This window comes from Notamacropus eugenii, chromosome 3 (assembly GCF_028372415.1).
Source record: "Notamacropus eugenii isolate mMacEug1 chromosome 3, mMacEug1.pri_v2, whole genome shotgun sequence".
Lineage (NCBI taxonomy): Eukaryota > Metazoa > Chordata > Mammalia > Diprotodontia > Macropodidae > Notamacropus > Notamacropus eugenii.
The window spans coordinates 121,210,426-121,495,826 of record NC_092874.1 but is presented as its reverse complement, the minus strand read 5'-3'; the positions used below and the strand labels follow the sequence as shown (position 1 = coordinate 121,495,826).

Sequence of the window (285,401 nt, the reverse complement as noted above, 5' to 3'; positions counted from 1 at the left end):
CCCTGCTCCTAGCCTGCAGGGACATACCAGATGGATGTACAAAATAGCTACTATGTGGCTTCAACTTTTTTTTTTCAATTAATGCAATAAAGATGATCTACCTTTCCAGTGGCTTCAGTGCTGGTTTATTTAAGTTTTATTGATGACTTTTGTTTTTTATAACCCAGTCATTTCTGCATCCCTGAGTCACCTCTGCCTCTCTCCCCACCTCTCCCCACCTCTCCCCACCACACACACACACATACACACACACACACACACACACACACACACACACACACACACACACACACACACACACACTCACACCCCAGCAAAGAAATTAACCTTTGCTTGTAATGAAGAAAAAGCAGAATTGACACTGAGGAGCTCTTTCAGTATCTAGCAACAAGCATTTATTAAATCTTGTGTTGGCAACGGTGATATGATAATAGAGGAAAAAACCCCTGCTTTGTCAACCAAAGGGCATGTATTTTCAGGTGGGAAAGGGAGAATGTAAATCTTTTTTAGAGAAATAAATACAGGAGATATACAAAATACATCATGATTTGTATAGGGAAATTGGAAGGTAGTAAAGGATCAGATAATAATAGTTGGCATTTATATATCTCTAAGGTTTGTGAAGGCCTTTACATATGTTATCTTACTTGGTCCTCACAACAACCCTTTGAGGTAGGTAAGGCCTTTACATATGTTATCTTACTTGGTCCTCACAACAACCCTTTGAGGTAGGTACTCGTTCTCATTTTACAGATCAAACAGTGTTGGTGATGAGGTCATGCGATGCACAAGTCTTCAGCAGTAAATGACCATTGCCATTGCTGTTGCCAAGTCTGGTAGTCTGAGCCTACTCTAGCATTAAAGTCACCCAGAATTATAAGCTTGTCCTCTTTTGGCACATCAATGATAAGGGTCTCTAGGTCTTCATAACGTTTTTCTTTGATTTCATCAGGGCTCGTCATGGTGGGAGCACAGGCACTGATGATGGTGGCATGGTGTTTTCCTGCAAGTGATAATCGCATTGTCATGAGCCTGTCATTCATTCCTTTTGGCAGGCATAGCAGCTTGCTGACTAGATTAGTTTTGATTGTAAAACTCATGCCAGCTTCATGGCACTCCGCTTCACTGCACCCACTCCAGAAAAAGGTGTATCCAGCTCCAACTTCAGTAAGCTGGCCTTCACTTGACAACCTTGTTTCACTCAGAGCTGCTATTTGGATGTGATGCCTGTTGAGTTCTCTTGCACCAAGAGCAGTTTGTCTTTCAGGTCTACTGGCTTTTGTGTTGTTTATAAGTGTGTGCACGTTCCATGTGCTGATGACGAATGGAATTATTTTTGCAGATTTTTTGTATATTTGGTACATTTTTTTGTGTGTTTTGACCACACAGCGGGATTCCCTGCCTGCTGCAGTAATCAGGCCAGGGTTGAGTAAACAGACAATGTTTAAGGCACCTTTTCTAGTCCCCTTCCTCACACCAGGAGGTGAGTAGTGCGATGCTTAAAAGGCTGCTCAGACACCCAGGGGGCTGCCGAGTCCCACCGCTGCTTCCACACTATAACACCTCTATCATTCTAGTCCTCTTGAAGAATGAAGGACAACAACCAGATATTCCCCAGTCAATAGGCACTCAGTTATCAATTTTTTGCCACCTCCAAAAGTGCTGCTGTGAATATTTTGGGACACACAGAAGCTCCTAGAAGTTAGTATATGACCAGCAGTGGAATACTACCTGAGTCAGAAGGTGTGAACAGTTTGGTAACTTTTCTTAAATAAAGAGTTTGTCTCTTTGGTGCTGTATCTATCTGTCTACCCCTGTTAATCTCAGATTTTCTCTCTACTTCTTAATCCTGATTATTCCTTGGATGACATTCTGTACTTTGACTCCTTTCAGGTTGTCCTTTCATTCTGTCTTCCTTCAAAAAAACAAAACAAAAGAAAACTACCACTACTTACTCTTATCTGCTCTCAGACACTTACTAGCTGTGTGACCCTGAGCAAGTCACTTAACCCTGTTGGCCTCAGTTTCCTCATATGTAAAATGAGCTTGATAAAGTAATGGCAAACCACTCTAGTATCTTTGCCAAGAAAGCCCCAAATGATGTCACAAAGAGTCATTATCTGACTGCAAAACAATTCAACAGTCTTCCATCTCCTTCCCCCTCTTCTTTCTTATTCACTCCTCATCCTTTTCCTTCCCCTTTCCCTCTTCCCCTCCTTCCCATTCTCCCCCACTCTGGCTTCCCCTCTCTCTGTCCCACCTCTGGTTCCACCTCTTTCTTTACACCTGTCTGTCCCTGTAAGGAGGGAGCAGCATATTTTACTTTAGGAGGCAGTCTGATAACAATGGAAAATGCTTGATTTGGACATGACTCTCAAATTCAGATTCGTTAATTACTTTGTGATTGTCCCTTAACCTTTCTAAGCCTTGGGTCTTGATCTGTAAAATGAGAAGGCTGAAGGACAGAGGCTCTCTGAGTTGCTCAAGAGTTTTAAATCTATCATCCTACACAAGACACATACACTGTACAATGGATAGATCACTGGACCTGGATACAAATGTGACCTCAAATGACAACTAGTACTCTGGAAAGTCACTTAAATGATGTTTGCCTTAGTTCCCTTATCTTTAAAATGGAATAAAAGCACTTACCTCCCTGGGTAGTTCCGAGGGGGAAATGAGTTATATGTAAAGTTCCTCATCTATAAAATGAGTAGAAGAAGGAAATAGCAAACTGCTTCAATATCTCTGCCAAGAAAACCTCAAGTAGGGTCATGAAGAGCCAGAGACGACTAAAAAACAACTTAACAACAACGTAAAAATGCTAGTGATTATTTTTAAAAAAAGAACAAGAAAACTAAAAAAAACAAAACAAAACAGCAATGAGTTTAAAGCCTGAGCTCCATTGCCATCTACTGGCCAAAAAAGTGGAGAAAATAATGTCGCTTTCTTGCAAATCTTTCTTCCTCTCCATCTTCCTCCTTTGTCTCTCCCTCTTTTCCTCTAGCTCCTCCCTCTCTTTTTGTCTCTCTCCCTCTTTCTCTCCCTTTCTCTCTCTTCCTCCTCTCCCCCTCTATTTCCCCCTCTCCCTTTCTGTATCTCCCTCCACACAGATACATGTATAATCTATACACATGCATTCACAGGTATAGCTATAATATGATACATATATGCAAGCGTGTAAAGATCTATCTATAGTATGGTTAGATCACTGGTTACTTATATTCTTTTAAGGCCAACAGAAACTTCCTATTCTCCTTTCATATACATATGTGTATATATGTATAGATGCACATGTGTATGTATGTATGTATGTATATGTGTGTATATATATATATATGTAAAATCTATCCTATTTACCAGGATACCTTCCTCCAATACTGAGCTTGCCACTCAGTTAGTAAATATTTATGTTCAGACGTTTTTCAGTTGTATATGACTCTTTATGACCCCATCTGGGGTTTTGGTAGATGCTGGAATGGTTTGTCATTTCCTTCTCCAACTCATTTTACAAATGAGGAAACTGAGGCCACCAGGATTAAGTGACTTGCCCAGGGTCACACAGCTAGTAAGTGTGCAGCGCATGATGTCAGGTAAAGCAAATGTATAAGGACAATCTCCTCTTCTCATGGAGTCTCACGTCTACTAGAGGAGATTGAACAGGGGGCGGGTGGTTATTCCATTTTAAAGATGAATGGTTTGCAATAGTGATAATAATGAGCTGAATGAATGCCTATGGACTTCATGTGATTCATTATGGAAGAAGATGACTGGGAATCAGTGGGGCTCTGCTATTTACAAGTGTCTGGTCTTAAGCAACCTCTCTAACCCTCTGTTTCTTCATCTGTAAAAGGGGGTTGGATTCAACTATTCCAATGATCTCTTGCAACTCTATCCTATAATCCTAAGTATAGAAAACATATTCCCTGCCCTAAAGTTTACAGTATAGATGGAGAGATAGTGTATGCACATGAAAAGACAATTTACAAGGCAGAGTTGACCAATGCCAGATGATTCAGATAAGTGCTTTGGAAGCTTAAGGAGAGAGAAGTTTCTGGGCTTTAAGCCTGGCCTTATAAGATGTCTTATTCTGGCATCAATTCACACTCAGATGGATTCTTGAACTTAATTGGAATCTCATCATCCTGCAAGATCATATCAGCCTTGATACTCCCTCAATACTCCCATTTCTGGTTGGAGAACTCCTCCTAGACCCTCTATTTAAGGGGGGCACTCAGGGCAGACATTTCTTTATTTCCCACCCAGGTGTACCTCTGATCTTAATCATGTCTCCCTCTTCCCTTCTCTCTCTTTTTAGCTTTTTATGCTTTATTCACACAATTTGATTGTTAACTGTTTAAAGGAGCTGTCTTTTCCTTTTTTTTTTTTTTTTGTATCCTCAGTGCTCAATACAGTGCCTGGTACAAAGTAGGTCCTTAATAAATGAGGCAGCTAGGTGGCTCAGTAGATAGAATATTGGACTTGGAGTCAGGAAGACTCATCTTTCTGAGTTCAAATCAGACACTTACTAGTTGTGTGACCCTGGGCAAGTCACTTAACCCTGTTGGCCTCAGTCTCCTCATCTGTAAAAAGAGCTGGAGAAGGAAATGGCAAACCACTCCAGTATCTCTACGAAGAAAACCTCAAATGGGGTCATAAAGAGTCAGACACAACTGAAAAACAATTGAATAATAAATATGTACTGACTGATAAGTCCAGTGTTTTAGGAAGGTAAGCTGTTAGTAGTGGATAGGATAGATTTTGCATATATACATGTATATATATGTGTATGTATGCATGCATGTATATATACATACACACGTATGTGTGTATGCATGTATGTGTGCATATGCACACATACACATATGGTATTGGCAATGAGGAGTCCAAATTGGAATGGCAGTGCTGATGACCCCACACTGAGAACTGCAGGGAGGTGGTGACCAGATGTGAACACAAGGAAGAATGCGTGGAACTAGTATACTGTGGGGTTAAGTTAACTAGTAAGTGTCTGATGTCAAATTTGAAGTCGGGAAGATGAGTCTTCCTGACTCTATCCACTGAGCCACCTAGCTGCCACATTTATTAAGAGCTTATTTTGTGCCAGGCACTGTGTATATGTGTGTGTGTGTATCTATCTATCCATATATACATATACTTACACATTTATACGTATGTGTGTGTGTGTGTGTATATATATATATACACATACAGGAGAGAAAGATAGGAGAATATTATTGACAGTATCCACAGATGAAGTGACAAAGGCCTAAGGTAGATCAGCAAAAGACTTGATAACATGCATGTAAGTTTTTTTAAAAAATACTTTAAATTTTTTGACATTCATTTTTTAAAAGTTTGAGTTTCAAATTCTCTCCCTTCCTCTCTTATCTCCCCTACCACTGAGAAAATAAACAATGTGGTACCCATTATGCATATAAACTCACACAAAGCATTTCTATATTAGTTATGTTGCAAAAAAAAAAAAAGCAAGAAAAATAAAGTGAAAAAATGTTTTAGTTTACATTCAGAGTCCATTAGATCTGAAGGTGGATAGCATTTTTCATCATGAGTCCTTTGGAATTGTTTTGCATCATTGCATTGATGAGAGGAGCTAAGTCTTTTGTAACTGGTCATTATAACATATTGCTGTTATTATATACAATGTTTCTTTTCTTCTGTTCACTTTACTTTGCGATAGTTATAAGCTTTAAAAGGACATTTCAGGCTTTATACAATTAGACTCCAGAGCTGGACAGAAGAAGCTCTGGAATCTAACATGTTACTGAGTAATCATTCTCTCTACCACATCCCTGGCTTCTGCCTGGAAACTTTGAGTGATGGGGAATGCACTACCTCTATGGCCAACCCATTTTTACTGTTTGATAGTTTTTTCTTGTGTTGATTTGAAATCTACCTCCCTGAAGCTTCAATCTGATTCAATTAAGAAAAAAAAATAAGCCTCTACCAGGGTACAAAGCACCATACTAGACACTGGAGCAACAAGGAAATCCGAGGCAGGAGAGTACTAGCGATGGAAGAGCTGCCTCTAAACGGAGCCTTGAAGGCAGAAAAGGATTTTGAGGGGTGGAAATAAGGTGTGATGCTGCATTCCAGACAAAGGGACCAGTTTGTGTGCATGTTCAGAGAGAGGAGATATGGTCTGGAATTCTGGTCATAGTTAGTAGTCCTATTTGGCCAGGGGTGTGATGGAGCTAGCTGGAACCAGCTCACAGAAGCCAACTGTCAAATTTTCAGTGTGACTATTTACCTAGCAGGAATCCACAAAAACTACAAGTCGGGATGGATTTTTTGTTTGTTTTTTTTGTTGATTGTCCAGACTTTATCATTGTTTAGGTTATTTTGGTAGCTGTACAGGGATAGATAGGAGAGAGGAGAGGATGGAAATAGGTGGAAGTAGTAAATTCTTAATAGTCCAGGAGATGAAATTCTGAATCAGAGTGGTGAGGGTATGATTTGGAGGGTAGAGGCCAGATGTAAGAAATGAATTGACAAAATTTGGCAATGGATTGGGTATGGGGATGAAGGAGAATGAAGAGCTGAGGATGTCTCCAAGATCATGAACCTGGTTGCAAACCAGTCCCTGACATAGCCTGGCCTATGAGTTATTGTTTTTGTCCAATCATGTCCAGCTCTTTGTGACCCCATTTGGGGTTTTCTTGGCAAAGACACTGGAGAGATTTGCCACTTCCTTCTCTAGCTCATTTTACAGATGAGGAAATTGAGGCAAATAGGGTTAAGTGACTCACCCAGGTCACACCAGCTAGTAAGTGGGTAAGGCTGCTGCATTTGAACTCAGATCTTCCTGACTCCAGGACCAGTTCTCTATCCACTGCATCACCCAGCTACCCCCTATGATTTATACTCTTGCTTTTATCCTGATTTGTATTTCATTGCTCTTTCCCCAGGAGTTTTTGTTTTAATTATGAACTTAAATAAATATGAGCATTTTATTCTACAAAGAACAGAAAAGGAAAATTGTGTGTAAAACAGTGAACTATTACATAGTCTAATAAATAGTTTATAAACATATAATATAGTAGGGCCTCAACTTCATAGAGAAATGTTCTGAGAAAACAGCAAGGAAGTAAAAAACTTGAATGTTCATACATTCATTGAAACTATGGGAAATAGGGAGTTAGGTTTCTACAACCATTAAAAACTAATCTTTTGCTAAAGATTACTGAAAATTTACATTTCTATGTATAATTCTTTATAACAAAACATTAATTATGACAATATGCACTTTTTCTAACACAGTCACCATGAAATAACCCATAAAATAAAGTACACAAAATAAAATTGGTAACATGTAAAACATCTTTTCTCCCTAGTAATTCCCTAGAATCCAGTGACATTTGGTGTTAACAGCTCAATTTAAAAAAAAGTTATTTTAGACAACATTCGCTTTTTATAACATGTGAAATCTACAGGACCATAAATACTTTTCTCCTTTTTGAGGATATAACAAATCATCAATTCGTTAACATCAAACTTGGCCAATAGCCACGGCTGACATTCTGGCAAGTGGTTTATCTAACGCCCTTTTTTCTCACTAAGCTGTATCACTGACTTTGCACAGTTGGGCTTAAAGTCCAAAGGATTTGTGCTTTGCTTTGGGGATATAATTGCACGACAAAACTTGAGTTCTAAAGGCAAACAGTAAAAATATGCGACAAATGCACCGGGAGTAGTTTACTCTGCAACAGCTGGGTGACCACGACCAGTGAAGTGCCATCAGGAATTCCACAAACTTGTGTACATTGTTCCTTTCATTTTTTCTCTGTTGTACATAGCTTCAAAGGCTGCCAATGCAAAAACGAAAATGAAGTTACTAAGTGAATGCCTGAAGTCAGGATGAATGACTATGTGTAAATATTATTAAATATATCACATGATGATATATAAATATATGATACGTACCTATATATTATATACATATTTAACATGATAGTACTGTATAGGGGCAGTTAGGTGGCACCGTAGTGCCTAGAGTGCTGGGCCTGGAGTCAAGAAGACTCATCTTCCTCAGTTAAAATCTGGCCTCAGACACTTACTTACTAGCTGTATGACCCTAGACAAGTCACTTAACCCTTTTTGTCTCAGTTTCCTCATCTGTATAATGACTGGAGAAGGAAATAAACTGTTTCTCTGATGAAAATGGTGGGAAATATTTGAGGGTCCAGAGGTGGGAATAATAAATGAGCACAGACAAGGTGGCAGCCAAATCCATCTTGTCTAATTCATTGCAATTGGAGGTGATTGATCACTCCCTCAAAAAAATGATTCACCAAGGCAAGTGTATTTCATGCCAAGTTCTGATTTAGGGTCTGAAAGATGCTTGTCTATTCTAACATGGCCAGCTAGGTGGTGCAGTGCGATAAAGATCAGAGCCTGAAGTCAGGAAGACATGAGTTCAAATGCGATTTCAGACACTTGTTGGCTGTGTGACCTGGGCAGGTCACTTAGCCTCTGTCTGCCTCAGTTTCCACATCTCTAAAATGGGAATGATAATAGCACCTACCTCCCAGAGCTGTTGTGAAGATCAAGTGAGATAATAAATTACAAAGTGCTTTATCACAGTACCTGGCACGTAGTAAGCACCATATAAATGTTAGCTATTATTAATATGTGGTCTGACCATGATCACACTAAAATTCCATAGGTCTTTTGCAGACAAACCACTGTCTAACCATGTCAAAATCACTTATGCTTAGGAAGTTGATTTTGTGAACCCAAGTGAACTTTCATTTATCTCTATTGAATTTCATCTTATTAGATTCAGCCCAATGCTCTAGCCTGTCAAGATCTTTTTGGATAACAGTCATCCAGTGTGTTAATTCTCTGTCCTAATTTTGTGTCGCCTGCAAATCTGACAAGTGTGACAGACACCTATGCCTTTATCCAAATTGTCGAATAAAATATTAAAAGGCCCCAGGGCCAATCACAGATTCTTTGGACCTACTGCTGGAGCCTTCTTGCTGTGTCAACATTGAGCCCTTTAAACTAATTTGAGTCTAGACATTCAACCAGCTCTCAATTCATTTAACAGGATAGCTGGTTCACACTTCTCCAATCTTTTTTTTAAAAAATATAGTATAAAATCCTTTAATAAAAGTTTTACTAAAAGTGAGATAAATGATAATTACATCTACCTGATCCATCAGTATAATAACAGTCAAATAAAGGAAATAAGGAATATGGCTTTAAAGCTGGAAGATACCTTAGAGGCTATGTAACCCAACCCCCTCATTTTAAGCATGAAGAGCTCAGTCTCAGTACAGTTAAGTGACTTGCCCAGAGTCACACAGCTAGCAAGTGTCTGAGGCCAGACTTGAACCCAGGAAGATCATGCCGCCACTCTATGCATGATCCCACCACCTAGCTGATCCAAGAGGTAACACTCGAAGCAAGGCCTGCTCTCTCTCTACTATGCCATAGTGCTTCCCATTTTAATCCTAAAAGTTTTTTCTGTTTAGACCACAAGATAATAAACCAATATTTTCCATAAGTATAATTTTTTTTTCTAAACTCAATTTAACTTCTTAATTCAATTCAACATTGATTAAGTCCCTATGTATCAGACAATGTGCCAGGCACTGGGGATGCCAAGATAAAACATGAACAATGCCTCAGTAGTTGTTTTTCTTTTTGCAAGACAGTTGTGACTTGCCCAGAGTCACACAGCTAATAAGAGTCAAGTGTCTGAGGTCACATTTGAATTCAGGTCTTCCTGACTATAAGGCTGATGCTCTATCCATTGAGCCACCAAGCTGTCATTAATGGTTGTTCTTTTGAGAAGGATATACAGACAAGTACAAATCAGAGAGTGATTGGGATCATACAAAGTGCTTGACAGAAAGAGGGATCTCTCAGCTAGGGACACCCTGGGGTGCAGAACAAAGCATTTTGGCTTAGCCTTGAAGAAAAATAGGGAATAGGAGATGAGTAAGAAGTACATTTCAAGGACAGGAGGTGACAGCTAGCAAAAATGCATAGAACTGGGGAATTACATACGTGAAATATATATGTGTGTATATACACACACACACATACACTATATATACATATATCAAACACATGCATATATATGTATACTACATACATATACAGACTACATGTAGTGGTCTGGTATGATTGGAACATGTGACTGTATGTAAAGGAGAATAATAGTAAGATGTTTAGGAATTGAAGTTAAGATTTTTCTCTTTAATTTCACCAAAAAATTATTAATGTGATACTTTGATAGCCAATCAATAGTTTCCTCAAATTCAAATACATCCACTTATTTCCATATACAAGAATTGCATATGTATCCAAGTGAACACAAAAATAGATGTATTTAGCAAACCATAAGCACAACAATGACCTGTGATTTCCTGGGTGCAGAAGCTCCCTCCATCAAATCTTAATAGTGCATATAATTTAGAGTTGGAGGTTCAGAGAGGTTAGCGCTACAAGGACCAGGCAGATCAAGTGATGTAAATTTCTCCTATTTCTGCAAATTCACATTAAATAGAAATAATTAAAAGCAATTATTATAATTCTACTTTGAAATAATTTTTTAATTCCATTATCTCTGTTTTCTTTTCCTTAAGGATAAAAAAAAAAATGCACTGTGTCAGTTGAGGCAGCTTGACCCTTCAAGGCATTCTTAAATTCTGATCCTTCTATTAATGACTTACCTACAGTCATACATATAAGTAAAGGTCCAGGAGGATTTGAATTTGGGTCTTCTGGACTCCAAGGTTAGTGTCCTATCCATTATGTTCTATTGCGCTACTTTAAGCCTATTACATATTTGGACAAGTATTTTGTGCAAAATTTTAAAAAACTAGAGCTGGAAGTGCCATCCACTGCCACATATTTGCATGGCATTTTTCCTTTCAAAAGCTCAACCTAAATGGAACCAATTGGACATAAAAAATTTTTAATTCATTTTGAACTTAAATACAAAAAGACAAAAATAATTTCCATGTACACAGCAAAACATAAAAGAGGATTCAATATAAAACCATGAATTCCCACTTCACAGTGTTTACTTTTCTGAACTATGTAATAAATACTACACATTGTTTTCAAAGTTACTCTGCTTTTCTGTGTTTTTTTCTAAGTTTTTCTCTGCTGTACAATTTTTTTCTCCCTCCCTCCTCAACCTACCCTAGAGAAGGCTGCCATTAGACACAAATATGTAGATACATGTAAAACCATGCTACAAGTACTTCTATTTGTTAATTCTTACTCTGGGAGTGGATGGCATCTTCCTTCATAGGTCCTTTGTAGTTGATTTGCATATTTACAATACTCAGAATTACTTAGTCATTCAAAATTGTTGTGTGTACGATGTTCTCTTGGTTCTGCTCATTCCACTCTTTGTTATTTTATGCAAGTCTATTCATGTTTTTCTGAAATCAACCATTTCATCATTTCTTATAGTACAGTAGTATTACACAAATTGAAATTTTTTTTAAAGATCTGAGCACATTTCTATTTCCTTCCATGTTTTATAGAGTTAGAAGAACATGTGGTTGATTGGAATTGGGTGGATCGGGATTGGGATCGGACCTGTGATTTCTAAAACTATGAGCTGCTAAATAGTAGTTTTCATTGATCAAGGAAATTTCTCACCAGGAGTTCCCTAAACCAACGAAATCACAGGAATGTAATAATACACGAGTGCAAACATTTATATAAACCTATTCAAATACACATTTATAAAGATAACTGGAAAGGTACGTAAAATAGCATTGTGGATATAAAATTTCCATATTAAAATATTGCTCACAATAAATAAGAGGTGAATTTCATGAAATTTTTCCCTCTTAAAATTCAATTTAGTAGCTTAGTTTGACCTAAGGCTTTAACTGACATTTTTCTACTGATAAGACAGATAGTCACACAAACAGTAATGTTTATAATATACTCCCATTGTAATAGTACACACGGTAAGTAATGCATCAAAGAGTTTGGGGAGAGGAAGAGGGTAGAATATTTGCAATCACAGGAAAATTGTTTTTTTAAAAAGAGGTTTAAAAATGAACCAAAATCATCTGCTGCTGACTTCAAAAGATCTAGATCTGACTTATTTAAAATACAACGAATGCCATTGAAAGAATTCCAAATGTTTCAAAAAGCATGCCACAACTTTCCAACACACCTGTTAGGGGTTTGTATGCATGGATAACCAATGAATTGATGGAATTAATTAAGTATAAGACTTGCTCAGTTACTTATGGGAAGATTGCACTTCATTCCTTGTCTCCCCACTTGAAGACATGGAGACTTGGAATAATTCTTAAGCAGTTGTTCAATGGCAATATGTCGGACATGGGTTCCTGAAGTCAAATAAATATCCACCACCCAAGAGAAGTTCTTTTTACAACAAAGATAAAGAACAGAAACAAACAAACAAAAACAGTTCAAAAGAGATCTGTACATTAATTGCATTTGACAACCTACACAGCATTTCAAATCTAAAGTCACCTACCTCTACTAATGAAAAAAGGTAGGTACATGTTTTTGTCTTTTCCTCTGGCCATCATTTGATCTTTATAATTAGACAACATTTAGTTTTATTTTTCCTTGCTAACATCCAGTTATATCTAAAGTTGGAGTTCTTAACCTGGGTGGAATCTAAGACCTTTTTATAAAAAACTTTTTTTGATACCTATTTCAATATAATTGGTTTCCTTTGTAATCCTATATATTTTATTTGGTAAATTTAACCATTATCCTGAAAAGGGGTCCATAGAATTCACCAAACTTTCAAAGGGGTTCATGACACATAAAAATGTTAAGAACTCCCATTCAATGAGATTCTTTTTGGGGCAGCTAGGTGGTATTGTGGATAAACCAAGGTATTAAGTATCAGAATGAACTGAGTTCAATCCTGGGCAATCCACTTCTCTGGGATTAAATTACTCTGCCTATAAATTGAACATATTGGACACAAGGACCTTTGAATCTATTATCTTAAGTCTCTTACCTGTTAATTTATCTCGGGCATCAACTTCTCATCTATTTTTTGTTTTTTAGTTTTTAGTCAAAGGACATTCTCCTTGACAGAGAAAACAGAAGTAAACCAATGATGGAACTAACTCTGCCTTCTCTGGGTAGTTAGTTAGCATTGTCTCATTCACCCCAAGCAGGATTCCTATATCTTCTTTGATCCTCATGTTTTTCCTAAGATAGCTAAAACAAACCACATCACCTTTGGTTGTCTTTGAGTTTCTTCACCATCCTTAGCTCATTCATCACAAGCTTTCACATTCCTGACCACTTCTGCAGGACTATGCCATGCTTTTGTCTTTGCTTTGTGGTTACCTCTTGCTTCTATCTTCTGTCCATAGCTGTTTAAAACCTAAGTTTGTTGGTGAAATCCATGTACATCCATAGAAGTCTCTTCAGACAATTTGCTCCTCATTAGGATTGTTTCCTTTTGTGCCTTCAGGGTTACATTCTTTAGACTTTATCATTCCTCCTGAGCTGACTTCTCTTGAAGAATTTTGAACCATGGGATAAAACCTAGCCTTCTTGTGAAGCCTTTGAAATCTGGTTTTTTTCTCTCTCTAAATTCTGGAGTACTTTTTCTTTTCCTCAAGATTCATATAATCTCTACCACAATAACCAATTCCTTCCTGGAAATGAGAATGAGATCCAGAATACTATTTCCCCTTGTTGGGGGAGGGGAGAGGAAGAGGAAGATTCTGTAGATGTCTGGATAATTGAAATCTTCTATCATATTATTTATACCTTTCTTCTATGCTGGTCTTATGATGTTTCCCAAACTCCTCATTTATTTCTATTTTTCCTTCCAAAGAGCTTCACTCAAATGCTCTGCACTATGCTCCCTCCATCCAGGTCCTGGATTTCCTCACATAAGAATACCTTCTTAATATACAATGCCATCTTACCTCAGCCTACATTTTTTTTACCTATCCTGTTTCTTTCAAATGAGTAACCATCCAGAGCCTTATTGAAGCTGTGGGTTTCATCTCACCAAGTGTCAGTAATGGCCAAATTTGCTACCTTGCATTGGGATTTCCAGTTCAAAAATCTCCCTGATTGCTTAGACTTTGGGCTCTTGAATAGAAGGTATTTCATGTCATAAGTTTTTCCTATAGGTTCCTTTCTTAAATTTTGTCTCCTCCTCTGAAATTTTGGTTATCTCACTATTCATTTAACTACTTTGCATGGGATCTAACTTGGAGGATAACATCAGCTGTCTTCTCTCCCATTCTTTTTTATTTGAAATCCCCTTTAATTAGTTTAGATTTCATTTGATTAGCTCAGCAATACCAATCTTTGTTGAATATGCTCCATTTCCTAGCCAGGAGTTTTATCTTTTCTATGTTTTTAGCTGTGACCCAGAAATCTAAATTCCAAATGACTGAATCATTTAGCGTATTGTTTCCTAAATTATTCTTTGGGGACACTTTGCTTTGTTATCTGTCCTATACATCTTTAAATAGAAGAGATTTTAATTCATGTGATATCCATATTTCAATGCATTATGGCATCTGGAGGCAGAGTTGGGCAGTATTTTTCCTGTTGCATGAAAGCTAACTAATGTTCCGGCTTTGAAAAAAAAGTTTCAGTACTTTGCCTCTAGGGTGCAAATTCTCTTGCTTGTTATTCTCAGCCTTATGCAATAGTCTATCTCCATTTTATCTTTCCTGACTAATTTCACACAAGTCTACCTCACATACCCTATGTTGTAATCAAATTGACCTGCTTACTATTCTAAGCACACAATATCCTATCCATTTCTTATTTCACTGACTTTGCCCATGTTCAGAATTCTCTCCATCCTTCCTTCTGCCTCTTAGAATCCATAACTCCCCTTTGAGGTTTGGCTCAAGTCCCCTGTCCTACATGGGGCCATTCCCATTCTCATCCTTCATTCCTGGAATCACTGTAACATCTCCCCCCTGCCAAGAGTACTTTGTGGATCTTGTGTATCTACTTATCTGTGTACTCTTTGTTTCCATGAGTAGAAAGTAAGCTCCTCTGGAAGAGGAACTGTTCTATTTTTTCATGCTTTTTAAATTACTACTTATTTAATTTTATTTATTTCTGTTACATTTTAAATTCCAAACTACCTCCCTCCCTTCCCACCCTACCTTAGAAAAGGCCACCATTTGATACAGATTTATTAATACATATAAATATATTTACAAGTATGCGTAATATATGCATGCCTCTTTTTATCAGTTCTTTCTCTGGAGGTGAATAGTATCTTCCTTCACAGATCCTTTGTAGCTGATTTAAGTATTTATAGTACTCAGAATAACTTGGTTGTTCACAATTATTCTTCGAACAATATTGCTGTTACTGTATACAACGTTCTCTTGCTCACTTCACTCATTATTTCATGCAAGATTGTCCATGTTTTTCTAAAATCAACTTGCTCATCATTTCTTCCAGTATAGCAGTATTCCATCACAATCACATACCACAACTTGTTTAGCCATTCCCCAGCTGACAGGCATCCCCTTAATTTCCAGTTCTTTGCCACCACAAAGAGAACTGCTATAAATATTTTAGAACTTAGAGGTTATTTTCATTTTTTTCTTAATCCCCTTGGGAAACAGACCTAATAATGGTATTGCTGGGTGAAAGGGTATACATAATTTCATAATTCTTTGGGCATAATTCCAGATTTTTCTCCAAAGTGGTTGGATGAGTTCACAATTCCACTGACAGTGTATTAATGTCCCAATTTTTCCACGTGCCCTCCAACGTTTGTAATTTTCCCCTTCTACCATTTTAGTCAATCTGATAGGTGTGAGATAATATCTCAAAGTTGTTTCAATTTGCATTCCTGTAATCAATAATGTAGAGCATTTTATATGATTTATATAATTTTAATTTCTTCATTGAAAAATTGTCTGTTCATATCCTTTGACCACTTACCAATTGGGAAAATGACCCACATTCTTACAAATTTGACAAAGTTCTCTATATCTTTGAGATATGAGACCTTTATTCAAGAAACTGTCCACAAATGTTTTCCCAAATTTTCTGCTTCCTTTTATCTTGGCTAGATTGGTTTTTAATTTAATGTAATCAAAATTATCCATTTCACATCTCACAATGCTTTCTATCTCTTGTTTATTCATAAATTCTTCTCCTGTCCATAAACTTGATAGGTAATGGGTTCCATGTTCTTCTAGTTTTCTTATAATATCTCCCTTTATATCTAGGTCATGTATCCATTTTGGCCTCATCATGGTAAATGGTATAAGATCCATACCCATTTTCTACCAGACTGCTTTCCAGTTTTCCCAACAATTTTTACCAAATAGTTAATTTTTATTCCCTAAGCTTAAATCATTCCCTTTGTCAAACACAAGGTTACCACAACCATTTACTACTGTGCATTGTGTGTCTACTCTGTTTTACTAATTTAATTTCCTATTTATTAGTCAGTACCAGATAATTTTGATAATTACTGCCTTATAACAGTTTAAGATCTGGTGCTGCTAAACCTCCTTCCTTTATAGTTTTTTTTTCATTAAATTCTATTATAATCTTGACCTTTGGTTCTTCTAAATGAATTTTATCATTTTTTCCTAGTCCAATAAAATAATTTTTGGTAGTCTAATTGGGATGGCATTGAATAAATAGATTAGTTTAGGTGGAATTGTTATTTTTATTATATTAGCTCTACCCATTCATGAACAATATTTTTTCCAATTATTTAAATTTGACTTTATTTGTATAAAAAGTATTTTATAATTATGTTATTGTAGTTCCTGGGTTGTCTTGTCAGGCATATTCCAGATATTTTATACAGTCTATTTTAAACAGGTTATCTCTTACTATCTCTTCTTGCAGGGTTTTGTTGGTGATATATAGAAATGCCGACAATTTATGTGGTTTTTTAAATATCCTGCTACTTTGCTAAAATTATTATCTCAATTAACTTTTTAGGTGAAACTCTAGGATTTTCCAAGTATCTCATCATATCACAAAGAGAGATAGTTGTATTACCTCATTGCCCATTCTTATTCCTTCAATTTCTTTTCCTTCTCTTATTCCTGTTGTTAGCTTTTCAGATACAATATTGAATAATATTAGTGATAATGTGCATCCTTGTTTCACCCCTGGTCTTATGGAGAAAGTTTCTAGCCTCTCCCTTTACAAATAATGCTTGCTGATGGTTTTAGGTAGATACTTCTTATCATTTTAAGGAAAAATCCATTTTTAACCATGCTTTTGAGTCTTTTTTAAAATGAGAATAAACATTGTATTTTATCAAAAGCTTTTTCTGCATCTACTGATATAATCACATGATTTTTGTTACTTTTATTATTGATACAATCAATTATGTTAGTAGTTTTCCTTATGTTAAACCATCCCTACATGAACTCTTCTATTTTTGTCTTTGTTTCTTCTCACTTAGTACGGTCCCTCAAATATTTTAAGAATTTAATAAATGCTTGTTGAAGTGCATTGGGCTCAAATCCCTTTTCCCAAGAGGGGACCCAACTTTTTTCCCCTGGGAGTGTCCTAATCATGGGTGCATATTGGCATTTCCTCCCCCATCCTATTTTCCCCTTCCTATTGCTGTCAAGTCCCTTGATGTCACCCATATACCATTGTGAGCTGACAGCCCTGCCCAGACCCTGATGGACACAGACTATAAGAAGGGGGTGATGGTGGCACGGGAGCTCAGTGACCATACCAGAACCATACAGTTGGGCTAGGCCAGTGTGAAGCACCTATAATGTTATCAAGTCTGCCCTTCCCAGAATTCAATGACAGACATTAGGGGCCTCCCACCCATCATGGTTGGTGAACCATACCCTGGAGTGGCCCTTGGGGTGGAAGAAGGTCTACTCTGCCAGCTTCTTCATTCTCCAGAGTTCAACCTATTCCCCAGTTCAGCTGTATTTGAAAGCAACTTCATCCAGGTACTTTCGTTGAGTTCTTCAGGTCAACTATCCTTTGAGAGAGGAGAGCTCTATCAAACCCAGGAGATGACGGAGAGACTCATATTAGCTTTGGAATTCCTGGTGGGTGGGGTAAGGGAAGGACGGGATTGCGTCCTGAATTCTCCTCAAGGTATTTGAACCACTTACAGTTTTGGCTGGATAAGGGCATCAGATCTGAACCACAGAAAAAAAGTTCTTTAGTTTTGAATCTCTATACTCATACCTACCTTCTGTCTTTGCCCTGCCTATCCCTTCACCCTACACTTCTGAGCCATGAGCCCAAATGAGATAGCTACAATGGTAATGAGATTAAAACTCAGTTAAAAGTCAATACTAGAGCTATGCCTTTGAATTCTACCTTGCACTGCTAGGAATGTTTTGGAAAGTCTTCCTGAAAGGCCAGGGATGAACTATATTGATACACATTAATTCTGCTGGTCAATAGAACTTTTTTTCCCTTCATAATAGTGGGACAGGAATGATCATCATAGTATAACCTACAAAATTGAGCCTTAGTAACTTAAAGAAATAATACACCACTATGGGTTTGGGATACTGGTTTAGAACTGTCTTAAAAGTCTCATATGCTGCTTACCTGAGTCCTGGGCCCATGAGTCTATAGAAGACAATTTTTTTTAATTTATGGAATAAAACAAGCACTTCCATAACATAACACAATAAAAAAGATGATAGCACATGAAACTTCAAATCTACTATGCATAACTTGATATTGCTATCAAATCTATAACAAAATAATCACATAAATTTTTTTTCTTACTTATTTTCTCCCCACACCAGAGATAGCTATCATTGGACACAAATAGGTGCATGTGTGTGTGTGTGTACAATATTATTCTATACGTACTTTTGTTTATAAGTTCTTTCTCCAGATGCAAATAGCATCTTTCTTCATATGTATTTTATAGTTAATTTGGTTATAATAGTCAAAATAACTTAATAACTCAAAGGCATTCTTAAAATAATACTATTGTTACTATAAAATACATATTAAATTACATATTAAATATATAAGATTTATATATATAAATATATTATAATATATAAAATATATACATAAATTTATATATAAATATGTATATAAACATATAAAACTATACTATTGTTACTATATACAATATCACATATTGTATATAAATATATAAATTATATATATAAACATATGTAAAACCATACTATTGTTACTATATGCAATGTTCTCTTGTTCTGCTCATTTCACTCTTCATTATTTCACGCAAGTCTTTCCATATTTTCTACGATTGTTGAGCTCATCATTTCTTATAGCACAGTAGCATTCTATCACAATCTCACATGTCACAACTTGTTCAGTCATTTCTCAGTTGATAGGCATCCCTGCAATGTCTAGTTCTTTGCTACTACAAAGAGAGTTGCTATAAACATTTTAGAACATATAGGTTCTTTTCCTTTTTCCCTAATCATCTTTGGAAATAGACCTAGTAGAAGGAGGTGCCTGAGTCAAAGGGCATAGATAATTTAATATCTCTTTGGGTTTAATTCCAGATTGCTCTCTAAAATGGTTGGATCAGTTCACAGTTCCACCAACAATGAATTAGTGTCCTAATTTATCCACATTCCCTCCAACATTTGTCACTTTTCTCTTCAATTATTTTAACCAGTCTGGAAAGCAGAAAGTGATATCTCATTATTTTAATTTACATTATTTTTAATTTATATTCAATATGATTTAAAGCATTTTTACATATGACTATAATTTTTTTTTATTTCTTCACTAGAAAACTGCCTGTTTGTATCCTTTGACCATTTATCAATTGGGGAATGACTCATATTCTTACGATTTTGACAAAGTCCTCTATATATTTGAGATATGAGACCTTTATCTGAAAAACTGTCTATAAAATTTTCCTCCAATTTTCTGTTTTCCTTCTGATCTTGGCTACTACTACATTTGTTTTATTTGTACAAAACCTTTTTAATTTAATGTAATTGAAATTATCCATTTTATACCTAACTTTGCTTTCTATCCTTGTTCATTTACAATTTGTTCACCTATCCACAAGTCTGACAAGTAGCAATATGTTCCATGTTCTTTTAATTTTCTTGTAATATATCTCTTTATATCTAGGTCATGTATCCATTTTGACCTTATCTTGGCAAATGGTGTAAGATATTGTTCTATACCCAGTTTCTGCCATACTGCTGTCCAGTTTTCTCAATAATTTTTTAACCAAATAATGAATTCTTATCCCCAAATCTTAAGTCTTTACACTTGTCAAATATAAGGTTATTATATCTATTTGCTGCTGTAAATTCTATGTCTCCTCTATTCCGTTGATCTACCTTTCTGTTTCTGTCTCAGTACCAGATAGTTTTGATAAATACTGTCTTATAAAATGTAGTTTAAGATCTGGTACTGCTAAATCTCCTTTCTTTGCATTTTTTTCATTATTTCCTTTGATATTCTTGACTTTTTGTTCTTCCAAATGAATTTTGTCATTATTTTAAATTATTTTTTCATAATTTAATTGGAAGGATGTTGAATATATAAATTAGTTCAGGTAAAATTGTCATATTTATTTTATTGGTCCTGCCTACCCATGAACAATCAATATTTCTCCAGTTATTTAAATCTGATTTTACTTGTAAAATAATATTTGTATTGTATTGTAATGATAATATTTATTTGTAAAATAAAATCTGGTTTGTGTTTTATAATTATGTTCACATAGTTCCTGTCTTTGTTTTGGCAGGTGCACTCCTAGGTATTTTATACTGTCTAGAGTTACTTTAAATGTATAGTATAGTTTTAGTCAATCAATCAACAACCATATATTGGGTACTGCATTAGCAACTGGGGATATAAAAAGAGCTCTCTCAATGTTTATAGCTTAGTTTGAGCAGGAAAACACATAGATGACAATTTATTAAAATAGAAATATAAGATATTACATATGAAAAGGTTGGATAAGTGGGATTGCTAAGGTTCCATCCGGTAACAGGACTCTATGATTCTAAGAGAAATACTAAATAAGTTGAGCTGGCAATAAGTGTTATGAGCTCAGAAGAGGGGAGACATCCTTGAGGAGTGGGAAGGTAAAACAAAGAAAGATTTTATATGGAAAGGGGACTTGAATTCTTCTTTTCCAGAAGAGGAAAATTAAGGAAACTGGAGAGCAAGGAAATAAGCATTTATTATTATATTAATAATAATATTATTAGTGCCCTGCAGGCACTATACTGTTTTACAAATGTTATGTCATTTGATAATTGATGTTATTATTCTTACCATTACAGTTGAGACAACTGAGGCAGACAGCAGTGAAGTGACTTGTCCAGAGTCACAGGGCGGGGGGGGGGGAGTGTTGTATGGGGTATTCAAGGAGACTAGCACCTCTTGTGCAAGGGCTCAAAGAGCCCTTTTCAGGTCTGCTCATCCTTCTTGGATGTCCATCTATCATCCAACTCTCCCCTGTGGCTCCAAGAAGCTGCAGTATTTGCAGTGGCCACACCCTAGTAAAAACCATCTCAGCAGATAGGCTAAACCAATTTGAGGGTATCTAACGGGCCTCAAAACTGTTGGTGAGTTAGGAGCATGTTCCCCCCAAACATGTGAAGACTTCCTTCCACAGAATAGGTAGATGAGAATCATTTGTTCCAATGGCCATGGAGACAGCAGGCACCATGGAGCACTTAGACATCCAAGGTGCCAAGGTCATGAACTGCATCTTGGGCCATCACCAGTAGTCTTGATTTTTGTTCTGCCACTGGACTTCAATGGCTCAGGAAGAGAGAGAGAGGTTGCTGACTTGGTGCAGCTTTGCACATTTATTTATTTAAATATAATTTAAATCTATTTATATATTTAAATATAATTCATAAACATGTCAAGCCACCACCTAGAGATGTCATTTGTCCTTTTCAAAAACGAAGTCTGATGAATAAGAAGTATCTGAGGCAGAATTTGAGCTCAGATCTTCCTGATTCTATGACTGGTGTTCTAGTTCTTGTGCCACTTAGCCACCCAGGGTGGTAATGGACTGTGTAATTCCAGCCTATTGATACTTCAGCTCTCTATTCAAAAGCATGATGATGAAAACAATAACTCACATTTAGGTAATGCTTTAAGCTTTATGAAATGCTTTTGTATAATGACCCTCTGGAGTAAGCAATGCAAGCATCTTCATTCCCAACTGAGGTTAAGCTCCACCTGAATCCTGGATTGAGGAGATAGGATTTTGTTAATATTCCATTCAACAAGTGTCTATAGTAAGTGTTTGCCCTCAAGAAACATATTTTACCAGTCTCTTCCAGCCCTGGAATTATAATCCTACTCAAAGATGTGCTCACACAGATTGGGGGAGGATTGTGTCCATAATGTTTGATAGCAATGTGCTAAATTGGTAGTAGAATGACTATTTAGAATCGGAATATCAGAACTCAAAGAAACCTTAGACCTCATCCTGAAAAAGCAGTGTGGGGTAGAAGCTAGAGTTCAGGGTTCTTCATCAGGAAGATGAAGTATGTTCAGATCTCACCTCTAATATTTACGAGAACTACACAAATACCAGTTATTATCTAGTTCACAACTCTTTGATTTTACAGATGAAGAAACTCATCCCAGAGAGTTGAAGTGATGTGCCCCCATGTCATACAAAATAGCCAGTGGATCTGCCAACAAATAAGGCAGTTAGCTTGTATACCTAATCCATGCTAATTAATTAAAGGAGGGTAGCAGCAGCAGCAGCACCACCACCACCACCACTGCAAACAAACAAATGAACAAACAAATAAATAAATGAACTTCCTCGAAGAATATTTATTTGACTTTGAAACAAAGAACTTTTTTTTGGCTGCTGATTTATCTACCTAATCATGTTTTGTTCAAGCTAATGTTAAAATTAGTTATGCTCCCAAAGCTCACACCCAGGGACAATTGTTGAATTTGGGAGGAGGGTTTGGGACTGGAGATAATTCTAATGAATTTCACACCCTTTTACACCCAGAAAAGTTTAGTGAGAAGAGAGAGAGAAAGTGAGATAGATTTTAAAGGTTCTTGTAAAGAGGCTAATATTGCAAACTTTATTTTAAAATACTTATCAAAATGAGTGCTTTAACCTCCAGGGTTTGGGTTGAGGCAGGATTCACCCTTACTTAGAAGACTCCCTGAATGCTAGTGTATTGCTTGTGGTTTAAAGTATTGAGCCAAGCAGTATCAATTGATTAGGAGCAATGTGTTCTCATTTATATTTGATGGGGCAGATCCCTTATGATTTATTCTTGGACAGTTTTGCAAGGAGAGCTTAGGATTTCTTACTGATTAGATAATACATACCTGGAAATTTCATCACATTTGTCACTGAATTTCAACAAGCAAACAGATAGATTATAGTAGTCATAATTTACTTAGTGGACAGCCATCATGGGGCAGACATCTCAGTTATCACAAACAACAGTGAGATTGGCTTCAGAAACGTGTTATTGGCAAGAGAAGCCAGTGTGGGATTAAAGATTTGCAGTAGATAATTAACCTGTAGATATTCCCTAATAATTGCCTAGTTCTAATTCTCTAGTATCTGAGAGTATTCATTACTTCAATTGAATTTCTTGTTCAACCGACATGACACCCCTCATTCCTTCATACAGCAACAGCACCATCATTAAACACTCACCAAACAATTTCTGCCATGGAACTTCACATTCTAGTTGGGGTGGTAAAAACATACATAAAATGATAAATAACAATGCAGCTTAACAAACATTATGCATCTACTATGTATAGAGCACACTGGGGGAGACAAAAAGTTCAGCTTGTGTCCCTGTCCTCATGGGATTTACAGGGGTGTATGACAAGTGTACAGACAGTTGTATTTCACATAAGTTTGTGAGAAGCATGAAGTTCTGTGAGTCGAGGGGAATGATCACTAACAACTTGAAGGTATCAAGGAAGGTCCCCTGGAAGAGAGGTGATACTTAAGCTAGGCTTCAGATGGATAAATAGTATCTCAATAACAGAGTGTTGTGGACAGGAAAAGATAAGATGGGGATTGTAAGCAGAGAGAACAATGTGAGGAAAAGTATAAAACATATGCAGAAGACAGAGAGTCATCTAGTTTGGCAGGAGTGTAGACTATATGGAGGGGACTCATACAGATATGAAAGGAAAAGGATCAAAATATTCATCTGGACCAGCCTGGATGGGATCTGTCCATCCAAGTCAGTGTCTATTGAGACCTAAACATTGCCACACTGGGAGTCACATGCCAAGTTCCAAGACTTATTTATTGTTGCCAATTAATTTTCTCCTTATCTCCCTTCATCCTTTCCTAACTCCTTCCTCCTTCAGCCACAAGCTTCAGTTCTCTGATCTTTGTCACTGGAATTGATTTTCAGGTCACAAAGACTGAGGACTGGGTAGATGTTGAGGACAGGTCCACAACTGTGGTCCTTGGAGTGACCTCCTCAGTGCCAAGCCTGCCACTACCAAACATCTTCCTGATGGCTAAGGTCACCTGGCCCCAGGGACATTCATCAACATGGACCAAGCCCATCAATGCACCAACTATCACTCTTAGTAGGTAAACAAAATAAGTAAAATTAATAAACATTTCAAGGAGAGGGCATTGGAAGTGGACTTTTATGACTGAATGGCTGGTGTAGGGGCTACTCAGCTAGGAACAGAAAAAAGAAGAAACATAAAGGGTCACTAAGGGTTTAAATTGAGTAATTCTGTTATTTTATTTCTTCTTCTTCCTTTTCTTTCTTTCTTTCTTTCTTCTTCTTCTTCTTCTTCTTCTTCTTCTTCTTCTTCTTCTTCTTCTTCTTCCACATTCTCTTCCTCCCTCCCTCCCTCCCCACCATTGAGAAGGCAAGCAATTCAATATAGGTTATACATGTGTGGTCAACGCAAAACATATCCATAATAGTCATGCTGTGAAACAAAACATAGACAAAAAAAATAAAGTTTTTTTTTTTAAAAAAAGTACGCTTCAATCTGTATTCAGATACCATTCGTTCTTTCTCTAGGGATGGATAGCATTTTTCATCATAAGTCCTTCAGAGTTGTCTTAGATCATTGTATTGTGAGAATAACTAAGTCTTTCACAGCTGATCATCTTGCAATACTACTATTACTTTGTACACAGTGCATTTCACTTTACATCAGCCCATGCAAGTCTTTCCAGGTTTTTCTGAGAGCATACTGCTCAGCATTTCTTATAGTACAATAATATTCCATAATCACATACCACAACTTATCCAGCCATTCCCCAGTTGATGGGCATCCCCTCAATTTCTAAATCTTTATCTCCCAAAAAGAGCTACTATAAATATTTTTGTACATATATGTGTTTTTACTTTTTGTCTCTCTTGGGTTACAGACCTAGTAATGGTATTGCTAGGTAAAAGGATATGTATGGACCCTTTTCTAAAGAGAGTTCCCCTAAGCAGAGAGAACTATCCTTAGATCCCTCAGCAGTTAGCACAGTATCTGCCACATAGTAGGCACTTGTAGAACTGAACTACTTGTGGAACCTGACTGGATTGGATAAAGGCAATGCAGGTCTTAGGCAGTGTTTAATGAATGGCAAACAGAAAATGAGACTTCCTGGTTAAGGACAGACTCATTTTACCAGAAGTGATTAGTTGTCTCTGGTGGTATCTTTGTTTGCACCCTTAGGATTGTCCCACTGAAGTTTGTGGAGATCATGGTCTATGACAAGTTCCAACGCATCCTGAGAGTCAGAACTGTGACTGAAAAGGTCTATTACATGAAGCTCCATCCCAAACACCCCGATGCTGTCTTTCATTTCTGGATCCGACTAGTGAACATTCTACAGAAGGGCCTGTCCATCACCACCAAAGATCCTAGAATCCATGTGAATCACTGCTTGGTGCCCCAAAGCACAACCTTTCTGGAAGAAGTAAGGCTGCTTTTTCTTAATCTTTAAGTGGGGATCAGATCAGTTATTAAGGGATGGTTTAGAGTATTCAGTCTTCAAGTATGTAACTAACTAGGGGCAGCTAGGTGTTGCAGTAGATAGAGCACCAGTGCAGGAGTCAGGAGGACCTGAGTTCAAATCTCACCTCAGACACTTGACACTCACTAATTGTGTGACCTTGGGCATGTCACTTAACCCCAATTGCCTCATCCTGGGATATCTCCAGTCATCCTGATGAATATCTGGTCAGATATCTGATTCAGAAGGCTGTGGAGGAGAAGTGAGACTGGTGACCTGCACAGCCCTCCTTCACTCAAAATAAAGTCATGTAACTAACTATCCACCAGCAGTCTTTCCCTGAGTGCTTTGATAATGATAGATGTAACAAGTCTTGAGTGGACAATTTTATCAATTTTTTATCAATCTTATTTTATCACCAGAATGTGAACTTCATAAGGACAGGGACTTGTGTCTTAGTTAAATTTTTTTCTCTCTCCCAGAACCCAGCACAGTACCCTGTACATAGTAGTGAATTAATAAATAATAGCTTGTTGAATGTCTTAACTTTGTTAAGAGTAATTGATTCACAGGAGGTGAAAATAAGGTATGTCCGTGCACAAATAAAATTTATTTTCTTTAGAAGGCATGTGTTTAACTTAATTGATTTTAAAAGTAAGAACAAGAAATATAAAAATTTAATGGCATGTTAGCTTTAAAAAAAAACTGCCACTTCCAAATTATGGCCAGTTAAGAGAAAGAAAAAAGACAAGAGGTAGGATGAAAAGAAAAAAGAGGGAAGAGAAAAGGAGGGAGGGAGGAAGGAATGAAGGAAGAAGAAAAAGCAGGATCATAGTATTATAAATGCAAATATAATGCAACAAACATTTACTATGTATTAGATGCTGAACTACGTGTTGAAGATACAAAGCTAAAAATGAAAAGTCCCTATTCTCAAGGAGTTTACATTCTTTGTGGGAAAACAACATGTACTTGGATAAATCAGTACAAGATGTACAATTATCCCTTTCACATCACGACTTTCCCCGTTGCAGGCTGACTTAAGAAATCAAATGGGAATTTGGGGGGAGTTTTGTGGGAGCCGCAGATGACAAAAAAAAATAGTTTAAAAGCTCAATGCATAAAATATATGTATAGTGTTTGTATAATATCAACATATTTTACCTTTTAATACCATCAATATACACAATTTCTTTTTTAAAGTTAAAATAACTTAAAAAGTTAAAGTTTGCAAAAAGAATGCAAAAGCCAGTTGATGACTCACAAAGGTTAGTATTTTTACTTAATTTAACCCAATTTTTACAATAAGGTACTGCAAGCACCCCATAAAAGAAATAGAAAAAAATTCAGACTTCTTCTCTGGTACAAAGGGAGGGCCAAAAACTTTTATGTAGAATTTCTAGATCATGGGGGCACAACACCTCTAACCTCCATGATGTGGAAGGCATAACTGTATATGAATAAGACAGAATGAAATCTAAAGTTACAGAGAAGGAAAAAGAAAATAAAGAATTGGGGGACTCAGGAAGAGAGGTTATCATTAAATTCAAGGGGAGAAGCCAGATAAATATGTTTTTCAATAGGACTGTGAGGCTTCTGTTTGAATTATCTCCATGTTGATAACCACCTTTCAAAATTCATATTATTTTACCACCAAAAGGAAGACCTGCACTGACCTGATTCCTTACTCCTGATCTGAGGGAGGGAATTCTAACTCCTTAAATCATTGCCCTCAAACCAAAAGTAAAGCTAAAGGTCAGATTATGAAAAAAAGTAGCTATGACCTCTGAACTCCTTCATAACTCTGCACCTCAGAAGTGAGAAAAAGGTCCCCTTTGCTGTCACATACCTTCAGTCCTAGAAACCTGGTTCACCATGTAATTCTTTTTCCATGTAGTCAACAAAATGTGACCCATCAATCTCTCAGTCAAGTGAGAGCCTGATGCTGCTGAGGGCCACAGGGGTACATGAAACCTTCTCTGATCTCTCTATAGATCTTACCACCAAGAAAGACCGATTAAAGTAAGTGATTTGTACCCACGGTTAGTCCTCGACATTCTCCTGCAACCAATGTCAACCTCTAGCAAAACTGGTGGGTGGGGAGCTTGGACAATGAGCCTAGGGATGAGGAGTGAGGAGCAAGATGATAGAGATATCGTCAAGCAGTCAGTGAATTGACACTATTTCCCTGTTAGAAATGTTTCTTTAGCTCACCCAGAATTTTGTTTCCATCTCTTAGGCATTATATTCTGTTTTACATTCTATTCATTTGTATTTGGAACACTCTATAAAAAAATTTTTTTAAGTAAAAGCAAAATAATTTAATCAGAAAAAAAGTATAATAATATTGGCAACAGCAGTCCCAGGAACAAAACAGAACAGTGAATTTCAATTCCCACTCCATAGAGATCTTGGACAGCATGAAAGGAAATCAGGAAATTCACTGGTTAAATAGAAAATTGCTACATTTAAGCAAGTGTATAAACTACACTTTGCTAGCATGTAAAAGAGAGAGGAGAGAAAAAGTCTTGATATCCACAATCTGATGCTGATGGCGTTGTGGCCTGTAGGACATTTCCTATCTAACAACTTCACCCCTTATATTTAGATTATTCTATCTATTACATTGCAAACTCCATGAGGACAGGAAGCAAGTCCTATTTAATCTCTGTATTCTGATGACTAGCACATGGCAGATGTCTAAAAAATGTTTATGGGACTGGATTGGACTGAACCAACCCTCAAGAAATCATTTCTCTGTTCTCCATGTTTTATTCTGACCCAGCCTCACTACTCTTCCCCCCATCTCCCATTTTCTTTATAATAGAAAGAATAACAATATATAATTAAACTGGGGAGGGAGATTTTTTAAAGAGAAATAGGCTTAACTTAAATAGTGAAGTAGCCAAATATGTCTTTGGAACACCAATCATTTGGCACACCCTTCTGCCCTTGTCCCCTTCCTCCCTCTGCACACTGTAGGGTCTTATTTGCAAGCATTTGATTCATATTCCATAGCACTGCAATTCTTCCTGTCCTTTTCTTCATCTATGTTTTTCTCACTTTCTGTCTCTCCAGCTTGTGCCTTCCTTTAAATTCTTCCGTGTCCCACTTTTTTCCTTAATATCTTTCTCTTTCTGATTCCTCTCTTTCTCCACTTTTCCCTTGACCTCTCCCTCATTTTATCTTCCTTTCCTTTGAGATTGCTATATATTATTCCTTACTCTTCTTCATATTTTTCCTCCTTCCTTCCTACCCTCCTTCCCTCCCTCCCTCCTTTCTTTCCTTCTTTTCTTTCTTCCTTCCTTCTTCCTTCTTTGCTTTCTTCCTTCTTCTTCCCTTTCTTCCTTCTTCCTTCCGTCCTTCCTTTACTTTGTATGACCCATTGCTATTAACATCTGCTATCTTCAAAGGTTTGAGATGGTTATTTTTAACTATACTAATGTCTGCTAAATAAATATTCATTTTACAAAATTTTAATTAAAAAGGCATATCCTTTAACACATTGCATGATTGTGGAGTTTCCCCTCTAACATTGTTTTAGAGACTTGAATTAAGCCCTTCTCTGTATTTGGTTGAGCCCACCTGGTAGTTGACAGAGTGGACCACCAGATAGCAAAAACACCAGATTTTGCATTTGGACCAAGACATATGCAACTGACAACACATACAATAAGTAAGTGCCCTAGGCAGAGGCCAGAACAGATGGAGTGGTACCCACTCATTCCCCAGCAAAGGCAAAGGTTGGCTCTCTGCCTTCCCTCATTCCGCCTTGGCATTCCCATCTTTTCTTTAGGCAATTTTTAGAAGAATCATATCCACCAAATATAATCATGACTTACCATTTCCATATTTACCTATGCCTAAAGCATTTCTACTTTGGTAAAACACAAAGACTAGTTTTGAAATTTTTTTTCTTTTTCTTTTTGATGACTGAGTATCCCTATCTTGCCCAGAGATCTCTAACAGGCTGATCCCACTGTTGGCAACCAAAGAAGATTTGACCTGTCCATTCTGGGGAGGCATTGCCCTCTCCGTAAGTAGTCTGGTTACCCCTAGCGCCAGAGGGCTTGCCATATTGGTACTGAACTTAGAGATGAGATTCCCATGATGGGTGTTAGCCCTACTGCATCTAAAAACTCCAGAATTCAAGTGATCTACAAAACTCAGCCTCCCCTAAAAGCAGGGATTACAGTCATATGCTACCCTCCCCTCCCCAAAACAGTTAAATGATTTTCATTTTTCCTTTGACTTTTGGGATTCCAGGAGAAGTGCTAACAGTGGTAAAACCAATGAAACTGAGGTCAAAGGAGATACCAAATCCAGCTCAGGTAAAGTAGAAACATAGTGCCACATCCTTCCCTGAAGGGTCTTTTCCCATTGGTGTCAACATTATTGGTGTAAATTCCTTCATCATCGGTTGTTGTTGTCCAATCATATTCAACTCTTTGTGGCCCCATTTGGAGTTTCCTTGGCAAAAAATATTCAGGTGATTTGCCATTTCCTTCTCCAGCTCATTTTACAGATAAAGAAACTGAGGCCATCAGGGTTTGCCTAGGGCCACATAGCTAGTAAGTGTCTGAGACTGTCTTTGAACTCAGGTCTTCTTGAACCCAGGTCTGGTACTCTATTTACTGCACCACCTAGCTGCCTTATTTGAATATGGGAAGTTAATAAAGCAGGTAACAGAGCTGTTTTTGAAAAGGGAAAACCTCAATTTTAAGAACTTTTGAAAAGTAGCTTGGCACAGTGGCTAAAATGCTGAAGTTAGAGTCAAAAAGACCTGGGTTCAAATTCTGCCTCTGACACTTGCTTTATGTAATCACAGGTCAAGTCCCTTAACTTCTTTTATCCCCAGGTTCCCTAGCTGCAAATGGAGATGACAAAACCTGTAATTACCTAGTCACAGAACTGTTGTGGGGCTCAAATAGATCATGATGCAAAGTGCTTTTGAAACTTGGAAGCACCATACACCTGTTAAAATTTCTTGTCATGTGAAACATTTTTTTCAAATGAGCAGGAGAAAATTTAGAAGGGGGACGCAGACAACCAGGGCAGTGCAGGTACCACTGTGTTTAATTTAATATAAAATTTAATATTTTAAAAAACAACAATACATAATAGAGAGTCGCAATTTCCTATCTAGTCCTTTTTTTCTTCTTTGTATATGAGAATGTTCATGTTGGTTGTTTGCCAAAAAACAAAAATTTAAAAAATTTTTAATTTAAATTTTAAAAAATTTAAAAAAATTTGAAATAAAAAATATTTATTAAAATTTTTTAAATCCTCTGGCACATGAGAATGATCCACAGGTGCTGCTCATCTGTATGACTGAGCAACCCAGCAATCTGTATTTCTTACTTGGTCTTATGGTCTACAGGACATGCCAGAGAGAAACAAGATGAGTGGAATATTCAACAACGTTCTGGGTACAATTCCAATGACACGGTCAAACTAAAGTGGACAGAGTCTTTGACCCATGGTCTCTGGGAACAAGAGAACCCTTCTGGGGTGCAACCACTTTCTCGGCTCAGCACCCTAGCAGCCTCCACCTATCAAGTTTGGCCACAGTCTTAGGAAGAGGGTCTTTCAACCCCCAGAAGTTAGTGACCATCCCTCTTCACTACACTAGAACCTCACTATAGCACTGTCATCTAGGCTACACCATGGAATCATTCTAGAGGCAAAACAGGGTTAGAACAGGGCTTTTCCTATACTTCAACTAAATAAATCCTGCTTAACTGGGAAACAAGGTTGGCCCATGTTGTAAAAAAAAAAAAAGAAAAAGAAAAAGTCCATATTCTCTTATATTACTGTGTGACTTCAGTGTATTTGAACATCTGGGTAAGTCCTTATGAGCAGCAAATATTTAAAGGGCTGTAAAGTAGGTGAGATTCTTCTCAGCCCCAGAGGGGAGAATTAGGAGTGTGAGGCAGGGAAGTTACAAAAAGGCAGATTTCAGCTTGATGCAAGGAAAAACTTTCTAATAATTAGAACTTTCTAAAAGTGAAAAGGGTTGCTTTGGGAAGTAGTCCATGAGTTTCTATTACTGAAGATCTTCAAGCAAAGTTAAGAGAAACACTTGTTGGGTATGTCTCAGAGGAAATTTTTGTTTCTGTGTGATTTGGACTAGAAGAACTCTGAATTATCCTTTCCTAGTAGTGACTCTTGGGAAAAATAAGTTTAAAAAATATTGTTGAGTGTCCATTTGAAGGTAAACTGTGATCAGATACATGCTAGAGGACTCCAAGAGAATTCCAGCCTTGGGTGATTAACAAAAGGTTCAGAGTCTAGGAAACCGTGAGTAGGTAGTAGTAGGTTGGCAAAGAAAGAGATTTTATGAATGATGGCGATTGTAACTAGTATGTATGCACAAGTTAGAGGCATGTTTACTTAGAAGAAGTAAGGATTCTAGATCTCTCTCCTTCCATGCTTAGGAGAATTGAATCCAGGAGGACAGCATGCATCTTTGAGGAGATGCTTAGAATATCCCATCATCTGAGACAAGAAGTGTGTTGATTCCTATTTCTTCTCTGAGAGACTCAGATGATTTGACTATTCCCAGCTGTCATTGTGGCAGGAAAAATGTAAGGAATTACCAGTAGATAAAGATGGAAGAGACTTAGATAGTGCCTTGAGCTTGGCATCAGGGAAGCCCCATTTGCCAGAGCCATGAGAAACAATAGCACCTAATGGTGGTTGACTTAACAGCCTTAGATTATTGTTAGAGTATTTAAGGGAGTCAGACAATGGGAAGATTATTGGTGTATCTTTTGGTTGGACCAAGTTATGTTTTTTTGAAAAAAAATAAAATTTTATTCACATCTCGTTTGTACTACATTTCTATAAAGAATTTTTAAAAGAGGAAGGAAAGTAGGAAAAATAACTAAAACATCAGGTCTGATGGCACAGTATTCCATATCAATGGTCCTTCAGGTCTGCAAAGAAGCAGGGGAAAGTGTCTTGTCATAGTCTTCCTTTTTGCACCAAACTTGTTCCTCACGGTTTGTCAGCATTGCAGTCTTAATGGCTTTGCCGTTCTTCTCATTTGCGTTGTTGTAGACACTGTGTATGTAATTTACCTGGTTCTGCATACTTCCCTTTATCAGTCCATATAAACGTTCCCATGTTTTTTCTGTTTTCATCATGTTCATTGGCTCTCACAGCATAATAACATCCTATTCCATTCACACACCGCAGTTGGTTTAGCCATTCTCCAATCAATGAGCATATACTTTGCTTCTGGCTTTTTGCCAGTGGAAAAAAAAGAGCTGCTATAAATGTTTTGGTGAATCTCAGGGGTGTTTCTTTTGTCATTGATCTCCTTTGGGTACATGCCAACAGTGAGATCGCTGAGTTAAAGGATATGAATATTTTAGTCATTTTGTTTGCAGAATTCCAAATTGCTTTCCAATAATACTTCATAGCTTAGTCAAGTTAGTCAGTTGACAAGTATCTATTAAGGGTTTACTATATGACAGAGACTGTGCCAAGTATACAAACACAAGCACAAAGAAAGATAGTCCCCACCCTCAAGTAGCTTACATTTTAATCCAGGGAAAGACTACATATAAAAGGGCTGGGTAAGGTGGTAAGGGTGGGTAGTATAGTGATGAAGTCTTGTAGAGTCGGAAGCAGAGCCAGGGAGGAATGAAAGATGGATGGCTAGGGATACTTCCTCAAAATGGAGGTTCTTAGAGGAACCCAACATTGCATTAGTATACCAATCTTTTTTTTTTTTTAAATCCTTATTATAAATGGATATTTTACTGAGAAGACAAAGAAAGAAGTTTGGATCATTCTTCCCAATATGCTCAGGGACTAACTTTCTCCTATATATTCCCTATAGCAGTAAGGAGCTTGCAGGCTCAAGGCCACATGTGGCCTTCTAGATCCTCAAGTGTGGCCCTTTGACTGAATCCATTTGGCTACACTTGAGTACCTAGAGGTACTTGAGGCCACATGTGGCCTCAAGGCCGCAGGTTCCCCACCCCTGTGGCCTATACCACTTTAGTCTCTGGTGAAAGTATATTCAACCTTAAATCAGTTACTACAAAACATTTGCCCCACAAAGTTCAGTTCCAAATGCAGTATAAGGGATCTCATTGTAATAATTCTTTCTTAACTGCTTGCAGTTCATTTCTATGCTGGGTCAAGCAGGTTGCTTGAGACTTCATACTTCACCTGGCTGGATTGTTCATAAAATCTGCCATGGGCTCCAACCTCTGAGTCCACTCTGATGGCTTGCTTCTCTTGAGCTTTAAAGCTGACAAGGTCACAGGTTAATCTAATATTCCTTCCCCTGTGAACAAGAAAGAATGCAAAAAGGCAAAGAATCTAGACCCATATTTAGAGGCCATGTGTTGGTCCTGGTTGGGAAATTAATTCCCAAGGACTCTTCTCACTCAGAGGATGACAGAACATGTCTTCCCTCTATTTTAGCCAGGGAGGAAGGACCATGTGTGCCATGTTTCCAAAATCTCCCCAACACTGATTACTCACATTTTTAAAGATCATCTTTGCCAGGTTATTGGCAATGAGTGATACCTCAGGGGTTTTTGAATTTGCATTTCTCTTATTCTTAATGATCTAGAGTATTTTTTCCTATTATTATATATACTTGGCAATTCTTCTTTTGAGAATGATTTATTCATATCTTTTGACCATTTATCTACTGGGGGAATTGAACAATGAGCATTTAATAATAGGCAGTGGATGTGGTGATAAGAAGGAATGTGGTGGGCAGAGTGGATGGTGTGTGTGTTGGGGATAGATCTACTGAGGCTTAGAAGAATGGTGCAGCTACAGTACCTGTGTGTTTAGTCCCAGGTCTCTTAGGTTGTTGGATTTGGAGTTATAAGACTTGGGTTTGAATCCCGGGTCCTTGCACATACAGCTACATGACTTTAGGCAGATAACTTAACCTCTCTGGGCCTAAGTTTCTTCATCATTAAAACCAGGGTCTTGAACTCAATGTTTTAGTTTCCTTCTAAATTTAGACCTATCCCCCTATGATATCTTCTTGTGTCATGATCACAGTGATTCATGGGAGGATCTATTCATAGATGGTCTGGTTGGCCTATGATTGTGGCTCATACTATTCAAGACCTACTTCCTGCCCTCAGTTGCACCTCACCACCCAATACATGACAGAGTAGGAAAGTGAACCTAGCTGAAGCAATATGGCTCCCTGAGGGAGGGACAGGAGGCAACATGTGCCAGACAAATCAAACCACCACCATTACTTTGACCAACATCTGCCCTCACACCCCAATAGATGCAACCCAGGATTCTGAGCTTAAAAATCTTGGAAATAGCAGTACTCCCTAAACCATTAGATCTACTTCTAGTCCAGCCTTCACAACCAACATTGAGAAGAAAAGAATCCATCTTCCTTATCACTATCAGCAGCAAGTGCTGACCAACTACAACCAATAGACAGATAGGCATGTGAGCTCTGGGATCAGTAGCACCATCACCACCACCATCACCACCACCATCACCATCCTTGCTCCCAGCCCAGTCTTCAACAGGCATCATCTGGGGAGGTGTTTCCTGTCTTAGAGGAGCCAGTTGTCCCTGCCAACTGTCATACAAAGGACAGGCAAGCCAGTACATTTGAAGCAGCAATTCAACCTGAAGGAGAGAGAAGGAAACAGGATGTGTCAGGCAAGTTAAGCCATCACCACCTTGACCATTATTTCTTCTCAGACCCTGATGGACACAGTCTAGGATCCTGAACACAAAAGACTTGGGAATATCAATGCTTCCAGCCCAGTACCCTCAGCCATCATCTTGGGAAGCAATATTTATGGAGATGCATTCTGAAAATTGCTTCTGCAGGTACTCCAGTCGCTGCTACTGAAGACCAAGAAAAGAATATTCTTGACACCCAAGTCCTTGGCACCATTAAATGGGTCAGCCTCATTGTAATTGTAATTCCCTCTATGGAAATGACAGTAAAGAAGAGACATTAACATCTACTTGGTTGCTACACTCTAAGAACCTTCTGCTGTGTTATCTTTTCCATTAGAAAGTGAGCTCCTTGAGAACAGGGACTGTCTTACTTTTCTTTTGTAACCCCACCTCTTAGCTTTGTTCAAGATAAGTTCTCAGTAAATGTTCTCATTCATCCATCCAGAACTGGAAAAACAAGAAATGTTGAGTACTTGGGTTCAGATCTTGCCTCATATTGCCTATCTGAGTTACGCCAGCTAAGATGACTCTCCATTTCCCATCCTAGTGGGCACTGGGCATATGTGACACCAATTCAGTGCTCAATATCAGCCAAATGATGCAAAACTCAAGTACTTCTAATCCCTAGGCCACTAGGAAGCAGTTTCTAGGGAAGGAAACATTAACTCTATTTGGAGGAAGTAGGAAGGATTTACCTTCAGGATTGTGTGAATTTTCAGTGAATATAATTCTAGATCTGGAATTGGGAAGAATATAAGATGTATTCAGAGTCCATTTAGTACCAAATCTCTCAATTTACAGAAAAAGAAACTGATGCTCAGAGAGATTAAATTATTTGCCCAAGATCACAGAGAAAGTAAGAATCAAATCAGAGACATGATTTGAACCCAGATCTTCCTGAGCTGGGGCAATTACGTGGCACAATGAATATAGCACCAGATCAGGAAGACCTAAGTTCAAATCCAACCTCGGACACTAAATATGTGACCTTTAACCCTGTTGGCCTCAGTTTCCTCATCTGTAAAATGAGCTGGGGAAGGAAATGGCAAAACAGTCCAATATCTTTGCCAAGAAAACTGCAAATGGGGCCACAAAGAGCCAGACACAAACGAAACTACTGAACAACAACTTCTTAACTCAACATCTAGTATTCTTTCTGCTAAGTCATCTTCCCTCTCAAAATCCTGTGACACTTAAGAGATTTTCACCTCTCTTCTCCTCTCCCTTCAAGTGAGGATTGAACTAAGTTGAGGACATTATCTATTATGGCATCATAGATTGAGAGCTGGAAAATAAACCAATGAAAGAGACAGAGAAGAAGAAATCAGAGAAGCAGGAAAAGAACTAGCAGAATACGTGGCAGGACCACAAGATTTAAGTGATTCAGAGAGATTAAGGAGGAGGGTGCTGGTGTTCAAAGCATTTCATAACCTCATCCCCTTCTACCTTTCCAGTCTTCTTATACCTCATTCCCAATGCCAAGCATTCAAACTATGCTTCAGAGAACACAACTCCAATGGGCTGGCCACATTGTTCGAATGCAAAACGTACTCTTGCCAAAAAGACTATTTTATGGAGAACTCACACAGAGCAGGCGAACACATGGTGACCAGAAGAAACAATACAAGGACATTCTCAAGGTCTCTCTCAATTACTTTGGATTTGACTGTGCGACATGGAAGACACTGGCACAGGACCACTCAGCATGGTATAACCACATCAGAAAGGGTGCTGTCTTCTTTGAGCAAATCAGAATTAAGACAGCACAAACTAAACGTAGGATGCGCAAATTTGGTGTATTCACCCCAAATATTCACATGAACTATCTGTGCCCAAACTGTGGTAGAGCATTCTGAGCTCGTATTGGTCTGATCAGCCACAGTTGGATGCACCAAAATTTCAGTTTATCATGGTGATGTCATTTTGGTCTTCTTCGAGAATGAACGACAACAACCAGCCTCACTCCCCAACACACAGTCTTTGATCCAGTGACACTGGCCTTCCAGCTATTCCATAAGCAAGTCACTCCATCTCTAAGCTCTGAGCATTTTCTCTGGTTGATCCCATGCTTTTAATGCTCAGCCTCCTGTGTTCCAACTACTGATCTTTCTTCAATTTCTTTTAAATTCCAGCTAAAATCCCACCTTCTATAGGAAGCTTTCCCTAGCACCTCTTATTCCAGTTCCTTCCCTCTGTTCATTATTTCCAGTTCATCCTGAATGTAGCTTGCTTTGCATGTATTTGTTTGCATGTTGTCTCCCCCCACTCCTTGAAGACAGGGACTATTTTTTGCCTCTTTTTTGTATCCCCAGTGCTTAGCAACAGTAACCAGCATATAGTAGGTGCCTAAAACTGTTCATCAATCAATTGATTGAAGAGCAATAAGTTTAAGAAAAACTCATAGGACTTAGGGTAATTTCTACATCACTGTAGAAATGGAAGCCAAATTCTAAGGAACTGAGTGAGTTAGGTGGTAAAGAAATCAAGTGATGCAGACAACTTTTTCAAGGATTTTTTTAATGCGAGGGAAGAAAGAGATGCAGTAAAAAATGGAAGACTTTTTTTAAAGGGTTGGTGAGAGCTGAGCATGTAAAATGAAGGAAGAGTGAATTAGATGACATTGAAGAAAGATCCTTGGATTTGGTAGTTCTATGTTTCTGAGTTTGTAGCAGTTGGGAAGGACTCTGGGAGAAAAGAAATCAAAGATTCATGAGAAAAGAGAGCGTAAGCGACGAAGCAAAGTCCTGGAGAGAAAACAAGGGGCAATTTTGAGAGCATGAGAAGAGCTGGAGAAAAGTTAGCCTTGGCTGAATCAAAGCTGGCTGATTTATGGGAGATTTTTCATTTTTCTCTCATAAGCCCCATAGACCTACTCCAGAATCTTTGACTGCCTCTAGGAGCTGGCACCATGATCCTCTAATCTTTGCTGAGATATAAACAAACCGACCTCTGACCAGGGCAGCGGAGACAATTTGTTTGTTTTCTCAAAAGAAGTTTTCCTAAATAAGAGAAAAACAAAAACAAAACACAAAAGCAGAGAATTGACAAGTTAATAATGTACAGGGATCTTTTTTTGAAATGTCTTCTGTAAGCCTAATATAAGGGTGTGCTGGAATCAGACAGTTAATTGTTATATTTCACTGAGCATTAACACCTCAGAAAGTGGCAAACACTGTAGATCAAGATTTGATTCATTATTTTGTTGAATGACTGGACTTAAGAAAGTGATGGAGGAAATATTAATAATATAGATTATATTGAAGAGCATAATGTCTATACATTATTTTTCCACTAGAACTGCGGTAACCCTAATTCCACTAGAACATGAACTTCTTGTGGGCAAGAAACCATGGTTTTTACCTTTCTTTGTATCTCTGGTGCTTATCACAGTAAGCGTCTAATAAATGCTTGTTGATGGACATACAGGAGAATATACATGTTAACTTGGATAGCATAGCTTAAAACAGTGCCTTTCCCCCTCCTTTCCTATTCCTTACCTTAACTGTGTGTAAAGAACCCTACCTGTAAGAAGGATTGCTTGCCCTTATGTGATCCTATAGATCTGCTCACTGAACTTTCAGGTCTTCTTCTACTTACCTTGCAGATCCCCCAAAATATCCTTCTGGAGTGCTGCCTGTTGAAGGCCTGTCTTTGCTTGGGTCTCATTCTATCTCTGGCTTGGTCTGCTTCAAACATTCTGTTGCTGAAACTAGTTCTACCTATGTCTCATTTTGTTTGTTTGTTTGCCTCTTGTCTCATTGAGTATCTAGGCATGTTCTTCCTATGTGACCATTTTTAACCACTACCATTCATGACCCTTTATAGTCTGGTTGAAGCAAGACTCTTGCCTCCTGACACCCCAGATTAATGTGACCTTTTTGTTTCCAAATCTGTCCTCTGTTGAACCTTCTACTATATTTTTGGTTCCTGACCTGGAGAAAAGGTGGGAATGAGGGAAAGAGCTTCATTTCTAGATCTCAGCCCATTGACAGAGTTGGCATGAACCCAATGAGCATTCAAGGATAGGATAGTGATTCCACCTATTTCCCCAGTTTATCTTAAAAAAATAATTTAAATATTTTATATGTTTATTTGTATATTTTTAAAGTTTTGCTGACATAATTTCCTAATATACTCCAACCCTATAGAATCCTCCCTTTTGACAAAGAAAATGCCAGTAAAGGAAAGCTAGCCAGCAATGACTACGTCTGACAGTATATGCAATATTCCACAATGGTCGTCCCCCAACTTTCTATTGCTGAGCTCATATAGATATAGATATAGATATAGCATATCTATAGATATAACATATCTATAGATATAGCATAATTCATCTTCATATGGTGATGAAGGTGGGGGCCTACAATTGTCAATGTGGACACCTCCTGGTGTGGAAACTCCCTCCAAGCAATGCAGATCCACTTATCTGTAGCTTATGGTCTTTTTGTTTTCTTTTTAATCTGCTTTCTTTCACCATGAACTTTGGAGACATCCATAGACATGAATGTTCCCATAGAGAACATATTCTCAGAGTGTTACTTGGAAACACTAAGGTGTTAATTGGCATCCTCAGTCACACAGAAAGCACATGCCAGAGGCACGGCCTGAACAGTCTTCCTGACTGCAAAGGCCAGCCCTCTATCTATGTCATCTCTCTCCCAAATAAAAAACAAAAGACTTTTAATCAGTAGGAAAGACTACTTCCTTGGAGCAGTACTGTATGTGGCATTAGCCAGACAGACTTGTTAGTTGAAGTGATTCTTTATTAAGTTTGCCTGCAAACCATAACTGATCATTTTGGCATCCAGGGTAAGGAGCAGGAAAGGCGTCCTCAGTTCAACTCTCTTCTTTCCTTTTAAAAAATTTCTTTTTGATGTCTTCTGTTCTTAATACAAAACACCATTTTCAATTCCCCTAGTAACAAAAGAAGCTGAGAAAACCCAAGAGATAGTAATAAAGTCTGACAACATTTGACTCCTGAGTGTCCTTATCTCTATAAGAAGTGGGGAGTCACATAATGATAATATAAATTAACTTTTAAAGACAAATGCAGTTGGGAGATGGGAAGGGGAAAATGATACTGATCTGTGTGTAGAGAGACAGAAACTTGGGCACATCCAGCCCGCTATGGGCAGAAACTCTGCTGTGCTGCAAGGTCACTGGTAGGAAGACCATGGGCATAGGGTGGACAGGTTCCAGCCAACCAGAAGAGCAAGGAGCTAACTTTGGGTGACGTTCTTTATGGAGGGAGAAAGTCATCTGATAGTTTCCCCATTTTAACTGATTATTCTTCCTAACTAGGTACTAAGTTCATTAACCAGTGTCCTGCGGAAGCAATGCCTGTCCTGCCAAAGTCTGCTAAGTTTCAGTATCCTAAGCCAAGGCCCCGGTCAATCTATCCCTGTGATACCCGTGCTCTCCTGAAGAAGATTCTGCTGCACACAGGATTGCTGAAAGAATTAATTGTCCACAAAGGCCATACTGAGGCAGAGAAGAAGCAAAACCCAAACATCTGGAATCAAAAATACATCCACAGCTATGTGAAATGAATTTTAAAGCATTTCAAAAGGAGTACTGAGAAAAGAAAAGTAAGAATGAATACTGTGTTGATACCCTTGGTACACCTATAAAAACTGAGCTGGAAATGGAATTAAAATCAAGTCACACAGTTGTTGTTCTGGGTCTTTCTTTTGTCTGTCTTTTAAAAAATTGTTAATTTAATAAACATCAACAATCATGTATATTTCAACATACAGAGAATAAAAAATGTTATATGCAAAACTGTGAATTGTATAAAAATATAAAAATACAAAAAGCAAATAGGGGAGAGAGAGAGTCTAGAAAAATGAATAGATTAAAGATTAATTGTACTGGTGAGTTTACTGGGAATACTCAGAGGTTACAGCTAATGAACTCCTAGAACAAATAACTGTGTTAGGGAAGCTAGGAGGGACAAGGCCTGGGAAGGGCAAATACCTCAGAGTCAAGTTCTTCAAGGAAAAGTTCAACAATTGAGAACACAGGAGTGGCTTACAACTATCTAGGGACTTTCTCCCAAAGACATTTCTCCCAAAAAGCTTCAGGGGCAAAGGGTAGTTGAGTCCCCTATGCAAATTTTAAGTCAAAAGTTAGGTTATTAAAATCATCTGGGGGTGTTGTAACAGGATGGAATCACTATCAGAATCACTGCTCTTGCCATGAATAAAACCTAGGGAAAAAAAAGGCAGACTGGGGAATCTTTATTTTCTCCTTGGTCCTCATGACTATAGGGGATTGAGGTATCTTCCAGTAGCCTATGGTCAAACAAACTTTTCAGTGAGGGCCCAGAGCACATGCTTCTATCCTCAAGGAGACAAAGAATGTATGCCCAGCTCTGTGGTAAAATCCAACCTCCCTTTCCAGATCAAAGAGAATGATTCCTTTGTCCTTCCATTCCAACAGGCAATGAAACTCCTTACCTAGAGGCTAGCATGATAATGATGAACCTCTCCATTCTTAGATTTTCCAGCTTCAAAGGCCATGCCGGAACTCAGACTCTAAAGGCATAACCTTCAAGAACCCCAGGTCACTGTCGCACCACAATGAGGGACAGGAACTTGTTTGGAGCATGTGCTTCAATGATCCCTGTTATTGTCTCTCTCTCTCCAGTGACGTGTCTGTTCTCCCCAGCTAATCAGCAAAGGGACATTTGGCACAACTGTCAAGTGTAACAGGAATTTACCAGAACCATTTTCATTTTTGTCCGTGTATCCTCAGAACTCAAAGCATTGCACATAGTAGGGTCTTTTTAAAAATGAGTTCTTATTCAAATAATAAGTCATATACAAATGCTCTAAATCACTATTGATCATAGAAGTGGAAATTAAAACAACTTTAAGGTACCACCTCACACCTATTGGATTGGCTAATATGACAGAAAAGGAAAATGATAAATACTGAGGAGGATATGGGAAAACTGGAAGACTAATGCAGTATTGATGGATTTGTGAACTGATCCAAGTATTTTGGAGAACAGTTTGGAACTATGCCTACAGAGCTGGATATAAAAGTGTTCATACCCTTTGATCCAGCAATACCACTAATAGGTCTCTATCCCAAAGAGATCATAAAAAAGGGAAAAGGACCCACATGTTCAAAAATATTTATAGCAGATCTTTTTGTAGTAACTAAGAATTGGAAATTGAGGGGATGTCCATTCATTGGGGAATGGTTGAACAAGTTGTGGTATATGATTGTAATGGAATATTATTGTGCTTTAAGAAATGATGAGCAGGAGGATTTCAGAAAAACCTGGAAAAACTTACATGAACTGATGAAGAATGAAGTGAGTAGAACCAGGAGAACATCATGCGTAGTAACAGCAATATTGTACAATGAAGAATTGTGAATGACTTAGCTATTCTCAGCAATACAACAATCCAAGACTATCCCAAAGGACTAATGATAAAAAAAATACTATCCACTTCCAGAGAAATGGAGTCTGAATACAGATCAAAGCATATTATTTTTCTGTTTCTTTCACTCATTCTTTTTTCTTTCTAGTTTTCTTCCACAAAATAATAAAATATTTTACATGATTGCAAATATATAACCTATATCAAATTGCTTCCCATCTCAGGGAGTGGGGAAGGTAGGGAAGAAGGGATAGAATTTGGAACTCAAAACTTTTTTTAAAATGTTAAATATTGTTTTATGTATATTTGAGGGGAACATTAAAAAATGAAAAAGAAGAAAAATAAATATAATGAAACTTTCATACAACAATAAAACTAAAGATAAGTTTTATTTCACTTCCAGCATCCTCCTCCCTCTCAGAGAGACATCCCATATAACAAATAGTATTTTCTAAGACCAAAGAAGAAAATAATCAATATAATTGATCAACACGTTGAAAAAGTCTGAAAATATGTGCACATGTGTACACTTGTGGATGTCTCACCTCTTGCAAAGGTGTGGGATGGCAATATTTTCTCCTGTCTCTTCTCTTAAGTTATGCTTGTTCATTATAATTTTGCAACATTCACTTTTGATTTGGGTTTTTTTTTTGTAGTTGGCCTCTTTTTTTCATAGTTGTAGTCATTGTATGTTTTCTTTTCTTGGCTCTGTTTACTTCATTCTGCATTAGCTAATGCAGATCTTTCCATGCTTTGTATTCAACACATTCATCCTTCCTTACAGCACATTAATATTCCATTACATTGTGTACCACAATTTGTTTACCCAACCCCCAATCAATGGGCATCTATTTTGTTTCTGATTCTTTATCACAAAAAACACTGCAATAAAAATTTTGGTATACGACAACTTTCTTTTTATCAATGGCCTTCTTGGGGTATAAGTCTAGTAATAAAATCTTTGGGTCAAAGGATATGAACACTTTAGTCACTTATCTGTAGTTCCAAATTGTTTCCAAAATGGATGTACTATTTACATCTCCACCAATAATGTACTAGTGTGCATATCTTCCAACAAACACTTCGCAATATAAAATATTCCCATTTTTTGTCAACTTTGCTAATTTGCATGGCATGAGGTGAAACTTCAGGTTTGTTTTTTGATTTGAATTTCTCTTATTATTAGTGATTCAGAGCATTCTTTCACACAATTGTCTATAATTTTATGGAAAAATAATATTCCATTGCATTCACATACCATAATTTGTATGGCCATCACCAATGATATGTGTTGTTTGTCAGTTTTACAAATGACTTGGATAAAGGCACAGATACATGGTTATCACATTTACCAAATTTATCAAATACATTGGATGATAGAGTCCAGATCCATAAAACACTGAGCCAAATCTCAAAAGGCCAAATTATATAGGTACAAATGCACAATCTTGCACTTAGCTTTTTTCTTTTAAGAATCAATTTCACAAGTACAAGGTGGGGGAGGATGGCTAGACAACAGTTGGTCTAAAAAAAAAGATCTGAAAATTGTCATGGGTATGAGTCAATATAAGGAAAACAAATAACCTGCTAGTCAAAAAAAGCTTATGTAATCTTAGGTTGCATTAAGAACTGCAGAGTATCCAGGACAAGGCAAATGAGAATTCATTGCATTCTGTCCTGGTAAGAACACATCTGGAGTATTGTGTTCTACACCACATTTTAGGAAAGGGGGAAAGGAAGAAAATAAGCTTTCATTGAGCACCTACTATGTGTCAGGGATGGCTAGGTGGCAAAGTGAATAGAGCACTGGGCTTGAAATCAGGAAGACTCACCTTGTTGAGTTCAAATCTGGCCTCAGAAACTTACTGGCAAATCATTTAACCCTGTTAGCCTCAGTTCCTTATCTGTAAAATAAGCCAGAGAAGGAAAAGACAAGCCCCTCCAGTATCTCTGCCGATAATATCCTAAATGGAGTCATGAAGAGTTGGACATGACTGAAAAACAACTGAATGAACTATGTGTCAAACACTGTACTAAGCATTTTTACAAACATTATATCACTTGATCCTCTCAACAACTTTGGGAGGTAGATACTATTATCTCCAGTTTACAACTGAGGAAACTGAAGCAAACAGAGGTTAAGTGACTTGCCCCAGGTTCATACAATTAGTATGTATGTTGTTTCTTAATTTTACAAATGACTTGCATAAATGCACAGATGGTATGCTTATCAAGTTTACCAAATTTATTGAATATGGGATGATGAAATTCAGAACCAAAAAGATCTTTGCAAATTAAAACATGGAGCCAAATCTAATAAAATAAAATTCTATAAGGACAATTGCATATTCTTACATGTGGATCTTTCGCTTTTCAAAGTTAATTTCACAAGTACAAGATTAGAGAAGAATCTGTCTAAAGCCAGATGTGAACTCAGGTCTTCCTGATTCCGGACCCAGCACTCTATTAATTTTTACACCAGCTAACGAAAGACATTAATAGGTTGGGGAGCACACAAAAGAGAGTTACCAGGGTGGTGAAAGGACTTGAGATCCCTCTGTCAGAATCAATTAAAAGGATTGGAGGCATATAGAGCCTGAAGAAGAAAAGATTTAGGGATGATCAAAGGGTTGTCATGAGGAAGAGGTCTTAGATTTGTTCTGTCTGACAGCAAGGGGAAACTCTAGAAGTAACTTGTTATAAGGAAAAACTTCTTAATAGTTCGAGTTATCTCACAGTGGAATGGTCAGCCTCAGTAGGGGAATTCCTCTCACTGGAGGTCTTTGATCAAAGGCTGTATATGACCATTTGTGGAATGAATTGCTAAGAGAATGATTGTTCAGGCAAGAGTGAGACTATGGCCTCTAAGATCCCTTCCAATTTAGAAATTCTCTGAGTCTAGGAATAAACTTACAAAGCATAGAACAGACTAATTAATTTTATTAAATATGTTGAGATCATAGTCATTTGGTTGCTGAGAGAAAGTAAGACAAATGTTGCCAAATCCATTTGGCCCTTTTCAATCTTTCTTCTAAACAAAGTGGACCAGAGGTAAAATCAGAGTCGAAAGGAAATTCCTGTCCTTAACTCAGTTTGGACTGAAAATGACAATCAGGAGGAAAATAGTTTAAAAGACAGATTTTGAAACTCTAAAGCTGACCAGGGAACCAAGATGGTAGAAAAACTGGAAGAATTACAGTATATTCCCACCCCCTCCCAAATTCTTCCAAACAAATCTAAGGAAGAAACTAGCCTTAATCTTGATTGGGAAACCCAAGGAAAAAATCGCAGTGACTCATTTTTTTTTCCAGCCCAGGTGAGCAGAGGGAGACAGAAAGGTTCAAGGACTCTAGGGATGGGGTAGGGCCAGGAGTGTGCCTGCTGAGCATTCTATAGGAGGAAAAGGCTAAGAATCAAGGCAGAGTAGGACCCAAAGGCAGCAAGGAGGGAGTTAAACTTGTTAAAGTTGCAGAAACAGGTGCCAGCAGGGACTTCTGTCCCTCAGTTCTGAGTCACAGATCCAGGGCAGACTGAGGAGGGGACCTGGACCCAGGGATGAGGAGCTCACAAGCCCCAAGAGATTTTTTTCTTCTACAGTCAACCAGAGGACACCTTGGTTCAAAGTGTTAAAGATATTTAATTCTTCAACAGCATGGCAAAATCAGTGACGAGATTTTACCCTGTACCCACTGACCACCAATGGGAAAGGAGGCATATATATGCCTAGAACACATGTGGTCAGGCAATACTTGGGGTGGAGGGATCATATATATGCAATAAAAGGATTGGGGAATACACATGGACAAGATAATTCTTGTGATTAAGGTAATGTTCTCTGCTGGAACATTTCTTTTCCTTCAACACTGCTACTTGTTTCCACGAAAAACTGCTATTGTCCTCTGGCATGTCGTCTGGTTAGGAGTTACTATCTTTGCAGAAGTGGTAGGGAAGTGTGTTCTTTGCTGAGTGGCTGCTCTCTAATGCTATCTGGTAGTCTTTTAGTTGCTAAACTCTTATGGGGTAGGGAACTTGGAGCTCATAATCCCTAGGCTCTTTTGTGATTTAGATCCCTGACTGACACACCCAGTCAGCTGGCTTGGAGGAGCTGTTGAGCTTTTTTTTTTTTTAATTAAATTTTATTTTTTAATTTAATTAATTTTATTTTATTTTTTTAATCAGTCAAAACTGTCTTCTCTTCCTCCTACCCTATTCACTCATCACTGCCAAATTAAAACAACAAACAAACCCTATTACAAACATGGATAGTAAAATGAGAGTTTTCATGTCAAATAAAAAATACTAGAAACAGCAAGAAAGAAAGAATTGAAGTACTGCAGAGCCACAGTAAGGAACACACATGATTTAGCATCCACTTGAGCATTTCTACTTTTTAAGCAATGCATAGCAGTTGCCTAAAAAATCGGGAACAGGCACCTTCCTCAGTTTAGGGCTGGACCCTGAATACAGGGGAAGATAGATTTTTATACATTAAAAACAATTCATCAAAAAAGGCCAATTAATTAAAAGGAAACAATACAACATTAGGTAATCGGACTTCTAATTGGAGAAAAGACTAGGGACTTTACAAGTTGGAAGGGGGAAAATGAACAGGTGCAATTCCCTGAAATCAGAAAAAGAGGTATCCACCTCCCCCAAGTTTCTGCATTCAATCAAAGGAACTTGGAAACAATAACTGATTGGTCAGCATGGGGCCAGTTTCCAGAGAAGATATGGTTTGCTTGAGATGTGCAATTGTGAGAAAACTCCTTGCATTAATCTTTGGATCTGACTGGGTTTCTAGTCAGCATAACCTAGGTCCTTAGTTAAGAGTCTGTAAGCAGCAGATAGAGATGGTCCAGCTTCTCAGCCACATAGGGCTAGGTTCAAACAGTGCTATAAAGTTTTCTCACAGTTCCCACCATTGAATAAAGTATTCTTAGGAACCAGAAGTTGAAATATACTTATAACTGAATAGAAAGGGAACTGAGACAATTTCAGAATCCAGTCATAAGATGGAGTCAGTGTGGCTCACTCAATTTATTGAATTAACCACCTGCTATCCCAATCCTTTCAGTTCTTTCACACCATTATAAAAGAGCGGAGAACTTGAAACACGGTATTCCAAGAGAGATAGGTTTACAATCATGAATAACTTACCCAGCAAAACTGAGTAAAACCTACAGGGTAATAATGAAATAGAGTGCTTCCAAGCATTCCTGATGAAAAGACAAGAATTGCATAGAAACTTTGAAGTTCAAACACAGAAGTCAAGAGAAACATAAAAAGGAAAACCCAATCATAAGGGATTAGACAAGGATAAACTGCTTATACTCTAATATGGAGAAATGACATGTATCCTCTCTAAACCCCATCATTATCAGAATTCATAGAGGGAGTCTAATTAGACAAAAGGCCTGGGAGTAGTTCTGTTATGTCTTTATGACCTTACAAGAAGAATGGAAAGCAAGGAGAAGAATATATTAAGAGAGAGGAAGGTTAGGGAAAATTGTCATATATAATTGGGCTGTGAAAGTAGAAGTCTATACAAACACGGAGGAAAAGATGGGAGAAGTAGCTGACACTTGGACTTCATTCTCATCTGAATTGGTCAAAGAAAGGCAGAATGCACACACACACAACTGGGCACAGAAATACAGGGAAATAGGAAGAAAAAGAGAGAAGGGAGAATTAGAGGGAAGATAGATTAAGGGAAGGATCAGTCCTAGGGAGGGAGGGAATCCAAAAAAGCTCTAAGTAAAAATGTACAAAAATATTCATAATTCTTTTTGCATTGACAATGAATTGAAACCGAGAAGGGTGCCTGTAAATTGGGTATTGGTTGAACAAGCTACAATTACATAATATGATTGAATACTATTATGCTGTAAGAAATAGTGAAGAGTGGTTTCAGAGAAACCTCTGAAGACTTGTATGATGCAATGGGAAATAAGCAATTTATACAACAGTATTGTAAAGGCAACTTCAAAAGTCTAATCAGCATAATGACCAATCATGATTGCAGATGACTAAAGATGAAACATCCTACCTACTTCATTACAGAAAAAATGACTCAGAGTGCTGAATGAAATATATTTTTTTGGACGTGACTAACACAGAAAATTGTTTCTCTTGACTCAACATGTTTGTAACAGGGTTTGTTTAATTGGGCAGTGATGGAAGGATGAAATAGGAGAGAGAAGACAATTTTTGTTGATTAAAAAAATTAGATGTAATTTAGCTGGCTGGGTGTGTCAGACAGGGACTTAAATCATAAAAAAAGTCACGGGACTATGAGCTCAAAGTTGAATAGATCCCTACTCTATAGAGCTTAGCAATGAGAAGATCACCAGATGGCAGCAGAGAGGAGTCACTCAGCAAAAAACACCCCTCCCCACCCAGCTCTGCAAAGGCAGCCACTCTCAAGCAGGTGATAAGCCAGAGGATAGTAACTGCTCTACCCAGAAACAAGAAGCAGCTTGGAAGACTCTGAAGAAAAGTGTGGAAGAGAAGAGGTATTAGACTGACTACCAAACTAAAGGTCTACAGAGCCATTGTGCTAATCTCATTGTTGTATGCCTGTGAAACCTGGACAGTCTACTAGGACCATGCCAGGAAACTGAATGACTTCCATTTGAATTGTTTTAGGAAGATTTATGAAGATCAGCTGGCAAGACAAGGTAGCAGGCATTGAGGTTCTTTCTCAAGCTAAATGGCCAAGCATCCACTCTACTGCAGAGAGCACAACTCTGGTCAGCTGGCCATAGTGCTAAAATGTCAAATATGCATTTGCCTAAAAGACTACTTTACAGAGAACTCACACAAGGATACACTCACATGGAGGTCAGAAGAAGTGATACATGGACACTCTAAAGTTATCTCTGAAGAACTTTTGAATTGATTGTGAGACATGTGAGACAGCAGCATAGGACCACGCAGCATAGTGTACCTACACCAAAGAAGGTACTAAACTCTAAGAGCAAAGCAGAATTGCAGAAGTTCAAAGAAACATGAGATGTGCAAATTTAGAGACCTCTCCACTACAAATGTTCATATGAACTATTTGTGCCTGACCTGTGGTAGAGCCTTCTGAGCTCATATTGGTCTGATCAGTCACAGTTGGACACACTGTACATTGACCCGACGTAGTGACATCATTTTGGTCCTCTTTGAGAATGAAGGACAACAGCCACCACCACCAGCAGTATTAGAAGAAGAGAAGTGTTATAGGAAAGAATATCACCTTAATCACAAGAGTTATCTTGTCCATATATATTTCCCAGCCCTGTATGTTGCGTATGTGTGTCTGCCCTCTTACCTAAGAGGATTCCCTGGCCACATGCCTTCTCTCGACTGGTGGTTTATGGGTACAGGATGATCTCTCTTCTCACTGATTTTGCTATGCTTCTGAATTAAATATCTTTTACTTTGAATAGCTCTTGTTGGCTATTAAAGCAAAAGTCTTTTGGGACTTGAGAGCTATGGTTTGAAATGGATGCTGAATGGCAATGTGCTTCTATGAGTTTGGAGGCTTTCAAAGGACCATGATGTGAAAAGGGTCCTGGATGCTACAGGAAGTCCACCAGCCCTATGTGACCTTTTTCAAGTCTTAGTCTGGAGGAGATTTACATGAAAGGACTTATTCTGAAGCTCATAGTCAATAAAACTTCCCCTTCTTGTGGGCTTTACCTTGTGTTGGCACTTTTATGGTCATTCTGACCTACAGTGCCATCAGAGGCTTGAGGCTCTCCCATGTCCATTACCAAAGTTCTGGACTCATGAGGATTCAAATTTGTATCTTGGAAGCTTTTCAGTAATTTATACTTTTTAGCTCATGCCCTCAATTCAGAGTTTTCTCTGGGAACATCAGAACTTTGATCATTCCTAGTTCTCATCAAGTTCATTACTTTCTTTTGTGCATGGGACTTTGTAACAGCAAGGACCCAGGCATACACAGGAGAGCCTGCTATCATAGGTTCTTAAATCTGCTTTTCTAAAAGGAAAGCAACTTTTGAGGGGTCAACAATCACTTTAATCAAACACATATACCAACAGAGAAAATACAAGCAGAGAAATAAAGACCAACAGACAGGGTTTCCAACTGTCTGACCATAAGCAATACATACATAGCTATCAGAGAGAAAAGTACCAAAATCTGGGTTTTTTAAGCCAGAGGGCTCCTTAATGACTACCCAGAGTCTCCTCTGGCCAAAGGAACACTTCCAATGAGTAAACCCCAAAGTAAAACTTCACCTCAGAGTATTTTTATACTTTTCAGAGTCAGAGGGCATGAGCCTCTGACGCAGTGCTTCATTAGAAATTACAAAAGATATTGAGGCCTATTAATGGATGGGGAAGATCTTTAACTCTTCTCCCCACCCACCATTAACCTTACAGGTTCATCCCATGGCAATATGGGAAACAAATTCCTTTGTCGTCATGGCATGCATTTTTGAGCTAAGCTGATTTATTCTATGTTGCCAGCAAAAACCCCGTGGTTTTTCAGCTCTGCTCTTACTCATGCTTTTTTCTTTGTCTGGAATGCCTTTTCTCATCTCCCTCCCTTCTCCTCTGCCTAGAACTCTCATTTCTTCTTCCTCATTCTTTAAAATGTAACTCAAAAACCACTTCCTCCATGAAGCCCTCTCTGATTCACCCTAATCATAAATGACCTTTTGTCCTTCATAACTTATATCATTGATAAATTCACAACTTATTATGCACTTAACAATTTGTATTAATCACAAGTATCTCTCTTATCTTCCAACTATACTATCATTTTCCACAAGGACCTTTTTGTATTCAAACTTTATATTCTACTATGCCTAGTATAATATTCTTCCATGATGTGACCTTTAGTAAATATTTATTGTAAATAATTTATGGTAAGTAATTAATTCAAGGGTTGAATTTTAGAGCTAGAAAAGAAAGGTAAAGTGAAAGAGCCCTCCTATTGGAATTTGAAGATCTCAACTCAAATCCCACCCCTGACACTCATTGCCTGTGATAACTTGAGCAAATCATCTCATCTTAGATATCTGACCTTGGTTTCTACCTCTGTAAAATGAGGAGGTTTTTAGGAACCAGCCTGTGAGGCCTCTACTACAATGACATTTGTAAGCATGGAGTCTTCTTTCTTTTATCTTACAGATGAGGAAACCAAGGGCCAGAGAGAAGTCAGAGAGGCTGCAATCTGAGTTGAACAAAGCATGCTGGAAAGAGCAGTAGCTTGGGAGTTAGGAGACCTCAATTCTTCCCCACCACTAAGTCAGGAGGACTTGGGGAAATCACTTCATGTTGCTAGGTTTGAGATTCGCTAGCTAGAAAATGAATGTTCATCTAGGCCAGGGGTTCTTAACCCTTTCTGTATCACGGACTCCTTTGGCACTCTGGTGAAACTTATGGACCCTTTTTCAGATGACCTGGCTTGGAATCCTAGTGGTATTATTTATATGACTGTAGGAAACTCATTTAACCTCTTTGGGTCCCAATTTCCCATCTCCTTGAGAAGACTGATAAACTGATACATTCACTATGCCTGGAGAACCTTGGACAGTGATGGTGAAGTAGCTTGTCTCTAAAAGGCTATGGTTTCTCAGATAGCATAAGGATCATAGCCAAAAGAGGGTCTGGCAGGGAAATTGCCTTTAGGGATGTCATCCTGAAAACATCTCTTTTTTTTGTTGTTGTTAAGCACCTAGTTTCATTTTATTGTGTTAATTTTTTATTTTTATTCTGATCTTAGCCAGTAGGATAAGCACTGGCATATACAGAGTAGAACAGAAAAAAGGGGATTGTCTGTGATATTTCATGCCTCTTGTTATGTACAGTTTGCTTTTCTTTTTGAATATATAACAGCATGAGTTCTTAACCAAGGTCACATCATGGAAGAATATTATACTAGGCATAGTAGAATATAAAGTTTGAATACAAAAAGGTCCTTGTGGAAAATGATAGTATAGTTGGAAGATAAGAGAGATACTTGTGATTAATACAAATTGTTAAGTGCATAATAAGTTGTGAATTTATCAATGATATAAGTTATGAAGGACAAAAGGTCATTTATGATTAGGGTGAATCAGAGAGGGCTTCATGGAGGAAGTGGTTTTTGAGTTACATTTTAAAGAATGAGGAAGAAGAAATGAGAGTTCTAGGCAGAGGAGAAGGGAGGGAGATGAGAAAAGGCATTCCAGACAAAGAAAAAAGCATGAGTAAGAGCAGAGCTGAAAAACCACGGGGTTTTTGCTGGCAACATAGAATAAATCAGCTTAGCTCAAAAATGCATGCCATGACGACAAAGGAATTTGTTTCCCATATTGCCATGGGATGAACCTGTAAGGTTAATGGTGGGTGGGGAGAAGAGTTAAAGATCTTCCCCATCCATTAATAGGCCTCAATATCTTTTGTAATTTCTAATGAAGCACTGCGTCAGAGGCTCATGCCCTCTGACTCTGAAAAGTATAAAAATACTCTGAGGTGAAGTTTTACTTTGGGGTTTACTCATTGGAAGTGTTCCTTTGGCCAGAGGAGACTCTGGGTAGTCATTAAGGAGCCCTCTGGCTTAAAAAACCCAGATTTTGGTACTTTTCTCTCTGATAGCTATGTATGTATTGCTTATGGTCAGACAGTTGGAAACCCTGTCTGTTGGTCTTTATTTCTCTGCTTGTATTTTCTCTGTTGGTATATGTGTTTGATTAAAGTGATTGTTGACCCCTCAAAAGTTGCTTTCCTTTTAGAAAAGCAGATTTAAGAACCTATGATAGCAGGCTCTCCTGTGTATGCCTGGGTCCTTGCTGTTACAAAGTCCCATGCACAAAAGAAAGTAATGAACTTGACCAGAACTAGGAATGATCAAATTTTTTTCCTTGGTAGTATTTTTTTCCCATTACATGTAAATAAAATTTCCAATATTCATTTTTTGAAAGATTTTTGAGGGAGCCAAGATGGCGGAGTAACAGCATGGATTTTCTAGAGTGCTCCCCCCAAACACAGTCAAATACCTATAAAAAATGGCTCTAAACAAATTCTAGAGCTGCAGAACGCACAGAATGATGGAGTGAAGCAAATCTCCATCGAAGGTCGCTGGGAAGTGTCTATCGTGCCACACTGGGAGCAGAGCACTGGCACAGACAGGACCTGAGTAGGCCTTGGAGGGATTGAATCTCTTGCACCTATGATGATTCCCAGAATTCATGACCCCTAAACGCTGAGGATAAATTGAAAGGTCAGTGGAAAAAACCTGTGGGACCAGTGCAGGAGAGTGGAGTAGTTCAGACCCCAGTCCCAGGACAGCAGAGAGGGTAGGGGGCGGAAGAACCCAAGGCAGCCACAGCAGCATCAGGGGCAGCTGCAGCCATTGTTTCTGGAGCTCTAGGCCCACAGACTATGGGGAGATCGAGTATCTGAAAAAGTACACCCCCACCCCTACTGGAAGCAGAGAACTACCTTGACAAAGAGCTCAAAAGTCAAGTAAATGGCTGGGGAAATGAGTAAAAGTCAGAAAAAGAATCAAACTATATAGAATCTTACTTTGGTGACAAGGAAGATCAAGGCTTGCAAACAGAAGAAAACAAAGCCAAAGCTCCTCCATCCAAAGACTCCAAGAAAAATACGAAGTGATCTCAGACCATGGAAGTGCTCAAAAAGGATTTTGAAAATCAAGTAAGAGAAGTAGAGTAAAAATTGGGAAGAGAAATGAGAGTGAGGCAAGAAAATCATGAAAAACAGGTCAACTTTTTGCTAAAGGAGACCCCAAAAATGTTGAAGAAAATAATACTTTAAAAAATAGGCTAACTCAAATGGCAAAAGAAATCCAAAAAGCCAACGAGGAGAAGAATGCCCTGAAAAACAGAATACATCAGATGGAAAAGGAGATCCAAAAGCTCACTGGAGATAATAATTCCTTAAAGATTAGAATGGAGCAGATGAAAGCTAATGAATTTATGAAAAATCAACAAATTATAAAACAAAACCAAATGAATGAAAAAATAGCAGACAATGTAAAATATCTCATTGAAAGATTTTTGATTTCCAAATTTTTCTCCTTCACTCCCTCTGTTGAGAAAGTAAGCATTGATATACGTTATATACATGCAATCATGTAAAATATATTTCCATATTGGTCATATTGTGAAAGAAGCAACAGAATAAAAGGAAAAAAAGACACAAAAAAGTAAAAATAAAATGCTTCAATCTATATTCAGACTCCATCAATTCTTTCCATGAACTTTTTTTAAAGAAATATTTTGATAACTGAATTTCAATATAATTGATTTTCTTTGTAATCCTATGAATTTTATTTTATGCATTTAAAAATGTGATTCTGAGAAAAGATCCATAAGTTTCATTAGAATGCCAAAGAGTTCCACAACACAAAAGAAGCTTATGAGCCCTTGACCTATCCTCGGTAGCTAGCACGATGTCTTTCAGATAATATGAAGTAGTTAGATGGTACAATGGATAGAGTACTTGGAGTCAAGAAAACCTGAGCTTGAATCCTGACATGTATGAGTTATATGACCCTGGGCAAGTCACTTAACCTTTGTATACCTGTTTCCTCATCTATAAAATGAGAGTAATAATATAGTGCCTACCTCCCTTAGCTGTTTTAAAGATCAAATGAGATCACATTTATAAAGCACTTTGCAAACCTTCAAGTGTTATGTAAGTGCTGGCTATTCATTATTATTAATAAAAAATATTTATAAATGTTTAAATACTTATAAATAATAAATTGTTAATAGAGTCAGTGGGGGCTTGCCAGAAAGCCAACTCCTAAAGCTGCCTAGTCAATGTGGAGCTGGTTGAGGTCCTTGCTGAGGAATACAGACTTTGAAGCAAAGTCATGGGAGAACAATCTTTGTGAGAGATGTGGCCAAGAAATGGGATTCTTTGGAGCTTCATCTCAGGTTGCAATTTTTTATTGAAATCTACTTGAGTTTTCCTAGAAACAACTCATTAGAATAGAGCACAGGACAAGCAGAAGTGTGTGAGAAGTTTTAGAGGTCTTCTTTAGCTTCTTGTCTATTTTTAAGAGTTCCTAGGGGACAATGGGGAAGGCAAACCTTAGGCCTGAAAGCTATTGTGACTCTGTTGGGGAATGAGATGGATGCACCATTGACTGAAGCTTTTTAAATATTTTTCTAAGGGAAGCTAGGTGGAGCAGTCGATCAAGCACTGGCCCTGGAGTAAGGAGGACCTGAGTTCAAATTCGATCTAAGATATTCAAAAATAACACCAAAACAATAAATGTGCTTTTCTCCTCCTTTCTCGCTGGGATAAACTAGTTATTTACCTTGTTGTCCTGAGAAACAAGTACCTGGATATTCACTCGGGAAGAAAGGATGATGCCAGGATTGGTACAGATAAATTGGAAACCAGAAATTCTTTGTCTATGGATGACTGAAGGTAATTGGAGCTGCTCACCGTCTCAAAGGGATTAGGTGCCATAGGGAAGCTTGTCCTCCTGGGGTCTCTGTCAGTGAAGAGGATGAATTTAACATCTCTCTGCTGCTCAGACTGGAGTCCCTTACAGTTTGAGGCCACACTGCTAGTCTTCCACATTCTCAAACGATAAAAATACTCAAACCCAATTTCTTCTTCATAGAACTGAAGAACCAGAAGGGACCTTAGTGGGCATCTTGTCCAAACCATACATGAAAGAAATCTCCAGTACACCACACCCAAGAAGCAATTGTTCAGCCTCTCCTTAAAGATATTCAAGGAAAGTAGAATCCTCTACCCCTGAGACAGCATATTCCACTTTTGGATATCTCTAATTGTTAGGAAATTTTTTCTGACATCAACTCTAAATTTGCTTCTTTGCAGTTTCTACTCATAGCTGCTGGTTTTGCCTTCCACGACCAAAGAGAACAAATCTGATCCATTTTCAATATGATAGCCCTTCAGAAACTCGAAGACAATTATTGTGTACTCCCTGAGTCTTCTCTGAGATAAAAATTCCCCAGTTTTTCCAATGGATAATTTCTTATGGACTCAAGAACTGTCACCATCCTCACTATCCTTCTCTGGGCAATCTCCAGTTTATCAGCATCCTTCTTAAACTCTGGTGCCCAGGACCGAACACAATATTCCAGATGAGGTTTGGTGAGGGCAAAATCCAGTAAGATTACCACCTCTCTCATCTGGAAGATATGGTCACTCATAAGGTAACCCAAGAATTACATTAGCCTTCTTGGCTGCCATGTCACATTGCTGATTCATATGCTAACTCACACTAAAATTCTCCAGCTTATTTTCAGAGCAACTGCTATTCTCTTCATACCTTCCTCTTCTTATCCATTCCACATCATGACTTTCCCCATCACAGTTTCATTATATCACAGGTTGCCATAGAAAATTAAATGGGAATTTGGAGGGAGTTATGGTGAAGGCCAGCAGACAACACAGACAAACTTTAGAAACTCAGAAATGCATAAAATATATGTATAGTATTGTATAATATCAACATATTTTAAGTTTTAATACCACAATAATTCAGACTTCTTCTCTGGTACAAAGGGAGAGCCAAAAATTTTTACATGGATTTTCCACCCATGGGGGGTCCTTCATCCTTAAACTCCGTGATGTGGAAGGGATAACTATTACCAAAGTGGATTTTTCTGTATTTATGCACAAGATTTTGCATTTATCCCTGCTTCATTTTCTCTTATTAGATTCAGCCCAGCACTCTAGCCTTTCAAGATCTTATTAGATCTAGACTCTGACACACAGTGTGTAGGTATTTCTCCCAGATTTGCATCATTTGCAAATGTGATGAGCATCCATACCATTTATGTCTTTACCCAGCTATTGATAACACTATTCAACAGTACAAGACCAAATATGGTGCACTCAAGGTATCTCCTGCCGTGCTGACATTGAACTATTAGTCATCAATCTTTGAGTCCAGACATCAATCACTTCTGAATCCATTGGATGATATTGTTGTCTAATCCATACCTCTCCATCTTCTCCACAAAAGTAGTATGAAATGTTTTTCTGAAATCTAGATAAACTATAGTGACAGTATTCCCCTCATCTACTAGTTTAATAATCTTGTCAAAAAAAATGGAAATGAGTTTAGGCTACTACAACCAGTTCACCACACTAGCTCTTTATAATCCCTGCTTCCCTTTCTAGATATTTATCAATCAATTCAATTCAATCCAAGAAACATTTCTTAAGAGCCTACTATGTGCCACTCACTGTGTTAAACCCTAGGGATACAAATAAGAAAAAGAAAGCTAGCCTTTGTTGCCTTCAAAGAGCTCATAATCTAATGGAGGAGGATAACACACAACAGGAAATTGGAAAAAGGGAGAAGGGTGGACCACCATAGGGTACCTGGCATGGGGACATCATGTTCCTTGGAGTTCAAGCAAATTTGTAGATGGAAAATGAAGAATTAGCTGGAGAGTCCAGGTCAATCCCTCCAAAAAGGAAAGCTTTTCACGGAATTTATGCTCCATCCTCCAACCCTCCAGAGAGGAGAGGAGGCTGAAGGAGTTGGGAAGGTGATGAGTATTCAAAGCTGCATTAAACATCTTACTGATGAGATTTCAGGTGATCAGCCTATCCTGGGACAGATTATCTCTTAGAATTCAAACTAGGCAGAGCAGCAGATGATCTCTTCTTGAATTTTCCTAAGAATTTAAGTTAAATTCACTGCCCTAGAGTTCCTAGATTCTGTTCTCTTCCCTCCTGGGAAAATCAACCCTTCTCTAATCTTGTGATCTGTCCTTCCTCTGGGCCACATGACTTAAATTCATCAAAGGCAGTTAGGTGCATTTTTACTATCTACTTAATGTACTTTGTTCAGTCATTTTTCCTACAATTTCCAGAGTGAAGGTTGTTCTTCTTTGCAGAGAAAACAAAACCAAAATGAGAATGGAACAACTCTGCTTTCTATTTATTGTCTGTTCTCACCATCCCATTCACTGTAAGTAAAAGTTCTATCTCTTCCTTTGTGATCCTTTTCTTCTAATATAACTTAAGAGAAATGCCCAAACCTTTCTGTTGTTCTCTGCTTCGTCAGAATCCTGACCTGGATTATCATTATAAGGATTCTTCTCCAGAGCAGATCAATAGGACCTTTGTAGGACATTGCATACACACCTTCCTGCTTGCCAAAGGAGCCCAACTGGCAACACATGGTGGCAATGCATGGTTTCTATATGGTCCTGCAAACCCCAACTTTTCTCTGATCTAGTCTATCATCAATTTGGTATAGCATGACCTCCCTGCTTGTTTGCTACCCTGTGTTTTCTAGTGACATTAAGTTTTCATAATTGGACTTTTTTCCCTGACTGGAGCTCCTGATAGTGAGCCCAAACATCATACTGCTACCAGCCCCATTCTGTGTTCTTCTGGGCTGAGACTGTGACTCAGTGGCAGTCCTCTCTCTTTGTTGGGTTCCCAATTTAGGTGATATGCTGGTCACAGATCTCAAAATCTTACCTCCCTTTTGATACAGCAGCGTATGGGTCAATGGTCAGCTGAGGTTTTTCCCCAAACATCAACATGTATGAGGTTTTCAGGCATGGAAGAATTTGGATGAAATTATACCAGTATGCATGTATCATAGGGAAGGGGTAGGCTGGAGGTAAATTATAATCTTTGTTTCTGTTTTTGTTTTGGAGGATCTTAACTAAGATGGTGTTGCTTTTGTGGGCTAGTTGACATATTGAGGGCCACTTTTTCCAGATGTAGTCAGGGTGAGGATGACCAATAAATTCTGCACTCACTACCCAAGTCTAGTGATCTCTCCCTGCCTCAGTAACATGGTGGGTTTTATCTTGCAATGCTTCACAGTGACTCACTGCACTGTCCACAGAACTCTCTGGAGGGAGGACAATTCTGTTAGCACGCATAGAAGGTCTAGGATATTTAGAATTCAGATAGATAAGAAAATATTATATTGGGAAAAAAGAAAGAAACTCCTTCTTTATCTCTCCTATTAAAGTGTCAAGGTTTTTAATTATCATAATAGCTCATGATTATATGGAATTTTAAGGTTTGCAAACTATTTTATTCATTACTCTTTGAGGTTGTTAATGTAAATATTTTAAGTCCCATTTTACAGGTGAGGAAACTGAGTCTCAGAGAGCTTAAGTGAATTGCCCATGGTCACACAACCTGGACAGACTCACAAACCTGAACTTGAACCCAGATCTTTTGACTCCAAGTCTATCAATACTCTTTCCCCTACACTACACTCATTATCCCAGTGATGTCATCCATTGTGAGCTGACAGACTTTCCTGGGCCTTGATGAGCAAATCCTAGGGAAGTAGAAGAGGGAGGTCAGATCAGGAACTTACAATTGGCCCCTTGACTATATATAGAGAGACATGTTACCATCAACTCCTCTAAGTGGAAGACCCAAGTGGAAGTCAAAGAAGACATTGGATGTCCCAAAATGTTATCAAGCCTACCATTCCCCTGATGCAACAATGGTCATTAGGGGCCTCCCACCTACAGTTGAAGAACCAGACCCTGGAGTAGGACTTGGGGTAGAAGAGGGGCTACTTTGCCAATTGCTTCATTCTCCAGAGTTTAACTTGTTTCCCAACTCAGCTGTCTTTGAAAGCAACTTCATCCAGGTACCCTTATACAGCAATTTAAGAAAGTTCCCCTCCCCTCTCCCAAATGTTATACCCAGGACTTATATAAAATGCTTATGTGAGCCTTGGAATCCCTGGGGATAAAAGGAGACTGAGAACCCAGAAAAAACTCAAGTGGTTAGGTCCCAAGGCCCCCTTGTTTGTGAATGTAATGTTCTCACCTGCAAGACTTCTGCTATATAAAGCAACAAAGATGAGCTTTCAGGTAGAGGTCAGTGGTCATAGTACACTAGGGATTGATCAAACTAGATCTCAACCTCCAATCATAGGCCATGAGCTTAAAAGTATGACTAGTATGGTGAGAAGACCAAACTAAAGTCATTACCAAAATCACAGCTTTTAGTTACAATACTCCAAGTTGAATATGAAATTTCATAAAAATGAGTCCTTCAGATAAAAGGACCAAGTACCTAGGTTCGAAAATGCTAAACCAGGGGCCTAAGAGTCTTAACCTAGCATCTATAGCACCCTATGTGGTCAGTAAATAGTTTTTGTGGATTGGATGGGGGGGGGGGGAGGAATGACATCTTTATTTTCACTGGTGTTTGGTTTTCTTTGTAGAAATCATTTATATAATCCATTTTAGGCATTTAAAAATATGATTCAGAGAAAGGATCCTTAGGCTTCACCAGATTGTTAAATGATTCATGGCACAAAAAAGGTTTAACCTTTGTCTAAATGGACAGATTAAACAATTATTATAAGAGACTGAGAAATATGTTAGATGGTTGAGGAAACACTTTAGAGCTGAAATTTTCTTAGAAAGTTAACAGCAATACAGACTGTCTACAAGAAGGATAACTGAAAACTGACTTTCAATTAAGTGATTCAACCAATATAGTTGAAAGTACCTTCTACCCCTTCTTGTTACAAGCTTAGATCCATGCCCTTGGGACTGCTTTTCAGGTCACAAAGAATTGGAGAAACATCTATGATGCATCTACAACTGTGGCTCTTGGTGTGACCTCATCAGTGGCATGCCTTCCTCTTCCCAACATCCTCCTGATGGCCAAAGTCAAGTGGCCCAAAGGGCAATCTCCAAAGTGGATCAGTCCAGTAGAAGCACCAACTATTGTCCTTAAGAGGTAAAGAAATTAATGAGGGTGAAGGAATAAAGGGGAATCCCACTGAGTGCCTGAGAGGAAGCAAACTCTAAAACTGAATTACAGGCATAGAATGTTAGTTCTGGGAAGGGTATTAAAGATCAAGCCTTTCAGTTTACACTTGGAGAAATTGAGACTCTGAGAGTTTATGATTTCCCCCAAGGTTACATGACCAGGAAATGGCAAAGCTAGAATTTGAACCTAGGACCTTCAGTTCTAGACCCAATGTTTTTCTACTATGCCAGAATCTGTGGTCCCTAGAACCTATATTGGTTTCTGGTCCAGTAATTTATACTTACAACGTCAGAACTTTAAGACAATTTAGAAATCATATATTCTAATTCCCTTGTTTTACAAATAAGGACAAAAAAAGACCTGGTGAATGAGGAAAAGAGCTAGAGGTATGAAGATAGACTACCTGAAGAGAGAAAGAGAACTACAGACAGACTCCAATTACAGGAAAGTTTTCCTTCTTTGTCATGAGATGGAATGGAAAGTTATGTGACCTTGAGTAAGGGCTTCTGGGTTTGCATACTCATTGATAAGATGAGAGGGCTACACTAGACAAATTCTAGTATCTCTTTCCTGTCCTAAAATTTGGCTGTCTTAAAAAAATAACAAAATTGTGCACTGTATTAAGTGCTGGGACTATAATGAAAGGCCAAAGAGTACCTCCTCTCAAGGAAATCACAGTCTAATGGGCAAGACAAGATGCAAACAGCTATGAACAAACAGGTTATATACTGGTTTAACGGGAGTGATTTCAGAAGGAAGGTATAATCATTAAGTGAGACTAGGAAAGACTTTTGGCAGAAAGTAGGACTTTAGCAGACTTGAAGGAAGCCAGGGAAAACAGGAGGAAATTGGAAATTCGGATGTTTGAGGGAGTATAAATATGTATGTGGAAGCCCCCTAATATGAGAGCAGAAGTTGGGAAAGCTATGAGCCAGGTACTGATCTTATTGAGGGAGGAAGGGTGATTTGGGATTTGGTGAATAACCACTACCCTAAAGCTCAGTGGGTGATAAGTATTGATTGAATCAATCTCATTAGTAGGCTTTTCACCCATAAAGGCAGTCCTACTCATGAGCCCATGCCTCTGCATCTCTAACAGGTTTCCCCTCACTGGTGGGGAGGGACATTTGGGGGTTGAGAAGAGGGAGGAGTAACCTATGTTGGAGCCCAACCACTTTCTTTGGCAAGAGGGTTGTGGAATGTATAGCCTGTATCGGATTGCATGCTGTCTTGACAAGGAGGGAGAAAAAGAATTTAGAACTCAAAATCTTATAAAAGTGAATGTTGAAAGCTATCTTTACATATAATTGGAAAAAAATAAAATACTATTAAGTACGGGGGAAAGAGGGATGTGGAAGAGATAGCACTGAGTGAAAAAAATGTAATGTTACTCTGTCTTCCATTTTTCTCCTCTGGGTCCCTTCTTGTAAGGTAATCTTAGTGTCACTGTCCTTGCTTTTCAGGAATCCTAGATTCTCCCAGGAGGTCTCTAACATTCTGGCCATAATTAAATTTGTGGACTTGGTGCTCCCAGCAGACTACATGAAATAGGGTGGAGCCTCTGACCTAGGATCAAAGTTCAGCAACCCTGTGGGCCAGTGTTATTCTTGGTGACCCTTAGTTCCTAGATTCTGAACCCTGTGGGTCTGCCTAAATCTACATAATTGCTTATTGCTTCTTCCCCTCTTCTAGTGTGACCTAACTAGACTTGGTCCCTTTGCCTGCCTAGAACAGTGTTATCTGCAGCCTTTTCTGTGTAGCTAAATTCATGTCCTGAGCCTTCCTAGCCCATCTTGACTTGCTACTGCCCATGCCCCAGAATCCTCTTGTTTCTCTTTCTATCTGTCTGTCTGTCCATCTCCCCTCCTTTTCACTTCCCTCATTTTCTTTCTCTCTTTTCCTTCTCTCTTCTTTTTCTCTTTCTGCCCTTTCTTTTCCCTTCTCTTATCTATCTGTTCCTCTTTTGCCACCTAAAACTTTCTTTTGGGGGGTTGTTTTGGGGGATCACTTTATGGGATTTCATGGAGGAATTCCTCATTGTGCCACTTATCTTGCTGACTAGGGGATATGACCCTATCAAAAAGAATGAATTCTTCCGTGGAGGGGTTTCCATTTTTCCTCTTCTCTTTTGTCCCCAGAATTCTCCCACTAAAGTTTGTGGAACTCCAAGTTTGTGACTGGTCCCAGCGTATCCTGAGGGTCCGGACAGTTGCTGAGAAAATTTACTATCTACAACTCCACTTGGACCATCCTGAGGTTGTGTTCCAGTTCTGGGTCCGGCTGCTGTATATTCTGGAGAGGGGACTGTCCATTACCACTAAAGACCCCAGAATTCATGTGACTCACTGCCTAGTCCCCAAGGACTGCAAACCTGCTGGGAATGCCACAGAAATGGTAAGTGGACTCCCTAGTGCCTTAATCTTCAGTTAGCCAGAATGAGATCATAGGATCATGGAAATAGATCCTGAAGGGACCTCAGAGGTCATCCAGTCTAACATTCTAGAAGCCAGGTCATTGTAGCAGAGAACATTTTAGATCACTCAGCTCTACAGTATGTGGACTGAAGAAAGCCTTCCCCAGTTTTGTTTTGTTTTTGATGGTTACAAATATGAGGATCTAATACAGGAGATCTATCAACAGTTACTAACCAACTGAAGAAACCTACTTGTACAACTGAGAAGCAACTAAATATGGGGTTGGTTTTTTCCCTCAGAGAAACAGAAATTATTCCACTCATTAAAAAAAAACATAAAGTTTTATTACTCAGAAATACCATGAAATTGTTCTAGTATGATAAAAAGTATTGAGTGGGAGCAATACATTTAATAGGTAGGAATCCAGATCTGGGATATGAGAAATAGATAGGATCTCCAGATTCCATGTGAACCACTAACTAGCACGTTCATTCCATGGAGCACATTTTGGGCTTTTAATCAGCTAAGGAAATGGTGTTTTCTCATGGCTGGGGATCCCATAACATGTCAAAGAGGCAATCCCTTGCAGACCCAAGAGAGTAAGGGCCTAGAAACCTCACTTTACCCTATGATCTTTCTCTTCAGCTGGAAATTAGCGAACCACCACCCGCTGGACCAAGTGAGAGCCTGGCTCTTCTCATAGCCAAGGCCCTGTCTGATGCCTCTTCAAAGCATTCAGCAGGCTGGAGCCACCACAAGAAAACAGCTAGGTAAGCCCATCACACCTCCTACCAATCTTTTCTGCCATTTATGCAAACAGTAGGGAGATAAGGGACTACCCCTCCATAAGACTAAGTCAACTACTCTAACTACTCTCCATCCTCAAGCACTGATACTAGGTAATTCACAAGCCCTTACTCTCTATTATGACCTTCTTGTATTACAAGGGGCAACTCAGCTTAAAACTCCAGAGTCCTGAGTCAGTAGAGTGGAATAGAGACTTTGCCTCAAAGGAGGGAAGGTCTTGAGAAACAAAATTTGAAAGTCAGGAGATCTAATTATTGATTTAGTATGGACAAGAGAGACTAGGAGGGAAGAGAATGAGACATTAGCAACTCCCTGCCAGGAATGGTATGTAAATCTTCTCATCTGCTCTCCTTATCCCTATAATCTTTGTTGCTGTCAATACTGCTTCAGTCCTTGACCCAATGAACATGGGGATAATTTTGGAAGGTCATGCAAAAAATCACCAGCTTGTGGTCCTGCCCTAGATGCCCTGTAAATGTCAGATTCTGGTTTATTGTGCTTGCCTCAAAAGGGCCCTTATCTCCCTTCCAGCACTCAAGCTAACCGGAGAGACATCAGATATTAGAAAGGTTTTATTTATACCACAAAAATACAGAAAAAACTTGTACCTGAGTCCATAGTCAAGGAAATCTTCCCACTTTCCTCATGAGAAAAGAATTTTAGGGGCTCTAAAGTGTTCACTTCCCCTCCCCAACACCTGAACTTATCATAGACTACAGCACTCATAGTACAGGCAAAAAGAATAGGTTGCTGGGAAATGTATTGCTGTACACTTCAAATCATCTTTCATGTTCTGCTGTGCACGTGGCAATGCTTTTTGTTCTTTTCTTATTTCATATTATTTTACTTTTATTATTTGTTTCATTATTCTTTTCTTATTTTGTATTTAAGTTTAACATAAAAAATTTGTAAATTAAAAAAAGAAAAAAATTAAGAGGGAAAGAAAAGGATAGGTTGCCTATGTTTTAGGCACACAGATTCACTCCTCCCTTGATAACTCCGTGCATCCTTGCATCTTTGGCACATGTACCTCCCTGTAGCACCTATTTTGATGCACAGGCCTCTCTTCAGGTCAACATCTTTATCTCTGTCTACCCTTTGAGTTCTATATGTTCCTTCATACCCAGAAGCAAAGATAGGAGGAACAGCTTTTTTGTGTTATGGTTACATTTTTACATATGTAAAGGAAGCCGCTGCTCCCCCTAGATATACTACAGGCAAGATGGTAGCTTCTAAGTAGATGCTGTCAAAGGACTGCACTTGAGGACCTAGAGGGCCACAGGTGGCCTTGAGACTGCAGGTTCCCCACCCCTGACTACCTGATCTATTTAAATTCTGAAACTGCTTTTGCTGATTGACCTAGGGTCAGTGTTAAGACTAGATAGATATGGAGAAAGTATGGATTAAAAGTATTTGCCTAAAAGTAATAAGGTCTGCCAAAATGAAAAGGGAGTAGAAACCCAGGTGTCCTGGAGAACAATATAGAGAATAGAAAGAAAAGAAAACAGAACAGGAATGAGATTATTAGGAGAAGTAACTAGATAACAGAAATGCAAAATCTGGAGTAGAGACTTCTATTGGAAAGTGAGGATCAACAGCTCAGACACTCAGAAAATCAGATAGGAGAGTGTATTCTTTGATAAACAGGAGGTCTCAGAGCAGGGGTTCTTAAGCTCAGCACGTTCACCTTAACTATAACCTTTTTTTTTTCTTCAATATTTTGCTAACTTATTTCAATATAATTGTCTCCTTTGTAATTCTATAGATTTTATTTTATGCATTTAAAAACGTGATTCTAAGAAGAGGTCCATAAGGTTTCATCAGACTGCAAAAGGGTTCCATGACACAAAAATGGTTTAAAACCCCTTTCTTAGAGAGAGAGAGCCCAAACTTGGGTTGCGAATAGAAAGAGGAGGGAAATAAGAAGACCATAGACTACTCAGACAGAAGACCTGGCAGTCCAGGACTGAAATGATCAGTTCAGGTGACTGATTAAAGTTGCCTAGAATCAAGAGGTTTTTACATACCATTTTGACTGGCAAGCTAGATTTTAGGTGAATTCTATGTCAGTATTTTAACTAGCACACACAGTATCTGGCACATAGAATAAGCATTTAATGAACATCTATTGACTATTTTTTACTATGCCCGTATAGAATTTATACTGGGATAAATCCTTTGGTCCTGCCTGCTTATCACAGTGCTGAGGAGAGGGTATGGGAGAGATAAAAGGCAAGTAGGCAAGGGCCCTAAACCACAGCCCCCAGAATGTAACAAGTATTTATTCATATTAAGGGTTATACATAGATAGAAATTAAAAACAGTTTTTGCCTTCAAGTAGGACAAAAATCCCTATCCCTTGGGTCAAGATAACAGGAATATTACAGATGGCAAAAGAAGGTAGCCTGATATCATTTTGCCACTATGTCTAGTTGGGAAAACCAACACAAGGGCAAATTAGATCTGCCCATTGGAAGATTGACAGGTGTGGCTTTTCCAAGAAAATGGTACGAAATATACAAAAAACATGTAGCTAATTTTAAAAGCAAATTATTTTTGTTAATTTAAAAAGCAAAATTCCTAGAAATTTTTATTCTCACTGTTTAACTTCATATAAGTCTTTTAAAATTTGCTTTTCAAATCACTGTTTCCTCAATAAAGTTTTTTTTAAAAATTATTTTTCCCTAATTACATGTAAAAACAATTTTAACATTCATTTTTTAAAATTTTGAGTTTCAAATTCTCTCTCTCCTCCCTCCTTCCCACCCATAGGAAAGGTAAACAATGATATAAGTTATACACATGCAATCTTGTAAAACATATTTCCATTTTAGTCATGTTGTTAAAGAAGACACAGAGCAAAAAAAAAAAACCCACAAAAAAATAAAGTCAAAAACAGTATGCTTTGATACGCATTCAGACTGCATCAGTTCTTTCTCTAGCTGTGGATAGATAGTACTTTTCATCATGGAATGTCTTGGATCACTGTATCGTTGAGAATAACTAAATCATTCACAGTTGATCATCATACAATATCACTATTACTGTGTATAATGTTCTCCTGGTTCTGCTGATTTCACTACGCATCAATTCATGTAAGTCTTTCCAGGTTTTTCTGAAATCATTCCATTTGTTTTCTTATAGCACAATAAATTCCATCACGGTCATATATCACAATTTGTTCAACTGTTCAGAGCATTCCCCTCAATTTCCAATTCTTTTGACATCACAAAAAGAGCTGGAAAAAATATTTTTGTACAAATAGAACTTTTTTCATTAGTTTTTTAATGATGTCTTTTGTAGTTGTCATGATTTGAGAATCCTAACTCTGTCTCTTCTACTTTCCAATCTAGTCATTCCTTGTAAAAGAAATTTAAAAAGAAAGGGGGGGGGGGGAAGCATTCTAACAAAAACAACCAGTAGATCCAACCATGTCTGAAAGCATATGTAATATTCCATGTCCATGGTCTCTTGTCTTTGCAATTTTAATTAGTTTTTTTTTAAAGAGCAACTCACTGTTTTCTGTATCTATTAAGTAGTCTTTAAAATTGATATAATGAACAATTTCGGTCCCAGAAAAAAAAAAAGAGGAAATGGATTTCCTTCTTTTTCCTGCAGAGGTGAGAAGTTGGGGTATATATGCTTGCATACAATGGTAGTTGCTGTATTGATTAGTTCTGCTTCACTATTTCTCTTTGTCCTAAGAACAGACTTATGAAATGAGTAAGAGAGGAGGAGAGTGTATCTAGAAATGATTGTGATGTAAGAAGCATCAAAAAAAATGAATAAAAATTTGTATTTGAAAAATTAATTTCACTGAAGCCCTGTGTTATTATTTTCTTTCCATGGAGAGGCAAGTAGCTTGATGGCAATTACCTTTGGGATATATCCAATTTACAACAGATAAAATGAATAATTTTTCCTCTCCCGTGGTATGTGAGCAGATGGAGAGGTACCCACTCATTCTCAGCAAAGACAAAACTTAGCTTTTCCCTGTCCCTCTCCCTTGGCTTTCTCACTTCTCTAGTCACTTTTTAAGTAGGTCATGCTCACCAATTTAGCCATTTCCATTTATATCTGTGCCTAACGCTTTTGTTGGAAGAACACCACTGGAAGCCAGGTTTGAAATGATATTTCAATGTTCTTTCCTTTTCCTTTTGTCTTTTTTTGATCCTGCCAATATTTTCTGGATCATCAGGACTGACATCATGAAGAACACCAAAGATGTTCAAACAAGCAACTCAGGTAAAGCAGAATGCAAGGCACACCCACCCACCCCCTCTCTCCCTCTCTCTGTCTCTCTCTTTCTCTGTTTCTCTGTCTCTCTCTCTTTCTCTTTCTCTCATTCTTACTTAAGGAAGCCCCAAATATGGTATTTCAGGTGTTGAGGCCCACCTAATAATTGTCATCAACTTAGTCCTAGCCCTTCTGTTGTATCTGGAAGGCCTCCACACTCTCAAGTTCAATTGGACCACCTCTTGTGCCCACCTAGATCTAATCACTAGAGACAAGCTAAGAATGAACAGAATATTTTATAATCATGTGATAGTACAGCTCACAATCCACCCACCCATCTCTCCCCAGGAGCTAAAAGCCTAAAAGCTAAAAGGCAAGGGCACAAAAATAGAGCTGGAAGGAACTTTAGAGGTCATCTATACCAGCCTTTCCTTGTCTTATAGATGAGAAAATTGAGGCCTAGAAACATTACATGAATTGTCTGAGATCATACATCAAATAAGTCACAAAGCCTGGATTTGAACTCTGGTCTTTTGACTCTATATCCAAGACTTTCTGCTCTATCATGTCACACAGACTTTAGCACAAAGATGATCTTATTTGCTATGTGCAGCTGAAACGCTTGTAGGTAGATGACATTCATGGACATAGTCAACAAATATTAACTACTTATAATGTGTCACATACTGTGCTAAACATTGGGAATTCAAAGAGGGAAAGAATGGAAGAAAAAAAATCACAGTTTCTGCTTTCAAGTGATTCATACACTAATGGGGAGATAGCATAGAGATATCTATGTACATACCAGATATGTACAAAGTAGATGAAAAGAGGCGGCACCAACAGGTAGGAATATAAGAAAGGACCTCCTGCAGAAGGTAGGATCTAAGCTGAGTCTTGAAGGAAGCCCGGGAAATTAAGAATTAGGGATGAAGAAGGAGAATACTGCAGGCCAAGAGGACAGCCAGCCAGTACAAAAGCCCAGAGATGGGAAATATAGCATCCTGACTTAGGAACAGCAAAGGGAGGTCAGCATAGCTGATTGTTAAATAGATAAAAAGGAGTTAAAGGTTACAAGACTGAAAAGGGAGAAAGGGACCTAGTCCTGAAGAGCTTTAAACGGCAGTCATTTAGATTTGAACAAGGAGCCACTGGAATTTATTGAGTTGGAAAAATCACTTCAGCAGCTGAATAGATGATGGATTATGGTAGGAAGAGACTTGAGGCAGGGAGAACAAATGAAAAGCTATTATAATAGTCTACACTGGAGTCTACACTGCAGTGGTAGCTTGTGAGTGCAAAGAAAGGGGACATGTCAGAGATGTAGCAAAGGTAGAGAAGACAGATTTGGCAACAGACTGCATATGTGGGTTAATTGGAAGTAAGGAATTGAGGATAATAGATGCTGTGTGAGCCTGCACGATCAAGAAGATGCTGGTGCTTTCAACAAGAAAAAATAAGTTGAAGGAGGTAGGGCACGGAGAGTGGGAGGAGAAGCAATAAGTTCTGTTTTGACATATTGAGTTTGAGATCCGGATGGGACATCCAACTCAAGATGTCCAAAAGGGAATTGTTAATTCAGGATTGTAGTTTAGGATACAGACTGTCTAGATTTATAGACCTGGGAATCAGTTCTGTATAGAGATGATATTTTAACCTACAGGAGAGAATGAGATCACCTAGTGAGATAACATAGATTAAAAAAAGGAGAGGGACCATGACAGAACCTTGGAGGAGAAACAAAGGAACATCAGACAGGGAGCTGCATTTCTCCAGTGGGGTGTGGCACTAGAGGAGCAACTACTCCCAGGTGCCACAGGGTGTATTTGCTGGAATGATGAACTACACCAGCTCCCTGAAAACTTAAAGTACTCAGATGCACCTCCTTCATGCCTCTTCAATATCTTTACTAATTACCATTTAAAATCTAGGGGAATGAATTAGCTCCTTTATAAGTGATCTCTTTAAAAAATTACTTTTAAAAATAACCCCTCCCCTACCCATTGAGAAGGCAAGTTCATTACAAATATGTGTAGTTATGCAAAACAATTTCCGGCATTAGCCATGCCCATTAAAAAAATAAAGAAAAGACTTTATGATTCATTCTGTCTTACTCTAAGTTCATCACTTTTCTATCTGGAGGTAGGTAGCATGTTTCATTATGAGTACTTTAGAATTATGATCAGTCATTGTGTTGAGAGTTCCAAAGTTTTTCAGATATGATTATTTTTACAATATTATTGTTATTGTATAAATTGTTCTCTTGGTTCTGTTGACTTCACTTTATATCAGTTCATACATGTCTTCCCAAGATTTTCTGAAACCATCCCCTTCATCATTTCTTAAGGCACAAGAGTATTCTATCATATTCATGTACCATAACTTGTTCAATACTCATTAATTAATGAGCATTTCCTTAGTTTACAATTCTTTGCTATTACAAAAAGAGCTGCTATAAGTACTTTTTAAAATATATTAACCCTTTTCTTCTTTTTTTAAAAAAAATCTCTTTGGGTTATAGTAAAAATTTTATTTTTATTCTGAACTTAAACACTAAATAAAATGAAGATTTCAATATACATATAGAACATAAAAAGAATATTACACAAGAACCTGAAGATCCCTATTATGTACAGCTTACTTTTCTTTTTCAATCAGTAGCTTCCAAAGATGTCCAGCTTATCTGTTCCTCTTTTTTGCTTTTTTCCATTCTCTTCATGTAAAAAAAAAAAAAAAGATGCTTCAATGACTTTCTCCTCCTCCTCCTCTTCTTCTTTTTCCTTCTCCTCCTTCTTCTTCCCTAGCCCTGTCCTCTCATGTGGGGGGGAGGGGAAGGAAAAGAAAAACAAAGCTTACCATACCAAATATGTATAGTAAGCAAAACAAATTCCCTATATCCAAAACTGTGTGTCTTTCCCCTCCCCTCCTTGAAGTGTGTGCTTTATTTTGCATCTTGAAATCTAGCACATCTCTAGGTAGCATCCATCATCATCAGGACTCTAGAATAATGTGGTTGGACATGGCATTGACCAGAGTCCTCAAATCTTCCAAAGTTATTTTTCTTCATAATGTTATTACATCAATTATTACCCTGGTTAGCCTTGCTTTACTCTGCATCAGGTTATACAGATCTCCTCAGGTTTCTCTGAGCTGGCCCATGTCATCATTTCTCACAGTATAATTATATTACATTACATTCATATGCCATTACTTGTTTAGCTATTTCTCAATAGATGGTTTCCACTTGGTTTCCAGTTCTTTGCTGCTTCAAAAAGAGCTACTATAATATATATATATTTTTATAGAGAGAGATCCTTTTCCTTCTAAAATGGCAACTTATTGCAGACTCTAGTACCTACCCAGTTGGAGACCACAATTATGACTCCTTTCTACCCCAAAGAATTTGCTCATCTAGATTAAGAAATTTATTCAAGTGAAATCCAAAGTAAACTATAACCCCATTAACATCTAAAGTTGCCCAGTAAAAGCCATAACCATTTCTGGTCAGAAGTCAGAAGTCAGAGTCTTCTGTTTCCTTCTCTGTCTGACCCCTATATGGAGACAAATACACCTAAAGGCCTTTTGCAGCTGAGTGCAACCAAATGTACCTGGTCTCCAAAACAGGGTGGCAAGTTGGGGATGTAGGGAGAGAAGAAGGAAAATCACAGCTTACCACAATCAACTTACAGTCTCAAAACTGACCCAAAGCTGCAATTCAAATGCTTGGCTGCCTATAATAGGAAAATCTGATGACTCACCTAAGTACTTCGGTGGGGCCTGGCCTCCTTGTGGTCCTGGTGGTGTTAGAAGCCTAACAAGGAGGGAGGAAGTGGAAGCCTGGGGAGGAGGAAGGAGATACTCATTTGTATAATGCTAGACCATCCTACACTAGTTATAGTTCTACTGTAAGATCACAATCCCACTATGAATTGGTATATTGTCTTGGTGTGGCTCCTCTCCACTTTCCATCCCCTCACTCCCCACTCCCTCCCCACCCTAAATCCATCTCTCCAAGGGCAACCTAGTGTGGAGTGTCTCCAAACTTAGCTCTCCCTAATGTCACAAGAGAACAGAAGGATGTTAGGAAGGAAGTGAGGACAAGCACAGCACAGTTTTGAAAGTAAACTGCATAATACTTTTTAAAAAGTGGTATGAAATGTCATGGTTTCATAGACTTTTTGTGTTCTACTGTGCATATGGAAATGCTTTTCTTCCTTCCTTTTTTGCTATTTAAGTCTAGAATTAAAAACAAAACAAAACACCTTAGCTAGATAGGTTCTCAGAAGACAGACATACATGATCTGTTTTCTGGCCCCTATTCAAAGTTTTTCAACTTGGTAAGACCTGCCAGGGCTTGTGTTCTATTGGCATAACCTTCCTCCACTCCAAAAGTATACAGACCTCTATGTATATATTTAACTGCTTCTATTTAGTCCTCAGTCTGGCCTCCATCCTCCATTCCTCTCACATGACTCTTTCTAAGGTTAAGATTGGTTTCTTTAAATCTCATAGCCTTTGCATGGTTTCCATTCTTCTTCCCTGACTTCACAGTATGTGACACCATTTGACCAGTTCCTTCCTAGAATTTTGTGACACCAACTTTCAGGCTCCCTTCCTACCTTTCTGACTTCTTCTTTGGCTTCCCTTCCTCTCACCTCTTAAATATAGGCACCCCCAAGCCTCTGAATCAAACACTTGACTTGTTCACATACATTCTCTACCTCAATGAACTCATCTGTCCTCATGCCTTCACCTCAGCTCTATGACCCCCAATTCTCTATATTCAGTGTGGACATCATCTCTAACTCCAGTCCTGAACTCTTAAAGTCTACTGGAATATATTCCTAAATTGCCCACCAATGTCTCAAGTCCATGTCTAAAACAGATGCCACCATCTTTGTCCTGAAATTTCTCTCCCTAACTTCACTAGCTTCTATTTCACTGGCTGGAAACCATGGAGTCAACATTGTCTCTTCCTTCTTTCTTATCCTTCATCCCAGTCGGTTGTCAAGCCCTGTCCACTCTACCTTTGCAGGTTCACAGAATCACAGATGTAGAGGTAGAAGAGACCTCAGAAGCCATCTAGTCCAATCCTTTCATTTTACAGATGAATAAACTAAGATTCCAGTTTCCATACCTACTACCAGTGCTACTATTACAAGAGTTCAAGTCCTTATTGTCCGCTACTAAGAATACTGCATTAAGTTTCTTACTCAGAGTTACCCTATGCATCACTGCCAGGGAAATATACTTAATGTATACCTCCGATTATGGTTGCCCTGCACACAATTCTCAGAGAACATTTAAGGCACTCCACAGTCTGGTTCCGTCCTACTTTTCCAGCCTTATCTTACCATACCTCCCTCTAGACTCTGCTATTTCTGCTCATTCCTACTTCTATTCCTATACCTGGAATGCCATCACAGGATCTCCTCCTTCTGAAATCATCCTTGTCCTTAAAGATCACATGGAGGGGTCACCTTTCCCATAATGTTTTCCTAAAAGATTGCATCAGCCAGAAGTAATCTCTCATCCTTTGCTTCTCCAGTAGCACTTTGTATTATGGCTATTTGCATAGCTCTGTTATCTCTCCTATTGCTAGATTATAAATTCCCTCAGCCTTATTCATCTTTGCATTCCTCTAGCTCCTAGAATAGTTGCTAATATATGTTGGTTCAACTATATACAAACATCCTCTCTATATCAACAAGCCCTTTTCTAAATTTTGCTCTGGATACATTGAGAATGTCATATTATAGCAAATTTAAATATTTAGAGGTAAGTACAGGGTAAGAGGTCTGGAAGTGTTTCTCTAACATCCATTAACAAGCTTTGTAGAATTGAGTCCGTCCAATGTTTCTTCTGTTTCCACAGAGGCCTTCTCCGTATAGAGGCAGTATATCATGGGCAGTGATAACCCATCAGGAAGATCCAGGTTCAGGTCCTGCCTCTGATATACTAGCTGTATGACCATGAGCAAGTCATTTAAACTCTTAGTGCCTCAGGCAACTCTCTAAGTCACATGAATTGCCCATCTGCACTGGTGGAGGGAGTTTCTAAACTGGGATTTCTCCATAGGAATGGAATCAATCACAGGTTTGGATAAAAAAAAAGTCATGGTGATTGATACATTTAACATCAGAGTTTAATATAACAAGCATAAGTGTTAAACTTGATCATGGTATTTTGAGAAGTTTATGTGACTTTTTAGTGTCATCAGATAAGCAGGGATCACAACAATCAGTTATGATTGACTGATGTCAATCAAACCACCTTGAGATGTCATTGGCCCTTCTTCCCAATTGTCCTCTTTATTTTTCATTCCTATTCAGTATCCCACACATACAGTTTCATCTGTGATAAGAACAAGGGGGTTGGACTAGATTCTTCAGATCTCTTTCAGCTGTAAATCCTATGATCCTTATATGATCCCTTGAGTCATATAAATTCTCCTTACCCTTGGAAGACCAAACTACCAAAAGAGTCACAAACCTGAGTACTCAACTAGTTCTTTGTAACTAGGGGGCAAGAATATACACAGAAAATAGCAAGCAGTTTCAAAGTAAACTTAATTTATTATGTTAATAGTTAATTTTTATAGACTAAATAATTTTTTAAAAAGGAAAAAAAGAGGAGTTTTGCAAGCCATTGAGAGATAGGCACATGGTTTATCTGTATGGTTGAATGACCTAACCTGGAAATAAAATTCCTTGACTTTTGTTTTTTAATCTAGAAAAAGAACCTTCCTCCCAAGAAAGAATTCAGAGAAATGAAGGAGATCTATGCTTGAGAGACTCTTTCTCTCATAGTATGTGGGAAAGAGAAAATCCCTCTGGGCTACAGCCACTGTCTCTCCTTAGCACCCTGGCAGCCTCCACTTGCTGCTTTGGCCCACAGACTTAGGTAAGATATCTAGACTAGAATTGTTTTGCTATAGTGAGGTTGGGTTCCTTTTTTTTTTTTTTAGCTTTAAATATATTATTCTTTTTCCAACTACATGTAAAAACAATTACTTTTTTAAAATTTTGAGTTTCATCTTCCATTTCTCCCTCATTGAGGAGCAATATATGTTAAATATGTGCAGTCATGTAAAATATATTTCCATATTTGTCATGTTGTGAGATACCACAAAAAAAAAAGCACATGCAAGAAAGTAAAAAAAGAATATACTTCAATATGCATTCAGACTCTATCAGTTATTTGCCTGGAGATGGATAGCATACTTCATCATAAGTCCTTGGGAATTGTTTTGGATCCTTGTATTGCTGAAAATAGCTAAGTCATTCCCAGATGATAATCATAAAATATTGTTATCATGTATAATCTTCTCTGGTTCTGCTCATTTCACTTTGTATCAGTTCATGTAAGTCTTCCAAGGTGTTCCTGAAAACATCCTGTTCATCATTTCTTATAGCACAATAATATTTCATCACAACTTGTTAGGCATTCCCCAATTGATGGACATCCCCTAAGTTTCTGTTGTTTGCCACCACAAAAAGAGCTGCTATATTTTTTGTACATATATGCTCTTTTTCCTTTTTTTTAATCTCTTTGGGATACAAATCTAGTAGTGGTATTTCTGGGTCAAAAGGTTTTATATCCCTTTGGGCATTATAGTAAAGTTTTTAAGGTCTATATGGTGTCTTGAATTTTCCCCAGAATATCTGGTCACTGGAAACACCACCTGAGTGTCAGAACCCATAACAAATACTCGTAACATTCCTCCTTGCTAAATACTTCCACCTGGCCTCTTTTCTGAGCCCTGGAGCCCTCTGGGAATCCTAGAGAGACAGCTCAGGGTTTCACAGGATACTCCTGTGAGCCATTGCTGCTTTATATCCACATAAATATGGAAGAAGGTTAGGAGGTATGGAGTCAGAATCTATTGTCTCATCTCCTTCAATGGCTATGAGAATCATGTTCAGGCTTGACAGTCACAGATGAGTTGCTGATTAGCACAGAGGGAAGGAGTTTCCCCACATCAAATCACAGAGTTGGATTAAAAAAATGATGGTAATGCAGAGAGAGTCATGTTGAGGCTTGGGTTGGGAGGATGGACAGCAGAGGGGGAGAAAAGAGCATATCTGAGAGGGTTATGGGGAAGGAGAGAGAGGATGCCTGTACACTTGTGGCTTTAGCCTTCTCCCATTTTCTTCTCACTGAGTAGATCTTATTCACTATTTCATTTATTTGACAAGGCTCTATTGAGTGGTTATTTAATAAATATTTGTTGAATTATCTGTTGCTTTCCAAGTCAGAGAGGTACAAAGGACTCCTAGGGAAAACATAAAGTCTTCTTCCAGACTAGGTCTAAATGGTCCTTTTTGAAATCTGGTCATTTCAATTTAGGATCACGGTTCTCAATGCTTCAAAATGACTAATAGCAGAACAGGAAGACTCTATGGTTCAGTAGAAAGAATGCTAACTCTAGCGTAAGGGCATCTGAGTTCAAGTCCTGCTGACTGTGGGCAAATCACTTTACCTTTCTGGGTGTCTTGCTTTCTCCATCTATAAAATGGGAGATTGGATCCAACATAGCCTCTGAGGCCACTTCCAGATCTATATCTATGATCCTTTGACTTGATTTTGAATTCTGACGCTGTATCCTGAGTTACGTTGGGCAAGTCACTTAATCCCTATGAGCTTTATTTTCGTCATTTGTCAAATATGAGAGGGTTGAACTAGATGATCTCTAAGTAGCCCCTTCTGGCTCTATATCTATGATCCTATGAGAATGTGGCACCAGGGGTAGAGCCAGATACCCAGCACAGATGGATGATTTGTAAAAAAATATTCTCATATCCTTTTTATTTTTAATTTTTAAATTTTTGAAAAGCATTTAACCTTCCCTTTTACAAGATTTTGAGTTCTAATTTTCCCCCTCCCCAAGACAGCATGCAATCTGATATAGTCTATACATGTACAATCATATTAAACATAGTTTCACATTAGTCATGTTGTAAAAGAAGAATCAGAACAAAAGGAAAAACCATAAGAAAGAGAAAAGAAAGAGAGAAAGAGGGAGAGAATAGTATACTTCAATCTGCATTCAGACTCCATAGCTCTTTCTCTGGATGTGGATAGCATTTTCATCATGAGTTTTTTGGAATTGTCTTGGATCATTGCATTGCTGAGAAGAGCTAAGTCTGTCAAAGCTGATCATCCAATAATATTGCTGTTACTGTGTAAAATGTTCTCCTGGTTCTGCTTACTTTACTCAGCCTCAGTTCATCTAAGTCCAGGTTTTTCTGAAGTCTGCCTGTTCATAGTTTCTTATGGAACAATAGTATTCTGTTACATTCATGTACCACATAGCTTGTTCAGCCATTCCCCAACTGATGGGCATCCTCTCATTTTCAAATTTTTTGCCACCACAAAAAGAGCTGTTATAAATATTTTTGCACATGTGGGTCCTTTTCCATTTTTTACTATCTCTTTGGGATACAAATCCAGTATTACTGGATCAAGGAGTAGACACCATTTTATAGCCCTTTAGGCATAGTTCTGAATTGTTCTCCAGAATGGTTGGATGAGATCACAACTCCACCAACAATGCATTAGTATTCCAATTTTTCCACATCTTCTCCAACATTTATCATTTTCCTGTTCTGGCATGTTAGCCAATCTGACAGGTGTGATGTGGTGCTACAGAGTTGTTTTAACTTGTATTTCCTCTAAACAATAGTGATTTAGAGCATTTTTTTCATATGACTACAGATAGCTTTAATTTCTTTATTTGAAAACCAAATGGCTTCTTTTTAAAGCAACTCAATATTATTTAAAAGAGACAGAGAATATATACTCACTTCTCAAACTTCTGAATCATATTTCTTGCTGATGTATCAATATTGTATCTTGGGTTGCTCTAAACTTTGGTCAATAGTGCAGTCTTGGGATAGTGTTTATTTTCCTATTACAACTCATATTCATCTAGAACATTAAGGTTTATAAGCACTTTCCTCATAACAACTCTATAAAGTGTAGGTAATGCAAGTATTTTTTTTTTTTAAACACACAAGGAAGTTGAGGATGAAGGAGAAGTTAAAGTGCTTTGCCCAAATCACACAGCTAGTAAGGTCAGATCTAAGACTCCAAGTTGGGCATTCTTTTCATTATATCACTCTATTATAATAAAGTATCCATGGTAAGAAAGACTAGACATAGGTTTTTTAGTTGTGACAAGAATAGATCATGATAAGTGGCCTTGTTTTACATCCATGCAAAGGATTATCTCCTTTTTATATTTACATACTCCAGTTTCCAGAACAAGAACCCAGTTGCTCAAGTTGCTATATTTACTTGCGTAATATGCACACTTTTTATCTTTTTTGGTCCCAAATTAGGGGGTACAGCTGTGCAACAGTGGATTTTGCAGCACAAGGTGTTCAACAGCAGCAGGAAAAGGGTGATTGGCAGAACAATAAGGTGGTCGACAACAGGGAAGACAGTCTGGAACTGTCTTTTAGATTGACAGTCCGAAAAGGTGGCTGATAGCCTTGGAGAAATTCGGGGTTACCCAGCAGAGACGTCCAGGAACAGCAGCAGCTAGTAGCAACAGAAACCTGCAGTTGTCCGTCAGCAACAGCAAGTGGTAACCAGAAGGGCAGAGAACACAGGTGACAGCAGAGGCAATGACCAAACATGGATCTCTAGAATCAACTAAGGCTCAAAAGGAAATGACAACAGTGGAAATGAACTCAACAGCAATGGAAAGAATGAATTTCAAAGTCCCAAGGGAGTACAAAACTAGGAATATCAAGGTAGACCCTTTAAAAATTATGGAAATCGGACAAGTGATACTAAAATGGCCAAACTACACAACTACTCTGACAATCTGTCTTTAATGAGAAAACTAAGGAAAAGCAATCTGGGCAATTAAGAAGTCGTAAAGGCCTTCTTAATACAGGTGTTGTGATAAGAAAGCAAACAAAGCAGATAGAGCTTGCCATATCTGGAATGCACTCCCTTTCACCTCCACCTTCTAGAATCCTTTATTTCCTTCAAAGTACAACTCAGGCGCTACATAAAAGCCTGTCCCCAATTCTCTCCATTAGTGCTCTCTCTCTCTCTCTCTCTCTCCCCTTCTGCTCCGCCCCCCTCAATTACTATGCATATATTATCTGTGTACATGTTGCATATCCTTTGGTATATAAGAATGTAAGCTCGTTGGGGGCAGGGGCTTTTTTGTTTTTGTCTTTGCTGTATCCCCAGTGCCTAACATAGTGCCTTGCACATAGTAGGCATTTAATAAATGTTTGTTGAATTGAATTGAGCCCAGAAAAATTAAACATGTGGAAAGAAATTAGTGGTTCATAAAATCCTAGAGCTGGAAGAGTTCTTAAAGGTCATCTGCTCTTACCTCCCACCCAATACGAGAACTCTCCTGATAGTATCACATTCCTATCAACACAGATTATTCCTCTAACTTCTGCCTGGTATCTAGGGAAAGTCAAGGGAATTTAAAAAGGCAGATGTGTAAATATTTGCTTTACCTACATTATGTTATGTGAGCATTGCAATAGCCCCATGAACAGGTCCTGCTAGTATTTTTATCCCCTTTTTTTAAACATGAGAAAATGGATTGAAAAAGCTCCAGTGATCTAAGTTAGGGTCCTTGACTCCAAGACCAATAATCTCTCTATTACATCTCCTTGCCTTTTGAATTAGCTAATAAACTTACAGGACTAACAGCAATTGTTTCAGGAAAAGCACAGGAAATGGGGGAGGAGATAGGGAATTGTTCCAAAGCCAAAAGGGAATCAAGCTTTCCAACTCAGAGTTGCAACAGCTCAAAAGTTTAAATGAATGGTTAAAGTTATATTAAAGTCATTTAAGGTATCTATATGGAAACACCATCAGACATAAAAAAAAGTTTGACATAAGACAGTAAGATGGGAAAATCAGGAAACTTGGGATTTGATTTGTTTCTCTCTGACTGACCTTGGACCACTCACTTGTAAGAAGGAACTATCTGAACTCCCTTCCAGACACAAATGGGGAGAAATCATTCAACCTCTTCCCCTCACTCTACCACTTCAAATATACAATTTTTCGTATTTTGTTCTCTGATGGGATTATATATGGGTAGTGAAGAAAAAGTGGCAAATAAAGAAAAGTTAGGATTGCTTCATGGTGAGCGTAACCCTTCCTTTTGGAAAAGCTACTTAGCAGCATCCCTCCTGAATGGAGAAATTGTTCCAGCTATGCTGTAGTTCCCTGCCCTTACCTCAACTTGCCTGGTCCCATGTTCTGAGTACCCAGTACTCTCCCCTGACTTATATTAAGCCATGTAGGAAACCCGGATAATTTTTACACTCATTTTTGCCCTACAGATTGAAACAGGTACACCTTTAGGGGAAAGTGCACCCACAGAAATCCAGGACACCTGGGCTTTCTACCAGTACAGTCAATTTCCAGAGTCCTGGCTGTAAGGCTGAGAGATGGAGGTTAGAATTAGATAATTATCCTGTAAATGAAGTCTGTCTTGGGGCCCCCAGTAATTCTCACTTGTTTGAATTGTTTCCCTTGTTAAAGTTGACAGGATAGAAGAAAAGTTAGGAGAATGGGGAAGGAAGAAGCCAACTAAACTTATTTTGCAACTAATACATTTAAATTGTTCAATTTCAAGTGCCATAACAATTACTGAATAATTCTCTCTAAATTCCTATCAGGATTCTTTATCCAGGTTTTGGGGTTTTTTTGTAAATTTCGTTCTTATTCTGAAATTAGCAAACATAAAATAAGCATTTCTGTATACATAATAGCACAGAAAAAAAGGACTATAAACAAAACTGCAGATCTCTATCATGTACAACTTGCTTTTCTTTTACAGTATATGATACATTTAAACTGTAGCTTTCAAAGCTGTCCAGCCTCTCTGCGGTTCCTTCTAACCTTCTGATCTCTTCTATAGATTTCTTTTTTAAAAAGATGCCTTGATGACCCTCTTTTTTTTTTCTTTTTATTGTTGTATACTTTACTCCATCTACCCAGGTACTTCCTCCCCCATTGGAAAAAAGAAAGAAAACTCCTAGAAAAGCCCTGGAAATGAATGTTCTTCGTTTTGTTTAAAACAAACGGTGAGGGAGGAGAACAGAGACACATAGGAGAGATTTAGAGAAAAACCTGGAGAATAGGTAAAGAAGGAAGGGAAGTAAAGAAATAAAAGGGAATGAGAAATTGCCAAACTTCTCTTTATGTGAAAGGAACCATCATGTTTTTAAGTCTCCCAGGTTTGTAACCTTGGGATTATCCTGACCTTCTTGCTCCACAGAGCCAATCACAGCACCCAAACCTTGTCTTTAATCCAATACCTTCTTCTCCACCTCAGCTCAGGTTTTCATTGCTTTGGTCTCTCTGCCTCGTCTTCCCCCACCCCCATCCCGCCATGGCTTCAATCCACCCTCTACAACACTGCCAAAGTGAGTTTTCTTAAGCACAGATATGATCATGCCCCCTGCCCCACTCAGTCATCTCTAGTGGCTTCCTATCACTGCTACAATCAAATATAAACTCTGTTTTGCTTTGAAAGTGCTTCACAATTTGGCCCCAACCCTTATTGTATATGGTTTCCCCTCCCTCACTCTGTAATGTGGCCAAACTGGTCTCCTCTCAATTCTCCACATAGGATGGTCCTACTTCAGCTTTCGTACTGGCTGTTCCTCAAACTTGGAATGCACACCTCCTCAACTCCACCTTAAAGAATCCCTCTCTTTCATTAAAAAGTAGCACAAGCACCACCTTCTTAGTTTGTTCCCCTTTACTGCTAGAGCCCTCTTCCTCCACCTAACAGCTTGTAGTTATTTATACTTCTATATTTCCTTGTTTTCCCCATCAGAATACAGACTCCTCATGAGCTGGAATTGTTTTATTTGTATGTCTATCACAATGTCCAACACACGTAGGTTCTTAATAAATTCTTGTTGATTGAAGTCACTCTGCTATAGTCCTAGGATCACACAGCTGAAAGGGACCTCAGAGAACCTCTCCATTTTAAAGATGAAGCAATGGAAAGATAAGTGTCAGCTGGAATTTGAACCAGACTTTTAACCCAACACTCATTCTAGGGTACCACATTCCATCAATGCACAGAACTCTTCCTCAGCCCTCAGCCCAGTTGTCCTGGATCAGTGGTGATGAGCACAACTGTGAGATGACTGTCTTTAAGATGTGCTCCAGGACAAGAAAATGAGGCCTCATGTTTGGGAGCGCAAGCTCAGCTCCCAAGAGAGTACTCAGTTTGTGAGAAAATGATAGAAGTTGGAGCATTATAACCAGCTACCACTAAACCTACATGAGGTCTGAGAAAGTAGTTGGTGCTGTAGAAGCCCCACAGGCCTTCTAACTAATCCACAGTTACGAAAACACACCCGAATGACTTGGACACTTGGGCCAAGAGGGAAATCTGGAGTTGGTACAGATTCTACTGGTTCAAGGTGGATTTAAGACTCAAGTACTGCATACGGAGTAAAATTCTGATTTCTTGGCCTGTTGTAGGTCCTCTGTATTCTGGTACCATCCTCCCTTTCCAGCTTTTATTTCATGCTATTTCCCTCCACATATTCTATGCTCCAGGATACCTGGACTATTGACCCATCTCTTATAAACACCTTATGCTTTCTTTCTAAAAAATAGATTTTTTTGTGGATATCTTTTGTTTTTACATCCCTAAAATTTCTCCCAGTATTTCTCTCCCTTCCCTTTTCTAGAGAGCCAGTCCACATAAGTTAATACTTTATATTATATAATATTTTTTCTAGAAATGCCACGTTCTTTATCATACTATTCCCTCCCTTCTTATGAAGTCTTGTTTGATGACTCAAGGTTACTAGAGGTTTTTTTTTCTGAATTCCTGGATTTGCTGCCTGCATCACTCTTCTTTGCATTTAATCATGGGAGGTGGGGGCCTGGAGAGGAATAGACTGTCTTGTCAGGGTTGAACATCTGGAAGCACTTTTAATATGGTGTGAACTCCTGACTTAAAAAAAAAATACATATTCAAGCTCTGGGGTGTGGTCTTGTTTTCTCTTAGTTTTCACTTATTCCTCCTTTGTCCATCTGGAGTTCTTCTCAACCAGGTCTCATTTGGAAGGGCAACCATGCTTCTAACTCTCTCCTCTTGTCTCTGACAATAATCGACCAGTCCTTTCTTAGGTTTTCTCTGGGTATTTATTGCTACTACAGGGAAAGAGACACGGGGTAGGAGATAAACAAGAGGGAAAGTTACAATGCCAAGTTTCCAACTTGGCTCCCACCTTGGAGTCTGGGGGGAAACGTGTAAATATGTACATTGTGCCTCTGTCCGGGGTAGCTGTTTGTTTGTTTTTCACTGCTACTAACTCCAGCCGTTTAAACTAACAAACAACAAAGTTACAAAGGTTTAAAAATCAGAGCACATGCTCCCTGTATTCAGTAAAGAGGCAACAGGAGCTAAACTTAGACCCAGCTGTTTCTTTTGCTTCTGTCCCACTTCTATCCCAGTCAGTATGAAATTCTCATAAGCTTTTCCCTTGACTGACATGAGTTCACAGGGCTAAAAAAAATCCTAATCTGAGGGATAACCTTGTATCGATGAGCTCTTAACTTAGTAGCCAGCCTGCTCTACTGTTCCCAGGCCTGAGCACAACTTCCAAAACTTGCACTCTGCTGACGTAGCCTTAGAGAAGAGTCAGCTTCATCCCCACGGTCTCAAATGATGCGTCAGCAGAGGATTTAATGCACTGCCGACTACTCACGTTTAAACCTTTTCACATACCTTGTCCCAATTTAATTGTGAACTCCTGTGGGGTTTGAACCTGAATACACACCAGTCTGTCAACAAGCACTTATTTTCTAGAATCTTAAAATCTCAAAATTGTAAGGGTCTCGGAGGTCATCCATCCTAACCTGTACCTGTACAGGAATGTCTTTCCTCTTTCACCACACACCTGGGTTGGGGGCATCGTCCAGCCTGCATCCAAAAGCCTGCAGCTCTGCAAAGAGGTGAATGTATTTTACTAATTACTAACTCCCCACCCCACCCCTTCTGCTGGGCTAGGTATTTACTAGACACTTTCTGAAGTTAATGGAACCAAATTAAATGAATAGGCCTCACGGACCTCTTAGGTAACAGATAAGCAGCATGATAATTTGGGGCTGGTCCAACTAGTCAGTAAGCACTTGCTGAATTTTAGTATCTGAATACTTTTAAAAAAGAGTATTTAATAAACCCTTCTTTAACTTAATGGAACCAAATTAAATGAATATGCTTCATGCATCATGGGTTTGCAGTGAGGTGAGAGCTCCCAGCGGGGCAAGGACGTCAGATCTGGGGCAGGAGGACCTGGGCTCCAGTTCATCACTGCCCCTTACTCGCTGTGTGGCCTGGGCTGGGTCACTATCCCACTCTAAGCCTCAGTTTAATCACCTGTAAAGTGAGAGGGCATGAGGCAGCTAAGTGGCACAGTGCAAGAGCTGGCCCTGGAGTCCGGGGTGACCCTGGGCAAGTCACTTAACCCCATGTGCCTCAGTTTCCCCGTCTGTAAAATGAGCTGGGCAAGGAAAGGGCGAACCCCTCCAGCGTCTTTGCCAGGAAAACCCCGAGACGGGATCACGACGAGCTGCCACGTTGGACTGAAGGACAGTACAACGGGAGCGCGGGGCGGGGAGGGCACCAGGGGGGCCGCAGGCCAAGGGCCGCGGACAGCACCAGCTACTTGTTGCCGAGGAGGTTCGTCATCCGCTACAGCGCATCCCCCGGCGGGGTAGGGGAGGATGAGGACGTCCACGCAAAGACCCCGCTCCCCCGGCTCGCGAGGGCGGCGAACCGAGGGGCAACGGACGGCCCGCGGGGAGGACCGGGGTCCAAGGAAAACGGTTGGGCGGGAATCGGGTCCACGCCACTCCGCGGGCTCGTGGGGACGTGGCGCTTTCCAGCCAATCGGGGCTACGTGCCCACAGGGCCAATGGCCGCCCGAGGAGGCCGGGCGTCGGAGGCGGGACCTGCGGGGATTGGTGCGGAGGGAGCCGGCCCCGCGGACGAGGGCGGTGCGTGCGCCCACTTCCGGTTGGGTGGTGCGTGCGCGCGTGAGGCGAACCGGTCCGAGTGAGGCGGCGGCTGCAGCGGCGGCACCGGTAGCGGACGGCGTCTCCGAGCCTCCTCTCGTCCCACGGCCTCGCTCGCCTCTGCCGACGAGGTAAGCGTGCCCCGATCCCCCTGCTGATCCTGCGGCGCTGGCCGAGGCTCGGGGCCTGGGCCCGGAGGCTCCGAGGCCGCCTCGGCTTCTCGGGACCCCCCTCCTCCCGGAGGGCCGCCTCCCCCTGAGACCGGGTCTGCGAGGGCAGAGGGCGGCCAGGCGGAAAGCACCGGCCCGGCTTCTTTCTGGGGGGGGTGGGGACGGAAGAGACCAAGGCACGCTCCTGGTTAAAGCCGCCCGCTCCCCGGCTTAGCCGGCGACAGAGCCCCGCTGCTCCCCGCGGGAGTTGGTGGCCGTGAGACCGCTTCTAACAGCCCCGGCCTGGGAACGGGCTGGGTCCGGCCGGGCTGGGCAGGGCGCGGCTGTGCCCCTCGCCCCGGGCCCGGCCAGCCTCCGGCGGCCGCGGAGCACCGGCCCCGTGCTGCTTGTTTGAATGGCATCCCAGCCAGTCCTGAGGCCGGCCGCCGGGCCACAGGTAGGGGAGAAGAGTTTGGTAGGACAGCGGGAAAACCCGTTCGGAACGTGATGATTTAGAGTCGAAGGCCTGCCTGGCACAGTGGAAAACCCACTGGACGTGGGAGTCGGGAAAGACCTGACCTTGAAACTGGCTTCTGACGTTTGTTGACCTGAGCGACTGAGTCCAGGTCCTGAGACCGAGCGGCTTTAGGGCTGGGAGGAGCCGGAGGGGCCATCTCGTCCGCACTGCCTCGTTTTACCGGAAAGGAAACCGAGGTGCCTCGTCCGAGGTCACTAATCCGAGCTGCACCTTCCTCCTGTGTAACTGGGATAATATATGTGTGTCATCTAAGCGTGTGCATGTGTGTATGTAAGTATGTATCCCAGCAAGTGGGTTATGTGAATATACATCCCGATAAACTGACGTGAATATATTGTGCAAAACAGATCAAACAGATTGGGGGATATATCAGTGTGTAAAGTAGGGATATGTAATTAGTAACATCTGCAGAACCTACTCTACAGCGTTGACTCAAGATATATGTAAAAGGTTTCCCCACCTCCATTTCACTGACTTGGGGAACCTCCCCTCTTACCAGGAATCTCTCACTCCCTATGTATTGCAACTGCTTTTCAGTTTGTGTCCCTAGAGAGTTGTCTGGAATTAAGTGACGGGCTCTGAGTCAGAAAATCAGTGTCTAAAGCTGGACTTGAATCCATTATTTTTTAAGTTTCATAATTTTTTTTTTTACATCTTACTAATTTTACCCCTTACCCTGTCCCACCCCACCCCCCAAAAAAGTTAAGCAATGAAATCAACATTCTGCCCAAAATCTCTTTGTGGAGAACAGAAAAAAGTTTTAATTATCTGTTCTTCTGGACCAAGATTTATCATTGCTGTGAGATTATCTCACCCATATAAAACGGCCTGGTAACAGGGCACAACTCTTGTTGCTCACTTTCATCACTTGTCCCACCACACATACTTTAAAGAAGCCTGGAACAAAATATTCTGCAGCACAGGCATTGAGGTGCTAAATGACTTACCCTCCAGGTGCAGTCAGTAACTGTCAGTAGTGATGCTAAAGAGACATTTCTGGCTAATAAGGCCCAGGTCTTTTTGACTTAAGGGCCAGCCCTCTATATCAGAACATCCCCAGGTTTCATGTTTAGAAATATATTTGTACATAAATGCAAATGAGTTTGAACTTCAAGTGACACTATTAGAACCAATAAGAGGTTTTTGCTGAATATCAGTGGTCTTCATTAAGATTTTTCTAAGGCTCTTATCTAGTAGTAATGATAATAATTAGGAAAACTAAAAGCATTTTTGCATAGTTTCTTAAATCAGTGTTTTTGCTTGTTATTTGAGTATGCTTACATAGGCAGCTAAAATGAATTTCTTAGGCAGTTTCTGAAGTTAACTTTTTATTACTACTAAATAACCCTGGTGGTTCTTTATTTACCCATTAGTAATCAAATATTTATTATGAGCTTATTATACAGAATGGTATATATAAATAACCCAGAGATGAACAGTTTACAGTGGCTTTCCCTTACAATAATAGCCCAGTGAAGTAGGTAGTACAAATATTATTCCTGTTTGGTGGGGAACTCCTTTTTTGGAAACTCTACAGATGTATATACCTTTAGTTTTTTAGCCTGAGAAAGTTGCCTGGGATCACTAAAACAATGTACCCCCAAATTTAGTGTTTTTTCCACTGTACCACCTTCCTTTATCATAATGGTAAATATACGGGAAGAGTTGGTAGAGAGCCGGGGAAAAGGGAGGGGAGTAGTAGTCAATGAAGGTGTTTTCCTGGCTCATGAGTTCCTAGATTATAGCTTAGTGCTATATGTTAATGTGAACACTTAAAAATAAACAGTAATGATGGTACCAAAGCATGTGTCCTTCACTTAGAACACCTGAAACAACATATTGATCTGTTTGTTGTTGGATCCTAGTCAAAGGAGGGTGCTGTAGACATATTCAGGGGTTTATGAGACCTAGTTCTTGCTCTTCATATGCAAATATTCTAGGAGAAAAGACGTACATATATACATAACTACACCACAAGGTAGTATGTGATTTAAAAAAGTGGTATTGGGTTCTGTAAGAGTTTAGAGGCCAGAGAGATTATTTTGAATTGGAATGATCACAGCAAGCTTCATGGATAGCTTAATATTTAAAAGACACTTCAGTCAGGTTCTTAAAGTTCTTTGGAGATAAATGTATTTGTCATTTGGAATTATAATATGAAGAACTAAAATATTGATTTCCAAGATCACAAGAACTTTTTGAACTTATTCTTCCTGCCTTCTGCTTTAGTTAGTATTTTTGTGTGACTGTTTCTATAATATAAAGTTACACATATTTAGCTGATGGAGAAAAATAGTGTGTTTTCTAGAATTTATTTTGTATTTGACTGATTTTGTGAGTTTTTATGTTGTCTCTTATTTCAGATCATAGTACTAATGATTTCGGAGCATGGATTCCTTCGCTCTCCGGCCTATTTACCTTTTCAATATTCTATTAATATGTTTTATACTCTTAGGTCCTATTAGCTATTTAGGTCCTTGATCATAAAAGGTATATGGAGTGAAAGCATGTGGATCATGGGTTCTTAACTTTTTTTTAGCGTTATCTGGAGCCTTTTGACATCCTGATAAAGCATATGGGTCACTTCTTAGAATGTTTTTAAATGCATAAAATACATAGGAATATAAAGGAAATTAATTATATGGAAATAATTAACCAAATATTTTAAAACAAGCATATGGACCCCAGATTATCACCCCTGAAGTAGATAGACTAGACTGCTACAGAAACAACTTAAAACACGTGGATCAGAGGCATCTTTTTATGTCAGTGAAAAGGCATTTATTAAGCACTTACTACGCGCAGAACACAGTGTTAAACACTGGGGGTGCAAATAGAAAAACAATCCCTACTCTCAAAGGATTAATTTTAATTGGGAGCGATAACACATAAAGGAAGTTTCAGCTGTAGGGTAAGTGAAAAGGCATAGCGTTCCTTAGAGTACAGTGGCAAGGCATTTTCTTTGGTGTCATTTCCATTAATGTTATCAAATCTGTTTCTACTGTACCCTTGGGTTGACAGTTGGGATGAGTGGTGGCAGGGATGGTAGGGGGCTTCTTCCCAAGATTTGTGTCACCTGGGTGATGGCTTCTAGGTTGGACTGGGAGCAGGGCCAGTATTGGCTGTGACACCAACACTGAGGCAATGTTAGAATGAAATGAAGCACTTGAAAGTCATCATTAAATATTGAACACAAGCTTGCTTTGCCCCCACAGCAAGGATATGGTGGCACTTAACTTCTCTTGGACTCCCCTACTCCATGTTGACTGGAGGGAGGTTAGGAGGAAGAATGAAATTAAGCATTTATTAAGTGCCTTCCTTGTTCCAGGCTCTCTGTTTAGCACTTTACAAATATTACCTCATTTAATCCTCAACATCCTTGCAAAGTAGGTGCTGTTTGTCTCCATTTTACAGTTGAGGAAACTGAGGTTGAGACTTGCCCAGTCACACAGCTAGTAAGTGTCTAAGATTGGATTTGAACTTGTAGCTCTTCTTGATTCCAATTCCAGTGCTCTATCCATTGTGTCACCTAGCTGCCTCTGAAAGGAAGAGAAAAGAAAGCTGTGGTCACAGAAGGGATGAATCACAAACGCCAGTTGGGTTCTGGAGTCAGTTTTATCTTTTAGGTAGAGGCTCCCTGTGTTGTAGATGATAGGAAAGAATCTGTGTCGGAAAAATACTGGACCTTACTTGATGTCACCACACTGCCTGTGATTGAAGTGGTTAGCAGTGGCTTGACTTGCTTGGCACCTTGTTGCTTTGGCAGGCTGGTTTACCTGCTCTGACAGGAGAAGGCAGTTGATAGTTGGTGTTGATAATGGCAGAAATTGTAGGCCTCTTCTCCACAGGTGTTGCTCCCCTGAATGATGACTGTAAGAGTGCCTTTTAAGAGTGTGATAGAAACCATTGTGCTAGAAGAAATGATGACGGGGCTGGTTTCTGAGAAATAAGGGAAGGCTTTTATTGTTGCAAAGTGAAGTGAGCAGAACATTTAATAAAATATCGGTGATACTGTAAAAGACAATCAACTTTGGAAGACTTAGGAACTCCAGTCAACAAAATGACCAGTCACAATTCCAGAGGACTCATGATGAAATATAACCCACTTCCAGATAGAGAGATAATGGTCTCAGAGTACAGAATGAGGCTTTTTTTCAGGGGAGGTACACATGGCCAATGCGGGGAGATTAGTTTTGCTTGATATTTGTAACAAGTTGTGTTTCTCCTCTCTCCTCCATTGGGGAAGAGGTAGAGAAATTTAATGCAGAAAAGAAAATTGAATTTAAAAAATAAAAATTTATTATTTATTTAAAAATAAAGTTTTAGTAGTTGTTAGATATTATTGAAGGGTTTTTTTAGTTGATAGTCATTTGTGTCTGACTCTTCATTACCTCATAAACCATGGCACACCAGGCCTTTCTGTCCTCCACTATCTCTTGGAGTCTTTCCAAGTTCACGTTTGTTGTTGTCCATGACACTATATGTTTACAGCACTAGACTTTCCTTTCGTCACCAGATGCATCCGCTGAAGCAGAACTTCCTTTAGCCTTTGGCCCAAAAGCTTCATTAGTACTGGAGTTACTTGCAGTTGTCCTCTACTCTTCCCCAATAGCATATTGGACACCTGACCTGAGGGGTTCATCATTTTAGTACTGTTCATGGGATTTTATTGGCAGAGATACTGGAGTAGTTTGCCATTTCCCTCTCCAGTTATTGAGTTTAGTCAAGTTATATTCTGACTGACTACACTTCTTCACAGTTGGTCTCATTCTGTTAACAAATAATCTTTTACCCAAAATGACTTAAGTGGGAGTGAAGAGGAGCATAAGGTAATTTAGATTTTTTAAGGAAAGTGAATTCCTAGGATTTTGTTATAAATAAAATTTCATGCCACAAGTCATTAATCTTCTCCACTTATCAGCTACTGAAACAATTCATGAAAATCAACTGTAAAAATTGGGTTATTACTAATATATCAGAGAGGACAGCTAGGTGGTACACTGGACAGAGTGCTTGGTCTGGAGTCAGGAAGACTGATCTTCCTGAGTTCAAATCTGGCCTCACTTAGTAGCTGTGTGACCCAGAACAAGTCATTTAAGCCTCTGGGCCTCAGTTTCCTCATCTGTAAAATGAGCTGGAGAAGGAAATGGCAAACCACTCCAGTGTCTCTGCCAAGAAAACCCCAGCTAGGTTCATGAAGACTTGGATGGGACTGAAAAATAACTGAATGATGACTGGATATAATAAAGAGATGACTTTTAAAGAGTGTGGTGTAACGTAAATGACTACATTTGGAAGCAGAAGTCCTATGTTCAAATTCTAGCTTCAGAGCTTATTAGCTGGACAAGCAGGTCACTTGATCTTTTTGATCATGTGTATAAAATGAAGATAATGCACTATTTACCTTGTATGTATTGTTAGGGCAGTACTAGGTAAATATTATAGCTTTCTGTGTAAATGAACTATTACTACTTGAATTTTTCCACATTTCCTATGTCCTCTCCTATGTTTTATATTTTTATAAGAGTAGGCATACTTTAGACATAGTCTAAGAACTACTGATTCTTGAAGTTTTTCCAGTTGCTGGTATTAGTTTTTCAAATGTGACAATTTGCCTTGCTTTTCAGTGTGAGGTAAATTAAATCTAATGCACCTTAGAATATATTTTTTAAAAAGTATTACTGTTCCCCTTAGTTCCACTGACTGATTTAAAAGTGGAGAGGATATGGTAGGTTAGGGTTTCTCTTTTTGCCCTAGTGAAGTGGTCCGTGAATGGGGAAGATTTTGAGAAAATCACTGATTTAGATGGGAGTAAAAAAAAACTCACATCAGTAAATTTGTGGGAGAATGTCATAATATGCAATAGATACAGAAAGGAGATAGAGAGGGTCTTTTAACAGTCATAGCCAGTCATCATACAGAGCTGAACTGGATATTAGACCACAGGTTATCTAGACCACAACCACCACCCTTATGAGGAAACCAAGACCTAAGCTCACATGGGAAATTAGTGTCAAAACTGGAATTTGAACCCACATTCTCTGACCCCCAAATCCAGTGCTTTTACTACTGTACTATGTTTTAAGGCGGGATTCAACAAGTTCTAAGTGTCAAACCTCCATGCTTTAGTCCAGAGGTGTCAGGCACTCAGACTGACCTGAACCAGATTAAAATGTAGTTGAAAAATATTTGACAAAATAATTATAAATACAGCAAAACAGAAATAACATTAATATGTGGTTTCTAAGTCATTATGTGGCCCACCAAGATCCCTTTGCACAGTTAGGGGAGAAGGACTTTCTATTTAAGTTTGACACCATGGTTCTAGTTCTTTGCAGGAGTTTTGAGTAGGTTCATATCACACATTTAGAGCAGTTATTAGAGGTTATTTTAGGGTAGGCCTAACTCAGGCCAGTCCAGTGACTCAAACTCAGGATCAGAATACAATGAGGTACTAGTGAGCCATAAATTGCAAGGAAATGACTTTACTTAAAAGGATTAAAAGGCTGCAGTTTCTAAGGTCAGAAGTGTATTGTTCCCATGGGGCAATGGATATTCTGCTAAAACCTTACTCATCAACTCGTAGGCTAGACCTTTTATGTCGCTTGTCATCAAGGAAATCAAACCAGTGGTAATACTAAGAATGGCTTTCCCCCACTCCCTTAAAGGGAAACCAATTCAGCCTGCATAAAAACTGAGACCAGTTTTACAACATATCATCTAGCCTAGCCCTTTAGTTCTTAACATAGGGTCCAAGGAACAACTTCCCAAAGATTCTGGATAGATTGGGGTTGGGGGTCTAAACTTGGATGGTGAAAAAAATCTTTTTTTTTCACTGACATCTAATTGAAATTTGGGATTTCATTTACTTAAAAACATTATTCCAGTCCATAAGCTTCAGACTGCCAAAAAGGGGATCCATGATACAAATGAACCCCTGATCTAAGTCTAACCCTTTCATTTTACAGATGAGTAAATCTAGGCCAGAGAAGTTAAGTATTTTACTCAAGGTCACACAAATAATAAACAGTTGGGATTATTTTCAAATTATGGAGAAACCCAAGGCTGGGAGTAAAGAAAGGTTTTAAAGCCTGGCAGCAACTGATGCTTTACTTTCAAAATGAATGCAACCCTCTCCATAAACCTCCAGGACCAGCCATAGCAATTGATCAGTCAAGAAGCATTTATTAAGTACCTGCATCCTCTAGTACTTCTAAAACCCAAGAAGGGATACAAAATAATGCTCTTCCAGTTAAGCCTGCTCTCGTGAAGGAAGCTCTAGGAAGCCCTAGGCAGTCAAGCGGAACAATATTGCCACCTGAGAGGAACACGAATTTTGTGGGGCAAGGTCTCACTCAGGCACATCTGATTTTTTTAAAATTATGATGTCATAAACAGGAAGCTTAGGTATTGGTCAGGGAGGCAACACTTCCCTTCTCCTGGGCCTAGAGCATGGAGGTTATTATGGAAATTATAGGAGAGAGAAGGACTGGAGGAGGAGGTGTTAGAACCCGGGCATCTTGTCACAGGTAAACATGAAATGTTTTTTTGGGCTGCCACACCACAGCACCTAATAATTTAAAATTGGTGCCTGGTCTTTGGATAGTAATCTTAACTAACACTGTAAAAGAGCATTTCCTTCTTCCTATTCATGTCTTTGCCTTTCACTGTTAGAACAACTTAGATAGAAATCTTTAACACCAGATTTCCTTAGTGTATATGTCTACTTTAGCATGCTTTCTGCATCTCTTGGTGTTGGTAGTAGTAAAGTTGTTGTTGTGTTTGACCTTCGTTCTTGAAGAGGACCATGACCTCATAATGATGACATGAGTTGCAGTTGACCTTGATTTGAGTGAGGGAGGGCTGTGCAAGGTCACCAGCCTCACTTTCTCCTCCTGAGCCATCTGGGTCCAGTGGCCTGATAGTCATTGAAAAGCCTGAAGATGGCCCAGGATGCAAAGTGAGACCCCAAGACCCTGGCCCTTTCAGGCTTAGGTCTTATCACATTCTCACTTTGAGTGAGATACACCCATTCAGTGAATAGACTTCTTTAAGTAGTTACTCAAGGGATGGCCCCTTTAATTAAAAAAAAAAATCAAATTGGGAGGGGAAGACCCCTTAGGGTTCCTGGGTAAAAGAGAAACAGTTACTATTTAGTATTTAGTGGTGGTAAAGGAGGGGTCTGACTGCTAAAGCAGGCTTCTTTCTCCCTACCAAATTTTGGCGAAGAGCTACCCTGGCCTAATATGTTTAGCTCCTTCTCTGAGCCTTAAAGAGTAAGAGTTCTTTAGATCTTCACTGAAGGTTACCCCCTTTACCACTTCTTAATTAACATTTCAACACAGCGTGCACACATGCACACTTATACATACTCCCTTCAAAAACAAAAAATTTGGTTCCTAAATTTTTGAATTAGTTTCTACATAAAAAATAAATTGATTTAATCACTCAACTTTTTAATAAGTAGAAGCAGCTAGCTAGTTGGTGCGGTGCGGTTGATGGAGAACTGGACCTGGGATCAGAAAAGCCTGAGATCAAATGAAGTCTCCGATACTAATAATAAAAGCTTGTGACACTGGGCAAGTCATTTAACCCCTATTTGTGCACAGTGCCTGGCACTATATATACATATTCTTGTTATCCTCCCATCCCCAGGTAAGTGTAATAACCTGCAAATTAAGCTCTTGGCTGGCCAATTGATGCTTTTCCTACTTTAATTTCTTTATTCCTGTGAAAATTGGGCTTTGGGTCATGGTTTCCTTTAAAGTTGTTTGATAGGTCGATTTGCTTTGGAAATGATTTTGCTGCTGGGTTACAATAGAAATGTGAGTATTCCCGAGTGACAGAAGATTCTCTCTTGTTCTTTTTGTCATACAGACACTTGATGAAGTCAGATAAGTTAATCTGTCTTACTGAGTTTCTGAGGTTGACTAAGATTTTTGCCCATAAAGAATGAAACAGTTTTCCTATAAGAAGTTGTGTGTTCAGATCCTGGTGTTGACTCTATTAAAAACAAGGAGCATAACCATATCAGGGCCATGATTGTAACTGATGTTTTGTGTAACACCTTGCAGTTTACAAAAATGTTCTGTGCATTATCTCATTTGATTTTATTTTACAAGTGAACCTGGTGCCCAGAGAGAGAGATAAGCAGCTAGTCTGAAATCACAGTCAGTGACAAAGTCAGTATCTTGAACACTCTTCTGACTCTATACCCATACCATATTCTTTCCACTTTACCAGCATTCCCAGGCTCTAGGCTGTGGAACCCTGGGGTGGGGTGAGGGAGAGGATTCCATGTTATCCCAGAGGATCCTTGAATCCATGTCTTGCATGAATGTGCATTAATGTTTTTCAAATATACAGATTGTTGCGATTTATGAAAATACAGATTTTAAAGTTGCTGAATTCATAATAGTTTTCTGTCATTATGCATTTCTTAATATATGCTAATAGTATAGGAATCTGTGAAGGGTTTTTTTTCACATTAAAAGTGATTATAGTCATACTCAGAGGTTGGGAACTGTTAATACAAACCACAGCTGCCCAAGATAAGTCATGTTTGACATATGTTTTATATTTCATTTTAAAATTTTGCAAAGTGTTTTTTCCTTATAATCCTGGAGAGTTGAAGTAGTTATTATTATTTTCCATTTTACATATTAGAAAATGGGCTTAGAGAGATTAAATGACTTGCCAAAAGTCACATAGTAAGTATCAAGACTGGAATTTGAACTCACATCTTCTGACTTAAAGCCTATGCCCTTTTATTATACCACATCTCTTAGGCCAGTTCTATTTGATGACATCAACAAATTGCAGTTTACTAGATAGGATATTGATGTACTAGCAACATATTTATTCTTAGAGAAAACTAGCCTTACCCCTATTTCTGTCTCACCTGACTTAAACATTTTGGCAGAGAAACTGATATTTCCCTAAACAAAACTAATCTCCTACAGTAGTCTTTTTAACCATGTGTTATTATTATGTGGACCCAAAGCAGTTAGGAGCCAATTTTGTAAATATGTATTGTGTGCCTTGAAACAATCAAGTATAAAATAGCCTTCACATTTGGGGAGCTTTAGATTAGTTTCACTCCATAGCTCCTAAAATGTATTATTTTTAGAATTCATACCATTAAAATTTTATTTCACATCTTTATTTATTTATATATTTTTTTTACATCATATTCATTTTATTGGCAGTTTGGTAACATAATGGATAGAGTGCCGAACTTGAAGACAGGAAGACCTGAGTTGAACCTTGTCCAAGACATTTATTAGTGACTTGAGACAAGTCACTTAACCTCTCTCAGTGGAAGTTTCTTCATCTGTAAAATGGGGATGATAATAATGACAGGGCTGTTCACAGAGTTGTTAGGATCAAATGAGATATAAAGTAAGGTTGCAAACTTTAAAGCTCCTCCTTTCTCTTTCCTTTTCCCCCCTCTTTCCACATATATGTATGTATGAAGCTGCTCTTATTTCCAAATATATCCCAATCCCTACCCATCAAATCTTTAAAAACAAACAAAGGTACAAGGGAAGTTCAGCAGAACCAACTAGAACATCAGTGACATTTGACAGCATATGCAACATTCCATTCTCATAGTCTTCCCCTTTCTAAGTAAGGCCAGTTTTGGTCATAACAGTTATTATGTAGCTTTCAGCTTTTATTATTTGTTTTAACATTGTAGTCATTTTGAATAATGTTTCATGATTCTAATAACTTTATTTTACATCCGTTTATATCTTTCATGTTTTAATCCCTCATACACTTTCTTATGGAACAATAATATTCCATAATTTTCACGTACCACAATTTAGCCATTTCTCAGTCTGTAGACACCTACTTTTTTTCCAGTTGTTTTCTGTCACAAAAAGCACCGCTGAATTAAAGCACTTTGGAGCTAGAAGAGGTATTGTGATAGAGGAATTTTTTTTCATGTCGTATAGAGGAATTTTAATGAATGGGAGAAACCATGAGAAAAACAAGACGTAACAAAAGAGAAAATAGTCTGCTTCATTCTGCGGTTTGACTCCACAGTTCTTTCAGGATGTGGATGGCATTTTGCATCATGAGTCCTTTAGAAATGTTTTAGGTCCTTGCATTGCTGAGAAGACTTAAGTCTATCAAAGCTGGTCATCAAAAAATATTTCTCTTACTGTGTACAATGTTCTCCTGGTTCTGCTCACTTCACTCAGCTTCAGTTCATATAAGTCTTCCCAGTTTTTCTGAAGTCCAGCTGTTCATTATTTCTTACAGCACAATAGCATTCTATTGCATTCCTATACCACAACTTGCTCAGCCATTCCCCAATTGATGGGTGTCCCCCCGATTTCCAGTTCTTGGCCACCACAAAAAGAGCTGCTATAAATATTTTGGTACATGTGGGTCCTTTTCCCATTTTTATGATCTCTTTGGGATATAGCCCTTGAAATGGTATTACAGGGTCAAAGGGTATGCACTCTTTTATAGCCCTTTCGGCATAGTTCCAAATTGCTCTCCAGAATCAGCTCCACAGTTCCACTAACTGAATTAGTGTTCCAACTCTTCCCATATCTTTTCTAACATTTATTATTTTCCTGTTTTGTCATGATAACCAATGTGATAGGTGTGGAGTACCTCAGTCATTTTGATTTGCATCTCTAATCAATAATGATTCAGAGTATTTTTTCATTTGACTGTAGATAGTTTTAATTTCTTTCTCTGAAAACCTGTTCATATCCTTTGACCATTTAACAATTGGGGAATGACTAGTATTCTTGTAAGTTTGACTCATTTCTCTATATATTTTAGAAATGAAGCCTTTATCAGAGACTAGTTGTAAAAATTCTTTCCCAGTTTTCTGTTTCCCTTCTAATCTTGATTGCATTGGCTTTGTTTGTCCAAAAAATGTTCAGTTTAATATAACCAAAATTATCACTTTGCATTTCATAATGTTCTCTATCTTTTGTTTGGTCATAAAATCCTCCATTCTCCATAAATCTGACAAACTCTTCCTTGCTCCCCTAATTTGTTTATAGTGTCAGCCTTTATACCTAGATTGTGTACCCATTTCGCTCTAGTATATAGTGTTAGGCATTGGTTTGTGCCCAGTTTCCGCCACACTATTTTTCAGTTTTCCCAGCAGTTTTTGTCAAACAGTAAGTTCTTATCCCAGAAGCTAGGGTCCTTGGGTTTATCAAACAGTAGACTGCTATAATGATTGACTACTGTGTCTTGTGTACCTAACCTATTCCACTGATCTACCCTTCTATTTATTTATTTATTTTTAGTTTTCAGCATTCATTTCCACAAGATTTTGAGTTTGAAATTTTCTCCCCATCTCTCTACTCCCCCCCCAAACTTCTGTGCATTCTGATTACCCCTTCTCCCAATCTACCCTCCCTTCTATCACACCCATCCCTTCCCTTATTCCCATCTTCTCCCTTTTCTTGTAGGGCAAGATAGATTTCTATACCCCACTGCCTGTATTTTATTTCCCCATCTGCATGCAAAAGCAGTTCTCAACATTTGTTTCTAATGCTTCGAATTCCAACTTCTCTCCCTTCTTCCCTCCCTACCCATCCCCACTGAGAAGGCAAACAATTCAATATGGGTTATATATGTGTAGCTTTGCAAAAGGTTTCCATAATAGTCATGTTGTGTAAGACTAACTATTTCTCTCCATCCTATCCTGCCACCCATTTATTCTATTCTCTCTTTTGACCTTGTCCCTTCTCAAAAGTGTTTACTTCTAATTACTTCCTCCTCCCATTTGCCCTCCCTTCTGTCATCCTCTTCACCCCTCTTGTCCCCTTCTCCCCTACTTTTCTATAGTGTAAGATAGATTTTCATACCAAATTGAGTTGTGCATGTTATTCCCTCCTTGAGCCATATGTGAAGAGAGTAAGCTTCACTTTTTCTCTCTCACCTCTTCATTCTAATTTTTAGAGAACTATTTTCTTCAGTGAGCTTTTGAACCTCCTTTTCCATTTGGTTAATTCTGCTCTTTAAAGCATTCTTTTCCTCGTTGACTTTTTGGGCCTCTTTTGCCATTTGAGTTAATCTGTTTTTAAAGGTGTTAATTTCTTCAGCATTTTTTTGGGTCTCCTTTAGCAAGCTGTTGACCCCCTTTTCAGGATTTTCTTGCATTGCTCTCATTTCTCCTCTCAAACTTTCCTCCACCTCTCTTACTTGATTTTCAAAATTCTTTTTGGCTCTCCCATGGCCTGAAACCACTGCACATCTACTTTGGAGGTTTTGGATGCAGAAGACCTGACCCCTAGGTCTTCCTCTGATGGCATGCATCTCTCCTCATCTGAAAGGATGGAAGAAAATACCTTTTCACCAAGAAAATAACCTTCTGTTGTCTTATTCTTTTTCCCTTTTTTGGGCATCTTCCCAGCCAGTCACTTGACTTTTGAGTTGTCAAGGGGAGGTTATACTCCAGGGACCTGTAAGTTCTCAGTTCCTCCAAGGTGGCATAATCAAGGGAGAGGAGTTTATTCCTCTCCTGGCCTACACGCTCCTCTGTAAGCAGGATTCCCTCTTCACAGCCTCCACCAACTCCACCATTTCATCAATTCTCCTCACCCCAGGGCCACCACTTAAGGCTGAGATCCACATCAGCTACTCAATTCCCCCAGGGGCTTTGGTGGGCAGTGGGGGGCTCCAACAATGGAAGCTTGCCTGGGGCCAGGGCTAGACTGAAGCATTCTCTTCTCACCCAAGTAAAAGAGCTTTCTCACTGACCTCTGAAGATGTCTTTGGGATTTATGAGATGAGGAATCTGGGACCCACAACTGCTGCCAGTTGCGCCTTGATGCGTTCCAGTTCTGTCCTTGCTGCAGTGCAGCCCACACTGTGGTGCACTCTGCTCCACGCCTGGCGCAATAGACCTTTCCTGTCAGCCTTCCAGGCAGCCTTGGGCTAGAAATCTATTTCACTCTGTTGTTTTGTGGCTTCTTGTGCTGTAGAATTTGTTTAGAGTCATTTTTACAGGTATTTTATGGGCTGTGGGAGGAGAGCTTCTAGAGGTGCTGTCCTTATACTCCACTATCTTCCACCTTTCTATTTCTTAGCCAGTACCAAGTGGTTTTGATGATTACTGCTTTGTTATATAATTTAAGATCTGGTATGGCTAGGCCACCTTCCCTAGTATTTCTTTTCATCAATTTCCTTGATATTCCTTGATATTCTGGACCTTTTGTTACTCCAGATGAATTTTAATATTAATTTTTTGGTAGTTTGGTATGGCACTGAATAAGTAAATTAATTTAGATAAAGTTGTTTTATTATATTAGTTTGGCCTACCCACGAGCACCTGATATTTTTCCTGTTATTTAGATCTGACTTTATTTGTGTGAAAAGTGTTTTGTAATTGTGCTCATATAGTCCCTGGGTTTGTTTTGGCAGGTAGACCCCCAAATATTTTATAGTGTGTACAGTAACTTGAAATGGGATTTCTTTTTCTATCTCTTGCTGTTGGGCTTTGTTAGTGATATATAGAAATGCAATTGATTTATGTGAGTGTACTTTATATCCTGCAACTTTGCTGAAGTTTATTATTTCAAGTAGTTTTTTACTTTATTCATGGAGGAATCTTATCAATAAAGAGATGGACCCAGGGAGGTTTCAACTTGTTCAGGATCACAATTAGTGGCAGAGTTGAAAGGAAACTAGGCTTCTGCTTTCCTGTACATATTATGGCTTCTCCTCTTTGCATTTAGTTTCCAAAGAACTGAACACATTTTATAATAATAATAATATGAACTTAATGACCCTAAAATAACTTTTTGTATATTTATTAATAAGTCATATTTCATAGCAATTTTAAGGTTGACAAAGCCTTTTACTTGTAACTATACTCTTTTAATTATATAGTGCAAGCTATTAGTGGTCTCATTTTATAGATGAAACAGGTACAGAAAGGGTAAATTATTCTCAGTCTGGTTATACTGTTAATTGTCAGAACTAGAACTTGAACTCGTCTTTTGACTCCTAGGCCAGTGCTCTACCACACCAGTCTGCTGTCCTAGAAGATTAAGATTAAGAAGATTTCTCTTTTATAAATGGGAAAACTGAGGCAAAAATTTGTGATTATCCATCATACAAAATCATAGTCAGTGGCAGAGTTAGAGCACTGAAGTTATCTGACTCTTAAATCCATTTCTTATTCTGATGCATTGTGCTACCTCTGAGTCAAAATCACAAACCTCTCAGGTGTTGGCTATTCATTTTGTTTTTTCCTCTAAAGATAATGTTACAACACATGAAGTGTTAACTTTCACTAAATGTTAAGTCTTTCAAGCTTCCTGCTAGGCCATGTCCAATCGTTCAGTAGACTTTAAACATTTTTTCCTGCAGTAATGCTTGTTGTTTGTAAGAGTTACTAGTGGACAATGTTCAATTTCTCATGGATATGGTTTAGCATTAAAAAGTTTCTTTGAAATCGAAATTCTTTGCTTATGTGATGAATAGAATGAGCCCTGTGTCACGATCTTTAGTAAGCCTGCACTTCTGTTGACTTCTGACTTTGTATCTCTTGAGTATCATCCACATTGGAATAGAGTTTGCTCTTTGGCTCTCAGTGGATTTTTGTTTAACAGAATTGTATAGTCTCTAGTACAAGATGATTGTGACACTTGCCCTGGAAATTTTCTTTAATATTTAATGTAACAGACAACCCATAGAACATCTACAAAAAGTAACTCACGGTGAATTCTGCACCCAGAGGCCACAGAACATTGGAGCGAGGGAGATTTCTGTTCCAGAGAGACCTGCAAACCTCTCGCAAAAGGTCCTTCGCGCCGCGGACTGGGGGCCAGGACTGGGAGCTGAGTACAGCCCTGCCGCGGCCGCGGCACCAAGAGGAAAAGATCCAAGCGGGCTTCAGGGACGGAATCTCCAGCGGCCACGCGGGTCCCTCCACCCACAGGTGACGGGGGTCGGTGAGAGGGTCTCTTTGGCGGGTCGAGAGGGGAGTGGGGTGCCCCCATAACTCAGGCCCCCTCAGGAGGCAGCAGCGGAGGCAGGAGCAGACCAGGGCTCCCCAAGCAGGCAGGAGCCTGGATCCGTTGCTGAAGGTCTCTGCATAAACCCCCTGAGGGAACTGAGCCCATGAGGCGGCCCTGCCCTGACCTGAGCACCTGAACTTAATCTCACACTGAATAGCAGCCCTGCCCCCGCCAAAAGCCCTGAGGCTGGCAAGCAGCATTTGAATCTCAAACCCCAAGAGCTGGCTGGGAGGATCCGGAGGCGAAGTGGGTGTGAAGAGAATATTCAGAAGTCAAATCACTGGCTGGGAAAATGCCCAGAAAAGGGAAAAGAAATAAGACTATAGAAGGTTACTTTCTTGGAGAACAGGCATTTCCTCCCTTCCTTTCTGATGAGGAAGAACAATGCTTACCATCAGGCAAAGACACAGAAGTCAAGGTCTCTATATCCCAGCCCACTCAATGGGCTCAGGCCATAGAAGAGCTCATAGAAAATCAAGTTAGAGAGATGGAAGAAAAGCTGGGAAGAGAAATGAGAGACATGCAGTCAAAGCATGAACAGCAGATCAGCTCCCTGCTAAAGGAGACCCAAAGAAATGCTGAAGAAAATAACACCTTGAAAAATAGGCTAACTCAATTGGCAAAAGAGGTTCAAGAAGCCAATGAGGAGAAGAATGCTTTCAAAAACAGAATTAGCCAAATGGAAAAGGAGATTCAAAAGCTCACTGAAGAAAATAATTCTTTCAAAATTAGAATGGCACAGATGGAGGCTAATGACTTTATGAGAAACCAAGAAATCACAAAACAAAACCAAAAGAATGAAAAAATGGAAGATAATGTGAAATATCTCATTGGAAAAACAACTGACCTGGAAAACAGATCCAGTAGAGACAATTTAAAAATTATGGGACTACCTGAAAGCCATGATCAAAAAAAGAGCCTAGACATCATCTTTCATGAAATTATCAAGGAAAACTGCCCTGAGATTCTAGAACCAGAGGGCAAAATAAGTATTCAAGGAATCCACAGATCACCGCCTGAAAGAGATCCAAAAAGAGAAACTCCTAGGAACATTGTGGCCAAATTCCAGAGTTCCCAGATCAAGGAGAAAATATTGCAAGCAGCTAGAAAGAAACAATTCAAGTATTGTGGAAATACAATCAGGGTAACACAAGATCTAGCAGCTTCCACATTAAGGGATCGAAGGGCGTGGAATAGGATATTCCAGAAGTCAAAGGAACTAGGACTAAAACCAAGAATCACCTACCCAGCAAAACTGAATATAATACTTCAGGGGAAAAATTGGTCTTTCAATGAAATAGAGGACTTTCAAGTATTCTTGATGAAAAGACCAGAGCTGAAAAGAAAATTTGACTTTCAAACACAAGAATGAAGAGAAGCATGAAAAAGTAAATAGCAAAGAGAAGTCATAAGGGACTTTGCAAAAGTTGAACTGTTTACATTCCTACATGGAAAGACAATATTTGTAACTCTTGAAACTATTCAGCATCTGGGTACAGGGTGGGATAACACACACACATGCACATGCACATGCACACGCACACACACATAGAGACAGAGTGCACAGAGTGAACTGAAGAGGAGGGGATCATATCTTAAAAAAAAAATGAAATCAAGCAGTGAGAGAGGAATATATTGGGAGAAGAAAGGGAGAAATGGAATGGGGCAAATTATCTCTCATAAAAGAGGCAAGCAAAAGACTTTTTAGTGAAGGGAAAAAGAGGGGAGGTGAGAGAAAAACATGAAGTTTACTCTCATCACATTCCACTAAAGGAAGGAATAAAATGCACACTCATTTTGGTATGAAAACCTATCTTACAATACAGGAAAGTGGGGGATAAAGGGATAAGCAGGGTGGGGGAGATGATGGAAGGGAGGGCACGGGGAGGAGGGAGCAATTTGAGGTCAACACTCATGGGGAGGGTCAGGATCAAAAGAGAGAACAGAAGTAATGGGGGACAGGATAGGATGGAGGGAAATATAATTAGTTCGTACACAACACTACTATTATGGAAGTCATTTGCAAAACTACACAGATCTGGCCTATATTGAATTGCTTGCCTTCCAAAGGGAAGGGGTGGGGAGGGAGGGAGGGCAGAATGGCAGACAGGGGCAATTAGAACGCGCGGTGTTTTGGGGTGGGGGGAGGGGACAAAAGGGGAGAAAATGTGGAACCCAAAATTTTGTGAAAATGAATGTTAAAAGTTAAATAAATTAATAAAAAAAATAAAAATAAAAAAATTAAATTTAATAAAATTTAAAAAAAATATTTAATGTAACATCATTCTTCATGTCTCAGTGCCTATTCTAAACATTTACTCTGGCCAAATGGTTAAAAAAAAAACAAACCACCATAGATCTATTGGCTCCCAAGGGACTTTCATTTTTCTCTTTATTATTTGTATCATCATTTGATTCCTTGAGTAATTTGTTCTGTGTCATTTAAAAAGTGCCATTTAACAGAAATAGTCTGTGTTCGTCCTTCATTTTCCAAGTAGACCATGACATCAGAGAAATAGTGACATGACTTGCACTTGACTTTGTTTTTGAGTGAGGGAGGGCTGTGCAAGGTCACTAGACTCACTTTCCCCTCCTGAGCATCTGGATCCAGGGACCAGATATTCATCAGGACGACTGGAGAAGGCCCAGGATGCAATCGGAGACCTTGGCCTATTCAGATACTCAGAGTGAGGTATAAGGCCCATTTAGTGAATAGGTCTCTTTAAGAAGGTATCAGGGAATGACCCTTTTATTGAGCAAAAGAAAAAAGCTAGAAGGGAAAGAGCAACAGTTACTATTGATATGCACTCTGAAGCCAGAGGGGTCCTGAAAAGAGCCAGTAAGTGGAGTTTGGACAAGGACTTATTGTTGTGCAATGTAGGGTCTTCTGGGGACACTGGGTTTAAGGTTTTGGGAAAGAGAAGGAAGGGAAGAGAAGAGAAATCTGGCCTGTTAACCCCAAGTTACCTGGGAATCTTCTGGCCATCCAGATTTACCTTCCTTTGCTGAGGAGAAGGAAGTGGGGCAACAGAAGGGAGCAGATAAGCTGAGTTACCCAGCTATTCCTTCAGGCAGTTCAGTCTACTCACAGGTCTGTATTCATCCTTCATTTTCGAAGACTATGACATCAGAGACATGATGATATGAGTGTGTTATACTTTAAAGAAATAGTTTTCATAACATTAATACAGAATATAAACTACTGTCTCAGTCTGGAAAAGACAGTAGGAAGAGTTGCTTTGCCACCTGGGTAGAGAATTTTTATCTGCCTTGTTAATGGTCCTGTGTTTGTTCTAGAAACCCTCTTCTGCATGAAAAGCTTTATTGGCCTAAGGATGCCTTTTCAGCTAATTGAGGATAAATCTCTTCATTCTTTCTCCTGTACATCCTTCCCCCAAGACTTTTTCACGTTGTATTCTGTTCTTTAATAACCTAGAAATCTAGAGTAGAGTCAGGGTTATACCTTTGTGCCATCAACTTCCTAAGTTGTCTTAAAATATAAATTATCTTTTATTCTCCTTTCCAGTGACTTTAAATAACATACATATCATTTCTCCTTTGAGCTACTTTAGGGGAAAAGCTATTTTTTTCTGGCTTAAAAAAATACATTGATACAAAGTAATGCAGTTTAGAGATCTGGGAATATTCTAGATGTATTTGCCACACCTCCACCACCACACTCTCTATGTGATCCAAATTACACTCTGTTTCTCATACATGATAATCCCATTTCCTATCTCTGTATCTTTGCACTGGCTGGACCTCCTGCATAAAATGAATTCTCTCCTCATTTCTGCTTCATACAGTTCCTGTCTTCCTTTAAGACATAACTCAAGCACTCCCTTTTCTGATCCCCTCAATTGCTAGAACCCTCCTCAAACTATCCTGTGGTTGACTTTGTATTTGGTATGGGGGTGTTTGGTAAGGCCCTTGAGTGTAGGGATTGTTTCATTCTTTGTTTTTACATCCACATTGCCTGGTGCATAGTAGCCCTTAATAAAATAAATGCTGGTTGGTTGCTTGGTTGGTTGGAACTACATTTCTTCGACTGCCATTGATTTTTTTCTAGGATACTACCCCTTTTCAGTCCTCCAAATCCTCAATCTCCCCCATACCTTTTTTTCTCCTCCTAGTTCCCAAATTTTGGCTAAACTAGAATTTAATGGGGTGGTTTTGGATAGGTAATGCTCCTTTGTATTTCAGAATAGGTTCTTTAAATGTCCCTTAATACAAGGTTGAAACCCACAGTTTAAGAAACCCCAAAGGGGTCACAGGTGGAAAAAGTTTAAGTAGTCCTGCCTTAAATTATGCTTAAGAGTCAGAGATTTTTACTACTATTTGGTTAGTACCTGGTTTGTATCATACTGACAGGTAGGGGACCTACATCAGATCCACTGCCAATGACTTCCTATATGATGAATTAAAAGTCCTTTGGTAAGAGCACTGTACTCATTACTGTATGCCACATACCAGTCAGTTGTCTTTTAAATAGATTCATTTAGTCACTATTGGAATGGAGTAAGAGGTAATGAATGAATGAGTGAGTAAATGAATGAATGAGCACAAACCTGTTCTTAGTACTAATGAAATCATTCAGATTGTTCACCAGTCTGCTTGTGAGTTAGTAGAAAAGTGCAATGGAAAAAATAGGGAGTCAGATCCTGGTTCTGCCACTTGACTGATTGACCCATAGAGAAATCACAACTTCTCTAAGCCTCATTACTTGTTGGATTAGATGACTTTGAAAGTCCCTTTCAGCTCTAAATCTGTGATCCTCTGAGACATAAAAACTAGAGGAAAAACTGAAATCTTGGTGAAATTTTTTCTTTTTCAAGCTTCAGAAAAATGTAAAAGGTTGAATGGGAGGAAAATGACCTTTCCATAATTTTAGCCAACTTTTTTCCTCTCCTGAGCCTTCTTACCTGTAGTCACTATGGCATATCATATCATGAGCTCTTCTCTGCTAATGATCTCTCTACTATCAATTCTCACATTTCCATAAAAGGAATCAAGGAATAGATATTTTCTATATTTTGCTGGGATAGTAATGGGAAGTATTTAAGGGTTAGAAATTAATTACTGGAGTATAAACTTGTTGAGTTTAGGAACTGTCCTATTTATTTTTTTAAAACTCATACCTAGCAAATATTGTATGGATATAGTAGGTACTTAATTTTATTTAAATTGATAGTAGGATCTAGGAGTTTCAGTGAAAGTTGATCTGTCCCTGCAATTGAAGCTGTATTTCTGTCCATATACTTTGGTGGTTTTTGTTTTTATCCGTTCCAAATTCTCTCTCACTACCCTTCTTTCCCTAAGGCCATATAGTTTGAAGAGAAGATGAAAGAAACGAAACATAAACTTACTTTCAACATGAAGACAAGTAAAGGAAGCTGTGACAACACATCCCTAGTACTGTAGTGCCTATTAGTGTCTGTTAAGTGCTTCCATCCTAATTTTTTAATTAAGATGTAAACAGGAAGACTTAAGTGATTTGCCCAGGTTCATACAATAAATATTAGGATTAAAAATAGGAAACCATACTGCCATATGAATTCTCTGCTTTTTCCTTTCTTTTAAGATCTGATCAAGTCATGGACCTGCGACATTTTCTTATGTGCCTATCCCTATGTACAGTCTGTGCCTTGAGCAAGCCCACAGAGAAGAAGGAAAGAGTACACCATGAACCTCAACTCAGTGACAAGCCTCATGATGATGCCCAGAATTTTGACTATGACCATGATGCATTCCTGGGTGCAGAAGAGGCAAAGACCTTTGATCAGCTGACACCAGAGGAGAGCAAGGAGCGACTTGGGTAAGGGGTTAGCCATGAGAGGGGTATCTAAATCATCCTTCTTTTTCTTCTCCAGCTTTTCTCTCCTTTGGATCTATGTTAACTATAACTTCTGAAGCCCAGCTACGGAACCAATGCCCTTAAAGGTTGAGAGCCTGCTCCCCTAATTCTCCTTATGAAATATTTCATGCCAGTCCCTATTGGCAAAACCAAATCATCTTTACATAAAAATGAAGAGGAGCTAAAGGCATTTTCTTGTACTCTACTATTTTAATACAGTGCTGTTGCTTTATATTTGTTTTAATACCAGCATGCCATCACACAATTTCTAGTCTCAGGTCACATTCTTGAGTGAGTAGTAAACTACACTTTAGATTCTTTGCCTTCTGTTAGCTCCCAGCCTCCAGATATTCCAGTTGCTGCTAAAAAGCTCTTAATGGTTACAGATTTGTGCCAATTATAGCTTTTAGTGCCAGGACATAGGACAGACTTAGTAAGAGCGGGACCATGGTAATTTTGGAAGCCTTTCCATTTGTCATTACGGCTTTTTAGGGCCTGAACTTTTTTAGTTCCTTTTCCCTTTAGTTTAAGAGCTATTGATAGTCCAGGTTTCATAGCCTTTGGGAGCATGTCCTCTCCTGTATACATTAAATTCCAAACTTGAATGAGCCATATTTTCACTAGCAAATGAATACTCCTTACTGATAAATTTCATACATTTTCCAGAGCTGAAAATTTTACCATTTACCTTTACATTATTAAAACTTTTTGTCTTAATTGAACTGGCCCTCAGAAGTGTTTTATCACTAAAGTTTTTCCTTCCAGGTAAGATGTATCCAGGTAGCACTTTAGAGAGGAAGTTATTCTTTTAAATATCATGCCTCCTGTTTGCTTCTGTCTAATGAGAGCTCTGCAGGATAAATGTGTCAATCTGCAAAGCTATTCCTATTTCTATTTAAATGTGATAGTTATTTCATTATAATTAAACCACATTTGTTTCAAGAATTTTTTTCCCTATGCTAAGATTTTCAGTGGATTTTTGTCCTTGAAGGAAGGAACAATTATTCTCTTCATTTATCTCAAAACTACCTATTACCCTGAGTGTAGGACAGTGAGATAGAAAAAAATCGTTTTGCATTGAATGTAAAGGATACGTATTTTAAACTGAACTTTTCATATGAATAAGTGGATTTTTCTAAGATTAAAAACCCCTGTTTTCCTGTGTAACCTTCAAAAAAATACTTTACTCCAGTGGTTGTTACAGAATTTCTTGTGAGTAATGTGTAAAGATTAACTTCTAGGTATTGAAAGCTTCCTCCAGACTTGTTCACAAAAAGAGGGATATATCTTTGAATGACAAGAAAAAGCAATCAAATATTTTTACTTTATAAAGAAAACATTCTTATTTCTGTTGGTCTATGAACTTGGATAAGAAAAAGCCCTGCATCTTTTTTTCACTGACCTTATATTTTTATTTTCATTGAAATTTAGTATTTCCTTCAATTACTATAAAACAGTCTGAGAAGGGATCCACAAGCTTCACCAGACTGCCAAATGGTATCCATGGTACAAAATAAGCTTTAGTTTGAATAAGTGCCACACACAAAAAAGCTGTTAACCAGAATGTTTAACTCACTCAGAAGTTTCATGTTCAGTTGCGTGCTTACTTTGTAACTTGTAAATCTTTTTGGAAAGCTGGTAAGTATATTTTTTAAATTGTACTTCAAGCATTTGCCCTCCTGCCAGTCCATAACAGTTTTCCCTTTTCTTTTTGTGCCCTGCTTAGCCCACTTTGCATTAATATAGCTCACTTCCCAGGATTACTCTTAAAACTTTTAAGGGCCTTGAGATTTGTTTTCTCTTTTCATGAGAATGGTTCTGACTTCGGTTACAAAACTTATCTGTTGACTTGAAGATCTCCAAGCCAGGAGTAACTGTGTTGAGAATACCATGTCCTAGAATTCTAGATTAGGGAACTGGAAAGAACTGAGGAGGCCTCTGGTGCAACCCCTTACCTTTTCTACTGTGGAAGCTAAAGCCCAAGGAAGTCATAGGGTATTAGTGAAAAACAAAACCTGAATAAACAATGTACGGTGCTCCTCAACTTTGAGCTGTTTGTAAGGCCAGAGTTAACATTGTTGATGCTTTTTGTTGCAACTATGTCAATTCAAGTGCCATTGTAATACCTCAAACAGCCACTAGATGCAGATGTTACTCTGTGAAAGTCAGCTTTTTGGATATCTCTTTGTAATAACAGCTAATATTTACATAACACTTAATAGTTTCTTTTACGAATCCCTTTGCTGATTTTAATCTTGTGAGCCTAGTTTGCTTTGCTGTGCTTTTTTACCTCCGTTTTCTGCTCTCCTGTTCCCATTTGTCTGTTCTACCTTAAACAGTCCATAATAAAGAATTGAAGTATATATACTCTTAAATGTCAATTAATACAATATTTTTTGTTTCTGTTGTCCAAGTAAGCTTTAAAATTTTTTTGGTAGGGAGTTTCTTTTCTCTTTCTTTGTGAGTCAGTGTTTTTTAATAGAAAAAAGGCTTCTACCCCTATAGAACTTAAACAGAGAAACACTTGGGGTTTGCTTGTAACAACTGCAATGCAAAGCTGCCATTCAGTTAAGGAGAATAGTATGATCTTATTTGTGTCTAAAAATGTTCATACTACCTTATCATAACTACTTAAGTAATTGTCCAGTGGCTTGAAGGATCTCTGGTATCCTTACACTATTATTAACTTTATGCATTTGTAAAAATAAAGATTAGTAAGATCAAAGTTTAAAACTTTTTCTTTAAATAGGAGTCTTTCATCTTCTCGTGCTCCCAATTTAAAAAAAATAAGTTTTAGTCTTTTCATCATAACTTTTTCTGCATATGCCACAAAGAAAACTAGTTCTATTTTATGAAGAAATCAGTTAGGATAATCCTACTAGTGATATAAATAGAATCAAGTCTCAAGAAAGAAATTCCATCTTTGAAATTCTGATGCCCTTATTTCAGGAATCTTCCTCCTCTTGTTGTACATGACCCTTTTTTTTTAGTTTGATAATACTTATTCTGTGGTTATGATAACCCGATTTTTTCTTAATTATACTGTGGTGTATGTTCACAGACAGTAGCAGTCTAAACTCAGCATTTAGTCCCCTTGTAAAAAACATACAAAGCTTAATTGTAGGGATGATAGAGCTGTAGTTAAGATTTTGGCAACACTTTCATAATACTTTGCCTCAATCAAAGTAGCAAGTTACTGTTGTAACAGTATTTACATAAAAGTGAGAGACATTGTGCTGAAGTTGGTAGGAGTGCCTCAAGATCAGAAAAACCAGGGTTGCTAGTCCTGCGCCTTTACATGCAGTGTGAACCCTGAGCATTTCTTAACCTCTCAGCACTCTAGGCAGCTTTCTTAGATCTCTTTAAGTTGCAGAGGAGATGTTCACCTGCATTGGGAGAGGGAATTTCCTCACTCTAGAGTACCTTATACCATTTAAATCTCAAATACAGTCCCCTTTTACTCCCATTCCTATTTGCATGAAATGAAATCATTAATTTGATTTATTACTTCTATGTAGCTTATGTATATAGCCCCATTTTACAGGAAGAGATCGCCTTTGAGGTTTTGGCTTTCTCAAAGTCCCACAGCTAGTGAGTGGCAGGCTTAAACCTAGACCCTTTGACTCCCCACAAACACCTTGGAAGTTCTTTAGCAAGAAACAGTAAGTATATTTGGCTGAAGACTGTGGTTTTTGCTTGTTGTCACCTCTGTTGTAAGGCTGACAGCAGCATGGGGACAGGGAACACTTTCTAAGTGCTACCATTCTTCCCTGATGTTTTTATAGAATGAATCCTAGGTAAGTAGGAAAGACAGCTGGTGTCACCAAGGAGAGAGTCTTTCAGATGCCAGCCACCGAGCTGTCACAAGTCAGTTATATGGTACACTCTGCTGGTGGCCGTGTGTAACTGGTGATGGGAATTGTACAGAATGCCTCCTGTATAGCAGGGATAGATTGGCGTTCACAGGGCTTTGAAATTTCCACATTGAAAATGACTAGTTTAACTTGGAAAGAAAAAAGGACAAATGAAAAGGGGAAAGCCATTTCACAGTCTACTTTAGCTTCCACACTTTCCTTTTAGCATCTTGGTTCACTAACCCCTCCCAGCTTAACATGCTCACATTGAGTGGTGTGTGTCCTTGTTAAGTAGACTACATATGTATAGGGCACATTTTTATTGGAAGTTGTCTTTCTCTGTAGCTACATATAAAACTCAAATTTAATAGCTTGCTCTGTAGTCAACCTGTTCATCTTATAATAAGTACCCTTTTCACTGCCTGGGCTAAACTTGAGCAGTAATGATTTTTTTCTCCTGGTTTTTCATGCATCTGAACTTTGTGGAAGATCCATTATTCCAGAACAGTGTTTTTGTTTTGTTTTGGGAAGAAGGGGTGCAAGTTTCAGAGTTTTGTCTTCCAACATTTTCTCTCCCCTCCCCCAAAAATCTGCTTTAAATCTTATGGTATTGTGAATTTTAAAAATAATTATATCAGTGGTTGTGCTTTAACACACACTGGGAATTTTCATCTAGAATACATAAGTGTTGAAGCTACGGTGTTATATACGCAAAGTCTGGAGAACTTACAAGAAACTGTATTTTTACTCTCATAGTCTGATCATGGCCTACAGCCCACCACTCACACGGGACTATCCATGTGGATGCCAGTGCTAGCTAGAAGAGGCAAACCATAACTTCTCTTGGTGAATCACCACAAGGGCAGTAGTGGGCTGCTTAACCTACTGCAACGTTGGGCTGTTTTGCTCTTATTATTCTGCTTTGGAGACAGTTAGTTTACTTGTGTTGCTGTAGTTTGGGACAGCATATGTGGTCACAGCATTCAGCACTACCAAATCTAGAACCTTGTATCCTTTAACCTCTTGCTGGATTTTTCTACATTTCTACAGAAAGATTGTAAGTAAAATAGATGGCGACAAGGACGGGTTTGTCACTGTGGATGAGCTCAAAGACTGGATTAAATTTGCACAAAAGCGCTGGATTTACGAGGATGTAGAGCGACAGTGGAAGGGGCATGACCTCAATGAGGACGGCCTCGTTTCTTGGGAGGAATATAAAAATGCCACCTACGGCTACATATTAGGTAGGTCTTGTCTGTGGGCAAAAGTCTTGTGGAGCCGGCACCTTGAAACGTAACTGTTTTGTCTTGTAGAATGATTGTAGATAAAATAGACGTGGATAAAGATGGGTTTGTGACCGAGGGGGAGCTGAAATCCTGGCTTAAGCACACCCAGAAGAAATACATGTCTGACAATGTTGAACGCCAATGGCACGAGTTTGACATGAACCAAGACGGCTTAATCTCCTGGGATGAGTACAGAAACGTGACCTATGGCACTTACCTGGGTAAGGGGCAAGATGTCAGCCTAACAGAGGCTGACATTGGCTTGAATCAAAGAAATAAAAGGGTCACCAAATAAGGGAAAGGGTAAAAAAGCCTTTTGCTGTGCCTTTAGCAGCTTCATTTAAAAAACTGAGCTGGTTTCCCTAACTCTTAATAATTTTAAGCATGTGTGATTTTTTGGTTTTCGCTCTTGTGATTTTACTCTTGCTCCAGGTTCAGCATTGCTTCCACAAGTATATTTTTCCCTGACCCTTTTTTCTTCTCTGTAACCTTTACAAAGGTTTATTTGCAGTAGACTTCACATAAGCAGCTGTGACTCAAAATAAAAAGCTACAGCTCTTCATGCAATTTGATTAATGACATTGTACTGCAAATTCACATCAGTTATAAACCTTCTTGATAATTAGTTGAGAATAAAAGAAAAAATAAGTGCCATTTTATATACAAGGTTCTATATGAGGTACCAGAGAAAATAATAAGGATTAACAAGGTACAAAATGGGTAGAATAGGGCCATGTTATTTCCTTGACAAATTTTAACTGCTGTGGATTATTTTCTCCCAAATCTTTCTGAAGATTGATCCTTCCTCTTGCATTCTCAAGCTCATGAGTTTACTTGACTGCTTTGTAAGTGTGCTTATAATGCAGTGGTACTTTTGGTTGCTTTCCATTAGTTTGGTGGGTAGCTGTACCATTGCTTACCACTTGTTAGCAATTTATACTTTTTGGATTGCTTACCACTAAACATTGGGTGGCTGTTTTAAGAATTTTATTGGGGAAGAGTTACAAGTGGTGAGAATGCCCCCCTTGGTGTGGTGACATTAACTGCCAACATGATACAAATAGTCATTTCTTCCTACACCTATAGCCTATAAATTAGGCAAGCTTCTTTTTTTAAAGTGGTCTGTTTCACACAAACACATACGTATCAACAGCTGATGCCTGTGTAATGATCTTTTCCTGCTAGAGAACCAACTGTTTGTGTTAATTCTAGGACTGGATGCATTTCTTGTAAAGAGGCTTTCATGTCTGCGACAAGCTTGTTCTCATTCCTAAGTCTAAAGTAGAAATCTCTCAAATTCTTGGCATACAGCCAAGAACTGCACAGATCCCTTCACCTAATTTAAGAACATGTGTATTCAAAAGTCAAGGCAGATGGGGAAACATCAAGTATGACTTGCTTGGTTAGATAGCTGGCATGCAGACATCTTCTTGATTTATCTGGTATTAAGAACAAATATTAAGCAGACTAGGCTATTGGTGATCTAAGCAAAATGGCATGATAATAAATCGTGGTTCGGTCTGAAATGCACTCTCACCTTTTTCACTGAGTGAGTGAGTGTGTGTATGTGCACTTTGAGAGCTCTGTAGCCTCACAGAGATGATTCAACATAAAGGGTATTTGTATTTCTATGGACTGCACAGTTCTGAAGCACTGGCTGGTAATAGCAATGTCTTTATAAGGCATCCCTTCTTGGAGTGCGGAAGGTATGGCTCTAGGGGATTAGGAGTCTTACTTTTTTTGCTTATGTAAATTTTTTTTCATTCTTGATTAACAATTTTGGTTCAGAAGTACATAAGAATGTCTTTTAATTGAAGTTTGTCATAATGAAACAAACTTCATCAAGGGAGAGGAAGAAAACTTGGTCTCTGCTACAAGCAAAATAAATCACCAGCGTAGAAATCTACCCTGTCTAGAACAAGAGATTTAGGTCCTGCCCATGGGGTTGCATAGGTCAGCTCAGGCAAATAGACTCTGTCTGGGTAAGATAAGGAATAGTAGTAGACATCTAAATTTATGTTTGCTTCCTTTCTCCTCTACTTTTTGCATATCAGAGTTCAGAGATTTTGTTTAAGCCTTATTTCATAGAAGGAATGGAAGATTATTTACTAAGAATACCAGTATTAATCTTGTGTCTTCAATATGTTTCTTTCATAGTTGTTACTGTATATTTGCTTAGGAGTGAAATGATGACTTGCTATTTGAAAAAGGTAGTTACTAAATTGGCCTTTCCTAGTGTCATTTCCTTTCATTGAAAGTGTAGATTTTTATGACAGTGGTATAGAGTTGAGTGCTGTACTTAGGAAGAACTGGGTTCAAATACTACCTGACACATAGCTATGTGATGGTGAACAATCATCACTTGATGTCTCTGGGCCTCAGTGTCCTTATTTGTAAAATGGGAGATAACATTCTAAAGTTCCCTCCAGTTCTAAAGCTATGATCCTATGAATCTGTAATCCTGTGATCTTAAGGAATTTTTTGACACTAAAGAGTGAAACTTTAAGTTTGACTCTAAAAATAGAGCAGTAATACTTTTACATCTGTATTGCAAGTGTATAGAAAAGCTGGTCTCAGAACTACTTTATTAGGTTGCCAGTACAGTGTTACTGGTGGAGAAGCCACAGTTCTTTTTATAAAGCTGATGTCATATCTGATTGAATTTGATTTGTTTGTTGTAATAATAATACCTTAAACTTTTGGAATGCCTTTTACTTTTAAGAGTGTTCTGATATATAGGATTATAGAAGGGACCTTAGATGCCATCTATCCAACTCCTGCATTTTACAGACCATGTAGCTAGTGTCAGGTGGGATTGAAATCCAGGTCTTCCTGACTTGGTTCCAGCACTCTGCCTGTCATCTTATTTTATCCTCAAAATAATCCTGTGTGGTGGGTAGAGAATAAACTTCTATTATTGTTTTTAAAATGGTTCTTTCATAGTTTCTCAGTTTAGAGGAAGCCACTATTATCTATAGAGAGTAAATTGTTGTTCTTCAACTCAGCTGTTTTTTCGGTTCAGTTTCCTAAAAATCTGGGCAGGTCCAAATCCAGACTGGTTAAAATCTTTATGAATTTATTTCAAGGGCAGACACACATCTCCATGTTAGATTCCAGTAGTTCCATTAGTATTTAAACTTCCTATGTTTGAGAAGAACACCAAATATACCAAGTATGACATCTCCAAATGAAGAGGAGCCAAGCTTAAATAACTCTTTTCCTTTTCAGTTCATGGGAATATATCATACTAACTCATGGAGGAGTTAGGATTAACTCTAGGGTTAGGATTAAGGCCAAATTAGCTTTGGAATCTGTCCTTTTAACTTGGATAGGATGTAGAGTTGGAAGGAATTAGAACCTTAGAAGTCACCCATTCTGAGCTCCATGTTTTACAAATGAGAAAATTTGAGGCCCAGATCATTGAAAGGATTTATAGTCATACAAATAAATAATAAGTAATAAGCCAATAACCCAAGTCCCCTGGCTCCAAAGACAAAACTCTTTGTGCTGTGTCATTCTGTTCCGTACATATATGTGTATTTACATATGACCCCTATAAATCCAGTTCTTCAGTGGTCAGAATGTTTATATTAGGATGAAGCCTTCTATGTTAGTCTAGGAACTACACCTCCAAGTTGGCCAGCAGACACCAACATAAAGTTAGGGCCTGATACCCTTTTTATCCCCAATCCTTCAGCCTAAAAATATGTGTTGGTATTTAGGCTGGTGAGGTTTGTACTTATCTTGACATGTTCCCTGTTCCAGTACTTCTTGTTCTCTCTGGGATTCTAATGGATATAATCTATTGTTATTGTCTAGATGACCCAGACCCTGATGATGGATTTAACTACAAACAGATGATGATGAGAGATGAGCGGAGGTTCAAAATGGCTGACAAGGATGGAGATCTCATTGCCACAAAGGAAGAGTTCACAGCTTTTCTTCACCCTGAAGAATATGACTACATGAAAGATATAGTTGTTCAGGTGAGTGTCAGGCCAGGTGATTCCATGACTGTAAACCAAACTTCTTTCCATGCTGCTAGTGCTATGCGTTTCTCCTCTCTATCCTTTTTCCAGTGTGTTGGGCAGACTGGTCTGTGTGGAGTTACTGTTGGTCTTCCAAGTCAGAGCTTTGACACCTCCCTGTGACCCTTAAGGAAAGTTTTTTTTTTAGTGTGCCTCAATTTCACCATGCATTTAGGTAACACTTTTTTACCAGATTAGTTGAAGTCCTGATAGTGACCTGTGCAAAAGAAGGACAAGATCTACTTTCCATATAACCTTTAATTAGTTGTAAACCTACAGCTGTCAGACAGATACCATGAGAATAATAGGTTGAACAGGCTATCTAATTACTAAGTAATTATGAACCACATGTTTGTATATTTTAAACTGAGAGGAGATGAGGGGCCAGCTATAGGTGCATAGTGAACAGAATCAAGAACATTCAAGTTCTTGAGTTTAAATCTGGCCTCAAAAACTTACTCGGTGTGTGACCCTGGACAAGTCACTTAGCCCTGTTGGCCTCACTTTCCTCATCTGTCAAATGGGCCAGAGAAGGAAATGGCAAACTCCTCCAGTATCTTTGTCAAGAAAACCCCACTGGAGTTTTGAAGAGTTGGACATGACTGAAAAAAACAACTGAATTGAATGTCTTGGGTATACATATTTAATGGTCTTAGCCACTCAACACTATCTAACTGTGAGAACCACAGATAGAGAGGAGGGGATGAAGGTGAATTTGGGCAGGAAGAATCCTCTCAGTTTCATTCCTTTTAAAAATCTTTGCTTAATGTCATCTCTGGGCAAATCAGTCTAGACTTGGAATCTAGAGACCTGGGTTCATATCCCAGCTCCAACACTTTCTGTGTGACTGTGGGCAAGATGTTTAACTACTCTAATGCTCAGTTTTCTCATTCATTAAATGGGGTAATAATACTTGCACTGTCTAACTCAAAAGGATTGTTATACGGAAAGTAGTATGTGTGTGTGTGTGTCTATGTGTCTGTGTGTATGGAGTAGTTGGCTGTTATACTCGAAGTTAGATTATACTCCCTGTCCGATAAGTTTTCGTGAATACAAACGAACTTTATCCCTCTCTTTCCTTCTCATTAGGAAACAATGGAGGACATAGATAAGAATGCTGATGGTTTCATTGATCTGGAAGAATACATTGGTGAGTTCCTCCTTTGAGAGTTTTTCCTTAAAAAAGCTGAGAATCTTTGAGAGTTCTGTCCACCTAGAGAAACAGTTTTAGCCTTTAGGCCAGTCATAGTTGTTAGCAATTTTTAAGATCCTGCAAAGAGGAAGGTGCTAGGGGCTAGTGTTAGCAATAACAGATGTGCATTGACATTTAATAATAGTTATTATGTTGTCTTAAAGTACAGGAAGAAAATGACTATAAGCCCAGTTTGCGTCTTTGGAGACTGACAAATAAGACAGGGAACAGAGGAGAGCAATGGGAATCATATAGCGGTGGTGTCAGTTACAGAGAGTTGTGTCCAGATTAACTAATTCCTCATATGTGCTGTTTGGGACAGCTTTTGCTTGTTCTTCACTTTGTAGAATTTTGTTGTCCTTTGTTAACAGCAGTTAGCAGTCCCTTATTCTCTTGCTAATTAGGTATGTGCAGTCTCACATATTAAATGAAGCAGTTGCACAGGCAACTTTTGGGTTCCTCATACTTTACCTAGAATTCTTCTTTTTAAACTAAAGTTCATTTCTGAAGGGGAGACCTTAACCATACTTAGGCATACCAGTAGTTTTCTCAGATTGCATTGGGCAAGCTTATCATGGACTTTAGTGTTTCCAGAAATAATCTCTTTAGACTTTCCAGTGGAATGAATGATCCAGTCCCATTAGATGAGTAATTGTGACATTTTGTCATTTTCTTCCAAGCCTCCATAAATGACTTTGATCCACTTAAGAAAGAGGGAGAAAGCAGCTTTTTTGGGGTTGGTTGCATAGGGCACAATGGAAGTAAGTACCATGTTTACAAAGAAATTTGGAAGATAGACATTTCCTTGAAAATTGTGGGTTTTCTTTTTACATATTAGATAAATAAAATTTTTTTAAATTTTTAAAAAATCTTTTAGATAGTGAACTTTTACTGTTTGGTACTGCTTGTTAAAACTTGATGGAGACTGGCCTTCATTAGTATAGAGAACTCCTAAATGAAAAAACTCCTATCAGTGCAGGTAGGCAACTTTTCAGCAGCTTAGATCTTAAAGAGATGCCCCAGAGCACTGAGGAGTTAAATGATTTTTCCATGGTCACACAGCCAGTTTATGTGTCTAGCAGGATTTGAACCCAGGCCTTCCTGATTCCAAGGCCAGTTCTCTATCTACTTTACTACTGCACTTCTCTCCCTAAAACTGAATAGCAATGGTTATCTGCTTTTTTTGGTCTCCCAAATCACAAAATTTCAGGGCTTTGAGTTCTTCATTCAGAGTATACCTAGTTTCAGGATATTAGGCAGAAAGGTTGCTCCTGGAAGTGATGGGACCCTCTCCACTTGGGATATATAGAGTAGGGAGTTATGTATGAAGATCATCTGTCAGTTTCAATACTGTCGGAGAGATTTGTAGGATGTTGTTGTACATGGAAACTCTTTTAACAAAGCAGCTATTAGTTTCTGTCTTACTTAAAAGAAATTGTTAATGGAAGAGGCCTTTTGCCACTTCTATTAAAGTCAGTTATTGAGTCTTACAGGAAAGCCTTGTTTTTAACCTCTTGAACTGAAAAAGCACAGAAGTGATACTGAATATTCTGACTTCCATTAAAATTATATATTTTTAAAATTATATCCTTCAAGTACAGAAATTCAGAGGAGAAGAGTTAGAACTGCTAATTGCTGTTTAACTGCTCTTAAGAGAAGCAGGAGTTCTCTTGGGAAATGACCATTGCTTGGCCTGATTACTGGGGCCTGGGCAGCTAGGTGGTACAGAGGATAGAGTGCTGGCTCTGGAGCCAGGAAAACTCACTTTCATGATTTCAAATCCAGCCTCAGATACCTACCAGCTGTGTGACCCTGGGCAGGTCATTTTAACCCTGTTTGTCTCAGTTTCCTTATCTGTCAAATGAGCTGGAAACCACTCCAGTGTCTTTGCCAAGAAAACTCCAAATGGGGTCATGAATGCTTGGACACAACTGAAATAACTTAACAGTAACATTTTGTGTTTTCTTAGAGGATTTTGGACACAGTTTTTAGCCATATTCAGTACCACATGTTACACAAGCCTTACCATAACTTTGCAGTGAATACAGTTGACTGAAAGAGTTTCAGTTAGAGTTTGAAAGTGCAAAGAATACAAGATTCCCCCCTGCACACATTTATTGATTTTTACCAAAAAGCAATTGATTCAGTGGAAAAAAGTGTATACTTAAAGGCTCTCTTCAAATAAGGAGTCTTTGCATGTGTTAAAATTATATGAGATTTCTTGATAAGTCAACAGCAGTGTAGCATTTATTTGATGTAGTAGTTCTTAAGATCAAGCAAAACATAAAATAGAGATACATGTTCTTCAGCAGTATTTACCATCATCATGGTAATTTTTTGTACAAAGCCTCAAATGGAAGAGGAATTCCTTAAAGCCGTCTAGGTGCTGCTTTTGGTAGATGATATTGTACTGTTTGCTTCAAGCCCCAAAATGTTATAAAAATCCTTCTTAATGAAAACCATGAATATTCTTTTTTTAATTAATCTTTTTTTTAATTTTTAATATTAATTTTATTTGTTTTCAGTGTTCTGGAATCACTACCATATAACTTATATTGTTTTTCCCCCTCCCTCCCGCCGTCTTCCCTTTCCTTCCCCGAGATGGCATACAATTTTGCATAAGTTCTATACATACATTCCTGTTAAATATGTTATGTAGAAGAATTAAAATGAATGGGAGAAATCATATAACAAACCAAAACATAATACAAAAGAAAACGATCTGCTGCATTCTGCAATTGAATTCCATGGTTCTTTCTCTAGATGGTGGAAGGCATTTTGCCTTAAAAAACCATAGGGAATTTGTTTAAGTCCTTGCATTGCAATGAAGTTCCAAGTCTGCCAGAAAAAACTCTTGCACACTGTGGTTGTTGCTGTGTACAAAGCTCTGGTTCTGCTCCTTTCACTTAGCATCAGTTCATATAAGTCTTTCCAGGCCTCTCTGAAGTCTTCCTGTTTATCATTTCTTATAGCACAATAATATTCCATTACATTCATGTACCATAATTTATTCAGCCATTCCCCAACTGATGGGCATCCCCTTGATTTCCAGTTTTGGGCCATCACAAAGAGGGCTGCTATGAATATTGTTGTACATGTGGGACCCTTTCCCATTTTTATGGTCTCTTGGGGATACAATCCTAGAAGCAGTATTGCTGGATCAAAGGATATGCACATTTTTGTAGCCCTTTGGGCACAGTTCCAAATAGCTCTCCAGAATGGTTGGATCAGCTCACAGCTCCACCAGCAATGAATTAGTGTTCCAACTGTCCCACACCTTCTTCAGCATTTATCATCTAACTGTTCTGTCATGTTAGCCAGTCTGGTAGATGTGATGTTGTATCTTAGAGTTGTTTTGATTTGCATCTCTCTAATCAATAGTGATTTAAAGCATTTTTCATGGTTATAGATAACTTTAATTTCTTCCTCTGAAAACTGCCTGTTCATATCCTTTGACCATTTATCAATTGGGGGAAAACCCATAAATATTCAAGAGAAATTGGCTTAATAAACTACATAGAAAAAACTAAGTAGATGAAGAAACATTTGTTGTACAGACCATAACATGCTATTGGAGTCCAGCCTGTTGAGCTACTGAGTCCTACATATCTTTGTGTGTGTGTGTCTGTACACATACACATATACATGTGAATGTTAGCCACCACAAAGGGCAGTGAGTTAGACCCAAAATTAAAGTAAGAGGAAGAGAATTGATTGGTTTGCATTTGGGAATTTGCACAGAGTTCTTAAAAAAAAAAAAACAACTCCCAACTATTCTCCCTTTTCCTGGTGGGGCTTTGTGATTTTAAATCTTAGAACATCAGAGACTCCAAGAAATCAGAGTTGAATGTGACTCTGTGACAATGGAAAGACTCCTAATGAGCCTAATTAGTCATACTTCATTGTGGAACAACATGCAAAAAGTGGTACAAAGGAATTTTTGTTCTGACCTGAAATTGCATTAGCATGTACCCAGTGACTAATGCAAATCAGCAATTTGTTTCTCACTTAGTTTTAGAGAGTTACCTGGGTCACGAGAAGGCTAAGCATCTTGTATGTAATAGATATTCTCCCACGGCTGGTCCATCATTTACTTCAAGTACATGTATGATCAGAAATGGAAATAAGCATAGGGACAGGGCAAGGGTTTATCTGGTTCCCACCAAACAAGCAACACACCTAAAGGAATAATGCTGGCCTCTCAGATCTTCTGGGGAAGAGCTAGAAGAGCTTGTTTACCTGTGAGATAAAAGTCTCCCAGAAGAAGTTATGAGTGAGTTGCGGCCTGTACTAGTGGAAGGAGTTACTCCCATTGATGAGATCACAGATGTGGAGTATGCTTATCATGAGCACAGCTAGGGTTGGCTGTTTCATGGTGCTTAATTAGATCTGTCCAAGTTAATTGGATATGATCGAATACTGCACACAGATAGTTTTGATGGACAGTGTCACTATGAGGAAAAATGTGTGAAAGACCTGTAATTTCATGCCACCTACATATACTAGGTAGTATATATGCTAAGACTATGACCACTATGATATTTTGCCTTCAACTATCAAATACAGATTTTACAAATCTCCTGGAATTTAAAGAAATGTTTTATAGTGGTGCTTCGACACTCAGAGTGATAATTTGGGAGTCCTTTATAAAACACCTTCATCTTTTTAGGTTTTTTGAGTATGAAGTTTCTCCCATTATTTTTTCTGTTTTGTTTAAGTTATAAGTTTTATTTTGGTGTCCCACACGCAGATTTTTGGTAAGTAGGAAAAGCCGTATTGAAACTTCAAGAATGTCTTGAAGTTTCTCTGACCAGAATAGCTAGTTTTTGTTAGCTAGTATGATTGACACTAAGACAGCCTTTTGAAAATCATATGTACGATTCTAACATGTATCTGTGGTCATACACAGGTGACATGTATAGCCATGATGGAAATGCTGATGAGCCAGAGTGGGTGAAGACCGAGCGTGAACAGTTTGTGGAATTCCGAGATAAAAACCGTGATGGGAAGATGGATAAAGAGGAAACTAAAGACTGGATCCTGCCTTCTGACTATGACCATGCAGAAGCCGAGGCTAGGCATCTGGTATATGAATCAGACCAGAACAAGGTAAGTCTAGCCAGGCCAGTACAGTTTGGAAGTTATCCAAGTCTATTTCTGATCCATTTCCTGAACGGTTTCCATAAAGCCACAAAGAATAACTGAGACCTTAGCGGAGCCTGATAAGCATTTAAATTTTTTTGTAAGGACACTTAAAGGCAGTACCCATCTTCTTGGTCACACCTGATAAGGCTCCTCTGTACCTTGCACTCCTTTTTTTTTTTTTAAACATTCCTATTAAATACATTTTCACCTTAGTCATGTTGCATAGAAGAATTAAAATGAATGGGAGAAATCATAAAACAAACCAAAACATAATACAAAAGAAAATGATCTACTTCATTCTGTGATCAAATTCCATAGTTCTTTCCCTGGATATGGAAGGCATTTTTGCCTTGAGACCATTGGGAGTTAAAGTCCTTGCATTGCAATGAAGTACTAAGTCTTACCAGAAAAATTCCTCGCACACTGTGGCTGTTACTGTGTACAAAGTTGTCCTGGTTCTGCTCCTTTCACTCAGCATCAGTTCATATAAGTCTTTCCAGGCCTCTCTGAAGTTTTCCTGTTCATCATTTCTTAAAGCACAGTAGTATTCCGTTACATTCACATATCGCAATTTATTCAGTCATTCCCCAGTTGAAGGGCATCCCCTTGATTTCCAGTTTTTGGCCACCACTAAGAGAGCTGCTTTAAATATTTTTGTACATCTGGGACCCTTTCCCATTTTTATGATCCCTTGGGGATACAGTCCTAGAAGCAGTATTGTTGGGTCTGCACTGCTCTTTCTTTAAAATGTGACAATTTCAGAAGACTCAGTGAGGGAAAATACTATCTTTGTCCAGAGAAAGAACTATGGAGTTTGAATGCAGATTGAAGCATAGTGGGTTTTTTTTGTTTCTCATGATTTTTCCCTTCTGTTCTGTTCCCTTCTTTCACAACATGAGTAACATGACTGATGTGGAAATATGTTTCATGTGATCATACATGAATAGCCTATATTGGATTGCATGCTGTCTAGGACAGAGGGGGTTGGATAATTAGAACTGAAAATCTTATAAAAGTGGATGTTAAAAAACTAAAAGAAAGAAGAAGAAAAAAATTACCTGCTTGGTTGGTATCCTTAGAGTCTTAAGTCAGGCCTGCAAGCCACTTGCAGCCCGTGAAAGGATTTGGGATGCCCTTTGAAAAATGTAGAGGATGTAAAACAGGTCTGTACAACATGCCATCTGCTGGCTGGGGGTGGGATGTTGTGCAGGCCTGGTCTTAAATAATTACTACCTTGCTGTGGTCACCCATAGTTTTTAGGAAATAGGGTAAAATATTTTTATTGGTATTTTGTATACTGTTGAATGAAATCTGTTCTTTTTCTTTCCAAGTCATATATACTTTTTATTGTTCTCTGGAAGAGACCGTCAAGGTCCTGTGTGCTGGGATGTTAATTGGCATGTGTTCAATATCTGTTATTGTCCTCAGATACTTCTGAAGTCTTAGATTAAATACTGAACAGTAAAGAGATTTCCCAACCATGGTAAAAACCAGACTTCCATGATGTTTCATTTAGGTTAGGCTGAGTTGAGATCTTTACAAAAGTCCAAAATTTTGCATCCTTTTATCTTAGCCAAACCAGAGCCCCATGGGCAAAATTTTCTAGCTTGGAGTCGTCGTTAGAGAAGACCCGCCTTTAAGTTCTTGACTGTGTGTCACTTGAGAAAAGGAAAGTGCCACTTAGAGGTTCAGGAGTTTGAAATCTGTACTCTGGCTCTTGTCAACCTTTGAGATGAAGAACAGCAGCACTCTCAATTGCATCTGATACAGGCAGGAAGGTGGGAGGTGTTCTTGGGGTTTTAATAAGCAGATTTCCATTTGACAATGGTCAGAATGTATAACAACTTGAATCACTTTGAAGCATTTGCCTCTAATCTTTCAGAGAGATCTCTTTCCTTGGAGCAAACTCTGTAACTGAGTGTAAATAAACCATCTCTGACCAACCCACTTCCCTCTGCCACAGTTTATTTTTCTTATCTGTAAAATAGATGTATTACTTACTGATTATTTCCTCTCTGGTAGGGGTAGGATTTATGTTTAGTTATAGTGAGGATGAGAATTGTAATCTTAAATCTTGCATAGTACTCTGTTAATGCTTCTCAACTTGGGGTGGGAAAAAGTCTGCCTTACTGATGTATGTGATCTTTGATTTCAGGATGGCAAACTTACTAAGGAAGAGATCGTTGACAAGTATGATTTGTTTGTGGGCAGCCAAGCCACAGATTTCGGCGAGGCCTTAGTACGACATGATGAATTCTGAATTGTTGACAGATAAAACCCATTTTTCTTCAAAAGTAATTTATTTTTTACAGCTTCTGGTTTCACATGAAAATCGTTTTCGCTACTGAGACTGTTATTACAAACTTTAAAGCAGTGAAAAAACACGACAGCAAAACATATCCCGTCCCCTCTCCTCCTCCCAAAGGGACTGGAGGGACATTCTGTGCTTCTGATGAGAAACTGTAATTATGACACTTGTGTTTTTTAGATTTACACTTTGTTTTATGTATAACAAGTTGTGTTTATTTTTGTATTTGTTTTCTGGGGAGTATGAAATGAAGGATGCCCATCCTCACCTCACGCTCACATTAGTTTATCACCATCCCCAATCCTTTCTATAATTTTTTGTACTTTTTACTTAACTAACTAATTTTGTAAAGCCTAAGATCAACAAGGAGAAAAGTCCAGGGGAGGGAAAAAGAAAAATGTGCCCCATATGTGATATCAGAGAGACAACGTCCTGGCACTGTCTGCCTAAGAATGACGTTTCCCAGCAGTTTGTTGTGACCAGTTAACTCTCCAGCACCTGACCCTCTTCATCATGTCCCGGGCAAGGATGGATCCTTACTCGTAAACCTGGGTCATGTTTGCCCTGATGCAGGTTTTCTGCTGAAGGAGCTGCATGTACTCATTCTGACAAGCACAGCTGGGCTGAAAAGGGTTAGGACCAGTGACTTGAAAATCAATCATGTAGTGGGTGTGATCTGTCCTTTCACAAAACTATTGCTTGGGACAGCTGGAGAACTGAAGGAAAAGTAGACGAGTTTTCTTCACTGTTTCTCAGGTCTATGTGGATTTGCTCGTTGAAATAACCAAGGCAGGTTTGTATGACAACTATTGAAATCATCTTTACTATCTGCTGCGTGGCCAGCCAGCAGGCAGGCGGGTGACTGATCTGCTGCCCTATGCTGTCCAGGCTAGCCTGGTAGCACTGGGCAAATGACTCCTGCTTCAAAAAGTTACAGTTTACTCCTTTCCAATCATGTCATTCAAGTGCCTTTGCTTGCCAAGAGAAATGATCAGTGAAGGCATTTCTTTTATGGAACCCCGAGGGAAAATGGGCTCAAATGGAACATGATTTGGAGCAGAGAAAAATACAGTAAACCTGCCATCTGAATGCTGCTGAGCTTGGAAACACCCCCAGGTAGGATAGGGTATTCTTATTTCCCTCTTACAGTATTAGTAAAAAATCTCAGTTACAGTGTTCTTTATATCCTTGTGGGCTGGTTTTCTAAAACCACATGCTGCCGAATTTACCAGGGATCCTCATACCTCAAAATGCAAACCACTTATTCCCACTTTCTCTTAGATGAAAATTGCCCAGGCCTCAGTCAGTGTCAGCGCGGGGAACACCGTGGCTCAGGTCTAGAAGAGATGGGAATACCCCCGATGAATGGCATTCCTGGCAGGGGCCCTATGGTTTGAGTGCCATTGCCCACCCCCAAAATAAAACTATACATGGCTAAGAAGACTGCCATCCCTTCTTAAGGAGAAGAAGCATTTGGAAAAGGCTTTGTGTTTTCCAATTAAATATGGTCAAAGAAATGGCTCTTTTTCAACTCCACAGACTCCCTTCCTCCCTGCTTCATACAACACTAACTCTATCTTTTGAGGGACCTTAATTGTAGGTAGACCTCTTATAAAAACACATTTTGTGTTTAAAGTGAGCAGTTTTGGGGTCACCAAGACATATTTGTATGTGTATATCCTTTATTACTTCATGTATCTCTTTATTGATAACACGCCTTTGATATAACTTGATAGCATCAGGTGGAACTGGGTGAATACTCTAAACAAGGTCAGAACTTTGATCTTCTAATGACCTTGTTGAGAAAGACTGGTTAGTGTGGGTGACTCTTAATCCGTTAGGTTCAACCCCTGATTTAAGGTCCTATGCTCTACTAGACCCCTGGTTTCAGTGCCAAACTGGCTGAAGATGCCTAGTCATCCATACCCCAGCCTTGGCTTACTTAATGCAGTTCAGTCATGAGTTGTGTTGGGAGGGTTCACACAGCAGTGCACAGAGCCCAGCTCTAGTTTTTAAATCACCCACTCAAAGAATGAATCTTAGCATATTACAGCAGCAGCAGTTTTTGCATGCTGGGTGCTCAGCAGAGTGCATTTTACTTCAGTCCCTCATGAAGCCCCTGGGTTATTTTTGGTTTCAAGAAAGCATGAAGCTGATGAGCAAACAGGCCACACCCCCACAGTGTGTGTGCTGTGAATGCTGGTTCTCTTCTTGATTTGGGTGTTTTGTTTTTTATGGAGTGTAAACCAAGTTTTATATTCTGTAATGCAAACAGGTTCTTATCTGTTTCTCAATAAAACTGTTTACATTCATTGTATCTGTGTATATATATATATCCTTTTTAGGCCATGGGAATGTAACTTTTGGTACTGTGAATGCTTGCTTTGTAATCAAGGTCACTCAAAAGAAGGGGCCAAGGGAAGTGGGATGGATAAGAGGGAAACACAACGTTCACTCACACTCTGCCATCTACCAGCCTGACGACATGCTTCCTAAAAACCTTGTAAGCAGTTTTCTGTCCCACTGCAGCTGTAACTAATCTTGCTGATTTTCCCTGTTTTCCCAGCTCTACGTTGCTAGAATGAGGTCCAACTGCATGCCGTTGTAATATGAGTGCTTACTATTTCCTGGTGCCAAAACACAAACCACTCCTGGAGGCACATGGCTACATTTATACCAGTTGGATTGTTTCATAATGAACCCTAGATTTTTCATAGCTATAGGGACATTCCTGCAGGTCAGACATTTAGTAAAATTGTCATACCTAAGAAGGACAACTTCATAAATAGACCTAGTCTGCCATTTTTTATTCAAACTGTTGCTGTTTCTTGAATAAAATGCAAAGTGTGTACATAAAACATCCAGGTCTCAGCAAAAGAATAAAGGTGATACTTGAAGCAGCTCATGCTGACTCAGAGCTTTCTGGTAATCAGAAGCTACTAACACACCATTGGAGGACACTATCTTGTGCCTGATGTGCTATTTCTGACCTCTTTTTTTCAGGGCCTTGTAAAGGCAGAGGAGAAAAGGAGATTATCTCTGGATACAGTGATGCCAGGATAAACCCTGATAGAGAAATCTATACACGGTATTAAAGGAATGAGACTTAATTCCACAAGCCATGTGAATATGTGATTCCTTCAGAGTTCCATGTGGAAATTGTTTCAGAATAAAAGCTGCACCAGTGTAGTTCATGATTGTTTAGCTCAGCTAGATAACCACTAGTCTAGGAAGGCAACTAAGTCAAGGAGAGCTGTTAACCATTGCTTCTCATTAAGATGAGAAAAAGGATACAGAACACCCACTGCAATCTTCCTCACATGTGACCACCACCTTGTAGGAGTCTTGAGCAGAGGAAACGGATTGATAGCTTGCACCTAGGCAGGTTTCTCAGGTTAAGGGCCGCTATGGGATCCCTTAACTAGGGCCAACTTGGCTGGAGGAAACAGTGGAGACTTCAGTTTTCTGGGAGCTGGATGCTTCAGAGTCGTCTGTCATTGGCTTTCTACATACCATCTCCATGATGCAGGCGTGGAACTGCAGGAGTAAGACAATTGAAATCAGTCTACCAAGTAGGAAACAATCTAGAATTCTAATATAAATGGTCTAATGTGAAAAGAGAAACTTCATCTCCCCAATCCAAATTCCTGACTTCAATTCATTTTGGGCTAACCTAGGCCAGAGGTTCTTAACCTTTTTTTATGTATTATGGAGCTCGTCTCAGAATGTTTTTTTAAAAAAATACTTTATTTTTTCCTCAATTACATATAAAGACAATTTTTTAGCATTTTTAAAAATTTCTGAGTGAGTTCCAAATTTTCCTTCCATGAGACAGCAATTTGGTGTTCAATGTGTTCAATCATGCAGAACATTTCCATATTAGTCATGTGAAAGCCTGAAAGGGAAAAAAAGTGAAAAAGTGTGTTTTACCTGCAAAATAATGTTTCTAAAAGCATAAAATGTTTAGGATTACAAAGGAAACTGATATATTGAAAGTTATCAAAATAAATTTGCAGAGCTCAGGATAAGTACCTTTGGTCTAGAGACTCACTCTAGAGTGAGATTCCTAGCCTAGAAAGCCAGATCTGTTAGGAGATTACCCAAAGGAACAGCTAAACTCAGCAGCTAGTTGTACAATGACACCAGCCTCCCAGGGCATGCTCTGGAGATAGCTTTTGGCTGGGCAAACTCGCACCACCACCTGGAAATGTAGGTCCCCATCCAATATCCTTTAGTATTGAAATTGAATCATCCTTTGGAGGAAGGAACAAAATGGTATCTAGCAATATTTCAGTGTGTTTTGCCTTGTGAGATTTGGGAATTTTCCTTACACCAGCCTAGTGCCAGTCTTCTCTTCATAATCAAGCCTGCTCTTCAGAGAACATGGAGAAGTGTAAGCCAAGAGGGAATTCAGAGCTCAGCAGGAACTGTGAATCTCTTCAAATAAAAGTCTTCCTTAGATAGCCTAGGAGAGAGAGCTATGGTTCTTCATACTCCATGGCGTTAGGAATAGGAGCCAGATTGGTGAGGTGTGAGTCCAAGAAGGATTCAAGAAGAGTATGACCCACGTACAGTGTGGTGCACAAAGTTTGGGGGAATACCTAGTTATTTAGAGCCTTTTAAAGACGACTTTTCCAGGAAAAAAACTTAAATCTTTTAAGGACATGGAGAATTTGGCCATTCTATTCACAAAGTTGCCTGTTCATAAGTAATCTTGTTCCATCCCTTGAACATCATCAGGTTTGGCCATAATGACCTCTACGCTTTCTGTAGCTTTCAGTGGTTTCCTAAGCCACTATGAGTTTCTGTGGCTTAGTTCTTCCGGCACACAGGTGTATCAAAGCTCCAATATTGCTAAGGAAGGGGGCTGGGGTAGAAGCAGAGCCTCACCTGCTTGTTCATGAAGCAATAGATGATGGGATTATAGACACAAGAACTCTTAGAGAAAAAGGCAGGGATGGTGACAAGCCTTAGGTCAATACCATGGTTCCGATTGTTGACCATGTACATGGCCAGGGCAGCATAGGGCACATAGCAAAGGCAGAAGGAGCCCACCATCATCACCACCATGCGACTCACTTCCCGTTCTGCCTTCTGTGTTGTGGCTGACTCTTGTTGCTGGGCTGCAACCTGGGAAAAAATGAGAGAGGTGAGCCCTAGGCCTCTCTCTCTGGACTTCAGGAACTTGGGGCATTGTCACTCACAGACTTTCTCCCCAGATTCTGGCTTGACCTTTCTGTGCCCATGACTTTTGGCATTGGTCAGGAGGGAATCACTGCTGGTGATCTCTGATATCTTCAGATTATTCTCATACCTGGTTTATTAATGTACTTTCCCACTCCCCTAGTCTTATTGCTCCTGCCTGCCTTGATACACATACTTCATGTGAAGCACTTTTGGGCTCCCTCTTCTCTCTGCTACAGGGATTCACCCTGACCAACACCCCTCCCAGCAACCCTCCCTTTTTGATCTTCACATTCAGCAAGTACTCACAGCTCTGAGGGCTCCCAGCAACTGGGAGTAGGAGAAGCAGATGAGGGAGAGAGGCATGATAAAACACAGAATGAAGAGGAACCAAGTGTAGTATTCACTGCGGTATTTTGTGCCTACGGTGTACCAGTCTGGGCCACAGGAGCACTGTAAACCCTCAGGAATATACCTGCAGTGGGCAAGGGGAGTCCCATCATATGGATGGCTATGGCCAGGATTTGTTTCACATATTTGTAATAGGTTTTATTTTTCTTGCTGTCTCAATGGGGAAGGGAGAGAGGAATAAAATTCAGAACAGAAAATAAAATGGAATGTTCTTAAAAAGTTAATCCCTAGATGTTAAGGGGAAGTCAGGATTTCTGGATCTTGTTGGATCTGTGAACTTGACTATCTGGAAACTCAGGGCAGGAAAGACTTTTCATCACGTATCAGTCATAATATAGACTATTTTCATAGACAACAATTCTCAGTACTCATTTCTCCCATTTGAAGCTCCAACCTCCATCTAGGCCCCTAGCTCTTGAACTTTTCACTGAATTCAACTTTAAATTTTAGGGGATGAAAATCTTGGTGGGAACAGATTATATTTTAATTCCTTTTCCCTGGCCTCTCGCATTAGGATCCCAAGCTCAATTCTACCCACTCTCTGCTCTCACCGGCTCCAGCCAAAGAACGGTGGGATGGAGACACCAATGCCAATGACCCAAGTGGCCAGGACCACCATCATCGAATGCTTGGAGTTGAAGCGGAAGTTGCCAAAAGGTTTACAGATGACAATGAAACGCTCAAAGGCAAGGAAGGCCAATGACCAGCCCGTCACCAGACCTGAGGCCAAACATGAGAACAAGCTGAGTAAAGCAAAGGCAAGAAGTATATGGGTCATTGGAGCTTCGATATACCTGTGTGCTGGAAGCACTAAGCCATGGAAACTCATAGTGGCTTAGGAAACAACTGAAAGCTACAGAAAGGGTAGAGGTCATTATGGCCAAACTTGATGATGTTCAAGGGATGGAACACAATTAGTCATGAACAAGCGACTTTGTGAATAGAATGGCCAAATTCTCCATGTCCTTAAAAATTTTAACAGTTTTGTATTTTTCCTGGAGAAGTCTGAGAGTATCTAAACTGGTTTTTTTGAGTATTACAGGTTCTTCTAGCAGTCTGATGAAGCCTGTGGACACCTCAGAGCAATGTTTTTACATGCATAAAATAAAATATGATTTCAAAGGAAACCAATTATATTGAAATAAAGATGTAACTCTTTCCCATATAAGTTCATAGACCCACTTGAGGAATACATGAATCCCAGCTAAAGAATCCTTGGTTTAGGGAAAGCTAAATATATGGACACTCAAGTTCAGGACATGGAGCAACATCTTCTGAAGAAGGCACAGATGGAATGAGAAAAGAATAGATGTAAGGCATAGGAAATAGACATCCCATTTTGGTAAGAACCGGGCTAGACTCCTGCCTTTCTCTCCTGACATGTTCCATTAACTCTCAAACTCAAAATGTCTCCAATATTCTCCTTCCCAATATGCTTCTTTTGTAGTATACCCCAAGCCCAACAGCCTGGTCTTTGGAGGACCCAACATTTGGGCCCTGCTTTCTGCCCGCCTTTGCCTTGCCAGTACCTGCCACAGAGCCCAGGAAACCCTCCATAGCACAAACATGGCGGCCAAAGATGAAGTAGCCTTGGGAGCTAGAGATGAAGACAGTGAAGACCGAGAAGATGCAGTAGATGAAACCAGCCAAGGAGATATTAACCAAAATATAGTTGAGTGGCTGGCGCAGTTTCTTATAGCGAAATGTAGCAATCAGCACCACAGCATTGAGTGGTGTCCCTGCAAAGAAGACAAAACCCATGAAAACTGTCTGACAGTGAAAGGCCCAGGCAGGAGCAATGTGGTACTGAGGGCCGTCCCACGGTCCCACTGATGAGATGTTTTTGAACAGGTAGAACTCCTCGTCCCCTGACATCTTGCTCCTGGATTGTCTATTGATACACCCGCTTGCTTCCTCTTATAGTTTATGTTCCCCCGCCCCTACCACAAACCACCTTGAAAAGTCCCTCAAAGCCACTTATGGGTCCCCTGGAAGATCAGTGGGGATCTTAAATCCTAAAGACAAAGTTTTGGGATTAGGGACCTTTGAGCTCTCTAATCCTTCTGTTTCCTTGCTCTCTGTCCCCAGAGCTGTGGTTTGTATATTGTCAGGGAATTTGAAGCTAGGGTTAGTGCATGATAGAAAGACCTTAGATCACCAGGACCTGGGAAATGTTCATAGGAGCTAGACTCTGTTTTCACTACCTCCTTTATCAATTCGTTAAGAATAAGTTACTCCACATCAGTATGTCACTTGGGGTCCTGTTCAGCAGCAAGGCTTCCTGCTCTCTGCCCTTCCCCACCTCAGCTCTTGATGTGGACATCTACCCTCTGTGCTGCCCTCTTTCCTCAGCCTTCCCTTTTCCCCAAATCACTGCCCTGTCCCCCTCCCAGGATGAGAACTTGGGATGAACAGGAGGGTCAAGAGCCACAGGATCAATCCTGCCAGGCTGTGAGCCAGCTCAGGAGAGGATGCCAAGAGTCAATGAGTTCACCATTAAGAACATGTTAGTGATATGTTAAAGCCCAGTGCTCTAAAGCAAACTTTTTGCAAGCCAGCCCTCTTCTACTTTCCTTTCCCTTTATCTCCCACTATTTTTTTTAAAATTTCTATGTTGCTATGTTCCAAGCTGTTTCTGAGAAACATAAAATACATACTTTCACATATCAGTATTTTCTCTGGAGTTGGATAGTATTTTCCTTCACAAGTCCTTCATAGTTGATCTGAATATTCATATTACTAAGAATAGTCTTTATGGTTTAGTCATACCCAATGCTCCATGACCCCATTTGGGGCTTTCTTGGCAAAGATAGTGGAGAGGTTTGTCATTTCTTTCTCTAGCTCATTTGCTGGAGGGAATTGAGGCAAATAGGGTTAGATGACTTGGCCAGGGTCACACCAAGAGTAAGTGTTGGAGACCAGATTTGAACTCTTGACTTCAGGCCTGGTGCTCATTCTACGGCTCCACCTAGCTGCCCTAGACTACTCCCCCAGAATAGCTTATTCTAAATTCATAGTTACTCTTCAAACAATGTTGCTGTTACTATATCCAACATTTTCTCAGCTCTGCTTATTTCACTCAGCATTATCTCATGCAAGTCTTTCCATATTTTTCTAAAAACACCCTGCTCATCATTTCTTACAGCACAGTAGTATTCCATCACATTCATCCATATACCACAGCTTCTTCAACCACTCCCCAATTGATAAGCATCCCTTTAATTTCCAGTTGCTCTCACTCTTCTAAGGCATAAATGCTATTCCTGCCAGGTTCCCTCACTGATTTAATAACTTTAAAGACCTATGGTTCTGTTGGTTTACACTTATTCCACTGATGGAGATTACAACTCCTGTCTACTTGGTGTGTGATCTTTAAGAATTCCTATGGCTAAAGAAATCTATTGTCCTGCTGCCCATATGGTAAGGAGTTTGTGAACTGGCTTGGCCCTCTCAGACAAATCTGCTCTCCAAAGCTAGCTGGCAGGCTATTACTTAAAACTTGAGAAGGACCTGCTGGTGTTTCTGCCCTGCTGGCCTAGCTTTTGAAAAGCCAGGGTCAACTGTGTGCCAAGATGAAGTCGTAGAGGACGTGCATCCATGGAGGCCCCACACCAGCTAAATTTTTTATCTCTGGGGGAGGGTGGGATCTGAACTCATCTGTTCACCTACCTGTACTGCTCATCCCTTCTAAGATCATCTAAATACTACCTACCTTTAAGCCTCCCTAAACTACCACGTATTTATTTTGTATGTACTTATATAGGTACATCTTTCCTCCACCACCACCCATAGATTGTAAATGCCTTGCAAGTATTTTTAGTTCTATATCCCCAGCACTTGTACTCCTGGTGTTTAAATCCTCCCTCTGACACAACTGTGTAACCCCAGCCATGTCACTGAACTCTCAGTGTTCTGGGCATCTGGGGTTGGCTCGGGATACAGTGGGTGACCTTGGCCTTTCTAAGTTAAGATGATGACTGGAGGAGAGAGCAAAGCTGGTGACTTTGCTTAGCTCTGCCTCACTTAAATCCAACTCACTGGGGAGTCAAGACACCACCCTCATGATGCTATGGCTCCTCTTGAACAAACAACAGCAGCAGTGCTCTCGGCGAACGTGTAAAGATACTGAACCTTGGACTTCATTGATGGAGTCACCCTGGACTCTTAGGCGACCTTTCACTCCTTGACTTGGTTCAGTATAGGATCCTGCCTCACTTCCTGGCCAGTTCCAAAACATGCCCCCATTGCTTCTTCCTTCTTCCTCCTCCCCCTTTCCCAGCTCCCCTTTATGGGTCATCCCTCATTTTATCCCCAAATCTGGCACACTGCCTGGTAATGGCATAAATGATTTCATCCAGGATTTCCCTATACCAAAAAAATTAAAGGTCCAGACTTTAATCCTATCCTTTCCCTAGTATTTAACACAGTGCCTGCCTGGCAAACAGTAGGCTCTTAATAAATGCTTGTTGATTCCTTCAAGGCCACTGCTTAAAATCCACTTCCCCATAATGCCTTCCCTCAGTACTCAAGCCAGGGTCAATCTCTCTGCTTCAACAAACTCCTATGGCCAGCGCTATACCTCAGTACCTGCTTATTCTCAGATTGTACAGGACTTGTTTTCTAGGCAGATTGTTAATGGCCTCTTCTACTTAGCCCTGGCCAGTGAGATCACAGAATTGAATTTTCCAGCAGATTGCCCCCTCTGTCATCCCCTATCTCACTCAATCCTTCCAGCCCAGCCTCCATATACCTCATTGAGGGAAAGAAGCTCCCATAGAGAAGAGGCCAGGCAAGTCAAACCACAGTCCCTTAAGGAGATATCTCAGCACCATGGAGCCAAGAGCCTTGTGACAAGCGATGCTTCCAGCCCAGAGCCATCAGCTATCATCTTAGGAAGGAAACTCAATGGAGATTCAGAATGGTAACTGCTCTAGCAGGTGCTACAGCCACAGCTACTGAAGACCCCAAAAGAAAGTTCTTGTCACCAAAGTTCTTGTCACTAGCAAGTTCAACATTAGAAACTGATAGGATTTTATCTGTGGAAATTCTATTAAAGGAGAGGCATTGATCTGCTTTGACATTGTACTATGGGGTCTTTACAATGAACTTGCAACTAAAATCTTCCATATGTGTCATCCCTTCCATCCACCACCCATCCTTATTCTACTTTTCCCTTTGTGTTTTCAGTGCTTAGAACAGTACTTGGCACATCTTAAGAGCTTAATAAATGTTTTTTTTCATTCACTCATAAAACCTACTTCACAAAGTTGTTATGAGAACCAAATGAGTCAACTTATGTAATGTGCTTTGCCAACCTTGAAGTGCTATAGAAATGTTAGCTATTATTATTTGTTATTATTATAATTTCTTCTCCTTGGTCCCAGAAGGAAGAACTGAAACAATGAGGGAAAGTTGCAGGAGACTTCCAACACCACGGAGTGGCTCTTAAAGGCCCATAAAATATATATTATTAACAACACCGGGTGTCCCACAGTCAGAACAGAGACAGGTAAGAGGAGGCAAATCTCCATGTTGTATTGGCTGAGCAGGAACCAAGAGGGAGTCAGAATCGATATTTGGCAGAAGCAGAAATAGGACGGGTCCAAGGGAGACTGCAACATCAAGAGCTTACTGAAAGTGACATACTGATCATTCTTGTGAACTGACTCCTGATCAAAGCAAGGGCTGGAGGTCTCTGACTCACCCCTGCATTTTTATGAATGGAAGGCAGCCCTATTTAGTAAATGATGGTGCACATTCCCACTTGAGGGCAGGAACCAGCCCCAAGGATATATGTAAATCCCCAGTGTGGTGGAGGACCCTCAAACTCATCTTTCACAGCTTCCCTCTGCTCCCTAAAGAGGGGGACCAGCGGTGAGGTGTATTTTTTCCCCTCCATCTCCTTCAGTCATTCTTCATGGCTCTCATCAGCTCTGTAAATCACAGTTTCTTAGAAAAGGCAAGCTATGGCCTCTTTTCAATTTTCAGTGCTATTGCTCCCTTGTGTAAAATAAAGACAAACCCTCCAGAGTACTCTTCCTTTCTCAAAGGCCCAACATTCCCCTCTCGGGATCTTTTTTCTTTTCAGTGTTTTGATTATTCTGGACTCATTCTTCCAGAGTGGCACTGGCTCTATCTGCCCCTCAGGGGCAGTTCTCTAGGGGTACCTTCTAGGACTTGGGGGTGCATCTTTCTCTAATGCTGCCAGCTTGGGCTCCCATTCCAGTGTGTGTTCCCCACTGTTAAGTGCCAGCAGTTAGTGCCCTGGTTCCGTTTAACTAATCAACACCAATTAGCTTTTACAGAAGGATATTTATGGCAAGATATAACAAGACTACAAGTTATAAACACTTTTTCCCCAATACCTGTGGGAGGGGACACACCATTGCTTATATCACATTAGTCCTTGGTTAGAAAGGTCTCAGGCTTAACACAATTTCTGCATAGTATTCACCCCACCAAATTCACTTCCCAAATGAGACATGGCTGATGGAGAGATGAATTCACATCTTTGTTACTGCTGGGCTGGGTCAAGCAGGTCACTTTGGATTTCCTTCTGCACCATCTGGCTTCTGGCAAATGCCAGTGTGAACTCCAGCTCACAGTCCTCTAGTGATTCACTCTTCTGACCTTTTGAAACTCACAGTTTCCTAAGCAACTGAAACATCCTTCACCTAATAACAGGAAAGAATAGATAACACAGGAACAGGAGCAACAGCAGGGCCATGTACTCACAGGCTACACGGACCAGCAGGTAAGGAGATAAAAGCCTAAAGTCTCTCTTCCCACTTAGGGCTCCATCTTTCCCTCCTCACTTGAACACATCGAGGTAGGAATGAGGACCTTCTTGCTATTCAGGGTTTTTGAATGCATCTAGGCCATCTGATCAAGTCTGTCTCTCTCAGGTGGTTAGCAGGCAAGAATTAATTACAAAACATCTGCACATGCTTTAATTAGAGATGGGAAAAGGGGATAAGCATTAGTGCCTACCATGTGCCAGACACTGTGCTAAGCTCATTTGAACAGCACAACAACCCTGCACACTTATAATCATCCAGATTTGATAGTTGAGGAAACTGAGGCAAATGGAGGCTTAAGTGACTTGTCTAGAGTCACACAATAGTAAGTATCTGAGGCTGGATTTAAACTCAGGTCTTCCTGACTCCAGGACAGCTCTCTGTATCTACTGCACCACCTAGCTGCTTCACATCATCAGGACTTTCCAGAACCAACATCCCCAGCAGCTTCTAAGTATGGGGACTGCATTAACTTAACAAGCTGCACATGATCACCAGCCCCCATTACATTCTGCTAGTTACCAGTTTCATCTATTTCCTATGCATGACTTAAGAGAAGAATGTCATTTACTATATGGCTGTGGACTATTTAACATTTTTATTAATGACTTGAATGGGATACTGTAAAACCAGCTGGCTTTGGAGTTAGGACCTGGGTTTGAGGTCATATTGGCTGTATGACCTTGAGCAAGTCATTTATCCTTCTTGCCTCCAGGCCAATCTTTAACACTATAATGGCCAAAATCACTGTTTATCTGAATTAGTAGAGGGAATTTCCTTCCCAGGAGTTTGCTACACTAATGAAATTACATCTTCAGACAAAACAAAACAATCTATAACTTGGAGAAAGGCACAGATGTCATTCACACTGAACAAATTTCCAATTTGCACAAACCAAGGAAGAATAGTTGAATTATGGCGTCAGGATTCAAAAGGATCTTCTTGATGAGCTACGATACTGGGGTGAATCTACTGAGAAGAAATATAAAATGCAAGGTGGTGGCAACAGGGAACAGTTCACATGAGAAAGATCTCAGGATTTAGTGGTCCTTTAAGTCATGTTAGACTCTTCGTGACCCCATCTGAGTTTGCGGTTTTTTTGGTTTTTGGTTTTTTTGGCAGAGATACTGGAATGGTTCACCTTTTCCTCCTCCAGTTCATTTTGTGGGTGAGGAAACTGAAGCAAACAAAGTTAAGTGACTTTCCTGGGGTCACACAACTAGTAAGTATCTAAGGCTGAATTTGAACTCTCCAGCCCAGTACTCTATCCATTGCACTACCTTACTGCCCTGGGTTCAATGGACAGACCTGTGGTCATCCATCCTTTGCTTGAATACCTCTAGTACCATCAAATTGGCAAAGATGACCAAAAAAAAAAAATGACGAATGTTAAAGGGATTGTCAGTGGAGCACTGCATTCATACAGCCATTTTGCAAAGTTAATTGGAATTATGCCCATAAAGTCAAACTAAACTGTGTATACTGTTTGATTCAGTTATACTGCTACTAGGCTTATATCCCCAGATAGATCACCAAAAGAGAACAAGGACTCATAAATACAAAAATATGTATAACAAATGTTTTTGTAGTGATAAGGAACTAGAAACTGAATGTCCATCTATTAGGGAATGGCATGTAAATAGAATGCAATATTATTAGGCCATAAAAAGTGATGAAAGGGATAGCTTCAGAGAAACTTGGGAAGGCTTAAATGAACTGATGCAGAGTAGAGTATGAAGAACCAGTATGACAATTTTTACAGTAACAATAACAATGTAAAGACAAACATCTGTGAAAGACTTAAGGAGTCTCATCGTTGTAATGACCAATCAAGATTCCAGAGGACCAACGATAATGGGTATCACCCACCTCCTGACACAAAGGTGAAGGACTCAAGCAACAAAATGAGACACATGTTCTTGGCTGTGGCCACATAGGTATTTGTTTTGCTGAAGTATACATTTTTTATTATAAAGGGTTTTTTTCCCTTTCTGTTCAATGCGGGGCTAGAGTGGATAGGGAGGTAAGAGGAAGAAGTGGGTAAAAATGAGTTCCCCTCTTTTTAAAAATAGGAAAGAACAGAAAGAAGACCATAAGGGATCCCAGACAAGCAAAACAGCCTTGAAAGTTACATGTTGAATGTATTACATGCTTAAAAGCAAGCTGTTATGAATAATATTATTAATTAATTAATATTAGAGATTCAGTATCAATGTATAATTTCCTTTTCTACATTATATATGGAAATATTCATTTTACTTGTTGTATATTGTGTTCAGATTTTAAAAATGAATAATATTTAAAAATAAAAGACCTCCAGTGAAGATCCAGGACTTTTCCAGTCAATATGCGGTATGGCCTCAATGAAATCTAATGGAATCTTAGGGGCAACTAAGTGGCAGAGAGGACAGAGGAGTAGTCTTGGAGTAAGGATAGACCTGAGTTCAAATCCACCCTCAGACACTTACTAGTTGTGTGATCCTGAGCAAGTCACTTATACTCTCTGTGCCTCAGTCTCCTTATCTGTAAAATGGGGGTGATAAAAGCACCTCCCAGGGTGGTTATGAGGATCAGCTGAGATTATATTTATAAAGTTCTTTGCAAACCTTAAAGTGCCATATAAATGTTAGCTCTTATCAGATTACATTAGAAGAGGAAGTGTCCAGGGTTAGAAGGTAGGAGTCTCATTGCATTCATCTCCAGGCTCTACATTTTATGAAAAACATTGTCCAGAGGAGGGCAACTGGGAGGGTGAAGGGGTTAGACCAGGGCTGAGGAACCTGTGGCCTTTAGGCCACATGTGGCCCTCTAGGTCCTCAAGTGTGGCCCTTTGACTGACTCCAAGTTTTACACAACAAATCACCTTAATAAAAGGATTTGCTCTATAAAACTTGGAGTCAGTCAAAAGGCTGTCCCCAAGGACCTACAAGGCCACATGTGACCTTGAGGCTGCAGGTTCCCCACCCTCTGTTAGACAGAGTCCTTATCACGTGGGAATCATAGAAGAAACTGGGAATGTTTTGCCCAGAGAAGGGATACCTTAGAAGGTGAGGAAGGGCATCCTAGCTGTCTTAAAGTACTCAAAAAGATGTCCCATGGAGGAGTGATTAGTTCTGTTTTGCTTGAGATGGCTCAAATTTATCCTTGAAGGAAGGAAGGTCTTCCTAGCAATTAGAACTAGTCCAGAGTGAGATGCTGCAGAGAAGAGTGAATGTATTGTCTTTGCCCTTCAACCTGAATTTGCATCTATTTCATAGATGCTTATGTAAGGGGGCTGATCTCCCAACATAGAGGTCTCCCGGTATCCTGCCTTTGCCAACCATATGGGTAGGAGTGACCTCCTTTGATGATTGTCTGTGTGGCCAAAACAGGCCAGACGGACAGTCTCTATGTTCTTTCTTGCTTTATCCTGAGGGTGAACATCATAGCTCAGTCACAGTATGGATGCTGTGAATTGAACTGAGATGGAGGGATGCCTTCTCCTAACCTTTACCCCAGATCCAAGAAATGGGCCTGGGGGTGTTTCTGTTCTGTTATTTGTCCTCAGTTTTAGGACTCCCCCTGTACTTGGGAATTCTAGCCGTGCTGGCCTTGGAGTCCCAGTTGCAGGCCGGATGATACAGTCAGCTGGCCTGGCAGGAAAGCCCTGCCCAAAAAAGCCAATGTACTGGGACTTGAGACCAAAGGGACTGAGGACTTGGAACTTGGGACTGAGCTATATAGGCACTGAGCTACTCTATGAACCTAATACCCTTCCCAGAGACTGAGGTGACACAAGGGGAAAAGGAGATTTAGCCCCAGATGTTGGAGAGTAAGTTTGTATAGTTATGATTATACTTTTTGAAATAAGTATCCCCTTGTAAAAGCTGTTCCAAATGCTATTGGTTAATCAAAACATGGGTAGAAGGGATCACCCCCTATACTGGAAAGAACACCATCCATGGGGACTGGAGTCATTTACAGAGATCCTAGACACCTCTAGATCCCCTTAAGAGTAATGGACGATGAACTAGAACATATCTGGTCTTCCAGACAGGCCAGGCCAGGACAGTCACTGAATACATTGTCACATATACATGTCTCTACTGCTTGTTGTAAGGCACTACTAGGCACCTAGGAGGTGCTGAATAATGCTTGTTGATTAATGGATTCTTGTTCAGGTTTGGGTTGGGTTCTCAAGATTCCATAACCCTGTGATTTTCCCCACTGTTCAAATGTCAGGGAAAAGGAAAAGGGGGAAGAGCCTAGCACCTGCTACACAGTGGGATCGTTAAGAGTCACAAAGGGAAATCTGAAGTTTTAACATTCATTTTAAAATTTTGAGCTCCAAGTTCTCTCTCTCTCCCCCTCAAGGCCCTTCCCTACCCATTGAGAAACCCAGCAAGATGTCATCAATTTTACATGAGAAATTATGCAAAGCTTATTTCCATATTGCAAAAAAATCAAGAAAAATAAAGAAAGTGAAAAAAATGCTTCAATTCGCAGTCAGTTCATCAGTCTCTTTCTCTCTCTGGAGGTGAACCACATTTTTCATCAAGTCCTCTGGAACTGTCTTGGATCGTGGTATTTACCAGAGTGGCTGTCTTTCCTAGTTGGTCATTGCTACCATATTGGAATATAGACCTGGTAGTGGTATTGCTGAATCAAAGGGCATAGTTCCAAATGGTTCTCCAGAATAGTTGGTTTTAATAGAGAAAAGATGCTGGATTTCAACTAAGAGAAGAACCAGACTTGGCTGCTCAATGTGCTTCAGCTACCTTGGCACAGAAGCAAATGAAAGCAGAGAACATAATTATCCAGATAGGAGAGCCAATAGAGTATGAGCCCAGAGAGAATATGAGCTAGGCTTTTAGACTGGGAAAGGTCGTGCCTCCTTCAGACACTGTGCCAGTCAATAAAACTCTAAATATAACCCATGGCCTATCACTGAAGTGCTGGGCTCAGAGGACCAGGTTTAACCTTGAAGTTCTCTTGATAATAACTCTGTGGGTTTATTTTCCTTCCAATCTGGAAGTCTCCTTGGGAGCATCAGAATCTCTGTCTCTTAAGGATTTAGACTATTGAAAGCAACCAAGGATGGCAAGATATTGACATAGTATAGACCTATTAATAGGCATATAAAGAACAAAGAAGGGGAAGAAAGGGAAGAAGCATTTATACAGTGTCCACTATGTGCCAACAAGTGCTTTACAAAGATGGATCCATTTGGTCCTCACAACAACCCTACAAACCCCATTTTACAGTTGAGGAAACTGAGGCAAAAAGGTTTACGTGACTTGTCCAGAGTCACACAACTAGTAAGTGTCAGAGACCATATCTGAACTCAGATTTTCCTAACTCCAGGCCTGGTGCTCTGTTCACTGAGCTACCAGCAGCCTCTAAGCAATAACCTGTTTTCCAGTCTGCTCCAAAAGGGACCAGTTTAAGGGGTGTTCCTTTATTCTTACCTCCAGAGGATCAATCACAGTCCTTAAAAATAAATTCACAAAACCAGTAGGTGGAGTCCCAATAGTGTGACTAGAGGAGATGATTTCCTTGGAGAGGAATGCTGGCACTTCCCCATTACCTCCTCTCCTTTGGAGTCTCGGCTTACTTCTCAGTTCAGACATCCTTACATAGTGTGTGCATTCTGTATCCCTCAGTTCCCAGCTCTCCCCAGGTCAATGAAACCACCACTGGTCCCAATGGGGCTCACTCCTTCATACTTACCCAGGAAGGAACCACTTGACTTTCGTAATGGCCCATAACACAGAAATTCCATTCATCTTCATGTGGCACTCTCTTAGGTTTTAAAAAATTACATGTTTTATTAGAAACAGTATTAAACATCAAGAATATTTGTGTAGTAACTATTTATACTTAAATTTCAACACATAAAGTATCACAACATGTTTTTATTTCCTCACTCTAAATCTTCATCATGATTCTTGGCCCATTCACTCGCATGTACTTTTTTCTCCTATTCATATGTATGAGTCTTATATTTTTTGTCCATCCTGCACAAAGGAGGGACAAAACTCTTCCTGTTCTATCCAAAAGAATCGTCTCTAGTCTGTTACATGTTTTTGTGTTATCTTATTTCTTTTAATTTACTTTCTACTTTGTTGCTTTTTGGAAAATCTCATCATAGAAGACAAAGGGGAAAAAGAGTTTTGTTCATGCTGAAGCTAAGAGGTTCTAAGGAAATTGAGTATTCCAGTGGCCAATCAGAGACCGATGGCAGTAGGAGAGTATGGGTTCCCCAACCCCATCCTGGCCCCAAGAGCTCTGGGGATGGATTAAGGAGAAGAAAATTTCAGGAGCTGAGAAAACCAGAGGACCTCAGACACAGGGAAGGGACGTCAGAGTCCAATCTGAGCCTCATCAAAGATGCCCAGTGCCAGGCCTAGAGGCCTGAGGGCTACCCGAGTCTTACCTTACCTATCACAGGTCTTCGGCTGGCCAAACCGGATAAACGTATGAGAGAAGAGACTTTCCAGAGTCGAACAAGGGTTAGGCTTTATTCAGGGTCTTGGTTACATGTGCAGGGGGAACTCTTCCTTAGGAGAGAGAGAGAAATCTCCCAAGGAGGCAAAGATCTTACAGTAAGAGAATGAAAGCAGAAGTGGAAGTGGGGAGAGAGGGGAGAGGGAAGAAAGAAGAGAGGAGAGAGGGAAGAGGGGCCTTCTGTCCTCTAATGGCCCCTCAGCGCTAAGAGCGCCTTCAGGCTTTCCTGACCCTACTTAAGCTCTCCAGCCGCATAGTTTGCACCTGAATACCGTGCCTGTTAGATAACAATAGGTGTGCTCAGATCTGGGCCAATCTCGAGGGTGGGGATGCTCTCTCCCAGCACTTTTCTCACAGGAAGAGGCGGAAATGCACGAGATAGCGCGGTCTCACACCTCAATTCCCTGCTGTTCCCTGGGGGGCCTCATGAGAACTCTAAGGTTTAGAAGTTCTCACCTTTACCCGCCCGAGACTGTCCACATGGAACTGAGCTTACACCCCCAATAGCCTAGTCCAACTTCTCCAGTTGTTCCTCATCCATCCAGCCTTGGACTGAAACATTTCATTGAGAGAGGACCTGCCAAAGCCACCCATTTCATTTGGGATCATTCTCATTGTTTGGGATGGTTTTTCTTACATCAAGTTCAGATCTGCCCCTGTTGTCCCTACAATGTCATTCTCTTTTCCCCCTCGGTTATTTTCTCACAGATTCCTCTAGTCTCAAGCCATTAAGAAGCCAGTCAGGGTGACTAACATTGCTCAGTGCTCTCTACGGGGCTAAATTAGGACAGGCCCAAGGAATAGGCTAGAGTGGCATGAAGAGGTTGCGGTCCCTGCGACAGAAGCAAGGGTCTTCTAGAATTTCAATCAGGATACTCTTTTTGAACCTAAACAAAGACTCAAACTCTTGAACTTACTTCCTTGGAGGATGGATGCATGGAATAAATAAGCTCCTTGAGATCATATGAGCATCTTAAAAGAAGAGACTTTCATTCTCGTCTTTGTATCCTATCCCCAGCATTGAGCACAATATCTGGCTACATGCAAGATGGAGGCACTCACTAAATGCTTGGTGATCAATCTGTTGTTCATTGGTTCTTTCAGTTGTGTCCAACTCTTTGTGACCCCATTTGGGGTCTTCTTGGCAAAGACGCTGGAGGGGTTGGCCATTTCCTTCTCCAGTTCATTTTACAGATGAGAAAGCGACACAAACAGAGCTAAGTGACTTGCCCAGGGTCACACAGCTAGTAAGTGTCTACTAAGGCCAGGTTTGAACTCAGGAAGATGAGTCTTCCTGACTCCAGCCTAGTGCTCTGTACTACCTGGCTGCCCTTCTGCTGTTTGATAGATGTGTGGAAAGACACTCACCTAGGACTTAGTAAGAACTGAAGAGTAACCAATGGCTGCTTTGTGACTTTATAACATGGTATTTCAGAGTATCCATAGGATGGTTTCTAGAGCAGATGACACTTTCATGTACCTAGAAAATAATGGGAAAATTTTTTAAAGTAGTCTTATCTTTCGGTTTTTATATCATGCTCACTTTTAATGATATTTCCATCCAACCCCCTCCTGCCCAGTGAACCATCCCTTGTAACAAACAATAAAAAAAGAGCTGTTCAGCCAATCAACCAACACTAATGGTGTATTCGATGTTCTGTACCCATGATCTCCTAAGTACCTGAGGAAGGGAGGGAGAGAGACACATTTCCTCATTTCTTCTCTAAGGTCAGACTTGGTAATTATAATTACACAGGCAGTGTTCCATTCTAGACAACACATAACTTAAAAACAAACAAATATAATGTGTTTATTCACTTCATGGTTGCTGTGGCCAGAAAATCAATCACTTTGTGTCCAACCTTTTGATGATGAGATGAGTCTGTCCACACTTAACCGGGCTGGCCCATTTCCAGGCCCCTACTCAAAGTCTTTCCAAAGTAATTTTATTAGTTTAAGGACATAGTAATATATTGTACATAACTTAGTTTGCTTACAAAAAGCATGATGTTGCTCTGTTTGGAAATATAAAGTTTTGGAAAATTTCAGACGACAAAACCAACAACAAAAGTTTTTCTGGGAATACAAGCCTAAAAGAAGTCCTCATGAAGAAAGAAATGCATGTTTTTCCCTCTAGGCCTTTGCATTTCTACTCTACATTGAGCAGCGTCTGAGCTGGTCTGCCTTCACTAAGGCAGGTACCGCTCTGAAGAAGAGCCTCGCAGAGAGATGAGCTTCTGGCCAGGTTCCAGACCCGATGGTACTTCCTGATACACCATGGAGATCCCTGAATGGGGCCACAGACACACTCATTACGGTTTGGGAAGCATTGCCTTCACTACTGTCAGACCCCCCTACGGCCTAGGCACTCTCCCAGGCCCGCCTTCTCCCACCTTATGGGCACCCTGCCTGACCTCCCCTGGGGGCTTTGTTCTTTTATATAGACAACAAGGGCTGATAAAGACAACTGGTTCACTAGTAGCAGTGTTTCAGTAACAAGGATGGTAGGATGGGAGCCAGGAAGACAAGAGAGAACTGTAAGGGATTATGGAGGTAGAGTGTGGTCACAGAGGCTGCAGGTTCCAAGACCAAAGAAATGTTTTTTGGAGGTGAAGGCAAGTAGCAATACTGAATGGCGAACTTTCACCTCAGAAGTAGGCTGTGGGAAGGACTCGTGGGGATACTGACTTCATGCTCCAGATGTGTAAGTATTCCCTGGACAGATAGCAGCAATCATGAATGTCTGCATAACTTAACTGGTTAAAGTCCTTCACGATGGCTCCAGCCTACCTGTCCAGGCTCATTAGTCATTATTCCCCTTAACACACACTATGGTCCAGCCAAACTGTTTTGTTTTGTTTTGTTTTTGTTGTTCCTTGCAGCAAAAAATATCAATGTATCTCCCATCTCTGTACTCTTGAAGAGGCTGTCCCCTCTCCCTAAAATGTCCTCCCCACTTACTTTTGCCTCTGAGAATCCCTAATTGCCTTGAAAGCTCAGCTCAAGCACCATCTCCTACCTGAGACCTATACTAATCCCCTCAGCAAGAAGATTTTGAGTTCTAAATTTTTCCCCCTCTTTCTCCTCCCCTCTCCCTAAGACAGCATGCAATCTGATATAGGCTCTACATATACATTCATATTAAACATTTTCATATTAGTCATGTTATAAAGACGAAATTAGAACCAACGGGAAAAAACCACAAGAAAGAAAAAACAAAAAAAGAGAGACAGCAAATAGTATGCTTTGACCTTCATTCAGACTCCACAGTCTTTTTCTAGATGTGGACGGCATTTCCCATTATGAGTCTTTTGGAGATGTCTTAGAGCTTGGCATTGCTGAGAAGACCTAAGTCTATCAAAGTCAATATGGCTATTACTATGTACAATGCTCTCCTGGCTCTGCTCACTTCACTCAGCATCAGATCATGTATGTCTTTCCAGGCCTCTCTGAAGTCTTCCTGTCATCTTTTCTTATAGCACAGTAGTATTCCATTACATTCATATACCACAACTTGTTCAACCATTCCCCAACACATGGGTATCTCCTCAATTTCCAATTCTTGGCCACCACAAAAAGAGCTGCTATAAATATTTTGTTACATGTGGATGCTTTTCCCATTTGTATGATCTCTTTGGGATACAGACTCAGAAGTGTTGCTGGGTCAAAGGGTATGCACAGTTTGACAGCCCTTTGGGCATAGTTCCAAATTGCTCTTCAGAATGGTGGAGTTTACAACTCCACCAACAATGCATTAGTGTTCCAATTTTCCCACATCTTCTCTAACATTTATCATTTTCCTGTTTTGTTATGTTAGCCAGTCTGATAGTTGTGATGTGGTCCATCAGAGTTGTTTTGATTTACATTTCTCTAATCAATAGTGATTTAGAGCATTTTTTCATATGACTATAGATACTTTAATTTCTTCATCTGAAAACTGACTTTTCATATCTTTTGATCATTTATTAATTGGGGAATGACTTATATTCTTATAAATTTGACTCAGTTCTCTATATACTTTAGAAATGAGACCTTTATCTCAGACACTGATTATAAAAATTATTTCTCAGCTTTCTGCTTCCCTTCTAATCTTGGTTGATGTAATTAAAATTATCCATTTTGCATTTCATAATGTTCTCTATTTCTTATTTGGTCATAAATTCTTCTGTTCTCCATAAATCTGACAGGTAAACTATTCCTTGTTCTCCTAATTTGCTTATGAAATCAGCCTTTATATCTAAATTGTGTACCCATTAAATGTTTTATTCTAAATTTAACAAACACTAAATAAAATGGATAGCCTTGGACTTAGAGTTTGTGTGTGCGTGTGTGTATGTGTGTATCAGGAGTAGGTTGGAATACTTCCCATGAAGCTGGGTATACTCTTTGGCTCTTTACTGTGAGGATAAGGGCTCTGGACCTTGCTCAAGTGTAAGTGTGACTCAGAAACTCCTGACCTGTTCCTTGCTCCCCTAGACAGGACTGTATTGAAGATCATTGTCCATTGGGTCAGGAGAAAGCTCCCCACTCAGTAGGCCATAAGAAAAGTCACACAGAGGCTGAATCCCGTTTTGAACACAGAACGTTGGGACTCTTCCTGCTTCCCCACTGTACTTCCAGCAAGGAGAGGAGAGGGCTCCTTTCACTTCCCTGATTCCCTATTCCCTCAGTGTCCCCAATGGCCCTGGCAGCTGGAGCACATGACAAAGAGAACATGGGTGTGCCAGGCAAGCTTGAGTTTCTGGCTACCTTCTGTTCTCCTGAGAACAGATCTAGCACCAACAACCAGTAATCTGGAGAAATGAATGTTTACAGTACTGGTAGTCACTTCGTGAATTCCTGAGTCAGTGCTGGCTGCCAGTAGGAGATGCTTGCTGTGATGATGCCCATTTTCCAAGAAGAAAACCGCTACATGATCATCTGGAACCTGAAAGGAATAAGAAACGGTGCCGGTTGTACCCTGAATCACTCAGTGCAGATCTGAGATGAAATCTAGATGTCTGTTCACCAGTCCCACAAAGTGAGGAGATACCATTTGGGGAGAGCACAATGGGGGTGGGGGGGTTATGTCTCAAATCTTTATTAATTGGCTCTTATGAGTTTTTGTTATTTGGTTCTTATGAGCCAATTAAGTATTTCTTTTGTGGTGGAGGAAATAGATAGCTGGCCTATAGCTGATCTCTACTTTGTACACTGAATACCTTTGGGAGCTGGGAACTTATTTAGGGGATACTTAAGACATAAACCTATTCTAAGCTTTGTCTTAGAGCTATTCCTTCCCCCCCTCCCTGAGGTTGACTCCAAGGTTGGGAGCATAAAGAGTCACAGAGGGTTCCAGTCTCAAAGTCTCTGGCTACTGAAGCCCTTTCTAACCTGAGCCCTCCCTCCCTTTCCAGTCTTCTTCCACCTCATTCCCCTCTATGCCCTCTGCAATCCAGTGACATGAACCTCCTTCCAGTTACTCCATCTCCAAAGTTGAATCATTTTCCTCTGACCATCCTCCACACCTGGAGTGTCCTCCCTCCTCACACCCATCTCCCGACTTCCTTCAAGTCTCAGTTAAAGTGCAACAATCTGCAAGAAGCCTTCCCCAGCCCTTTTTCATTGAAGTGCTTTCCCTTAGATTCTACCCCCAGTTTATCCTGCACATATCTTGTTTGCACATGCAAACAGACTGTGAGGTCCTAAATACCAGGGGCATCTTTGCCTTTCTTACAAGGTGGCTGGCACATAACAGGCACTTCACAAAAGCTATATGACTGACTAACAAAGAGCCTCTGTCTGGGATCTGGTTCACCTTCAAGATCAATTTGGAATCCATGTGTCCAGAGCAGGAGTTTCAATTTCTGCAAGAAGCTTTTTGAAGTCCTCCTTCATCTTAGAGATATCTCTCTGAGACCCATCCCCAAGTTAGCCTGCATATATATATGTATGCATATTATATATATATATATATATATACATATAGTCTGTGCATAATTTTTGTCTGTTGTCTCTCCCATCAGACTGTGAGCTCTTTGGGAGCAGGGATTACCTTTTGCCCTTTTTTGTATCTATAATTCTTAGTACAGTGCCTGGCACGCAGCAGGTATTTACTAAGTGCTAGTGGACTGATTGCTTGTTGACTGAATGTCAAATAGCTAACGTTTAGGGTTGAGGAGAGTCAAAAATTACAGGAAGCAAACTGCAGATCTAAGAAGACATTTAATTCTGACTGGCTTCCCATCTTTCTCTGGTTAAACCTTTGGTGAGGCAAGTAAACGTTACTTCCAGTTGCTGTTTTCATAATAATTTGTTTTGTAGTTCACAGGAACATTTTCATACGCATTATCTTATTTTGATTCTCACAACAATCTACTGTAATGTAGATGGAATAGGCATTACTGAAAGGGCATGTGAAGTTTAAGGCAAGTGAAATGATCAGGAACCCAGGGCATCTACCCAGGCTTCCAACCAGCATTCATTCCACTGGACGGAATTCTCTCTATTTACACTTTCCTATTTCTTAATCCTACTGCTCCCTTATAACACTACTGTCTATTTTCCCTTGAGCAATTTTTAGCTTTCAGTGTCTCACTGGGCTTGGGGCTGTTTGGGTTTGTTTTTGGGGTGAGGCATGGTGGGAGGTGGAGAGGAAACATCTAAGAACTGCTGGTCTATGAGAAGCTCATTTCCTAGTGTTTTGAAGAAAAGGCATTGGAGAGAAGTTGCTGGATGTTATGAGTTTATTCTGTTCCTATACATCTTTTAGAAGCAAATCCATTTGCGGTCTGACCAACGGATTAGGTTGACAACACATACACACACACACACACACACACACACACACACTCACACACACACACAATACAAACACCAGCGTCTAAGAGTAATGAATCTCCAGACTGTAGCACTGAAGCTGGGAGGGGAGAAAGTTCAAAGAGTAAGGTGGAGTGCAGCCAAGACCTGGGCTGAGAGCCAGATAAGCTGGAAGGAAAGCTGTTACCAGAAGACTTGGATGCTGATGATGTGGCAAAATCACATCTGGACAGCTACTTTTATGAGTGGCTCGTTGGTCTAGGGGTATGATTCTCGCTTAGGGTGCGAGAGGTCCCGGGTTCAAATCCCGGACGAGCCCAGTTTTTATTTTGCTTTTATTGACATTTTGGGTGGAAAACAGGCTTTGTTCCTTCATCTGTAAAACAAGAGGACTGGTCTACGTGGCCTTTGAGGGCCCTTCTATGATACTAAGGATTTTAGGGATGCAAATTGCCACTGAGTCTCCCCATACATATCTTGTACCATAACTAAATTACAAAGGCCAGACAGGCACAGGATAAGAACAGTTTAAGATTAAAGTCTGGGCAAACCAGGAGTCAGTTTCCTTAACTGCAAAATGGCATTAGGCTCACTAGATGACATTCTGTGAGGGTGAGGAGGGTCAGGGTTGAGGGTCAGACTTTATTCCTCCCCGGGTTGGTCTCCCTCCTGGTGACTCACAAAGATTTTTTTAATAAGAAACTGTCAGAAGTTTGGTGAGCCAAAAGGGTTTGTCCCTAAAAGGATAAACTACAGGCAGAAGTTAAAGTACTGGTGTGAAAAAAGGTCAGTTGTTGGAATAAAACTCAAAAGGCTGCAGGGAACAACTGAGGGTTAGGGGTGAGAGGCCAAGACAGTCAGGAGAATTATTTTCATGAATCTATAGGAAGGATGAGCTGCTCAGATGGGATTAGGAAGGAGGATGAGCTCCTGAACACGAGGATGGAGTTTATTAGAACCAACTCTTCTCTGAGCTGATTACTGAGATGACAGGTTTAGGTCATCCCCAGTGGGCATCCCACAGGGAGGCATCCCACAGGTGGATAGGGCATTACACTGGGCTTTGGAAGAGTTGGGGTCCAGTCCCATCTTTGCCTCCAAAATAGCTGTGGGACTGAACAAATTACTCAGCCATTCCCAGCCTTAGTTTCCTGACTTGTAAAAGAAGGGGGTAGAGGAAGGCTGGACTAGATGACCCAGATCTATAAGTCTCTGTCTTTAAGAGAACTGGATTTGAGTACTAGCTTTAGTAATCCACTCAGCCGCTCAAAAATGTATCACATGCAGTGAGCTAGAAAGTAGTTATTCCTGAATCTTGGCTCATGCCAGTGGAGTCCCTTGAGGCCAATCTGATTGGTTTTGCCATTCTATAACAGACCAGACTCAAACCCCATCACCAAGGTTATCTGGGTCTAGGATCCCTAGGAATTCAAAAAACTCAAGGCAAATGAGATGACCTCGACTCTCAGCACAGAATACTGAATAAACTCAAGATAAACTTAAGAGTCAAACTAAGGCCAGTCTGGACCCCTGGGTTGTGGAAGACACAGAATTAACCTGATACATCCCAGTCTCTGGACAAAGGTAGAGAGTATAGCCAGGTTGACAAGCTGGAAGTTAGGACTACTGAGTCCAATTATGTGACTCTCTCTCTCTCTCTCTCTCTCTCTCTCTCTCTCTCTGAGATAGATTTCTCTAGAAACAAAGTATGATGTTTATATGTTTGAAATTAATCCAGTAGAGATTTAGGGGTTGGAATAAGGTTGTGTGTGTGTGTGTGTGTGTGTGTGTGTGTGTGTGAGAGAGAGAGAGAGAGAGAGAGAGAGAGAGACAGAGACAGAGAGAAAGAGAGACAGAGAGAAAGAGAGACAGAGAGAGAGAGTCTGGAAAATCTCTCTCTTTTTAAAGGCAGGCCTAGTATTTCCTGCTCCAACAAGCTATCTATATCCTAGCGATAGAGGCAGCTAGGTGGTACTAGACCTGGTGTCAAGAAGACCTGAACTCAAATCTGGCCTCAGACTTACTAGTTGTGTGACCCTGGGCAAGTCATTTAACTTCTGCCTGCCTTAGTTTTCTAAACTGTAAAGTGGAGATAATAGTAGCAACCACCTCCCAAGGTTGTTGTAAGGATCAAATGGGATACTTGTAAAGTGCTTAACACAGGACCTGGTACATAATAGGTGCTTAATGCCTGTTCCTTTCCCTTTCCCCCACAGCATCTCCTTCCTCTGCCCTGCCCTTCTTCTGTGACCCTGGTTGATTGGCACCTTCCTGCCTGTGATCTCAGGGAGGGAGACTAATGAGACTCACCTCCATAGAACCCTCCTTATAAAATTTCCGTACTACCCAACTGGGGAGTTCCCTGAGCGACATGAAGATGGAGGCAAGAGTACAAAGGAGAGTTTGATGGATCATTGGACCAAATTCTAAGAACAGCCTCTTACAAACCCACCCTGGCTTCCCTTGTGCGGCCACGGTGAAGACTCCCTTGCAGTACTTTGGTTGTATCATTTCCTAGCCCTTCCCACGCCTGTTTTTGGAGTCTTTCCCAGCTGATGTCTGGGGGGGAAGGGGGGAGGGCTTCCCTAGTTTGAAGGTATCAATCCTGGCACTGGCTAGGGAGGAGGTTGTAGGCTGCCCCAGTGTCCTTCCCTTGTTGCCTCTGCCCTCCACCCCTCAGGTTTCCTTGAGCACCAAAAGTGGAGCTCCATAGCCTTCTCTTAAGAAGTCCCAATAAAAAGGCCTGTGTCTTTCAGCACTGATTGGCCCATCCAGTCCTTTCACAAAGCCTCTTTAACCTTAGCAGCAAACAGTAACCTTGTGAATTTGGCAGAGATTGTGTGTCAAAGTGTATGAAATGTATAAAACTGAAGGACTAGGACTGTTGATTTGTACATGAAGTCATGTGAAAAGACTGCATCAGAGTCATAACATATTTCTGAACCTTGAGCAGTAGGCTGAGGGTAGGTAAGAGGAGAGGAAGCAGGGGAGAAGGACCTGTGAAGTGTAGCCCCAGCAGAAAGAAATGACCCAGGGAATGCTCTCAGGTTTCTGAGCTGCTGAAGAGGGACAAAGAGCTCCTGGGATGGGGCAAGCAGAAGAAGAAAGTCTGATGGAATTAGGTCATCAAAGCAAAGGAAGTCTTTAGGGGGACACTCTCTGGATTATCCACCTGAAGTCTAACTCCAGATGGCTGCCCCTAGCAATGGTTCTGGATTCCATGTACACATGTAAGTGTTTGCTTCATGTATCTGGGAAGCTGGAAGAGCCCACAGGATATTCCTTTTCCTATGTGTCTCTGTAAGTATAGACACAAAAGACTTTGTGTATGTCGTTAGGATCATGGGTCTATTTCTGTACTGCCACCATTTTCTGTTGTGTTACCAACTCTTTTCATAGGTGAACCTAGCAGTAGAGTCCCATAGGCAATCAGCACCTGGAGTATCATTAATACTCAGTAAATTGAGAAGCAGTGGTGGCATTAGTGGAGAATATCCTGGGCTTGAAGTTGGAAGGTCTGGCTTTCCACTGGAGTCTGCCATTTAACTAGCTGGGTGACCCCACTTGACCCATTTGGGCCTCATTGTCTGAAGAATGAGCAACATAAGGTCTACCCTGCCTACTCGACAGGGTTGTTTGGAGAATGAAATAATATATGTGAAAACATTCAGTAGCACAAGTATGGCACATGTATACATGCATATGTGTGGTACAGTAGAAAAAGCAGTAGAGGAGACTGGAGAGAGGACTGACCAGAAAACTGGGACCATATGGACTCACGACCTGCCTCTGACACATCCTGACTGTGGGATCCCAAGCAAATCAGGTAATCTCTGGGTCCCAGGCACCTCTCTAAGGCTACAGGGCACATTGGTTGACATTGGTAGACAGAGATCCCTATTAATGAAACCAAGCCAAAACAAACAAAAAACAACCCAACACTATGTGTACACAATTCTTATAATATACAGTGACAATTATATATCTACCATATCTACAAAAAGCTGATCTGGCTGAGGGCCCTATAACTAGCCTAAACTCCAATCCCTGCTTTGGCCATTAGAAAAGATTAAGACCTGGCCATCTGCCCTATCGAAGAGTGCACATCCGCCAGCTCCCAACAGCTTGCAATCTCTTTCTCTGGAATAATCAAAACACCACTACCTTTACTAGACTGACATGCCAATATACATTCAGACTATGACTTGAAGTCTGCTGAGGCCAAAGCTCACACTACCAACACTGTCCCTACATTGTTCCTGGGGCACTCTTCCTCTTCTTCCACTGTGTCCTCTGAAGCCTGTTCTAATGCTAATGAAACTGCCTGGCAGAATTAGACCTATGTCCTTACCTCCAGAAGTTACTTTGAAGATAGTTCATATTTGTTGCTGTTTAGTCATTTCTGTCATGCCCAACTTTTCTTGACCCCATCTAGACTTTTCTTGGCAAAGAGACTGGAGAAGTTTGTTGTTTCTCCAGCTCATTTGACAGATGGGGAAACGGAGGCAAACTGAGCTAAGTGACTTGCCCAGGGTCACACAGTTGGTGTTTGAGGCCAGATTTCAACTCAGGAAGACAAGTCTTCCTTCCTCCAGGCCCAGCACTCTATCCACTGTGCCATTTAGCACCCCCATATTTCATATTTACTTCCAAATACATTGTTTCCTTCCCTTAGATCATAAGGTCCTTGAGGGCAGGGACTGCTACATTTGATTTGTATTCCGAGCACTTAACAAAGTGACTGTTATGAGGAAAGATATCTCACTATAGCTTGTGGAATTCATTAGGGAATTGTATTAGAGAAAGAGCAAGGTAGCAGTTTAGGGTTTACAAACAAGGAAACTATTTCAGATCCCATTTAACAAAGGGCTGCGTAGTCAATGGATATAATAAAGCCTAATGACCCCGACTGACTATAGAATTGATGGGAGGCAGGGAAGAGAGAGGACCAGAAATACCGGGCTTCATCCCCCCTGTCCCTTCCATGCGTCTCTTTCCAGCCTCCACGTCACCTTAGGTTCCCCACTTGGTCTGTGGGCCTGGAAGCATCCCAGAGCCAGGACAAGCCCTGAACCCGGGGCAGGGAGCTGGCCAGTCCAGGGACTTCGGCCTTGGGAGGAGGGTGTTCTGCTTAAGATAATACAGGGCAGATTATTCCATCATCCCAGGGGGATGCTCCGCTTTACCTCGGCAGCAAAGCCAGGGATATCGGCCAGGCCCCGGGGTTCCTCTGCGCAGACCCCCTCCCCACTTCGCAGCGACTTGGGGGGAGGTGCCGGGAGGCTGTTGAGCCCTCTCCCAGCAGGGCTCCCACGGGAGCAGCCACTTCCTGAACCTAGCCGTCCATCCAAGCTCTCGGTTTGCCCCCCAGTGAGCCTGTACTGTTCTTGCTTCTTTGGGCCAAGGGTCAAGGTGCTCCCACCTGAGCCAGGAATGTGTGCGAGCCCCTTCCCAGGAGCACGCCAGGCGGGCGGCGCGCAGTGACCGGCCGGGTGGGGCTCCGGGACCCTGAGAAGAGAGAGGCTCCAGCTCCCCCCTCCCCACCCCACTCCCGCCTGCGGTTGCGTCAGGTGGGCCGGAGAGGAGACAGGAGGGGAGCCCGGGGGGCTGGGCTCGGTCCCCGCCTGGGGCACGCCTTCCCAGCAGCCCCTCCTCCGCTCCTCCCGCTCCCCAGGCTCTGCGGCTCGGTCCCGAGCAGGGCCGGCAGCGGCTGCGGCCATGGACACGGAAGCTGGGGATGGACCCGAAGCCACGAGCCGGCCCAGCCAGTGCTCAGGTCAGGGCTTTTGCTCATCCGGCTTCTCCTTGCCCTTCTCCATTTCTCCTCCCCTCCTCCTTCCCCAGGCCGAGGTCTCCATCTTTCCCATCCCTCTCCCCGCTCTCCCCGCTCTCCCCGCACGTCCAGCCCGCCGCTGCATCCTGCCTTGAGAGGCTCTCTGGTCATCCTTGTCCCCCCAGCCCCCGCGAAGCGGCTTCACCGCCCTCCCCTCCCTCCCTGCTCGGCTCTGACCCCGGGGCTCTTGTGGGTGCGCACAGATTCTCAGATCCCCTCTGGCACTGGGCACAGTGAAGAGTGGATAATTGGGGGGGGGGAGGAGTAGAAAATCAGGTAGTATGGTGATGATGGCATTTTATTCCCACTCCAGATAACAGAACCCCCTTTGCCATTGCCCCTTCCCTAACCCCCAAGCTTTTTCTCTTCACTTCCTCTCTCCCGTTCCCTCCATCTCTACCTTCTGCTCCCTCTCTCATCTTCCTCTCTTTCCTAAATATACATTCTCTGGCTTATGTATGGAGAGAGACAGAGACAGAGCTGGGTTTAACAGACCTAGTCAGTTCTGACTGTCCAGTCAAAGTCAATAGTAGAACTGGAAATATGGGAGATAAGAAGCAGTAGATGTGGGAATGTAAGCAGGGGAAGGGGAAGGGAGTGATTCACAGGGTCAGGGTCAGCAGCAGAGCTGGGTGTGGAGGAAGGACAGAGAGAAGATATGGGGACCTGTGCTAGGCAGGAGGGGGGGGAGGGGAGAAGAGATTCACAGAGCCAGGGTCAGTTGCAGAATTGGGGGTGGGGCAGATAGAAGCAGATGTAGGGGCCTGTGTTGGGGCAGGGGCTGTCCAGAGAGTCAGAGTCAGAAGCAGAGCTAGGGGTGGAGAGTGGGCAGAGAGAAGCAGAGATCTGTTGTAGAGGGGATTCACAGTCAGGGTCAGCAGCAGAGGGGGAGTAGGGCAGGCAGAAGTGGAGACCTACAGTAAGAGGAGGGAGTTAGAACCGATGGAAGCAGTAGAAGTGGGGGACCTGTGTTGGTAGGAGGAATCAGAGTCAGGAATCAGCAGCAGAGCTGGGAGTGGGGCAGCCAGCAACAGCAGCAGAGATGAGGACTTTATTTGTATTAGGATGGGAGGGGGGAAATTCAGAGGCAGAGTCAGGTGGAGGGATGGCAGTGGGGTGGGGTAGAGTAGAAAGCAGCAGCAGAAGTGGAAACCTGGGCCAGAATGGGGATGATGGCAGGGCCAGGGTCAGCAGCAAAGCTGGGAGTGGGGTGGGAGAGTACAGCAATTGGAACCAGCAGAGGGGCCATAGCTGGGGGATAGGGGACATCAGAGCTAGGAATGGGGAGATGCTTGGACTGACATTAGGATTCAAGCACCCATGACTTGCCTAGGATGGGTATACTCCCCAGCCTTTCCTGTGCCTCTCATACTTCTCTTTCCATAGGATTTCCAGTGACCCCTGCAAAGTCCTGTGAGGGATCTGAGGGCTGTGAGAGGAAGAAAGGCCAATGTTGGGGATCCCTGGAGCGCTGGGGTCAAACCATGGATGGTGAGTTTTCTTGCCCTAAAATGCTTTCTTTTCTTTCTCCCTTCCTACTTTTCAACTCCTTTCTTCTCTCCCTCCCCCTGCAGCTCCTAGCTTTGACTCCATTATTTCCCCCGAGCTTTTCCTAGAACCTTCCTCATCTCAAACTAAGGCCCAGTAGTCACCCTAAGGCTTTGGGGAAGGGAAGCAACTACTTCAAGGTTTCTTCCTGAACACACACGACTTAACTAGGGTCTATCTCATGGGGCTGACTCTGCTAGAAGGAAGCCACACCACCCCAAAAGATTTCCTGATGAGCTTTTTCATCTGAGACACTGGTCCTCACTTCATCCCAACAATGTTACCTGCTCCTGCCCCCAAAATTGTGGTCTGTCTTTCAAGCAAGGCTCCCCTCTCCCCACAGCTTAGTCCTTCAAGGTTGGAAGGAAGACACCAGAGTGGAAGAGGCACAGTCTTATCCAGAGGGCTACAATTCAACCAGCATTCTGCTGCACTGCTCTCTATGAAGCCATCCCCATTCAGGGCTTAAGGAACATATTATCACCTAGGGAGCAATCCCACATTTGCTTCTCTGGAGCCCAGATGGCTTCCAAGGCTTCTACCCAAAGTCTGAATTTCCCTAGGCCAGTGGTCAAGCAGATGTCCTGGGAATTGATTCTTGACCTGGGTGAGGGCTTGAAATCAATAATTCTACATTTCTTTCCAGCTCTCTGATTCTCTCTTTACTTGTCCCAAGTTCCAGCAGTCAGAACTAGAAGGAGCCAGGTATTCATGGGCAAGCTTTCCTTTCTTCTCAGCATCATGCTTTGAAGCACCCCCACCACCAAAAAAAAAAAGCCTGTCATTGTGAGAGGCCCCACCCAAATGAAACTGGTCAGCAAACTCCAGGAAAGGTCAGGGAGAAAGATGAGAATACCCTGAGCCCCAATTCTATAGGCATCAATTGAGGGGGTGTCACTGGAGATCTGCAGATCGCACCAATGCATCATCTCTACCTGGCCACCTTGACTGGTGTAATCATTTGCAAGTCTGAGACACCTCAGCTATAAAAAGGTGATCCTCATGCTGTGTGTGTGTGTGGGGGGGGGGATTTGGCTCACAGGGGAAGTATTGCTCCCAGCTCTGTATGAGGAGGAAGAGGAAGAGGAAGAGAAAGACAACAAGGAGCAGGACAGCGATGTGAAGTCCCTGAAGGAAGACAAGCCTCGGGGGCTGAGCCTCACTGAGACTGAGCTGGAAGAGCTGAGGGCCCAGGTGCTGCAGTTAGTGGCCGAGCTGGAAGAGACAAGGGAGCTGGCTGGACAGCATGAGGATGATTCCCTTGAACTACAAGGTGAGTGGACTCTAGGGTCCCAAGCTCTCTGCCCCTCAACATGCTGAAATCTGACCTTCTCTACCTTCTTCACCTCTGGTGAAGCTCTTGAAACCTAACTAGGGGGAATCTGGCAGGAAGGGAGGGAAGGTCTAACCCAAACCAGAAAGCTCTCAGCTCTCAGTGGGGGCCCTTCAGCCCACTCCCCGTCCTCTATTTCAGGACTCCTGGAGGATGAGCGATTGGCCAGCGCCCAGCAGGCAGAGGCCTTCACCAAGCAGATCCAGAAACTCCAGGGTAATGCTAGAGTTTGATGGAAGAAACAAGGGAGAGGGAAATGGTGGGGTGGGCTTTTTTTGACCATTTTTCAAGGGATTTTTCTCATGCCATCTCTCTTACCACTTTTTTAGTTATCCAAGATGATCTTTTTACCTCTTCTTTATTATTCTTTCATTCCTCTGTCTCTTTGGATTTCATCTTCCACTTTCAAACCCGTACCCCATTCTTAGCTCTTTTCCCCTGGCTCTTCTCTCTTTATTCACTCATCTTTTATTGAAACTCCTCTATCTCACTCTTCTGCTTCTTCTCTTACCTTCCTTTTTGCCTCTAATCCCCGTTTCTCTTGCTCATGCATTCTCCTTTGATGTTCAGGTCAGAACCAGGGGTAGGTGAACTGGTTGGATGTTGGGATGGGTGACTCAGGAGTAAGGTCAGGGTCACTCTGGCTCCCATTTCCCTTCAGGCACTCGGCAGTGCCGCATCCATCTTGGCCAGGTCACATTCCTTGTGACCCCTCTTTGCTCTTTATCAGGAATCTGGGATAGGGCAAGTGAGTCAACCAGAATCAACAATACCCATGGGCTACAAAGCTGTGTATTCCAGGAGGGGCTCTCTATAGCTACCAGGAGCCCAACAGATGACCTAGAAATCCCTTCCCTCTAGCTCCCATGTGCAGCTATCTTTGAGTAGCAGCAGGGTAGGTGTTCCATATCCCACAGCAACATCAAGGCAGCTTCAGTTGACTCCTTCCAGCTTCCAGTTTCTGGGAGATGTCCTAGAAAACAGCTTCAGAGCAGGCACTCACCAGGGAGGCGGTCCAGTGTGGGACAAAAGGAGGAGGAAATGGGGAAAAGAACAGAAAGAACAAAAAGATGAGCAGGAATAGAAAGCAGACAGCTAGGGCAAAGGGAAGAACAAAGAAAAGTGAAAAGGAAATTATGACAGAAGGCAGAGAGGTAGGAAAAAGGTAGACAGTGAGGCAACCACGGTATAGTGGCCAGAGACCTGGGTTCAAATTCTGACTCTGCTGCTTACTTCCAGTAGGAGCTTAGGCAAGCTGATTAGTTTCCCTTGGCTTCCCTTTTCTTACCTCTGGGGACTGCACTAGCTGTCCTTGTGACAGCAATCACTTTGCATACAGTGCCTCACACAAACCAGGCCCCTCAAAAATGCTTATTGTATTGTCCCTCTACAGTCCCTGCCAACTTTAAGTCCCTTACCTATGATCTCAGGCAGGAGTCACATCCATGTCGTTTCCATAAGATCTGTGCGGTCGGTTCTCTTGTTCCCAGGCGCTGGGGCACAGGGCCAGAACTCTGTGTATATTTATAGCTGCTGACTATGGGTGACCCCATAGCATTGCTGGCTTTGGGCAGGGATCCAATGCCCCTACAGACCCATGCACACGCCACAGCTACATGTCCACTGGCCCCTGGGGTCTAAGTATAAAAATATCTCTGGAGGACACACACACACACACACACACACACACACACACACACACACATATACATGCACGCACACACATACTTTGAAGCTGAGGAAGCTGTAGAGGGAAGAATTGGCCCTGCAGTCAAAAGACTAGGATTTCTGTTTTAGCTCTGACACTGAGCAGTTCTATGACCTTGAGCAAGCTGTTCAACTATCTCCAAGACTCTTAATTTCCTTATTTGTAAAATAAGAATGATACTGGCCATGTCAACCTCCAGGGGCTAGGGGAGGATTAAGTGAGATAGATAAAGGACAGTCTTTGGAGGCAGGAGATCTAGGTTTGATATTCCCAGCTCTGCCAATGTGCCCACGTGCGTGGCACACAGTTAGCACTTAATAAATGCTTGTAGATTGCTACTTGTTAGCTATACTAGGCTATATGCTGTCTGATGGTGCACGAGGATCGCTGATCATGGGACCTGAAGTGGCTCTGCCACTTACCCCTTGTGTGCGCTTGGGCACATCATTAATCTCTCCTGGGCCTCCGTTTCCTCATCTGTTAAAAAAGTGGGGGAGAAGAGAGTGGGTTGGCCTGGATTACCTTTAAGATTCTTCCCAGCTCTGTGCTCTTCCTAGCTCGTGCAGTCTACACCCTTTATGCCCTGAACACACGCGTTGATACCAACCCTTGTGCATGCGCGCACACGCGCACACACACACACAAACACACGAGGCTGCCGGGCTGCCGGGGCACACACCATCCCCGCCTCCCTGCAGGGGGCGACAGAGCGCTCTTCTCCCTCCTCTCTCTCCCTCCTCCCCCTCCCAGCTCCAGCTCTTCCCTGCTCTGCTCCCGTGCACTGCCTATTTCCGCCCGCAGGGGGCGCGCGCTCCTTGGGGGTAGGCCAGACCCCTGGCCGGCCGGAAGCGGCTGCCATAGCCGGGAGGTTCCACGCGCGCGGGGGGGGGGGGGGTTCCCCCCAAGGAGACCACTACACGGGCCGGTGCGATGGAGTCCCTGACCAGTGAGTGAGAACCGACTCTCCGACCCGGACCCAGACCCCAAAGCCCCGACCCGGCGCAGAAATTCCCCGCCTTACCGCCAATCAGCACAGACCCTCTCGGGGCCCCGCCTCGTCCCATCACGCCCCTTTTAAGGCCCCGCCCTACTCCTGCCAACTCCCGGGGAAGCCCCGCCCCCTTCAACTCCCAAACAAGTCCCACCCCCAGCGCCGAAGCCCCGCCCAATCCCGGCCACGCCCCCTCGCCTGCCCGCGGTCCTCCGAGCCCTGGCCGGTGTTAGAAGGCAGTAGGAATTGTAGACAGCAGGGCCCATGGTCCTAGCCAGACACCACCTAGGTCCCTCCCTCCTTTCCCATCCCCATCCGTCCGTCTGTAAGTCCATCAGCAGCCTTTAAAACTGCCACGTGGTCAGACGGCTGATGCACTGCTGGGCATACCAAGACCCCCCCAAAAAGAGAAACAGGCCCTACCCTCCTGGAGCTTGCAGTCTGTAGGAGCGAGGGAGGGCCCCCAGCATGTCCAGGAATCCGTAGATATAAGATATGTACAAAGTAAGTAAGGCGCCCTGGCGGGGCGGCCCGCAGGAAGCTGCCTAGTGCTTGTGCTGTGGTCCGGCCGGCCTGGGAAGCCTGGCTTCCACGCTGGCCTCCCGGCTCGCCGGCTCACGCCCGCTCCTCCGCTGAATGGGCGCTGGCCATGGGAAGACCTGAATTCTAATCCTGCCTCCGTTTCTAAAATGAGTACTCTGTGGCCTTCAGGATCTAAGTGTATGTGGTGTGTGGGAAATGACCTCTGCTGTCGCTTCTGGCTCCAAGGATCCCAAAGAAATTGTGGGGGTAGCAGGGAGGGACAGAGCAAGCTGCACAGAAAGGCCCCGAAGAGGGTGGCAGGAAGTACCTGGAATCATTCTGGAAGACTCAGGACAGGGACAGGGTGAAGTCTGGGACTGCATGTCTGAACCCCAAGAAAGAGAATGTAAGAATGTCCCAAGTATTGTTCTCCTCTCTAGGTGCCACTGTTTAAGAACATTGATAAGCTGGAGAGCACCCAGAGCAGGGCAGCGGGGATGACAAGGCCATGAGTCCATGTCATAGGAGGACAGGCTGAAAAAACTGGGAATGTTTAAGCTGAAGAGGAAAAGTCTGGTGGGGGAGGGGAGAAGGGAAAAGAGATAATAGACTTTAAAGGTATCAGTCATGGAAAAAAGGAGTCTGAGTGGTTAGATCTGGTCCCCAAGGGAGGAACAAGAGCTTGGTATCCCAAAGAACTTCTCCCAAGGAGAGCTGCCTAAAAGTGGAAGGGATTGCTTTGGGAGGTGGTGGGCTTCCCCTCAGAGGGCTGCTAGCAGACTTGGTAGTGATGTCTCCATGGAGAGACGTGTGTGGATTGGAGTAGATGGTCCCAGGTCTTTTTCAGCTCTGAAATTCTATGATTCTGTGAAGTGGCTTTTTGCCAAAAGCAGTATTTTTTAGGCCCTCTTTTTTTCAGCCATGCATTGGAGAAACTTTATCCAGTGAGGCCACCACCTTTCCAGGTTCATCTCACTCAGCCTGGCCCAGTCAGTCACAACAATCTTGTATCATGCCCATTTCTATCTTAGGATTTGGAGCTGAAAGGGACCTTTGAGGTCATCTAGTCCAACCCCCCTATTTACCGATGAGGAAATTGAGACCCAGAATGAGTGCCAGTACATTTTCCTTACTCTATTCAGGACTCAGGTCTTAGCCTACTTCCTGTAAGGAGCTTTCCCTGGGTGACCTTCCTCCTTCTGTCATCACTGCCCTCTAGCCTGTTCTTTCAGGAATGATCTGTACAGACCATACTTACTTTACTCGTATGTTTATGCATATTGCTGCTTTGTGACTGTGCTGTCTAGTTATCTCACTTGTATGTGTTTTGTGTTCCAAACTAGACCATAAGCTCCTCAGAGCCAATACTGTCCATTCTAGTCCTGAGTTCTAGAACTGAGTCAAGCATCGAAAACATGCCTGGGTCAAGCACCAGGAAAGGTCCCTCCAATTCATTTTTACAGAAAAATTTTCTGGGGGGAGGGGATGTGGAATGGGAACAGTAGACCTAGGAATCCTGGTCGGTGGTGGGGAGACAGAGGCCAGGGCAGCTCAGGGCTCCTTCTACTGAAGCCTGCCCCAGGCAGACCAGTGCTGGTGCAAGAAACAGGAGCAGGGTGGGACCAGGCTAGGGAGGAGCTCACCACCTGGAGCTGTTGGAGAGGGTGGCTGGGGAGGATTTGTACCATTCGGTAGCCTCCTGTTTTAATGAATTATTCTTGGTAATAGTGGATAGAATACTGGTGTTGTAGTCAAGAAGTCCTGCCTCTAACACACATTGGCTGTGGGACCCTGGGCAAATTGTTTAATCTCCTCATGACCTTGAAAAAAACTGGCTAAGCTGTAGAGAAGGTGCTGGCCTGCATTAATAGAGGACAGTTCCTCTTCTGGGAGTTTCCTGTACTATTGAAATCCCAAATCCAGTCACTAGACTTCCTGCTAAAGGGAAACAAATACTGTTGGTGTCCTCTAAATTTGGGTCCACTGACAAAGCCCTGGTTGCCCAGTCCTAGTTGCCCAGCTCTGAAGCTCCCTGTAGGCAGGGACTGTCTTCTACTTCTTTCAGTGCCCAGAGTAGTTGTTCAGTAAACACTTGTCAAAGGAATGGCTCCCAGACACCCAGCATTACCCACGTTCCTCCTGTGGTTCTGCTCCCTAGCTTCTGGGTTCTTGGTCCCTGCTAATGCCTCTTTCCTTATTTTCCCAATAATAAATTTCTTGTGTTTCAAGATAGGCAATTACATATGACAATATACAAGTCCTTAGATCAGAGGCGTCTAAGTTTTTCTGGTAGTGTGCCATTTGTTAAAAAAATCTATTATGTGTATGCAGGTCACATTAATCTAAAGGTGTAATTGCATTCAACCAGTCCAAGCCTGCACCCTGGTGCCAGTCAGTCACACAACAGAAGCACAAAGGCAGCTGGTATTGGCTACCCAGTTTATATGTGCTAGCTAATTAGGTTAAATAAAACCAGGAGGTTAAAAAGATCTCAGGTGGAACCCAAGTTGGGTTCAGACTAGCTGCATCTGACCCATGAGCCACAAAGACAGCCAGTCTTTAGCTACTACAGATATACATTCTTTTGAATATCAATCCTTCTTTGGATAGGTGGAGGATCCTAAATTCCCATTGTCCATAGAGTTGCCACAACACGTACACAGGGGCAGTAATCAGTTGTGAATGTCCAAACTATCTACAGAAGGGCCTGCATCACTGCATCACTGCTTTACTTTACTTGGGTGACTCTGGGAAGGACATAGGAAGAGCCTGAAAAAAATGATGTGGCTGTAAATAAGAAAGGCTTGGCTATGCTCTTCAGTCATCCTTGACCCTCAATCCAGGTCCTCATGGCCTGACTAAGAGAGCAGGGCCCCCATTCTACGTTTGAGTTTCTTGGCTAGTAACTATTAAAGACCGTCTTTCTCCTACTCTGGGTACAGCTTTTTCTCTCCAGTGGGGTAAAGCCTGGGGTCCCTAGAGTTTCCTAGAAGGGAAACAAGTTAGTTCTTCTCAGGGGACCCAGCAGATTGGTGTGCCAATTGTCTGATGGCCCCAACTTGTGTCTATCCTAGGTGAGCTAAGGTCTCTCAGGGAGGAGATCTCCCTTCTGGAACAAGAGAAAGAGACTGAACTGAAGGACATAGAGCAGGAGCTGCAGCTGGCCCACGATGAGATCCAGACTCTGCGTCAAGCAGCAGAGGATGCCGCAGCGGAGCATGAGGGTGACATTGCCACCCTGCAAGAGGACCTATGCCGCATGCGTTCCGAACTCAGTGGCATGGAGCGCATCCAGGAAGAGTACGAGATGGAGATCAACTCTTTGCGGAGTGAGATCCAGTTGAAGGACTCTGATCAGTCTGAGAGTCTGGTCCTCTCAGATGTTAGCCTACTGCAAGGTACGCTATAGGTCAGGGAGGTGGGGACAAGCCAAGCAGAGCAGGGTAGCGGGGGTCTCCATTTATGGCCAGGTGCAAGACTGTTGGAGAAAGTCTTCTAAATGCAGACCACTGATTGTAGGCTTCTAGATGTAGTTATCTTTGGATAAAGTACAAATTGATGACAGCTAGGATTAGAAATCTAGGCCATCCAAGGTTCTCTCCATTCAAGAAATGTCGGTAAGATCTACCAGGGTAGAGGATATGAAGAACAGTAATTGTTGTCTGGTTGTTCAGTTGTGTCCAACTCTTTATGACCCCATGAACCTGGTCTATGGGATTATCTTAGCGTCATTTGTTATTTATTCTCCGATGTGTCCTCATTTTACGGATGAGCCACTGAGACAAATAGAGATTAAGTGACTTGCCCAGGGGCACACAGCTAGTAAGAGTCTAAGGCCGGGTTTGCACTTAGTTCTTTCTGACACCAGGTCCAGTGCTCCATTCATTGTACCACGTAGCTGCCCCTAGGAACAGTGGTAGAAAGGAGAATGAGACTGTGCAACGTGAGCACCATGAAAGAACTTTAATATCAAATTTAGGAATATGGGAGAAATTTTACCCTAGAGCCAGACAGTCAGCAGTGATGCTAGGAGTGGAGTGCAGAGCTACCAGCCAGAAAAGTATAACTTTTCTTGCAAGTTTTGGGGCAGTGAACCATTTGGGCTGTGGCATGGGGAGGCTTGCCTTGCTGTGAAATCATTTCCTGGGGGTTTGCCTGGAAACTTTGTAGAGGTCTCTAAACCTAATCCTGACTTTGAATCTAATGTCCACTTCTTGGGACTTAGCAGCTCTCGCCAAAGTTGAGAGGTTTCAAGTATGATTTAAATTAGATGGGAGGGGAAAGGGCTTGACTCTAGTAATTCACGTGTGTCCCAGACTCAGGGATTTTCCCCAAAAAATTCAGTAAGTCTCAGCTCTCATGCTGCCTCCAATTGTCTTCTAGGACCTAGAGCATAAGAGAGCTGCTTTTGTCCTGAGGACAGATTGATTATTGGGACCTCAGGAAAGCACTGCTTTCTACCCTGCTTGAATTATGTCTAAAACAGACATGAGCAAACCTTGGCAGCAGTGAAAAGCCCTTACCAGAGATTTTTAAATACAAGCAAAGAGCAATCTTATAACCTAATGCTACTCTGACAGAATTCTTATTCATCTAGACACATAACAGGGATAGTTGTGTGCATGTGCTAGCAGTAAACAAGAATAACAGTTAGACATGTTCTAATGCATCTTCAGAAGCCACCACATTGGCTAGTTTTTGAGATTCTATGAGATTCTAGTGGGGTAATCAAATGTTAGCGGATTCTTTCAAAGGTTTCTGAGAGTTTCATTTCACTCAGGGCTTTTTTTTTAATGCTTGAGAGTTCCCTAGGGGACTAACAAATGGAGAACCATAGAGGGGAATCCCATGGTTCATATCAAGCTAATGGAAACGTCTAGACCAGTCCTGTTCAGGTACAGGGAGAGACAGGGTGACAGGAAGGGCAAGGAACAGCAGCTCAATCTTTGTCACCTCTACAGTTTATCTGTACCCTATTCCTCAAGGAGAAGGGGGAAAGTATCCCATTTGTGAGCTCAGAGAGCTTTGAAGAGCTTCAGCAGCCCAAGGCAAGGGAACATCTGTTTTTAACCTGGACTTATGATGATAAGATGTTATAAGAAACCTTTGACAGAATCCACTAACATTGGATGAACCCTCATGAGGCTCATAGAATCTCCAAGGCTAGTCAGTCTGGTGGCTTCTGAAGAAGTTGGAAGGATGACAAGGAGTGGTAGCAGCACTCCTCCCTGTGTCTTGTCTTACAAAGAACTCTGAGCTCTGACTTTCCACCTTCCTTATGACCTTGGGCATTAGGGAAGCTGGCTCTTGGTACTGTTGGGCTTAGAATTCAGCCTCTTTCTATTGTGCTGTCTGTCCACAGAGGAATTGCAACAGTTACGGGACCGTTGCAATCTCTTGACTGAGGAGTACCATGCCCTGCAAATGAGTAACAGCAGCCTGTGTGAACAGCTGGAGGAGATGGAATCCCAGAGGTACTACAGTGATGACCAGCTGGAGGACTGCAGGTAGCCTGGCCACCTTATAGCTTGCCTTGTAGGGATTTCTAGAGAAAGATGGTAGGCAACATTATAACCGAGTGGATAAGGGGAATATCTCCCCTGCTTCTACAGGGTGGACCAACTCCAGGGTAGCCCAGCAGGTGTAGATACAGAGATAGACAGGTGATGCCTGAGCATCCAGCCTAGTCTGGTCCAGATCATCCCAAGTACAGAGCACCCCTAACACCCTGACCCATTTGCAGAATTTGAATCCCATTCAGGATATCCCTGGGAGTATGATTTGATCTGTCCCTGAGACATATCCCAGCGTAGCTTAGACTCAGTATCTACCTTTGTGGATAGTACAGCAGTGACTTAGCCTATCAACTAAGGGCTTCCAGATATGGGCATGAAGTGGTCCTGAGCTAAGCCCCCCAGCTTATCTTAGACTAGCAGTCTTAGATCCACCCCAGAATCAAACCAGCTTGTGGTGGATGAAGCCTTGTAGGAATCTAGCCTCTACTCACTGCTGAGTTGTTTTGAGAATTTCATCACAAATGGCTCCCTTGTTGTACCATCTTGGATGGTAATGCCAGGCATAACACTGTCCCAATATGGCTTTGGGATTGTGGGTTACAGAAAAATGAGGGTGACAGAAAGATGGTTGGAGTCACAGAAGCAGATGTCAACGGCTGAATCTCAGACTTCAGGAATGGATATGTTTGTGGATATCATGTACAATCAGTCCTGTGAGGAGGACGAAGATGATGTTGAGCAAGAATGTGAAAGCCTTCGGCAACAGCTTCAAGTTGCTGAGAAGCAGGTGCAAAAGATGCAGAACACGGTAGGCACCATCAAGGAAGGATGCTTTCCATCACTTTCCTTTTCTTTTCTAGTGGCCTAGGTGTACAGCTCATTAGAATTGGGTAATTCAGTCCAATTCTGTTCAATGAACTTTTAAAAAAGCACTTACTCTGTGTGAGGCATTGTCCTGGGTGCCAGGGACACTGAGATGAAAAACCACCCTTCTGTGAAGGTACTTAGGGTCTAGATGGGTGGGTGCTACCTACATAGATACATGGAGGGGGGGAGTGAGAAAGGGGACCTGTCATGCTTCTCTGATCAGATGATTTTCCTGGCCCTTTTACTAGTAAAGGATGCAGTACCTTCCCCAGGCTCCTTTTTCTGTGTTCACAAGCTCCCCCATCCATCCTTTTTTCAGTGTGAGGACATGCATGCTGAAATCCTAGAGTTAAAGAACGTGCATCATGCTGAAATCCTAGAGTTAAAGAAGGTGCATCGGGCCAGTGAGGATGAGCAGAAGCACCTACAGAAGGAGCTAAAGCGCTGCCAGGATGAGATGCAGCGGCTTAAAAGTTACCAGGATAGCCTTATCAAAAGCCAGGTAACCCCTTCTTGGGAGAAGGCAGGAGGGGAGGGAGCCCTGATGCCAGGCTAGACTCCACTAACCTTTGACCTTCATTCAGAGGCATAGCCCATGGGGACCCATTTTGGGATCCATGCAATGCTGCATTCTGGATGCCTGCATCAGAGGAGAGAATAAATTGAGACATAATGGAAGTTCCTCAAGGTGTCTGCATCTGAGCAACAGTAAGGAGGGCCCTGCCATCTCTCATGGTAACTCTACTTGCCCATGTCCTCCCCACCACAGACTGAGGATCTGATGAAGAAACTGAGTGAGATACAGAAGAAATACCAGGAGAGCCAGTGTGAGCAGACAAATCTCATAAAGGCACGAAACCAGCTGCAGAAGGAGCTTCTTGAAAGCAAGGAGGAGCAGCGTAAGCTCATGATTAAGAGGGCGTCCCTTGCAGAGAGCCAAAAAAATGAGAAGGTAACAGCAGCGATGAGAGCTGAACAGACAGGTTGGGATTTCCTGGCTAAAGTTTTGGGGGAGGCAGCAGTTAGGATCAGCAGGAGGTCTTTGGCAGAACTTCTAGGTGAAGGAAAGGGAAGGGGCACAACTACCTAGAAAGAGGGCAGGACTTAGGGCTGCTTCCATCAAATCACCAACTATTGCCTTTCTGTGGATCCATGCAGCACTGCCAGATCCCTGGAGGCCTACAGCCTCATTTAGGTGTCTGCATCAGAGAAGTCCCCAAGCCAGTTAAGTAAAGGGCAAGACAGGTAAGGAAGGAGAGGCCTCCAGACTGTCAGCATCCCAGTGAACTAGGCAGAGAGGTAAGCAGGTAAGGCCCTCAGAGGGTCAATGCACTACCCAGAGTCCTCTACCATAGGAGCTGAAGGCCAAGCTTGAAGAATTACAGAATCAGTACCACAAATGCCAGGATGAAAATTTCCAGCTCTTGGAAGCACAGGATAAGTTACAAGAGGAGTTGGAGTTTTGTGGAATGGAGGCCGAGCGCCTCAAGGCTCTGGAGGCTGCCAACCAAGAGGCTCTTGAGAAGGTAAAGGCAATCAGAGGTGAGGGAGTCCATGGCAAGAGAGAGTCTTTTCTTTGGGATTCCATGAGAGGTGGGGAGAGCGAGAACCCCTCACAGTAATGAACAAAAGGAGGAGATTCATGGCTGTTTTCAGTCACACTCTTCCCTCTACTTTACATCTTGCATGCAATAGAGTATGCTGGGAATTGGTCCATTCTTAGTGGCCCCTGCTAAAACAAAAGATGAGGCTGGAGATGTCACAGGACCAGAGAAAAGAAGTGGGCAAGAATAGGGTGAAAGGCAGGCTGTTCCTAGGGTGACTTCAGTGACTGCCTTCTACATCACAGAATGTGGAGCTGGAGGTCAGGCTGCAGGACCTCGAGCAACTCTACCAGGCCAGTCAGGAGGAGCAGGTCCGGCAGCTCCAGGTGCAAGAGGACCTACAGGAGGCTCTTGACCTCTGCCAGCAGAATGTGGAGATGCTCAGGAACATGCAGTCTGAGAAAGAGGAGTCCCAGAAGGAGGACAATCCAGCCACGGTAGTGCCACCCCCACCCCAGTCCCTGTACAGGAGGCAGTGAGGCTCCCCTGGGCCTATCTGGGGAGGAAACAAATAGGTCATCGGCTAAGCCCAGGGTGTCCCCTTGAGTGGAGTGAGGAGATGCGTGTCTAGAAAGGGAAACAGCCCTGGCTGTGATACCAAGGGACACCTCAGAGTAACTAGCCTGAGTCCTGCAGTCTGAAATCTTGAAAATTTGGGACATGTACCATAAGGATAATAATGCCATATGTATATATCACTTTACATAGATCATCTCATTTTATCCTCACAACAAGCCTGTGGGAGAGGTGCTGTTATTAGCCTTTTTTAAAGATAAGAAAACTGAAGCAGGCAGAGGTTAAGGAACTTAGGATTACACGGTTAGTAAATATCAGAGGTCTTCCTGACTCTAAATCATCACTGTCCACCAGCTGCCAGCCAGAAATTTAGACATCTAGTGCTTTAAGGTTTACAAGCACAACCCTATCATTATCCCCACTTTTCAGATAAGAAAACTGAGGCAGACAAAGGTCATGCCCAGGGTCATGGCTGGTAGGTGTTTGAGGCAGGATTAGAACTCAGGTCTTCCTGATGCCAAGCCCTTCACTTTGTTCACTGTGCTGCCTAGCTGCCAGGGTTTTTCACAGCAAATTAGATAGTGGAATTATTCTAGCCATAGTCTGTTGCTCCAGGGAGAAGCACGTACAGACATGTGCTGTGTGCGTACCCTGTTATCAGTACTAGGTAGACAGACGGAGGAGAAGGGAGCCAAACGTTCGTAGGGGTCATAAGGCTCTGTGTCTAGTGACTAAAATCCCTGTTCTATCCCTAGCCTTTGCAGAGATTTGAGGAGTTCTAGGCTGACTGGCCCTCTTTGGACAGGCCTCTTGTCTTGCTTCTTTGCAGGGGTGTAAGCAGCCATCCCAATTGCTTGTTCCTAGTCATTTTTAAGGTGCCCAGGCATCAATAATTATCTTGTATGGGACTGATCTAGATGGACAGATCTGAAAGTGTGATGGAGAAAGAGATAAAATGCTTCTTAAAGACTGCCCACTGCTTCACTGATAGGAAAGGACCCCCCAGTCACTCCAGTAGGTTACCTGTTTAGAATGTGTCTGCCTAAAGGAACCATTCTCTCCAACCCTATGCTCTCATTTAGCCCTCCCCTTTCTCCTTCCTCTGGCCTTGGGGTGACTAGGTTCTTTAGCAGCATTCCTCAGGAGTCAGACTTCTCAGAGGCAGAGATTCATGTACTGAGGAGAAGGGACAGAGAGACAAAATGGACAAAAAGGAAGTACAAGTTTGCCTCTCCCTCTCACACAGCACCAGAGAAAATGGAACTAGAAGGATAGAGCCACATAGAGTCAGACCCTGTCCAGAGCACCCCACTGGCAGAGCAGATAGAACACTGGAGGGCCCAAGATCAAATGCAGCCTCAGACACCTAGTAGTTGTGTGACCCTGGGCAAATCACTGGGCTCCTGTCTGCCTTAGCTTCCTTAGCTGTAAAACTGGGATTGTAGTGGAACCAACCTCCAAGGGCTGATGGGAGAATCCTGAGATGATATGTAGAGAGCACTATGGAAGTGTTAGCTATAGTTGTTATTATGATGACCATCTGCCCTGATCCTGGAATGAGTGCTTAGAGGACTTCTCTTAGCTGCCTGGGGGTCAGAAGGAGGCCGTTCTGAGCTCAGGGGTGGGAGACAGGGCCTTCTGGGCAGAAGAGCAGCAGGCTCGGCTCCAGGGTGGCCAGCCACCACATCCACCTCCCCCTCCACAGTGTGAGGACCTGGTAGCTAAGCTGAAAGAACTGCAGGGCCTATATGATGCCAGCCAGAAAGAACTGGCCCAGCTGCAGTTCGAGCAGGCTGAGCTCCTGGAGCACCAGAGGAGGACGCAGGAGGAGCAGGGCCAACTGCAGGAGGAGCTGCACAGGCTCACCTTTCCTATGCCTAGACCCAACCTCCTTCAAAAGGTACCAGGGCATGGGGAGGAGGGGCACCAGGAAAGAGCAGAGGCAGCTCGTGGAGGGGGGTGGGTGTACCAGGAGGGGGATCGAGGAAAAAGCAGCAGTGACTCATGGCGGGGGAGGGGGGAGATGTACCAGGAAAGAGCAGAGGTGGGTCATGGCTTTAGAAACTCCCTGGCTTTCATTGTACCTGAAGAGGGAAATTGAAAGGGTGGCAGCTGACTTTCTTACTTGCCCCATACTCCCTCCATGTGGTTAATAAGAGCAGGGTTTGAGCTGCTTAATGGACTAAATGCCAAATGGAACCTTTCTTCACTCAGCCTCTGCTTGGTGCCCTTGCGGTAGTGACATCTCTCCATCACCCACCATCACCCATCCTGGGTACTAGGTCACCAGGTAGATCACCCTCTCATGGGCCAGGCCAGTCAGTAGTGGCACCCAGGAGGGATCAGGCAAAGGAGTGGGTGAAGATAACCCCCGGTAACCACCCTTCCACCTTACCCCACAGAGTCAGGAGTTGTTGGAGAAGCTGCAAGAGCTGGAAGAACTACAGACCATCTACCAGAACCGTCAGGAAGAGCAAAAAAAACTGGTGGAGAATCAAGACCAGCTATTAAAGGAGCAAGTCCAGCTGCAAGAAGACTTTCGACTTCTAAGGGAGAGCCAGATGGTGAATCCGAGTCCACCCTCTGAAAAAATGTCACCAGGAGATAATAGCGACAAGGTAACAGCAGCCACGGCTGTTTCTGGGGAGAGCCATGAGGACAGAAAGATCCTGCTTGGCTATCTGCTAGGTTAATACTAGAGGAGGAGTGCCCCAAACCCATCCCCCAAACATGTATATGCTGCTGCAGGGGCTTGGTGGGAGGGCACTGCAGGCTGTGCTCTCCTAGGACAGCCAGCTCAGCACCAGACAGGTGCTCTGAACAGCACGAGAAAGGCGGTCAGCAGTGGACTGATTCTAATGCAAGTGGCCTCTCCCCGCCACCTAATTCTTCTTACCCCCATTTCTTTATTTGTAAAACAAGTTGTTTCAGTCATATCCAACTCTTCATGACCCCACTTGGGATTTTCTTGGCAGAGATATTGAAGCAATTTGCCATTTCTTTCTCTGGCTCATTTTACAGATGAGGAAACTGAGACAAACCAGGTTAAGTGATTTCCCCAGGGTCCCACAGCTAGTAAGTGTCTGAGGCCAGATTTGAACTCAGGAAGATGAATCTGCCTGACTTTAGGCCTGGTGCTCTATCCACTGCCCTAAGGTTAAATCATGTTCTCTACATACTCTTTTAGCTTTGACTCTACAATCCTATGATTTTAGCATTTAAAATCTGATATTTAGTTGCCACTGGAGTTCCTTTTGACCAAAGTTAATAGAGCCTCCTATTTTTTTAGTAGCTGACAGTCTAGTTTTTTGTATATTCCATTTCTTAAAAAACCCATAGTATTGTGCTGACCAGATTGTTCACTGATGAACCATGGAATCATCCCCTTTCAGGGAAAACACCCTAGTGGATGGAGTTCTTAAAACTCATTACCCTGTCAGTGCTGGAATTTGGGTGGATAAGAGCAGGGTTGGATAGGCCAGGAGAGCTAATACTGGGTATCTAGAAAGACCACAGGGTCATGATGGATCTTGAGAGGGGCCTGCAAGAAATCAGGACTGGGAGACCAGTTAGCATAGAAACAGGCATGTGAGTACTGGAGGTTCAGATGAGGAAGCCAGTTTTGGGGCCTAGTGTTATTGAGGAGGAGGAAAGAGGCTGGGTCTGAAAGGCTCAGAGGCTGGGCCAGGTAAGTAGAAGCTACAGTCTGAACAGACAGGTTGGAGAAGAGTCAAGGAGATCCTACAGAAGATACCAGAAACTCCGGCTAGGAGCCTAGACAGTGGGAGGGCAGGGACCCACGCACCCTAGAGTCTGGGTAACAGAGCAAAACCTAGACTTAGCAAAGCTAAGTGATGGAACCCAGAAGCCAAGTCCTGAGGAACAGTCTTAGAACCCCAGGACAAAAATTAGGGGAGCTGTGAGGGTTCTAGATCCAGACCTTGGGCAGCCCTTTAGACATTATCAGTCAAAATGATCTTGACCCTGAACCAGTGTCTTCTGAGGTAGTGGCTTCTTGGAGACTTTCTGCCATGAGGACAAAGTGAGTCACAAGGCATGAGGGCAGGTGGGTGGTATACCTGGGCAGAGAGCCAGGAGGGGAGCGAGGCAGGAAAGAGGGCACAAGCAGAGAGGCAGGTTTTATCCCTAGTGGAGATGAAGGGGTTCTCCTTTTATAGGAGGTACCCTGGGTGGTCGGGCCCTCCTTTGATTCCCAGGTGAATGCTCCAGGACAGCTGAAGGGAGGCTTCTGGCAGCTGTGGCAAGGGGGCCCTGTCTAACGAAACTTCACTGTTAGCCTCCCCCACAGCAGTCGAGTGAGCTGAGCAGCCAGATACAGGAGCTACAACAGCTGTACCAGAGCAGCAACCTGATGCAGGAGCAGCTGCAGCAGGAGGAGGGTCGGCTACAGGAGGAGCGCAGGAGGCTGCAGGAGGACCTACAGCTCTGCCAGGAGGAGATGCAGCTGCTGCAGTCTCTGACCCCATGCCTGAGCTTCGACAGCTCCAGGAGTTATGGCAAGAGCTATGCCAGCAGCATCGCCAGCAGCTACTGTAGTGTTGATGAGGATTACTATCAGGACAAGGAGACTATGGGGGTAGGAATGGGCCAGGGATGCCCACATAGTGCTGCCCCAGACAATGAGAACAGCCCTCTCTGCCTGCTATCTGCCCCTCCCAGAGGAGGAGGAGGCTAGTGCAGAGCCTCATTGCATCCCCTCTCTTCCAACAGGTCCCAGAGGTGGTAGTCTGTGTGCAGACCAAGCTGCAGACAGTAAAGGCCATGTATGTGTTCAGCCAAGATGAGCATGGCCAACTGCAGTTAGATATGATGCAGTTACTGGTGAAGCTGGGCCATCTTCAGGAGGTGCTTGATCTCTGCCAAGAGGAGCTCAGGGACTGTGAGGTGATCGAGAAAGTGGAAGAAGCCCCACCTGTTGAGGCCCGGCCTGTTGCACCCCAGTACAGCCCTGAGGTAACTGCAGCCAGGGAGGCAGCATGTCATTCTGGGGGTCACTGTGCCTAGAGGAGGGGCATGGGGCAACTCCCTAGAGGAGATGGGCCTGTGTCTGGCTGGCCACCAGCTCTTGGCCATCACTCTCCATTGAGAGCAATAGGTTCTAATCTGGTCACAAGAAAAAGATTTGAGGTTTGCAAACAAATGAGTACCAGCTGATTGACACCAGTCCCTCCAAAGGTCAATTGATGGGAGGAGGAAAAGACAAACCTGAAGAGGAGGAGCCCACAACACTGCAAGGGGCAGCCCCCTTTCTCTTTGATAACATCTCTGCTTTCTTCCACTGCCTGCCTCCCCTGGCTGCATCTCATGGGAACTTTGGAAGTCAAGCTTAGTTAACTCACTGTCTCCTTCCTGGCTAAACTCAGCCCTTTTCCCCACCCTGCTGGTGTGTTTGCCCCAGGGGAGTTTCAGATCTCCATACTGATCCTAGAAGTTCAGACTCACAGCTGAATTGACAACACAGGCCCTTCAGGCCTCAGGAGCCAGAAGTGGACACTACAATTGCTCCTAAAAAAAAAAAAATATGTCATGAGACTTCCAGGGGGTATAATGGTTGGAGGGTTGGACACCTGAATTCGAATCCTGCCTCAGACAGTGAGCTGTGTGATCCTGGGCAAATCAGTTAACAGATTTCAGCCTTTGTGTCCTCACCTGTAAAATAGGGATGATGATGAGAGCATCTACTTCACAGGGGTTTTGTGAGGCTCAAATGAGATGACATGTAAAACCCTTTGCAGATGTTAAAGTGCTGTGCAGGGGCTAGCTGTTATTTTGTTATTGTTCAGGCGTGTCTGACTGTTCGTGACCCCATTTGGGGTTTTCTTGGCCAAGATACTGGAGTGGTTTGCCACTTTCTTCTCTAGTTCATTTTACAGATGAGGAAACTGAGGCAAACAGGGTTAAGTGAGTTACCTAGGGTCATACAGCTAGGAAGTATCTGAGACCAAATTTGAGCTGAGGTCTTCCCAACTCCAGGGCCAATGCTGTATCCACTGCAGCACCTCACTGCTCCTAGGTATTATGTAATTAAAAACAGTATTTTAAAAAATTACTCACTGAGTCTAAATCATTGAATGCCTTGCATCAATAACTATTTTAAGGTCAATTTAGAGACTTACTTTCTTTTCCTTCTAACATTTTCTTTCTTCTACACCCCTCCTTCACACACACACTGCAGCATGATCTCTCCAGTAGTGGTGTCAGGGTAGGGGCTAGGCCTGGAGGCCAAGTTCCTTTTTATTTGACTGACACCCCCCCACTCCCCATCTACAGTACAAAGAGCTCCAGTGTAAGCTCCGAGAGTTGCAGCTTCAGTACCAGGCCAGCATCGATGAGCAGAGCCGGCTCCTCTCTGTGCAGCAACAGCTGGAGTGTCAGCTCCAGTGCTGCCAAGAGGAGCTTTGGCAGCTCAAGTCTCAAAAGGCCACCGTGTCAAAGGACAGCGTGGACTGGTGCAAGAGCAGCACTAAGAATGTCGGCAAACCAATATGTGCGACAGGCCTCAAGGCCGGCAAGGCCGTGTGCAATACTGGAAGTCAGGTGAGTGGCACCCAAGGAGCGGAGCAGAGCAGGAACATGGGACGCCCCACCCCAGAGGGCACTGCTGCCCAGGAGCTCCCCAAAGGAGGGCCCTGAAGCAGGGACTTTGGGGGAGTCGTGGGCCCCTTTTCAGAACCTCAGTGTTCTTAAAAGCACAAAATAAGATGCGAAGTCTAATTACCAAAATAGCACTTTTTAAAGCAAGTTCACAGACATCAGGTAAAGAATTCCTGCTTGCTGGGCTAGCCATGGAAAGATTGGCTTGAGATGGCTATGTCAAAGTCCCCTCAGATTCTGTCTGGAGGGGCTACAGATGCCATGCTAAATGATTTGGTCTCCAAGCACCCGGCCACACATTGTGGAACCTGGAGTCTCTACTCTGGAGCAAATAAATCTAGAGATGTCAAGAGGCAAGGCAGCAGATGGGGACCATTTCTTTCCAGTAACTGAACCACCTAATAAGAGAGGGTTGGCTGAAATTGGAGTTCCATTGGGAGAAACAGGGTTTGGGAGGGGAAATGTTAAAGGGAGACAAGGGTGCCTCATGTGTGGGAGCCACTAGGGCAGGAGAAGGGTGGTAAGACAATGTTAGTCCAAGTTAGCTGTGTTTATAAGCTTTGGCTTTTCTCAATTAGCAGAACCCAAGAAAGCTGTGAATGTTGTCATACGGTGCTTTGTTGAAGTACATATGGTCCAGTGCTTTTCAAAATCTTAGTTTTCTTGGGGTCGCAAGGAACATGTGTAGGAAGCTACCCCAGTAACACTATGGTCCCTTCCCTCCTAACAGAGTCAGGAGCTGGAGGTGGTTCTGTATTACAAGGCCAGCCCAAGTGAACTGGAAAGAGAGGAACCTGAGGAGCTGTGCCAGACCCTGGAGGAGGAAGAGCTGTTGCTCCAGGACATGATGGAGGAGGAGGAGCCAGAGTTGGAGGAGCCTGAGCCAGAGCCTGAGCCGGAGCCAGAGCCTGAGCCGGAGCCAGAGCCTGAGCCGGAGCCAGAGCCTGAACCGGAGCCAGAGCCAGAGCCAGAGCCGGTGCTGGAGCCAGAGCCTGAACCGGAGCCAGAGCCGGAGCCGGAGCCGGAGCCGGAGCTGGAGCCGGAGTCAGAGTCGGAGCCGGAGCCAGAGCCAGAGCCAGAGCCGGAACCAGAGCCGGAACCAGAATCAGAGAAGCCAGAACCAGAGCCAAAACCACAGATAGAATGTGTGCCCCTGGTAAAGCACGTGTTATGCTCAGATGAGGAGGAAGAAGGGCCCGACCTGTGGGACCCGCTAATCTGCCTTGAGGAGGAACCCTTGGAGCCAATCAGCGTGCAGGACATCGAGCAGGGCGAAGAGCTCAGCAAGACAGAGCCCAAGGAGGGCACCCCCATCAAGATCTCGGAGAGCAAAAAGGTACCTGCCACCTGGGCTGGGGGACGGGAGGAGGCGGACTGTCCTCTCCAGGGGAGGGCACCTCAGCATGCAGTGGAGAACCTGACAGAGGACCCAAGGAGCAGCCAATGAGCCTGAGCCAAGGGGGGCCAGGTGCCCGAGAGAGAAGCAGGCCTGCCCTAGAACAGGGCAGCAATCCCCAAACCCCCACTGCCCCTGAGAAACCAAAGAGTGGTCTGTGGAGTCCTGTGCTTGAAAGGTCTCCTGGGATGCGAGCTGGAGCAGTGCTCTAAGGGCCTGGGCAGGATGCTGCCTTCCCTGCCGCATGTTTGTGCATTGGGGTTACAGGGTGGAAGTTACCGGGTCCGCTCTTCAGCAGCAGTGTGCTGTGCTACATTATTATTCCCCAGGAGGTGCAGCATTCCGATGCTACTCAGTAGGTAGCTATGGAGGCTGTAGAACTTCCTAGCTCCTTTCCCCAGATAAAAGTCATCCCAGATGTTTTACATTGGACTAAACCAGGTCTTGTCAGGGCTCTCCCAGATCTCATCCAGCCTCTAAAGAGGACCCAGAACCGACCCACCTTGTGACCCCTCTAGGCTGACTGCAGGCCTTCTAGATTGGAATTATTCTGGATCCAATTCAGGGAATCTTGGTCTTTCCCTCTCCTTGTCTTTCTCCCTTCCCCCCTGCCCCTCCATTTCCTTTCTCCTCTAGAGATATCAGTTTTTAAAGTGGGACTGGGGAAGGGGAGGATTGGTGAAAGAGAAAACTCTTCTTCACTAACTCCTTCTGATAAAGTACTGGTGTCCCTTAAAGGAGTGACCTATCATCCTTCTCCTGGGAGCCTGAGTGAGGCAGGCATGTGGCCTCAGGCTTCTCATGAAGAGAACTCCAAGGTTCTACTTGAGCTGGAGCTCTCCAGCCATAGGGGAGGGAAGGCTGAGGGTGGTGGGCAAGGCGGGGGAGGGGTGTGCCAAGGGCTCGAGGAGCGCAGGAGGGACTTGTGTTGGGCCAGGATGATGCCTCCTCTCTCGGCTGCGGCTCAGCCCCTGGAGCTTTGCCCCTGTGGCCCCGCAGCAGAGGTGCTGCTCACCTGCTCTTTAACCTCATGATTTCTTTCCTTCCTCTCTTCCCTCTGTTTTGCCATTTTCACTACGTGTTGGCTTCATTTGTTTGCGTGTCTTTTGCCTTCCTCTCACCACCTTCATATGTCCCCGGTGCTTCTGTTCTCACCTGACTTGTGGCAGCCACCCCCTGACCCCGACCCGCCCCTCTTCTCCCTGCCTCGCGTAGGCCTGGTGGTCATATCGGCTCTGCTCTGGTGCTGGTGGGCTGAGACCTCATCTTAACACAGGTACTCGTATCGCTTTCTCAGCATCTGGGTGCCAGAGGGGAGGTGCAGGCGGTCCTCATGGCTTCCTCCTCCCTTCCTCCCTCTCAGCTTCTGCCGGCTGCTTCGCTCTTACCCCTTCCTTCTGCATGATGCCCAGGGTTGAGCATTAACACCTGGGCCCTAGTCCTGGCTGCTCCCTGAACTTCCCACAAACATTCTGTCCATCTCTGAACCTCCAAGGAATGACTGTGTGCCTCTCAACAGAGAGTTCCTGGTCCTCCAATGGAAAAGATTTTCTTAAGCCCAGTACAGTTCTTGGTTTGGCTTAACCATCTTTTCCTACCACCCTTGAACCCAGTTGCCCATTGAGTTCTCTGAAGCTACTACCTGGGTCTACAAGAGTGACCTGGACTCTGGCTATGGTTAGTTCTGTGCACCTCCCCACTGCCACTACAGGGCTCAGGGGTGGAGGTCTGAAAAGCCACTACGCTGCCTCGCCACTCATAGCAGAGCAGTCTTTAATAGTTCCTTCAAGGGAGTGGAGGCATCACAGCTTCATCTTTCATTTTCTCCTAAAAATGTTTCAGTTAGAGACAATTTACTCACACACATACTCATGCTCATACACACACTCACACACTCACACATACACACTCACTCATAAACACACACACTCATACACACATACACACTCACACACATACTCATGCTCATACATACACTCACACACACACTCATACACACACACACACACACACATACACACACACACTTATAAACACACACACACGCACTCACACACACACATATACATACACACACACACTCACACACACTCACACTCATAAACACACACACACGCACTCACACACATACACACACACACATACATACACACACACACACATAGACTATGCTAGACAGAGACATGTCTGTTTCCCATTTACCTCCTCTCCATGCAAGGCTTCTTGTAATTGGTTTCAAAGACAAGATTTGCTGGAGTAGGGATTGTCCGTTTCTCCGGGGATCCCCACTCCAGAGAAGTGTGCTGGACTTCTCTCACCTGGATGTGGTCCATGGAACTGGGCCTCTCAGCAGGATGCACAGCAGTGAGGGGACGGGGCCATGAGCAGGAAAGCTCGTGTCTTCCTAATGCTCATTAAGGACCTTAAACCTAACTTTCTCCTGGCCTATTTTCACCCCATAAAAGAGTAAAGAGTAAAGAAAGCCTCTCTCCTTCTATTTATTTTCCATCTCACTGAATCAAGGTCAGGCAAGGGGCCAAGCAGAACTTACAGCAGCTGGCAACGTTCTTCACCATGTGTACATTTTCTTTCCATCCTTATTCTAACTCTCTTCCTTTCCTCCTGTTCCCCACCCCCATCCCACCTTTTCTGCTTCTTCCCAGTCTTTGCTCTAGGTCTGCCAGTGACAGCCAGAGGCATTACTGACTCTGCCCTAAAGCTTCCTCTTTTTCCTGGGTCTTCTCCTGGATCCTGACCCAGATCTTTAAACCCTAGGTTGGAGGATACCTAAGGTTTTCAGCCTCCATCCACTTACACTATTTAGCAGCATCTCAGACTCACTGATTTAGAATTTGAGAAGCAATTTGTGGCTGATGGTCTAGCTGAGGCTGGATGGAAGCACCCTGGGGCAGGATGGGGGTGAGGTAGAGGGCAAGGGGGAGAAGAGGTAGTATTAGGACAAATGAACAGAAAATCTGAACTCTGATCCTGCTTAGGCCATTTATTAGCAGTGTGCCCTTGGGCAAATCAATTAGCCACTCAGTGTCATCATCTGTAAGGGAGGGATAATAGTATCTGTCTTATCTACTTCAGAGGGTTGTGGTAAAGATCAAATACGATAATATATGCAAGTGTTTTGTCAACTGTAAAGCATGATATAATATAGGTTAGTATTAGGAAAGGATGCAATCTAGGTCCTGTCTCCCATGGCCACCTTCTGTCATCTTTGGAGAGCAGCTCTTTGGCCAGTCCTCAAATAGTCAGGAGATCGCTACAGTCATAATATTGATGACTTTGAGGGTCTGGGATTTCATCAGTTTGGGGACTCGATTCAACAATTCAGATTGCGACTCATACACACCTTCTAACCTTTGGGACCCTCACGTCTGTTTTGCTGTCAGTCCTGCACCTGCTAGGGGCCCTCATGTAGATCAGATTCTGATGAGGCGTGTGAGCTATCCAGGTATCCCTTGGGCTGGCTCTGTGAGGAATGGACCTTCCTTCTTAATCAGATGCCTCTGATGGCATCCACTGTGGTACTTCTGCAGAATCGATCTACGATTTAAATTCTCAAGAGACTATTCCACAACTCCAAGCCACACACCATCCCCAAAGGATGTTGATATTTATAATGATCAGGGTGGAAAAGCAGAGTGATGTAATAGAGAGTTAGCCTCAGAGTCAAAAAAATCTGGATTCAGGGGTCACCTACCTTTTATACATGTGGTCAGTATGACCCTGGACAAGTCACATAACCCCTCAATGCTCCAGGCTTCTCTTGGGTGGGAAGCAGCACAGCCAATACCACACTTTAGGGGAGAGGAAGTGTCTTCCCAAGAGCATTCTATCCTGGGGAAATCATGAGTCTGGTTCAAAAAAAAAATTGACATTTCAATTGCTTTCTAAGGTTTATAAAACAATTTCTGTACATTATCTCATTTGATTCTCACCAAAATAGATACCCTTGGGTGTCATTAATCCAATTTTGCCAGTGAGACAACTGAGGCCCGGAAAGGTCATTACATGCCTGTGGTCATACAGCTAGCAAACAGGTGGAATTCAAAGCCAAGCACTCCTCCTATCACATCAGCCTCCTGCTTTGGGTTTTCTTGTGCCTAGCGTCACAAGTGAAAGATGTAACTTCTTAAAGTATCCCTCTTTCTTGCCCTCCTCCCCTCATCCCCACATCTGGACTTGCCTCTCCAAACCTTGAAGGTTACCTTACGTTATCTTCCCCATTCAACAGAGGAAAAAAACTCAAAAAGAGGTTGTGACCAAAGGGAAGTGAGTGAAAGGATATGTGTGAGAGGCCAATCTGGCCGTGGAATCTGGTGGGGTCCAGGTTAGGTGACCCTACTTGTTCACTGGGGAGTGAGAAGGTAGGAGGAGCAGAGGCCAGAAGAATGGGGCCCTGACTGTAGCTTTATCTGACCTGATGAGGAAGGGGCCTGGAGGCTCGTAACTCACCGTTGTTTTTGGTCCCTACAGAACTTGTTTGGGATGTGGAAGCCATTGGTGTTCCTGGCCATTGCGGCGGTGGCTCTTTACGTGTTACCCAACATGAAGCAGCCGGAGACAGAGTTCTACTTCACAGAGTGAAAGAGGTCTAAGCCATCTGGTATGGCTGACCCATAGTGTCCATCACCTCCCAGCAAGACAGATTGGGCCAGGACTCCGTTCCCACTCATTAATCCCATATCTCCTGGTGGTCCCATCTTTGCAAGCTTAGTTTACCCAGCTCAGAAAGGCCCACAGGGAGTTCCTGTCACCATTCTTCTGCCTCCCACAAGAACCTGGGCTCCTTGTAACTAAATATCAGCTCAATTACATGAGAGTTTGTGATTCCTTATTTGCTCACCCCATCTCACATGATAGCCAGGCCAACAGTTCACCTTGGATCTCCTGTCTCACACAAGTCTGAGACCCCCAGATGCATTATTTCCTCAGGCCCAATGTCCAGACTCCATTTCTCCTCAAACTTCTTCTTTTCTAGCTGTTTGGGAACAAATACACCAGAAATTCAGTCATGCTCATTCAGCAGGTATTTGTTGATCAATTGCTGTGTGCAAGAAAAGCCTGGAGTATCAATTTTGTCTATTTTGTTTTTCCCTTGCGGAGGGAGAGAAAATAAAGGGAGTTAGCAAGAACATCTGGAGATAGGAGGTTTTTCTAGTGTTAATGCAGCGTAGATAGTACCAAGACTAGATGAGGGCCACCTCAGCGTCCTGAGATCCTTTTCAATGTGGAAGCTTCCACTCTCCATGGTTATAGCTGCACACATTAGGGCGGGCACTCCTCTTTCTCCCGATCTGCCTTCCCCTTGAGACAGAGCTGTACTGGGTCTAACATAATCAGCTGGATTCTACTTGCTCTGGAACTGACCACTACTTACCCGATGCCATCCCCTTCTCTTCTGTCCCAGGGCAGAGGGGCACCTCCCTGTAATCTGACCTACCTCTAGCCACTATTTGGCTGGAGAACACTATGCATAATAAAAATCCCAGGAAGCTACATGTAGCCTGGGTACTACTTGAACCTGTAGCAAAGCTGATCTAAATGCTGAGCTGGAATCCAAGGTTAAGGCTGGCCACAGGTAAAGGGTCTGACTAGTGATCACCCTGTTTGGGCGCTGATGGGCTTTCATCTCACCCTTCAATGGACCACCCTTTTCTTGAACTAGAAGGGAGATAGCATTTCATTGCATGTTTCCTCAGACAACACCTTTCTTCAGAATCCAGGGTTCTTTTCTTTGGGAACATCTTTCCAAACCATGTAAAAGGCTCTGCCATATCTCCTCACTTGAGGATTGGATAGCTATCTGAAACCTTAGCATGGCTAACCCAGTGCTAAGTCCTGAGCCTTTTTCATTCTTTGTGATTGATGTGCTTATAAGTTACTCAGTTTGCTCTGGCACACCTCTAGGGAAAGGGGAATGAAGAGAGAAGGGCATCCTGCAATGTTGGTGGTTCAGTTGCTGTGGAGGGAGTGAGGAGCACAATGAAGGTAGAACTGAGGGAGCCACAAATTATTCACGTCTAAGGAAAAAGCCTTTGGGTTATGATTTAGGTAAGTGGAGTTTGGACCATAGATTGACAGGGGGGAGCAGGAAAGCCAGGAGGCATTCTGCAAGCGGATGAGCTCTATCAAGCCCCTTAGGGGAAAAATAGGAGCTGGAGCTGAGGTATGAGGAAAGCACAACTTGCCACAATATACCTAGTTGGATCTCAAAGACGTTGGAGTGAAGAGGAATAGGGCCAGAGCCCTAAACCGGCCTCAGAATGATCTCTGCCAGTCACATGCCTGATTTGTCTGAAATTACTATGGGGTATAGAGGGAGATATCCCTCAATTCTTAAAAAACAGGGTCCTTGGTACATGGGGACCCCAGTTCAGCTCAAATGGAAAAGAAGTATGATTTATGTAGGTGACTGGCAGGCTGCCCTGTAGGAGAAGTGGAGTCAGGAGCTAGATTGGGCAGCTTGGGTCTACAGGGACAGGTCAGCAGGTGGTGAGTCAGGGGGTTATAAGCAGCTTGTAGCCCCAAATACTTGGCTGATGAAACCCCCTGCAAACCTCTGAGGGGCCCCCACATGGCTCAGGGGAAAAGGACAGACTAATTCCTTTGCCAAGAGATGGATGGTGGGGAGAGAGAGGGAGAAGTGAAGGAATGGGGGGGGGGGACAATTTGGCAAGACCAAGATAAGCATTGTGCACGGTCTGTTCCAGCCCCATGTTGCTACCCGTCTCAGGGCAGCGGCTCATGGACTATATTGAGGGCTGAGTCACCATCCCTGCTGGGTCAAGCTGACTAGCGGGGCCCTGAGTCAGGACCCAATTTATCCTGGAGAGCAGCAGGCTCAGGTTGCACTGGGAGAAGGGGGAGGGCAATGGAGGGGTGACGGGAAACATCTCCTGGCTCTGTTCCCTCCTCTACCCCATTCACTCCCCTGTACACTAAGCCGTTTGGGGTTGAGGTAGTAAAGGGAAGGTCATCTCTTTGTGGGCCTATCCCCTTCCCTGGCACTGTTCTCGGATTCAAAGGGTCTCCCTTAGTTACCCATGATTGATTGGTATTTTCCCCAAGGGAGCCAGGAACCACTACTACCGTCCCACTAGTGCTAGTGGGTCACCATAGGGATGGTTAAATATTTTGAGTCCTAATGACATGAAATCCCTCAGTGTAAGCCTCAAACAACCCTACATCAACTTCAAAGATCATACACTTATAGCGGTCAGGGCCCTGAGAAGCCTCTCATTTTATAGATGAAAAAACTGAGACCCATATTGGTTAAGTGACTTGGTCACATACGCAGTAAGTATCAGAGGCAGGATTTGAACCCAGGTCCTCGGACTCAGGACAGTGCTCAGTGTGCCAGTGTACCAAGCTATCCTAGCAGCTAAAGTTTAGGAATCCAGAACCAGGGACTGTTCTTTCCCAGTTCCCCAACCTTCAAATTTCAGTTTTATGGCATGGGGCCCCATGGGTGTGATGGAATCAAATATCGTGTTCTCCATCTTTTTTTTTTTAAGGTTTTAAGAATACTCCTCCAGCTTCTTTCCCTCCTAACTCATTTTTGTCCAAGGGAGACAAATCTATACACACCCAGGATCTGGGGAGCTCTTTATGGGGCATCTTGGTTCCTGAAGCTCAAGTGATGGACAGTAGTGATTGCCATGAAATGGCTTTGTGGGTGGGATGTGAATAGCTTGGTGAAGAGGGAGACTGAGTGAGTGGGGAGTAGGGGAGGGAGGTGAGCTGCAACCAGGACAGTGGAATTCCTTAGTATCACGTCATAGCCAGCAGACAGAACATGAGCCCTGGAGCAGAGGGCTATTTATATTCCAACTTGTCACTATCAGGGCCCCCAGAGCTGCCCTCCCCCCACCCCACTTTACAACAGCCACTAGCCAGGGCTACCCCAATGTCTCTGTCCCTGATGATTTGTACTCCTTTTCCTACTTAAATTCTGAGAACAGTCTCTTGGGGGAGGGAAGCATATAACACGGCTATAACACCCCCCCCCAAAAAAATAACAGTACTTTCCCATCAATGTCCCTAATGAGAGCTGTGACCTTGGAGAAAGAGCCAGCTAAGTGCCCCATAGCCCCCCTCCTCACAGAACTTGGTGAGTCACTCACTACAATGGCCCCTAAAACATTCCAAAAGTCTCCTCAGCTCTACCATTTTGGAAGATGGCAACACTGACTGAGTCAGGGAGTTATCTGGTTTGAGGTCTTCCCATTTGCCTATCATGGAGAGGTTGGGGTGCAGCTAATTCCCTCCAGATCCCCTATTCTAACTATTCTAGAACTGTTAAGAAAGGAGGGGTAGCAAGGATGAATCCAAACCTAGATTGAGTCATGCCTGTTTCTCTCTGGGGCTCAAGGAAGACCATTACCTATTCTATTCCTCAGTTTCCCTAAATTTGTCAACCATTTGGGCCAACATCCATTCCTGGAAGAGCCATGGATTTCCCTAGTATTAGTCTCCCCCCATCCATCCTCCCCCCATCTCCCCTGAGAAGGGTCAGTCTGATTGCTTTCCTCTCTCCAGGGCTTCCCTCTACTTCCATCCTATCTCTACCAGCCTTCGCACAACCTCAGCTCACATTCCCCCTTGGCCTATGCCAACAGGGATCTCCCTGACTGGCTGGCCAGACAGTCCTCCTTTCTGGCCAAGGATGGGCACAATGAATGGGGGTGGGGGGGTTCCCTGCCACTGAGGGGAAGGTCTGTCCTGACTCTTGTCCCTGGAGATACCATCTGAGTCAAGGTCTGGGGTCTGGGGGGATGGGGAGCGGAGAGAGGTGACTCATGGCCCAGCATCAGAACTTTTTCCTCACCCATTTCTGAGGCTGATCCTAAGTGGGTTGATGACACTAAATGGGAAGGGGGGTGGTGGTGGAGTGCAGGGTAAGTACCCTAGCCCCAATCACCAAGGGGAAAACTCATTCTAGCCCAAAAGGAAGCCTCTGTACTTCAATCCCAGAATAATAGAGGAAGGCAGTTCTTAGGAAAACCTTCTCTTCACGGCCAGATAATGCCATTGCCTCTATTTCCATGTTATTATCCTGTTTCTTCCTCCCCTACCCAAATATTATACTCCTACCCCACAGGACTCTGACATAGATGATTCATAGTTGGACTTATACTTGTCCAGAGACCTCCAGCAATATTAGACTTCTGTTCCCAATTCCAACCCCCTCCATTAGACCTTAGTTTCCCCAATCTGTCTCTTAAGTCTTAGTCATGTCTGTTTCTCCTTCCCCCTCCCCCCCATCTAAGACTTCATCCCCACCTGTGACTCAGCTTAGATATGGGGGGGGGAGAAAGGGAGGGGAGCAGAAGGGGGGAGGAGAAGGCCCTATGGTACTCTCCATCTTCCTTATTCTCCCCCATCTCTGACCTTGGCGCAGGGGATTTGGGGAGCAGCGTCCTACTGACAAACCTTTGTTCCTCCGACTGGGAATGGGGGAATCAGATTGGTATGAGAGTAGGAGGAGGGACCTGGGGAAGACCCTCTCTGGTTCCCTGTCCCTCCAGATCCTCCAGGCTACTGAGGGGGTAGGCGGGGCCTTCTCCGGCCCCCCTCCCCGCCCCTGCCCTCACCCCCCGCCGGCCGGCATTCCTGGGAGGCCGGCGCTCTGACGTGAGCCTGGGGAGGGGGGCCCCCCCGCGACCCAGGGTCTTCTTAAACCCCCCGCCCTCGGTCCGGCCCTGCATTTCCAGAGCACCGCTCCGCCCCCCCAGACGGAGAGAGAGACCAGGCTCAGCAGACGAGGAAGAGGAGGAGAAGGAAGGGAGAGTCGGAGCCCAAGCCCGAGGCTGAGCACGGAGACGGACCCCCGAGCTCCAGACAGAGGCAGAAGTTAGCGAAGTGCGGGAAAGAGTCCGCAGCTCCCAGGACAGCTCCCCGGAGCCAGCCGCGGACTCTGCGCCTAGCCCAGCCCCGGGCTCCGGACCCCGTCCTCCCGACTCAGGCTCGCTGGTCTCAGCCCCTGCCCCGCCGAGCCGCCTTCGGCCCCGTCCTCCGGACTCAGGCTCGCTGGCCTTCGCCCGACCCCCGAGGCGATCGCGATGAACAACAGTAACTACCCCGAAGGCCTGGGCGAGGACGCGGAGGAGATGCCGTCCGCGGAGAAGGACCTGGCCGAGGACGCGCCGTGGAAGAAGATCCAGCAGAACACCTTCACCCGCTGGTGCAACGAGCACCTCAAGTGCGTGGGCAAGCGCCTGGGGGACCTGCAGCGGGACCTGAGCGACGGCCTGCGCCTCATCGCCCTGCTCGAGGTGCTCAGCCAGAAGCGCATGTACCGCAAGTTCCACCCGCGGCCCAACTTTCGCCAGATGAAACTCGAAAACGTGTCCGTGGCTCTCGAGTTTTTGGAGCGCGAGCACATCAAGCTCGTGTCTATCGGTCAGTGCCCGGGGAGGGGCTGGTCGGGACGGGACGGGACGGGAAGGGATGGGGAAAGAAGGGTCCTGGGCAGCCTGTGCCCAGGGGCAGAGCTTTTCCCCCAGCCAGACTTCGGGGCGGTGTCCACGCGCGGAAAGGGAGAGAGGGGGGACCTTGGGGCTTTCCATTGGCGGGTGGAAAGAGCTTGGGGGAGGAGCCTTCCGTGGTGGGCTTGAACCCGCTGGCCATTGGGAGAGGCCGTGGGGTTTGGGGTAGGGCGAAGTAGTCGGGGAGCCCTAGTAGGGAGCGGGGAGGAAGGAGGGTTCAGCTACTAGAGCAGAGAAAATCACTGGCTCTCCCCTACCCACACCAACCCAAAGGCGCAGCACTTTTTCCTTCAGACACACAGACACAGACACACAGACACAGACACACAGACACACACACAGACACAGACACACACAGACACACAGACACACAGACACACACACACACACACACACACACACACACACACACACACACACACACACACACACACACACACACCCTCTTAACTAGACGAGGAAGGGATACATCAACATGTGCCTCACCCCTTCCTCTGCCTTTCCCCCTCCCATTCCCGACACACCCCAACTTGGCTCCTGCACCTGCATCACCTTTTCTCTCTGTCTTCCCATGCCAGACCCTTGCTAACAGGTCCAACAGTTATGGGATCTTTTCAGTTTCCCCTTCTGGAAATTGTCACCTCAAAAGCACCTGTCCCTCTCTTCAGTTTTTTTGGGGGTCACTAAAACAGTAACTTTAAGTGTAGGGTTGAGAGGAGACCAGGAGGCAGGATATTAGCCATTCCCCACGCTGGCAGTGACGGGGATGGTGAGGTAGCTCCCAAGAGTTCCTTTTAAGTGAGGTGAGGTGTTGGGGGCTGGGGTAGCCTGGTGGTACTGAAGGAAGCAATGACATCTTCTCCCTCCTCTTGTCTCCCCATGCTAGGCATGTGCCTGGCAGCTGGGCCCAGCCCCTGGGGGCCTTTCCAGGGAGGGGGGAAGGGGGTAGGACCCAGCCTTTGAAACCTAAAAAGGCACTGAGGGAGCATAGGAAACATTAACCCCTGCTTGTCCTTACCCTTCCTCTACCTACCTAAGAAGGGTCTTCGTAGCAAATCCATTCTTCTTTCCTACCTCCCAAGCAAAGGGCAGGGAACAAGGGGGGAGTCCTCATATACAGAGAAGGGGGAGTATAAATGTTGAGTGTAACCAAAGCCTGAAGTTGTGTGTGAGGAGGGTTGAGGCAAAAGGAGCACAGCTGGAAGGGGGGGGGGGGGGGGAAGAGAACCAGTAACATCTGCCCGGAACTTGGAGGAACTCAGAAAGTAGAATTCCCTTCTCCTGGTTTCTATCAGGACAGGGCTGTGTGGGGGAAGGGAAAGGGGAGGGAGAGAGGAAGGAAAGGGCAGTGGCAGAACTAGGGAGCTGTGGATGTGATTTGAACAAGAGTACAGTTATGGAGGACTCTCATACCACAGGATCAGCTATTTAGAAAGGACACATGTTTCTATCAGCTAAAAATAAGGAGTCCCACCATAAGGGTGCCATCCAGAGTTCATGAAGCCTGAAGTGTTTATTATGTATATGGAGGCTAATAGTGTAGGATGGGGTCTCCACACCAGAGATAGGGGCAGCTGGGGGCCTGAAAGGGTGAATCCTTCTTAGTGGGAGGTAAGGAGAGACAGTCCCACTTAATCCTTCTGTCTATTGGGCCCCACATCCTCCCTTGAGCCACTACTAACACTGGGGCTGCCAGAATTAGCAGCTGAGATCAGCATGGGGCCCCTCGTCCTGTCCAGTCCCCTCCCTCGACTTCATGAGCTCCTTCCCCAATGACCGACGTCCCCCTACCCCACCCCCACCGCCTGCCCCAGACTGGAAATAGCCTGGCCTGGTTGTGACACAGCAAATGTCTCTGAGCTTTCCAGAAGGACAGGCCATGTTGGAGCAGGGGTGAGGGTGGGGGTGGAGGAGGAAGAGGGATGCCACTGAGGCAGGGAGTACAGGGAACAGACAGCTTCTGGGGGCTGGGGGATGCAGAGACCAGCCAAGTCTAGAACAAAGAGGGTTATGGAGGATGGAAGGGACCGTCTCAAACATATCGGATCCGGTGTAACCTAAGGAGTGGGATTAATTAAAGAAAGAACAGTGTGAAACCTCAGCGAGTAGTAGGTCGAAAGCAAATGATGGGGTTACGAGTATGTTCGCTGGCTAAGCAGAGCTTCTGAGTGGGAAGGGTCCTGTTCACCGCATCAGTCTGGAGATCCACATTATTCACAAAACTCCCAGCCTCATCCACCACCTCCAGCCCCTATCTGGGGGCCTCATCCTCCCTCATCCCATCTCTCTCCACATCTCCACAAAAAGTTTTCAGCTCAAACAACCTCACAGACTGAGCCTAACACTGGTAGAGAGGGCTCACAGAAGACTGGTATTAGAGGGAAAAGAAGTTGATTTGGGCAGTGGGGAGCAGAGAAGGATCAAGACAGAATTCTTGCTTCCTGTGGGGAAGGAGGAGAGCTGTTCACTGTCTGGGCCAAGTGGCTCTCACACATCTATGAGATAAGCTGTCAGCAATGCAGCTCCAGGGGTTAGGAGGGAGGGAGGGGAGAGAACCATTGACAATCAAGGGGTCTGCCCAGCTGTGAACAGATGTGAAGAGTTGACTTTCTGCCCTCTGGTGCTATTCTGCCAACTCTTGTTAGTCTCTTTTCTGCCCATTTGAGTGTGGGGGGAGACCCTAGCACCAGGGTAGGGGCCTGACTCAGCTTTTTCCCGTTGGCACTGCTGACCCAAGATGTCTCTGCCTGGGTATCTGAAGCTAGAATTCTCTGGTTTTTCCCTTATCCCATGTCTTTGAGGGAGTAAAGGCCCAAGAAGTCTCCCTCTTTCTCCCAGGTAGTCTTCTTATCCAGGCCCTGATCCTGTCATTTCTGGGCAACGGAGAGTTGGAGCCAGACCCCCCCCTCCCCCAGGCCTAGGATAGGGGTAAAGATAAAGCAGTGCTCCCTTGAAGGGAAGGGAGGGTGTAGAGGGATTTCAGGGAAGGCTAAAGGTGATATAGTCCCCTTCCTGCTTTCACCTCCATCCCCCCTCCCCCAGGGCCTTCGAACAAAGAGTCCAGTGAGCCAACCTTGTCTCTCAGCTGTTCCCCAGTTGCCACTCCTTCTCTCAGAGCCAACAGCTGGGGGGTGGGGATGGGGGGCGGGCGGGGGGGATGTGAGGGAGTGGCAGCTGTCCCAATACCTCCCTCAGCTCGTCCTTTTCCCTTCTCTCTTGCTGTTGGGGGTGGGTGGGGCTGAGACTGAGAAGAGAGGGGGCCATTTGTTGAGAGAAGTTATCTGACTTTTATGGGGAGTGGATGTGTTTGGGACAGGTCTAAGGGTAGGAACCAGGTAGAGAGGGAGATTGGGAACAATCGAGAAAGATCTTGCTTCCTCGTTAACGGTTGACTTTTCCCTGCCCCCAGCCCTCTCCCTAGCCCATGGCTAACTTCAGTGTCTGGACTGGTGCCGGTTGCTGGGGGAGACAAGTTTTCCTTCCCAGCAACCAGGACCTATCTGGGCCCCTACCCCCAGCTACAATGTCTCCTTCCCCCCAGGACGCCTCCCCTTCCCCTTCTCATTCTGCCTTTATGTGTGCAAACACTGGCATTTGAAGGCAAATGTGGGCTGGTTTGTATGAGATTCTAAGGGTTCCTACTCTTCAGGGTGTCAGAAGTGTGCTTCTGCCACACTCGTACGTGTGTTTGTGTCTGTTGTATGAGAGAGAGGAGAGAGTGAGAACAGACTGGGGGAGTGAGTGTGTCATGGAATCCAAGAGCTGCCAAACTATTGTGCTGTAGTCCTGGGGCCAGGGGAAAAGGGTGGGGGGAGGGGAACTGATGGGGAAGGAAGGATGAATCAGTGAAAGGAGTATGTGGAGGGGTGGGGGAAGGTGAGGAGTTGAGACCAGAGAGCCCTGGCCAAAGAGAGTGAAAACTTTCTCTGGGCCTCTCCTCCAGAGCATCAGGGGGTGTCCCCAGGCCTCCCATGGTTTTTTTTCCAGGGATAGGGAAGGAAGGGGAAGGGTCTGTCCAGCTTTTTAGCACCCCAGTCTTATTATCATAAGTGATTCCTATTCAGGAAAAGAAAGGGGGTAGAAAGTTGGGGGTTATTCAGAAAAAAGTCTCGTTATTTCCTATCCATGCCCCCCTCTGCCCCAGTAATTGCTGTAAACAGTCTTGACTAACCCTTCCCCACCCAAAATCCACGCCCCTTAAAAGAAAGAAAACGTTTTTCAGGAAGCTGACAGGTTTCTGGCCTATGTCTGCCTTCATGAACAAGCAGAGTTTCAGGGAAACAGTGTCCAGTTGTTACTGACGCTTGGAAATCCTTGGATAGGATTAGGGAGTGATTATTTGGTTATTAGAACAAACCTAGACTTCTCTAATCCAGAAAAGGAAATTATAACTTTTTATTGTACAGAAAACTGGGGCGGGGGGGGCAGCACTTTGGGTGAAAGGGACATTCTGAGACTAAGATGCTCCTGAATCACAAGTTTATGTCCTCTTTCTAGCTAGTGCATAAGAATTCCACTGGATTAAATACTTGCCCCCACCCCAAGCCTTGAACCTGAGAGAATTCAGTTCTTTTCTTTTTTATTACTCCGCTTCTCTGGTTCCAAAGACTTTTTTTGTTCAGGGTATATTTTGGTCACAGCCAGACTCAGTTTCAGCCCTTCCTCTCTCATGAATTTTGGGGAACAAGGCAGGGGCCAGCCCAGTCCAGCTAGCTGTTTCAAACCTTCTGCCTCAATGACACCATTGCCCACAAATTTGGGCCCTGGCTCAAGTATTTGTCCCTATCCTTGAAGCATCTCTAGGAACAGCTGGTCCTGTCCCTGGGCCCCTTTTTAGGGGCTGGGGGAACAAGGGAAATTAAAGACAAGGACAGAGCCAACAATCTAACCAAACTGACATTCTCCATTTCTTTTCAGTGTGCCTTTGTATGGGCCACCCCCAATGTCTAGAATTCATTTCCTCCTCATCTCCATAATCTCTCAGTCAGTTCAAGCATCACCTTCTACACAAAGTTCTCCTGATTTTCATAATGTTCCCTACTGCCAGGCCCTCCTTCCCCAACTACCTTGTATTTATTTTGTATCATTTCTGAATATATGCACACATACAAGTACACATACACACATACATATATAGACAGTGTCCTAGTGGTTAGAGAGTTGGCACTGAAGTCAGAAAGACTTGGGCTCAAGTCCCACTCTTGATACAACTGACTGTGTGACCCTGGACAAGTCACTTAACCTCTCAATGTTTTAGGACAATGCTCTAACATTATTAGTTTCAGAAAAGGTGTTGATCTACATTAGTAATCTATACACAATCACATGTGTTCATATATATGTGTGTATGGACCAGATCAATTGTGTACACATGCATACACACACATGTGAACATATGGGTGTGTATAACCTCATATATGTTCATGTTATCTCCTCCAATGGAATGTAAAATCTGAGAACAGGGACAGTTCCATGCTCTACCTAGCATGTTGCCTGGTACATAGTAGGTGCATAATAAATACTTATTGAGTTATTGATGGATGAAATGAGCACTCTGTGAGGGAAGGCAGGGTTTCTGGGAAGGCTGAGGAGGAATGACTTCTTTCATGATACTTCTCCCCACAGACAGCAAGGCCATTGTGGATGGGAACTTGAAACTGATCCTGGGTCTTATCTGGACCCTGATCCTGCACTACTCCATCTCCATGCCAATGTGGGAGGATGAGGATGATGAAGATGCCCGCAAACAGACTCCTAAGCAGCGGTTACTTGGCTGGATCCAGAATAAGGTGCCCCAGCTGCCCATCACCAACTTCAACAGAGACTGGCAGGATGGCAAGGCCCTGGGGGCCTTGGTGGACAACTGTGCCCCTGGTAAGGGATTCATATGGCTATGAGGAAGGTTTGGAAGAAGCTGTCATTCTATGATACACAGAATCTGGATGTCTTGGCGGGGGGAAGGGTTGGGTAATATAAGAATCCTTTAACATTATGGATTGAGAACTGACCAACTGGTCTCCATAATCAGAACTCACCTAGGTCTTTCTATATAGCACTTTCCTTTCCTTACTATTCCATGAGGTAGGTATGGTGATCCCCATTTTACAGAAGGAAAACTGAGGATTGGAGATGTTCTCATTTTCTCATTTTCACATGGGTCACCTGGCTCACAAATGGCAGAGTTGAGCCTTGGTTAAACCCGTGCCTATCTACTCTTAGGATCAGTGTTCTTCCTACTTTCTATCTACATTAAGCAGAAGATGGATTATAGCAAGAAAGTTGCAAGTTAGACCCAAGGAAGCATTTTCTTTCTAACAGGCAGACTGATGAAACATTGAAGCTATTAAACAAGGGAGGTTGTAGGATCTCTATCCCAGAATGCCTTTGATAGTGGGGTGACTAGTCTCATTGATATAGAATCAGAAGGGACCTTAGAAACCATCTAATCAAAACCTTTCATTATACAAATGAGGTCACCGAGGGCAAAGGAGGAATGAGGTTAAATGGCTTAGCCAAATCACTTTTAAATCTAGATCTATATTTTTGTCAATGTAGGGAACTCTCAACACGGCCCCTCCCTTCACCAGTGTAGATTTTCAGCTTGTCCGTACTTTTGAGTATTAGAGAGTGGTTCAGCAGTGAGATGGGGAGGTTGGGAGGTGAAGTGACTCGCCCCTGGTCACACAGCTAGTGCATATCAGAGGAAGGTCTTGAGCCTAGGTCTCCCTGACTCCAAGATTGAACTTTCTCCACTCTGTCGTGTTCCCTTTTGTTTAACAAACAGACAAGTAGGAACTATCAGAGCCAGGATTCTAACTCCAAGAATCCCTCTAGAAGTGCGTGGGAGGGAAGCTTCCATTACAGTGAAAGCAGTGCTTTCATTCCGTAGCTAGGACTGGAGCCCCTTTACCACTAGCCCGTCCCTCCCTACCACTGCACATCCATCCTGTAGCAGGAGACTGGTGAGGAGAGCACCAGAGATAGGGGAAGTCAAAAACAAAGAGGAGCTAGGGAAATACACAATGTCATTAGCGAGTTAAGGATTCATGTTTCAGATTTTCCCCAGTTCTAAGTCAACTAAGTTTATTATCTTCTGCCATCCTGATCAAGCAAGGAATATTTAGGGGGGTATAGGGTACATTTGCCGTCCCCTAGTGGTCAGTCTTGATGCTGCAGTCCCCAGAGGCTCCTCTATCCTTGGTAGAAGCCTTCATCAATCTCCATTCCCTAGGAGAGAGAGAGGCGGGCAGGGGACTTAGTGGACGGCAGTCCTGCAGCCTCAGGAAGCATTCCCAGCTGTTGATCCACTGCCTAAGGTCGCTCTTGCCAACAGTGAGCTCAGCGGCAGTGGTTTGTCATGGATTCTACGTTTTGGGCTGGCCCCTTCCCTGCCCATCCTCAATCAACCATTCCTCTTCCCCCTTCCTTCCCAGCCAGCCTGGAACTAAGGCCTTTCCTCACACTTTCCTTTGTTCTCCCTGTCCCTTAGGAGAGACCTTGGAGAATGCCTCAGAGTCCCACCAAGCTAGAAGTAAAGATTTCATGACTTCAGTAGAGGATCCCTCATGCCCCATTGTCCCTTTTAATGTCTTAGCTTCCTTGGAACACATGGGAGGAAATGGGGAGATGGTCTTACCATTCCCCCAAGGATAGTATGTTAGGTACTTAGAGATCTGAGACAGCAAGCTGAGCTGGTAGGGGGGTATATTTTCAGGATCAGAGCAGAAGCTGTTGCTGGGATTGGAAGGCTACCTTTTCTTTCCTTACCCTAGGGTCAACTTGAGTGTGTCAGGGGCTGTTGCTAAGGATGGTAGGTAGCATTCTTGGGGTTTCCTTTTCCAGAGTCTGGTATGGGGCTTGAACAGGCAGAAGGCTGGCCTGAGAGGAGCACTGGTACCAGGCAGAGTCAGCTTGAGGACAGAAAGAACTCATTGTTGGCCTAAGTCAGAGCTGCCCATGTTTGGCTGCAACCTTGACTGTGCATCTTTGGGTGGGGGCATCCTTAAGGTCTCTACAGGAGTCTGTTTAGATAGAAATGTCATGGGGAGGGGGGAGGGAGGTCTATCCAGCTTTTCTGGGTAAGCAGCTGTCCTGGATGCTGTGTAGTTGGTTATGTCCCAACTCATCTCAACTTCTGCATCTGTAAAATGAGAAAGCTGGATTAAACGCTGTTTAAAGTCACTGCCAACTCTAATTCACCATTCCTTTCCCCTCTTCAGGCCTGTGTCCCAACTGGGAGGCGTGGGATCCCAACCAGCCGGTGGAGAATGCCCGAGAGGCAATGCAACAGGCTGATGACTGGCTAGGGGTGCCACAGGTATGAGTATGGGGGAGCAAAAAGGGAGCAAAAAGAGGGCATGGGGAGAAGCTGGCACCAAGTTCAGGATGTGAATACAAGTGGGGAGAGAATTGTCTAGTAGGAGAGGCCCTAGAAAAGAGCTGCAGAGTCAGGGTGAAAGTGGTAACTCTCTTGGGAGAGACATGACCAGGAACAGAGGATGAGGAGCTGGGACTGTCTTGGTGGTGACCTCTGACCTTTTCCATGGCAGGTGATTGCTCCTGAGGAGATTGTGGACCCCAATGTGGATGAGCACTCTGTCATGACCTACCTCTCCCAGTTCCCAAAGGCCAAGCTCAAGCCTGGAGCCCCTGTTCGATCCAAGCAGTTGAATCCCAAGAAGGCCACAGCCTATGGACCTGGTATGTACTCCTAACCCCTGAGAATACCCTGCCTTGGCCCCATCACAGGGCTGTATGGAGGAGGTATACCTCTGTCACTGGGAGATCTCCTGGGGCTCAGTCATCCTTGGGGGATTCTTTCTGCATGTGCTAGAGTTGGCATTTCTCTGTTCATTTCTACGCCTTCTCTCATCTGTCCCTCTCAATCCCCTTTTCCACAGGCATCGAGCCTCATGGGAACACAGTGCTTCAGCCAGCCCATTTTACTGTACAGACGGTAGATGCAGGACTGGGGGAAGTGCTCGTGTACATTGAAGACCCTGAGGGCCACACTGAAGAGGTATGGCAAAGGAAGGCTTGGGAGGGGTAGGGGGGCCAGAATAGCATACAGCTGGTTGCTGGACTTAGCCACCATTTTGTGTCAACTATAGGAGATTGTTTCCCTGTAACCCCATGTGTACCCTAGGAGACTTAGGGGAGTGTTGGAGTTAGTACCTGAATGATTAATAATTTCTGTCCTCTCAACAGGCCAAAGTGGTTCCCAATAATGACAAAGACCGGACCTATGCTGTCTCCTATGTCCCCAAGGTGGCAGGGCTACACAAGGTATCTCCATACAAAACCCCCCTTGACCCCCCTTCCCACCCTTCCATATCCTCAGCTCTATAACTGGTCATGGTTTAATATTCATCTGCCAAACTCCAAATTCCTTCCTAGTCTCCAGTGCAGGAGTGGGAAATGACCAAACCCAAAGTTTGACTAATTAATGAGCCAATGATGACTTTGGAGGGAAGTCCCTAGTATTCCAGGGACCTCTTCTTGGTTTAACTATGCTGAATAACTTTTTCATTAATAGGTTGTGTGAAAGAATAGGTTATATACTTGTCAGATTTGCAGATGATATCACAAATGTGACTAACAGGTCATACAATTAATAAGTTAGATGAGAGACAGGATTCAAACAAGACCCTGAAAGGCTAGAACAATGGGCTAAACCTAATTAGATTACATTTAACAGAAACAAATATAAAACCCTAAATTTGAATTCAAATAATTAGCTTCCACAAATATCATCAGGGGGAGGTGTAGCTAGATAAGTATAGAAAAAAATCTGAGAGGGTTAGTGGACCGCAAGCTCAAGATGAGTCAACAGGTTGAAATAGCAGCCAAAATAATAATAAGGCTATTTTGGGCTGCACCAAAGGATATAGTGTCCAAGATTAGGAAGGCGACATAACTGCTAGATGTGCCCTGCCCTAACTGGACAACATCTTGGCATATTATATTCAGATTAAACACCATCATTTAAGGATACCAACAAACTATGAAATATACAGAGGATGATGAAGTTGGCGATGGGGATGGAGACCATGCCTATTGGGATTAACCGAAGGAATTAGGAATGTTTAGCCTAGAGAAGGGAAGACTTAGAAGGCTGTCTTCCAATATCTGAAGTGTTTTAGCCTATAGAAGGATGACTAGCAAGTGTTCTGTATGCTCCCTGAGGGAAAAAGTAGAAACAGTGAGTGGGTGGAACTTGTAGAGAAGCCACTTGTGACTAGATCTAAGGAAAGACTTCCTAAGGGTTTATTGTTGTTCAATTGTGTCTGCCTCTTCATCACCCCTTTCTGGGATTTTCTTGGCAAAGATACTAGAGTGGTTTGCCATTCCTTTCCACAGATCATTTGACAGATGAGGAAACGGAGGCAAATAGGGTTAAGTGATTTGCCCCGGGTCACACAGACAGTAAGTGTCTGAGGCTGGATTTGAACTCAGGTCTTCCTGACTTCAGGCTGGGTGTTCTATTTATGGTCCTGGCACGACCTGCCAGTCCTTTCTAAGGGTCAGAGCTATCCATAAATGGAGGGGGCTGCCTCTGGTGCAGTGGAGTTGCCCTGACTGGAGGTTTTCACATGAAGGCTGGATAATCTCTAAGGGTTGGACATATTTCCTTCCTCAGGTTGAAGCTGAGGTTGAGGTTGGACTAGATGCTTCCAGAGGTCTTTTTCAATCTAATTCTGGGGGCCTGTTTTGTCCCCCCTCCCTCCCAATCTGTAGCAGTGTCCCTTGGGATGTCCCTGGTATTTAGTGTCACCATGCTCCCCTACCCCTTACCACCCCACCTTGAGCCTTTGACCTCTGACTTTCCAGGTGACAGTACTCTTTGCCGGCCAAAATATTGAGCGCAGCCCCTTTGAGGTGAACGTGGGGATGGCCCTGGGTGATGCTAACAAGGTGTCAGCTCAAGGACCAGGCCTGGAGCCAGTGGGTAATGTGGCCAACAAGCCCACCTACTTTGACATCTACACAGCAGGTAGGAGATACTGGGGGTCAGGGTGGAAGCACTGCTGGCTGGTGGGGATTCTACACTGCTGTGAGGGAAGAGGGAAAGGAAGAGGGGAAGGGAGAAGGGAATGAAGAGGGATGTAAATGTCCCTGATGGATCCCTGGCTGGGGAGTTGAGGAGTCATGAGGAGCATGAAGGTGCCCAGCTACATGTCCCTTCAGACCTAGTTGTACCAGGAGAAAGCCGAGAAAAGGGAGGAGAGAGAGAGAGAGAGAGAGAGACAGAGAGAGAGACAGAGAGAGAGAGACAGAGAGAGAGACAGGGAGAGATTGGAGGTGTTAGGAAGGGGGCAGGATAGACCAACTAAAACCCGAAACTGATACCTGTGCCTTCTCCTGCAGGGGCAGGAAATGGCGATGTTTCCGTCGTGATTGTTGACCCTCAGGGTCGGCGGGACACAGTGGAAGTGGCATTGGAAGACAAGGGTGACAGCACCTTCCGCTGCACTTACCGGCCTGTGATGGAGGGGCCCCACACTGTACACGTGGCCTTTGCTGGGTCCCCCATCAGTCGAAGCCCTTTCCCTGTCCGTGTGGCTGAAGGTGAGGACTTGTCCCCTCCTCCCCTCTCCTGACCAGCGGTGCTGGGGCCAGGGTAGACCCTGTGGTTGCATATGGGCAACAAAGATAGAGAGATACTGTGTGTAGGAAGAGCTTTTGAACCAAAGGGCGCTTGTTGGACTCCTGGGAGAAGCAGGAAAAGAAAATTCCAGGTAGGAGGACTGCTTATGGCAGAAACTGTCCTGCCCAGGTCCAGAAGATGGTGGGTCAGTGGAGAACCACATTTTGGAGAAGCTGAACTGTTGGAAGGAACAAGGGATAGCACTGTTAAGTCGACCCTGCCTAGAGGGATTAAGGAGGATAGCTGTTTTGGGGACTGGGGAGACACAGCAGGGTTGCTTAACATTCTAGGACCCCCCAGACTGGTGACACTCTATACTCATTCTTTCCCCTGCCCTCAGACCTTCTGATGCTGGTTACCCCCTCCATATTCATCATCCACCGGTCCAAGAAAGTACCACCATGTTAGTACTATCAAGCTAGTTCAGAGGTGGGACTTAGCTGGTCACCCTGTGGCATGGCCACAGCTGCCCAGCACTACCTGTGTTCCTTGGTATGATCCAGACCTTATGGAATTCCCTCCTTCCTCGGGTATTCCATGGCAAGATCTGAATTCTTGTCATTGTCTGGGTTCTATGCCTTACTGTGTGTTCTGCTGCAGGACTAGGGCTCCTCACCAATGCCCATGATCTGTGGCAGGACCAGGGTACCTAGCCATTGCCCATGATCTGTGGCAGGACCAGGGCTCCTTGGCAATGCCCATGATCCATGGCAGGACCAGAACTCCTCAACAGGGCCTGATCTGTGGCATTGCTTATGTTTCATGGCATCCTTAGCTCTTTAGGGACTAGAGGTAGCCCTGAGATGTGCAAAGGTTCTCTGAGGAGGGATTCTTTGGATGGGGAAAGTTCTCTACCCGATGGTTCTGTGTCTCACTGCTGATTCTACTAGTTCTAAGTGTTGGTGTCACTGAAGAATGTTCCTCAGGGTCCAACAGAGCCTCTGCTGCTCATCACAGGGATGCCACATCCTGCTTTGGGTGCCAGCTGCTGTGTGGGCAAACCTATTGGCCCAGGGGAGGGCAGGTGGGGGTGGGTGCTGAGGGAGACGTGTGAGGGTGCATGTCAGAGTAGAAGGTGCATGCATAGACAGGATCTTGATGGTCTGCATGAGGATGTGAGGTCCTGCTGGCCATAGAAAGGAAGGAAGGTGTGATCAGATTGCATGCCACTGAGGGTGACGGGCAGGGACCCTGTTGCCTAAATGAGAAGTCTCCTGCTTGGCCCCTCCAAAGCTACCACTCTGCCCCCTCCCTCCACAGCTTGTAACCCGAACGCCTGCCGGGCAGCGGGCCGGGGCCTCCAGCCCAAGGGTGTCCGAGTGAAGGAGGTTGCAGATTTCAAGGTGTTCACCAAGGGTGCCGGCAGCGGAGAGCTCAAAGTCACCGTGAAAGGGCCAAGTAAGTGAGAAGTGGGGAAATTGGGGTGGGGGGGAATGGGGAAATAGAGATCTGGTCAGAGCAGCTCTGAGCCCTTCTGGGGGAGGGGGGGGCAGATATGGGCAGCACTGCCCCTTTCTCCTGGAGTCTGCTGACCTATTAAGTAACACTCAACCACCTCTGCCAATTCCCAGACTTTTTGTGAAGGTACAATGAGAAAATATATGTGAAATAACTTTGAAAAGTAGTAATAATGCTACAGAAATATAAATCACCTTATTATCATCTATTATCTCTCCATATAAGATTACTGTCTTCTTTTGCTATGTCCTGTTGAAACCCATGGGCTCTCCCTTTCTATAATGAGTCCCTAGAATGTGAGGAGACATGGGGGGCACAGGGAAGATAGCACCTCACAGCACCATCTGCCTTCCCACAGAGGGTACAGAGGAGCCAGTGAAGGTGCGTGAGGCAGGTGATGGAGTGTTTGAATGTGAATACTATCCTGTGGTACCTGGAAAATATGTGGTCACCATCACATGGGGCGGCTATGCCATCCCACGCAGGTAAGCCCTCATGTCCTTCTCTATTCCCAAGCCAGGCCCCAGCAGCCCTGACTAGTGCTAGGACTGGGATCTCCTTTGCTGTGCGATGTTAGGCTCACAAGATCCCAGGATTAAGTGCAAGGGCTGGGAGCTGAGACTGCTGTGCCCTAGACTCAGAACTGGCTTGTCTGACCCTTTCAAACTTGGTCTGTTCTGTGCCTTAACAAAGAAAAGAGAGTGGAGCCCTGACCCTCTGACATTGGAATTCCCTCCATTTATGGGGATGAGGCAACCCCAGACTTGCCTTTTTTCTTCCTGGGGCCTTGAAATGGATCTTTTCCCTTCCTAGGAGCTTCACATAAAACAGGTTAACTTCCTTATTCTGTTTAGTAGGGAATATGAGAAAGTCAGGTTTATCTGGGTGAAATGGGCTTAAGGGAAGGGAGAAACTTTGGGAAGCAGTTCTGTCCTGTTTTGACAGTTCCTTCCTTCCTCCTTCCCTTCTTTCTTCCTCTTTCCTTTCCTCCCTTCCTTCCTTCCTTCCTCCCTCCCTTCCTTCCTTCCTTCCTTTCTTCCTTCCTTCTTCCTTCTCTTTTTGTCTTTCTCCCAGCCCCTTTGAGGTACAGGTGAGTCCTGAAGCTGGAGTCCAGAAAGTGCGGGCCTGGGGTCCTGGCCTGGAGACTGGCCAAGTGGGCAAGTCAGCTGACTTTGTGGTGGAGGCCATTGGCACAGAGGTGGGAACACTGGGTAAGTGACCAGGGAAAAGAGGCTGAGGACTCCCAGTGAGTGACAGGGGAATGGAGATGGGGACGCTGGCTGTCATCAGGCCAGAACCAGGAATATCTAGGGGTCACACCTTTTGTCTATCTCTCCCTCCATGCTATTCAGGCTTCTCCATTGAGGGACCATCCCAGGCCAAGATTGAATGTGATGACAAGGGAGATGGCTCATGTGATGTGCGTTACTGGCCTACAGAGCCAGGGGAGTACGCTGTCCATGTCATCTGTGATGATGAAGATATCCGTGATTCTCCCTTCATCGCCCACATCCAGCCTGCCCCACCAGACTGTTTCCCAGACAAGGTACTGGTTCCGGAGATCTGGGCTCAGCCCTCTGTGAATGAGGCTAGAGCCTTCCATACCAACACTCACCTTTCTCTTGTCCTTCAACTTGCTTAGGTGAAGGCCTTTGGACCAGGGCTAGAGCCTACAGGCTGTATTGTGGACAAACCAGCAGAGTTCACCATTGATGCCCGTGCTGCTGGCAAGGGTGACCTCAAGCTCTATGCCCAGGTAAGGATATTGTCCTTGGTCCCTTGACTTTCTGGGAATTATCAGAGACTTAAAAGGAGAAAGAACTCTAGCTCAAAGACAAAGAATTCTCAGGCTCAAAAATTATTAGACAGCCAGGGGACACAGTAATTCGAATGCTGGACCCAGAATCTGGAAGACCTGCATCAAAATCCTCCCAAGACAACTTGCTAGCTGAACCAGTCACTTAACCTCCCTTTGCCTCAGTTTCTCATCTGGAAAATGGTGATAAATAATAGTACCTACCTCACAGGGTTGTTTTGAGAAACAAATGAGGTAACATGTGCTTTGCAAATCTTAAGATTCACTGTGAAAGCTAGCTGTTATTATTAATGTTACAGTATTAGAGTTGGCAGGGATGTTAAGGTGAAATCACTCACCAAAAACCCCACAGCTAGTTAGTGTCAAAGCAGAGAGTGTACCCTGTGGTTCTTCACTCTGCTCACATGGCCCTTTGCTCCTGACCCCATGTGGCACTAAGAACTAGTGCCCGTGCTACAACTGAGGTGAAGTGGGGGGGGGCATGATAGCATGGAATGTGGTTGTTGAATGATGGGGATATTTCAGGGGCTGGCTCTGCCAAGAGGTCAGTGGTGGAGGTCAGGGGTTCTTCTTGACCTTCAGTCCAGTTGCTTATTTTCACAGGATGCTGAAGGCTGTCCTATTGATATCAAGCTGGTTCCCAATGGAGATGGCACCTTCCGATGCTCCTACGTGCCCACCAAGCCCATCAAACACACCATCATTGTCACCTGGGGAGGAGTCAATGTTCCCAAGAGCCCCTTCCGAGTAGGTCTTCCTAATTCCCACCCCGAATTCATGTGATTTTCCTCTTCCTCCAGCAGTGACCTACACCCTAGGCATGTACTCTCCAGGTGCCAGTGAGAGGGCAGATCCTGAATACCCCCGAAGCATGCTGCTTTTCCTCCCACTCTCAGGACCTTTGGGGAAAAACTGAAGTTTATCTGAGAGTGGAGGGTAGGGGAGATGAGGACTTGCCCAAGCTCCTGATCTCCTTAGGAACGGGATGGATATCTTAGCTCTTCATGCTGGGCATTGTTATTTTGCAGGTAAATGTGGGGGAGGGCAGTCACCCTGAGAAGGTGAGAGTGTATGGTCCAGGAGTAGAGAAGACTGGCCTCAAGGCTAACGAACCAACCTACTTTACTGTGGACTGCAGTGAAGCTGGACAAGGTATGTGGTGGAGATGGGGTTGAGAAATGGTGGGCCCAAGCATGGGTGTGGCTAAAGGAAAGGTGGCCATGGGGGCTGGGTAAGATCTAGGAAAGAGAACGTAGACTGTTAGAAGTGAAAGAACATTAGAGTTCTGATTCGCTCCCTCTAAACCATTGTGGATGAGGAAAACGAGGTCCTGCTAAAGGCCACACGCTACAAACATGACTGAAAAGCAATAATGGGGATTCAGTTTCATGCGCAACCCTCTTTTTGTCTTCTACTGTGTATATGGAAATGCTTGTTCTTATTTGGTGTTTGTTAAGTTGAGAAAGAAAAGAAGTGTTCTTAAAAGTTCCCAAAGAATGACGTGGCTGTGACTTCGTGCATGGGGTGGGGTGGGGGTGGTCAGGAGGAGGCAGAGCCAGAGTAGAAGGGGGCTCACTGGTGCCCCTGGTGGCCGTGGTGGTAACCAGGCTCTCCCCTCCTCAGGGGATGTGAGCATAGGAATCAAGTGCGCCCCAGGAGTGGTGGGGCCCGCTGAAGCTGACATTGATTTTGATATCATCAAGAATGATAACGATACCTTCACGGTCAAGTACACGCCCCCTGGGGCTGGCCACTACACCATCATGGTGCTCTTTGCTAACCAGGTACTCCCCTTTCCCTTCCTGGTCAAGGATTTCTCTTCACCTGTCCCATAAGCCCCAACCTTTTAAAAGCGAGTAATACGCTATTAAAGATGCTGTGTTTGTCAGACCCCTATCCTTGGGAGATGGGAAACAGAGAAGTAGGGAATGTCAATAGTGCTCTAAGTTCCAGGGTGGACATTGTCAGCTCTGGGTTCCCTTAATAGGCTCCCCTCAGCTATTTTGTCTCCATCCTCTGCCTCAGTTTTCCCCTTATCAGATAATCTCTTCTCCCTTTCACTATTCTGCCTTTCACTTGCCTGGTAAGGAGCTAGCTGAGCCAGTGAGACATCTAGGCCAGTCCCTTTCATGGCCACCACTGACTTTTTAGGAGCTCACTTCCTGAGGCTGGGATATCTGAGAGTGTTTAGCTGGGAGGGGTCTGTAGAGCTCTAACTTGCCCCTTTACCCTTCCCTCTCCTAGGAAATCCCAGCTAGCCCCTTCCACATCAAAGTGGATCCATCCCATGATGCCAGCAAAGTCAGAGCCGAGGGTCCAGGGCTCAACCGCACCGGTAAGTGCCCTCCAGAGCTGCCTTCTCTGCCATCTTGGGAGGGAAAACTGGGCCCATGTAGCCTCTTAGCTTCCTGCACTTTCCTTACTCTTTCTTCTCCCCTTGGGTTCCCAGGTGTGGAAGTTGGGAAGCCAACACACTTTACAGTGCTGACCAAGGGTGCTGGGAAGGCCAAGCTGGATGTTCACTTTGCCGGGGCAGCAAAGGGAGAGGCTGTTCGAGATTTTGAGATCATTGACAACCATGACTATTCCTACACTGTCAAGTATACGGCTGTCCAGCAGGTGAGCTTCCTTCTTTCTGCCCCTCTCCTGCATCCTTGCCTTGACTGCAAAGCTGCTATAATAACTCTTTCCCTTCCCATTATCTTCAGGTCTGATAAGTCCCTTTCCCCAGTGACTATGACTTTGGCTTAGTCTGTTTCCTCACCTTTAAAAGATGGTGATGATGGGGGGTGGGTAGAGCTCTCTAAGCTGCTGGCTGTAACTGCCTATTTCATTCATCAGGGTAACATGGCGATTACTGTGACTTATGGTGGGGATCCTGTCCCTAAAAGCCCCTTTGTGGTGAATGTGGCACCCCCTCTGGACCTCAGCAAGGTCAAAGTTCAAGGCCTTAATAACAGTAAGTGTATATGTGTGTGAGAGAGGCAGTATTGTGTACTATGTGGGTGGAGGTTGGTGTGAAGAGGGGGAAAGAGAAGCAGAGGGTCTGTGATTGGAAGGAGCTGGGGTCTGCGATTTCCTTCTTGCTCATCCCTGCCCCATGCCATCTCTCTCCTCCTCTACCTTCCATGGCACAGAGGTCGCCGTGGGACAGGAGCAGGCATTCTCAGTGAACACTCGGGGTGCAGGCGGCCAGGGACAGTTAGATGTACGGATGACTTCGCCCTCACGCCGCCCCATCCCCTGCAAGCTGGAACCGGGAGGTGGCGCCGAGGCTCAGGCTGTTCGATACATGCCTCCTGAGGAGGGGCCTTACAAGGTGGACATCACCTACGATGGACACCCAGTACCTGGAAGCCCCTTTGCTGTTGAGGGTGTTCTGCCCCCTGACCCCTCCAAGGTAAGCTGGGCATGACCAGGATGGAACTGGAGAGAGCTGGGGATAAAGTAAAGGGTGTCAGAGGCAACAAGTGATCGGTGCAGAGTGTGTGTGTGTGTGTGTGTGTGTGTGTGCGTGTGTGTGTGTGTGTGCGTGTGTGTGTGTGTATGAGAGACAGAGAGAGAAGGGAAGGCTGGCTTCACATGGAGACTCCAAAAGCCCCTCTCAGCCCTTGAGGAATAGCCCACAGAGGAGGGAGGGGGTCTTGGTGGGAAGAAGTACATCTCCCAGGATAGTCACTAAGTCCAATGGGTCTTCCTTGCATTGTCCTTGGACATTGGTAATTGAGCTTCTGCCTATTTGAGCTGTAAGTCAATCTGAGTTCAAATCCTGCTGCAGTCACTTACTAGCTATGTGGACATTGGGCAAATCAGATGAGCACATTTTTGCTTCATCTCCAAAAATGGTGACAATAATAGCACTCCCTCCCTGTGTTGTTGTGAGGATCAAAGGAGACAACATGTGTACAGAGCTTTGCACACCTCAGAGGGCTCTCCAAAGGCTCAGCAAACACACCCTGGGCATTTGCTATAGAATAGACATGGAGGAAGGTGCAGTGGGGAAGACACATCCTCGACCTTCAGCACTTTTATGATCTTGTGGGGAAGACAAGACTAAGCCCATAAAATGAGGGATGTAATAAAATAGTGAGAGGCAGCCCGGCATGGTGGATGGAGAGTTAGCCTTGGGAGCCTCTAGGTTCAACACCATCCCAGGCATATACTGCCTGTGTGACCTTGGATAGGTCATTCAACCTTTTAATGTTTAAGATAGAGGGTCGTCACTAAGATTTCAGGAAGTTTGTGAACTTTGGATGGGAAAAAAAATTACATCTTTATTTTCACTAATCTCTAATAGAAACTTAAGCATTTCTTTTCAGTTCTTTGAAGACATGACTGAAGAGTCCATGTGTTTTACCAGTCTACTAAAAATGATTAAAAGTTCTGCCTGCTCTAAGAATATAAGTTCTAAAAAAAGTACCAGCATGCATAATACTACAGTTGTAAGGACTACATTGTCTGTCTGCTTTGCCTTGATTTGGCATAACTTAATACTTCAAGGATTGAGAAAGGGGAGAGATTGTTATATGTGAAGCAGTCAGGAAAGTCTTCATGAAGGAGGCAGAATTTCAGCTGGGCCTTGAAGGTTGGGTAGGATTTAGGTGGTAGAAGGGAAGAAAGAATAGCAATTCCACCCGGGGCAAGTGGGGCTTATCTCCTTCTTCAAGGGCAAGGACCCCAGGCCCTCTCTGGCCAGGACCTCTGAAAGACAGGATGACACTGGGAAGGTGGCAGATGTTTGAGCAAATTGGAGTAGTCAGGGTTACTCAAGAAGAGGCTGTTATCCCCATGGTGTCTTCTATCCTTTCCTTTTCCCCAGGTGTGCGCCTATGGTCCTGGACTCAAGGGTGGCTTGGTGGGGACACCAGCACCATTTTCTATTGACACCAAGGGTGCAGGAACGGGGGGCCTGGGGCTGACAGTAGAAGGTCCATGCGAGGCCAAGATTGAATGTCAGGATAATGGAGATGGCTCGTGTGCGGTGAGCTACTTGCCCACAGAGCCAGGCGAGTATACCATCAACATTCTCTTTGCTGAGGCCCACATTCCTGGCTCGCCCTTCAAGGCAGACATCCGACCAGTCTTTGACCCTAGCAAGGTTCGGGCTAGTGGGCCTGGGCTGGAGCGAGGTAAGGCTGGTGAAGCGGCCACCTTTACCGTGGACTGCTCAGAAGCAGGAGAGGCCGAGCTGACCATTGAGATCCTGTCTGATGCTGGAGTAAAAGCCGAGGTGCTGATCCACAACAATGCCGACGGCACCTACCACATCACCTACAGCCCCGCTTTCCCTGGCACCTACACCATTACCATCAAATATGGAGGACACCCAGTACCCAAATTCCCTTCCCGGGTTCACGTCCAGCCTGCGGTTGATACTAGTGGCATCAAGGTCTCTGGGCCTGGTGTGGAGCCCCATGGTGAGTGGAAAGATGTGGAACTAGGGCCAAGTGGGAGAAGTTGAGTGTATCAGGCTGGAAAAAGAGGCTGAGAAGATAGATGTAGAAGATAAATGAGGGCAAAAGAGGTTAGGGAAGTTAGAAAAGGGGGAAAGTGAGGAGCTGGAGGAGATTGAGTAGATGGGAGGCAGTGCTATAGAGGAGATGAAGGACCAGGAAATGATGGAAATGAATGAGGGGAACTGGAGGAGTGAGAAGGAAGGGAACTGAAGGAAAAGATAGTAGAGCCAATTAGAAGGTTCTAGGGGCATTAAGTCATCCCAGCAGAGATGTCAGGGAAAATAGCTGAAGATTCAGGGTGGAAGCAGTTCTTCTAGCAGCCCAGGGTGGGAAGTATCTGTGGAAGGTGACTAGAGGAGAGGGGGGGTGCCTGCCACTGGGATACAAGTGTGACACAACCAGGGCTTGATTCAGAAAGTTAGATGAGGGGCTGTAGTTATGAGGACAACCATGGAAACATGGAAATAAGAGAAAAGACTTCAGGATGGGGCTCTAGTCTGATAGTAAGAAAAGAAAGGGCCCATGCTTGTCTGTGAGAGACTTTTAGGGTAGAGCAGTAGAGTCCTGTGAAGGCCGTCTTCTCATCCTGCTCTTTGTTCTGGCTCCTAGGTGTTCTCCGAGAGGTGACCACAGAGTTCACAGTAGATGCTCGCTCCTTGACTGCTACAGGCGGGAACCATGTCACAGCCCGGGTGCTTAATCCTTCGGGAGCTAAGACAGACACCTATGTGACAGACAATGGGGATGGCACCTACCGAGTGCAGTATACTGCCTACGAAGAGGGTAAGGGAGGCAGGGGCATCGGGATACAGGCACCCAGTCACCAAATGGGGGAGGAGCTAACCATGAAGGTCATAGCAGTAGGGCTGGGGTGGGTGGATCCATGTACCCTGGACCTTCTCCACTCCTTCTCCCCAAACCTCTGCTTACCTTATGATGTATCTGGTTGTGTTACTGTCCTCAGGAGTCCACTTGGTAGAGGTGTTGTATGATGAAGTAGCAGTTCCCAAGAGTCCATTCCGAGTTGGTGTGACTGAAGGCTGCGATCCATCTCGTGTCCGGGCCTACGGGCCTGGCCTAGAGGGAGGGCTGGTCAACAAAGCTAACCGCTTCACTGTAGAGACCAGGTACATGCTTAGCCCTGTTCCCACTCTCCTCCATACATCTTCCCCTCCCTCTTGGATTACCACATCTAGCAATGATTCTAAAGTCAGAGGACCTGGTTTTAAATTCCATCTCTGATTGCTATCTTTGTGACCTTGGGCAAGTCACTTTACTTCCCAAGTCCTGTTTCCTCATGTGGGGGGACGGTGGAGTCGGACTAGAGGGTCTCTGAGGTCCCTTCCAACTCTAGAGCTGTAAACCTAAATAAGGGGAGGGGGTGCAGTGGAGGCGTGCTATATCTCTGGATTCCTAGATACTTTGTCTCTGGAGTATTTCTAAAATAATTTCTCATCCCTATCCCATCACATCCCCACCCCATGTCTGGATACAATAAATACTAGGGGAAAACCCAAACATTCCAAACCAGCATGTACCAGGTATTGCTGAGGAGCTGTATCTCACCTCTCCCACTTAGTCTCCAAAGAGTCCCGTCTCTCCCCTTCCCTCCCCTGATCTTTTGTCATGGCTGAGCTAATGGAGGCTGTTCTGCAGGGGAGCTGGTACGGGGGGCCTGGGTCTGGCTATTGAGGGTCCCTCTGAGGCAAAGATGTCCTGCAAAGACAACAAGGATGGCAGCTGCACTGTGGAGTATATCCCCTTCACCCCTGGAGACTATGATGTCAACATCACCTTTGGAGGGCGTCCTATCCCAGGCATGGTCACTGAGGCGGAGAGGTGGAAAGGGCATGGGGTAGGGGGTGGAGGGCTCATTGTACATGGTGCATTGTTCATAAGAGAGGTGGAAAGGTAGGGCAAGAAATGGATAGCTCATATAGGAAGAAGAAAGCCAGAGGCAGTGGGAGAGGTTGGGATATATTTTCAAATATATATATATATATATATATATATACATACATATACATACCCACATAAACACGTGTGCATATATGCACATACATGCATACATAAACACATATGAAGCCAGATTGATTCTGAGGCCAGAATCAAACCGAGGTGTCCATGACTCCAGGTTCAGCACTCTATCCACTCACCACTCAGTTTATAATAGCCTCTGAGTCTTGAAAGCAATGGCATTGAAATTTCCTTAAATTATTTTACCAAATATGGGCTTCTACCAATTAAAATAAGATACTTCCTTCCACCCCCTGCCTCTCTGGCCCAGAATATTAAGGTTTTGCCAAGTGGTTCTCAACATCTAAGTTAGTTGGTACTTGTTTGTGTGCTGACATGTTTCATGAGACAGCAAGAGTGTGCTGCACTTGAGTCAGAAAAATCCGAATTCAGATTTTCAGACACATCCTAGTTGTATGACCCTCGGCAAGTCAATTAACTTCTTTCTGCCTCAGTTTCCTCATCTGTAAGCACCTACCTATTGAAGATCAAATTAGATACATATACTGTATCAAGCACTTTGTACTCCATAAAGTGCTATATAAGTGCTAGCAATTAGTATTAAAATGCTCTAATGCGTTGTCCTGTCTCCACTCTGGAACCATAGGCTTCTGGAGAGTGAAGCCTTTGACTGTTCTTTCTTCCCAGTCCTTTCTCAGGATCTAGTACATAGAGCATATTAGTGATGGTGATGAGGGGTGGGGCAGTAGATGGGCTTAGAGTTTTAGTCTATCTCTGGAAGGCTAGCCCTTTTTTCTTCATACAGGGAGCCCTTTCCGAGTGCCCGTGAAGGATGTGGTGGATCCTGGAAAGGTGAAGTGTTCAGGCCCCGGTCTGGGAGCTAGTGTGCGAGCCAGAGTCCCCCAGACCTTCACAGTAGATTGCAGTCAGGCGGGACGAGCACCTCTGCAGGTGGCAGTGGTGGGACCCACAGGTATGGAGAGAGCTGGGGAGCCACAGGAAAGTAAGATGGGGTAGGGGAGGGGAGTAATAATCTCAGGATCCTCTTAGAGGCCTGTGAGACCACCTGCCTGATTTCTTTTGCACTATCCTCCCTCCCCAGGAGTGGCAGAACCAGTCGAGGTGCGAGATAAAGGGGATGGCACCCACACCGTGAACTACACCCCAGCCACTGATGGGCCATACACTGTGGCTGTCAAGTATGCTGACCAGGAGGTGCCTCGCAGGTGAGCCAGGAAGAGAGCCGTTGGGAGGATGGGGGGGTGGGCAGCCACAGCAAAGGCAAGCACTGGTGCGGCAGGTGGAGGCAAGGAGAATCCTTGAAAAGGCAGGTTCTCCAGAAAGCACCCTATGCTTAGGTCTTGGGGGCTCATTCTCTGTTCTGCACTGTTGATCTCACCTAAGTGGGGTGCTGAACCTAGGGTGACTGTCCTCCCCAGCTCCCCACTAACTCCTGGCCCCTTGCTCCGAGTAACCTCTGTCTCACTCACCACAGTCCCAGCATCGGGCATGTCTGTGACAGAACCCTTCCCAGCCTTGGGAAGAGAAGTAGGTGAAAGGAGCAATTCCCTTGCACTAACTGTCCAGTCTCATTCCTTTTACCTCCAAGCCCCTTCAAGATCAAGGTGCTGCCAGCTCATGACGCCAGCAAGGTTCGAGCAAGTGGTCCCGGGCTCAATGCTTCAGGCATCCCAGCCAGCTTTCCTGTGGAGTTCACCATTGATGCCAGAGATGCTGGAGAGGGACTGCTTACTGTTCAGATCCTGGTGAGGGCCTCTCCTTGTCTGGGGGGAAGGACCGTTTCAGTAGCAGGGGAGCTGGGGGGTTCCAGGTTTGGAGCAGGGACCACTGGTGTAAACTCTGAATCTGGCACTGATATCCTCTTTCCTCCACTTCTGCCCCCAGGACCCCGAGGGCAAACCCAAGAAAGCAAATATCCGAGACAATGGAGATGGCACATATACTGTATCCTACCTGCCAGACATGAGTGGGCGCTACACCATCACCATCAAGTATGGGGGAGATGAGATCCCCTACTCCCCCTTCCGAATCCATGCCTTGCCCACTGGGGATGCCAGCAAGTGCCTTGTCACTGGTGAGCACCCCTTGGTCCTTTCCTATCTGTCCCTCCTAGTCCCTCATACACCCAACACAGAGACATACACACATGTACTTGCCACACGCAACAAAGGATAGGATGCTGAGGGGAAGATAGAGGTCTGAGCTTTCCTTCTCTCCTTGCCACTGTTGTCTCTGCCCAGTCCCCCAAACACTGTCCATGCTCTGTCTGCACCAGTCTCACTCTCTTCTCTCTTTCCAGTGTCCATTGGCGGTCATGGCCTAGGTGAGTACAGTATCAAACCTTTCTATGAGAGGGTTTGGGCCACAGGGATAGTATCTAGCCCCAAGTCCCTGCGCACTTCGCTGGGTCTTTCTTTCTTCATTTGTGCCATAAGAAAGGGGTTAGATGGGATGATCTGGAAGGTCCTGTCCAACATGAAGCCCTATGATCCCATGGCTGGGCACTCTGTCCTATGACTGAGCCATGACTTGTGAGGACACCTCACAGTCTCTTCTAACAGCCATCATCCTTCTTGATCATCTCTCTTTCTCCTGAAAAGTCCCTGATCACAGCTGCTTCCTTTGCCCTCATCAAATATCCTCCCCTGTTCTTCCCCCATGGCCCCTGACCATGCCTCATCACCCCCACAGGTGCATGCCTGGGTCCCCGCATTCAGATTGGGGAGGAGACAGTCATCACAGTGGATGCCAAGGCAGCAGGAAAGGGCAAGGTGACATGCACGGTATCAACCCCAGATGGGGCAGAGCTGGATGTGGATGTTGTAGAGAATCATGATGGCACCTTTGACATTTACTACACTGCCCCTGAGCCGGGCAAGTATGTCATCACCATCCGATTTGGAGGAGAGCACATCCCTAACAGTCCCTTCCACGTGCTGGTGAGTGCCTGAGGGCAGAGGGCTGTGGGAAGGGAGATGAGAGGTTGGGCCTGTTTGTTAGAGGCAGGCTAGGGCATTATATATAACACATAATGCAATAATATAATATGTAGTATTATATTACACATAATATATTATGTATAATATATGATCTATAATGTTGTACAGTGAAACTCTGTTCTAAATTACCTTCTTATACTTCAGATTTAGGGCGGGAGGTCTCATCCAGGTCAGATACAGTCTCATATACTTGGTAGACCTTTGTGACATTCACACACAATATTTTTGATTTCAGCACTTTCCTGTTCCTGGGTACCAGTTCTGGACTGTACTTTCATGTAGGCATAAAGACAGAGTAGCAATCATTCCCTCCATCCTCTGAGAATTTAGCCATTCCTGTGAAATTGGAAGCTTTCAGTCAATGGACTTATGTCTAGCCTGCCCCTACTTCTCTGGCTGTTCATCCCCAGTGGAGGCAGGACAGTGGTGACTCATGGTCTGAAGCCCTAGTCTTTTGGAGGAAGGCACTCCAAAGGCCCAGTCACCCATGTTAGCCTGTGCCAATGTCAGCTGTGGAGGCTATGTTGACCTGTGTTATCTATCATTCTACCAAGACAATGCATATTGGCCTGTATTGGACCATTTATTAAGTATCATCTCTGGACTAAGCATTGAACTGTCATCCTATGGTGATCCTCTGTAACTCCATGTTATTCCATGTCTTGCTCCCTCAGGCGTGTGACCCCATTCCCCACGTGGAGGAGCCATGTGACACCCTACAGCTGCGCCAGCCCTTCCCTACACACCAGCCCAGTAGCTACCCCACCCACTGGGTACCTGTTTTAGCAGAGGGGTCTCTATCTTCCCTTTCCTCTCCCTTCTTTCTTCTTCTTAACCTTTAGGGTCATGTTAGGTTAAAATGCCTCTCTTCAGAGCTAGGGTCTCCCCCCAAAAAAGATAGGGTCAGCCTAGGATATGTGAATGCTGTGCCCAGATCCGGGAGGGTGCATTGTCATAGGGGTCTGAGCCAGAAGCCTCATTTCAGGGAACAGGGAGCATAGCATCTCCTCCTTGTTCCTCCACCTCTTCTGTTGCAGCTCCTGCATTCTCTTCTCCTGCTGAGCCACCTCCTGCCATTAACTTTACTTTTCTTTCTCCCTTTTTTCCTTCTGACTTCCTTTTTGGGGTATGGAGTGGGATTTCCACTTTCCTTGACGTGCTGTGAGTAATCTTACCTTTCTTATTTCCCCTTCCCGAGGCCACGGATGAGCCAGTGGTTCCAGCAGAGCCCATGGAGTCCATGTTGAGACCCTTCAACTTGGTTATCCCATTTACAGTCCAGAAGGGGGAGATCACAGGTACCATCTTTTTAGGGTTGTAGTATTAAAGAATTTTAGAATGGGAAGATTAGAGATTGTCTTAGCCCAACTCCCTCACGTAACAGAGGTAACATAGCTAGTTAGTGGCAGAGACAACCCAGGCCTTCTGACCACTGGTGCAGGCTGCTTTCTTCACATATACCATAAATGCTTCCTGATCTTAAGCAGGTCCTTTGGTTTGGCAGAACAAAACGGTCAAGTTCTCTTCCCTTTTTCAGGGAAGCAGCCAACCCTGCTAGATAGGACCAAACTGGAGAGAGGCTGAGTTAGACTCTTCTGAGATGCGGGAATAGGAAAAGATTTTGTCCTCTTAGAAAATAACGGGGGTGGGGTGGAGACCAGATAGATTTCTGGGGTCAAAGGGGAAGATGTCTCCTCTTCTGTGATACTGACTATGCCCTGGCATACCAGGTGAGGTGCGGATGCCTTCAGGGAAGACAGCAAGGCCTAATATCACAGATAATAAAGACGGCACCATCACAGTGAGGTACGCACCCACTGAGAAGGGACTACATGAGATGGGGATCAAATACGATGGCAATCACATTCCTGGTAAGTTTATTGGAGGGACAGGCTAAGATCTGGGTGGGCTGAGAGTTGGCAGAGCCAGGAACTATTGAGGGCAACAGTTACAAGTGATTTGCACAGTCTGGGAAATAGTAGGGTAGGGGACAAGGAGCCTATTGGAAAAGGAACTGGGGGAAGTCCTGGAGTTGAGAGATGAGGTGGGGGGTTAGGTTACTTAGAAGCAGAGGAGGCTACAGGTAACTTTAAATATATAGGCCCTGTAGTCAGGAGGATCAGAGTTCAAATGTGGCCTCAGATGCTAGCTGTGTGACCCTGGGCAAATCACTTAACCCCAATTGCCTCAAAAAACAAATAAATAAATGTGTGTGTGTGTGTGTGTGTGTGTGTGTACACACATGTACATATACATATACATGTCAATAATTTGAGAAGTTGCGAGGATTGATGGAAGGAGTTAGAGCAGCTCCAGAACTCTCGTGCCTTAATCCTGTAGTCTCCTCTCCTTCCCCCAGGGAGTCCCATGCAGTTCTATGTTGATGCCATCAATAGCCGTCATGTGAGTGCCTATGGGCCAGGCTTGAGCCACGGCATGGTCAACAAGCCAGCCACCTTCACAATTGTCACCAAGGATGCTGGGGAAGGTATGTGCATGGATGAGATGAAATTTGGGAGTGGAGTGGGGTGTGAGGGAGGCTTGTGAACAGCCTGAACCCTGATCTAACATCAGTTCCTCCAACACTCACCTAGGGGGCCTGTCTCTTGCTGTGGAAGGCCCATCTAAGGCAGAGATCACCTGTAAGGACAATAAGGATGGCACCTGTACAGTATCCTACCTCCCTACTGCTCCTGGGGACTACAGCATCATCGTCCGCTTTGATGACAAGCACATCCCAGGGAGTCCCTTCACTGCCAAAATCACAGGTACCTTTTGTTCTTCTACTTTGCCCCTGATGAACAGCCATTCAGTGATGCTTACTGAATGTCCATCCACCAAAACTAAGCCCTGTCCTTGAGGGGAAGAGCATGTGAAGAATACAGAGTTAGCTTATTGACCTCAGGGATCTTTCTGGCCCCTCTTGGGGAGACACAGGATGAGCACAAATGGAATATATATATTCCAACATAAAATATATATCGTATATAATAAATATATATATTTATGTACAGTGTAAAAGAATGCTTATAAAGGCAACATATCAGTGAAACCCCAGAACAGGAGAACCTGAGGGGCATCCTCTTGAAGTCTGAAAAAAGTTTTAGTGTAAATGAAAACAGATGGCAAGCTTCCAGAAGATTCTTTTGGTGTCTCCCCTCTCTTCTGTCCTCTCACTGTCACCACCCTAGTTCAAGTCCTTATTTCCTCTTTTCGCCAGATCATTGTAATAGTCCCTTCTACACAGTAATTGCTTAATATGTGTTTGATATAAGTAGAGATGAATTGATTTTGCTAGGGTACAAAGTGTGAAAAAGTGATCTAGGTCAGATGAGAGTTGGTCAGGGAAGGCTTCTTGAAGCAAGCAGATTCTGACAACTGATTGTGAAGGAGCTGAGAATCTGGGATTGGAAGGGAGGAAGGGAGACATGGCCAGGATCTCAGTTTCTTACCTGCTGTGCCCAGGTGATGACTCAATGCGGACTTCACAGTTGAATGTGGGCACATCCACGGACGTGTCACTGAAGATCACAGAGAGTGATCTGAGTCTGCTGACTGCCAGCATCCGGGCTCCCTCAGGCAATGAGGAGCCCTGCTTGCTCAAGAGGCTGCCTAACCGCCACATTGGTGAGTGAGGAAGGCAGTTGGCATGATCTGACTCTCCAGGGATGACCCTGAGAAGATAGCCTATAGGGAACCTTCAGCCTACTCTTCCTGGGCTTGGGAATACATAGGTTCCCTATCCCTCCATGTCTGGGTGGAGTGGGTGGAAAAGTATTGCAAGCAATGCCAAGGGGTATGATCCCTGATGCCCATGTCTCTGTGCCTACTACAGGTATCTCATTCACGCCCAAAGAGGTGGGTGAGCATGTAGTAAGTGTTCGAAAGAGTGGGAAACATGTCACCAACAGCCCCTTCAAGATTCTTGTGGGGCCTTCAGAGATTGGTGACGCTAGCAAGGTTCGAGTCTGGGGCAAAGGACTGTCAGAAGGCCAAACCTTCCAGGTGGCAGAATTCATCGTGGATACAAGGAATGCAGGTATGCATCTCCTTGGTAGCAGTGTCTCTTCTAAAACACCCAATAACCACTAGTCAGTCAGTCAACTGTAGAGTATTTCTAAGGCATAATTATGTGCCAAGATTTGGCCCCAACCCCTACCAGGCCTAGAGTTGAAGCCCTGTCATTCACTCCCTTTCCCAAAGGGTATGGTGGTCTGGGGCTGAGCATTGAAGGTCCCAGCAAGGTGGACATCAACTGTGAGGATATGGAGGATGGTACTTGCAAAGTGACCTACTGCCCCACCGAGCCTGGCAACTACACTATCAACATCAAATTTGCTGACAAGCATGTCCCTGGTGAGTGGAGAGTCTGGGGGCTGCCCCAGAGTGGGAGGGATGCCTCTAGGAGCCTGGGAGGGGCTGGAGGGGAAGGACTCAGAAGGGGCCTGACGACTCCCTCCTTTTTCTCTAGGGAGCCCATTCACTGTGAAGGTGACTGGCGAGGGACGGATGAAAGAGAGTATCACTCGCCGCCGCCAGGCAGCTTCCATTGCCTCTGTAGGGAGCACCTGTGACCTCAACCTCAAGATCCCAGGTAAGGGTTCAGGCAGGGGTGGGACTGGGCCCAGTACTAAATTCCTTTCATTTTATTGATGACTTCCCTCCTTCCTTTCCTTCATTCCTTCTCTGCCTCACTGGTGTCCATTCCCTGCCCATCTACCACCCCTTTTCTCTTCTAGGAAACTGGTTCCAGATGGTTTCTGCCCAGGAGCGTCTGACCAGAACATTCACAAGAAGTAGTCACACATACACACGGACAGAGAGAACAGAGATTAGCAAAACGCGGGGTGGAGAAACCAAGAGAGAGGTCAGGGTGGAGGAGTCCACTCAAGTTGGGGGAGACCCCTTCCCCGCCGTCTTTGGAGATTTTCTGGGTCGGGAACGCATTGGCTCTTTTGGCAGTATCAGCAGACAACAGGAAGGTAAGTTGGGATGGGCGCAAGGAGACACCTCCTGTCTCATCCCGGGCAAAGCCCTTACAGTATAGACAGTCAGTTAGTGCAGTGGAGAAACGACTGCTGAATCAGGAAGATCTGAGTTCCAGTCTAACCTCAGATAACTTACTAGCTGTGTGACTCTGGGTGAGTCATTTAACCTTTCTCAGCCTGTTTCTTCATCTGCAAAATGGAGATAATAGTGCTTAGCTCCCAGAGTTATGTAAGGATCGAAGAAAGTAACAGATATAAAGCAGTTGTAAAACTTTAAACACTACCTAAATGCTCTTTATGCAGAAAGCGGAAGACTTTCGCCCACATGCTCTTGCTGGGGTGGGATAGCCGTTAGCCAGCTAGCCCCTGGTCTCATATAAGTCAGCCTGTGACTACCCCTTAGAACTCGCTCATGGTCACAATAATCCCTAGATCTGGAAGGTGGTCAGAGGGGGTGTATTTGAGCCCCTTGGGCTAGGTTGGGCAAAGGGGAGGCAAGGTTAGAGTCTGTTCAATAGTTTGGAGTTAGGGACTGGTCATTTCTGATCCTCTGGAGTGAGATTCAGCATCTTTGGCTCAAACCTCTCTTGTCCTTGAACTTTTGTTCCCAAGTGCCTATCCCTTATCCCTTCTTCCCTGCGCTGCGCAGGAAAGAGCCAGGAGTTCACCAGACGCTGGCCAGGGTGTTCTCTCTGAGATCCAGCATTGCTATGAACCTGTTTTGGGCTGTTCTGTGAGAGTCTCTAAGGGTCAGAGAGCAAAGGGCTTTGCAGAGTGTGAGCTCCTTGGGAGTACGGATGGTTTCATTCTTTGCATCTATATCCCCATCATCTAGCCCCCAGCTTGCCATATATATAGCAGGTGATTAATAAACGCTTGGTATTTGATGAACCACCATCTCATCTTCCCACACATCCTGGCTTTCTCTCCCAGGTGAGACAGGCTCTCAGGACATGACAGCCCAAGTGACAAGCCCATCAGGGAAGACTGAAGAAGCAGAGATCCTGGAGGGAGAGAACAGTGCCTACAGCGTGCGTTTTGTGCCTAAAGAGATGGGGCCTCACACCGTCACTGTCAAGTATCGCGGCCAGCATGTGCCCGGCAGTCCCTTCCAGTTCACTGTGGGGCCCCTTGGTGAAGGAGGTGCCCACAAGGTGCGAGCTGGGGGCACAGGACTTGAGCGTGGTGTTGCTGGAGTGCCAGGTAAAAGAAGCCAGGATGAGGAAGGATGGGAAGCTAGTTAAGGGCGATCATAGGGTCAGGGATGGTAAAGGCTTCAGATGTGTGAGTGCTGAGCCTGGGACAGCAAAACTGGTCAGCCTCTGGTTAGTAAGCCCAGACTAGGTTAGGTGTGGGGCAGTCTTGGTTTGAATGTTAGACTTCTCGAATTGGTGTCAAACCCTTTCCTTCTCTGCCCCTCAGCTGAATTCAGCATTTGGACCCGGGAGGCAGGTGCTGGAGGCCTATCTATTGCTGTCGAGGGGCCCAGCAAGGCAGAGATCGCCTTTGAGGACCGTAAGGATGGTTCCTGTGGTGTCTCCTACATCGTGCAGGAGCCAGGTAGCTAACTGGGAAAGGGCCAGAGAGGTCTTGTGGGGAAGACCTCAGGTCAGCTGGGTCCCTCTCATATCTGGACTCCCAATGTACAATCTGGGACAATTACTACTCTTCCATTTTTTTCTCATTCTGAATCATGAGAGGCCAGGCATCAGAGAGCTGACTCAGATCCTAAAGGACCTGAGTTCACGCCCTGCCTCTAACACCTACTGATTGTATGACCCTGGGCACCTCACTGAACTCCTCAGTGCTCTGAGTGACTCTGTAAGATGCAGAGAAGGTGCCAATCTGCATTGGTACAAGGAATTCTCTTACCTGAAAACCCCTGTATCAGTGAAATCACAGGTCTAGCCCCTGTTCCTGTGAGTTTAAAAATCACCATCAAACACAACAAACGTTTCAATATACAAAGGAGAACAAGAAAGGGGATTACATCAGAAACCAGGAACTTTCCTTATGTACAATTTGGTTTAAGTGAACAATAAATATAACAAGGTAATAGTAGATAGTCATGGCTCTCTTCTAGGGTACTGCTTCCTCTGTTCCTCCCCATGACCCTAAGCCCTCTCCCCTTTCCTTCCTCCCTTCCCCCAAGATCCTCCTCTCCTTGGGATTCCTGTTGGGATACAGGTTGAACTCCGATACTTCTGAGGCTCCTTCTGACTCACAGGGCTTGGGATTCTTCCCCTACTCCATGTCCTCTGGGGACTGAGTTTGTTCTCCCGGGGTACATTGCCCTTGGGGAGGTACCATGGTCTTAGTGGTCTGCTGTGGGAGAAGCAATAGGGTGACTTTCATCTGGAGACCAGTACTGAGATGACTTTTGTTTCTCCAGGTGACTATGAGGTTTCCATCAAGTTCAATGATGAGCACATCCCCGACAGCCCCTTTGTGGTTCCTGTGGCCTCCCTGTCTGATGATGCCCGACGCCTCACCGTTACTAGCCTCCAGGTGTGAATGCTCCCCAGAATGAAGGGCTGGGGTATTCTGGGCACTCCCTAGAAGACGAAGGCAACAGCCCCTGGAGACGCAGCTAGTGTCCCCAAACTTCTGTCTGCACCATACAGAACCCAAATACCTTTGGCAACATTTACTGAGCCCTCACCAAGTGCTCACTACTGGCTTAGAAACAAGTATTGACACTTAAAGCTTCAGCTGTTTTTTAACCATTTTTGATAGAAGTTTCCAGAAGATAGTACTTCTCTGCCTTCTGAAATGGAGCATTTTGAATATAATTGAACTTTTCCTAGAAACTTGGGTCTTTGTTTAGAACATCACTTTTTGGACAGCGATAACACATGAGTAATGCTGACTGAGGTCTTTCTGGGCTATTTGCCTGTCTCCTACATGGGCCGGGGCTGATATGATTGTTGAGGGTTGCTGCTGCTTATTTTTTTAACTAGTTTTCGTCCCCTTCTGCAGTATCAGTCATTAGCAGTCACTCTGTGCCTCTCTCAGTGGGCATGTTGTTCACCACACCCTGATTCTAATTTGCTATTTCTAATCTATCTACTTTGGTAGAATACTCAAGGGCAAGATTAATGAACCGAGGTTGTCATCTTTTTTTCTTTGTTATTCTAAACTTGACAAATGAACTTGGGTCTTCTAAATTCATGTCCAGTGCTCTTTCCCCCATACCAAAGCTTTGTAAATATGTCCCTTGCCAACATAAGCTCTTGAGGGCAGCAAGGCAACATGGTAGTGTTTTTATAATTTTTTAAAAACCTTTTATTTTCTCATTTAACAAGCATTTTTTCTCTCCTTCCCACAACGACTCCTCAGCCGAAAAACAAAAATAAAACTTTAGTACAGTAATAAAAATGAATAGTCAAGAAAAAAGAGAGAAAAACAAACAAAAAAACCATGGCATAGTATTAAGAGTACTGAACTGGAAGAGAGACCTGGATCTAAGTTCCAGATCTGATACTTCCTGATACTATGGCCTGGGGCAAGTCATGTAATCTCTGAGCCTCAGTTTCCTCATCTGTAAAATGAGGGTAAGAATACCTGTATTGCTAACCTCAACAAGCTGTGAATAAAGAGCTTTGTTAGTCGTAATTCACTATGTAAATGTGGGAGAAGCACTGAAGATGATAGTAGGCACCCACTAGGGGATGGAACGATCACTACCATCACCCTGAAGCCTTTCTTGAGTACCCATTGTACAGAACGTAGCAGGGACATATGCAAAAAAAATGACCCAGACCCCTGCTCCCAGATGTATAGCTCCCCATTGAATCTGAGTTCTTTTTGAACTCAGTGTTGAAGGAATGGTGTTGAAGATAAGGCATCTAAAGTCTGGGTAGCCAAGGGAAGCAGGGAGGGCAGCATCCTTGGAATTCTTTTGGATTGAGACGTTGCCCAGGCTTTGGCCAATTCTGGGTGTCAGGGGGTCCAGTGGATGTTGAGATGTAGGGGTCTGGCTTATTTTTCTCATTGGTTTATGTTTTTATCTGGCTTCATTGCAGGAGACTGGGCTGAAGGTGAACCAACCAGCTTCCTTTGCAGTACAGCTGAATGGTGCCCGTGGTGTGATTGATGCCAGGGTCCATACCCCTTCGGGGGCTGTAGAGGAATGTTACGTCTCTGAGTTAGACAGCGGTGAGGACATTGTTCTTCATCTGGTCCCACTATCTCATGCCCTAGGTCCCCAAACTCTGTCCATCCAAATTCAGAATTGATCTGCTTACTACAGGTTGTTCTTAAGATACGAAACCTGGGGACTTCCTTTCATGTCTCAAGATGAAAACATCTAGGCCCCATAACCCTAGGAGTGTCTAACCGCCTCCCCTGGGCAGGCAGGAATCAGGGAGAACTCATCTGTTGGTCTCTTCTTCTCTGCAGACAAGCACACTATCCGCTTCATCCCTCATGAGAATGGTGTCCATTCTATCGATGTCAAGTTCAATGGTTCTCACATCCCTGGGAGCCCCTTCAAGATTCGAGTTGGAGAGCAAAGTCAAGCTGGAGACCCAGGGCTAGTCTCAGCTTATGGTCCTGGGCTTGAGGGAGGAACTACTGGTAAGCACTTGGGACTGGGGGGGTTGGTCTGCTGAGCACTTTAAGGAAAGAGGAGGTGCTAGAAAATGATAGAGAAGTCCAGAAGGACTGAGAACTCCTTCCCATGATAAAAGATGGTTCTACATATCCACTCTTTCCTTCTACAGGTGTGTCCTCTGAGTTCATTGTGAACACATTGAATGCAGGCTCAGGGGCCTTGTCTGTCACTATTGATGGCCCTTCCAAAGTGCAGCTCGACTGTCGGGAATGCCCAGAGGGCCATGTGGTCACTTATACCCCTATGGCCCCAGGCAACTACCTCATTGCCATCAAGTATGGTGGCCCCCAGCACATTGTGGGCAGCCCCTTCAAGGCTAAGGTTACAGGTGAGAGATTTTTCTCATCCTGCTAGTCTGGGATGGTTCTAGGAAGGCAGAGGTGGTGCTGTTGGGTGTTCTCTGAATGTATATTATTTTCCCCCCTAAACTGCGATAAAATTAAACTAATTTGGCAGATGTATTTGTCTGCATTTAATCTGTTAACTTTCGAATTACCAGTATGCCTCACTTTATAGAGCAAACATATTCTTGAATAGTAGTTTGTAAATCATTGGTGTTTACTAGTTTGCCCATTGTCTTCCAAGATACTTTAGAGAATCGTGGGAAGATAGGGACACGGACTTGGTGCTGGAAGGCATCTCTGAGGTCATCTAGTCAAACCCCCTCATTTCATAGACAAAGGATCAGGGACCTGCAGAGGTGAAGTAATTCACTGAGTCTCACACTGGAACTAAGTGCAGAGCCTGCATGCAGGCTCTGCCCCTTGGGTTCCCAATCCCTGGCTCTGGTCACGGTCCCCTTTCTTCCTCCCATTTAGGAGTGCCTTAGCCTGCTTTGCAGTTTTCCTTTCCCTCCTCTTCCAAAGAGTTCAGAGGCATAAACAAAACATTATGTCCAACAAGCAGAGTTGGGGGTTTCAAGAACAGTTTGGGTGCATCTTTTTATAAAGCAAGAGTCTTTCTGTAAAGTAATGTTGCCTTGGGTTTGGGAAGCTATGAACTGGGTTTTATTTACACAGCTGTTAGAAGCTTAGGAATACGATATGCAAATATATATAAAATAAGATCAGATTTAGCTACAGCCAAGAGTCATACATTACAGAAACAGGGGTTGCTATTATTCTCGGGCCAGATGGTATGGATGGCATGGTGCAGAAGCATCTCCATTACTACAGCTACAACCTGAAGTCCTTACCATAAGAAAGTGGTACTTTCAGGTACTTTCAGACCTACTTCAGAGGACTTGAGCATAAAGTATGGCTCCTGCCCTTTTGAGAAAAGGTGGTGGACCACTGCTGCAGACATGGCTAAAATGTTCATTTTAAGAGAGAGTTCTGCTGGGGAGGTGGGGAAAGCAGGTGAGAATCACTGAGAAGTGACAGTAACATTTTTGTGAAATATCAACAAAGCATTCTTAAAGAAATTAATAGTTACATTTAAAAAATCCAAACATTTAAAGGAGGAATTGGATTAGATGAGCACTAAGGTCCTTTTCAACTCCAAATCCCATGAATGCCCTATGGCTTGTGCCATCTCTGGGAAATTTCAAAGGTGAGGCAAGTCCTAGGCAAGGGTGGTCAGGGAGAAAGCTCTTCTGCCCACCTGTCCCCTCTTCAAAGGGCTCAGAGTCCATGCCCTGCTCATGGTCCTTTTCTCAATCTCATCCCCAGGGCCCCGACTGTCAGGAGGCCACAGCCTTCATGAGACCTCTACAGTGCTAGTGGAGACAGTGACCAAGTCGTCCTCCAGCCGTGGCTCCAGCTACAGCTCCATCCCCAAGTTCTCCTCAGATGCCAGCAAGGTGGTGACCAGGGGCCCCGGGCTGACCAAGGCCTTCATAGGCCAGAAGAATTCTTTTACAGTGGACTGTAGCAAAGCAGGTAGGTCTAAGAAGGAAGGCCTGCGAACTGTGTCAGATACTGGGAGAACAGGAGCGGTAGGGAAGAAGGGGGCAAGAGGGTGCTGGGGGTCACAGAGTTGCATAAGAGATAGAGAATCAGTGTTCTGGGTGTGAATTCCTTCCTTTTCTCCTATTGTCTAGGCACCAACATGATGATGGTGGGTGTACATGGGCCCAAGACTCCCTGTGAGGAAGTGTATGTGAAACACATGGGGAACCGAGTGTACAACGTCACCTACACTGTCAAGGAAAAAGGGGACTACATCCTCATTGTTAAGTGGGGAGATGAGAGTGTCCCAGGCAGTCCCTTCAAGGTTAATGTGCCCTGAGCCCCCAAATGGCCTCCCCCGGCCCCACAACCTCCCTGGCTAAAAACACATATACACATGCACACACAACACACACACACAGATTTCCAATACAGACATGTGCAGAGGCACAGGCATACCCTTATACATGGAACACCTGGTTTGGGGAAAAGGCCTGTACTTGGACTGGGAGAGCTGAATGAACAGATTCTCCCACTGACCCCTCTGGGAGAATAGGGGAACTTTGTCTGCTGATTGAAGACACTGTCTATCCCCTAGAATGTGATTTTGGAGGGATGAGTGGAGACCCCCTTCTCCTCGCCCCTAACCAGGCCAGAGGGTCAGTGGGGATTGACATAGCTTGACTGAGCTGGGGGGATTCAGGGGTGCATGTGTGTGATTGTGTGTGATTGCCCCAAAGTGCACTGATAACTAAGACCCTGGGACAGCTCCCCCTGCCTCTCCTCCCCAAACTTTTCTAGGACTCTTCCCCCTCCCCCCCTGAAGACTGTGCCTTGCTCCTCTGAGGGCCAGTAGTCTGTGGTGCTCAGGACTCGGAGAAGCTTAAGAAGAAAAACCATTTGGAGAAAAGACTAGAAATGGAGTCATAGCAGCACAGTGGCTGGCCTTGCACTCGGGGTTTTGTACACTTCGCCCAGCCCAGCTTTCTGGGGGCCTTGTTTTTTTCTGTTGTTATTTTTAATTGTTGCACAGCTCTGCCCCAATGGGGGCCTTTTGTACACTTTGCGCAGCCCAGCATGGAGCTACTTGGGTAAAAAACCATCAAACAAGCCCAAATAAAGTATGGCCTGTTGCAGAGGCTCTGTCTGACTCTTCCTTCCATAGGGTTGTTCGTCCCCATGTGCCTCTTTCCCTACTGCACCACGGTGTGTGGCTGCCACCTAGCCCACAGGCCCAAATGAAGGGTGCAGGAATTTTATAAAGAAATGCCCTTTTCTTCTCTGTCTCATTCCCCTCTACTCTGTTTTAGTGACATCTTTCACCTTAACAAAAATATATCCACATATGTATGTGTACATGTGTATGCATGTATACATACACACATATAACATATGCATACATATATAAATACACACACATATGCATCACTTCCTATGTCCAAGGCACCGAGGACATAAAGATAGAATGAGAAGCAGCCCCTGCCCTGCAAAGCTTACATTCTTGTCTGTCAAGATTTCTGGCTCCTGACTGTGACCCAGTGAGTTTGCTCCCAGTTTTGTGTTTCCCACAGACTTGATCAGCAAGCTACCGAGACCTTTATTCAAGTTCATGACAGAAGCATGAACAAGCACATATCCCTCGGGGACTCCACTGGACAACGCCTACCAGGCTGACATTGAACCATAAGGACAATCTGTTCTGAACCTAACATTATTCTCTAGGCTACATCTCTCCACATGTGCCGTAACATTGGACAGAGTACTTTGATCAAATGCTTTGCTACAATCTAGGTAAACTATAGCTGTCTTTGTTCTCGCGCAGCTGGACATTTTTATTCATGAGGACAAAGGCTTAGGTGATGTGCAGATGATGCAAAGTTGGGAGGGATAGCTAACATGCTGGGTGGCAGTTAATATCCAAGAGAATACTTTCAGGCTATGATGTTGGGCCAAGTTTAATCAAATGAAATTTAACAGAGATGCATCTGAACTCTTACACTTGGGTTTAAAAAAAATCAAGTCCACAAGTATGAGGTGAGAGAGATGCAAGCTAGGCAGCAGCCTGCTGGAAAGATCTGGGGAGTTTAATGAGTCAACACTGTGATATACAAGCCCCAAAAGATGAAGAGAGGCAGGATGTCCAGAATTAGGGAATAATAATTCTTGCGAGCACTCACTTTGCCAATGCATCATATTTTAGGAAGGATATCAGTACACTGAAGAACATTCAGAGGAGACTAGGGAACATGTTAGAAGGGCCTCATCTTCCTCCCACAGGAGGACTGAAGGAAGTGATGAATGTTTAGATTGGAGAAGACTGAGAAGAACATGGCAGCTCTCCGTGTCATTCAGAAAAATTGGATTTGTTCAACATTGCCCCAGAGGCCACAATGAGACCCAGCAGCTAACATGCTAGGCATGAGGTCAGGAAGAGCTGACTTAGAACCCTTTCTCAGACACTTAGGAGGTGCCTCACAAGACACTGCACATCTCAGCCCCTGTCTCTTCATCTGTGAAGTCAGGTTGGGCTCAGCGGCTGACAAGATCTCTTCTAGCCCTAAATCTAGGATCCTATACTTCAAGGTGCAGATTTTGGCTTAATGAGGAAGTCTCTGAATTGCTGGTTATCCAAAAATGGTATAGACCTGCCGCAGGACACAGCGGATTTCCCCTCACTAGCTGTCTTGAGAAGAGGCTGAAATTTGTCAGGTATGTTTTTGAGGAATTGCTGTTCAGGTATAGGTTGGACCAGATAGTCTCTAAGGTCTCTTTCATCTAGGAGAGTCTGTGATTCTGCAAAGTCCCTTCCCCTTTGTTTCTCAACTTCCTCATCCAGGCTGGGCCTGGAGCCAGGAGGATCTGAGTTCAGTTAGCACTGTGTCAGTTTCCTCAACTGTAAAATGGGGATAATAACAGCACACATTTCTCAGGGTTGTTGTGAGGATCAAATGAAATATTTGTAGAGCACATAGTGTAATGCCTGGCATACAGTAGGTGCTTAATAAATCCTAATTCCATTCTATTCCCAACTAAAAATATATGATCCTAGTTTCACATACAATCCTCCTTTTGCATCTGTGCATTTGGAAATGCTTTTCGGGATGTTTTTCAGAATAAAAAAATTAAAAATAAATCAACATTCCTATGAGCCTGGGCAAGTGGTAGGTGGAGATGGAAGCCTCCTAACCTATCACTGGTAGAGGGAGCAGAGGAGACAGAAAGTTGTTTTGCCCATTGTGGATTTCCCAAGGAGGAAGAAGAGGGAATGCACTGGTCCAATATTCTGGCACTCTAAGGCGGGTAGGTTGCTGCTCAACTTGCTCTCCTTTCCTCCCTCTAAGGGAGATGGGGAAGAGAAACAGAGGGCTCCCCTGACAGCAAAAAAGAGTATGGCCCTGTTTGAGGTCTCCCCACCACGGTTAAAAATTATAGTCATATATATTTACATAATATACTAGATTATATATTATACAAATCACATATTACATTATATGGTCAAAATATTTATAATGGCACTTTTTGCTATAGCAAAGAACTGGAAATAAAAGTAGATGCCCATCAATTGGGGAATGGCTCAACAAACTGTGGTACAGGGATGTAAAGGAATAATTTTTGTTATCCAGTGGTTTCAGTCAAGTCTGACTGTTCGTGGCCCCATTTGGGGTTTTCTTGGTAAAGATAGTGGAGTGGTTTGCCATTTCCTTCTCCAGCTCACTTTACGTAAGAGGAAACTGAGGAAAACAGAGTCAAGTGATTTGCCCAGGGTTACACAGCTAGTAAGGGTCTGAGGCTGAATTTTAACCTAGGAAGATGAGTCTTCCTGACTCTAGACCTAGTATTCTATCCATTGTACTAGTTGCTCTATTGGAGCATTATCAGGTTGTAAGTAGAGATAAAGATGACATATGGAAAGACTTGCATGAACTGAGGTAGAGTGAGGTAAGCAAAAGTAAGAAAACAGTGTACACAGTGACTTTGCGCTTGTTCAGTGGTGTCCAACTCTTCCTGGCCCCACTGAGAGTTTTCTTGGTAAAGATACTGGAGTGGTTTTGTCATTTCCTTCTCCAGCTCATTTTACAGATGAGGAGATTGAAGCAAACAGGGTTAAGTGACTTGCCCAAGGGTCACACATCTAGCGTCTGGGGCAAAGTTGTTGTGTTTGTCCTTCATACTGGAAGAAAACCATGACATCAAGATGATGACATGACTTGCAGTTGACTTTGATGTGAGTGAGGGAGGACTGTGCAAGGTCACCAACCTCACTTTCTTCTCCTGAGCCATCTGGGTCCAGTGGCCTGATATTCATCAGAATGACTAGAGATGGCCCTGGATGCAATGGGAGAACTTGGCCCTTTCAGGTCTAAGGTCTCATCACATTCTCACCTTGAGTGAGATACACCCCATTCAATGAAAAGACTTCTTTAAGTAGTTACTTAAGGAATGGCCCCTTTAAAAAAAAAATCAAACTGGGAGGTTAAGACCCTTCAGGGTTCCTGGGTAAAAGAGAAACAGTTACCATTTAGTAGTTACATTCACTCAGTGCTAGATGGGTGGGAACTTGTTGTCCCGTCTATGAGCTCCAGAGTGAATTGGGTTTAAGGCTGGATCTTTGAGCTAGAAATGTAAAAGTAAAGAACCACGAAACAATCAAAAGCAGACGTGGCAAAATGACAAAGACCACAGGTCTCCAAAGCAACCCTCTGCAGAGGTGGGAGGTCCGCGGGCGTTGCAGCCCACGTATTTTAACGGGATTTTTTTTTTTTTTTGCTTTATCATTGGGGAAGGGGGTTAGGGGAGGGAAAGAAGGCAAACAAGATCTTTTAGAAAAAAAAACTTTTTAAAGTTGTTGTATGGAAGGTTCCCTGAGACTGGGAGAAGGGATACCAGGAAGGGGGGAGGGGAAGGGAAAAATGACATACAAATACACAAGCTATCAATAAAATGTGGTTAGAAGGCCGCCGTCCGCTGGCCTCGCGCCATCCCCGACGCCTCCTTGCATGGAGGGGACTCTCCTTCCCCAGTTCCCCCCACTCTTACCCCCGGCGTCTCCTGGCGTGCGTGAATGCCCTCCCGCCCCCAATCTTCCGGGACTAAGTGGCAAACAGAGGCCCGGCTCAGGAGTCACGCGAGACCGCCTCGGCCACCTGGGAACCGCACGGGTCGCCCAGGACTCCTCCGCTGCCTCCCACCTCTGCGTCGTCGATCCTCGGACCCCGTCGAGGGCAGTGCCACATTCTCCAATCATCTTCGGGGGCGTGGTAGGCGCGGGCTTCACCCGCACCTCGCCGAGAGACGTATTAGGCCGCAGGGAGCTCTGGGAAGGGTAGTTTCACTGTCGGCAATTGCTCGGTTCGGCGCAGGCGCGGCGGAGCTCCGAGAACCAGACGAATCACACGCCTGCTCAGAGCGAAGATGGAGGGAGGAGACCGTCGGGAACAGCCAACCACAAGCAACGCGCATGTGTCGAGGAGGAAGGTTGCCGCCCCCCCAACATTGTGGCGAACTGCGGGGGCGGGCGGTGGGAGGAGCTAACGTGGGAGGAGCTTCCACCTCTCCACCGCGGCCTAGCAGCGTCTGACATGGCGGGGCGAGGGAAGCTGATCGCGGTGATCGGAGACGAGGACACGGTTACCGGTTTCTTGCTGGGTGGCATCGGGGAGCTCAACAAGCACCGCCACCCCAACTTCCTGGTGGTGGAGAAGGACACGACCATCAATGAAATCGAGGACACCTTCCGGTACGGTGGCCCGCGAGGCCCCGGTCGCGTCCTGCCCCTGCGGGAGGGCGAGACGGGAGCGGGGCTGCTGGGGACGCGGGAGGGGGAGAAGAGGAGCGGGGAGAGGCCTAACGCCTGGGCTTCCGTTCCTTCCTCCAAGGAGCCCCCCGGACTGGGACGCAGGGCCCCCCCCCAGCTATCCGGGGGTTCCGCGAGCCCGTCCAAGCACTGCTTCCGAGAGCGAAGGGGCCGGCGTAGTTCTGGGGTGACCGACAGACAGTTCGTGCCCGTGGGCTTCCTCCTCTAGGGCCCCTTGTCACCTCCCTGGGTTTTCTGGGGGACCCCCGGAGCCCAGCCCCTTTTAGTCTCAGCCGAGGACGCAGCACCCGGGCGCACGCAGACAGTGCCGGCCCGGCCGTCTCCCTCCACCGCCCATGTCGCTGGGGATTCTGACTTTCCTTCCCTTGGGGTCTCTCGTCCAGTCCTCTCTTTCGCCGGGAAGCTGGCTAACTGGAGCCCCCAGAGGTTAGTCACTAAAGGTGACCCCGCAGGAAGCGGCCGGAGCCGGGCCCGAGCTCCGCCTCCCAGGCTCCGGCCGCCCCCATCCCCGCACCCTTTCCCATCCAGCTCCTTTAGGTCGTAGGTCCGGCTGCGTACCGCGCAGCTTAATAAACGTTGACCGATTGATCTGGTGACCGGCTGACCTGAATGCTGACCCTGGACTCCAGATCTAGAATGCTTCTCAGCTAGAACGAGGGCCAGATTCCACAGCCTCCCACTGCTGAGACTCTCCTTGCTCAGATCCCCCTTTCTTCTGATTTTTCTGCAGTAGCCCCTCAACGGCAAGGGGAGATGCTGAACCCTGGGCAGTACTGTGGGGACCAGTTTGGCTTCTTGCATCTCCTTCACCCCAGTCCTTCTGTTTTTCCCCAAACAGCCAAGTCCCAGAGTTTCAGGCTCTGGCTAGTTCCTGCAGCTTAGGGCCCGCTAGGCCCAACTCTGCCTCAAAGCCGGGGCTCTAGGGTGGGATTCTTGTCTTTCAAAAGGAAACGTCAAATCCTTGGGGTAGAGCAGCCATGAGAACAGTGCCTTCTAACCGGACCCCTTTATTTTTTTTTAGTTGGTCCTAGACCCCTGGGTTCCGGGTCTGGTTTAATTCTGTTTCTAGGGGAAGGTTTCCTTGCTTCTTTAACAAGAAAAAATGAGTTAAGAGGGAATCTATAGAATTTTTAGTTTACTCACTTTTTCTCAGCAGAACTAGAACTGAGTCACTTATAGGCAACATTCATTGGTTCCCTTTTTCTAGGGCAGCTTCCTCTTCTCTGATTTCCAGGTTTTTTTGTCTGAGTTCCTCCATCATAGACCTTACACCTACTCTTCCGGGATCCTCCCCCACCCACCTCACAACTTTAGGAATGAAGATGGATTTGCCTGCATAAAGTTCCCTGGACGTCACTCTTCCTTTCTCTTTGCCATTCTCCCTCCACAGGCAGTTTCTAAATAGGGATGACATTGGTATCATCCTTATCAACCAGTATATTGCTGAAATGGTACGGCATGCTTTGGATGCCCACACACGCTCAATACCTGCTGTTCTGGAGATCCCTTCCAAGGAACATCCCTATGACGCAGCCAAGGACTCCATCCTGCGCCGTGCCCGAGGCATGTTTACTGCTGAAGATCTTCGCTAAGGGACACCCCATATCACCCTTCCCTACTCATTACATTCCACTACAGAAATGAAAGGGGGGAGGGTTCGTGGTACTTGTTATTTATTGGGCCCTGGAGTAAGACTGGAAAACATAAAGCCCAACTCCTCAAATATGTCCCTCTTCTTCTGTTTCCTCTTCCTTCTCCTGGTAGATTTTGTGCTGTCTTTGTCTTATATCATTGCTAAATTAAAGTTCATTTGTCCAGATATCCTTTTTTTGGGGTGGGGTTGGGGGACTTGTAAAAAGTGTGTTTGCTTCAGAAAAGGAAACCAAAATTATTCTTGATTTCTTCCTAAACTGCTATCTCTGAGGCTGGAAAGAGACTACCAGACTCAGAAACCTGGGAGCAAGCTCAAAGTAGCTAGACTAGGGAGAGGCCAGAACTCTTGTGGCATTCTAGGCCAGGACCTTAGAGGTCATCTAGTCTACCCGACCCATTTTACTGGTGAGAAAACAGACCCAAAGATATAAAGTGACCCATTGTCCAAGGTCACACAAGTCACATGAAATCCACATGAAGCTCTATAGCGCAGGTCTAGTTAGAGGATGAGTAGCACAGTGCAATGTTAAGAGTAAGAAAATGACCCTTGCTCCAGGGGCCAAGGACATCACTTCCGTTAGGGTCAGGGATACCTCTTAGAGTGTGCCTCCATCCTAGGGCCTTCTAGGAAGGGAAAGGAATAGCAGCCCTACCTAGTCAGAAGGAAGGCAACATATGGAATCCCTGAGACTGTATGAGGTGAGGCCTGGTTGCCAAGGCAACTGCTATCCCTGAGGCTGTTGTTGCCTTAACCTCTCAGGTGGTGTGTTCACCCCTTCAGTTGCTATAGTCCAGGTAGCCCTTCCTCAGCCACCATGGCACGGCATCTCAATATGGACACACAACGACAAAACTTCTGGAAGGAAGAGTACCTAAAGGAGATGAGGGTTCGTTGTGATTGGCACCGAAAGTATGGGGCAAAGGTGAAAGCCAAGCAGGTGACTAGGGATGCCACAAAAAAGGTCTTCAAACTACCTACCTTGGGCCCTAAGGCCCCACCCTCTCCTCCACCTCCACCAAAAGAGCCTCCCAAACCCCCTTCTCCCCTCAAGGATGTTCCTGCAGAGGCAGAAATGTTCCCTGTGCCATCTGAAACACGGGAACTCCTGTACCAGGGAATCTCTCATGATTTCCAGGGTCGCTTCAACTACTTGCAAAATCGCCAAATTGTCAAACCGGAAGATCGTTATCTCTTTCCCATCACTACTAACTTCACTTATGGCTGGCAGTTGGGTAAGGCTGAATCCTTAGAAAAACTCATAGACCACCCTCCCCCAATCTCCTAAACCACCTTGTGGCTCCTCACCTCCCCATTTTCAAGTTTATACCTTGTAGTGCTACTGCTGGGGTTCAGATAAGGGTAGACAGCAGGGTAGTAAGGGAAAAAGTGAGGAAGCTAATCCCCTGCTTCTGGCTCTGCCATTTTCCCATTCATTCTCATCCCTGTCACCCCCAATACTGAGTAGAGCTCATGCTACCACTAGCTGTAAAAGGATTCTTCCCCCTGGAAGATTTGTGGCCTGGGGAAAGGTATGGAGGCCTCTGTGTGTACTGACACTCCAGTCTGCCTCCACTTTCATCACCCTTGTCATTGGCCCTTTACACACACCAGCATCCCACAGCCATTCAGAACCTTCCTTTTAATATCTGAAATGGGAGCCACATGTGCCAATCATCTATGACTCACAAAGAAAATTTCCCCATACCCCTCCGTAAGCTCTTCTCTCAGGAGCCCATCCCCAGCTTTTGCCCTCTCTTCTCCCAGGCACCCCAGTGGAACGAAAGATGGTCTCCTGTAAGATGTGCCGGATAGAAACCTTCTTCCGCAAGAATGGGGCCTTTGCTCTACTCGACCCCAAGGACGTAGCCCTCTGATCTCGGGCTGGGGGCGAGGGGGGGAAGGGAAAGCAGGGAAATGGAGATTATATGCCCTCAGGTGGGGCAAAGCTGGCTCCCTCTGAAGTGGGTGTGTGTGTCTGGGTCCCCTGGGCCTTTGTGGTTGGTTAAATCCCTGGCCTTCCTGTAATTCTGGCCATCGCCGACTTCTGATTTCTGGCCACCAGGGAGATTACCGCTGCCTTTGTCCCCACCATCCCGTTGATTACTGACCCTCCTCAGGTCCCAAGAGGGCTGGAACAGAGCTGGGAGGAGTGGGTTCTCCCTAATCTTTTGGGGTCGCAGTAGCTCCTGGAAATTTCTCGTGTTCCTGGGAGAGAGACAGCCACTGTAAACTCATACACCAAAAGACCTTTCCCTTACCCACAGCCCAAGAGAGACCTATAGCCAATATGAGTTCTCTTTCTGGGCCTAGACTAACCCAACCTCTCACCTCTCCCTTTGGGACTGCAGCAACCCTTTTCTTTTCTTGTGTCTCTGCTCCAGCTGCTCCCGTAAGGCACACCTCTGTTGGGCCACATCACCCTGGTGGGTTAGAGACTGGGTGAGCCCACAGGTAGAGAGCTACAGAGCCAGGACATCCAGCTCCAGGTGGCAGCACCAGAGTTCTTCCCCGCCATCAGCCACTTTCCCTAAAGCCCATCACCAAGAATGTGTTGAGATCCTATCCTTTCTTCTTTTCTTTCCTCCTCTCCCCAGGGTCTTGCCTGCATCCAGGGCTGGATGATAGTAAGTGAGGACTCCAGGAGGTCTCCCCCTAAGCGTTGGTTCCTGGTGATGCATAGGCGCTCCTGGACCTGAAGATAGATGACGGCGTTGTCCTGGGAGCTGAGGTCCTAAGGATCTGGCCCCCCAGAGGCCCACTTGCCCCATAGGCATCTCCTCACTTCCTTCTTCCAGTTACGTTCTCTTTTTCTGCACCATCTGACACCCCTTCCATGATGGACAGGCCCTCTTACCCTGAGCCTTTGCTGTTCTCGGTTCCTCTGGTGCCTTCTCTCGGTCTCACCCTGTAGCTCCAGAAGCCTTTTCAAGGTGTTTTCTTGCTGGTTTGTAGTGAGACTCAGGAAAACCAACTCCCTGCTAGGGGGATTGGGATGATGTTGCTGCAGTGTAAAAGAAAAATGGGGCACTATTGTCTATCCTTGTCACCCATCAATAGGACAGAAACTGTCATTGTTCACCGTCCTCAGGTATCTTCATTCTTTATCACCATTATGCTTACCTTGAGCTCTACAGCACGGTGATTTGGCAATAGGGATGGTGGCTGAAACCAACCATCTCCTGTGTCCTTCGGTCGGCTCATAGCTAGGCCTGAACCCTGTTTCACAGCAGCTCTCAGGGCCTGCTGGCTCTGCACCCTGAGCATGACTGCTTTGTGTTCCCTGAGTCTCTGCTGTGCAGGGGTCTTCAATAGTTTGGCTTCCTGACTTAGGAGCCACTGCCCTCCTGGTCTAGCCCCCAACATCACCTGGCTCCAGAGCTGTGGGGTAGCCTTTCCCAGGGACCATGGGATTTCTCTTCCGCAGAGGTCTGCAATCGCCTTTCCTTGATCCTGTGGGGTCTTATTTCTCTGAGGTTGCAGGCTAGTCTTTCCCTGGGACTGCAGGTATTCCCCTGGATGGAACAATGGGGTATCCCCTTTTGGGGAAGGGTTAGTCTCCTTTCTTTGAAATGGAAAGAGAATCTCTCCCTGAGGCTGCAGGTTCTCCTTTGCCCAGAATTTTACAATGTCCCCTTTTTGGAACTGTAAGACCTCTTCTTCATGGGACTGCAAGTTCTCCCCTTCCAGGGCATGTAAGGACTTACTTCCTTGAAAGTGAAAAATCTGTCCATAGACCCGTTTCTCCCTTTCCTGAATCTGTGGGATCTCCTCACGCAGGCCCTGGCAGATCTCCCCATGTGGAGCCTCAGCAGTCTCTTCCCTTAAGACTTGGGGAATTTTCCCTTTGTGGGCCTTTGGACTCTCCTCCCTCTGAGCTTGGGAAATCTCCCTTCTTTGTACTTTTGGGATCTCTTCTTGGGTCCAGGGAGTCTCACCTCTCTGAACTTTTGGAGTTTCCTCCCTTTGAACCTGGGCCCACAAAATTGCCTCTCCCTGAGCCCTTAGGGCCTCATTTCTCTGAGCGCAGAGAATCTCCCCTCTTTGTAACTTTGAGGTCTCTTCTGTCTGGGACTGGGAAGTCTCCTCTCCCTGAACCTTTGGGGCCTCATTCCTCTGGGCCCAGATTTTCTCCCCTCTTTGTAGTTTTGAGGTCTCTTCTGTCTGGGACTGGGAAATCTCCTCTCCCTGAGCCCTTGGGGCCTCATTCCTCTGGGCCCAGATTATCTCCCCTCTTTGCAACTTTGGGGTCTCTTCTGTCTGGGGCTGGGAAATCTCTCCCTGAGCACTTAGGATCTTTTCCCTCTGGATATGTTGGATCTGAATCTGGGGACTCTCCTTTTTTTGAGGCTTTGGGGAATCCTGTCTCTGGACCTTTGGGATCTCCTTCCTCCAAATCTGGAGATTTTTCCCTTTATGGTCCCTGGAGATCTCTGTCCCCACTTGTGCCTGAATTTCTGTCCTTTCCTGCTTTGGGTTAGCCCGCTTCTGTAAGCCCTCAAGGAGGGACCATAGCTCCCCTGGCTTGAGAGTTTCTGGAGAATCCAGAATCCATGATGGTGGCTGGTAGTGCCCCTGGGTCCTGAATTCTGGGAGGTTTCTCCCTGCTCCTTGGCCTGGGTCCTGGGGAAAAAGACATATATGTTGGAACCTGGCTTGTTTATAGCAATCCCCACTGAGACTCTGGGCCCTCAAGCCAAGGACCAATGTCCCCAGAAGACTTGGAAAGAAAGGTTAAAGGCATACTAAGTTCTACGAGGCAAATCTCTACTTCCACACCAGCTAGCCTGGTCTCTCCTGGATTTTTGTCTATCCTAAGAAAGGATTTCCATTTTGTAAGGTATAATAGGGAATTTCTGCTTTGATCCCTTCCTGATATTCCATGTTTCCTCCCCTGTGGCCTGGTAGAGCACAGTCCCAAACAACATCCCACCATGTTCCCAAGGATTCCTCCCCTCCCATGGAGAACAGGTGGTGCTGAGACCCCCTGACTCTCCCCCTCCCCCAGCTCCAATATGAAAGGACTCTTGCCATGTTCCCTCCCCACTTCAATATTTTTTGTCTGCCTGGGCTTCCCTTGACCCTGGAGATGCTCTCAGCTGTGAAGTCAGGTTCTAGTGTAAATCCTGAAGGGAGAAAAGGAAGGGAGGCCATCAGAAGGCTTTCTGTTCCTCTTCAGGAGGCTGTAGGACATCTGGGGATATTTAATCACAGAATCCTAGGGAAGTTTTATTGCCTACAATGATGGGGAAGGGGTAAGGTATCACCCCATGGTGATGGGTGCAACCTTGTAGAAGAAAGATAGTGTGAATTATGTCTGCCTTAGTCCAGATTATCCCCAAACAGGATAGATAGCCTTACAGTTTTCCCCATAGGGCCATGCCCCTAGCTTGGGACCAGAATGAGATTAGCACCAAGTAAGAATGTGTAAAGGATTGTTTGCGGGGCCTATTGCCTGAATCTTTGCTGCTGACTGAATTGGAGTCCTCACTTTGATTATGTCTGTTGGCATCCACCTCCCCGCTAAAGGGGAGAGTTCTTGGGTTCTGAAGCTGGGGTGCTTACTTGGCTCCTCCTCCCCAGGTTCTTCCCTCTGGCTTTCCTCAGGCAGACCTTCTAGGTCCCAGTTATCAGCCTTGAGTGATGTCCCAGCCTCAGGCTCTGACCCTTTGAGGAAAGAAGAAGTAGCTGTCACCCAGTTGATGGTAGACCCCCTCCTACCAGATCTGCTTGCTTACCAAGTGTTGCCCATGCTGGCATTCCAGGGCTTCCAAACCTTTGAGCTGGCTCTGTGCCACTTTCAGCTCTGGCTGTACCCAGCATCACTGCAAGGCCTTTTGCCCACCATCTACAGCCAAACCAGAATATTGCAGGTGACCATACAGGAAGCTTTGGAAAGATGGAATGAGATGGGAGAATGGGATGGGCAATATTGGCCCCTCCATCTCCAGGTTTTACCATCTACAATTATCTGTCTCTTGAATGGCACATCCAAAAAATACTCATTCACATACACCTTCTAATGGTGAGTCCTAAGCTTCTAATGAGCAGTCCTAAACCCTGCTCCCAAGACAGAGGGCCTAATGCAAGGACCTGGACTTGTGGTTATAACAAGTTCTTCCTGGCCTGTCTCCTAGGAAGCAGGCCTTACTCTGCCTTGGCCTCTCTCAGGAATGAAAGCATGGACAAGGAAAAACCAGGACTGAGACTGAATTAGAAGGGAATGGAAGGTGAAGTCCAAAATGAGACTTCAGCATTTAGTCTAACCCCTTCGTTTTACAGATGAGGAAACTGAGGCCTAGGGAAATTAAATAACTTGTCCATGGTCCTATACCTGGTTAGTACCAGAGCCTGAGACTAGACTATAGGTGTCTTGATTCCCTGTCCTTTCTTGCATCATCTCTCAAAAAAAGCCCATTTGCTCAAAAAGTTGCCTGGTTCCCCCTTCCAGGGCATCTGTGGGTGACAGGAAGGAGCCCTGAGTACCTGAGAAGGCTTAATTAAGAGACAAGGGCTAGGAATAAATGGAAGAGGGAGAGGCTCTACTAGGTGCTCTGCTCTTGGGGGTGGGGGAATACCAGAAACCATTAAAAAGGACTCACTTTTCCAAAAGCTGTCGATTTCCATTCTGGATATCCCTTTCCTGGGCCAGAGACCACTGCTGGGGATGCTGGGGAGAAGTTGCTGAAGTGACTAAAGGCCACAATCCCCCTTAGAAATCAGACTTCTACCCTATCCTCATTCTCTTGCCTCCTCCTTTCAGCTGTAACTTTCTCCCCCAAAACAGCCTGAGGGGGAGGCAGAAGGCTCTGATCTTTCCCTAAGCTTTTGCAGTCATCCTTGGGGAAAGCCATAGAACTGAAGAATCTCAGAATTTGAGATGAAAATGGCACCAAAGCTCATCTAATTCCTCCCCCTTGTCGACCGTGATAACAGACCTGGGACTAGAACCCAGATCTCCTGACTCCCAATTCAGAGTCCATCCCACCCAGAACCCTGGAATCTCCTTCCTGGGGAGTCTGTCCCCCCAAATAAGAAAGGCAGTTGGGTCAGCCACTCCTACTATAGTGCTAAGCTCTGCTCCCAAAATAGTCCACTATTCTGCAAGTGGCCAATCACCAACTGAGTTATTAATCCTGGAGGCCAAAACTGAAGGAAGGCTGCTTGGCTCATTGTCCTGATGAGACCCTGAGAAATGGAGCTTTAAGGAGATACAGTCTTAGCGTCTGAAATGTTACCATCCATCCACTGGAGACTTCAAGGCTTAGTCTTTCTTTTCTGACCTAGGTCTTGTCCCACTGAGCCACCTTGTCCCTTAGGACCAACACCTCCTTCCTGACTATCCCCCAACTCACCAGCTCCTCTTTCTCACCAGCCCAGATGCATGGCTCCTGGTCATGGTTCTCTGAGCTCTTGGACCCATTCCAAGGTCCTCTAAACTGTTCCCAGCGTGGCCAGAAAAGACTGAGTTCAGCCCCAGCCAGCAGTTCCAAGTCCCATAGAAGCTGAGGGAAGGTGAAAGATGGAAGGTTATAGGGGAAAAATGCCTACTCTGGAGGGTGGGGATGGGTCCTTTCTCAGTGGCCCGTACCTGTTCCTGCTCCTGCCGTCTCCGCTCCATCTCCAGCAGCACCAAAGGCAGCTCAAGTTCCCGAGGCCCGCTGGCCCCACGTACCTGAGAGTTCCCAACAGTGGGGTCAGGCCCCAACTGTGGCCTCTCTATCTGGCACTTTGCTCTCCCTTCCCCACCTCTGCCTACCTGCTGCACAGCCACCAGGAGTTCATCAAGCCTGGCAGGAGCCTGAAAGAGCTGCTGGTAGAGAGCTAGTATTTGCCCTGAGGAGAAGGGAAGCTGAGGATCCTGGAACACCACATCCGACTCCATGGGGTGAGTGAAGCCCCTTTCCTGGCGTCCCATGAAACCAGAGGACACAGACAGAGCCGATCCCCACCTCCCAACCACTCCCCAAGAGCACTCTTGAAGAACCCCCTCCCCTGCATGCATCTGAAGCTGGGAAAGGACCCCCCTCTCACTAGGGGAGTCCTCCCTCCAGGCCTCCTTGATGGCCCCAAGGAAGTATGGGAATAACAGTGAACAGGAGAATCTGGGAAGAAAGGAGGGGACAATTCCATCCCCTCAATAATTCAGAGGTCTCTGACACCTGAGCTGACCTACTGGAGAGGCCCCAGGTAGGGGCAGGGAAAGAGGAACCTGACTAGACAGTTCAGTATAATGCTCCACAGCCTGATTTTATGTAAATTTGGGGAAAACAAAGTTTTCCCTTTGCTAGTTGTTTGTCAAGGAAACTAGGAATTGCCGGTGAATTCAGAGGATGAGGACAAAAAAAATGTGTTCATGAATATGTGTATTTGTAGCTATTAGAAGGAAGCTCAGGGACCACCTGGTTTCTAATCTAACCCCTTCATTTTGCACATGAGAAAACCAAGCCCCAGAGGAGTAGGAAGATTTGCCCAACATTACACAATTAGCGAGCAGCAAGAGTGGGGTTTGAACCCCAGGCAAAGGAGGAGAAATGGGCCAACATTGCAAAGAAGCAGGTTTAGGACTGATAAGAAAACCTTTCCTAAAAGTTGGAGCTATCCCAAATGGAATGAGTTACTGTCTCATCTTAACTACAGTAAGTGGGGGAGGGCAGGACTTTGCTCCAGAGCCCTGAAGTTTAGCTGGTGCTAGCCAGTAGATATACGCTAGCAGATAGAAACGCTGAATCCACTAATTGCCAAGAAAATCGTTAAAATGGGATGCTGCCATATAGTTTTCTGGCAGCCACACACCAGGTGGAATCCATCCCAGCCCTGTCCTGCCCTCTTCCCTCCCTTGGGGTCAGTCTCCCCACCAGCAGCCTGGGAGTATACTTAGAACTGTCCTCATACAGGGCCTTGTGCACCATGGTTGTTGTCACCTCCACCCTCACCCACTTTTGGTCAGTTGAGCCTTGTGTCTCAAGGCCAAGGTCTCTCACCGAAGTGCACCCCCTCCAACTTTGAATTTGTCTCATGAAAGTAAACAGGAGACTTCTTTCATGTTGCTTGTCTGAGGCCTCAGAATTTCTGGTTATCACTCTGCACCTCACTGGAAGTTTTTCAAGGAAAGACTGGGTGACTGCTTATTGGGAATGATGGAGGGGGGTTCTTACTCGGGGGCCCTGGAGGCCCCTTCTGAGTTTCCATGGCTCCACATCTAGTGCTTCTCCTACTACACCAAAGCCACTGCAGATGATTTTCTCTCTTCTCCTCCTCCCACCTCTCTATACCCTCTTTATGATCTCCACAAATCCAGTGTTTCACAAACTGAGAGAACTGTGAACAGTGAAAGGGAAAGAGAGGAAGGGCTTCTTGGACCATCTGGGAGACAGGAATGCATGCTGGTAGGGTTCTTTGGACCTCTGTACCCTCACCTTCCCCTGATGTTGGAGGTGTTGGGTGTTCCTCCTCACCCAAAGGTAGCTCAGGAAAGATGGTGGAGTAGAGCAGGAACTCACCTGAACTCCCCCAGCTTCACCTCCAAACCACTATAAAATAAGGCCTCAAAACAACATGGTTCACACCCCCTTTTCTCTTACTCATCTCTCACCAGCAGCTAAGCAATAACTTTCCACTCGGGGAGAGGAATGAATTTATGTGCTTCCAGGTAGTCTTATAGTGGAGGAGTGGGGGTATGGGAGATAAACCATTGAAAAAAAGAAGTCTGTTGGGACCTATAGGATTGACTGTGCGTGGGGTTGAATTGTTTTATTTTTTAGATAGCAGAAATGTTCTAGTTGCCTGTTTGTAATTCCTTGTCTGTCCTTCAATGAGAAAAGGCAAAGTTAGTTATCTATCTAGCTAAGCGATTACAGGACAAGACAGACATTATATGTCTGTGGGCAAACTGCCATAAGCCAAACATGCCATCAGGAGGTGTTCTGATTTACTGTGAGTGAACCTGAGACTGGTCCAGAGAGTCCCCAGGGATGAATCCCACATTCTGCTGAGATGTCCTAATGACAAGATCATGGGCCGAGGCCCCATTCCTGCCTGGCACAGGGGCAATCAGCACTAGCCAGGTCTGGCATGGAAGAAACTTTAGTATAGAAGAATCTCTTGAGAAATGTAGGGCCACCTAGTTTGGGATTAGGTAGATTCATCTTATGTAGATCCTAGTTACCTTATCTTGGGGTATTCCTTCTTCCCTTATAAATAAATCCTAGAAAAATGTCTTTTTGTGGTCTGAGGAGAGAATAAAGAAAAAGGAGGAATTGAGTGCTAGAAAGCCCACCTGGAGGTGTTGGGAGCAGTGAAAGAAACGAGAAGGGAATTAGAAGTCAGAGGGAGTAGATTTTGCAACCAAGCTAGTTTGGGGGCCTTGAAGGCCTAGAAAGTCCTCTATTTTGAATTAGGACTCTGGGAACTTTGATAAGGAATATGTAAAGGCTGAAGGCAGGGTTCCTTGGCATATCTCTGAAAGGAGGAACTAGTGTTATAGGGCAAGGGTACTGTGACCTCTAACAGCAGATAGAGCAGAGAAGGGTTCAGAAGGTGTTATGAAGGATGCAAATGTCACTAGCATGGTGATATAAAATCATTGCTGCTTGGCCCAACAACTCAGGCAGCCCACAGCACAGCTGCCACAATGACACACTCCTCAGGGCATAGCTATCAGAGTCATACAAGGGTGATACAGGGACTCGGGGGAGCCAAGGTCACCAGACACCCCTGAGCCATACCACTCAGCCACAGTAAGGTTGCACAGAGCCCTCCCATTCTCCCTGTCTCCAGCAGACTCAATTCTGCAGAGTATGAGGCCTAGCTATGCCAACAGATCTTGGCTGTTCCTCTCTGTGGAGATCCAGATAGAAGAGAAGGCAGATGTTTTTGTTAGTGCTACTGGTTATTAAGTTATTGAGTGAGCTGAATTGAAACAGCAGTTGCTACCTTGCTGCTTTCACAGTTCAATTGCTCTGACTGGGAATGCTGATTTCTGGTCAAAGCATCATTGGCTCCTAGATTTAGAGCTGGCCGAAAACTCCACTTTCACATTTAAAAACTAAAGACCAGCAAGGTTATATGATTTAAACTAGGCATACAGTTGGTTTCAGAGATAGGATCTGATCAAGTCTTCTTGACTAATCCTCTCTGCCCTGTTGACACTGCCTCTCAGGTCAGTGAGGCCACAGGCCCAGTTCTAGGTCCTTGCATTTGTTACACATTCCCCCTTTACCAGGCCTGGGGATCAAAATGCCAAGTCATGTTCGGGTCCCTCCTATTTCAGCATCAGTATTCATGTCAGCACCAGGGAGGTCCAGTGGACCAGAATATTCCTCATAAGAAAAGAGCTAAGGCATGAGGGAAGGGCTAGGGCTGCTCCCAGGTAACATTCTTCTCCAGTTTTCAGTATTCCTAGGATGCCTTTCTTCAGGAAAATGTGGCTGGGAATAATGATGGCCTAGACTTCTCCCCATTTCCAATCACAGTGCAATCCTGGGGCCTCGGTGAAGATAAATGAATGGCAGCAGCAAAGATAGGCCCAGGGAAGCATTTAATGTTGTGAATACAGGTTACAGTGGGGAGCCTTGGGCACACAGTCCTTGTCCCCTTGTCCCCCAACTCCTTCTCTTCAAAAATGAAACCAAGATGAGCAGCAACTCACACATGTGAGTGACCCCACTCCTTGGGCCACTTTAGGGAGGGAGATGGATGGTGAACCTGCTTGGAGCTAGTGTGATCATGATGAGTTATCTGACCATAAGAGGCTGGTTTCCAGAGGAAAAGTGTCAAGGTGGGAAGTACCTGGAGTTGGGAGCAGAGCCCCCCAATCCCTAGTGAGTCCGAGTCTGGGAGGGGTGTTAGGCCCCCTTCCAGATGACACTCAGGTTTTGCTCTGGAGGTGTCCACCAGGGGTGGGCCTTGGGTCCGTGGTGAGCAGGACAGGGGGGCAGGACTCAGGAGATATGCAGTGAGCTTCATGCTCCACCAGCCCTGCTGGGCACCGGCAGCCAGGTACACAAGGTCGTATACAGTGGGCTGCTAGTTCACTCAGAGGTACATGTTGGTTGTAGCAGGTCCGGGGGCAGGGAGGGCCACATTCATCAAAGATGAAGCCTTGGTCCAGGGGGCAGCCCACCACTGTAGGGAAAGCAGACATTCTCAGTGCCAGGCATCAACCTGGTTATATTCTTGCCTGTCCCCTCCCTACCCCCCATTCAACCTACTCTAAGCAGCTCCTCCTCTGAGCACATTCTAGAATTCTAGAAACTCAGTGGAAAAGGGATCCCAAAGATCAGTCCGGAGGAATCAACACTCTTGTGTGCCAACCAGATTAAAATGCAATCAGCAAATACTTAACAAAATAAAGAAAAATACAATAAAACTTAGATATTAGCCTGTGGTTTTCTAAGTCAATATGAAGCCACAGGGAATCTTATGTATAGTTTAATGGTTCTGTTTCTATTGGAGTTCAACAGCATTGATCTGGTCCAAAGCACCTGATCCAACCCACACTCCCTTGACAACATGCCTGGTTTTACCAGGTCTACCAGTCTTTTATTGAACACTAACTGATGGGACACTACCAGAGGCAACCCATTTCAAGCTAGGACATTTCTATTTATTAGGAAGTTTTTTTCTTACACAGTTGACTTCTGCAACTAATACCCATTAGTTCTGCCCTCTGGGGACGAAACAGAATAAGCCTGATTCTTTTTTTCACAACAGCCCTTCAAACAGTAGAAGGTACCTCTTTTCTTTCTTGCTGAACTCCCCCTCCCACTTTGTCTTCTCCAAGCTAAACCTCCACAATTCTCCCAGTCTTACCGCAGGGTGTTGGACCCCGCCAGATGGGAGTGATGCCTGCTTGGCGGCAGCGGGTAGCATAAGCCTCCAGGGCATCGCAGAGGCAAGCATCAGCAGAGGCACCAGTTCCACAGGCACACAGATCATAGACGCAAGCAGCAAAGAAGGGCTCAGGGGGTACAGCCTTGTGGCAGCGCTGGAACGCCAATGACTTCAGCATGGCACAGCGGGCATTGGCTTCACGCCGGGCCCGGTATCCCGCCTCCCGGCACGGATCTACTTCTCGGCCTGGGGAACATGGGTGGCTGAGTCCAGGTCCTTCTGGGATCTAGAAGGAGGAGATCCCAAAGATGACTGTATCCAGTGAAAGAGAATCCCTTTGGGGGTAGGAACTCTTTTTGTATTCCCAGTGTAGCACAGTGGGGATATTGTGGCACATAATAGATTCTTAATAAATGTTTGTCAAAAAGGTCATAATGACATCGATAATATTTATACACTACATTTGTATTTCAAAGTTCTTTTGCACTCTGTCTTCTAAACATTGCTTTGTGACAGGTAGATGTGTGTAATTATCCCCATTTTACATGGAGGGAAACTGAGACTCAGATTAAAAGACTTGTCCTCCGACCTACCAATTTTGGGTGTCCTTCAGTGCTATGTCCTCAGCCCTATTCTCTCTGTGTCTCTGTCTCTGTGTGTGTGTCTCTCTCTGTCTCTGTCTGTGTCTCTATCTGTCTCTGTCTCTGTGTCTCCATCTCTCTCTGTGTGTCTCTGTGTCTCTCTGTCTCTGTCTGCTGTCTTTCCCTGTCTCTGTCTCTCTGTCTCTGTCTCTTTCTTCAATTTTCCCCTTAGTGATCTCATCCATTCACACATGACCTTGCTGCAGATTCTATAGACCCAACCACCAAATCTTCCTTGAGTTCCAGTCTCATATCTTCCACTGCCTGCTCAGCATCTCCACATGGATATATTACTGAGATCTCAAATGCAGCGTTTTCAAAACTCAGCTTATCTTCTCCCCCCCCCCCCCCAAATGTGCTTCTCCTCCCAACTTATTTCTGTTTAAGGTAGCATCATCCAGTCTCCCATGCTTGAAGCCTCAGTCACCTTGGACTTCTCCCTCTCCCTCACCCAACCTCCACCCACCCCCACTCCCATCTACTATATTTTGACGATTCTACTTTTACAGTCCCTCTCATGTCCACGCTTTCCGTTCAATGCATATTAGCTATCACCTGATAGCCTTTTGATGGATCTCCCTGCCTCCAAACCTGACTGATGCACAGGACTGCATTAGCCTTGTCATTCCCCTGTTCAAAAACCTTTCCTAGTGTCTACAGAATAAAATACAAACCCTCCAAGCCTGTAATTGGAGGGACTGCACAGTGTTGCTCCAATCCACCTATTCAGCGTTATTTCACGTTACTATCTTTTACATTATTTAAATTCCAGCCAAATTGGACTGTTGGCTTATTCCCTTATCTCGCCCTCTCTAGACACCAGGCAGTCATAAAGTCACCCCCTACCCCTGGGATTCTTTTCCTTCTCATTTCCAGCTTATTGAAATCCTCTCTCTAGGCCTCCAAGGCTCAATTCAGGGGCCACTTCCATCCTAAAGCCCCCTCAGATCTCTTCAACTGAATGTGATCTTTGCCCCCTCAAATTTTCATAGAACATTGGTCTGGACCTCACTTCAACCCCCTCCCAGTCTGCAACATATCATAACTTATTTGTGAGCACATTGTATCTAGCCTATTAGATTATAAACTCCCTGAAGGCAGGGGCTCAGTTCTTCATTTTTGTATCCCCAGTGTCTAGTAATGTTTATTTCTCCTTGGATTTATATTTCCAGGGCTTAGGACAGGCCTGGGAAATAATTAGTGCTTAATAAATGTTTGATGACTTGTTGACTAGTACAGTGCCCAGCACATAGGAGGTGATTATCACTTAGCTAATTTATAGTAGTCCAAGGTTTTTTCTTTTAGGCTGCCTTAGCCTATCCCCAGGACTATTGGATAACAACCAGTCAGCATTTATATAGCCCTTTACAGTCTGCAAAGTGCTTTACAAACAACTGATAATGTTTAATATAAAATTTTGGAATAATCTCTTTGTTCTCTCTGAAGCAAACTCAGAGAATGCCTCTTCCTATGTCAACAAAAGCCTGCCAAGGCTGACTTAACATTCCTTAAGTGACCTTTAACCTAAGACACTATCTTGAATAATGGGACGTTTTCCATATCTTAATATTTGCAGACATATACTATGTTATGGCATGTTAATGGTAAAGAAAACACAGACATCTTAGGTCGTAATTTCTATTGAACTTTGTTTACCCTTTCCTATGTCAGTTATCTATTTAGGGCAGGAAGCCTGCCACTTACTAGTGGTGGGATTTCTGAGACATATGTTTACCCAGCTTGGAATCCCAAGGCCTGACCAACATTACTTTGTTAATTGTCCTGTCTTACGGAATTTATGATTTGCTCAATTAGGAGAGTTCCTTTCTCACGGCAAAATGTATATAATCCAGAAGATTTCTGCACTGGGTAGCCAGAACATTTCTGGCTCCATAATGCATTATGTAACTGTTTTCTTTATGGGGAATTGATCAATTAATTAATTAAATCATAAAATGTATGCATTTAGCCATGTTGCCTTTTCTCTAACCAAGTTTTCAGGTCAACACAACTTATTTCATTGCCACAATAACCCTAGGAAGTAAGTGGTGTTATTATCTTTATTTTACAGAGAAGGAAACTGAGGCAGATAGAAGTTAAATGACTTGCCCAAGGTCATACAGCTAGTAAGTCTCTGAGTCCACATTTGAACTCAGATCTTCCTGACTCCAGGTCCAAATACAAAGAGGAAAACTCCAGAGACTTTACACCAAAGAAAAAGGGTCAATGGCCCACCTATTGCATTCTGCTAGATCTGAGTCACATATCTATCTGCCCCTTCTGTCTCCCCTTTATCCTCCTGGAGGCTTTACCTGGCTTTGTCTGCATCCTGGATAACCACTCATTTCTACAGCTTTTTGATGTTCAAAGTTCTTTTCTCACCACAACTCTGTTAAAGGATTATTACCCCCATTTTACAAATAAGGAAATAGGAAGCCCAGGAAATTCAAGGAATTTGTCCATGACTACAGCTAGCAAGTGTTGGAGATGGGACTTAAGTTCAAATCTGACAAGGCCAGTGCTCTTTAAAAAAATATGTGTGTATGTATATACATATATATTTTTCATATATATGCATATTTTAAAGTAACTTTTCATTAGCATGATGTAAGGGATAGAGAGAAAGCCCCTGAATCGGGAAGACTGTGTTCAAGGCTAGCCTTTGACCTATATTGTTTGTGTGACCTTAGTCTCTTAATGCCCCCAGCTACTAAGACTAGTTACTGAGAATCAGTCAATCAATCATCAATCAATCAATTGAAGCCAGGTTTCTCACCAGGAGTTCCCTGTACTGATAAAGTCACAGGTCAGTTCCACTCCCCCCTGCCCCCCAATAGTTACTGACACATTTAGTGTGGACACTACAGATGCTTCCCCATTACCCCTACGAAGACTAGTCCCTAAAAAGGCGGCAGCAGGAGGGCTGAATCCTTTCATTTTGCCAGCACAGAACATTGTCAGCCTGAGGATGGAGTTTTGCCGCTTCTTGCTCTACCCAACGCTCTTTCCATGGGAGTTCATCCCCTCTGCGAGGGCTTGCCCTGGGTGCCCCAGTCCTCCCCAGTAGGCAAGCTCTCTCACCTGCCAGCTGTTGCCAAAGGCCGCCTCCGAGGGCAGGAGCAGCCCGGACGGACCCTGCAGCTCATCCTGTGTGAAGCCGTTGAAATTCCCACAGAGCCCGCAGGTTCGACCTCGGTATGAGCCCGGCAAGGTGACCTCCACCTGGGACTGCCCGTTCCACAGCACCTGAGGGGAGAGGCGAGGTAGAAGGGGACGCTGACAGTAGGGGGAGCCCCGGGACCTGCAGAGGAAGCACTGCAGGGGCATCTTAGGTACCACACCAAACATTAATATTGGGATGAAAGGCCAAAGGCCATAGGGAAGAACAACGTGCAAATTCCTATGCCAGGGATAAGTTTGTGTTATCTCAGCTTCTATTCCAAAGAAGAAGCGTGTCTCAACTCATGAATGTGACCATCAGCTAAAATAGTCCTTGAATCTGGGTACTAACTGTGAAATGCAAACACATTTGTAGACATTTTAACACTTTCTACATATTTCTAGAAATTTAATCGCGTTTTCACCCACTTTGTTGCTTAGGGCGTAGGAAAGAGTTTTAGGTATAGATCTAGAACTGGAAAATCCCTTCATTTTACAGATGAGGAAACTGAGGCACAGAGAGGAACGTGCCTTGGTAACATAATTTAGGGATGTATGTATATATGTATGTTGGTGGGTGGTGGTGAAAGGGATAAATGGAACACGAATCTTAGAACTAAATGCCCACCTTCTCCAATTACCGCGCCCCTCTCCCCACCCCCGGTCCTAAGCAACACCAACCCTCCCTGCTCTGTCCCTCTTTGTCCTAGTCTTGTCTCCCTCCTTCCAACCTTAAGCCCCAGCTGGGCATGCAGTAACACGGTGCCTCCTCTCAACTCCACGTAGAGTAGGGGCTCCTTCAGGAAGGGCAAGGATACAGGGTGTCCATCCACCTGGGGGTAGTTGGGACAAGCATCACAACGAGTGTGGGTACCTGTGGAATGTTCGCTTCCCCTCCCCGCCCCGCCGCTCTTTCCCACCAGCGTCCACTCTGGGCTGGACTTCAGGAGCCCCTGCCCCTCACCGTGACCACTCGGTCCTGCAGGAGCCGAATGACTGCGTCTCCAAGGAGCACAGTCACCTCCTTGGTCCAGGCCACACCCCTCCGGCCCCGGTCATCGTTGGTCACTTGGATGCTGTAGGTACAAGGGGTTGGTGCTAAGGCGGCTGGGGGACTGAGTCTGGCCCGGTGGAGGAAGGAGGGAACTCTGCCCGGGTGGCCCACCTGAAGTCCCCGCCGTGGCAGTCTTTGGTCAGTACGTAACTGCAGGAACCCTGAAAGTGCAACAGGCGGCCGTCGAAGGTGCGATAATGCGGGTCCCCGAAGGCTAGGCAGGAAGCTGGGCGGGGGAGGCAGCGGGGGCAGCAGCTCCCGGGATCCAGGACGGGGGCTTCCTCCTAGCTCAACCCACAGAGATCATACATACAAAATCATAGCCCTTGAGAGCTGGAAGGGACTCTGGACAGCATCTAGTTCCCCCACCCCATCCCAACCCCCCGCCCTCACCGAACGTGGTCAGGGGAGCGGGGACCAGAACCCCACCTCTCCGCCCAGAGCAAGGAAACTCTTTGTAGAAGGCACTATCCTCTCCCAGAGTACGCAAGGTGGGGCCTTCAGAGTTCTGTCCCTGGGCCCAAACCCCTTCTTTAAGACGGTACTTGTCAACTTAGAATTTTTCCAAGACTGTCCCAGAATTTCTAAAAACACTGACTCCCAAGCTGTTGTCTTGCTAGGGAGGGGTGGTTTTGGCAGTCCGTATGGATTCGGTGAACCACATTCCCTCTAATGTCCCAGGCACCTTCAAAGAGCAGGTACATGCCCTGTCTCTCTCTCTGCTTGGCCAGATCCTCGTGGTATATATCCCAAGGTAAAACCCCCAGCACCTGGGGCTCTTCCCATAGAAAGCCTATTCGGAGGGTGGTGTTCCTCTCTTTAGCCTGGGGTAGGGGTGGGGAATCTTGGTCTTCAAGTGGCTAGAAGGGCCGCCCTTTGACCGATTATAAACTTCACCAAACGTTCTGGTTCTCTAGGCAGCAGGTTCCCCACCCCTGCTCCAGGCCCTGGAGATTCCTGGGCACTCACAGGGTCACAGGTAACCAGAGAACAGTGCTGACCGCGACACTGCAGGGTTCCGGCCACACAGGAGCAGCTGGTACATTCATCTACCACCCAGTGCTCTCCTGAGGGCACCACGTGGCCCTTATAAGAGCAGGAAGGGCTGGGGGCTGAGGAGACACAAAGGAGAGAAGGAAGGAAACAATTAGAGATGTAAATTGTCCTCTGATCACTTTGGCTGTATCCCAGAGACTTTAACTTGCTGTCTCATTCTTGTCATTCTCTCTAATGAAATTAGTGACCGTTTCTGTGATTAGTTCTTTAATCCACTCATTCTTTAAAATTAGGTTGTTTAATCTCCAATTAATTTTTAATCTGTTTCCAGTTTAATCTGAATACGATTTTTATTGCATTGTGATCTGAAGAGGATACTTTTAATATTTCTGCTTCTAACTATAAAATTTTTATATCCTAGTATATGGTCAATCTCTGTAAAGCTACTGCTGAGGAAAAGGTGTATTCCTTCCTGTTCCCATTTAGTTCCCTCCAGATGTCTATCATATAAACATTTATGAACATTATGTTCCTAGCTCTTTACTTTACTAACATTACCTCAATCTTCACAACCCTGGGAGGTAGGTGCTATTATTATCTTCATTTTACAGTTGAGAAAACTGAGGAAAACAATAGTTAGGTGGCTTGCATAGTTAGTGCCTAAGGCCAGATTTTAATTCAGATATTCCTGACTCCAAGCCAAGGCATTCTATCCACTGCACTGCCTAGCAACCTCTGCAGGGAATAGGGGAAGAGAGGAGTGTCCATACCCTCCTCCATCCATGGTCCAGACTACCTGGTTACATTCCCCACACAGGACAGTACTACCGGTGAGATGCAAATATATCTTCCCCAGTGACACACTTAGATATTGGTCATAGCAAGTGCCCATATTACATTCTGGTGTCTAACCATCAGGGCAGACCGGAACTGGGTATTCCTCTGTGTGACACTCTATATGACCCAGTCTGGGACAGATAATAAGATTTTGAATTAGACAGAACTTTAGGGGATTAGTCCAAATGCCCATGCTTAACTGAGAGGTGAAGTGAATTGCTTAGTATCACACAATTCTTAGGGAGCAGAGGCAGTGTTTGAACCCAGGTCCTCTGGATACAAATCAGGTACCCTTTCACTGTCCTGTGATGCCTCCTGTGAAGTTGAAGGTGACCTCCCATCCTAGGCAAAGTGACTAATATTCAATGTTTGTTGTCCTCTACTTGCTCCAACTCGCCAAGGGGCAAAAAGAAGCCTTCCCCTCTGCCCCTTTCTGACCCAGAGATGCCTCTGCAGGGCCGTGTTTCATGATTACCTGGGTGGCCTCTTTTTTCCCCATCCCTTTTAAGAGCAGCCTCCCACCGGGCTGCCTTTCCTCCAGTCTCTTCCTTTGTGGCCTGAGCTCCCGTGGGAGGTACATGGAAGAGAAGCATTACTGCCATCCCTCCAGTTTTCTCCACCTGCCATGTGAAGGACTTCTGCCTCAATCACACACTCTGTGGATGAAGAAATGGGCAGCTAGGTAGTACAGTGGATAGAACCCTGGACTTGGGATCAGGAAGATGAGTTCAAATCCAGCCTCACATACTTACTAGATGTCTGACCCTGGGCAAGTCACTTAACCCTGTTGGCCTCAGTTTCCTCATCTGTTGTTGTTTGTCCTTTGTCCTCACTCAAATCCTCATCTGTAAAATGACCTGAGGAAGGAAAAGGCAAACCATTCTAATGTCTTTGCCAAGAAAATACCAAAACGGGATCACAAAGAGTCAGATGTGGCTGAAATGACAACAACACGGCTGGAGACATGAGATTTAGGGTTCTCATACCTTTATTTCATCCTAGGCACTCAGAGATCCTCCAAGACAACTCTGACTCTGATCCTCCTCAACTTCTGTGCCACCCGCCCCACTTTGCTCCATATGTAACCCCCACCTCATGGCCAGCATGGTGTGGTGGGAAGTTTGCCAGACTTGGAATCCAAATGATCTGGATTCAAGCTCAAGCACTCCCACTTACTGCTTTTGTGAACTTGGGTAAGTCACTTTACCTCTGAGAATCTGTTTCCTCATCTGTAAAATGGGGATAATAATGCAGGCTGCATCTACCTAACTAATAATAACTAACATTTATTTTTGCAAGGGAAACACTTTTTAAACCCAAAAGCACTATAAAAATACTCATTATTATCGTTAGACCAGAGATTCTGATCATCAATCCTGCTTAGAAGATTTGGTCCTTGGGATCTAGAGGCATAAAATCATTACTTTAGAGCTAGAAGGAACCTAAAATCAACCCTTTATTTGACAAATAAAGATCATGAGACCCAGAAGTGGCTAATTTGTCCAGGAGCATGTAGCACAGTGCTTGGTATATAGTATATGGTAGGTATATAGTAGGTACTTAGTAAATGTTCGTTGACTGACTGACTACATGGTTGTACTGGGCTTCAGATTAAGGGCCTCTGACTTTAAATCTGATGTTCTTTCTTCTGTGTACGGTTCTTCATCCAAGCGAGGGAGGGACCCATGAGACAGTTATGAGCCTTTGAGCTTCCACACGCACACCCCAAGACCCCCAGGCCAAGCTGCTGAAGCTCTGGCCAAAAGTCAGGGGGGGAGATTTCCCGCTCTCTCCTCTCCACTCTATAAAGGAGGAGGAGTCCTCAATTCTTATTCCCACTCGCAGACCCGATGGCCCACTCACCTATGCTGCCAAGGGACCGGCAGCTGGGCAGCTTGAGAGGGGAGCTGTTTACTCACCACGGCAAGTAGGGCAGCAGTTCCCTGGCATGGTGTGGTGCTCGGCAGGTGGGCAGTTGAGCTGGGGGCACGTGAGGCGGATGCAGAGCCAAGTCAGATCCTGGGCAGAGTGAGCAATGGAGGGCAGAAGTTGAGGCTGGGGACGAGGCATAGTGGGGAAAGGGACCAACTAGAAGGGGCTTGTCAGTCAGTCAGTAAACATCTGTCCGGCACCTACTATGTGCCAAGCATTGTATACAAAAAGTAGCAAAAGAGAGTCCCTGCCCTCAAGGAGCTCAGCTCCCAATCTAACGGAGGAGACAAGCAAACACATATGTACAAACAAGCTATATTCAGGGTAAATAGGAAATAATTAACAGAAGGAGAGCGTAGAATGAAGCGGGGTTGGGAAAGGCTTCCTGTAGAAGACAGGCTTTAAAAGAAGCCAGAGGAGTTAGTGGGCAGAATTGAAGAAAGCAGGGTCAGAGTTAGAGCCTAAGAAAAGAGATGGAGTGGCTTGTTCTTGGAATAATAATGATAATTCTAGGTAACACGTATGTAGCACTTATTTTGGGCCAGACACTGTGCCAAGTACTTTATAATCATCTCATTCGATCCTCACGGTAACCCCAGGAGGGAGGTGCTATTATCATTCCCATCTTAAAGATATGGAAACTGAGGTAGAGACAGAGGATAAGTGACTTGCCCAGAGCTACATGGCATGTAAGTGTCTGAGGCTGGATTTGAGCTCAGATCTTCCTGATTCCAGACCTGGGGCTTTATCCACACCCACCTGGCAGCCCCCTAGCTGGTCAGGAGGCCAGTGTCACTAGATCAATGGGTACATGGAGAGAGTTAGTGTAAAGAACACTAGAAAGGAAAAACAGGTTATAAAGGACTTTGAATGCCAAACAGGCTTTTGTAGGGAGACACTGGAGTTTAATGAACAGGGAGGTAACATGGTCAGTCCTATGCTTTAGGAAAATGACTGGTGGCTGAACAAAGGCTAAATTGGAAGGGGGAAAGACTTGAGTCATGCAGACCCACCAGCAGGCTACTGCAATAATCAAAGGGAGGTGGTGAGGGCCTGTACCTAGATGGTGGCAGCATCCAAGGAGAGAACGGGACTTGAGGATCTCAGGAGACTTAGCAACATCTCTATGAGTGGGGGAACAAGTAGAGTTCTATTGAGGTAGGACAGGATTATAGCTAGAAGTGACCCAAGAGGCCATCTGTCTAGTGTTCCCCTCCCAAGAGAAGAAGAGCCCAAGGCCTCCAGTGGGTTACATGATTGCTCAAGGTTACACAAGGGGTAAGTAGCCCAGACTGGATTTCAATCCAGATGATCTGATTCCAAATCCAGTGCTTCTATTCTTTAGCCCCTCAGTCTCCAGAAGACAAGAGTATAGGCTGAGGGGAGCTGTGCTCTTGAAGCTGCTGGGCCAGAGAAGAGCCCCTTTCACTCTCAAGCTCTGAGAGGGTTGGGGCTTGGGCCTCACCTGACATTGACATGTGTAACAGGGGTCTGGTGGGGTCAGCTCCCTGCCCAGCAGGCCAGCAGTGCAGTTACTCAGGGCTTCTGTGGAGATAGCCACAGAGAGGCTAGGGTTAGAGGCTGAGGTCCCTGTGCCCCCTGACTCTGAATGAGCAGGAAACAGTGGCTCCCAACATGTCATGGCCCACATTCTCCTCTTTACTCTTCCATCTTGGCCTCCCCCTTCCCAGCTTGAGGGACTTACGGGCACATGTTGGACAGCAGTTCTGGGGACCAGGAGGCAGGAGCTGACTGGGAGGACAGCCCACCAAGCTGGGGCAGTGTCTCCGGTAACAACGTAGGTGTGGGGTGCCTTGTGGTGATAACTAGAAGGAAATGGGGTGGTATGGGCACATTTACACGTGAGCCAGTCTCCTAGTGTGTTAAATAACATGTGTTCTGCCCTGCATGGCCCACTCAGGTGGTTCCCTACCTCACAGATGCAGACCTCGCAGGGGTCGCTGCCTGGCTGGAAACTCTCTCCAGGCTTATATGTCTGGCCTTCATGTACACAATCTGCGATGAAGGAAAGATCAACAACATCTTCCTCTCCTAGGGCACTGCCTGAGAAGGACCCCTTCCTTTATTCTTCACCCAACCCAGCTGAGAAGCTGGGGACAAAGGGGAAAGAGAGGCACAGAATCTGGGACGAGCGACTACAAAGTAGAAATTGGGTAAAGCCCGTGGTTACAACAAAGGCAGGAGTTCTGGATTCTTGTTTTTCTGTTCATCCTTCATTCTCAAAGAGGTCCAGTGAGGACTTTGGAGTGAAATGGGTTCAAGTGAGGCAGAGCTGTGCAAAGGCATGAGCCTCACATGGTCCTCCGGGGTCATTGGAGTCCATGGGCATGACAAGAGTCAAGAGGACTGGTGATGGCCCCAGGAGTACTAGACCCCAGCAGTCTTGCCAGCCCAGCCCCCTTCCTGCTGCTACCCTCCCAAACCCTGCTACACCATTTTCTCCTAGCCCTGACCCTCAGGTACCATCACAGAGTGGGCAGCAGTCTGTAGACCCTTGTTGGGGATGGGCACAGGAGCTGACACAGTGGATATGGGCGCAGGTGATGATGCCCTGGTGGCATATGCAGGAGGAGCAGGGAGCATCCAGAGGGGTCCAGCTGCTGCCCTCAGGGTGTTCCCCATCTGGGGACAGGCATCCTGCAGGAAAATGTGAGGGGATGGGCAATCTGAGGGCTCGACCTCAATTTGGCTCCTTCCATCTTTTGACTGGCACAGGGTTCAAGGAAGGAAGGGGCAGAGATATTGCTGATTAGGTAGGCAGTAGGGAGGGAATCTGCTATGATGCAAAGTTCACCTAGAAAAGGTCCTGAAGGTGAAAAAGCTGCCCAGACTACAGGAGGCCTTGGAGGGGGCCTGAGGGGAAAAAAGGGGTCTGAGGAGCAAAGACTCATCTCATTGAAGAGCTGAAAGGGATTTAAGTGACCATCTCAACCCAACCTCCTCCTGGAAAAGAGGTCTTCTGCCCAAAGACCTCTTCCAGTGAAAAAGGGGGCAACCAGCCACCCATTCCCACTTTCAGATCAATCTCATTATTAGCGAATTTGGGCAATTGGAAAATCAGGCGTTTTAGGAGCAGGAAGCAAGGAGAAACTGAGGTACGGGGAAATGAGGAAAATTCATTGAGTGGGAATTGTACCTCTGCAGCGGGGGCAGCAGGTCCCAGCCTCCGTCACTTGGAGGACACAGGGCAGTGAAGGGCATTGCACCCTCTTACAGTACACATTCCCAGCCTATGGAAATGAGAGATCAGTCTCTCCCTTTTTCTCCTCATCACTCCCCTCGATGGGGTTTTTGAGAGTCTTCCTGTCTAATTCATCAAATACAACCATATCAGTCCTTTAGGAGAGTTGTGATTAGGGTGGGGCAGCCAAGGTTTTCCCAGGCACCAGACATGATGAGGGGGCCACCTTTTGCCCTTGGTGTGGACCAAAGACTATTATCCCCACACTTCAAGCTCCTCTGTCTTCCTGTGTTCCAGAGGGGCTGGAGAGGAAAGTGGGGTCTGGGAGAAGAGGAGATAATAGGATCATGGGATAACAGAAGGTGGGGAAGGAGAGAGGTGGTCTCTTCTCCCCCCATGACTACACCCCTAGTTGGACTTTCCCTCTTGGGGACTATCTCACCCCATCTTGCCCCTTCCAGCCTCAAGTGAATTTGTCCCAGAGATTGGGATTCCTAATCATAGCTTGACTCCTTACTCTCCAAACCAAAGTGAGTCTGCCCAAAGCTCAGGGTACCTGACAGTAACACTGCTCACAGCTGCCCATTGGACCTTCAAACTTTTCTCCATCCTGGTGTTCATGGCCCTCAAAGCTGCAGCCTATGGGGCAGAAAGAACCTAGATGGAAAGCTGACCCAGCCTGCAACCTTACCCTCTTACCTCTGTCTCCAGCAGAAAAGGGGGATGAGTGAGCATGCGGCTGGGAGGGGGTGAGGAGAGGGCTCACTTTGGCAGCTGGGGCAGGAACAGGGCCCTGGGGTGGGATGAGAGCAGAGAGCTGGTGGGCATGGCTTCTTTAGACACTGCACAGAGCCTGCCTGAGGGAGAAAGAACAGGACCCACTTCTTTAACTTTAACTTCAAGCCCATCCACTCACCGTCTTGTCAAGCTTTCCGCCTTCCACAATGTAAGCCCACATCACATCTTTATCTGGGAACCTTCTGACCCTTCAGCCTTCTCCCCTCAGCCACCAGACCTAGGCTCTAATCGGGCAGTAAACAAGCATTTTTAAATTTTTTTTTTAATTTTAAATTTATTTATTTATTTTAAGTTTTCAACATTCATTTCCACAAAATTTTGAATTCCAAATTTTCTCCCCATCTCTCCCCTCCCCGCACTCCAAAACGCTGAGCATTCTAATTACCCCTACCACCAATCTGCCTTCCCTTCTAACATCCCTCCCTTCCCTTATCCCCATCTTCTCTTTTGTCCTGTAGGGCAAGATAAATTTCTATATCCCATTACCTGTATTTCTTATTTTCTAGTTAAACAAGCATTTATTAAGCGCTGATTATGTGCCAGCCATTCGGCAAAGGGCTAGGGACTCTTATGGGCAGCTAGCACAGGGTTAGAATCAGGAAGACTCATCTTCCTGAGTTCAAATCCCACCTCAGATACTTGTTAGCTGTATGACCCTGGCAAGTCACTTAACCCTGTTTGCCTCAGTTTCTTCATCTGTAAAATTATCTGGGAAAGGAAATGGCAAACTACTCCAGTATTTTTTCCAAGAAAACCCCAAATAGGGTCACAGGGTCAGACACAATTGAAACAACTGAACAACAAAGGGATTCTGAGAAAGGCAAAATCATCCCCTTTCCTTATGGAGCTTACTATGGAATGAGTGAGACAGTGTATAAATCCTGCCTCTTTCTCACTGGGTATTCTCAGGCAGGTACCAACTCTTCTTATGTCTCAGCAGACACTCCTCCCCTCTCCTTGCTCTGAGATCTTCAAGCCACAAAACCCCACTACTACTCAAAAAAGTCTATCTGGAAAGGAATGTGAGATAGCCCACTTGTCTTAAGGGAAGAGTAGCCTCCTAAGCCTGGTGGTACTTACATGGCAGGTACAGTAGGAGCAAGCAGAGTCACTCGGGTCCGGGAAGGTTTCTCCTAGGGCAGCAGTGACCCCATTATAGAAACAACCTAGAGGATAAGGAGTGAAACACGGTGATGGAAGAACCAAAGACAATGAATCAACTGGTATTGTTGGAGTCCCACGGTGTGTTCATCTCAACAGAAATTGAAGGCAAGGTCTTGGCATGCAGCAAATTTACCATCTAGTTGGAGGAGTCAAAAATACACATGAAAATACAGACTCAAGAGCTCAAGCCCAGGCAGAGATGGGAAGGGAAAGATCAGTGTGTGTTGAAGTAATGGGAGAAGACTTAATAGAAGGGGTGGAACTTGAGATGGATCTTGAAGGATGGGGAGGAATTATATAGGCAGAGTGGAAGTGAAAGATATTCCAAGGGAGCAACTATAGGAAGCTGAAATCAGTGTAAATAGAATTACAGAATACTGGGCAAATAATATTGTGAGATCGATGCCCTCCCTACGCCCATCCTTCAGTCATTCAATTCAGTCTGACAAATATTTATGAAGCACTCGTTAAATGATGGGGTCACTTAGGTATTGAATTAGATAAAGCACTAGGCTAGGAATCAGGTTGTTCAAATCCAGCCTTAGACACTTACTGGCTGTATGACCTTTAGCAAATTACTTCATGCTGTTTGCCTCAGCTTTCTCATTTATAAAATGAGCTGGAGAAGGAAATGACAAACTCCTCCAGTATCTTTGCCAAGAAAACCCCAAATGGGGTTATAAAGCATCTGACAAAAGTGAAACAAGTGAATGCAACAACGTTTACCCTCACAGGTTGGGCAGCAGTGCCCAGGCAAGGTGACTGGGTGGCTGCAGCTTGGCTGGTCACAGGGTCTACGGTCACAGGAGACAAACCCCTTGATGCAGGTGCAGTGGTTACATGGCTTTTCTGGCTCTGGGAACTCCTGGCCACTGAGGTATGGCTCCCCCAGGTACTCACAACCTAGGGAGAATCATCGGACAAAGAGGACAATGACATGGAGATGGGAGCTTTTGGGCCTGCCCTGCACCTTGTGCCCTCTTTCAGAGAATCTGAGGTTAACATAACAGCCTCCCTGCCCAGGCAGGGAACTAGAGCAAGAATGAGAGGTAGAGAATTGAACACTGCAATGCCAGCCAGCAACCCTAAATTAAAGCCATCTTCCCCTGGCCCACTCTAAACCTTGAACAGGGGTCAGCGGCCCACTTCTATGAGCATTGTCGAGTACCTTGACAAGACACTTCAGACAGTGAAAGACAAAATGAAATAGTCTCTGCTTCCTAGGAGCTCACCTCCTACTGCAATCATAGTTTAAGTGAGTAAATCTTTACAACAAAGAACTGGAACAGAGAGTTTACCTGGTCCAACCCTACTCAGTTTATATAAACGTGGAGAAGTTGAGAGCCAGGGAGGTCTCCAAAGTCACACAGCTAATAGCTTTGGCCTTTTTGTTACTTTCATGAACACACACACACACACACACACAGTTGTATGTACCTATATATTGATATGTTGTCTCCCTCCTTAGAATGGACATTTCTAAAGGGTAAGAGGTAGATTTTTGCCTTTCTTTGTATCTCTAGCTCTTAGCACAGTTCTTGGCACGTAGTAACAAGTGCTTGCTGACTGACTGACTAATAAGTCACAAAGCTGAGACTGGCCCAAGTTGCCTGCTTCTCAGCTTGATGTGACTTCCTTTACATACTATGATAAGACCCTTCAGATACTCTATCATGATTAAAAAAAAAGTAAGGATGATCCAATTTCCAACAGTTCTCCCAACCCCGTCCTTAGCCAACCCCTCCTCTGCACCCCAGGGGCACTCACCATCACAGACTGGGCAGCAGGAACCTCGGGCAGGGAAGGGGCACTGGGCAGGGGCACAGGATTTTGGCTCACAGGTGATGCTGCCCTCCCAGCAGAGGCAGACTTGACATGGGGACATCGGGGAGGTGAAACGTTCACCATTGTACAGCTCCTTTCCATCATATAAGCAGCCTGAGTAGATGGGAAGAGATGGTCAGAAGAGAACAGTTCCCCCAAAAGACTTCTCAGCTCCCTCCTCCCCCCCCAGATTTTCTTACCTCCCCCTCCCCACACACAGAGGACTATTACCATCACAGGAGGGGCAGCAGTCCCCCTGCAGGGGGTGGGTGCAGAAGGTTCGGGGACAGGGTAGTCTTTGGCAGGAAACTGATCCATTGAGGCAGAGGCATTGGCGACAAGGGTCCCCTGGTGGGGAGAAGTGTTGCTGGTGATGGGCAGAGGGCATCCCAGGAACTGAGCAGTCAGCTGGGGTCACTAAGGGAATGAAACATGGCACAGGGAGAGCTGGGACCCAGAGACATATGTAGAATGGCAGCGTTGGATTTGGAATCAGGGACCACTGTGTCTAGCTGCTTAGTATTGATTCAGCTTGACTTTATCTCTCAGGACCTCAATTCCTTCTGGGATTTAAAGTATCAGGGGGTTGAACTAGATGATCCATAAAGTCCTTTCCGGCTCTAAATCTAAAGCACAATGGAAAAACAACTATATTTGGAGTCGGAGGACTTGAGTTCAAATTCTGACTTTTGCTTATTAACTGTATAAACCGGGATAAGTTGCTTTATCTCTTTGGACCTCAGTTTCCTCATATATAAAGCAAGGAGGTTAGATTAGATGACCTTTACAATTCCTTTCCACTCTAAATCTACAATTCTATGATCCACTTGAGGGCAGCAAGGTAGCACAGTGCATAGAGCCCTGGGCCAGGAGTCAGGAAGACATGAGTTCAAATCCCACCTCAGACGCTAGCTGTGTGACCCTGGGCAAGTCATTTAATCCTATTGGCCTCAGTTTCGTCATCTGTAAAATGATCTGGATGGTGGAGGGTGGGACTGGGTAACCAATGAAGTTGACCTCCCCATGGCTCAGGGCAGCTCCCCACCTCCACCCGTATCTGCCCATCTATGTTCTACTTGCTCATCGCTCCACTTGAGGGGCAGAAGAGGATGGAACATGACCAAAAGAGAACAGAAGAAACAGGAGACATAAGGAAAAATAGTGGAGGTGGTTGGCTCTGTACTTGGACACTGTGGACAACATTCTCCAGGAGGAAGGAAAGGTTCTGGGCAAGGCAGTGGAGGGCACCGTCGGGTCAGGCACTGCACATTCCCATTCTGTGAACAGAGAGACAAGACAAACAGACAGATGGACACCCCCTGGCCCTCCCTTCTTCTAGGAATTTTTCTAGCTTCAGTTGAGGCCCGTTCAAAGGGGCAGAGTATGGAGAGGGGGCTGCCTGAGCTTCCTCCAAAGACTCTCTCCACTGCCTTCCTCCCCACCTCCTAACTTGGTGCTAATGAGGACCCCCATTCCTTCCCTACGTCCCCAGGGCCCAGACTCACAATACAATGGCAGACCCTGCACCGATCTGTAGGATGGGGGAAGTCGGCTCCATTGAGATATTCTTTCCCCCCAAAATCACAGCCTGGGGGAGCATCAAAGGGTTAAATGGAGACTTCCCATACTTCTCTAATCTGCCATGGCTCTCTACCATCTTTTGGTTTCTTCAGAGAGCCTTCTGAAACCTCTCCATCTCCCCCAAACTTCTCCATGCCCCTGGGCAGCTTCTGAAGGGCCCTGTCAGATCCTGGGAGATCCCTCACCCTGCTCAGTTTCTAATCCCACTGCCCCTCCCACACCTCACCATTGCATTTGCTCTTGCAGCAGGAGCCAGTCAGTGGGTGGGCACAGGGGGCCCTTGGGCAAGCACGCAGCTTGCAGCGGACCCAGCCTCCCTGGCACTGGCATTCTTGGCAGGGATCCTGGGAGTGAGGGAAACTCTCACCATCCACAAATACCTGATTCTCCAGTAGACAGTCTGTCCCACAGGTCAGGGTGAAGAATGGGGAGGGGACACAAGAGACACAGGAGAGATGTTGAGAGAGTCAAGGAGAGAACATGACTGACTCCTTTTCATCCACAGTTAATCAACAAGCCTTTATTAAGTACTTGCTATGTTTCAGGCACTGTGCTAAGAACTGGCCATACAAAGAAAGGCAAAATCAGTCCCTACCAAGGGGCTCACATTCTAATGAGGGAGACATGCCAACAACCATGAAAATACAAGATATATACAGAGAAAACAGGTAATCACAGAGGGAAGGGCCTAGCAGTAGGAGCTTGGAGGTATCACAGGAGGTATCACAGGAGGAAGATGTCCCCACATCCTGGATGTTTATATTCCTATTTACCAATTCAATCCAACCCAATCCAATACCAGAGATAGTTGTTTAGGTCCTCCTTAGTAGAGGGCACTGTACCAGTTTGGGTCAGGGATAATATGGGTGTGATAACTATGGAAGAGAGCTACATTCATGTTCCTAGGGATATAAATATATGTTATAAACATATGTGTGTGTCCATCAGAGCCAAAATAAGACATTTTTTTTTATGGTGTGGCAGAAGAGAAGCCTGATTAAAGATGCAGTAAAGCTGGACAGGAGGACAATCTTGACCCTTCTTGGGAAAGAAGGAAAAGATAAAAAGATGTGGCAGTGATAGCACCCTGAGAGTGTGTGTACCCCAATGTAGCAGAGACTGAGGGAAAAGCAGTGCCCTGGGAGCAAATTCCTGTCCACCCCCAAAGTAGTTTCAGCTCTTGTGTACATAAAAACATTTGTAGGAGTGAGGTTGAGGGGGAGGATGAGTGACAGAGGGCTGCACCAATGGATGGCTAGATGCTGAGGATAGGAGAGGATAGCCTACATCCCTGCTGTCCCCGTACTCCTCTCCTATCTTTGGAGACCTGGGAAATTCATTGGGCTGAAAAGGATTGGAAAGCCTGGGCTCACCAAGAGGAGAGAACATGCAAGATGGAAAAGGTTTGCAAAGGGATGTTCAGGTGAGCAGGATAGCTCCAGCGAATACAGGGGGAGGGAGCAGGGCAGCTGGGCTAACCTGGATTTAGGGGGAGGCGGTGGGTGGGGAAGGCTGGTCCAGGCAGGTAGTCACCGTGTACGTACCTGGACAGTTAGGGCAGCACTGGCCTGGTCCTTTCTGGGGTGTGCCACAGGCTGTGGGTGGGCAGTCAGTCAGGGAGCACAGGACTGTCCCATTCTGGGAGGAAAGAGAATAGAGAAAGTCTTAGGAAAGGGAAAGATCCCGCCCTTACAAAAATAGTTTTAATGGCACCGGTTTTTGAAGAGTCAAGAATTCTTGTTACAGAGGAGAAGGACTAAAGACACGGAAAAAAGCAGGCGTTGCTAGACATGGCTGATGGTTTTTATAAAACTGAACATCTTTGTTACCATGAAGGGCTCTATTTGGGGGGGCAGGAGGGGGGAAGACTGGGGGTACAAGAAAGAAACAAGCATTTATTAAGCACCTACTAGGTGCCAGGCACTGTACTAAGTGTTTTAAATATCATCTCATTTGATGCTCACAGCATTAGGAGGTGTTAGTATTACCTCCATTTTACAGATGAGGAAACTGAGGCAGGCATCAGTTAAATGATTTGCCCAAGGTCACACAGCTAGTAAAAGTCTGAGTTCTGATTGGAAGGTGGTGAACTAGTGGGAAGTGACAGAATTTTTTTTTTTAACAGCGACAATAAAACTTTTTTTTAAAGGCAGCAGAGGGAAAATCCCTTCCCATGGTGGTTGTTTCATCTCATATACAAATATAGGCTTTGCATCAGCTGGCAACATTAGTGGGAAGTACCTGACAGTGGCAGGTGTGGCACGGGCGGCTGGGGTCTGTGAAGTTCTGCCCGTTGGCATAGACGTGTCCCTGGTAGGTACAGCTCTCACACCCAGGGCAGCAGGCACCTGGGAAGGGCTGGGTGAGCGAGGCCAGAGCCGAGGAAGGGGAAGGAAGGGCATCTCTTGGAGAAGCTGGGTCATCTGGGGGGACTTGAACAGTGGATCAGGAGCCCCGGCTTGAAAAGAGGATATTACTGCACCCCTAGGGGCAGGATCTGGGGAGCAGGGCACTCACCAGGGGACAGGGTGGGATGCTGGCAGGGAGGCGGCTTGCAGGGCACAGCCCCACACACGGGAACCCCCTGTTGGCAGGAGCAGGTCGTGCAGGGCTGACCATCAGGCTCCCACTGGACCCCCTCAGCAAATTCCTGTCCAGTGAGCACACACACTGCATGGATACACAGAGTAGGAACCGTGTCCATCACCATGGTAATGAGGGGATGCTACACACATATGCACACTTGCGCACACACACCTGATTTGCCATGATGAAAGAACTTTCTTACTTTGGGTGGATATTGTCCACCAATCTGCCTTGCATGTGAGGGGTTTGTGATAGCATCAGCTATGAAATCACACAGCTGGAAGACACTTCGAAGAAGATCTAGTCCAATCTTCTCTTGTAAAGTCATAACTGGTCTCTATGAGTTCAGTCCCCTTTCTACTGAAACACCCTGCCTCCAATTATAACCTGGGATTCTAGAAGACCGCTGTTCCGCAGGTGCTTGAGAAAGGAGCAGTAATGAGAAGGAGGTGAAGTTAACAGTTCAGGCCATGAAAATGTGTGAGCAGTTCATTGGGTTCAATGGAGTTCATCACCTCAGGGGAGGCAATGGAGGAGAGAAGAGAAGAGAGGAGAGGAGAGGAGAAGCCCCTTACCTACCCCTAGACCAGAAAACAATGTAGTGAGAGATTCCAAAGAGGGTTCAGATTTTATAATGAGAAAGCCACTTAGGATCTGGCAGTGAGCAGTCATACTTTGGAAGGCTCAAAACATCCACTATTGGCCAGGATGAGGGAAGCAGTGTGGTCCAGTAGGGATAGCCCTGGATTTGGGGTCAGAAGAGCTAGGTCACTTACTACGCTGGGCAAGTTATTTCACTTAAGTCTCAATTTCCTCATTTGTAAAATGAGAAGTTTGGAATAGATGAGGTCTAAAGTTCTTTCCAGTCCTGATTCCAATGATCCCACTAGGTTAAGATGCTAATTAGAACTAGAGGTGAAAAGCTGAGTTTTCCCTAAAGGTAGAACCAGTGCCACTAATAATAATTGCTAATATTTATTATAACCTGGAAGGGTAGCTAGGTGGTGTACTGGATAGAGTGCTGGGCCTGGAATCAGGAAAACTCATTTCCCCAAGTTCAAATCTGACCTGAGACACTTACTAGCTGGGTGACCTGGGGCAAGTCACTAAACCCTGTGTGCCTCAGTTTCCTGTCAAATGAGCTGGAGAAGGAAATGGCAGATCACTCCAGTATCTTTGCCAAGAAAACCCCAAATGGGGTCAAAAAGAGTCAGACATGAATTAAAATGACTGCTTAGTAGCATTACAACCAGGGCTTCTGGGCATACCAAGTTCTAACATGGAGACACCATTGAGGGGCCTTTTGAGCAAGCTTGGTTTGCCTAGCATGGAGCTCTCTTGTTCCCTACTCCCTACTACATGAGTAAGGGAAGCCTCCTTTAATCGACTGTCTTTACCCTTAAACCTGGCAAGACTGAGCCATTGGCTCTCTTTTCCACCATGTTTGAGCTGAGATCCTTGTGACAAGTCCTATCTGTTCCACCTGCATGGAAGTCATGCACTGAACCTTTGAGAAAGGAAAGAAAGTCCTTCCCCTGCTCCCTGTCTTCTATTCCAGCTTTGAGAAATGGGTCAGTTAAAAAGAACTTCAAGATTTGTGAAGCAACTTACATATATCACCTCATTTGATCTTCACAACCCTGTGAAGTTGGCGTTACTATTATCCCCATTTTGTAGATGAGGAAATAAACCTTAAGTGATTTGCCCAGACTCACACAGCTAGTTAATGGCTATGACTGGATTTGATCTTAGGGTCATCCTGACTTCAGGACCAGAACTTCATCTCCTACAGCACCAAGCCTGCCTCACTGGGAAATGTGTTTCAAAAAACTTAACCCAACCCAAACAAAGCAAGATCTGATGTGAGAGGCCCTCCACCAGCAACTCCAAGAAGGAGCTTGGTGTACTAGCTAGGGCATTGAACTTAGAGTCAGGAGGACCTGGGTTAAATCCTGCCTCACACTCTGTATGACCCTGACCAAGTCACTTAGCCACTCTGTGCCTCAGTTTCCTCATCTGTAAAATGAGGGAATTAGGCTCAGTGGCCTGTGAGGTCCCTTCAAACTCTATAGCTGTGATCTATAGGTACCTGAAAAGGTATAGATATATATATAGAAATTTTATGAATAATTATATATGTATGTATGTATGTATATATGTGTATATATACATATATAGAAATTAAAGGTACTTGAAAAGATATAGATACAAAAATTTTATGGATAAAAATTATATATATACATATGTGTGTGTATGTGTATACATATATAAAAATAAAAGGTATAGATATGGAAATAGATATAGATATAAAGATTTTATGTATAAATAATTTTATATGTGTATGTGTGTGTATGTGTGTGTATATACATATATAGAAATAAAAGGTACTTGAAAAGGTATAGATATAAATACAGAAATAGATATAGACACAGAAATTTTACGTATAAATAATTTTATATATGTGTGTGTGCATACCTTCCAAAGCAGGAAGTTGTGAAAAACCCAAGCAGGAACCCTGAGGGCCAGAAAGGGCAGGCCCTCCTCGGCCAGGGCTGAGCTGATGAAGAGCCATAGGAGTGAGAATGCTCTCAGGCCACACCATCTAAGCTAATCTGTGGATAAGCAGATTGACTTAGAAAAAAGATTTCTGCCCTCTACAAATAAGCTCATCCATTCTATTATCCTTTTGTACTTTGTTTGATTTTAGTATTTCCTTACTCCTATGTCTAGCACAGCGTCTGACACATAGTAGGAAGGTAACACATTTACTAAAGCACCTACTATGTGCTAGGGACTGTGCTAAGTGCTTTATAAATACTATCTTATCCTCATAACAACCTGGGAGGTAGGTGCTTTCATTATCCTCATTCTACAGTTGAGAAAACTGAGGCAGACAGAGGTTGGGTGACTTTTCCACAGTCATACAACTAATAAGTGTCTGAAGCTAGAATGGAATTCAGGTCTTTTTGACTCCAAGCCCAGCACTTTCTATCCACTGCCAAATAGATGAGCTGGAGGTTCCCTGTAGAAAGAGAATCACCCAGTCTCCATCCACAGAGAGGGCCCAGGCTTGGTTGAGAAGGGATGGAGGCTAATAGGCAGAGGCTCTCACCTTGGCAGCTTGGGCAGCAGTGTCCAGGCCTTGAGACTGGGTTGGAACAGGGGCTAGGTGGGCATTGCATGGGCACACAGTGAACCAGGCTCCTCTATAACACATAAAGAGGTGAGGCACAAACAGGCAGAGGGTGATGGAATCCTAGGACCAGAGATTTAGAGAGGGAAGAGACCTGGAGGGCCTTCGAGCCTACCCCGCTCATTTTACAGATGGAGAAACTGAGGCCCAGAGAGGTTAAGTGATTTGGCAAGGCAGGCCAGAGGTGCTCAGAGAAGTGGGTATGGGGGCAGAAGCTTATCAGAGCAGGAAGGAGGAGCTTGGAGGCACAGAGTCGACCTCCTACCTCCAGACACATGGGTAAGGGTGGGCACAAGGCAGCATGGGAGGGGAAAAACATGGATCCTAAGGCATGGTGGTAAAATCTCAAAAAGGAACATAAAAGCACACAAGCTTCCCACCCTCTGGCTCAGGAACAGAGCTGAAGACAGCAGGTGTATGTGGTGGGGCTCAGGGGGGCAGGAAGCCCTCACTCACCAGACAGGTGCATCTAAGGCAAGGGTTGGAACTGGAGGGGAAGACTGCCCCCTCCTCATAATACAGATCCTCATATTCACAGCCTGGGGAAAAGGGAGGGCAGCTCAGAATCTCTCTCAAGGGCCAACTTGAAGCAAGGGAAGGGAGGGAAGGAGAGGAGGAAACATGGAGAGGGGAAGATATTAGCAGGAAGGGAGGTCCTGGGCAAGAGGAAATGTGTATGGGGGAGGAGAGTGGGAGAGCACCCTGAATGATGCACAGGCCTTGGGGTCTGTATGGGGAGTAGGGAAGGCAGATTGTTTGGTTTTTTTCTTGGTTGGGCATTGGAATAATTGCAGGAAGCCTGAGCTTCCTGGCATGATGAAGATGGGGGGTCTGGGGTACCCTAGGACAGGGGTGGGGAACCTGCAGCCTTGAAGCCATGTGGCCCTCTAGGTCCTCAAGTGAGGACCTTGAGGCTGCAGGTGAAGTTTGGATTCAGTTACAGGGCTGCACTTGAGGGCCTTGAGGCTACAGATTCCCCACCCCTGCCCTAGGGGCAGTGAGTTCCCAGTCTAGTGAGTAAGGACACCTCTCTGGAAGCAAGGTTGCTACCATGTGGGAGAGGGAGGGCCAAGGAGGTTACCTGGCCGACAGACTGGACAGCACTGCCCTGGTAGGGTGTAACTCTCTAGGCAGCGGAGCTCTGGGCATAAGGCCTCCATGCACTGAACAGTCCCATCCTGTGGGGAGAAGAGGAAGTCCTATTCTCTGGCCTCCTCAATAGCCCTCTTTCTGCACCCCCCCATAAAAAAAGTTTTAGACTCTCCAGTAGGTGCAACTAACCCAAGTCCCCTCCTCTGCAGATATCTCCTCATTACCTATCAGCTGTAGCAGCCTCAGGAACCACACCTTGGCCAGTTCAGGGCCAGATCTTTTACCTGACATCTGCAGCTGATACAGGGCTCTGGATACCACGTTTCTCCAGTTTTTCGGTCCCCAGGGCAGATTACATAGCCTCCAGATTCTTAGACCAAATATACAGAAGGAATGAGCAAAGCGTGGGGACCTCTGTTTCCATGCACATTAGTATGTGTTTACCTCCCTCCCCACAAGGAGTGCGTTCCTCAGAAATGCTATCCATCTGTTCATTTGTTCATTCTTTCATTCTCTTCCTTGGACATCTGTCCATTCTTGTGGCCTTGGTATCTCCGTTCAAATATGACTTCTTGTCTTTATCTTCAACCCTGTCCTCCCTCCTCAGATCCAGGCTCCCTTCCCAACAGTCTGCTGGACATTTTCCCTGGAATAACCTGTCAGCACCTGCAATCCAAGCTGTCTAAAAGCAGTCCCTGGTCATTAACACTGCACTTTTGATGTCAAACTCTGACCTCGGGCCATGGCAAGGTGGTAAGATATACTTTAAAAAAATAATAAATTGCATATAACAGAATACCCCAGTTTTCTATACAATCCTCTTTCTTGTTCTTTCTGTGTTGAAATGTTGGTGTTTGTGGGTGATCATTAAAGTTGACAGTGGGACAAGATGTGTAAGTTGAATGCTCCCACATACCCTGGGCATCCTGAGTGAGATGCCAGGGCCCAAGGAGGACTTGGAAAAGAGTGGCCAGGACAGTGACTGACCTGGCTCACAGCTTGGGCAGCATCTCCTAGGGTCTAGGCAGGGCCTCCATGAACAGAGCGGCTGGCTGCATGTCACCTTTCCTTCCTGTGGGGCAGAGGAGGAATGAACATTGGGCAACTGCCTCCAGAGAACAAAGAACCCAAATGCAATAACCCCACCCCTCCCAGGTGGGAGTAGGGGCCAGAGGAAGAAGGAGCAACTCGGCCTCATCATGGTGGCATCTCTGTCTCCCAAAAGCAGAGAGAAGCCTTTGGTTCATCTACTTTAATCTCAACCTTCTGGCATGTTGGCCATTCAGGGTCCCACTAACTGTTCTCCTGGACATACAGATCGAGGGCTGTCCCTGAGAGGGGAGGGATGAGGAAGAACAGATGTGAGAAAGATGAGGGAGAAAGACAGGTATGTATGTGTGAAGGCCAGGTGACAGAAAACACCAGGGCTTACCAGACAGTGACAGGTGGTGCAGGCATCTGGAGAGAAGGTCTCCCCACTGCTATAGGCCTGGCCTCCATGGCTGCATCCTGACCCCAAACACAGAACAGTCATTGTGGGGGACTCCAGTCCCTAAGATCCCAGCCTCTGAGGTCCACAAGCCAAAAGGTAGTGTTAGAGTTGCCCCCACTTCCCACCATTTCTCAGGTTAGCTGTAGAACTCACCAAGACAGTGGGCCACATCCCTGATGGGAGAACACTGAACCACCCCCTCCAGGCAGACACAGGACGTACAGGCATCTGGCTCCCACTGGGCTCCCTCTGGCCACTCCTGCCCCTGCCAGGTGCAAGGGGGCCTGTGGCATTCACAGGTCTCAAGATGCTTCACCCTGGTCTGCAGGTCCAGGTTCTGGAAGAAAGGAGATAATGCACATGCTCATCTGGATCATGTCAACCCCCTCTTCTCACCTCCTCACTCTCATGGAGCCCCTGTTATACTAGAATGGGGACATCATTTTTAGGGCAAAATTAAATAGGAAATCATAGAGCTAGAAAGATCTATCTGATGCCATAACCAACTATAATTCCAGGAGTCTGATGATGAAGCTGGCTACCCTTCCCCCAACAGAGAGGTGATAGGCTCAGGGTGCAGAATGGGGCATGCTTTTGGATAAGGCCAGTGTGAAAATTTGTTTTGCTTAACTATGCATATTTGTAACAAGGATTTTGTTTTTTCTTTTCTTTTTTCAGTGGGGGTGATGTAGGAGAGAGATAAACACTTGTTCATTCTAGAAATTAAAACAAAAAGACTTCACAAGCCTCAGAATCATTGGACTATATTCTTGCTATCACCAGCATTAACCTAGGCATAGTTCTTTAGATTCTGAAACTCTGCTGGGCAGGACCTCAACAGATCATGAGCTCTTATTCTCTTCTGTTAGCCAGATGAATAGTGACAGGCAGAAAAAATTAGGTTTGGAGCTCCAAGGGACCTTAGAGGCCATCAGATACAATCCCCTCATTTTACAGCTGAGGAAACCAAAGTTAAGTGACTTACCCAAGGTCACATAGCTAATAAGTGTCTGAGGCAAGATTTGAAAAGAGACAAGCTATCTCAGTGGATAGTGCAGTGGGTCTGAAGTCAGGAAGATAGGAATTCAAATCCAGCCTCAGACACTCACTCACTAGTTGTGTGACTCTGGGCAAGTCACTTAACCTCTCTTTGGCATAATTCACTAGAGAAGGGAATGGCAAACCACTCCAGTATCTTTGCCAAGAAAACCTCTTGGACAGCACTGGTAAATGCTATGGTCCACAAAGAGTCAGACACAACTCAACAATAATCTAGGATTTCTTGGACCATTAATTTAGGGGCTAGTTCTTATTACAAAAGAATTCACTGTAAGATTCTTTTAAATCTCTGCTAACTTCAACTAAGAAATCCTTCAGTTTTCTCTAAGCTAAACAACCTCATTTCTATTTGCTTTTAATCCAAAAACCTAATTTCCCCCTGAGGTCATTGAGTCATGGAAAGAACACTGGATTTGGTCAGAGGACCTGGGTTTAAATCCCAATTTGCTGCTTTTACTCCCTGTGTGACCTGGGCAAGAACTTGTTTAGCCTTTCTGGGACTCAGTTTCCTTCTCTGTAAAATGAGGAAAGTAATATGAGAAGATCTCCACAGTCCCTTCCATCTCTAAAGCTATGCTCATTGTCCTTCTGGGAGCCCTCTCCCATGTTTACCCGTGCCCACCTCCCCTCATCTGGCCCCTGGAGCCATGTTCCCTCACTGCCCCACATCTCCAAGGCCCCATTCCTACCTGTTTCCGGAGTTCTGCCACCATGGCTCCCAACTCCCCTAGCTGCTGGTTCGCCTTTTGTAGTTGTTCTTCCAAAGACCCACAGAGAACAGCTGGATCAACAGCTTCCTGCCACTGGTAGTGACCAATGTCATCGAGGCTGGCTGCCTGACCTGGGTCCAGGGCTGCAGTGTCAACAGGAGCAGGATGGGTAGGGAAAACAGAATCGAAAAGACCTGGGTAGAGCTTGGTGGGTCAGTTCTCACCCCAGAGTGAGGAGGGGAGAGAGAGGACAGTTATTTGCCTTCCTCTGGGTCCCCACACTGCCAGCAGTCCAGAAAGGTGGACGCTCTGACAGGACTGCTCTGGGTCTGGAGTCAGTAGATTTATCTTTGAACCCTCATTCTTCTGCCAACTAGATGAATGACTTTGGCCAAATCGTCACCATTTCCCCAGCCCCTGGGCTGTCAAAAGTAGACATGTGAAGAAGAAGCAGAAGAGAATGAGAGGCCAGGTTCCTGGGACACATCAAGATTCAGGGTTAGCTACGACCTCTGACTGAGGCCCCAAGGCTATGGGTGGGTGTCCCAGCCTTGGGGGTCTGGCAAGCAAGGGATGACAGAGCCTAGTCAATGCTTCTTTTATTGTTCCAAGGCTACAAGTAAGAAAGCAAAGGGTAGCCTGGTCCCATCAGTTCCAAGGTTAGTAGAAGTAAGAAAGCAGGTGGTAGCCTGGTACTATCACCTAGATACTGTTTGTTCCGGGCCTTCAAAGCAGCCCAAGTAGTGACTACTTGTGCCAATAGGCCAAGCTTCACAACCTCAGCCTAGTACCCTGATGCCTTTACAGCTGGAGCCCTATGGTGGAAAGGTCTTAGAAAGTCTATGCCTTACCCTTTGACCCAGCAATATCGCTTCTGGGACTCTATCGCAAAGAGATCATAGAAATGGGAAAGGGTCCCACATGTACAAAAATATTTATAGCAGCTCTCTTTGTGGTGGCCAAGAACTGGAAATTGAGGGGATGCCCATCAATTGGGGAATGGCTGAGGAAGTTGTGGTATATGAATGTAATGGAATATTACTGTGCTTTAAGAAATGATGAGTAGTAGGATTTCAGAGAGACCTGGAAGGACCTGTGTGAACTGATGCTGAGTAAAAGGAGCAGAACCAGGAGAACTTTGTACACAGCAGCAACTACAACGTGTGAGGAATTTTTCTGGTAGACTCAGTACTTCATTGAAATGTGTGGACTTAAAAAATTTCCAGTGGACTCTTGAGGTAAAACGTTATCCACATCCAGAGAAAGAACTATGGAATTGGATCACAGATAGAAACAGACCATTATCTTTTGTATTTTGTTTTGTTTTGTGGTTTCTCCCATTCATTTTAATTATTCTATGCAACATACATTTAATAGGAATGTATGTGCAGAACCTCTATAAGATTGTAAGCCATCTCAGGGAGGGAGTGGGGAGGGAGGGGGAAGGATGGGGAGGGAGTGGAAAAAAATCTAAGATATATGGAAGTCATTGTTGAACACTGAAAACAAATAAAATAATTCAATTTAAAAAAAGAAAAAAAAAGTCTATGCCTAGGGCTCAGGCTGGAGGATAGGAGAAGGTATCCAGAATTCCCATTGCCAGGCAGGAATCCCTGGTTCAGGCCCCAGTATCTGCCTCCCTTGGCATTCCTAACCTGGGAAGTGGTGTTCAGAGCCTCCTACCGCTTCAGAACTAGAAAGCTGGCAGAAAGGGGAATCACCCCTAAGGGAGGCTCTAAGTCTCTCATCTGCATCCCACTTCCCCCTTACCCTCATCCTCAGGCTCCTCTTCTGGGGTCCAGTTGATAAAGAGGACAATAAATCAGTTAATCCACAAGCATTTATTAAGTATCTACTATGTGCACTGACGATACAAAAAGGGAAAAAACTGCCAGGCCTAGAGGCGTGAGGGCTACCCGAGTCTTACCTTACCTATCCCAGGTCTTCGGCTGGCCAAACCGGATAAACATATGAGAGAAGAGACTTTCCAGAGTCGAACAAGGGTTAGGCTTTATTCAGGGTCTTGGTTACATGTGCAGGGGGAACTCTTCCTTAGGAGAGAGGGGAATCTCCCAAGGAGGCAAAGATCTTACAGTAAGAGATTGGAAACGGAAGTGGAAGTGGGAAGAGAGGGGAGAGGGAAGAGTGAAGAGAGGAGAGAAGGAAGAGGAGCCTTCTGTCCTGTAAGGGTCCCTCAGGGCTAAGAGTGCCTTCAGGCTTTCCTGACCCTACTTAAGCTCTCCGGCCGCATAGTTTGCACCTGAATACCGTGCCAGTTAGATAACAATAGGTGTGCTCAGATCTGGGCCAATCTCGAGGGCGGGGATGCTCTCTCCCAGCACTTTTCTCACGGGAAGAGGCGGAAATGCACGAGATAGCTGGGTCTCACACCTCAATTCCCTGCTGTTCCCTGGGGGGCCTCATGAGAACTCTAAGGTTTAGAAGTCCTCACCTTTACCCGCCCGAGACTATCCACATGGAACTGAGCTTACACCCCCAACAAAAAATGAAACCATCCTTTCCCTCAAAGAGCTTGGGGCAACAATATATATTCATATGAGTAAATGCAAAATATATACAAGAAAAATTGGGGGGAGGCTCTGATAGCTGGGGATCAGAAAAGGCTTCATGTCGAGGTGGTAAAGAAGCTAGAAGATTCTGAGGTATAGGTGAAGAGGGAGTTCACCCCAGACACAGGGGAATGTGTGGACAAAGGCACCCAGGCCAACATGGAATGTGGGGAGAAAGACAGCAAGAAGGCCAGTTTGATGAGAAAATGAAAAGGGTCTTGGCATTGGGGCCTTCTGTTCACCTTCAGTTCCAGTGCCCATCCTTTCCTCTTCTCCATAAACCTTTGTTAACCTCAGTGACCAGACTCTTCTCCGAACTAAGCATCCCCTCTTCTCCAAGACTCCACCCTCAACCACAACCCCTCCTTCCATGATACCACCTCAGACCCTGAAATCTCCTTGTAGACCCTGACTCTGATTCATAGAGATACAGAATGGTTGGGGGGATAGAGGGAGCCTGGGAGGTCATACAGATAAAAACTTGAGTGAAACTCAAGTGTCTCAGGCTTGGGGAGACCCTACACAGATAAAGCCTAGTCAAAGTGCCTTGGTCTCTCCTCCCCTCTTAATTTTCTTGCCTCTCCCTACTCTTTCCTCCACCAGATCTCATCTCTTCTCTCTTCTCCTCGGTCTATGTCTCTGTCTCTCCTTGTCCCCCTCCCCCCTCTCTCACAGTCTCTGCCTCCTACCCCCAGCCCCCATCCCAGGGGAGGAAGAACACAAAGGCATTAGATAGCAACTAGAGCTGCCTCTTCCTCCCCCACTCCCTTTCTCCAGGCTTAGAATAATTAACTTCAGATCCACAGACTCCAAGGCAGCTTCCAGCCCTGTGCTGCTCTCTGACTTCTCTTCAGGCCTTGACTGTATGCCCCCTCCCACCTTCCCACTCTTTCCCAGACTCAGCCTTCCCAACAGTCCTTTTCTCCCTTCCCTGCTCTGAACTCCCCTCCCCAACCCCCCAAAAGGCAGACCCAGAACAGAGCCTAGGAGAAGGCAGAGCCAGAGCAGTGAGTCCCAGCCCTTTCCCCCTATGGAGCAGAGGGGCCCAGGCAGCCTCCCACCTCCAGCCTGGAAACCCAGCTGGGTCTTACTGTTGTTTGCCTCGGTCAGTGCTGGTTCCTGCTTGGGTAGTGTCAGAGGCAGCAGGAACAGGAGGAGACCCCAGGGGCCTCCTGGAAGGGCCATGCTCCTCTCCCCAGCGCTGCTCTAAGTTAGAAAGCTAAAGTCAGCTCTCCAGGATTCCGGGAGAGAGCCAGGGGGTGGGTGTCTGAGGGAGGCGGATGGGGAGACTGGGGCCAGCCAGGGGGCGGATGGGGAAGGAAACATTAAGGCTGCCTCTCCTGCCTTTGTTCCAATAGCCTAGTGTCCCTCCTCCTCTTGTTCTGCTCAGAGAGCTTGGGACAGTGGAAAAGTACAAGGAAGCCCTAAGAGACAAGAATGAGGGCACAAGGCCTCCCTCAAACAGTGGCTACCTCTGGGACCCTGAGCCTCAATCCCTTCTTGTGTAAAATTTGGAGTCTGAGGTCCCTTCCAGTACTAAATCTATGACCCCCTCCCAACTCTATCCCCCTCATCTCGCCCCATTGCAGCTCTTTCTTCACAACTCCCCTTAGTCTCCAGCCCCTAGAACAGGGGTGGGGAACCTGTGGTCTCGAGGCCACATGTGGTCCTCTAGGTCCTTAAGTGCAGTCATTTGATGGAATCTTTTGATCAGAAAAGGCTTCATGTTGAAGGTGATAAAGAAGATAGAAGATTCTCAGAGGTATAGGTGAAGATACAGTTCACCCCAGACACAGAGGAAGGAGTGGACAAAGGCACCCAGGCCAAGATGGAGAATCCTTTGGATTCAAAGGGCCCCACTTGAGAACTACAGGGCTACATATATCCTTGAGGCCACAATGTTCCCCACCTCTGCCCTAGAATCTCACACAGGGAAAGAACAGCCCCTGTACCACTGATATCCCTGGAAGATTAACTTTTTTTAAATAACCTTAGACCTGATATGTTTATCAAGTTTATCTCAATTATTCATTATGTGTGAGCAAGACCTGGACACCTCCCTAAGTTTCACAGGAAAAGTGTTCAGACTGACTGAAGAACTTGGTCTGCTCCTTTGGGGTCTGTAGAAAACCATCAGCTAGATGGAATTCATAAGTCTTCAAACCAGGAGACCCCCTGAGAAGGAAGTGATGAGGTAGGGGAGAAGAAAAGCAGAGTCTGGTCTTTGGTCTCACCCTCCTTTCTCGTCTTCCCCTTCTTACCCCACCTAGGGGAACCTTGAATAATTTGGCCTGCTGTCTTATTGGTACCTGGGTAGCGTGCCTGGAAGGATAGAAGGGCAGCCTGAACAAGATAGGGAAAGTAGATTTAAGGCTCTACAAAGAGCCCAGCAGAAAAGAAACCTACATGAATTCTCCACAAAGAAGTGGAAAGGACTTCTAGGCACCAAGCAGTTGTGAGTGAGTTACTCCTTTTCCACAAGGGTTCTCCAATTTGAGCCCATTTTCCCTTGTAATCTATAATTCTGGTGGGAAAGTGTGTTATAGACTTGGAGGTGAGTGGTGTGTGGAATTAATCAATAATTATTAACCATTTATTAAACATCTACTATGTTCCAGGAACTGTGCTAAGCACTGGGGATACAAAAAGAAGCAAAAGATGTTCCTTGTCCTCAAGAAGCTTACAATCGAATGGAAGAAGCAACATGTATATGTATGTGTATGTATGTGTATATGTGTATATATATGTATATATATACACATATACACATGTGCATGTTTATGGGTATGTATTATATATATATGTACATACATATGCACACACTCATATATATGTTTGAGTGTTACATAACATAAGTATGTGTGTGTGTCTGTATGTGTATGTGTATATATATATATATATAAAACTATATACAGGATAAATAGGAAATAATTAAGAGAGAGAAGGCACTGGGATTAAGAGGGGTTGGGGAAGGCTTCCTGTAGGAGGTGGGATTTTAGCTGAGACTTACTAACTACTTTTACTATGTTAAAGGTATAAATAGCCCATGGGAGCTGGTGGGGGTTTGTGAGCTATAGCTTCCTTCCTCTTCCTCAGGACTAACCTTAGAGTCCAAGGGTCACAGAGGAGCCACAGTCTGGTGATCTGACCATTAGTACAAGTTGGAATAGGAGCTCAAGAATCTCTAAGTGATAAATAAATAACCAAGGGTGAGAGGGTACTTTAGAAGCTGCACTGGAGCCATAGGCCTGAAAGTATTTACAGCTGTCTCCTGGTCTGCCTGCTGCTCTCAGTTCTCCCTACTCTGTTCTCCACCCCTGGGGCTGTGTGGCCTTTCCCTTCACCCTTCTTTTTCCTCCTGTTGCAGTTCTTTCTTTTCTCTCCTTCCTATTCAAAAAAGCTGCTACTCTTGGTCTCCCTGGGCCTGAGATGGAGGAAGACCAGCTCCTTTCCCCCCCATAATGTTCCCACAGACTCACCTGCAGCCAAAGCGTGGCAGGAGCAAGGTGGGTCCCAAATGGCCATTGCCTCCTCTTCCCCTGCCACTGCTAACAATGGCTTCCTAGCTACTAGGTTTTGAGTTCTAGACCAAACTCTGGGATAAGTTGGCCAAGGCTGGGCTGAGGAAGGGGTTGACTCAAAGTGAGACTAAAGGAAAGGAGAAGAAAGGAAGGGGGGGAGAGACAAAGACACAGAGAGAGACAGAGGCAGAGACAGAGAGAAAGATAGAGACAGAGAGAGAGAGAGTTGTTGCATGAGTTAGAGTGAAATGGAAAATAGGGCTTCAAGGCAGATCTGCAGTAAAAGAGCCAAGGCTCAGGAGCTCTGTGTCCACCGGGCCAGGGGGCTCATGCCAGCTGGCAGTTCTGGGCAGCCCTGCACCCCTTCTCTCCTGATCATCATCTCTGCTCTTCATGTTCAACCTCCAGTGGGGCCACCTCAGCTTCCTATAGAAAGATGAGGGGAAGAGAAGAGGCAAAAGAGAATGAAAAGCCCAGAATTCTTCCTTTCATCCTGTCAAGCTGCCTTCTGTTCCTGTTTCTAAAACAGGGTTCCTTAATCTGGGGTCAGTGTTGCCATTCACCATGGAGAGATTTCAGAGATCTATGATCTTGGATGGAAAAAAAAATACATCATTATTTTCAGTTGCCTCTAATTGAAATTTAGCATTTCCTTCAAGGAGAAGGTGATGGTGGTGGCACCCTCTTCCTCCCAAAAGGCCCCAGGTCTGGGCTTGTGAAGATCATGTTAAGTCCTAGAGGAAGCCTGACCCCAAAGAAGGAAGTCAGACTCCCCTCTATTCTCTGGTTCAGGATGTCTGCACCTGAGAGCCCCAGGGAAAATCCGTTAAGAAAAGCTTAGGACACAAAAATATTTAGCTGTACTTTTTGTTATAGCAAAGAATTGGAAACAAAGCAGACGGCCATAGATTGATGGATGGATGGTTAAACAAATTATGGTATGTGATACAAATTGTTAAACAAAATGTGGTACAATTGTAATGGAATATTACTATGCTGTATATAAGAAATAATGTTTGTGATGAATATAGAGAAGTATGGGCAGATCTCCGTGAACTGATTCAGAGTGAAGTAAGCAGAGCCAAGAAAACAATACACAAAGTAACTAAAACAACATGAGTGGAAAGAATGATTCACCTAAAAAATCAAAAGTAAATGTAACAAAATTATGAAGATCAAAAGGTCTCAAGTGAAGCTATGTGAGAAGACACACCCAGGAGGTGAGAGGTCCATAGTTGTTACTGTTACTGGGGGTTTCTTTCAATGTATCAATCATTTATGTGGGTATTTGTTTTTCTAAGAAAATACTATTTGTTATTTGGGATGGCTCTCTGTCAGGGGATGGGGAAAGATACTGGGGATAACTATGATACAAGAAATAGAAAATGTCAATATAAACTTATTTTTAATGAAAAGCTTAAATGTTGATGAACCCCCAAAAGGTTTAAATACCTAGAAAAGTGGCCCAACCTGGAGTCAGGACTTACCTCCTTGAGTTCAACTCTGGCTTCAGACACTCAATATCTGCGTGAACCTAGACAAGTCACTTAACCCTGTTTGTCTCAGTTTCCTCTTCTGTCAAATGATCTAGAGAAGGAAATGGCAAACCACTCCAGTGTCTTTGCCAAGAAAACTCCAAACAGAGTTACAAAGAGTGTGACACGACTGAAAGATGATTGAACAGCCACTGGACTTAGAAAAGCGCACAGTATACAGTGTGGAACTCATATAAGAGAATTATTTATTTCTTCTGTCATAAAATACTCAAAAGCAATCACTGACAAACACTTGAAACATTCCCTTAGAGAATGATGCTTAAAACATCAAACAATTTATGGGACTTCTGAACAGACATTTCACTTACTCCCTTCCATCTTCACTGTCTGAACAGTTCACACAGGTCCATAGCTTCTGGCCATGCATGGGCTTACCTAATCCTGTTGGTGGTCACCCTCTGTGAAAAGCTGTTGCAAAAATTGCCTCCTTCTGGGAAACCAGCACCAGAACCCAGAAATTTCTGATCATATGCTTGGAATGGAGCAGGTGCTATATAAATGCTAACTACTATCACTATTGCCAAGGTCATCACGAGGCTGCAGTGGAAACTAGGCATGTCTATCTCAGGATTACTGCTTGGTTGCCTGTACTCAGGGAAAGAAACACAACACAGAAGAGGCAGCTTGAGATACAGCCAAGCTCATCTTGACAAGGAACAAACATTTTTATTCCATAAAGTCACCATTGCTTCTAGGAGGAGGGGAGAAAGATCTCCCTTTTTCCCTCTCCTACTCGCCAAATTCAGAAGCAGGGCTAGAAGCATCTCAACACATTCAATACAGGAAGAGAAAGTAAAGAGAAGACAGTCATTCCTCTTAAGGGCTATGGTTGTTCAGCCATTTTGCAGTTGTATCTGACTCTTTGGGACCCCTTTTGGGGTTTTCTTGACAAAGGTACTGGAGTGGTTTGCCATTTCCTTCTCCAATTCATTTTATAGGTGAGGAAACTGAGGCAAGCACAATTAAGTGACTTGCCTAGGATCACATGGCAAATTTGAACTCATGTCCCCCTCACTCCAGGGCCAGCACCTTATTTACTGAGCCACCTCTCTGTCCCAAGGTCTATGGAGTGAAAGCTTATTGAGATTCAATTGCTAATCATATTCAGCCATTTTACCCCACTCCCATCATGGGGGACTAGCCAGGAGCCCTTTAAGCAAGGAGTCAAAGTACATGTGTCTCTGGAAAGAGCCAGGGTGATGATTCAACTTGATGTATGCTGCATGGGATGGCCTCCGGCCTATTCCCACATATGTTCAGCTTCATGGGAAGTCGTCAGTAAGCATTTATTAAATGTCTACTATGTGCCAGATACTGTTCTAAGTGCAAGGGATTCAAAAAGAAGTAAAAATAGTCCCCCGTCCCCCCCCCCCCCCCCCCCCCCCGCCCCAAGAAGTGTCTAGAAGATAGGGGGAGGGGATCTTTTGTTTACCTCCCATTACAATGAGATTCTGTGGTTCTGTGATTCCTTTTCTCTGTGATATCAGTTACAGTTATCCCTTCCATGTCACAAGGGTTAGGGATGTAGCACCCTCCGCAATCTGGAAAATCCTTGTAAAATTTTTTGGCCCTCCTTTGGTACTAGAGAAGAAGTCTGAATTATTATGGTATTTAAAATAGGATATATTGATATTATATAATTCTATACATATATTTTATGCATTTCTGAGTTTCTAAACTTTTTTTGTGTCATCTGCTGGCCTTCACACATTGTCTGAAGCTTCTGCAAAACTCCCCCTAAAATTCCCATTTAATTTCTGATGTCAACCTGCAATATATCAAAACTGTGGCAGGGCAAGTCACAATGTGGAAGGCATAACTGTCGTCTGCTCTGGAATTCAGGTACAGAATTGCTCATGGCCCCTTCTAGCAAATGAAGGATGGACAGTGTGCAGGATGAAATGAGGTAATCTTATTAGCTGCTATGCATGGAGGCAGGTGGGGGGGGGGGGGGACGGTGTAAGGAGAGACTGCCCATAAGGGTATTATCAGCTCATTTGTCAGACCTAAGGGGGTTAACACAGTGCCACCATCTTGACCCAT

At 43.9% G+C, this 285,401-nt stretch overlaps 9 protein-coding genes, 2 long non-coding RNA genes and 1 other non-coding gene across 23 annotated transcripts; 8 read left to right on the top strand and 4 right to left on the bottom strand.

Moving 5' to 3' along the window:
* The first annotated feature begins 17,685 nt into the window (after positions 1–17,685).
* Positions 17,686–41,279, top strand: LOC140533267 (Golgi-associated RAB2 interactor protein 1A-like). Of its 2 annotated transcripts, none has more exons than XM_072652815.1 (6): positions 17,686–17,939; positions 24,348–24,532; positions 25,633–25,876; positions 27,810–27,934; positions 30,179–30,243; positions 31,293–31,610. In XM_072652815.1, the coding sequence occupies exons 1-6, from the start codon at positions 17,784–17,786 to the stop codon at positions 31,487–31,489; spliced, it is 972 nt and encodes a 323-aa protein (XP_072508916.1). In that variant the 5' UTR covers positions 17,686–17,783; the 3' UTR covers positions 31,490–31,610. The 2 variants fall into 2 exon arrangements, with proteins under 2 accessions (XP_072508916.1, XP_072508914.1); XM_072652813.1 differs by lacking the exon at positions 31,293–31,610 and adding an exon at positions 40,910–41,279 and having other exon boundaries at positions 17,688–17,939.
* A 19,026-nt stretch (positions 41,280–60,305) lies between these two features.
* LOC140533266 (Golgi-associated RAB2 interactor protein 1B-like) lies at positions 60,306–80,018 on the top strand. Its single transcript, XM_072652812.1, has 7 exons — positions 60,306–60,601; positions 61,529–61,707; positions 63,879–64,134; positions 64,800–64,924; positions 69,160–69,206; positions 75,931–76,100; positions 79,541–80,018. The coding sequence occupies exons 1-6, from the start codon at positions 60,350–60,352 to the stop codon at positions 76,098–76,100; spliced, it is 1,029 nt and encodes a 342-aa protein (XP_072508913.1). The 5' UTR covers positions 60,306–60,349; the 3' UTR covers positions 79,541–80,018.
* Positions 80,019–86,138: 6,120 nt separating this feature from the next.
* On the top strand, positions 86,139–128,915 carry CALU (calumenin). 3 transcript variants are annotated; one of them, XM_072652808.1, is made up of 7 exons: positions 86,139–86,371; positions 108,513–108,746; positions 113,690–113,883; positions 117,745–117,911; positions 119,043–119,103; positions 124,055–124,254; positions 126,446–128,915. In XM_072652808.1, the coding sequence occupies exons 2-7, from the start codon at positions 108,526–108,528 to the stop codon at positions 126,548–126,550; spliced, it is 948 nt and encodes a 315-aa protein (XP_072508909.1). In that variant the 5' UTR covers positions 86,139–86,371; positions 108,513–108,525; the 3' UTR covers positions 126,551–128,915. The 3 variants fall into 3 exon arrangements, with proteins under 3 accessions (XP_072508909.1, XP_072508910.1, XP_072508911.1); XM_072652809.1 differs by lacking the exon at positions 113,690–113,883 and adding an exon at positions 113,953–114,146 and having other exon boundaries at positions 86,197–86,371; XM_072652810.1 differs by lacking the exon at positions 86,139–86,371 and adding an exon at positions 94,354–94,456.
* On the bottom strand, positions 127,793–134,125 carry OPN1SW (opsin 1, short wave sensitive). The gene is made up of 5 exons (XM_072652811.1): positions 133,723–134,125; positions 132,745–132,913; positions 132,092–132,257; positions 131,489–131,728; positions 127,793–130,135 (listed from the first exon to the last, which is right to left on the bottom strand). The coding sequence occupies exons 1-5, from the start codon at positions 134,066–134,068 to the stop codon at positions 130,016–130,018; spliced, it is 1,041 nt and encodes a 346-aa protein (XP_072508912.1). The 5' UTR covers positions 134,069–134,125; the 3' UTR covers positions 127,793–130,015.
* Positions 134,126–144,774: 10,649 nt separating this feature from the next.
* Positions 144,775–163,453, bottom strand: LOC140533263 (uncharacterized). Its single transcript, XR_011976858.1, has 2 exons — positions 162,407–163,453; positions 144,775–150,403 (listed from the first exon to the last, which is right to left on the bottom strand). It is a non-coding gene; the product is annotated as an uncharacterized lncRNA (long non-coding RNA).
* Positions 152,522–152,593, top strand: TRNAP-AGG (transfer RNA proline (anticodon AGG)). The gene has a single exon. It is a non-coding gene; the product is annotated as a tRNA-Pro (tRNA).
* Positions 157,530–185,552, top strand: CCDC136 (coiled-coil domain containing 136). 5 transcript variants are annotated; one of them, XM_072652802.1, is made up of 18 exons: positions 157,530–158,050; positions 159,494–159,598; positions 160,698–160,928; positions 161,130–161,204; positions 167,284–167,607; positions 169,572–169,716; positions 170,329–170,533; positions 170,912–171,094; positions 171,362–171,544; positions 171,948–172,118; positions 172,442–172,633; positions 174,418–174,612; positions 175,115–175,330; positions 177,025–177,309; positions 177,444–177,686; positions 179,004–179,270; positions 180,058–180,663; positions 185,212–185,552. In XM_072652802.1, exons 1-18 carry the CDS (start codon positions 157,993–157,995, stop codon positions 185,320–185,322), a joined length of 3,795 nt encoding a protein of 1,264 aa, XP_072508903.1. In that variant the 5' UTR covers positions 157,530–157,992; the 3' UTR covers positions 185,323–185,552. The 5 variants fall into 5 exon arrangements, with proteins under 5 accessions (XP_072508903.1, XP_072508902.1, XP_072508901.1 ...); XM_072652801.1 differs by having other exon boundaries at positions 157,531–158,050; positions 177,022–177,309; XM_072652800.1 differs by having other exon boundaries at positions 157,533–158,050; positions 177,010–177,309.
* Positions 185,553–190,428: 4,876 nt separating this feature from the next.
* FLNC (filamin C) lies at positions 190,429–229,227 on the top strand. 2 transcript variants are annotated; one of them, XM_072652793.1, is made up of 48 exons: positions 190,429–191,139; positions 196,851–197,099; positions 199,445–199,542; positions 199,775–199,925; positions 200,126–200,244; positions 200,433–200,510; positions 202,056–202,218; positions 202,593–202,793; positions 204,133–204,270; positions 204,689–204,815; positions 205,405–205,541; positions 205,683–205,876; positions 205,973–206,086; positions 206,750–206,893; positions 207,175–207,298; positions 207,770–207,930; positions 208,391–208,481; positions 208,596–208,765; positions 208,988–209,105; positions 209,284–209,546; positions 210,966–211,563; positions 212,212–212,385; positions 212,567–212,729; positions 213,259–213,419; positions 214,385–214,552; positions 214,682–214,805; positions 215,189–215,345; positions 215,485–215,674; positions 215,900–215,923; positions 216,292–216,539; positions 217,274–217,372; positions 217,798–217,897; positions 218,330–218,470; positions 218,959–219,087; positions 219,194–219,367; positions 220,065–220,226; positions 220,435–220,638; positions 220,803–220,955; positions 221,071–221,193; positions 221,339–221,581; positions 222,521–222,790; positions 223,010–223,147; positions 223,980–224,095; positions 225,613–225,745; positions 225,989–226,165; positions 226,312–226,530; positions 227,873–228,082; positions 228,244–229,227. In XM_072652793.1, the coding sequence occupies exons 1-48, from the start codon at positions 190,800–190,802 to the stop codon at positions 228,429–228,431; spliced, it is 8,166 nt and encodes a 2,721-aa protein (XP_072508894.1). In that variant the 5' UTR covers positions 190,429–190,799; the 3' UTR covers positions 228,432–229,227. The 2 variants fall into 2 exon arrangements, with proteins under 2 accessions (XP_072508894.1, XP_072508895.1); XM_072652794.1 differs by lacking the exon at positions 217,274–217,372.
* On the bottom strand, positions 198,282–202,783 carry LOC140533262 (uncharacterized). The gene is made up of 3 exons (XR_011976857.1): positions 202,703–202,783; positions 198,993–199,135; positions 198,282–198,452 (listed from the first exon to the last, which is right to left on the bottom strand). It is a non-coding gene; the product is annotated as an uncharacterized lncRNA (long non-coding RNA).
* A 3,008-nt stretch (positions 229,228–232,235) lies between the features above and the next one.
* On the top strand, positions 232,236–235,725 carry ATP6V1F (ATPase H+ transporting V1 subunit F). The gene is made up of 2 exons (XM_072652806.1): positions 232,236–233,828; positions 235,297–235,725. Exons 1-2 carry the CDS (start codon positions 233,671–233,673, stop codon positions 235,496–235,498), a joined length of 360 nt encoding a protein of 119 aa, XP_072508907.1. The 5' UTR covers positions 232,236–233,670; the 3' UTR covers positions 235,499–235,725.
* Positions 235,726–235,823: 98 nt separating this feature from the next.
* SPMIP1 (sperm microtubule inner protein 1) lies at positions 235,824–238,424 on the top strand. Its single transcript, XM_072652805.1, has 2 exons — positions 235,824–236,792; positions 237,325–238,424. The coding sequence occupies exons 1-2, from the start codon at positions 236,375–236,377 to the stop codon at positions 237,432–237,434; spliced, it is 528 nt and encodes a 175-aa protein (XP_072508906.1). The 5' UTR covers positions 235,824–236,374; the 3' UTR covers positions 237,435–238,424.
* Positions 238,425–247,079: 8,655 nt separating this feature from the next.
* KCP (kielin cysteine rich BMP regulator) lies at positions 247,080–279,562 on the bottom strand. 4 transcript variants are annotated; one of them, XM_072652795.1, is made up of 34 exons: positions 279,373–279,562; positions 275,691–275,854; positions 274,096–274,279; positions 273,883–273,959; positions 273,438–273,522; positions 272,735–272,820; positions 272,440–272,536; positions 271,815–271,897; positions 271,278–271,371; positions 268,097–268,249; positions 267,821–267,927; positions 267,124–267,217; positions 265,806–265,979; positions 265,504–265,586; positions 265,182–265,275; positions 264,230–264,415; positions 263,942–264,112; positions 262,901–263,077; positions 262,091–262,176; positions 260,979–261,069; positions 260,769–260,851; positions 260,168–260,261; positions 259,495–259,668; positions 258,944–259,026; positions 258,716–258,836; positions 258,476–258,555; positions 256,998–257,097; positions 254,215–254,357; positions 253,357–253,529; positions 253,156–253,267; positions 252,923–253,024; positions 252,114–252,278; positions 248,371–248,677; positions 247,080–247,683 (listed from the first exon to the last, which is right to left on the bottom strand). In XM_072652795.1, exons 1-34 carry the CDS (start codon positions 279,464–279,466, stop codon positions 247,427–247,429), a joined length of 4,374 nt encoding a protein of 1,457 aa, XP_072508896.1. In that variant the 5' UTR covers positions 279,467–279,562; the 3' UTR covers positions 247,080–247,426. The 4 variants fall into 4 exon arrangements, with proteins under 4 accessions (XP_072508896.1, XP_072508897.1, XP_072508899.1 ...); XM_072652796.1 differs by having other exon boundaries at positions 253,357–253,406; XM_072652798.1 differs by lacking the exons at positions 271,815–271,897; positions 272,440–272,536; positions 272,735–272,820; ... (3 more) ...; positions 275,691–275,854; positions 279,373–279,562 and adding an exon at positions 270,641–270,777 and having other exon boundaries at positions 271,278–271,368.
* Positions 279,563–285,401: the final 5,839 nt, after the last annotated feature.

Bases quoted from the DNA above. Each gene is read 5' to 3' on its own strand.
- LOC140533267 (XM_072652813.1), top strand. From the start codon at position 17,784: ATGACAGACATTAGGGGCCTCCCACCCATCATGGTTGGTGAACCATAC. The intron at 17,940-24,347 runs GTACTTTCGTTG...ATTGATTTTCAG, and splicing joins TTGAAAGCAACTTCATCCAG to GTCACAAAGACTGAGGACTG. The intron at 30,244-40,909 runs GTAAAGTAGAAA...CTTCCTAACTAG, and splicing joins AGATACCAAATCCAGCTCAG to GTACTAAGTTCATTAACCAG.
- LOC140533266 (XM_072652812.1), top strand. From the start codon at position 60,350: ATGTTACCATCAACTCCTCTAAGTGGAAGACCCAAGTGGAAGTCAAAG. The intron at 60,602-61,528 runs GTACCCTTATAC...ACTGCTTTTCAG, and splicing joins TTGAAAGCAACTTCATCCAG to GTCACAAAGAATTGGAGAAA. The intron at 69,207-75,930 runs GTAAAGCAGAAT...TTTTTAATCTAG, and splicing joins TGTTCAAACAAGCAACTCAG to AAAAAGAACCTTCCTCCCAA.
- CALU (XM_072652810.1), top strand. From the start codon at position 94,380: ATGGAGGTTATTATGGAAATTATAGGAGAGAGAAGGACTGGAGGAGGA. The intron at 94,457-108,512 runs GTAAACATGAAA...CTTTCTTTTAAG, and splicing joins ACCCGGGCATCTTGTCACAG to ATCTGATCAAGTCATGGACC. The intron at 113,884-117,744 runs GTAGGTCTTGTC...GTTATTGTCTAG, and splicing joins CACCTACGGCTACATATTAG to ATGACCCAGACCCTGATGAT.
- OPN1SW (XM_072652811.1), bottom strand. From the start codon at position 134,068: ATGTCAGGGGACGAGGAGTTCTACCTGTTCAAAAACATCTCATCAGTG. The intron at 132,258-132,744 runs GTGAGAGCAGAG...TGCCCACTGCAG, and splicing joins CCGTTCTTTGGCTGGAGCCG to GTATATTCCTGAGGGTTTAC. The intron at 131,729-132,091 runs GTGAGTACTTGC...ATTTTTTCCCAG, and splicing joins TGCTGGGAGCCCTCAGAGCT to GTTGCAGCCCAGCAACAAGA.
- CCDC136 (XM_072652800.1), top strand. From the start codon at position 157,993: ATGGACACGGAAGCTGGGGATGGACCCGAAGCCACGAGCCGGCCCAGC. The intron at 172,634-174,417 runs GTAGTGCCACCC...CCCCCTCCACAG, and splicing joins AGGAGGACAATCCAGCCACG to TGTGAGGACCTGGTAGCTAA. The intron at 174,613-175,114 runs GTACCAGGGCAT...CTTACCCCACAG, and splicing joins GACCCAACCTCCTTCAAAAG to AGTCAGGAGTTGTTGGAGAA.
- FLNC (XM_072652793.1), top strand. From the start codon at position 190,800: ATGAACAACAGTAACTACCCCGAAGGCCTGGGCGAGGACGCGGAGGAG. The intron at 207,931-208,390 runs GTACTCCCCTTT...TCCCTCTCCTAG, and splicing joins TGGTGCTCTTTGCTAACCAG to GAAATCCCAGCTAGCCCCTT. The intron at 215,346-215,484 runs GTGAGGGCCTCT...TTCTGCCCCCAG, and splicing joins TGCTTACTGTTCAGATCCTG to GACCCCGAGGGCAAACCCAA.
- ATP6V1F (XM_072652806.1), top strand. From the start codon at position 233,671: ATGGCGGGGCGAGGGAAGCTGATCGCGGTGATCGGAGACGAGGACACG. The intron at 233,829-235,296 runs GTACGGTGGCCC...CTCCCTCCACAG, and splicing joins GAAATCGAGGACACCTTCCG to GCAGTTTCTAAATAGGGATG.
- SPMIP1 (XM_072652805.1), top strand. From the start codon at position 236,375: ATGGCACGGCATCTCAATATGGACACACAACGACAAAACTTCTGGAAG. The intron at 236,793-237,324 runs GTAAGGCTGAAT...CTCTTCTCCCAG, and splicing joins CACTTATGGCTGGCAGTTGG to GCACCCCAGTGGAACGAAAG.
- KCP (XM_072652795.1), bottom strand. From the start codon at position 279,466: ATGGCCCTTCCAGGAGGCCCCTGGGGTCTCCTCCTGTTCCTGCTGCCT. The intron at 267,218-267,820 runs GTACTTCCCACT...CTTTCCTCCCAG, and splicing joins GCCACACCTGCCACTGTCAG to AATGGGACAGTCCTGTGCTC. The intron at 265,980-267,123 runs GTACGTACACGG...CCTGTGGGACAG, and splicing joins GTGCTGCCCTAACTGTCCAG to ACTGTCTACTGGAGAATCAG.